A 286,312-nucleotide genomic window follows, 5' to 3' on the forward strand; every position below is an offset into this window, starting at 1 on the left:
AAAAAAATAAGGAAGTGATAAAAAAAACCACCAAAAACACAATGATATGGGTATGTCAAGGGGACACAGGAACCAACTAAAAGAGCTCTCAATGGCCAAAGCTAGAACAACCTGAGCAGCATAATAAAGTGGTATTGGGTTATAACCTGAAGTATAAAATAAATATCCATGAGTTTATAGTGATATAAATAAATAATTGATTGGCTGGATACAAACATATATTCATAATACATATATACATATATGGGGGGGAAGAGATAAATCTTCCACTCAAAATTCTATATAATTTTATGTAGATACTTTGCCCTCAAGGGGGTGGAGCATAACTCTCTACTCCTTAAGTTTGGGTGCACACAGTGATTTCCAAGAGTACAGTATGAAAAGGATATGGAATAAAAGAGTAATTTTACAGTGGAGAAACCTGACAAACACACCTCAGCCAGGTGTTTCAGGTAAACATCAAAAATTGATGTTGTTTTGATAGTATGTACCCTTGATATGATGTGATGAAAATGATCTTCCTCTCTGAAACGCATAACCCCAGTTTAATCATATTAGACAAATTCCAGTAGAGGGATAGTCTACAAAATAGCTGACCAGTACTCTTCCAAACTATCAAGGTCATCAAAAGTAAAAAAATTCTGAGAAACAGCCTAAGGAGACATGATGACTTAATATACTGTGGTGTCCTGGATGATCCTGAAACTGATAAAGGACATTAGGTAAAAAATAAGGAAATCTGAATAAAATATGGACTTTAATAATAAGGTATCAGTATTGCTTCACCAATTGTAACAAACAATGGAAACTGGGTGCAGGGTCTATGGGAATTCTCTGTACTTACCTTCTCAATTTTGCTGTAAATTTAGAAGTGTTCTAAAAATAAATATTACTTTCAAAAAGAACTGTTAACAACATATCCTATTTGGCAAACTAACCTTCAGATAAAGGAAAATTGAGAGAACTAGTTGCTAGCTAACCTGCCCTAAAAGAATGGTTAAAAAAGTTCTCTAACTAGAAAGGATATGATAAAAGAAGAAGGCCTAGCCCTGGTTGAGTAGCTTAGTTGGTTAGAGTGTCATTCCTATATGCCAAGCTTGAGGGATAGATCTCTGGTCAGAGCACATACAAGAATCAACCAATGAATGCATGAATGAGTAGAACAACATGGATGATCTTAAATGTATGTTTCTATGTGAAACAAGTCTGAAAAGACTACTTACTGTATGACTCCATTTATGTGACATTCTAGAAGAGGTAAAACTGTAGTGACAGTAAAAACATCAGTGATTTCCAGGAATTTGGAGAGGAGGAGGAGGAGGACAGTTCAATAGGTGAAGCACAGGGTATTATTTTAGGACAATGAAACTATTCTCTATGAGACTATAATGGTGGAAACTTTACACATTTTTCAAAACCTATAGAACTTTACAGTACAAAGAATGAAACTTAATGTATGCAATTAAAACAAAAAATCATTTAGGAGATCAAGGGATACAAGATCAGAATGCAGAATGTGAAAAAATAATCTAACTGTATACAAATGTATGAAACATACTGAAGTAGGTGAGGTTGAAGGTGCAAAACTAAGTAACTTTGTAAATGAATGATAGCTGTAAGATTATTGTATAGGAAAAAGAAGCTGTACATAAACATTTTATTTTGGTTGATAGTTGTTTTTCTTCATGGGTACAGGCTAGCAATTCTGAAAGCAATATATATATAATTGAACAATGAAGAAACTAGATGGTGGATTGTAAAGACAGGTTTCTCACTGTTGGAGTGGGAGGGTACAGATAAGCATGGGGAAGAGGCTAAAATAATCCATGTGGTAATGGATAAGAATTGGAGACATCAATATGCACTCATGTTTAGCTTAATACAGATATATTTATAAATATTTATGCATATACTAGCAGCCCGTTTGCACGAAGATTCGTGCAATAGACCTTCATTCACCTGGCTGCCTGCACCAGTTTTCTGCCGGCACCGGGGACCCAGGCCTTGGCTGTGGCCACCGCCTTCTGCCTTCTTTCAGGGTCGGGGCTTGGCCCCAGGCGGCAGCCTTGGCTCTGCTGCACCCCAGCCTCCCTGCTAAGGATAGTAGGAGCCGACCCCCGTGGTTGCCTGCGATCCATGCAGGCTCCCCGCTGGTGTCCAAGGCCGGGAAAGCCTCCGCCCCAGGCTTTCCCGGCCTTGGGCTCAGCCACACCCAGCGTCCCTGCTACAGATCTTAGGAGCCGACCCCCTGGTTGTTGCCTGCGATCCGTGCAGGCTCCCCGCTGGTGCTCAAGGCCGGGAAAGCCTCCGCCCCAGGCTTTCCCGGCCTTGGGCTCCGCCACACCCCAATGTCCCTGCAACGGTTTCCTGGTGGGCGTGGTTGGTGGGCGTGGCTTGTGGGTGTAGCGAAGATGCGGGCAATTTGCATATTACTCTATTATTAGGTAGGATTGTTAAATTAAGTAAATAAGGAGGCAATTAAACTGATTTGGCTTTAATGTGGTAGTGGCCTATAAATACCTCAAAGTTATGAAATCAAAATGCTAGGGACAAACAATCACAACAGCCAACTAGGCTTTAAACTATAGCAAATAAGTAATTTCTTTACATTGCTTCCACCTTTTCTCCACAAAAGCCTCTCCTCCCAGCTCTTGTTGGTGGGGCTCCTCCAACCACATCTGGTTTTGCACTGCCTGATTGGAATGGGTTTTTGCTCAAACTATCCCAAATTTTAATTTGCCTTAGTTTATCTTCCAACAGCTTGGTGTGAGAAACAAATGAAGGAGACCCCCTGCAGCAAGGAGTGACCAAGCAAAGGCACCCACTGAGTCCTTTGAGCTCCCACCCCCTCACTGCTTCTGGGCGTGGTGGGCAAGCCCTTAACCCCATCCCAGCTCCTCAGCTTTTGCATTATGAACTTTCAGACTCCACCTCAAAATTTCTTTGTTTGAAATAGGTCTGAAACCAGCCCAAGCCAGGCTGATTCTAACTTCGAAAAAAAAGACTGGCATGAGGGTCTTTTTCTGACAGCGTTCCCATTGCATTTTACACTATGGTGACTACTGTTCATATTTCCGTATTCCCCACCAAATCATGAACTCTTCCTGGAAAGGAACTAAATCTTACCCAACTTCTTATCTCAAAGTCTCACAAAATACCTGGCATAAGTAAGTGCTCATAAAATGTAAGCTGAATGAAAAGATTGAAGTCTGGAATCTAGAGTCAAGGAGTACATTCCCTAAAGGCAAATCTGCTTTGCGTGTTACTGCAGCTTCCTGTCTTCTTTCAGACACTGCCCTGGTCACCTGGAAAAGAACACAAAAGGTCTGAGTCATAGAGGTTTTCAGGGATAGGAACAGAACAGATTAGAAGGGTTTAAGGTGAGGTCAAGGTTCCCCCAACCAGCACTGACTATTCTGCCCAACCACTTCAGTCTGTGGATCAAGTCTTTCCATCTTCCCTGTCTATCTGGTTTCTGACTTTCAGGGGTGAGTAAACTCAAGAATTATGGCTTCAGCCTACTTCTGGGATCAGCAAAAGTGCCCTGGACATGAGGCAGCAGAATGGACATTGCCCTGCTGAGATTTCATTTCTGTGTTGAAGTTTGGAGCTCTGTAGATTGCTATTTCACTTATAGATAAGGCACAGTAGTTGTGAAAGGTTGTTCGTGGTGTTGGGGGGAAGAGATGTAGGTGAGGGGAGAGAGGGAGAACTAGATTGTCTATCATCATACAAATCTTACACGAAAAATATTTAAACACTTTGGCTTAAGGTCAACCCTGATGATAGTCCACTTTCTTTAGGAATGCTGACTGGACAGGCAAAGATAACTGGGAAAAGGTTGCTTGTCCCTTACGTGAAAGACTTGAAGCAATCCCTCCATATGCCATTCTTGTCTTCACACTAAATGCAACCCTTATGGTGTACTATCTATGTGTGGTCTTTGATTACACACCTTGACAAAAGAATAAGTGCATAAGGGTTGAATGTTTCCAGCTAACTAGGGGCTCCATATCTTGGGAAACCCATGGCTACAGCCCCCATAATCCATGAATATGCAATATGGCATTGATCTGCCATGAAACTGTTAAATAAAATTAGTTTTTGGATTTTTAGTTATTGTTTGGGGAATGGAAATGGTGCCAATGAAGAAGCAGTGGGGGGATGGGAGATATCTGTAATTCTATCAACAATATTAAAAATATATTTTAAAAGAAATAGTAGATAAAAAGAGACCTGAAGTCCCATTATCAAGCTACTTGATTCTGAAAGCCAGATAGGATTAGGCAGATACAGGGGCACGGCAGTGGGGAGCAAGATGGCTCATACAGAAAAGGCAAATGTGAAGGTATATGGTATACTATAGGAACTATGAATCTGAGCTTACTAAACATCAATATCTAATGTCTAATATTTTAAAAGATGTTTTCAATTTAAAATGATACATGTTTACTATAAAAATATGGGAAATTAAGTCTTCTAGGAGATTCTGTCTATATTCAATCTTTAAAGCAGGCTCTCTCAAACATTAATGTACATAATAACATGGGAAGCTTAAATGAATGTAACATAGATGTTACAATGCAGATTCCTAGATTCTAACCCAAAACATTTATTACATAGATCTGGGAATCTGTATTTTAAATAAGCATACCAGGTAATGCAGAGGGTCCACACTTTGAGAACATGACCCTAAGGATAGAGCCTCATTCTCAGTACATGGACCAATAATTCTTATTCCATCTTGCCTTCCTTTAACAATCTTATCCATTGATGTAATTGCAGAATGTTGCAATTACATCAATGGATAAGATTGCTAAAGACTACTAAGTATTTATTTCTACCATCAACCTCCCTGAGTTTCAAAACCAAGTTTATAACTACTTTGCCAGCACCCTAAACTCAACATGTTCAAAACTGAAGTCATTAGTCATTCAGTGAATAGTAATTTCTTACTATGTACTTGAAAATATAATAAAGACCTGGGATAGAAAGGTGAATTTAAAAAAATTCTTGTCTTTGAGATGTTTCCAGGCTGGGCACTGTAATAAAACAGGATATATGCTATACTAGAAGTATGTATACAGTATTATAGGGATACAAATGCCAGAACCAATAGTTTAGCCTAGGAGGTAGAGGGTAGGGTGGTAAGGGTCTACTCTGAAGGAAAATATGGTAGAGAACATTTGCCTGAATCCCCTGACTGTTAGAGAAAGAAGTAGACAATACATTCATAAAATATATGTCCATTCAAGTATTGGGAACTTAATAGTTTTATATCAATTTGTACTAGATTTAGAATGAGTTAATACCATGTAACTGAAGGATGCTATTATCTAATGGGGTGTAATGTAATCTATCTGGGAAAAATGATGTATTCATAGGAAGAAAGTGGTCTACATACCATCTAGGCAAAAATGGAGCAAGAAAAGACTATGTCAGTGTGTCTCCAGTGCATGGAGGGGGAACCTGGTTGAGATACAAGTACTAATAGCTAACATTTACTGAAGTTGCTTATGCTCCAAAGATTAAACTATATATTTGATATGGATGATTTAGTTTACTTCACATAACTTAAGATGTAGGTACTATTATTAACCACATGTATGGTGGACCATGTGACATACATATCCCTTTAGCAGAGCTAGGCACATCATACTGTTTTGTTTGTATGTTTGTTTTGTTTCTAAAGCATTGCTATTTATTTCAGTGGTATGATACTAGAACTTAATCATGTTTATATAGGTGAATGCCTTTTTGTTGTAGTAAAATATACATAACATAATTTAGCATTTTAAAGTATTCACTTCAGTGGCATTAAATACATTCATGTTTTTTTTCATCTTCCTCAACTGAAACTCTATACCGATTGAACAATAACTCCCCATTCCTTCTCCCTTAGTCCCTGGAAATTACCATTCTACTTTCTGTTTCTGTGCATTTCACTACTCTAGGGACCTCATATGAGTGGAATCATATAGTATTTGTCCTTATGTGGCTAACTTATCTCACTTAGTACATCTTCCAAGTTCATCCATGCTGTAGTATGTATCCTTCATTTTAAGAATTTCCTTCATTTTAAGGCTGAATAATATTCCATTTTATGTATAAACCACATTTTCTTCATCCATTTATTCATTGATAGATGCTTGGGTTATTTCCATCTTTTGGCTATTGTGGATAGTGCTACTATAAACATGAGTATGTAAATATGTTGTCAAGAGCCTGCTTTCAATTCTTTTAGGTATATACCCAGAAATGCAGTTGAGTTATTTTTGTATTTTTAGTCACATTTTATATTTTGTTTCTCAACTCTTTTTTCTTCAAATGTGTTACTTTTAATTAGAAAAACATTATTAAAAAGGAAAAATAAAAATATTATACACATTTAAGAAAAATTAGTACAGTGGTATTTCTGATCTATTGGACACAGAATTCAAGTTAATTCTGAATCTGATCATCTTTGAATGACAAAACTAGGTTTCTGGACCTACAAAACAACAGATCAAACTTTGATCTTGCAAATGCCATGAAAATAATGGCAATTTTAAGGCTCAGTCTAAAGCAGCCAGCTGACTCCTTTCTGATCTCTCTCTAAGGTGCAATGTTGGTGACTCCAACTTTAGTAATAGTGAATACAAAATCTAGAAATAAGGAATACTCTCTCTCCTTTCTCTTCATTACTTCCTGAATTTCAGAGTTGGAAGAAGCATTAGAAGTCAATAAGTATAATCCTTAGAATACAATCCACCTGAAACGAATGAGCCTTCTGAAAGTGATTTTAGTGTGTAGATATTTGGTCTCCAATGGCATTAATCAGGGTATGGAACCCTTAAGAAATATAATTACAATGTGGTGGTTGTCTTTATAGAGTAATATTTCATGGGATAATTTCCAAACATTCTGAACCTATTTATACCAGGAACCTACCTTCTCTATATTACAGAGTAGGAAACCTTACCATAAGCTTGCATCTCAGGCTGATTATAGAGCTTAGCAGCTCTTGCAGTGATGGTGAACCTATGACACGCGTGTCAGCATTGACACGCATAGCCATTTCTGATGACACGTGGCCGCTGAGGCGGCCACATGCCGAGGATGAAACATTTGCTGCTCCTGAGGATGAAACATTTGCGAAATAATGTTTTTTCCTCAAAGTGACACACTACCTGAGTTATGCTCAGTTTTTTGGCGAAGTTTGACACACCAAGCTCAAAAGGTTGCCCATCACTGTAAGGTCAAGTACAAAGACATAAAGTATATTTTCTTTTCTTTTTTTAACCCTTTTATTTTATTTTATTTATAAATCTTTATTGTTCAGATGATTATTACAGGTGTTCCTCTTCCCCCCCCCCATAGCTCCCCACCACCTGATTCGCCACCCCACCCCCCCCGCCCTTACCCCACCCCCGCCACTGTCTTCATCCATAGGTGTAAGATTTTTGTCCAATCTCTTCCTACACCCCTCAGACCCCCTTCCCCCTGAGAATTTCTGTCGCCTCCCTTTCTATGTCCCTGATTCTATTATATTCACCAGTCCATTCTGTTCTTCAGATTTTTTTATTCACTTGATTTTTAGATTCACTTGTTGGTAGGTATGTATTTGATGTCTTTTTGTTGTTCATAATTTTTACCTTTACCTTTTTTTTCTTCTTCCTCTTCTTAAAGAATACCCTTCAGCATTTCATGTAATCATGGTTTGGTGGTGATGAACTCCTTTAGCTTTTTCTTGCCTGCGAAGCTCTTCATCTGACCTTCAATTCTGAATGATAGCTTTGCTGGGTAGAGTAATCTTGGTTGTAGGTTCTTGCTGTTCATCACTTTGAATATTTCTTGCCACTCCCGTCTGGCCTGCATAGTTTCTGTTGAGAAATCAGCTGACAGTCGTATGGGTACTCCCTTGTAGGTAACTAACTGTTTTTCTCTTGCTGCTTTTAGTATTCTCTCTTTGTCTTTTGTCCTTGACATTTTAATTGTGATGTGTCTTGGTGTAGTCCTCTTTGGATTCCTCTTGTTTGGGGTTCTGTGCACTTCCTGGACTTGTAAGTCTATTTCTTTCATCAGGTGGGGGAAGTTTTCTGTCATTATTTCTTCAAATAGGTTTTCAGTGTCTTGCTCTCTCTCTTCTTCTGGCACCCCAAAAATTCGGATGTTGGTATGCTTAAAGCCGTCCCAGAGGCTCCTTACGCTATCCTCACACTTTTGGATTCTTCTTACTTTCCGCCTCTCTGGTTGGGTGTTTTTTTGCTTCCTCATGTTCCAGATCTTTGGTTTGACTCTTGGGGTACGGTGATCTACAGTTGACTTTCTGTATATTCTTTATTTCAGACAGTGTATGCATAATTTCTGACTGGTCCTTTTCCATTTTTTTGGTATTCTCATTAAGGTCCTTGAAGGTCTCTTCAAGTTTATCAGCAGTTTTTAGAAGATTCTTGAGTAACCTTATAAATGTGGTTCTGAACACTGTGTCATCCATTAGTTTACTTTCCTCCATCTCTTCTATTCATGACCTGCTTCGGTGTCTCCACATTTTGGCTGCCTCCCTGTGTTGATGGAGTGGCTTTGTGTGGTCAGTGACCTATAGGGGCCGGTAGCTCAGCTTCCCCAATCTCCCTAGGTGGTCGCTCTTGGTACCCCCCTTTGTGGGCTGAGTGCAAAGTCTTGGTGTTGTTAAGCCTTGATTGCTGTTGGTACACTGGGAAGATTTGACCTCCAGTCCAATTGGCTGTGAGGATCAGCTGTGTCTATGCCGGGAGACAGCCTTATTCAACTAGACTTGCAAAATTGTAAAAGCCTCTGTGCTCAGCTTGGATGGGGCGGAGTTTCAGGGTGGAGCCTAAAGCCTTGGCTTCCCATCAGCTCCGCCCTATGAGGTTCCTGGGTCTCAGTGTCCCTCTGTACTCCCTGCAAGCACCTCTGAGAGAAAGGCTCCCTGGAGTTTCGCCCACTGCCAAATAGTCTAGTCTCTCCCACAATGAATCTGGATTCCCAGATTCTCGCCCAGAACTGGGTTTCAGTGCAGTCGGAACTGGGGCTCAGCGCAGTCCGGAGCTTTTGTCTCCTTCCCACTAAGGCAATTCAGCGGCACAGTCAACAGTCCGTCCTCTGCGCGCATTCACGTGCGCGCCTCCGGAGCTCTGCCTTTCGCCGCTCCCTTGAGTTTCCGCCTTACAGCCCAGATTCCCCCAGTATGAGCCTGGATTCCCAGGGTCTCGCCCGGAACTGGGGTTCAGTGCAGTCGGAGCTGGGGTTCAGCGCAATCTGGAGCTTTTATCTCCTTCCTGTTAGAGAACGCTGGCCAGGCACTCAGCCACCCCATCCTCTCTGGCTCCGTCCTCTCTGCACGCATGTGCGCTAGTGTCTCCGCCCGTGTCTCTGTACCTCAGGCTTTTACGGCTCTTCTGATTTTCCTTGTGGTTTTCTCTTTCCTTCTAGTTGTGGGTGTTTCAGTCAGCCAGCTTTCCTGTGGTTCTGAATGATGTCCGTTTTGACTTTTAGTTGTATTTTTGAAATTGTTGTGCGAGGCTGCAGATTAGGTGTTTACCTATGCCGCCATCTTGGTTTCTCTTCTGGATCCCAATGTTTTTAAATTGGCAAAATATTTGAAGAGACACTATACTAAGGATGCTCAACAACCATTAGTCATTAGGAAATTACAAATTAAAACCACAATGAGATAGTATTACATGCTTACTAGAGTATCCTTACAAAAACGGACACTACCAATGCTGGGAAACTAGAAGTAACTGGAATTCTCATATATTGCTGAAAGAAATGCCAAGTTGTACAGCCCCTTTGGAAAATAGTTTGGCAGTTTATTATAAAGTTAAACATACATTCACTGTACAACCCAGAAATCCTACACCTTGGCATTCACCCAAGTAAAATGAATACTTGTGTTCACAGGAAACCTGACACTGATGTTTACAGTGACTGTGTTTGTAATCACCAAACACAGGAACAAGTGTCCCTCAACTGGGAAATGGAAAAGCAAACTGTGGCATATGCATACATTGGAATCTTCTCAGCAATAAAAAGGAACAAACTACTGACACAAGCAAGAACATGGATACATTTTAAAGGCAGTATACAACCCAGCCAGTGTGGCTTAGTGGTTGAACATGAACCTATGAACCAGGAGGTCATGGTTCGATTCCCGGTCAGCCCAGGTTGCTGGTTCAATCCCCAGTAGGGGGTGTGAAGAAGGCAGCTGATCAGTGATTCTCTCTCATCATTGATGTTTCTATCTCTCAGTCTTCCTTCCTGTATGAAATCAATAAAAATATATTTTAAAATAATAATAATAAAAAGACAGTATATGAATTGAAAGAACCCAATCTCCAAAGGTTATATTCTATATTATTTCATTTATGTTACATTTTTGAAAAGGCATAACTATAATGACAGCAAACAGATAGTGAGTACTAGGAGATAGGGGAAAGGAGTTGACTATAAAGGGAAACTGGGAAATTTTTTTTGAAGTGATAGAACTATTCTACATGTTGATGGCAATGGTTCTTACATGACTGTGCATTTGTCAAAACTTGAAGAAAGATACACTAAAAAGGATGAATTTTCCCTGGCCGGTGTGGCTCAGCATTGTTCCATATACGAAAGGTGGTGGGTTTGATTCGGTCAGGGCACATATCCAAGTTGTGGGTTTGATCCCTGGTCAGTGTGTGTACGGGAGGCAATGGATCAATGTTTCACTCACATTGATGTTTCTCTCTCTCTCCCTTCCTCTCTCTCTAAGATTAATAATTTTACTATATGTAAATTATGCCTTAATTAAAAAATGAATAAAAAAGTTCTAGCACATACGGCCCTAACTGGTTTGGCTCAGTGGATAGAGCGTCAGCCTGCGGACTGAGGGATCCCAGGTTCGATTCCGTTAAGGGCGTGTACCTTGGTTGCGGGCACATCCCCGGTAGGGAGTGTGCAGGAGGCAGCTGATCAATGTTTCTCTCTCATCGATGTTTCTAATTCTCTATCCCTCTCCCTTCCTCTCTGTAAAAAATCAATAAAATATATTTTTTAAAAAAAGTTATAGCACATACGTACATACACAAACATATAAATTTACAAATATATGGGAGCAAAGGGACACAATGAAACTTTTGGGGATGATGGACCTGTTAATTCTCTTGATTGTAGTTATAGCTTTATGGGGTATGTACATACATCAAAACTCATCAAATCATATCCTTTAAATATGTGCAGTCTATTGTACATCAATTATACCTCAATAAAGCTGTTAAAAATTAAGAAGAAAGTTAAGAGAAGAAAATGTAACTGAGTATGTTTAAAACTTTGGAGTAGGGACAGCTTTCTTAAATAAGACCAAAAAAAAAGCAAAAACAAAAGCCATAAAGGAAAAGAATGATATATAGGATGTGAGGGTGATCTGGCTGCAACATCTGTCACCCCATTAATCGCCAGGGTTGATTTGGCTGATCTGGCTGGCTAGGCGGATATCCCCTTCCTCCATCACTGCTCCATGTGTGTCCCTCCCAAAACCGCAAGCTCTGTTGAAGAGGATCTTCCCAGATAGAGGAGAGGACCATTCTCTGATCAAGGGTATACTAGTAGCTGCAATCCCCTGCTAGAGCCTCTAAACAAGCTCTCAAGGTTCATAAAAGAAAAAAAAAAAGGAAAAAGGAATGATAAACAGGTATACCTCGTTTTTTTGTTTTTGTTTTTGTTTTGTTTTTTTTATTTTTTTATTATTTTTTTATTTATTTTTTTTTTTAATTTCTTTATTGATTAAGGTGTCACATATTTGTCCTCATCCCCCCATTCCCCTCCCACACCCCTCCCCATGGATGCCCCAACCCCCTGTTGAACTTAACCATTGGTTAGGCTCATATGCATGCACACAAGACCTTTGGTTGATCTCTCCCCTCTCCCCCCACCCTCCCCTATCCTCCCTCTGAGGCCCGATAGTCCGATCGATGCCTCCTTGTTTCTGGTTCTGTTCTTGTTCATCAGTCTATGTTGTTCATCATTTCCCCTAGATGAGGGAAATCATGTGTCACTAGAGATATACTTATAGGAATTGAATGTGCGAGGAGCAATAATAGTTATGCTGACAGGCAAATGAATCAGTCTGTAGTGAGTTTCTTTCTGGACCAACAGTTCTTTTGAGACCCAATATCAATGTCCACCAGTTCCTTATGAGTACATGTCGGTACTGACCCCTCAGCTCTGGATGGTGGACAAATGGTGGTAATGCAGGTCCAACTCCCTCTGGTTTGGTCTCGGCCGGACCCAGGGGCACGGCTTCACCCGGATCAAGGGGCCCACGGCCTCACCCAGACCCAGGATTCAGCTTCACCAGGACCCAGGGGCGCATGGCCTCACCCGGACCCAGGGGCGCGTGGCCTCTCCTGGGCCCGGGATCCAGCCTCACCCTGATCCAGGGGCACACGGCCTCGCCCAGACCCGGGATCTAGCTTCCCCCGGACCCAGGGGCACGTGGCCTCACCTGGACCCAGGGGCGTGTGGCCTCTCCCAGACCCAGGGTCGCGTGGCCTCACCCAGATCCAGGGGCCCACGGCCTCACCCGGACCCGGGACCCAGGCTCACCCAGATCCAGGGGCCCACGGCCTCACCCGGGCCCGGGACCCGGGCTCACCCGGGTCCAGGGGCCCACGGCCTCACCCGGGCCCGGGACCCGGGCTCACCCGGGTCCAGGGGCCCACGGCCTCACCCGGGCCCGGGACCCGGGCTCACCCGGGTCCAGGGGCCCACGGCCTCACCCGGGCCCGGGACCCGGGCTCACCCGGGTCCAGGGGCCCACGGCCTCACCCGGGCCCGGGACCCGGGTGAGCCCGGGTCCAGGGGCCCACGGCCTCACCCGGGCCCGGGACCCGGGTGAGCCCGGGTCCAGGGGCCCACGGCCTCACCCGGGCCCGGGACCCGGGTGAGCCCGGGTCCAGGGGCACGTGGCCTCGCCCGGACCCGGGGCCAGGCTCACCCGGATCCAGGGGCACGTGGCCTCGCCCGAACCCGGGATCTAGCTTTCCCCGGACCCAGGGGCACGTGGCCTCTCCCAGACCCAGGGTCGCGTGGCCTCACCTGGTTCCAGGGGCATGTGGCCTCACCCGGACCCGGGACCCAGCCTCACCCTGACCCAGTTCCTAGCCTCACCCGGACCCAGGGGCGCGAGGCTTCACCCGGATCTGGGACCCAGCGGGGTTTCGTCTTCTTGATCCCAATTCCTGTTGGTCAATTCCCTCTCAGCAATTCCTTCGGCCATTTTCTCAGAGCTCCAGGGCAGCCGCCGCCGAACTCGTTGGGCGGCGGGCTCGGCGAAGCTCCGGTGTGCCCGGTGCGCGGCGGCGGGCTGGTCCGCGGTGGCTGCGTTGGCCCTTGGGTCTGCAGCGGTGGCCGGTCGCCGAGCGTGCGCACCTGGCCGCTTCCGGGGCGTTGAGATTCTTGAAGGACTCGGAGGTCAGCAAGCGCGTAGTCTCCCACCCCATGTCTCCCAGGGGCTCGTTTGTCCGTGCTCTGCAGCGAGTGGAGCCTTCCCCTCAGCCGGAGACCGCTGGGGGAACTGCGCCGAGCACGTTCCAGGCCGCCATTGTGTCGCCTGAGCCGTAGTTTTTAAAGTGTGGTCTTTGGGTCACTGGCATCAGCTTCATCCCGCGTACCCCTCTTTTATTCTAGTTGTAGAGCATCTGCTCAGTCAGCCCTCCGGTGGTTCTGGATGGTGTCTGCTGTGCTCTCCCGTCGTAGTCTCAAAATTGTTGTGGTAGGCAGCAATCAGGCTTCTGCACTATGCCTCCATCTTGGTCCTTGTTTGTATAGTTAAGTCTTGATTGTTGTTGGTGTCACTGGGAGGAATTGTCCTCCAGGCCACTTGGCTGTGCGGACCCTCTGTGTCTATAAAGGAAGAGTTGCTGTGTGGGAGACACGTTTATGTGCCGGGTCTTGGTGCAGCAAAGCTTTGGCGCTCCCTGCGTCTGCCTCTTGAATGTGTCCCTTATGCGAGTGGTTGAAATCTGGTGTCATCTCACACCAACCACTAGATGCCCTCGTTTCTAGGTCTCCAATGGAGTGTAGGTCAGCTACTGCCTGAGGCCCCTCAGCAGGAATTACAGCATCCCTTATATTCATGACCTGTTTTGGTGTCTTCCCCTTTTGGCTGCCTCCCTATCGCTCAGCTTCCCCAATCTCCCTAGGTGGTCGCTCTTGATACCCCCCTTTGTGGGCTGAGTGCAAAGTCTTGGTGTTGTTAAGCCTTGAATGCTGTTGGTACACTGGGAGGATGTGACCTCCAGTCCAATTGGCTGTGAGGATCAGCTGTGTCTATGCCGGGAGACAGCCCCATTCAACTAGACTTGCAAAATTGTAAAAGCCTCTGTGTTCAGCTTGGATGGGGCGGAGTTACAGGGCGTAGCCTACCGCCTTGGCTTCCCGTCAGCCCCGCCCTATGAGGTTCCTGTGTCTCAGTGTCCCTCTGTACTCCCAGCAAACACCTCTGAGAGAAAAGCGCCCTGGAGTTTCGCACGCTGCCAAATAGTCTAGTCTCTCCCCCAATGAATCTGGATTCCCAGATTCTCGCCCGGAGCTGGGTTTCCGTGTAGTCGGAACTGGGGCTCACCGCTGTCTGGCGCTTTTGTCTCCTTCCCACCAGGGCGACTCAGCGGCACAGTCAACAGCCCATCCTCCGCGCACAATCCCGTGCGCGCCTCCGGTGCTCTGCTCTTTGCCGCCTCTCTGCACCTCTGCCCCACAGCCCAGCTTTCCCCAGCATGAGCCTGGCTTCCCCGGGTCTCTCCCAGAACTGGGGTTCAGTGCAGTTGGAACTGGGGTTCAGCATGGTCAGGAGCTTTTGTCTCCCTCCCGCTAGGGCAATCCAGCGGCACAGGCAACAGTCCCTCCTCTGCGCACATTCCCGTGCGCGGCTCTGGCGCAAGTCCTCTGCCTCCGCCCCACAGCCCAGACTCCCCCAGCCTGAGCCCGGCTTCCCAGGGTTTCGCCCGGAACTGGGGTTCAGTGCAGTCGGAGCTGGGGTTCAGCACAATCTGGCGCTTTTATCTCCTTCCCGCCAGAGAACGACAGCCAGGCCGTCAGCCGCCCCTTCCTCTCCGGCTCCGTCTTCCCCGCACGAGCGCGGGCTCGTGTCTCCGCCCGTGTCTCCATACCTCAAGCTTTTATGGCTTCTCTGATTTTCCTTGTGGTTTTCTCTTTCCCTCTAGTTGTGGGCATTTCAGTCAGCCAGCTTTCCTGTGGTTCTGGATGATGTCCGTTTTGACTTTTAGTTGTGTTTTTGAAATTGTTGTGCCAGGCTGTAGGTTAGGTGTTTAACCTATGCCGCCATCTTGGTTTCTCCATACCTGGTTTTATTGAGCTTCACAGACACCACATTTTCAACAACAGCAGGGCAATTCCCTTCACCAGTCAAAACATTACAATTAGCTGTAAGCTCAGATGATGATTAGCATTTTATAGCAACAAAGTATTTTAAATTAAGGTATATACAGATTTTTTAGACATAATGTTATTGCACACTTAACAGATTACAGTATAGTGTAAACATTTATATGCACTAGAAAACCAAAAAATTCATGTAACTCCCTTTTTTGTGATATTTGCTTTCTTGTGATGGTCTGGAACCCAACCCACAATATCCGCAAGGTATACCTATATTTGACTACATCAAAATTTAAAGTTTCTATCTTAAAGACATTGTAAATAAATACACTTGATCTTAGCCAAAAGGCCGAGAAGCGATCATTGTAAATAAATACAAAAGAAGGGTAGATTAGGAGAAAATGTACTATATAATAAAAGCCTAATATGCTAAATGTCTGGTTGTTCAGTCAGCCGTTCAACCAATCAAAGCATAATATGCTAATGATATGCTAAGGCTGTTCAACCACTCGCTATGATGTGCACTGACCATCAAGGGTGTAGACGCTCCGACCGGTAGGTTAGCTTGCTGATGGGGTCTGGCCAGCCAGGACTGGGCAAGAGGGGGCCGGACACACCCTGGAGCCCTCCTGTGGTCCCTCCCCAGCCCTGATCATGCACTGGTGGGGTCCCTGCACCCTCTCGCAATCCAGGACCCCTTGGGGTATGTCAGAGAGCCAGTTTCAGCCTGATCTCGCAGGCCAGGCCAAGGGACCCCACTGGTGCACGAATTCGTGCACTGGGCCTCTAGTTTGTAACATATAGACCAGGGGTCCTCAAACTTTTTAAACAGGGGGCCAGTTCACTGTCCCTCAGACCGTTGGAGGGCCAAACTATAGTTAAAAAAAAAAACTATGAACAAATTCCTATGCACACTGCACATATCTTATTTTGAAGTAAAAAAACAAAACAGCAAAAACACCCTCATGTGGCCCGCGGGCCGTAGTTTGAGGACGCCTGATATAGACAATAGATAATTAATATCCAAAATATAAAAACCTCTTCTATGAATCAATAAGAAAACACAAACAACCTAAAAGAAACATGAACAAAAGATTAACAAGCAACTAATATAAAAGGAAATGCCAATATTAATAAACTTACAAAAGAAGGATATAAAACCTGACTAGTAATCAAAGAACTATAAATTAAAACAAGACATTTTTTTTTTTTGCATAACAGATCAACAAAAGTTTAAAAAAGATTGATATCAATTGTTAGCAGGGCTATAGGAAAATAGATGTGCTCACATACTGTTGTTAGAAGTATTCATTCAGCCTTTTGGTGAGAAACTTTGTACTATCTATTAAAATATAAAATGTGCATACCCTTCAACCCAATAATTATATTTCTCATTACCTACCCTAGAGAAATATTTGCTTATGTCCACAAAAAAGAGTTGACTAGAAAAAACAAAAACAAAACTAGAGCCCAGCTGGTGTGGCTCAATGGTTGAGCATCAACCTATGAACCAGGAGGCCATGTTTGATTCCTGGTGTGGCTCAGTTAGTTGGGCTTCGTCCTGTGCACCAAAAGGTTGCCAATTCGTTTCTCAGTCAGGGCACATGCCGGGGTTGCAGGCTCCATTCCCAGGCAACTGATCAATGATTTTTCTCTCATCATTGATGTTTCTCTCTCTCTCTCTCTCTCTATCCCTCTCCCTTCCTCGCTAAAAGCAATAACAATATATTTTATGGGCAAAGGACCTAAATAGACACTTTTCCAAAGTGGACATACAGAAGGCCAAGAGACATATGAAAAAATGCTCAAAGTCACTGATAATCAGAGCAATGCAAATTAAAATGACAATGAGGTATCACCTCACACATGTCAGAGTGACTACCATCAACAAATCAACAAATGACAAGTGCTGGTGAGGATGTGGAGAAAAGGGATCCCTAGTACATTGCTGGTGGGAATGCAGACTGGTGCAGCCATTGTGGAAAACAGTATGGAGGTTCCTCAAAAAAATTAAATATGGAACTGCCATTTGACCCAGTGATCCCACTTCTAGGAATATATCCTAAGAAACCTGCAACACCAATCAGAAAGAATGTATGCACCCCTATGTTCATAGCAGCACAATTTACAATAGCTAAGATCTGGAAACAGCCCAAGTGTCCATCAGTAGATGAGTGGATTTAAAAAGCTGTGGTACATTTATACCATGGAATACTATTCAGCAGTAAAAAAGAAGGATCTCTTACCCTTTGAGACAGCATGGAGGGGCCTGGAGAGTATTATGCTAAGTGTAATAAGCCATTCAGAGAAAGACAAGTATCAATTATCTCACTCATATGTGGAATCGAACAAAATAAACTGTTGAACAAAATAGATCCAGAGACATAGAAGCATGGAACAGACTGTCGAATCTCAGAGAGAAGGCAGGGGTGGATGGGTGGGTGGGAAGAGATCAACCAAAGAAGTTGTATGCATATATGCATAACCCATGGCCACAGACATAGGGTGGTGAAGGCCTGGGGTGGGGGCAGGCTATAAGGGGTCAATGGGAGAAAAAAAGGGGACATACATAATACTTTCAACAATAAAGATTCTTTAAAAATAACTATTCCAAAAATATATATATTTTTTAAATTAGAAAATATCAGTGATTCTCAAACTATATGTGGTAAATGATCAGTTTTGTTTCTTTCTCTTTTTTTAAATTTCCAATCCATTACCATTGTAGAGAAAAAGGGATGACTAGAAAAGTGCTCATGAGTTTGGCCACATCAATTTGCTACAAAAGGTTTTAAATGTTTATTCTCAACTTCTATACTTACCTCATTGAGGATGAATGATAGTTCATGACTGGCACCAGTCTGTGGAATACAGTTCAAGTAGCACTGATCTAAGTGTCCATCAAAAGGGATACAGGAATTCCCATAGGATCCAGCAATTCAACTTCTTAGTATACAACCAAAAGAATTAGAAGTAAGAGCTTGAACAGACATTTGTCCACCTATGATCACAGCAGCATTGTTCACAATAGCCAAAGGGGGATACAACCCAAGTACTCATTGATGGATAGATGGATAAACAAAATGTGGTACAGACATACAACGGAATATTTTTCAACCTTAAAAAGGAAGGAACATTTGACAAATGCTACAACATAGATGAAACTTGAAGATGTTATGCTAAGTGAAATAGGGCAGTTACCAAAAAAATCTGTATGATTCCACTAATATGAGGTCCCTAGAATAGTCAAATTCATAGAGACAGAAAGTAGAATGGTGGTTGCCAGGGGCTGGGGGAAGGGGGAATGGGAAATTATTGTTTAATGGGTATGGAATTGCAGTTTGAGAAAATGAGAAGAATTCTGAAGATGGATGGTGGTGATGGTTGCAAAACAATGTGACTATACTTAATGCCACTGAACTATATACATAAAAATGTCTAGCCTGGTCAGTGTGGCTCAGTGATTGAACCAAGAGGTTGCTGTTTGGATTCCTGGTCAGGGCACATGCCCAGGCTGTGAGCTCAATCCCCAGTAATAAGCATGTTTCTCGCTCATCAATGTTTCTATCTCTCTATCCCTCTCCCTTCCTCTCTCTCCAAAAATCAATGTAAGCTCAGCCGGCGCGTAGCTTGGTGGTTGAGTGTCGAGCTATGAACTAGGAGGTCACAGTTCAATTCCCAGTCAGGACACATGCCCTGGTTGGAGCTCTATCCCCAGTGTGGGACCTTCAGGAGGCATCCAATCAATGATTCTCTCTCATTTATATTTCTATCGCTCTCTCCCTCTCCCTTTCTTTCTGAAATCAATAAAAAATAATTTTAAAATCAATTTAAAATAACATTTTAAAAATGGTTAAAATGGCAAATTTAATGTTATGCTTATTTTACCACAATTTTAAAAAGGGAAACTGAAAACAGTGCATGTATACTACAGAATATACGCAGTGTGTTCCATGTCAGAACCACGGGTCTATCTCACTCTCTTAGGCATATTACTAAGTAAAAAGCAAGCTGAACAATAATATAGAATACGATATCATTTATATAGGAAAAAATAAAAACTATTATTCTATTTTTAAATATGCAGAAAATGATCTGGAAGAACAAGTACCAACCTGATAATATTAGTTTCCTTTAGGATACGGAACTGCATCAGAGGGTTGGAAAGGAGAACTATCTACTAGTATAATATTTGGCTTAAGCAACAAAAATGTATTCATTGTATTACTTGTAGAATTAAAATCTATACTAATAAAAGGGAAATGTGCTAATTAGACCGGGAGACCTTCCGGACGAAGCTATGGTGGCGGGCCAAGGCAGAGGTGGTTAGGGGCAAGCAGGCCAGCAGGGGGGAAGCAGTTGGGGGTGAGCAGGTCAGCGGGAAGGGCAGTTGGGGACAATCAGGCCTGCAGGGGGGGCAGTTGAGGGCGAACAGGACAGCAGGGGGGGCAGTTGAGGTGAGCAAGCCAGCTGGGGGGGACAGTGAGGGGCAAGCAGGCCGGCAGGGGGGGCAGTTGGGGGTGAGCAGGCCAGCAGGGTAGGGCAGTTGGGGTGAGCAGGCCAGCAGGGGGGGGCAGTTGGGGGCAAGCAGGATGGCAGGGGGCAGTTGGGGGTGAACAGGCTGGCGGGGAGGGCAGTGGGGGGCAAGCAGGCCAGCGGGGGGGCACTTGGGGGCAAACAGGCTGGCAGGGGGGCAGTTGGGGGTGATCAGGCCAGCAGGCAGAGTGGTTAGGGGCGATCAGGCAGGCAGGTAGGTGAGTGGTTAGGAGCCAGTGGTCCCGGATTGCGAGAGAGATCCTAAACTGGATCCTAAACAGGGATGGGGCCAAACCAGCAGTCAGAGATTGGAGAGGGTGCAGGCCAGGCTGAGGGACACCACCCCCCATGCACGAATTTCATGCACCGGGCCACTAGTTATTTTTATAAAAACTTAAAAGAATGGGTCAACTACACAAAGGAATACTACTCAGCCATAAAAAGGAATTAAATATTACCTTTTGTGACAGAACAGATGGAACTAGAGGGTATTGTGCTAAGTGAAATCAGTCAGTCAGAGAAAGACAAATACCACATGCTTTCATTTATATGTGGAATCTAAAGAACAAAATAAACAAACAAACAAAACAGAAACAGACTCATAGATACAGACTGATGGTTGACAGATGGGAGGGGATTTGGGGGACTGGGTGAAAAAGGTGAAGGGATTAAGAAATACAAATTGGTAGTTACAAAATAGTCATGAGGATGTAAAGTACAGCATAGAGAATATAATCAATGATATTGTAATAACTATGTCTGGTGCCAGGTATGTACTGGAAATATCAGAGGGAACACTTTTTTAAAGTATAAGATTGTCTAATTATGATGCTGTGCACCTGATATTAATATAGAATAATATTGTATTTAAATTGTAGTTGAAAAAATGAATGGGTCATCTACAGAAAGTATGGTAAGTAAAGAAGGAACAGGTGCTGTGGGGATATAAAGGCATACCAGAAAGCACAGGTGCTATGAACGTACAGAGGGGTACCTAATCCCAGCCTGGGAAAAACAAGGAAGGCTTCCAGAGGAAATAGAAAGGAAAGCCTAAAATGAGTTTTGAAAGACAAGTAGAAATTAGCCAAGAAAAATGTGAGTGGGAACAAAAAGTTGAAGAGGGTATTATAGGCAGAGGCAATTGTATATATGAAAGCATGGACATATGAGAGAACATAGCTCTCTCTGGGAACTGGTAATCATTCACCAGATTTGAAGCACAGAATCCATAAAGATAAGAAGAGGATTTGGCTTTTACAGTAAAAACAATACGGAATTTTTAAAGCTTAGAGAAGTCACCTATAAGTTTTAGAAAGATCACTCTAGCTGCTGTGCAGAAAATTGATTGGTCAGCAGTTACAGACATAAAAAGGCCACTTTGAAAGCTGCTTTAGTAATCCAGAAGAGAGATAATAAAAGGGGGCAGGCAAGGAACAACAGAGGATTTTTCTAAAATTAAAAATTTTTTTCAATTACAGTTGACACTCAATATTATATTAGTTTGAGGTGTATATCATAGTGGTTAGACCTTTATATAACTTGCTAAGTGATCTTTCCAATAAGTCTAGTACCCACCTGGCACCATACATAGTTATTACAATATTATTGTCTATATTCCCTATTCTGTACTTTACATCCCTGTTACTATTTTGTAATTACCAATTTGTACTTAATCCCTTCACCTTTTTCACCCAGACCCGAACCTGCCTCCCATCTGGCGACCATCAGTTCAGAAGCTTGTGTAATATTGGACATTTTAAGTTTGAGAAGGATTTTCAAGAGGATGTGTTCAACAGAGAATTGGATTATACAGGTCTGAGATTTGGGAAAGAGCTCTGATTAGAACCACACATATAGGAATCAGATTACTGAACCCATGAGAATTCAAAGTTTCTTCTGTATCATAAACCTCACCTGCTCAACTGGCTCCTTTCCATCATCATTTATATAGACTCAAGTCTCTCTAACTTTTTTCCAAAATATGTTTTTATTGATTTTAGAGAGAGAGGAATGGAGTGGGATAGAAAGATAGAAACATCAATGAGAGAGAAATATGGATGGGCGGCTTCCTGCACATCCCCTACTGGGGAACAAGCTCGTAACCCGGGCATGTGCCCTGACTGTAATCCATCTGGTGATCTCTTGGTTCATAGGTTGATGCTTAACCACTGAGATACACTGGCTGGGCACATCTCTCTCAATTTTAAGGGGAAAAAATCCTTTCTCAACTGTATCCTGCCATTCTCTACTCCTTCAGAGAAAAATTTTGAGCCCTGGCCAGGTACCTCAGTTGGTTAAGAACATCATCCCTATACAACAAGGTTGCAAGTTCGATCCCCAGTTAGAACACATACAAGAATCAATCAATATCAATATTTTTTTAAAAAAATGGATGTATATGCGCCCTGGCTGATATGCTAGTGGTTGAGCAGTGGTCAGCAAACTCATTAGTTAACAGCCAAATATCAACAGTACAATGATTGAAATTTCTTTTGAGAGCCAAATTTTTTAAACTTAAACTTCTTCTAACGCCACATCTTCAAAATAGACTCGCCCAGGCCGTGGTATTTTGTGGAAGAGCCACACTCAAGGGGCCAAAGAGCCGCATGTGGCTCGCGAGCCGCAGTTTGCCGACCACAGGGTTAGAGCATTGACCCACACACCGAAGGGTCCTGGGTTTGATTCCCAGTCAATAGCACATATCTGAGTTGCAGGTTTGTTCTTGACCCCATCAGGTCATGTGTGGGAGGCAACCAATCGATGTGTCTCTCACTTCGATATTTCTTTCTCTCTCTCTCACCCTCCTCCTCCCTCCCTCCCTTCCACTCTATCTAAAAGCAATGGAAAAATATCCTCTGGTGAGGATTTTTTTAAAAAAGAATCAACCAATGAATTCATAAATAAGTAGAACAATAAATTGATGTTTCTCTCTCTCGCTCATCAATAAACAAAAAATTGAAAATTCTTTTTATTTTTTATTGAATTTATTGTGTGACATTGGTTAATAAAATAAATTTTTAAAAATTCTTGGATGAGCTATGTACTCGGTGTTCTTCCCATTTCCCACAAATCCACAAAAATAGCTATTGCACAGCTAACTAAATGCCTTTCAGTCCTCATCTTACTTTGGTCTCTCAGAATCATTTAATACAGTATTAAATGTACTCCTTCCTTCCTTCCTTCCTTCCTTCCTTCCTTCCTTCCTTCCTTCCTTCCTTCCTTCCTTCCTTCTATTAATACTCTGTTCCCTTGGCTTTCATGATACCTTACCCACTTGGTTTTCCTCCTACATCTCTTCCATTCCCCAGCTTCCTTTGTGAGCTTCTCCTCTTCTACCACATAATGCCTCTATATCCAACCAAAGGCAGACAGAATATGATTGGGAAATTATTATGAAAGTGTTACAAATTCTGTTATAGATAATCCTGCAAGCCTAAAACAAAGGTATTATTCTCCCTACTATAAATCAATATCTAATGAATAAGTATAGTCTTCTGCTGAAGTAACGTAACCCACTGTGGTAGCTAAAGAACAAAAAGTGTCCATGTCCTAATTCCCAGAACCTGTGAATATTTTACCTTATATGGCAAAAGAGACTTTGCAGAGAAAAAAATATTTTGAAGATATTATTAGGTTAAAGACTTTGAGATAGGGAGATTATCTTGGTGGCCTCAACGTAATCACAAGGGTCCTTATAAGTGAAAGAGGAAGGCAGGTGAGTCAGAAAAGGAGATGTGAAAACAGAAGTAGAAGTTGGAGTGGAGACTGCTGGCTTTGAAGATGGAAGGGTACCATGAGCCAAGGAATGCAGCGAGCCTCTAGAGCAGTGGCTCTCAACCTTTCTAATGCCGCGACCCTTTAATACAGTTCCTCATGTTGTGGTGACCCCCAACCATAAAATTATTTTCGTTGCTACTTCATAACTGTAATTTTGCTACTGTTATGAATCGTAATGTAAATATCTGTGTTTTCCAATAGTCTTAGGCAACCCTGCTAGCGGTTCTCAACCTGTGGGTCGCGAACAGTAGCAAAATTACAGTTATGAATTAGCAACGAAAATAATTTTATGGTTGGGGGTCACCACAACATGAGGAACTGCATTAAAGGGTCACGGCATTAGAAAGGTTGAGAGCCACTACTCTAGAAGGAACACAGCCTTAGAAACACATTGATTTTAGTCCCATAAGACCTATTTTTGGACTTCTGACCTCCAAAGCTGTAAGATAATAAATCTGTGCTGTTTTAAGCCACTGAGTTTGTAATAATTTGTTACAGCAACAACAGGAAATTGACAAACCCATTTTAAAAGGAAAAAATGGAGGAACAAACTGGATCCTAAAGAAAAGATGGTTGGCCCCAACAAAACCCTTAGGACTACCCATTAAGACAAGAAAAGTCTCAAAGAACCTCTTCTCCAGAGTAAGTGCAGAGAGAGCACCTAGTGATTTTTCTGCTATCTTGCCTTAAGAGCTGTTTGTCTGAATGGGCTAGATGACTCTTCCACTTCCACCCTCCAGAAGATACCTGGAACTAGATCTGCTTCTTTCCTTCCCTTTGGTCGACCCAAATGAGGGGGAAGTAGGGAGAAAGAAACCCAGATGAGGATTTCTCTAGGAAGATGTTAAGCTCATCCATATGCCACCTCTTCCCAGCATTAGAATGTAGGCCAGGAAAGGACCAGTGCCATATAGGAAGTTCTCACTGATTAGTGGAGGAGAGCTGGGTGTGGGAATGTTGGGTTCTGAATGGGATCCTTCTTTATAGGAAATGCCACCCACCCCCCATCAAGTGTGTCCCATTGAATACAACCAACTGCTAAGGTTAGAGCACATCATGGACAAGAGTTCAATTGAGGAGTCCTGGAGATTTACAATTCTAATATCCTGCTATTCTCTGCTATGTTCCAAGACAGAAAGTTCTTTGGAAACAAACAACAAAATATAGGTTTCTCACACCATCCACAAAAATAAATCCTAGCTGGATTACTAATAAAGATTGATATCACCATATAAGAGGTCATCAAGAAGTACCGTGGAGGGAAGCAGGAAGAGCAGTCTTCTGAGCTGTTATGGCTGTCAAGTGGATTGGTGGACATTCTTCTCCTATTCTCTGCCTGAATGCTAGTTCAGAAGGGCTAGTCGCTTCTGGAGCAGAGGGTGGAGATCTCATGGCTTGGGGTGAAGATGGGACTCCATTGGGACACACACACTTTATAGGGGCCAACGACATTACATGTGTCTTATTCTCTCCCTCCTGCCTCACCAAGCTCTATACCTCGCATGGAGAAACTATTAGCATACTGGATGTCAGATCCCTCAAAGGTTCCCTGGACCATTTCCATGTGAATGAAGAAGAAATCAATTGCCTTTCATTGAACGAAACTGAAAACCTGCTGGCTTCTGCTGATGACGCTGGGGCAATCAAAATCCTAGACTTGGAAAATAACAAAGTTAGCAGATCACTGAAGAGACATTCTAACATCTGTTCTTCTGTGGCTTTTCGGCCTCAAAGGTCTCAGAGCCTGGTGTCATGTGGACTGGATATGCAGGTTATGCTTTCCAAATAATACTTGGGTAATTTCTAAATGGGATTTGTTAGCAGAATCAAATTGATCAGACTAAATATATCTTTGAATTTTTTATTATCTACTAACACGAGCCATAAACTTTACTTCTAATGCATGTTTTATGCTAACTTGATAAAGCCTGTTAGATTTTATTCATAAAGTAATCATTAATCATTTAGTCTTCTTTTCTCTGTGCTTTAATACATTCCTAAAATCTGAGAACTCAAATATTTGATTCTAAACATTTGTTTAAACAAAGGGGCATCCTGGGAGGAACCAAGATGGCGGCAAAGTTAAACAACTAAACTGCCGCCTTGCACAACAATTTCAAAACTACAACTAAAAGACAAAATGTCTACCACCCAGAACCATGGGAAAGCTGGCTGAGTGGAAGATTTACAACTAAGAAGAGAAAGGAGCACAAATGCAGAAAAGCTGAGGTATGGAGGGGCGCGAATCGGGCTGGTGGCGGGCGACTGGGTGCGCAGCTTTTCTTCAACCCGAAGGGAGACAAGCTCCCGATCACTCTGAAATCCAGTTTCTGGGGACACACGGGGGACCCAGACGCCTACGGGGAGAAGCTGGACTCTCGGCCATCAGGTCAGAAAGTGAGAGTGACTTTTTTGCAGAGGTGCACCCAGCAATCAGTGTTTACTGCGCTGGAGCGTGGGATGCAGGGACTTGGAAACACAGAAAGGCAGAGACGGCTGATGGCAGCCATTGCCGTTTGCCACGCCCCAGCCTAGTGACGCCCTGAGACCCCGCCCCACACAGTCTACAAACCCGCCCAGGCTCCACACAGCGGCTTTTGCATATAAATGGCCTGTTCTGTGGCAGTTTAACCAAATAAACTGCAGCTCCAGTCAGACTGCTCCAAAACCGCCCAAGCAAAGAGGAGAAAACTGTAGTTCTTGCTGTAGCTCCTGCTGGGGGGCCTCCGACAGTAGCTGACCTGCATCCCATTGGAGATCCAGACACTAGTGTATCTAATGGTCGGTGTGAGATGACACCAGATTTCAACCACTCTCATAAGGGACACATTCAAGAGGCAGACTCAGTTAGCAACAAAGCCCCACTGGAACAAGTCCTGCACCATAAACGTGTCTCCAGCACAGCAATTCTTCTGTTATAGACACAACAGGTCCTCACAGCCAATTGGCCTGGAGGTCAATTCCTCCCAGTGACACCAACAACAATCAAGACTTAACTACAACAAGGCTGTACACACAGTCCACAAAGGGGTACACCAAGAGTGTCCACCTCAGGTAACTGGGAGGCTGACCCGTTGAACCAATAGGACACCTAGTACACAAAGCTACCCTAACCAACTCAGGGAAGCAGCAAAAATGAGGAGGCAAGGAAACAGATCCAAAACGAAAGAAATGGAGGAGAACAAACGAATGGACATAGTGTTCAAAACCACGATTATAAGGTTTTTCAAGAATTTCATGGAAAAGGCCGATAAATTTAATGAGATCCTTAAGGATATGAAAAAGGACCAACTAGAAATTAAACATACACTGACTGAAATAAAAAATATTATACAGAGACCCAACAGCAGACTAGAGGAACGCAAGAATCAACTCAAAGATTTGGAATACAAAGAGGCAAAGGACACTCCTCCAGAGAAGCAAGAAGAGAAGATAATTCAGAAAGTTGAAGATAGTGTAAGAAGCTTCTGGGACAACTTCAAGCGTACCAACATCAGAATTATGGGGGTGCCAGAAGAAGAGAGAGAGCAAGATACTGAAAACCTATTTGAAGAAATAATGACAGAAAACTTCCCCCAACTGGTGAAAGAAATAGACTTACAAGTCTAGGAAGCACACAGAACCCCAAACAAAAGGAATTCAAAGAGGACCACACCAAGACACATCATAATTAAAATGACAAGGGCAAAAGACAAAGAGAGAATCTTATAAGCAGCAAGGGAAAAACAGTTAGTTACCTACAAGGGAGCACCCATACGATTATCAGCTGATTTCTCAACAGAAACTATGCAGGCCAGACGGGAGTGGCAAAAAATATTCAAAGTGATGAATAGCAAGAACCTACAACCAAGACTACTCTACCCAGCAAAGTTATCATTCAGAATTGAAGGGCAGATAAAGAGCTTCACAGATAAGAAAAAGCTAAAGGAGTTCATCACCACCAAACCAGTATTATATGAAATGCTGAAAGGTATTCTTTAAAAAGGGGAAAAAGAAGAAAAAAGTAAAGATAAAAATTATGAACAACAAATACATATCTATCAACAAGTGAATCTAAAAGTCAAGTGAATTAAAAATATGAGGAACAGAATAAACTGGTGAACATAATAGAATCAGAGGCATAGAATGAGAGTGGATTTATAATTCTCAGGGGGAAAGGGTTGTCTGTGTCAGGGGTACGGGAAGAGACTGTACAAAAATCATACACCTATGGATAAGGACAGCAGGGGGAGGTAAGGGCGGGGGGGGGAACCGGGTGGTGGGGAGATATGGTGGGGGAAAAGGAGAAACAATTGTAATAATCTGAACAATAAAGATTTATTTTTTAAAATAAATAAATAAATAAATAAATAAATAAAGGGGCATGCTGAAGGCAGCATTCATCACTTACTTTCTACTAACTCTGTTATTTAAAAAAAAAGTTGGAGGGACTGGATCTGTTTTGTTTTTGTTTAACCAGGCTGGATCTGTTGTTTACTTTAAAATTCTGGGGTGTATTGCCCAGCTGGTGTGGCTCAGTGGTTGAGCATTGACCTGTGAACCAGGAGGGCACAGTTCAATTCTGGTCAGGGCTCATGCCCAGGTTGCCGGCTCCATCCCTGTAGGGGGTGTACAAGAGGCCCCCAATCAATGATTCTCATCATTGATGTTTCCCTCTCTCTCTCCGTTCCTCTCTAAAATCAATAAATGAATACATATTTTTTAAAAAGAAATCACCATATAAGTATTAAAAAACACAGAAGAATGTTTATGACCTTGGCATATGGAAGATCTCAGTAAACAAAACACAAAAATCAAAAGTAAAAAAAGAATAGATTGATAAATTTGACCGCAAAATTTAAAACTTCTATTCAATAACAGATTCCATAAACAAAGTTAAAAGGCAAGAGATCAACGAAGAGAAAATATTTGATATATATAAAACAAAGATATATACCAGATGTACCAGTTAATAATGTGGCTTTTTTTTCAATTGATGGAGCTACACATATGTTGATATATATGTGATCTGATATGTATGCTATTTTGTTGTATTGACAGCAAGCTTCAAATCTTCACATGTCAAATTTTCTGAAGGTGTTAACATAATAGATATTTTTACACTTAAAAATGTCGAAGTTCATGCCAAAAAAAAGCATTTGTGGGAAGTTTTTTTTCTTAAATGTTTTCATTTTTTATTGTTTAAAATATTACATATATTAGTACATATATTTCCTTTCCCCCCCCCCATTGACCTTTCCCCAGCCTCCCCTGACCCTGTCGCATGCCCTCATCCCACCCCCACCCCCAGTGTCTTGTGTCCATTGGTGTGCTTATATGCATGCATACAAGTCCTTTGGTTGATCTCTTTCCCCCCTCCCCAACATTCCCCTACCTTACCGCTGTAATTTGACAGTCTGTTCGGTGCTTTACTGCCTCTGTATGTATCCTTTTGTTCATCAGGTTATAATGTTCTTTATTTTCCATAAATGAGTGAGATCATGTGGTATTTTTCTTTCATTGCCTGGCTTATTTCACTTAGCATAATGCTCTCCAGTTCCATCCATGCTGCTGCAAATGGTAAACGTTCCTTCTTTTTTATAACAGCGTAGTATTCCATTGTGTAGATGTACAATAGTCTTCTAATCCACTCATCTGCTGATGGGAACTTAGGCTGTTTCCAAATCTTAGCTATGGTGAATTGTGCTGCTATGAACATAAGGGTGCATATATCCCTTCTGATTTGTGTTTCTAGTTTCTAAAGATATATTCCTAGAAGTGGGATCAGGATCACTGGGTCAAATGAGTGTTCCATTTTTAGTTTTTTGAGGAAACTCCATACTGTTCTCCACAGTGGCTGCACAGTCTGCATTCCCAACAGCAGTGCACGAGGGTTCCTTTTTCTCCACATCCTCGCCAGCACTTGTCATTTGTTGATTTGTTTATGATAGCCATTCTGACAGGTGTGAGATTGTACCGCATTGTTGTTTTGATTTGCATCTCTTGGATAATTAGTGACTTTGAGCATGTTTTCATGTTTCTCTAGGCCTTCTTTCGAAAAGTTTCTATTTAGGTCCGTTGCCCATTTTTTTATTGGATCATTTATTTTCCTTTTATTAAGTTGTATGAGTTCCCTGTAAATGTTGGAGATTAAACCTTTATCAGTGATAACATTTGCAAATATGTTCTCCCATACAGTGGGCTTTCTTGTTGTTTTGTTGATGGTTTCTTTTGCTGTGCAAAAGCTTTTTATTTTGATGTAGTCCCATTTGTTTATTTTCTCTTTAGTTTCCATTGCCCTAGGAGCGGTATCAGTGAAGAAATTGCTTCGACATATTTCTGAGATTTCTCTGCCTGTGGGTTCCACTAGTATTTTTATGATTTCCCATCTTATATTTAAGTCCTTTATCCATTTTGAGTTTATTTTTGTGTATGGTGTAAGTTGGTGGTCTAGTTTCTTTTTTTTGCATGTATCTGTCCAATTTTCCCAACACCATTTATTGAAGAGACTGTCTTTATTCCATTGTATGTTCATGCCTCCTTTGTCAAATATTAATTGAGCATATTGGTTTGGGTCAATATCTAGGTTCTCTATTCTATTCCATTGGTCTATATGTCTGTTCTTGTGCCAGTACCATGCTGTTTTGAGAACAGTGGCTTTGTAATACAGTTTGAAATCTGGTATTGAGACCCCACCTGCTTTGTTCTTCTTTCTCAGGATTGCTGTGGCTATTCGGGGTCTTTTTTTATTCCAGATGAATTTTTGGAGAGTTCTTTCAAGGTTTGTGAAATATGCCGTTGGTATTTTAATGGGGATTGCATTGAATCTATAGATTGCTTTGGGTAGTATGGACATTTTAATGATGTTGATTCTACCAATCCATGAACATGGTATGTTCTTCCATCTGTTTATATCTTACTCTATCTCTTTTTTCAGTGTCCTGTAGTTTTCCACATATAGGTCTTTTACCTCCTTAGTTAAGTTTATTCCTAGGTATCTTAATTTTTTTGGTGAGATGGTAAATGTGATTGCTTTTTCAGTCTCTCTGTCTGTAAGTTCACTATTGGTGTATAGAAATGCCATAGATTTCTTGGCATTAATTTTGTATCCTACTACATTGCCGAATTCATTTATTAAGTCTAATAGTTTTTTGATGGGAGTCTTTAGGGTTTTTTATGTACAATATCATGTCGTCTGAGAATAAGGAGAGTTTCACTTCTTCTTTTCCAATTTGGATGCCTTTTATTTCTTCTTGTCTAATTGCAATGGCTAATACTTCCAGTACTATGTCGAACAGGAGTGGTGAGAGTGGGCATCCCTGTCTTGTTCCTGTTCTTAGGGGAAATGGTTTTAGTTTTTGCCCATTGAGTATGATGTTGGCTGTGGGTTTGTCATATATGGCTTCTATTATGTTGAGGTATGATCCTTCTATTCCCACCTTGCTGAGAGTTTTTATCAAAAAAGGGTGTTGGATTTTGTCAAATGCTTTTTCTGTGTCAATTGATATTACCATGTGGTTTTTATCTCTCAATTTGTTTATGTGATGTATCACGTTTATTGACTTGCGGATATTGTACCATCCTTGTATCCCTGGGATAAATCCTTCTTGGTCATGCTGTATGATCTTTCTGATGTACTGCTGGATCTGATTTGCTAGAATTTTGTTGAGGATTTTGGCATCTATGTTCATGAGGGATATTGGCCTGTAGTTCTCTTTCATTGTGTTGTCTTTATCTGGTTTTGGTATTAGGGTGATGCTGGCTTCATAGAATGAGCTTGGAAGTGTTCCTTCCTCTTGAATTTTTTGGAATAGTCTGAGGAGGATAGATTTTAGTTCTTCCTTGAATGTTGGGTAAAACTCCCCTGTGAAGCCGTCTGGCCCCGGGCTTTTGTTTGCTGGAAGCTTTTTGGTGACTGCTTTAATTTCTTCCATAGGTATTGCGTTTTTTACAAAGTGAAGGCAAGACCCTCTACCAACCAAAAGATATGACTCACTTTATTGCAATGCTCACTTTATTACTGTGGTCTAGAACTGAAACAGCAATATATCTGAGGTATGCCTGTAATACCTATAAAAGCAGAAAATTGGGGGAAATCTAGTAGTCTATCAATAAGGAATGGTTAAATAAACCATGGTATAGACATTAGCTGGCTATATTTTTGTCCCATTTTTAAAAAATGAATTAGATCTTGCCCTGGCCGTTTGCTTAGTGGTTAGTGCATCATCCTGCAGACCAAAGGGTCTCGGGTTCAATTCCTGGTCAAGGGCACGGACCTAATATCCTTGGGTGAGGATTAAAATATATGAAGGAAATCTAGATGTAACAAAATAAAAGTGTTTCTAAAACATCAAATGAAAAAACTTGCAGAATATATATAGCATGGTATACTTTCTGTAGAAATAAAAATATACCACAATGTATCTTTTAAAACAAAAATAGCAAACCTTCCCAGAAAAGAAAAAGCTAGAGTTCATCACCACCAAGCCAATATTAGAAGAAATGTTAAAGGAACTTCTTTAAGAAGAAAAAATAGATTAAAAATATAAATAATAAAATGGCTATAACTATATACCTATCAATAATTACTTTAAGTGTAAATGGATTAAATGAGCCATTGAAAAGATATAGGGTGGCTGAATAGATAAGAAAACCAGATCCACACATATACAATGAAATATTACTTAACCATAAAAAAGAATGTAATCTTGTCATCTACAACAACATGGATGGACCTAGAGGGTGTTATGCTTAGTGAAATGGGTCAGACAGAGAAAGACAAGTGCCATGTGATTTCACTTATGTGTGGAATCTGAAAACAAAACAAAAATAAATAAAGATTCGATTCCCTATTCCTGGTCAGGGCACATGCCCGGGTTGCAGGCTCGATCCCCAGTGTGGGGTGTGCAGGAGGCAGCTGATCAATAATTCTCTCTCATCATTGATGTTTCTCTCTCTTTCTCCCTCTTCCTTCCTCTCTGAAATCAATAAAAATATATATTTTTAAAAAACACAAACAGCCCTGACCAGTTTGGCTCAGTGGATAGAGCGTCGGCCTGCGGACTCAAGGGTCCCAAGTTCGATTCCGGTCAAGGGCATGTACCTTGGTTGCGGGCACATCCCCAGGAGGGGGTGTGCAGGAGGCAGCTGATCGATGTTTCTCTCTCATCGATGTTTCTAACTCTCTCTCCCTCTCCCTTCCTCTCTGTAATAAATCAATAAAATATATTTTAAAAAAAACACAAACAAAACAGGAACAAAGTCAGAGATACAGAGAACATTTTGATGTTTGCCAGATGGGAGGTGGTTGGGGGTGATGGGTGGAAAACAGGAAGGGATTCAGATGTGCAAACTGCCATTTACAAAAAGTCACAGGAATATAAAATACAGCATGGAGGATGTAGTCAATAATACTGTAATAACTATGTATGGTGTCAGATGGGTACTAGACTTATCAGGGTGCTCACTTTGTAAGTTATATGAATGTCTAATCACTATGTTGTATGCCTAAAACTAATAAAATATTGTATATCAACTGTAATTGAAAAATAATTTTTAAAAACTACTCGAAGGCTACCAGGTTACCTACCTGTTAACAGTAGCTACCTCTGGGAAGGGGAAAAGAGGAGTAGGATTGTGGGTATTGGCCAAAGTGTACCTTAACCCCACCTATGTGTAATGTTGAATTTGTTTCTTACAAGGAGTGCGCTAGTGTAACTAAAAATAATTAGGAAGAAGAAAGAAACCAACAAATGAGGTCAAGCCCACTGATAAGAGAAAGAAAGGAAACGCATTCTGAGTCCAGGCAGAGAGGGCCAATGTATTTGCTGTAGTGGCTTAGGAGTTGATAAGTCTTGAAAGTAACCACTAAGGATGAAATCAGGTGATAGAGGGGATGCCTGGCTGAAATGGTGGCCACTTGGATGGCAGAACTTTCTGGGTCAGACACTTCCTGCTCCCTTCCTGGGACTTAATACAAGGAAGGCCTTCAGTGCCACAGAGCTCAGACTCTCCCAGTTCCCCCTGCCTTGACACTCACCCTGATGCCTACAAACTCCTTCCGCATTCCTGGTCCCTGATGCCCACTCCCCAGCCCGACCCAGGACCTCAGCTGATACATCAGAGGCAGAGCTCTGGGCTGATGGTGATGGAAGGAGACCTGCAGGCTAAGGCAGGGCCTCCCTAAGCGCCAGTCTGGGAGACTACAGACTGAGGCGCTGCGGCACATGGGAAGACACTCTAAAACGGGGACGGGGGGTGGGGGGGGTGGGGGGGGTGGACGGCAGTTACCAACTAAGCCACAGGAGCTCAGAGGCAACCCTCACACTCTTCCAGACACCTCTAGACAGACTGCTTTCGAGAAAGCAGTGCCCTGGTGTCCCCAGTGGTCTTCCATTCCAGCCAACCAGCAGGTCTCCCTGTGGCCCACCCGTTGTATTAAGAGACCAATCAGAAGAGGGTATGTGCTTCCTATTTCGTAGGACCAACCAAAAACTTTCTCATTTATGACTGACATGTGGACAGCCAACTGGAAGAGCTGAGATCTGGTTTCATTCACCATCACGGTCTTGGTCTACCCATCAGTGTTAATCCACGGTTTGGATCTGGGAGAAATAACCGAGGGGTCCAAGCTGGAGGGATGGTGGACCAAGAGGCAAAGTAGTATTTCCCGGAGTTTCCTAGGAGGTTGGCCCTGAGGTCAGATGAATTTGTAGTTAAGCTGTTAATGCTGCTCTGGGCTTGGCCTCAAGTGCCAGCCTGAGAAAAGTATTGGTCCTGAGTGCGCCTCAGATAATGTTGCTTTGCCTCCAGGCTAATTGCTTCACTCCTTCCCCCCCACCCCCCCCACAAGTCAGGTGTGAAGAAGCCTAGACACATTCAGGGCCTTTAATTAAGTGTTGGTTTATCTACAGTGAGGAGCAGTAGGGATTCTCAATTACCAGCAATAAATGCTTTAAAACAACCAAAATGTGCAGGGAAATTTTTTAAAAAACATGACAGTGGTATTATTACAACTAAATGTACCAGAAAATACAAGTTAAAGCTAAGAAATACCATTTTCACCAAATAATTTGGATAATTATCAATTATTTAATATTTTGCCACTTTGGACAAAGAAACTCTTTGTGAGGAAACAGGAATCTCTCCATTTTTGGTAAGAAAAGAGAAATTCTCATTTGTTGTTAAGTGGGAGCCTAAAGTGCACTCTTTAGGAAGGCAACTTAGTAGTACCTATCAAAATGTAAAATGTACACATCCTTTGACCCAGCAATTCCTTCTTTAAAAATCTATCCTACATAAATACATGAGCAAGTTTATATATGTAGTAGTATTTCTTGTAAGAGTGAATGATTGGAGACAAATTTCCATCAATAAGTGAATCATTAAATTGTGATATAACCCCCCTCCCCCCCCATAAAAAGGAAAAATTGTAAGCTCTGGCTGGTGTGGCTCAGTTGGTTGGAACATCATCCAGTGCAACAGAAGGTCTCAGGGTTCATTCTGGGTCAGGGCACATGCCTAGGTTGTGGGTTATATCCCCAGTTGGGGCACGTAAAAGAGGCAACCGATCCATGTATCTCACTCACATGGATGTTTTTCTCTCTCTGCCCACTTCTCTTTCTCTCTAAAAAAAAATAATAATAATTTACTTAAAAAATTGTAATACGACTATACGAAATATTATGCTGCCATTTTTTAAAATGAGGTAAATTTCCATATACTAATGTGAGAACTCCACAATACATTGCAAAGTGAAAAAATTAAGTTGCAAAATAGTACATATGGCCTACTTTAAAAAAATATACAAGGGATTTGCTGGAGAGGGAAGATGGCGACCGGCAGGAAGGTAGGGAGGGAGAGTGTGTGATCGAGTGAAGGAGTGATAGAGGTGTGTGTGGACGTGTGTGGGTGTGTGTGTGAGTGAAATAGGGACAGTTAGACCCTGCAGTTCTTCCAGGGGGCTTCCAATCCAGGCAGTCTTGGTTGGCAAAACCTCGCGGCCGCTGCAAACACTCCAGGGAGGACACCAGTGGCACAGAGACCCCGCCATCTTTAAGAACGGAACTGCTAGAGACTAGAATCCTAACCTCACCACCACCCAGTCTGGTCTCGGAAGCAAACCTGGATACTACAGCCACTCTGGTACAAGACCTGCCACCCCAGCTGCAGACACGCGAACCCTGAGACCTCCACCTCCAAAAGTGCGCCGCTGAAAGCAAAAACAACTCCAAGACCATGTGGATTCCAGCAACAGAGAGGAATCGACAGGACTACTCCAGCCATCAAGACAGAAGAGAAGCAGTCCAGAGATGGAAGACGCTGACGTCGCATTGCCATAATAGCAGTTAACAGCTGTGCATCAATACAGGTTGCCCAGGACCAAACCAGAGAGGGTCAGACCAGCATTACCACCATTTGTTCACCATCCAGAACTGAAATGTCATGGCTGACATGTACACATAAGGAACTGTGTGACATTGAAATTAAGACTCAAAAGAACTGTTGGCCCAGAAAGAAACTCGCTACAGACTGATTCATTTGCCTGTCAGCATAACCATTATTGCTCTCTCATTTTCGGTTCTTATAAGTGTATTTCTAATAGCACATGATCTCACTCATCTAGGGGAAATAATGAACAACATAGACTGATAAACAAGAACAGACCCAGAAACAAGGAGGCATGGATCAGACTGTCGGGCCTCAGAGGGAGGGTAGGGGAGGGTGGGGGTAAAGGGGAGAGATCAACCAAAGGACTTGTGTGCAAGCATATGAGCCTAACCAGCGGTTAAGGACAACAGGGGGGTAGGGGCATGTGTGGGGAGGGGTGTGGGCTGGGAATGGGGGGACGAGGACAAATATGTGATACCTTCATCAATAAAGAAATTTAAATATATATATATATATATATATATATATATATATATGTATATATACATACACACACACACATACACAAGTGTGTGGGTTTCCTCAAACTACGGCCCGCGGGCCACATGCGGCCTGCCGAGGACATTTATTCGGCCCACCGGGTGTTTTTGCTGCCGCTGCCTGTCCTGCTTAGCAGCCAAATTAGCAGTCTGCATAGGGATTTGTTCATAGTTTTTTTTTTAAACTATAGTCCGGCCCTCCAACGGTCTGAGGGACAGTGAACTAGCCCCCTGTTTAAAAAGCTTGAGGACCCCGGATGTATAGTGTGTGAATATATGCATATACATCTTTACATATACTTATATCACATACATATTTTATGCATAGAAAGAGGTCTTTGAAAATTAAGTTATTCTTGGAGAACGAAAATGGGAAATCTTTCACTTTAAAAATACATATTTTTTACTGATTTCAGAGATGGAAGGAGAGAGACAGAAACATCAATGATGAGAACCATTGATTGGCTGCCTCCCACACACCCCACACCTGGGACCTGAACCGAGCCCACAACCCGGATGTGCCCCGACCAGGAATCTAATGGCAACCTCCTGGTTCATGGGTTGATGCTCAACCACTGAGCAACATCAGCCAGGCAATCTTTCACTTTAGACATTTATGTTTTATTTGAATTTTTCAACTAGCATTAATTACTTTTTTAAAAAATTATTTATTGTTTAAAGTATTACATATGTCCCCTTTTTTCCCCCATTCACTCTCTCCAGACACCCCTCCCTCCCCCAAGTCCTCACTGCCCGCCCCATTGTCTGTGTCCATGGGCCATGCATATATGCATACAAGGTCAACCTACCATGCACCCACCCTCCCCCGCCTTCCCTCTGAGATTCCACACTTCGTTCCATGCTTCCATGCCTCTGGACCCACTTCGTTCATCAATTTATTTTGTTACTTAGATTCCACATATAAGTGAGATTATGTGATGCTTGTCTTTCTCTGACTGACTTATTTCACTTAGCATGATACTCTCCAGGTCCCTCCATGACAATTTTTTAAACAAAATAGGCACTTTTGTAATCAGAATAATCAACAAAGTTATACTTTATATATTGCAAATAAGAATAATTCCTGCCCTAGCTGGTTTGGTTCTGAAGGGTCCCGGGCTCGATTCCAGTCAAGGACACATGCCTGGGTTGTGGGCTCAATCCCCATTAGGGGGCATGCAGGAGTAGCTGATCAATGATTCTCTCTCATCATTGATGTTTTTATCTCTCTCTCCCTCTCCCTTCCTCTCTGAAATCAATAAAAATATATTTTTTAAAAAGAAGAAATCTTTATATGTATGAGGTGACTATTTCATTTAAAATTTTCACCTAGAGGTTAGAGACAAAATGGCAGCAGAATAGGCGGACATGTCCTGAGCCTTGTCCCGGAGCAAATAGAGTGAGCGGCCGAAACGAGTGGAATTCAGCCCAAATTGGCAAAGAAGACGCAGCTGGTGAGACAGTTTGCAGCCGGAAAGGGCAGAGGTCCCCTGGATAAAGGTAAAATGAAGGATCTAGGCAGGAGAGTCTGCCGGACCTCTGTGCCCAAAGAGTCAGGGAGAAATCACACGGCGCCAAGCCACGTCCCTGAAAAAAGGGTCCACGGGACTGCAGGAGGTAGGGGATTTTGGACCTTGGATTCTGAATTTTGGATCTGAGCTCAGAGGTAGCCCTGAAGGGCTGGCCGGACCGCTCAGTGCCGGCAAGAGAGGAGCTTGCAGGGACTCAGTCCCTCCTCACTCTGGAGCCTGTGCCTTCCTTCACTGATCCTAGTTCGTAGGACCTTTTGGATACAGACACTTACCTGTGGCTGAGGTGTGGGAGAAGGTGTGGACTTGTGGAATCTGGGGAGAGTGGGCGGTGGTCCAGGAGAGGTGGTAGCGAGTCTGGTGCTGAGTCATACCTGAGCCCCGGTCACCATTTTCTCCTGAGAGATAGCCGCTCCCTCCAGTCTCCAGGCAACCAATACAGCCACACCCAGATCCCACCCTGAATGACACAAAGGAATCTAAATACTCCCTGAGAGGTCACAGGAACTGGCCTAAAAAGAAATCTACAGCCCCAGCAACGGGAAACTGAGAAACAGTACAACACAGATGACTGGGATCATAAGCCAGCCGAAGGAACGACACTTCACTTTTTTCGCTTTTATTTTTATTTTTTTATTATTTTGTTATCCCTTTTTGTGTTTTTTTTCTTCTTTTTCTTGGTTTTTCCTGTTTTTGTTTGTTGCTTTATTTTCTATTTCTTTTCACATTATTTTTACATCACTATATTTTATTTTTATTTGCTATTTTTAATTTCTTATACCATTTTTGAAATCAATTTCTTGTAAATTTATTATTATTTTCTTCTCATTCTCTTTCTTCTTATCCACTTATTGCCTTTCTAATTCCTCAATACTAAATTGAGGTCCTCCCCATATTCATCCAATTCTTAATCTTATTTTCAGTATATAGGCTCAGCCTCTACAGATTCTGCCCCAACCCTCTTTGCTGGGTGTTTGGTGTTTGTTAGTTTTTTGTTTGTTGTTGAGTGGGTTTTTTTGGTTTATCTATTGGTTCTCTGGTATCTTACCCCCATATATATATATTCTCCTTTTTATTCCTTTGTCTTTTATCTCTTATCTTTCTCTCTCTCGTCGATATCATTTGTGCTCTCTTTTCTCTCCCCTAATTCTCTTTTCTCAGGTGGTCACTTATATTGGGGTTATTGGTGTCGTGAGAACATTTGTGCTTAGTTCCCTTTGTGTTGTGTCTTGTTGAGGTGAATTTTATCCTGTCTGGCCAAGGGGCTTGAGAGCAAGCCACACAACCAGACACCTGGAAAGGAAACTCCACCCACAAAAGGGTCAATAATACCGCAGACCCAACTACAGAGGCAGGAAGAATGCGGCAGTGAGGGAGAGAGCATGAGTGAGTGAAGGAGGGAGTAAAAGAAGAGAGTGTGGTCAGGTGGTGTGTGTGTGTGTGTGTGGCACAGTTAGATCCCACAGGACCTTCAGGGGCACGCTAATTGGGCTCGTCTACCTAGGCAGCGTCTGCTACCATTGCAAACAGTACTGGGAGGCCAGCTTGTCCTCAGAGGCCTAGCCTTTTTGAAGGGGAGAGCTGCTGTAACTGGGTGCCCAGCCTCAACTCCACCCAGAGTGCCCTCAGATAACACCTGGGACTCTACAGCCACCCCTGTGAGGGACCTGCTACCTAGGCTGTGATCCGGTCAACGGGGCTCCAGCCACCCCGGACAAAGGCTCCTGTGAGTTCTGAAGCAAGCTCCCCTCTGACCGGCCCAAAGCTTTTGCCCAGGGCACTGCAACCATGTGAACAGCAGACACGTGAGCAGCCCGCTCCTGTCCAAGGAGCAGCAGCCCCTCGAGTAACTCACCCCAGGCCTAAGAGCAGCAGCTTCACGTGGCTTGTCCCTGTCCAAGGAGCAGCAGCTGTGTGAGCAGCCAGCTCCCCAGTTTGAGGAGCAACAACCACATGAACAGCTCACCCCATCCGAGGAGCAGCAGCCACTCGAGCAGCCCACCCACGACTGAGGAGCGGCAGCCCCACACAGCGGTCCCGTCTGAGGAGCAGCAGCTGCACGCAGCCCGCACCCTGCACCTGTCTGAAGAGCAGCAGCTGTGTGCCCCCATCCAAGGAGTAGCAGCCACGCAAGCAGCCGCAAGAGCACCCAGCCCCCTTCCAAGGAGCAGCCCGCCCCCATCCGAGGAGCAGATGCAGTGAGAGACGGCCCCCTTCCTAGGAGCAGCAGCCGCACGAGCCGCATGCTCCCATCCGGGGAGCAGCAGCAGTGTGAGCAGCACGCCCCCATCTGAGGAGCAGCAGCCATACGAGTAGCCTGCCCCCATCCAAGGAGCAGCAGCCACACAAGCAGACCGCCCATGTCTGAGGAGCAACAGCCCTATGCAGTCCAAACTGGTCTGAGGAGCAGCACCCACACGCAGCCTGCATCTGTCCAACGAGAAGGAGCCGGGTGAGCGGCCCGATCCTGTCCGAGGAGCAGCAACAGCACGTGCAGCTCACTCCCATCTGAGGAGCAGCAGCCATGCAAGCAGCCTGTCCCCAGTCCTAAGAGAAGCAGCTGCACGAGCAACCCGCACCCGTACGAGAGAAACATCCCTGCAAGCAACCTGCCCCTGTCCAAGGAGCGGCAGCATCACAAGCAGCCCACCCCATCAGAGGAACAGCAGCAGCAGGCAGCCAGCCCCCATCTAAAGAGCAGCAGCCACATGAGCAGTCCAGCCCTGTCCAAGGAGCAGCAGCCACATGAGCAGCAGGCCCCCGTCCAAGGAACAGCGGCCACACGCAACCCGTCCCCATCTGAGGAGCAGCAGCCTCATAATCAGCCCACCCCCATCCAAGGAACAGCAGCTGTGCGAGCAGCTTCCCAAACCAGCCAGAAGAGACACCACTGCTGCGAACAGCACCCACCAGGGGAGCCGCTGCCAACTGAGTAGCAGCTGCTACCATAACCGCCCGAGGAGCAAACGCAGCCCAAGAAGCCACTGCTACCCAAGGAGCAGCCCCTGCATGACTCAACAACTAGATCAGTCAGTGAGACCAAAAATGGGTAGACAAAGAAACCCCCAAAGGAAAGAAAAGGAGGAATCGCCAGAAAAGCAGCTAAGTGAAACAGAGGCATGCAATATATCAGAAAAAGAATTCAGAATAAGGGTCATAGAGTTCATAAACCGGGTGGAAGAAAAAAATCAACACATTATGTAAGAATCAAGAAGAAATGGATGAAAAAAATCAACTTTTGTAAGAATCAAGAAGAGTGATATAGCTGCAATAAAAAACACCATGGAAAGTTTCAACAGTGGACAAGGAGAAGTGGAGGACAGAATTAGCGAATTAGAAGACAGGAAAGCAAAACACAGCCAAACTGAATTGCGATTGGAGAAAAAAAAATTGAAAGACAGGAGAGCCTAAGGGAGCTGTGGGACAACATGAAACTAAGCAACATACGAATAATAGGGGTGCCAGAACAACAGGAAGAGGAACAAGGGTTAGAAAACCTATTTGAAGAAATAATGTCAGAAAACTTCCCTGATGTGGTGAAGAAAAAAGTCACACAAGCACAGAGAGTCACGAACAGGATGAACTTGAAAAGACCCACACCAAGACACATCCTAATTACTATGGCAAATATTTAGGACAAAGAGTGAATTGTAAAGGCTGCAAGAGAGCAACAGAAAGTTTACACGCAAGGGAGCTCCCATTAGATTATCAAATGATTTCTGAACAGAAACACAAAAGGCCAGAAAAGAATGGAAGGAAATTTAAAAAGTGATGCAAACCAAGGTACTGAATCCAAGAATACTCTACCCAGCAAGACTATCAATCAAAATGGAAGAGGAAATAAGGAGCTTCACAGACAAAAAAAAAAAAAAAAAGGCTAAGGGAGTTTATCACTACCAAGCCAGCAATGCAAGAAATGCTAAAGGGACTGGTGTAAAAAGAAGAAATAAAAAGGTAAGAAGGAACACAGACACACAAAAATAGTGGCTATAAAAAAGTACCTTTCAATAATAACTTTAAACATAAATGGACTAAATGCTCCAATCAAAAGACATCAAGGGGCTGAATGGATTAAAAAAACAAGACCCATATATATGCTGTCTACAACAGACCCACCTCAGAAAAAGGGACTCACACAGACTGAAAGTGAAGGGATGGAAACACATCTTTCAGGCAAATGGAAATGAAAAAAAAAAAAAAAAACGGGATAGTAGTACTTATATCTGACAAAATACACCTCAGAGTAAAGGCCATAAGAAAAGATAAGGAAGGATACATCATAATAATAAAGGGATTGATACAACAAGAAGTTATAACCCTGGTAAACATATATGCACCCGATGCAGGAGCACCCAAATACATTTTAAAAAAAACTCCTGGAAGATATCAAGGGAGAGATCGACAATAGTACAATCATAGTAGAGGATTTTAATACACCACTGACATCACTGGATAAATCCTCTAGAGAAAAAATCAGGAAAGAAACAGCAATTCTAAATGACTCACTAGATCAGATGGACCTAATTGACATCTTCAGAGCATTTCACCCAAAGCCAAGGAATATATGTTCTTCCCAAGTGCACATGGTACATATTCAAAAATAGACCACATATTGGGTCACAAGCAAAGTCCCCAAATTCAAGTAGATTGAAATCATATCAAGCATTTTCTCAGACCACAGTGGCATAATATTATAAATAAACTACAATAAAAACATTCCAAAAATTCAAACACTTGGAAGCTGAATAGCATGCTATTAAACACAGACTGGGTTATCAATGAGATCAAAGAAAAAATTAAAAACATCCTAGAGACTAATGACAATAAAAACACAACAATGCAAATGCTATGGGACACAATGAAAGAAGTCCTGAGAGGGAAGTTTATAGCTCTACAGGTCTACCTCAAAAAACAAGAAAAAAATGGTAATAAATCATCTAACTCTACAACTCTAAGAATTAGAAAGAGAGCAACAAGAAAAGTCCACAGTGAGCAGAAGGAAGGAAATAATAAAGATCAAAACAGAAATGAATGACATAGAGACCAAAAAAAAAACAATACAAAAGATCAATGAAACCAAGAGCTGGTTCTTTGAAATGATAAACAAGATTGATGAACCTCTAGCCAGGCTCACCAAGAACCAAAGAGAGAGGATGCAAATAAGCAAAATCAGAAACGAAAGAGGTAAAATAATAATAGACCCCATAGAAATACAAAGGATTGTTAAAAATACTATAAACAACTCTATTCTAACAAACTACACAACCAGGAGGAAATGGACACATTCCTAGAAAAATATAACTTCCAAAACTCAATCAGGAAGAATCTAAACAGCTCAATAGGCCAGTAACTATGGAAGAAATTGAAGCAGTCATCAAAAAGCTTCCAGCAAACAAAAGCCCGGGGTCAGACGGCTTCAGAGAGGAGTTTTACCAAACATTCAAGGAAAAACTAAAACCTATACTCCTCAGACTATTCCAAAAAATTCAAGAGGAAGGAACACTTCCAAGCTCATTCTATGAAACCAGCATCACCCTAATACCAAAACCAGATAAAGACAACACAATGAAAGAGAATTACAGGCCAATATCCCTCATGAACATAGATGCCAAAATCCTCAACAAAATTCTAGCAAATCGACTCCAGCAGTGCAACAGAAAGATCATACATCATGACCAAGTAGGATTTATCCCAGGGATGCAAGGATGGTACAATATTCACAAACCAATAAACGTGATACATCACATAAACAAACTGAGAGATAAAAACCACATAGTCATATCAATTGACTCAGAAAAAGCACTCGACTAAATCCAACACCCATTTTTGATAAAAAATCTCAGCAAGGTGGGAATAGAAGGATCATACCTCAACATAATAGAAGCCATATATGACAAACCCACAGCCAACATCATACTCAATGGGCAAAAACTAAAACCATTTCCCCTAAGAACAGGAACAAGACGGGGATACCCACTCTTACCACTCCTGTTCGACATAGTGCTGGAAGTACTAGCCATTGCAATCAGACAAGAAGAAAGAAAAGACATCCAAATTGGAAAAGAAGAAGTAAAGCTGTCCTTATTTGCAGATGACATGATACTGTACATGGAAAACCCTAAAGACTCCATCAAAAAACTATTAGACTTAATAAATGAATTAAGCAATGTAGCAGGATATAAAATTAACACCAATAAATCTATGGCATTGCTATACACCAATAGTGAACTTACAGAAAGAGAGACTAAAAAAGCAATCCCATTTACCATCACAGCAAAAAAATTAAGATACCTAGGAATAAACTTAACTAACGAAGTAAAAGACCTATACGCAGAAAACTACAGGACACTGAAAAAAGAGACAGAGGAAGACATAAACGTTGGAAGAACATACCGTCTTCATGCACTGGTAGAATCAACATCATCAAAATGTCCACAGTACCCAAAGCAATCTATAAATTCAATGCACTTCCCATTAAAATACCAAAGGCATATTTCACAGATCTGGAACAAACTTTCCAAAAATTCATCTGGAATAAAAAAAAGACCCTGAATAGTTGCAGCAATCCTGAGAAAGAAGAATAAAGTAGATGGGATCTCAATACCAGATATCAAGCAGTATTACAAAGCCACTGTTCTCAAAACTGCCTGGTACTGGCACAAGAACAGATATATAGATCAATGGAATAGAATAGAGAACCCAGAAATCGACCCAAACCACTATGCTCAATTAATATTTGACAAAGGAGGCATGAACATACAATGGAGTCAAGACAATCTCTTCAATAAATGGTGTTGGGAAAACTGGACATATACATGCAAAAAAGTGAAACTAGACCACCAACTTACACCATACACAAAAATAAATTCAAAATGGATAAAGGACTTAATCATGACGGGAAACCATAAAAATACTAGAGGTATCTACAGGCAGCGAAATCTCAGACATATGCCAAAGCAATTTCTTCACTGATACTGCTCCTAGGGCAGTGATGGGCAACCTTTTGAGCTTGGTGTCAAACTTCGCCAAAAAACTGAGCATAACTAGGGTAGTGTGTCACTTTGAGGAAATAACATTATTTCGCAAATGTTTCATCCTCGGAATGCGGCCACTTCAGCGGCCACATGTCATCAGAAATGGCTACGCGTGTCAGTGATGACACACGTGTCATAGGTTCGCCATCACTGTCCTAGGGCAATGGAAACTAAAGAGAAAATAAACAAATGGGACTACATCAAAATAAGAAGTTTTTGCACAGCAAAAGAAACCATCAACAAAACAACAAGAAAGCCCCACTGTATGGGAGAACATATTTGCAAATGATATCAACGATAAGGGTTTAATCTTCAACATTTACAGGGAACTCATACAACTTAATAAAGGGAAGTTAAACATCCCAATCAAAAAATGGGCAACTGACCTAAATAGATACTTTTCGAAAGAAGACAGAAGGAAGGCCAAGAGACATATGAAAACATGCTCAAAGTCACTAATCATCCAAGAGATGCAAATCAATACAATGCGGTACCATCTCACACCTGTCAGAATGGCTATCATCAACAAATCAACAAATGACAAGTGCTGGCGAGGACGCGGAGAAAAAGGAACCCTCGTGCACTGCTGGTGGGAATGCAGACTGGTGCAGCCACTGTGGAGAATAGTATGGAGTTTCCTCAAAAAACTGAAAATGGAACTCCCATTTGACCCAGTAATCCCACTCCTGGGAATATATCCGAAGAAACTAGAAACACCAATCATGCATAATAAAATAAAAATGCATAATAAAATAAAAATGCATAATAAAATAAAAATGTATATCCCCCATTAGCACAGATGGTCAAAAGTTGACTATATTGGACAAAAAACATTATCCTATATAATAAAAGCCTAGGTGGCACCAAGCCCTCGAATGATGTCATCACAAGATGGCCACCACAAGGTGGCCACCACAAGATGGCCGCGGGGGAGGGCAGTTGGGGGTGACCAGGCCGGCAGAGGAGGGCAGTTGGAGGCAGTCGGGCCAGCAGGGGAGGGCAGTTGGGGACAATCAGGCCAGCAGGGGAGCAGTTAGGCATCAATCAGGCCGGCAGGGAAGCAGTTAGGGAGCAATCAGGCCGCCAGGCAGAGCGGTTTGGGGCAATTAGGCAGGCAGGCAGGCGAGCAGTTAGGAGCCAGCAGTCTGACATCCCCCAATGGGTCCCAAATTGGAGAGGGTGCAGGCCAGGCTGAGGGAAACCCCCCCCCATGCATGAATTTCATGCACTGGGCCTCTAGTCTATACAATAAAAACCCAGTGGTCATAACACCATAACAACCAAAGACCAGTCACCAGGAGGCTGCATGCGCGGTGAGGTGCACGTGGTTGGGCGGGGACTTGACTCTGGGTCCCGCGGCAGGACTCGGGGGAGTTGCGCAGCACGGCAGGGTCTGGGGTCCCTGGTCTCGCACAATTTCCTGCGGGTCTGGGTCTCGCGTGATTTCGCGCACTGGGTCACTAGTTGGTATAATAATATACCATTTTTTTTAAAAAAACATAAATTTCTGTGAATATAAGTATATTTTATTTTTCACTTAAGAACTGTTTTTATCCAATTTCTGATTGATCTTCAATTGGCAATGCCTCTCTTAATCCTTTACCTTCATTTTCACTATATCAAGTAGTTAATGACCTATATATAAACACTTAAAATCACCACAGGAAGTACCCATTTAAAGGAAGCCTGCTGTGATTTAAAGAAACCTTTTATGCCCTAGCTGGTTTGACTCAGTGGATAGAGCATCGGCCTGTGGACTGAAGGGTCCAGGGTTCAATTCCAGTCAAGGGCACATGCCCAGGGTTGCAGGCTCGATCCCCAGTAGAGGGCGTGCAGGAAGCAGCGGATCAATGATTCTCTCTCATCATTGATGTTTCTATCTCTCTCCCCCTCTCCCTTCCTCTCTGAAATTGATAAAGATATTTTTTTAAACAAAAAAAAATACTTTGTATTAATAATTACACTTTTGTGTGTTTTGTAAGGAATGAGTTTTCTGTTCTCAAAATCATAGATAGATAATAAATATATAATACATAGAACAAGGAAAGAAAATAAAATTAAAATAGGGAATAATTTTTTGTATAAGCAAGGCAAAAACAGATCTAAGAATTAGGGGTGGTATGTGTTGGGGAAGGGAGTGGCAGAGAACCACAAGCTAAATTAGTCACCAAGTGTTTATATATTATTAATATCTTTTAAAATATATATTTATTGATTTCAGAGAGTTAGGGAAAGGGAAAGATAGAAACATCAATGATGAGAATCATTGACTGGCTGCTGCACGCCCCACGCTGGGGATCCAGCCCACAACCCGGGCATGTGCCCTGACTGGGAATCGAACCCTGACCTCCTGGTTCAAAGGTCGACACTCAACCATTGAGTCACACTGGCCAGGCACAAAGTGCTTATATTTTAAAAGTAAATATGAAAAGGCATCCAAATTGGAAAGAAGGAAGTAAAACTCTCATTATTTGCAGATGATATATTGTACATAGAAAACCCTAAAGACTCCACCAAAAAACTACTGAATAAAGGCAGCCGATCAATGATTCTCTCATCATTGATATTTCTATCTCTCTCTCCCTCTCCCTCTCTCTCTGAAATGAATAAAAAATATATTTAAAAAACAAAAAACTAGCCCTAGCTGGTTTGGCTCAGTGGATAGAGCGTCAGCCTGCAGACTGAGGAGTCCCGGCTTTGATTCTGTTCAAGGGCACATGCTTGAGTTGCGGATTCGGTCCCCAGTGGGGGGGGGGGGGGCGTGCAGGAGGCAGCCTATCAGTGATTCTTTCTCATCCTTGATGTTTCTATCTCCAACTCCCTTCCTCTCTGCAATCAATTAAATTTTAAAAGAGAATGGAATCTTCTTAAAAAAAAAAAAAGTAGTTTTGACGTCCCAAATTACACGACCCCTACATCCCAGTATTCCAAACCTTTTCCCAAAACCCACTTTGTGTAGGAAGCCATTTCAAAACACATTGAAAATATCTACCAATCAACTGTTCTCACCCTTCTGCCTGCATCAAATCTAATTCAAAAACAGAGTTCAATTGAGGAACAAAGCCTATAAAAGAAATAGTATTGGGAGAAACCAAGATGGCGACATAGGTAAACACCTAATCTGCAGCCTAACACAACAATTTCAAAAATACAACTAAATGACAAAACGGACATCATCCAGAACCACAGGACAGCTGGCTGACAGGAAATCCTACAACTAGAAGGAAAGAGAAAACCATAAGGAAAATCAGAGGAGCTGTAAAAGACTGAGGTACGGAGACACGGGCGTGCGCGTGCGAAAAGGACGGAGCCAGAGAGGACGGGCGGCTGAGTACCTGGCTGGCGTTGTCTAGTAGGAAGGAGATAAAAGCTCCAGACTGCGCTGAACCCCAGCACCGGGCGAGACCCTGGGGACCCAGGCTCATACTGGGGGAATCTGGGCTGTAAGGCGGGAAACTCAGGGGAGCAGCAAAAGGCAGAGCTCTGGAGGCGTGCACGTGAATGCGCACAGAGGACAGACGGTTGAGTGTGCCGCAGGATTACTCTAGTGGGAAGGAGACAAAAGCTCTGGACTGCGCTAAACCCCAGTTCCGACTGCACTGAACCCCAGTTCCGGGCAAGAATCTGGGAATCCAGATTCATTGGAAGAGAGACTAGACTGTTTGGCAGCGGGCGAAACTCGAGGGCGCCTTTCTCTCAGAGGTGCTTGCAGCAAGTACCGAGGGACACTGAGACCCAGGAACCTCATAGGACGGGGCTGACGGGAAGCCAAGGCTGTAGGCTCCACCCTGAAACTCCACCCCATCCAAGCTGAGCACAGAGGCTTTTCCAATTTTGCAAGTCTAGTCCATTAAGGCTGTCTCCAGGCGTAGACACAGCTGATCCTCACAGCCAATTGGCCTGGAGGTCAACTCCTCCCACTGATACCAACAACAATCAAGACTTAACTACAACAAGGCTGTACACACAGTCCAAAAAAGGGTGCACCAAGAGTACCTACCTCAGGTAACCGGGGAGGCCAAGCCACTGGCCCATATAGGACAACTAGAACACAAAGCTACCCTACCAACTCAGGGAAGCAGCAAAAATGGGGAGACAAAGAAACAGATCACAAACCAAAGAAATGGAGGAAAACAAACGACTGGGCATAGAGTTCAAAACCAGAGTTATAAGGTTTTTCAAGAATTTCCTAGAAAAGGGCGATAAATTTAGTGAGACCCTCGAGGATATGCAAGAGACCCTCGAGGACATGGAAAAGGACCAACTAGAAATTAAACATACACTTACTGAAATAAAAAATATTATACAGACACCGAACAGCAAACCAGAGGAACGCAAGAATCAAGTCAAAGATTTGAAATACAAAGAAGCAAAAATCACTCAACTGGAAAAGCTAAAAGAAAAAAAAAAGAATCCAAAAATTTGAAGATAGTGTAAGAAGCCTCTGGGACAACTTCAAGCGTACCAACATCAGAATTATGGGGGTGTCAGAAGAAGAGAGAGAGCAAGATATTGAAAACCTATTTGAAGAAATAATGACTGAAAACTTCCCCCACCTGGTGAAAGAAATAGACTTACAAGTCCAGGAAGCACACAGAACCCCAAACAAGAGGAATCCAAAGAGGACCACACCAAGACACATCATAATTAAAATGCCAAGAGCAAAAGACAAAGAGACAATATTAAAAGCAGCAAGAGAAAAACAGTTAATTACCTACAAGGGAGCACCCATACGATTGTCAGCTGATTTCCCAACAGAAACTATGCAGGCCAGACGGAAGTGGCAAGAAATAGTCAAAATGATGAATACCAAGAACCTACAACCAAGAGTACTCTACCCAGCCAAGCTTACATTCAGAATTGAAGGGCAGCTAATAAGCTTCACAGATAAGAAAAAGCTAAAGGAGTTCATCACCACCAAACCAGTATTATATGAAATGCTGAAAGGTATTCTCTAAGAAGAGGAAGAAGATGAAAAAGGTAAAGATAAAAATTATGAACAACAAATACATATCTATCAACAAGTGAATCTAAAAATCAAGTGAATTATAACCCTGCTTGGCCCCAGAGGATGGCTGGTTAGCCAGAGACAGAGACGGGTAAGATTCCTCAAGGGAGGAACAACCTAAGACAGGCACAGTCCCAGAGGGGCCATCAGGACAGAATTTGGGGATCAACAGAGGTGGGGCACAGACCCTCACCCCCCCATTGCAGGGGCCTGAACCCTAGCCCCTTCTGAGGGAGGTCTCCTGTCCCCATGGCTGCTTCATGCTTCCCATGCCCAGCCCATATCAGGACTCAGGTGACCGACAGAGACTTGGTCGACAGCAGATGCCCTCTCACTCCAACAAGAATTGTTTGAGTTGTTTTGTACCCATGGTGTGGGGAAGTGGGTTTATGATATCTAAATCCAGCCTACCACGAGGAATGCTCAGGACCTACTCAAGAAGGCAAATAATCCTTTCCACTAATATTTACAGGGTAAAATAAGATTGGTGTCAGAGTAATAAATTTGACAGTAAAATAGTAGTCAAGTTTTCAGGCAAATTTAAATTGGCTAGTTGAAACAAGCAAATATTCTAGAAAAATTAATTGTACTGGACAAAAAGGTGTTCCTAAAGTGTTAACTAAAATTTTTATTGGTAGTTCATCTCATGATAAAAATGCGTACCACGTAATGAACCTAAAACAGTCATATTATAGTGCTAAAAATTAAAATTTAAAAGCCATCAAGACTACATTATAAAATTTTCAAGAGCATCCTAATATTTAAATCAAAAAGGGGGGGGGTAGTAGAAGAATATCATGTAAGGAAAAATATCCTGTAAGTAAATTACATCTAGAAAATTAATACTTTAGAAAATTAATTGTAAGGCTAAAAGCAAGACACCCATGAAAAACACACAAGGTGTCAAAACAAGCCAGAGGAAAACCATTTGGGCAAAAAATAAAATAGGATACCAAGTCAAATTTATAGAAAATATTCCTTTATTAACTTTTGGTCGAGAATATGTTTGTATATTTTCCGAAAACAATTCTGAGACCATGTGGATTCCAGCAACAGAGAGGAATCGACAGGACTACTCCAGCCATCAAGACAGAAGAGAAGCAGTCCAGAGATGGAAGAGCTGACAAAGCCTTGCCATACTAGCAGTTAACAGCTGTGCGTCACTACAGGTTGCCCAGGACCAACCCAGAGAGGGTCAGACCAGCATTACCACCATTTGTCCACCATCCAGAACTGAAATGTCATGGCTGACATAAAGAACTGTGTGACATTGAAATAGGGTCTCAAAAGAACTGTTGGCCCAGAAAGAAACTCACTACAGACTGATTCATTTGCCTGTCAGCATAACCATTATTGCTTCTCTCATTTTCGGTTCTTATAAGTGTACTAGAGGCCCGGTGCACAAAATTCGTGCACGGAGGGGGGTTGTCCCTCAGCCCAGCCTGTACCCTCTCCAATCAGGGACCCCTCAAGGGATCGGGCCTAAACGGGCAGTCGGATATCCCTCTCACAATCCAGGACTGCTGGCTCCCAACTGCTTGCCTGCCTGCCTTCCTGATTGCCCCTAACAGCTTCTGCCTGCCAGCCTGATCACCCCCTAATCACTCCGCTGCCAGCCTGTTTGCCCCCAACTTCCCTCCTCTGCTGGCCTGGTTACCCCTAACTGCCCTCTCCTGCAGGGTTGATCACCTCCAACTGCCCTCCCTTGCAGGCCTGGTCCTTCTCAACTGCCCTCCCTTGCAGGCAGGGTGCCTCCCAACTGCCCTCTCCTGCTGGCCATCTTGTGGTGGCCATCTTGTGTCTACATGGGGGCAGGATCTTTGACCACATGGGGGCAACTATATTGTGTGTTGCAGTGATGATCAATCTGCATAGTACTCTTTTATTAGATAGGATAGAGGCCTGGTACAGGGATGGGGGCCAGCTGCTTTGCACTGAAGGGTGTCCCTGATCAGGGTGGGGTTCCCTTGGGGTGTGGAGTGGCCTGAGCGAGGGGCCTGTGGTGGTTTTCAGGCCAGTCATGCACCCTGGCAACGCAAGAGGAGGCCCTGGTATCTGGAATTTATTTTCCTTCTACAATTGAAACTTTGTAGCCTGGAGCAGAGCCAAGCCTGGGGCTCCCTCCGAGGCCCGCAGCCATTTGTGTTGGGGTTATAATTGAAACTTTGTAGCCTTAAACAGAGGCCTGAGCCCATCCAGGGTGTGCGGAAAGCTTTGCTTCCCCTGTTGCCGGTGGCAACCCTGGCCTGCTCTCTCAAGCTCCATTCTTCCGCCATTTGTTTGAAATTGTTTACCTTCTATAATTGAAACTTTGTAGCTTGAGTGGAGGCTTAGGCCTGGCAAGGGCAGGCGGAAAGCTTGGCTTCCTCTGTTACCTAGGAAACCTTGCTCTCTGTGGCTGTAGCCATCTTGGTTTGGGTTAATTTGCATACTCGCTCTGATTGGATGGTGGGCGTGGCTTGTGGGTGTGTCAGAGGTGTGGTCAATTTGCATATTTGTCTATTATTAGATAGGATTTCTAATAGCACATGATCTCACTCATCTAGGGGAAATAATGAACAACATAGACTGATAAACAAGAACAGACCCAGAAACAAGGAGGCATGGATCAGACTGTCGGGCCTCAGAGGGAGGGGAGGGGAGGGGAGGGGTTAAGGGGAGAGATCAACCAAAGGACTTGTGTGCAAGCATATGAGCCTAACCAGCGGTTAAGGACAACAGGGGGGTAGGGGCATGTGTGGGGAGGGGTGTGGGCTGGGAATGGGGGGGATGAGGACAAATATGTGATACCTTAATCAATAAAGAAATTTAAAAAAATAAATAATAAATACATAAATAAATAAATAAATAAATAAATAAATAAAAACCAAGTGAATTAAAAATATGATGTACAGAATAAAGTGGTGAATATAATAGAATCAGGGGCATAGAAAGGGAGTTGACTGACAACTCTCAGGGGTAAAGGGTTGTGAGGGGTGCGGGAAGAGACTGGACAAAAATTGTACACCTATGGATGAGGACAGTGGGGGGAAGGTAAGGGAAGAGGGTGGGATGGGAACCAGGTAAAGGGGAGCTATGGGGGGAAAAAGGAGAAACAACTGTATAATCTGAACAATAAAGACTTATTAAGTTAAAAAAAAAAGAAATAGTATTTGTAGGTGGTACGTGTGGGTGTCTTAGAGGATAAAAGAAATACACATGTGGAGAGAAACCAAGATGGCAGCATAAGTAAACACCTAAACTTCTGCCTCGCACAACAATTTCAAAACTACAACTAAAAGACAAAACGGACATCATCCAGAACCACAGAAAGGCTGGCTGAGTGGAAATTCTACAACTAGAAGGAAAGAGAAAAGCACACTGAGACTCACAGGAGATGCGGAAGGCAGATGTACGGAGGCGCACGCGTGGAGAGGGCTGCCAACTGAGTACTCGGCTGGCTTCCTCAATCGGGAGGAAGACAAAAGCCCCAGACTGCTCTGAACTCCATTTCCGGGCAACACTCTGGGGACCCAGACTCATACAGGGAGAAACTGGACTGTCTGGCAGCGGGCGAAACTCAAGGGCGGCTTTCTCTCAGAGGTGCTTGCAGAGGTTACTGCGGGACACTGAGACCCAGGGGCCTCTTAGGGCAGGGCTGGCGGGAAGCCAACACGGTTTGCTCCGCCGAGATCCCGCCCCACAAAGGCATTGCTGTCTGCTCCGCCCTGAGACTCCACCCCATCCAAGCTGAGCGCAGAGGCTTTTGCATATGACTGGCATGGTCCTTTGAATTCTAAACTTAACTAACAAACTGCAGCTGAGTAAGTGAGACCCAGAACATCCAAAAGAAGGCCCAAGGCCCCACAGCAGCTTGCATTGCTTCACAGCTGGGCCTCATCTGGGCACCTCCAAAACCCAAACAAAGAGGAATCTGCAGATCTCTCTGTAGCTCCTGCTGGGTGGCCTCAAGCAGAGGCTAAATTAGCACCTCTTTGGAGATCCAAAAGCCAGTGCACCCAGGGATCAGAGTGGGACCATCCAGATTATAACCCCTCAAATCCATAAGGGACACACTCAAGGGGCAGACTCAGTGAGCACCAAAGCCCCACTGAAGCAAGTCGTGTCTCATAAGGGTGTCTCCAGCACAGAAGTTCTCCCAGCATAGACACAGCTGATCCTCACAGCCAGCTTGCCTGGAAGTCAATCCCTCCCAGTGATACCAATAACAATCAAGGCTTAACTACAACAAGACTGTGCACACAGCCCATCAAGAGTGTCCACCTCAGGTAACTGGGGAGACTGAGCCACTGGGCCCTATAGGACATCTAGCACACAAAGCCACTCTATCAACTCAGGAAAGCAGCCAAAATGCAGAGACAAAGAAACAGGTCACAAATGAAAGAAATGGAGAAAAGCAAATGACTGGATATAGAATTCAAAACCACGGTTATAAGGTTTTTCAAGAATTTTCTAGAAAAGGCAAATAAATTTAGCGAGACCCTCGAGGATATGAAAAGGAGCAACTAGAAATTAAGCATACACTGACTGAAATAAAAAATAATATACAAAGATCCAACAGCAGACTAGAGGATCGCAAGAATCAAGTCAAAGATTTGAAATACAGAGAAGCAAAAAACACCCAACTGGAAAATCAAAAAGAATAAAGAATCCAGCCGAAACCGGTTTGGCTCAGTGGATAGAGCGTTGGCCTGCGGACTCAAGGGTCCCAGGTTCAATTCCGGTCAAGGGCATGTACCTTGGTTGCGGGCACATCCCCAGTTGGGGGTGTGCAAGAGGCAGCTGATCGATGTTTCTCTCTCATCGATGTTTCTAACTCTCTATCCCTCTCTCTTCCTCTCTGTAAAAAATCAATAAAATATATTTAAAAAAAAAAAGAATAAAGAATCCAAAAATATGAAGATAGTGTAAGGAGCCTCTGGGACAACTTCAAGCGTACCAACATCCGAATTATGCGGGTGCCAGAAGAAGAGAGAGAGCAAGATACTGAAAACCTATTTGAAGAAATAATGACAGAAAACTTCCCCCAACTGGTGAAAGAAATAAACTTACAAGTCTAGGAAGCACAGAGAACCCCAAACAAAAGGAATCCAAAGAGGACCACACCAAGACACATCATAATTAAAATCCCAAGAACAAAAGACAAAGAGAATATTAAAAGCAGCAAGAGAAAAACAGTTAGTTACCTACAAGGGAGCACCCATATGATTGTCAGCTGATTTTTTAACAGAAACTATGCAGGCCAGACGGGAGTGGCAAGAAATATTCCAAGTGATGAATAGCAAGTACCTACAACTAAGATTACTTTACCCAGCAAAGCTATCATTCAGAATTGAAGGGCAGCTAAAGAGCTTCACAGATAAGAAAAAGCTAAAGGAGTTCATCACCGCCAAACCAGTATTATATGAAATGCTGAAAGGTATTCTTTAAGAAGAGGAAGAAGATGAAAAAGGTAAAGATAAAAATTATGAACAACAAATACATATCTATCAATAAGTAAATCTAAAAATCAAGTGAATAAAAAATCTGATGAACAGAATAAACTGTTGAATATAATAGAATCAGGGGCATAGAAAGGGAGTGGACTGACAATTCTCGGGGGGAAAGGGGTGTGGGGGGTGCAGGAAGAGACTGGACAAAAATCGTACACCTATGGATGAGGACAGTGGTGGGGGGTAAGGGCAGAGGGTGGGATGGGAACCGGGTAGAGGGGAGCTATGGGGGGAAAAAAGAGGAACAATTGTAATAATCTGAACAATAAAGATTTATTTAAAAAAAAGAAATACACATGTGTTTATGTAACATATAGCACATGAACACACACACACACACACAAACACACACACACACACACACACACACACACACAATATATTCTGCCCAAATTAGCACAAACCCACAAGCTTAAAACCAACTCTCTTAAATCTGATGCAAATCATAGGTACTGAGCCCTATGGCTACTTCCTGCAAACATGCATTCATTACCTCTGAGACAAAGTCAACTGCTAGTTGCAAGGATCGTTAAATATCACTATGGGCAGCTAGAATTCTGCTTTTTTTTTAATGTAAATGAAAAACTTATTACCTCAGGAAATTCACCATGTTGTATGATTTCTGCATAATACTCAAAAATATCCTAGACAATTAAAAAAATTGGACAACAGAGGTTTGCTTCACAGTGGTTTAATATGAACAGAGTTGAATATGACATTGACAGAAGAATGAACAGTTTGCTGGATAAAAGCCCCGAGTCAGGATATATACACAGCAGAAATGGGGCCTCAGGCTCTCAGCACTTGTGCACGATGAAAGAAGAAATCTTTTTAAAAAATCAATAACAGAGGATATAAATCAAAAGGCAGCAACAACACCAATAATGGAGAGGTGGGAAAGGGAGCAGAGCCTCTCGGTAGGGGCTGCACAGCCCTGGCACAGGCTCAGCAGCTGAGAGCTGATCTATCACAGGGAACTTCAACATTTAGATGGACTCCAAATCCCATGTCAAAATCCAATCCTAATCTCTCTGATTATAATCTTGTCAGATTCAGTAATCCTTTTCCCAAGACTGTACGGAGAACTCCAATCCTTCCATAATAGGGAGTCTAAGTAATGAGCCTCCACTTTGACCTGACACCAGAGTTAACTTGCTCCCATCCTACCCCTTGGGATAGATAACAGGCCTCAGCAAATAAACCACTATCTCCTGGACAGAAGACCAGGAAAGTTGCCAGTCTCGAGAAGGTGTGTCAGACTCTCAGATTTGGGAATCCATACCCAACTGCTATCCCCAGCTCAACTTCTGGGAAGAACTTTGGAGTTCTATGGGAAGTAAGTGCAGGCAGTTCAATAACCCTGTGACCAAGCTGCGGAGGGCAGCAACAACTCGTTCCCTGAGCCTCATTCAACAGCTCAAAGTGCTTAGGAGAAGTCAGAGAATGAGTGATTTGTTCATGTGCTTCTGCCCTGTGGCAGCATTAAATGAGATGGGGGTGGGGGAGAGAATGGAAGGAAGAGAGTGGTGATGCTCTTCCTTACCACCAGGAAATACCTAGAAAATGATCCATTCCTACCTTCAGGGAGTTACCTGATAGTGGTGAGTTGCCCCCACCTCTCAAGCCACCAAAACTGCAAAGCTTAACCCATAAAGTATCGGGGCTTGGGAAGGGAGACTCTGGCCCATAATGACTCGCCTGCCGATTGGCAATAACAGGTAGCCAGAGTAGGGAACCACAAAAGAGAGGGGCTAAACAACAAGGGCTCCCCTACTGCTCTGTGGCTTTCTTCTAACTCTGAAGCAGCCATTATAATGAGCCCAGAAAATCCACACACCTTGCTCCACACAACTAACTGCTTAAATTCTAGGAGGATTACTGCCATGAAAAGCAACAAGGGGGAGAGAAAGTAACAAAAGAAACTGTGGGGGGAAACTGGGAGCAGGCCTAAAGAAAAAAAGGACAGCTTTTGGATCTCTACCACCTTCCCAAAAAGGAAAAAATTCATGCATGTAGGAAAAGCAGGGTTTTTCCCTGCTCATCATTTCTGGTTAAACCTAAGAGTAAGAAAAATCCCCTGGACTTGCAGCATCAGTATGTAGCCAAATGCCTCTCCAGCACAAGACCCCCGCCCCCGAGATTAGCCTTCTGGCGTGGGTAAATGCCCAAGAAATTGCCTTCCAGTCCAATCCTCCCACCCACCTCCAACCCCAAGCAAAGGGCATCTGCCTGTGGTTTCCCACCTCTCCTCAGAGAAGAGGTTCTAGCAGAGTGCCCACGGTGTAGTGAGGTACCAAGGAACACAATGCCAGACAGTCTATCAGGCCAGGGGATGGGCAGCCAACTTCAGATCAAAGAAAGATAGAGAGGCTTAGTGTAAAAACCAATGTCATTTCAGCAGGAAAGTAGAGGGCAAGTGGTGAAATGGGCTCCTACTGGCGCACCTTCCCGGGGACGTAATTCCTGTCAATTGCCTCCTCCTGCAGGAACATATGTAGGCAGCGTTCGTTCTGAGCCAGTGGGTGCCCGGCAATTCTATAAAGAGATCAAGATGGTTATCAGTAGTATTTGAGATGGGAGAGAATTTTCAGATGGATGGGGGTGTGGACAGGGGAGGAAGGACAAGGTCAGCCCTGAGGTTCGAGCAAGCAGCAGACAGCAACAGGACAGCACTTCAACCCTAGTGCTGTAGAGAGGAAGAGAGAAAGAGGGGTAAGGTAGGAGAAAACCCCTACACACATCAACATGCAGTGCTTTCTCAGGCCATGAGGTACAGGATCAGAATTCTGCTAAAATGAATGGAGTTTTACTGTCCAGTCACCCCACCACACAATAGGCACTACATCATATTACCCATTACAAGAGGAGATAGACTAAACACACAGAAAGACCAAGATGGAAAAAGTAGCTAGAGGAGCCCCCAGGAACTTTGGCTTACTTGTTAATAAACTGTTCGAGGCCCTGCCTCCTTTCTTCAATGAAGGACTCCTCAAAGATCCCTTCATCTCCTCGAAAAGGGAGCTGCCGCTTTAAGGCTTTCCCAGGCAGTGGTGGTACTACAATCTGCAGGGAGACGCAAAATATCAGCCACATGGGAGAACTCAGAGAGGGAATGGGATGGCAATGCACTGGATACCACATTTCCTAAGGCAGAGGGTCCATCCTATCCCACAGCCAGCAACTTGCCAGAACTAATCATGAGAACAGTCAGGATGGCTCAGGTCAAAAATTAATCCATCCCTAGCCGGTTTGGCTCAGTGGATAGAAAGTTAGCCTGCAGACTGAAGGATCCTGGGTTCAATTATGGTCAAGGGCACATACCTAGGCTACAGGCTCAATCCCTGGCCCTCATCAGGGCATGTGCAGGAGGCAACCAATCAATATGTCTCTCTCACATTGATGTTTCTCTCTCTTTGTCTCTCTCTCTCCCTTCTACTCTCTGTAAAAAAAATCAATGGAAAAATATCCTTGGGTGAGGATTAACAAACAAACAAAAAATTAAACTGTTTGGGTGGGAGGACAGGTTTACCATCTCAAAAGAAAGGAAATAAACTCCAAATACTCCTCACTTTCTTTAACAATTCACTATCATCCAAGAATCTAGCTAGGCCTTTCCTGCCAATATACTTTCAATTTTTTGCATCTATAGGAGTTAATTTGTATGACTTTACTAGCCACAAAGTGAAGTAATACTTTCTTTTTAAGATTTGTCCTGAAATTACCACTTTCAAGTTTCACAGATTATCACCCAGATCCAAATTATTGGGACTTGGTAGCTAGAGTGTGTTCACCCTCTCCATTGCCTTCAAGATTTTATAGACTCTGATCTTAAGCCCTTATCAGCCTATAGAGATCTTGTCCTCCAAGGGTGCCACACAGGGAACAGGGCCATACCTTACTATCTCGTTCCAGCTCATTTTTTAGCCATTCAAAGTCACTGTAGCGCCGCCGTACACAGGACTCCTTCAGCTTGAAGATAGGTAGGTTTGTCTACAGGGAAGGAAGAATGAAACAAGAGAGATGGTAAGTAATGTTCAGCTTGTGGTGGCCACATGTCAGAGCCACATGTACAGGTCCTAATGAAGAAATAACTCCTATGGACCATGCTCCTATAACCCTTTCAAAACAGCACCAGATGAATATCAATCCTTACCACATCCAGGCTTGTCACAGTTGGTGATTAAAAGTCCTTTGCTGCTTAGAATTTTTGCAACACACTTGAAGTTATATGTAAACTAGAGGCCCGATGCACGAAATTCGTGCAAGAGTAGGCCTCCCTTCCCCCGGCTGCCGGCACCGGCTTCCCTCTGGCACCTGGGACCTGGGCTTCCCTCTGGCCGCTGGCAGGCACTCAGGACACGGGCTTCCATCACAGCCCCGGCTTCGTCTGGAAGGTCATCCAGAAGGACGTCTGGTCTAATTATCATATTACCCTTTTATTATTATAGACTAGAGGCCCAGTGCATGAAATTCATGCACTGGAGGGTAGAGGGGGTTTCCTCAGCCTGGCCTGTGCGCTCTTGGGAGAGTCTCCTGCCACCGCCGCTGCGCTCACCAGCCATGAGCCTGGCTTCTGGCTGAGTGGCACTCCCCCTGTGGGAGTGCACTGACCACCAGGGGGAAGCTCCTGCATTGAGCGTCTGCCCCTGGTGGTCAGTGCACATCATAGTGAACGGTCATTCCAGTTGTTCCCCCGTAATAGTCGCTCAGGCTTTTGTTATATACACTAGAGGCCCAGTGCACGAAATTTGTGCACAGGGGAGGGGAGGGTTGGCCCTCAGCCCGTTCTGCACCCTCTTCAATCTGGGACCCCTCAGGGGATTTCCAACTGCTGGTTTAGGCCCAATTCCTGTGGGCCTAAACCGGCAGTCGGACATCCCTCTCACAATCTGGGACTGCTGGCTCCTAACCGCTTGCCTGTCTGCCTGCTTACCTGATCACCCCCTAACTGCTCCCCTGACAGCCTGATCATCCCCAACTGCCCTCCCCTGCTGGCCCGATTGCCCCCAACTGCCCTCCCCTGCCAGCCTGGTTGCCCCTAACTGCCCTCCCCTGCCAGCCTGATGGCCCACAACTGCCTTCCCCTGCAGGCCTCGTCACCCCCCAACTGCCCTCCCCTGCTGACCTGGTCACCCTTAACTGCCCTCCCCTACAGGCCTAGTTGCCCCCAACTGCCCTCCCCTGCAGACCTGGTCACCCCCAACTGCCCTCCCCTGCCAGCCTGATCACCCACAACTGCCCTCCCCTGCTGGCCATCTTGTGGTGGCCATCTTGTGACATGAGGGCAGCCATATTGTGGCAGCCATCTTGTGATGACGTGAGGGCGTCGCGTGATGGTTAAATAAATATGGTATGCCTATACAGTGGAATACTATACAACAATGAAAAGAATGTGAAAGCCCTCGCCACTTTGACTCAGGGATTACAGTGTCAGCCTTCAGACGAACTGAAGGGTTGCAGGTTCCATTCCAGTCAAGGCCATGTACCTTGGTTGCAGGCTTGATCCCCAGCCTCCTGGGGTGTGTACGGGAGGCAACCAGTCGATGTGTCTCTCTCACATTGATGTTTCTCTTTGTGTGTCTCTCCCCCTACCTTCCATTCTCTCTAAAAAAAATCAAGGGGAAAAAAAACCCTTAGATGAGGATTAACAACAACAATTTAAAAAATGTGAAATACTGTGCCAGTATGGAGAGATATTAAACATTAAAATCAAGGTACAGCCCAGCCGGCGTGGCTCCATGGTTGAACATCGACCTATGAATCAGGAGGTCATGATTTGATTCCTGGTCAGGGCACATGTCCAGTTTGCAGGCTCGGTCCCCAGTGGAGGGCATGCAGGAGGCAGCTGATCAATGATTCTCATCATTGATGTTTCTATCTCTCTCCCTCTCCCTTCCTCTCTGAAATCAACAAAAATATATTTTTTAAAAATCAAGGTACAGAACAGCATATATAACTTTCCTCTATTTGTGTTTTAAAAGGGATTTGTATAAAAATTAATTCAAAATGGATCAAAGACCTAAATAGAAGATCTGAAACAATAAATTACATAAAAGAAAAAATAGGTACTAAACTCATGGATCTTGGTCTTAGAGAAGATTTTACAAGTTTGACCCCAAAGGCAAGAGAAGTAAAGGCAAATATCAAACTAAAAAGCTTCTGCACTGCAAAAGAAACCACCAACAAAACAAAAAAGTAAACCAAATGGGAGATGATATTTGCAAACAACAGAGCTCCGACAAAGGGTAAAATATATATATATATATATATTTATATATATATATAATGCAAATTAGGCCGGGACACCGTAACAGTCACGACTGGTCAGGAGGAGGCTGCGCGCGCAGGTGAGGCCCGGAGCGGAGACGGAGACAGAGACAGGGGGGCCTGCCTGAGCTGCCGTGCCACTACGCCGGCTCGGGCAGCCCCAGAGTGGACACAGGCAGGGGGCAGGGGGCCCTGGGGCAGAAGTCAGGTCTAGGTCCATGGCGGCCAGCGCTGCGAAAGTCAGGCCCGGGTCCCAGCCGCCCGCAGCAGCAGTCAGGCCTGGGTCCGTGGTGGCCTGAGAAGTAAGCAGAGGACAGACCACTGAGGGTCTTATATACCATAGCAGAGAGCTTAGATTTTATTCAACAGAAGGAGGAAAAGTGAAGAATGTCAAGCATGGGAGCATCCTGGTCTTGCTTTCATTTTAACCTTTTGCACTCGGATGTCGAGTGTGACTCGACATGGTTAGCATCGGTAGCAGCTTGAGAAAAAAGCAAGCAAGTGCAAAGGGTTAAGTAAAACATTCTGGTGGCTGTAGGTAGGATCAATTTAGACAGCTGCAGTGTTTTTAGGCCCAAGAAAAAGAGAGACTGGTGTTGGGAACTAGGACTAGACAGAGGCAGTGGATCAGAGACATATTTATGAGCTATTTGGCTGATTACACAGGGATGAAAGCAAACAAAGCAAATGGTATTAGCCCAGGTTTTCCAGTTGGGGCAACTTCATTGAATGGGTGATTCTAATAGTTGGGAGAAGGAATCGAGGAAAAGGAACAGTGTAAGGGAGCTTGCTTAGTTCAGCAATAGCCAAACAATTAGGACAGAAGACAGACTTAGTGCTCTTTCTTTGCTGCAACGTTTGTTTTTCTGCCTTCAGCCACCACCATGTAAGGCTAATGTGCCATCTTTTCTCCTAATCTAGGATATTATCTATCTAATACACATTCCTATCACCTAAATTAGCTTTCCTGCATGATCCCTTAAAAATACTTATCGAAGTCATTCAATGCTCTGTGAGTATGGGGACTTTCAAGATGTGGAAACATTATGAGCCTATATAGATTGATAAAGAGATTTTGGGTGCTCAATTTTTAACAATAAAAATCAAATACTGAATGTGGTTATGCCAGAGGCATAATTTTAATGAGCCAATGTCTCTTTACTGAAGTGTCACACTTCAAAAGAGATTCTCTCAAATAATACAATGCATAACACTCATCTGGGTTGCCTGTTAAAATGTAGGACCACACCTTGAAAAACACTCCTTCTAGAGCTCATTTTGGTGGATAAATCTCCCTCCAAGCAAAGCAATCCTGTATAATAAAAGTGTAATGTGCAAATCAACCGAACAGCGGAACAAGCGGTCAGTGGGGGAGCAGGGCCAGCGAGCAGGTGTCACCAGGCCAGCCAAGGCGCATGCCAGTAGGCAGAGGGAGGGGACGGCGATGGGGTGGGGGTGGGGGGCGGCAACCAGCGGCCGCAGGGCAATTGGGGCTGGCACCATCCCCTGATGGCCCACCTGGTCGCCTCCTGCAGAAGGAGGCTACAGGAGGCAGCAGCGGTGGGGCGATTCGGGGCAGGGCCACCCAGCACCATCCCCAGATAGGCCTGCTGGGGTTGCCTCCCGCAGAGGGAGGCCACCAGTGGCCATGGCACAATTGGGAGTGGGGCCAGCCACTTGCTGCCCACACCATCCCGATCGGCCCGCCGGTCACCTCCCACAGAGGGAGGCCAGACTATGGCTTGGGCCCGCTCCCCACTCCCCTAGGCCATCAGTAGGACATCCCCTGAGGGCTCCCAGACCGTGAGAGGGGGCAGGCTGGGCTGAGGGACCCCCCCTCCTCCCCCCCAGTGCATGAATTTCATGCACCAGGCCTCTAGTCCAAAATATATGAAGAACTCAAACAACTCAACACCAAACAATCCAATTAAAAAATAATGGGCAGAGGACCTGAACAGACACTTCTTCAAAGAAGACATACAAATGGCCAACAGATTATGAAAAGATGCTCAACTTCACTAGCCACTAGGGGAATGCAAATCAAAATTACAATGAGATACCACCTCTCACCTGTCAACAAGACTACTAATAACAATGTTGGAGAGGTTGTGAAGAAAAAGGAACTCTCATTCATTTCTGGTTGGAATGTAAACTGGTATAACCATTGTGGAAAACAGTATGACAGTTCCTCAAAAAATTAAAAATACAGTTAACATATGACCCAGCAATCCCTCTTCTGATTATCTACCCAAAAAAAACTTGGCAAAGTTTTTATTTATTGACAAAGATATACACACGCCTATGTTCATTGCAGCACTATTCACAGTGGCCAAGACAGGGAAACAACCAAAGTTTTCATGAAATACTGCCATTTGGGACAACATGGATAGACCTTGAGAATATTATGCTAAGCGGAGTAAGTCAGTCAGAAAAAGCTAAGAAACAACCATATGATTTCACTCATATGTGGGATGTAAAAGAAACTCATGGGCACAGACAACAGTATGGTGATTACCAGAGGGAAAAGGATGGGAGAGAGGTTAGTAAAGGGTTAGAGAAGCCAAATATATGGTGATGGAAGACTTTAGGTGGTGGGCACACATGCAATATACAGATCCTGTATCATAGAAATGTTCACCTGAAACATGTGAGCTTATTAACCAATGTCACCCCAATAAATTTTTTTAAAAATACCCTGGCCAGTGGGTTCAGTGGTTAGAGCATCGGCCAATGCACCAAAGGGTCTCTGGTTCCATTCCCAATCAACCCACATACCTGGGTTGCAGGTTTGATACCCAGTCATATCGATATTTCTCTCTCTCTCCTTCCCTCCATCCCTTCCACTTTCTCTGTAAAAAGCAATGGGAAAAAAATCCTTCTGTGAGGATTTTTAAAAAGTAAATAAAATAAGGGATTTGTATATATGCATATATTTATAATTATGAATAAAAATATTTATGAAAAGATACTGCTAATAGTGAGTGACTTTGAATAATAATATTAGACCAGTGGTTGGCAAACTGCAGCTCGCGAGCCACATGCGGCTCTTTGGCCCCTTGAGTGTGGCTCTTCCACAAAATGCCATGTGCGGGCGCGCACGTACAGTGCGACTGAAACTTCGTGGCCCATGCGCAGAAGTCGGTTTTCGGCTCTCAAAAGAAATTTCAATCATTGTACTGTTGATATTTGGCTCTGCTGACTAATGAGTTTGCCGACCACTGGATTAGACAATTGAAATGGCTGGGTCACATTTTTCATTGTACAATTTGAATTTATCATGTGCAGGTATTACATTTTCAATTGAAAAGTGAATTTAAGTTCCCTGTAAGGAACATGAGATAAGCACCTCAAAGGTATGTCTTCCTCTGATTTTCCTGTCCAAATCTTCTCCATTCTACAAATTCCAGCTCAAGTCCACTTTATCTGGGAAATCTTTCCTGTCAATACCAGCTTAATTTATTGGCCTTCATTTTCCTATGAATTCCTATGACAATTATACTAGTACTTTATTTTTTAATCATTTTTGACAATTATACTTTAGTATTAAGTACTCTAGTTTTATGTATCACTAGAGGCCTGGTGCACGAAATTCGTGCATGGGGGGGGCGGTGTCCCTCAGCCCAGCCTACACCCTCTCCAATCTGGGACCCCTTGAGAGATGTCCAACTGCCCAATTAGGCCCGATCCCACCTAAACAGGCAGTCGGACATCCCTCTCACAATCCAGGACTGCTGGCTCCCAACTGCTCACCTGCCTGCCTGCCTGATTGCCCCTAACCGCTTCTGCCTGCCAGCCTGATCACCCCCTAACCACTCCCCTGCCAGCCCAAGTGCTCCTAACTTCCCTCCCCTGCTGGTCAGGTCACCCCTAACTGCCCTCCCCTGCAGGTATTGTCACCCCCAACTGCCCTCCCCTACTGGCCCAGTCACCCCTAACTTCTCTCCCTTGCCAGCCTGGTCACCCCTAACTGCCCTCCCCTATTGGCCCGATTTCCCCTAACTGCCCTCCCCTGCTGGCCTGGTCGCCCCCAACTGCCCTTCCCTGCAGGCCTGGTCCCCCCCCCCAGCTACCCTCCCCTGCAGGCCTGGGTCCCAACTGTCCTCCCCTGCAGGCATGGTCACCCCCAACTGTCCTCCCCTGCTGGCCTGGTCACCCCCAACTTCCCTCCCCTGCCGACCCGGTCCCTCCCAACTGCCCTCCCCTGCAGGCCTGGTCCCTCCCAACTGCCCTCCCCTGCTGGCCTGGTCGCCCCCAACTGCCCTCCCCTGCTGGCCTGGTTGCCCCCAACTGCCCTTCCCTGCAGGCCTGGTCCCCCCCCCCCCCCAGCTACCCTCCCCTGCAGGCCTGGGTCCCAACTGTCCTCCCCTGCAGGCATGGTCACCCCCAACTTTCCTCCCCTGCTGGCCTGGTCGCCCCCAACTGCCCTCCCCTGCCAACCCGGTCCCTCCCAACTGCCCTCCCCTGCAGGCCTGGTCCCTCCCAACTGCCCTCCCTTGCAGGCCTGGTCCCTCCCAACTGCCCTCCCCTGCTGGCCTGGTTGCCCCCAACTGCCCTCCCCTGCTGGCCTGATCGCCCACAACTTCCCTCCCCTGCTGGCCATCTTGTGGTGGCCATCTTGTGGCAGCCATCTTGTATCCACATGGGAGCAGCCATATTGTGTGTTGGAGTGATGGTCAATTTGCATATTACCTCTTTATTATATAGGAGGATGCTCACCTTGCTACCTAACTATAATTTCATTGAAATCAAAAGCCATGATTACTTCTGCATCCCCTTAAATACAGCTATACAAGGTATTCAATAAGTATTCAATTGATTAATAGAGGCCCTATATGTTTATACTCTCCTCGTCTAGACAGTGCAGCAGAAATAGCAATTACATTAAGTTAGCTAAGCATAGCTTACTCCCTGATATAAATCAGCTTATTCCCACATCTTAATCATTGAGAATTTTCCTAAGACTCTAATGGCAACACGGATCCTCAACAAACAAAAAGCCCTGATTCTAACTCTTGTCTAGAAGCTCCAAATGGAAATGGCCAACCACATGTATTAATGCTGACTATATTTCCTACCAGCCAATTCAGATCAGCAGATGGAAATAAAAGGAACTAATTTATCTTTCTCCACAACGGCCTCAGATCAGGAATAGAGCATCTTGGAGCTATGCTAGAGCTTCATACAGTCCTCACTACATCATGCTTTGTAATCCTCAAGCCTGGAAATTACCTTTTCAGGATCCAGGTCTAGGTATAAGTCATCAAAAGCCAAATAACTGGCCAATATACATAAGTTACAAGTCTACCCAAGGAATGAATGTCAATGAGTTAAAGTAGAGTGGATACATATAAAGTAGTATTTTATTATCTAAACTGTCTTTTAGAAGAATAAATAAGACACTGGAAACAGTAGTTTCTTCAGAAAGAAAAACCTTTGGAGGGCAGAAGAAGGCTTAATTTTTATAGCATATCTTTTTTATATCTTTTCATTTTTGTACTATGTACCTGCAAGAAAAATATATATGTATCAAATCATCACATTATAAAAGTTAAGTTTATACAATGTCAATTATATCTCAATAAAACTGGAGGGGGGTGAAATAATCCTGCAAGAAAAGAAAGCTAGCTTGGCCAGTGTTGCTCAGTGGTTGAGCATGGACCTATGAACCAGGAGGTCACAGTTCCATCCCCAGTGGGGGTCGTGCAGGAGGCAGCTGATCAATGAGTCTCATCATTGATGTTTCTACTCTCTCTCCCTCTCTCTTCTTCTCTAAAATCAATAAAAATATATTTTTTAAAAAGGACAAAAGAAAAGGCTGAGTAGATTCTTCCCAGACAACCAAACCACCCACTACCATTCTGTAAACGTCCTCCTTTGACTCACAAAAATGCTGTTCTTTCCCTACCCTCCACAGGATGGTGACAATAATGCCTTTCATCTCAGCACCTAGCTGTCTAAGGAAGGGGCTATGTTCTAGGACTAGAGGCCTGGTGCATGAATTCATGCATGGGTGGGGTCCCTCAGGGTGGCCTCCCTCAGGGTGGCCTGCAGAAATCAGGCCCCAGCTTGCACCCCCAGCCTCGCAGCCCCACAGCCCTGCCTGGCACCCCGCCTTGGCCTGCCACCACCCCCTCACCTGCTGGGCGATCGGGGCTGGAGGCCGCCCCGCCCGGCTCCCTCAGCACCTGGGAGCCAGGCAGCGGCCCCGCCCCCCCCCCAACCGCTTGCACCCACCTTGACCTGGCACCGCCCGCTCACCTGCTCTACCATCCCGCTGTGGTCCCACTCTCGTCAGGGCCCATTGGGGCCAGCAGGGTCTCCACTGCCGCCCACTGCCAGCGCCACGTCACTAACACCCACCATGTTCCACGCTGCCCCCTGGTGGTCAGCGCACATCATAGTGTGAGGTTGAACTCCCGATGAAACTTCTGGTCGAACAACCGCCCAACGGGAGAATTTGCATATTAGGCTTTTATTATATAGGAGGACAGCTTCCCAGCTCCAACCTACAAATCATGACAGGATTGTGTAGTATAGGTTATAGAGTCCTTTGGCTCTGATCAACACAGTCAACAGATAGGAGAGAAGATGAAAAGTTCAAGTCTGCAGGACAAACAACATTTGAAAATTTCCATACACATCATGTCAAGTCACCAGGACACCTCTCCAGACTCTTCACTTCTTTGGGGGAATGGGAGGGAAAGAATTCTTTATGGAGCAAAATGAAAGAGAACAGCTTTTATACAAAGAAAAAAAGTCAGTGCCATCTGCTTCATCCATTCACAATGCCTAACTCCCAAAGTCCTACTCTCTGAATCTCATGCACTCTATAATGCCTACCATGATCAATCATTTAAAATAGCAATTTAAAACCAAATTATTTTAGCAACTTTTCCCCAAAACAAAATTCAAAACATTAAAAGCCTCTATAGCAAGCATATCAAACTCGCGGCCCAAAATGAATATTTTTGGGGCCCAAACAACATAACAGTATGTAAGAAATATTTTAATAAAAATCTCTAACTTAATTTTTACAATATCCTGTTATACATAATTATTAATAACAAACTACATCGTTTGCTAATGACTGATTACTATAATCATGTTGCATTCATTTCCCTTAAGTGCCTTACACACAGGCGCACCATTTCTCTCCACTAATACTAGCAGCGAATATTTTAGCAGCCGATTGCCACATCATTAGTCTTATACTGAATTGTTTGGTGTGCGCAACAGGAAATATTTCACTTTCAGAGAACAAGAAAAATAAGTTTATTTGCATTACGCTTATTAATTTGTGCAGTTATTCAGTGTCTGGTAAGTTAATGTTCAAGAAAAAATATTAATTTTTATTAAAATAGTCTATTATTTTATGTCAATGATTACTCATTTATTTTAGCCCTTTGTATTCAGCATGTCTATTGAAATAAACCTATGTTTCTATGAAAATTGAAGCTTTTGTTTTTTTTTGTGGCCCACATAAACTTAAACCTTATTTGGCCCGTGTTAGCCTTTGAGTTTGACATGCTTGCTCTATAGCTATACATACTCACATAAACAACACAAATTAACTCAAACCCACAGAACTAGGAACTGCCACCAACCCTATTATCGTCATATAATTAGAAATTGTGGAAAGGAATGATAAAAAGCTTAGTTGGTAGAAAAACTCTGCACACTAAAGTTTTGCGACTAAGCATTGCCAAAGAAACTACAAAGTAGTGGAAAGAGTATGATAGGCTTTAGAGTCAGACAGAACTTGGTTCATATCCCAGCCCTGCTACTTATTAGCTATGTGTACTTGGGCAAGTTACTTAAGCTGCATTCCTCCTCAGTTTCCCATGTGTAAAATGTTTTTTTGTAAAGATTTGGAAACTAAAACCTAATTCAGTGCCGGGCACATAGTAGGCATTAGATCTGAGGTTCTCAACCTTTCTAATGCCGCGACCCTTTAATACAGTTCCTCATGTTGTGGTGACCCCCAACCATAAAATTATTTTCATTGCTACTTCCTAACTGTAATTTTGCTACTGTTATGAACCGTAATGTAAATATCTGTGTTTTCGACCCACAGGTTGAGAACCGCTGCTGTAGAGCCTAAGACCATCGGAAAACACAAGATGTTTACATTACGATTCATAACAGTAGCAAAATTACAGTTAGGAAGTAGCAATGAAAATAATTTTATGGTTGGGGGTCACCACAACATGAGGAACTGTATTAAAGGGTCGCGGCATTAGAAAGGTTGAGAACCACTGCATTAGATGAACAGTCCCTGTTGTTATTATAATGCCTGAGGTAGAGAGCTGGTTCATCCAAAATTCCATAGCTGAACAAGTTATACCCAGGCTTACTAGCTTTTACCATATTTTGAGGGATCTAAGTTCCATTCTTCCCCAAAAAGATGGTTTCAAATAGCTCTTGTATAGATGAGTTGTCTTTTTTTTTTTTTTTTTTGCTATTCGTTTTTCTTTCTTCAGTTTGAACTTTATCAAACTTGGAATTTGGAGATCATCATTTCTCAATTAGATTTCAATGGCCAGGTAGGAGAGCAAATGCTCTCTTTCAATTCATTCATTCAAAAATGAAAACACATACACTCTTTTAGGTCTTCAAATGCTGTTTGAGCAGCATACTGTCCACAGAGAATATTCTGGCCCTCTAGTCTGAGAAGAAAACATAAGGAGAATTAGAAAAGGATTCTCAAACTTTTTTGCCTATAACCACTTCAACTGGCAAAGAACCTGCAAACCATGTACTCTACCTGCACATTCCATCCTTGCATTGTGGACTAAGAACTGGAGAATAAAGTACACTGGAAGAAGCCACTACTGGGGCAGTCCTGAAATTCATAAATTAAAGTAACTACAGACCAGGGTCTGAATCCAAAGGTTAATCTAGGACAGAAAGGGCAAATGGCCATTCATATACACACACAAAAACCAACAACTGAAAGCCAATAAATATTGAAATGAACATTCTGTATACTTCAAATCTAAAGGTGAAGCACAGCATGAGAGCAGCGACTGACAATCCACCAATCCCAGTGCAAGGGCAGGTGGTACCTGAGAAAACTTAAACTGAAAACACTTCTCCTTCAGATGCTAATTCTACACAAGTCTGGGAAGCACTCAGTCTCAAGGAGACTCCCTTTATTATTCCTGCTCCACAAAGCCCACTGTCTTTCCTGGAATCTTATCTTCCCTTTAATCCAAGCTTTGCTTAACTTTATCAGCTCAGGAAGACCTCATTAGGAAGAAGCCGGGCCTTCCAGTCCTCCCTCTTCAGACTAACTTCCCACAACCTAATTTAGTTAGGGGTCCCAGCGATATCTCACCTTGGCTTTCTATCCTCCATCCCTCTTCCACGTTTCCTTCCCTCCTCTGTTGCTACAGTCACGATTCCTATTTCCTTACATTGCTCACTCAAGCTTCTCCATCCACCCCACCGTGTCTGACCATGCTTCACTTCTTGCTCATGGGTACTTGTTTTCCCTCACCCCGGTCTGATATCCCCTCAGGTTTTTTGTAACCTCGGATCACAACCGAATCTGCAGACCTCCCTCCAAACCTATTCAGCCCCGAGCCCCCAAAGACCCCTTCAAGCGTCTTCTGCACCGTTAGGAGCCCCCGCGGCAGTCTCCCCCCCCCCCCCCCCGCCCTCCCCGCCCAGCTGGCCGGTCCTCCCCTCAGCTGTCTCCCTCACCCCGTGACTCACCCGCATGCGAACCTCATAGGTGGTGAAGCGCGCGCGGCCCACGCCCACCGTCTGTGGATTAAAGATGTCGATCTCCAGGAAGTTACTTGGCGGCCCATAAGCGTCGGTCAGGTCCTGTGGCTTCGAGTTAAGGCGCCGAGTGTCAGCTACGGCAGTGTCCGACATCTTCCCGAAGAAGAGACCGGGACCACGGAAGGGGGGGTGGGGGACACAGGCCGGAGGCAGGAGCGCGCAGGGCCCCTCCCGCTTGCAAAATAACCAGCCAACCCACGGACTGCGGCACCGCGCACGCGCGCGCCCACGCACTACGTACTCACGTACGCGCGCGCACGTCGCCCGGCCCCAGGGCCGACACTGACTAGCAACCTTGCTGAAGGCTGGGAGTCCTGTACTGCGGAGACTTCATTCAGACTTCCAGGCGGTGTTTGTGGCCCAGAAGGCGCCACTCAGTATCCTGGGAGGTACTACTGCTCCTCAACCCAAGAGATTGTCTTGGACTGGGCATGTATCAATCAGCAGTGGGCACTGCCCTGCACGCTAGGGTCCGACAGTGATAAGCCGAAACCCCTTGACCTGAATAGGTCAGGGTTTTGTGTGAAAGTAAAGGGTGGTCTCCAGAGAATGGGGTCCCAACAACAGTAGTGAGAACCTAAAACGCAGCCCTGCTTCTCGTGCCACTGATAGTTTCAGTTCCTGCCATGGGCAGTTGAGCGCTATCTTTGGTACCAGGGAAGCAGCGAGGATGGGGTGAACAAAGATGATTTCTTATTCTCACTTTTCAGGAAAATTTGGGCATATCTTCATCCTCAATTTGTGGCCACATAAAAGTGAACCCAAGCTGTATTCAGATATGTTTCTCAGCAAATTGAGGGCATTTATTTCATACTTTCTATCTCTACTCTGCAGAACTCCATACTTGGCACTATGAGGTTACTTGCAGCCCATAATGGAGATAGAATACATGTCTACGTGAGAATGTCTATAGAAACATGAATATATGACTAACTTACATATGGTCCACATGAAGGAGTAGTGCCCCACATTAAGGGTGGTGATTTTAGGTCATTCTTTTTCCCTCCCTGCACCTGCCTTCTTCTGCTCAGAAAAAAATGTCTTGTATCACTGATGGCTGAAATTCTTTCAACAGAGTACAAGGCCCTATAATGTCACAAGTTATTTAATTCAATTTAACCAATATCTATTAAGCAACTACTATGTGCCAGGCACCATGCTAAACACTAAAGACCTAGAGTTGAATAAGAGAGTCACTGCCCTCAAAGAGTTAACATTCTAGAAAAGGAGAGAAGTAAATAAAACTAATATAATGTGACAAATACAAAATAAGTGAATGTTCAAAGCAGCACATAGGACATGAATAATTGGAGGAATTAGGGAAGGCTTCCAGGAGGAGGAAACATCTGAGTTTGACACACATGAAAACACATAAAGGATAAATCAGAGTGGAAATAGGGAAAGATAATTTTCTGCAGATGGAGTAACATGCAAAGTCATCTGATAAGCTACAGCATGATTATTTTTAAGCAATTATCAATTCAAAGGATGTTATGGAAGTTCTTAGAGAAGTAGGCTGGCTAGGGATGGGCAGATGAGAGTGATCCTTCTTTATTAAGCAAAGTATCTCTGGCTTTATGATGTAGGTGATAGGGAGACACTGAAGTATCTCCACAGGAAAAAGACATGATCAGATTTGTGTTTTACAAGGATTATTTTTCAGGCAACATGGAAGATACATTTGAATCAAATGTGACTAATTATGAGAGCATCGCCAATAACACTTGGAATAGGTGGTGACTTCGGGAATGGAGAAAAGGGAAGAGATAGCACTGAGATGGAAGAAATAAAATAGATAGGACTTGTATCTGAGTAGACGTAGTATAGCGCTTAAGCATATGAGCTATGGACTTAGGTTATGTGGGTTTAAAGCCCTGTTTCCTAGCTGTATAACATTGAGCAAGTTATCCAAGCAGTTTTCCTCAGCTGTAAAATGGAAATTATAAAAATAAAAGCGACTTCTGGAGCTTTTATGAGAATTCAATAAAATAAAATATGTGCAAATGTTCAGTAACTATTAGCTATTATTGAGGGGAGAAGGAAATTGAAAATGACTCCTAGGTTTCTGATTTAGGTAACTAGGTGGATGCTGGCACCACCAAGGAACACTGAACATTGGAATTAGAGAAAGTACGTTTGAGAGGGGAGACAATGAGCTCAGTTTAGATAAATCTGAGGTGTCTATATGATATCCAGGTGGAGATTGTCAGCAGGCAGCTGGAAATACTGGGTGTGATTAGGGTTAGATAGAGATTTGGGAGTCAGCATAGGGCCGTGGTCGGCAAACTGCGGCTCGCGAGCCACATGCGGCTCTTTGGCCCCTTGAGTGTGGCTCTTCCACAAAATACCACGGCCTGGGCGAATCTGTTTTGAAGAAGTGGCGTTAGAAAAAGTTTAAGTTTAAAAAGTTTGGCTCTCAAAAGAAATTTCAATCGTTGTACTATTGATATTTGGCTCTGTTGATTAATGAGTTTGCCGACCACTGGATAGGGTATTGAAGGAAAAATGTGAAGAGGCAAGGACAGAGGATTTAAAATTGGCAAAGGCATGCAGAGTTGATAAGAGCGTAAATCTGTATAATCTTTCTGGGAGGCAAATTGGCAGTATGTATTTTTTAAATCCTTTGACCTCAAGAAACTTGTAATACTGGTTGCCTCTGGAGAGCACAACTAGAGAACAGGAGACAGATAGCAGGGAGAATTGTTTTTCATTTTCTTCTCACTTATGTTTAAGTATTTTTGTATTTTAAAAATATTTTAATGTTATTTATGAAAGCTTTTGACTCAAAATTTTTATTTTCAATAATTTATCCTGATGGGGTAAAGAGGGGACATCTGTAATACTTTCAACAATAAAGATAAATTTTAAAAAATAATAATAATTTATTCTGAGAAAATAATCAGATAATCACACAAAGATACCAGAATACCAATCTTGTCTTTACAAGTAAATAATTGTTCATTTTATACAATGTAATATTTAAAAGCCATTTTTTCTAATTTGTGAATTTGTTTATATGACAGGTCTTACAAAGGAGTAGTGGGTTCTATATTTTACAGATTTTGTATCTCAGTCACTTCTGTCATAAAACTCAGTCTCTTAAACAACAAGTGCTGGTGAGGACGTGGAGAAAAGGGAACCCTAGTACATTGCTGGTGGGAATGCAGACTGGTACAGCCACTATGGAAAACAGTATGGAGATTCTTCAAAAAATTTAAATGTATCTGCCCTTTGACCTGGTGATCCCACTTCTGAGAATATACCCTAGGAATCCTAAAACACCAATCAGAAAGAATATATGCACCCCTATGTTGATAGCAGCGTTATTTACAATAGCTAAGATCTGGAAACAGCTCAAGTGCCCATCAGTAGATGAGTGGATAAAAAAGATTTACTCCTTGAAATACTATGCGGCTACAAAAAACAAGGAGCTCAGCCGAGGCCGGTTTGGCTCAGTGGATGGAGCGTCGGCCTGCGGACTGAAGGGTCCCGGGTTCGATTCCGGTCAAGGGCATGTACCTTGGTTGTGGGCGCATCCCCAGTGGGGGGTGTGCAGGAGGCCGCTGATCGATGTTTCTCTCTCATCGATGTTTCTAACTGTCTATCCCTCTTCCTTCCTCTCTGTAGAAAATCAATGAAATATATTTTTAAAAAAACAAACAAGGAGCTCTTACCCTTTCCCTGGAGAGTATTATGCTAAGCAAAATAACAGACTGACGAATCTCAGAGGGAAGGGGGAAGGAGGGAATGGGAAGAGATTAACCAAAAAACTTAAATGCATAACTCATGGACACAGACAATAATGAGGTGAAGGCCTGCGGGGGAGCAGGGTGGAGGGCCTCAAAGGGGGGAAAAAGGGAACATATGTAATACTTTCAACAATAAAGATAAATTTTAAAATACATATATATGAAAAAAAAAACAAAAAATATTTCCAGAGGTATGGAGGCATGAAAGAATAACAGATCTCAGTGGGGGTGGGGGGAGGACAGGAAGAGATTAATCAAAGAACATATATACATATATGCATAAACCATGGACACAGGCAATAGCATGGGAAGGTCTGGGGTGTGGTGGGGGTTGGATGGAGGGGGCAAAAAGGGAGAAAATGGGAGACATCTATAATACTGTCAACAATAAAATAAAATTTTAGTTTTTATAATCTTGTTTTAAAAACTATATTTTAATTGATTTCAGAGAGGAAGGGAAAGGGAGAGATAGAAACATCAATGCTGAGAGAGAATCATTGATTGGCTGCCTCCTACACGCCTCCTACAGTGGGATGGAGCCTGCAATCCGGGCATGTGCCCCGACCCGGAATAGAACCTGTGACCTCCTGGTTCATAGGTCGACGCTCAACCACTGAGCCACTCCAGCTGGGCAATAAAATAAAATTTTAAAAATAAATAAATAAAACTCAGTATCTTGTGTAAGTGGCCAAATTCGGGATTCTCCTATGTATCCATTTTAAATAACGTTCTATGCTCGTTGGTATGAAGTGATGCTCATGAAAAAGTGAAAAAAGCTGGTAAAAGTATTGTAATATGATAGCATTTGTATTACTGAATATTATAATTTTTAAAGATTAGAAAGATATAAATCAAAATGTTGTCAGTGGTTACCTCTGTGTAGTGGGGTCTCAGTTGGATTTTATGTTTTTATTTATAATTTTTAAAACTGTAAGCATATGTTATTTTTTTAATCAGAAAAATATATATATTACTATTTTCCTTTGAGAAAAAAATTAAAGGGCAGGCAGGCCCCAGGAAGAGATGCTTGTGAAAACCAGGAAGGAGTGGTCAGAGTTAGAAAGAGAAGGCAAGGAGACAAGAGTTAATGAGCTGAATGGAAGGGATAAAAAAATGTTTCTGCCGTGGCCTTGGAGCTCAGTTGGTTAGAGTGTTTTCCTATACGCCTAAGTTGCAGGTTCAAACCTCAGTCTGGGCACATATAAGAATCAACCAATAAATGCATAAATGGGTAGAACAACAAATTGATCTCTCTTTCTCAGCAATCAATAAATTAAAAATTGTTTAAATTTTTCCAAGAGCAGCAAGTCAGTGGTTAACAGTGTTTAATATAGTAGAAAGGTCAAATAAGATAAGGTCTGAGTGACTCCATTAGATTTAACAATTACCTAAATGAGAGCAATTTCAGTAGAGCACTGGTGGTAGAACCCAGATGGTGGTGAATTAAGAACTAAATCAGTCTACTGTTTAAGCCTTCCATTGTGTTCTTTATTGCAGCTATGTCATTCTTCATCTCCTCTTGGTTCCTTTTCATGTTGGTGACATTCTCATTCAGCTCCTTATAATTCTCATTGAGTTGTGTGTATTTGTCATTGAGTTGTGTGTATTTGTCATCCAGCCATTTGAGCATCCTTATAACCATTACTCTGAATTCTTTCTCTGGTATGTATAAAGAACATTATAACCTGATGAACAAAAAGATAGATACAGAGGCAAAGAAGCATCGAACTTACTGTCAAGTTACAGCGGGAAGGCTGAGGGGCGCGGGGAGGTAAGAGATCAACTGAAGGACTTGTATGCATGCATATAAACATGACCAATGGACGCAAGACACTGGGAGGTGAGGGCATGCATGGGAGTGGGGTGGGGGGGCAATGGGGAGATATGGACACATGTAATACCTTAATCAATAAAAAAATTGGGGGAAAAAAGAACTAAATCAGGGGTGAGAAGTGAAAACAACTAGTAGCGACCATGACCATTCGTTTGAGAAACTTGCCTAAAAGAGGAATGCTAGGTGGCAATGCATTGTCAAAGGTTTGTTAATGAGGGAAGAGATTTAACTGTGTTTAATAGCTGGGGGCGGGGGAGTTTCATAGAAAGTGAGAAGTTGAATATAAAAGTAAGTAAAGGGATAAGGCTTAAAATCAAATAGCCCTAGAATTGTGCAAGTTAAATTCACAATAAGGTGTAAATATCTGGCTTTTTTTTTTAAGAGAAAAATTTCATAGGGTGGAGAGAGGAGAGTAGAGGGTACTGGACTAATTAAATCCTTTGCAGTAATAACAAAATATCAGTTGTTACCAGCTGTTACGCGCCACTTTTTGCTTTTCACAAGAAGCACAGGGCTTCAGAGTTACCAAGTGATGTTGGACAAGGCACAGTTATCCTCTGTACCGCAATTATCACACACACACACACACACACACACACACACACACACACACGCACGCACACACAAATAGCTGAGCCCTAGCTGGTTTGGCCCAGTGGATTTAGCATTGACCCATGAACTAGAGTCATGGGTTTGATTCCAGTCAGGGGCATGTACCTCTGTTGCAGACTCGATCCCTGGCCCTGGTAGGGGCCATGAGGGAGGCAACCAATACATGTGTCTCTCTCTCTTTCTGTCTATCCCCCTACCTTCCACTCTCTCTAAAAATCAAAGGAAAAATATCCTCGGATGAGGATTAACAAACAAACAAAAAAAAAAAAGGAAAAAAAAAAGGTAGCTGAGTCAAATTTCTTGGCAAACAGGTAATATCAGAACTTGATGTGAGTGCCCTAGCTGATTTGGCTCAGTGGATAGAGCACAGGCCTGCGGAGTGAAAGGGGAACTGAAAGGTCCCGGGTTCAATTCCAGTCAAGGGCACATGCCTAGGTTGCAGGCTTGATCCCCAGTAGGGGGAGTGCAGAAGGCAGCCGATCAATGATTCTTTCTCATCATTGATGTTTCTATCTCTCCCTCTCCCTTCCTCTCTGAAATTAATAAAAATGTATTTTAAAAAAAGAACTTGATGTGAGCAATGCCCATTTTCCTCTCTTGGGTTTCCTTTTCCAGGTTCATTCTTTGCCAAAATGAGTCCAGAGTGAAAAAAAATGAGATAGAGATTTAGTATCTTTAAAATGGAAAGAATCTCATTAGTTCATCCTCCTGCCCAGAGGCAATACTGTGCCTTAATCAAACAGACACCTATCCATCTTCCTGTCCTTACATTTTTTCCAAAGGAGGTTGCACAACCTCAGACTCAATGTTATGCAACTATACTGAAAATAACTTTTAATCTGTATTCAGGCATCCTGAGGAAATAGCAAATCATAAAGCCCCTATAATCTGGGGTGTTTTGTGTTCTTGGGAGCAGAGGCCTGGAACTGCAGGGAAGCAGCAGGAGGTGGGACCGAGTGTGAAAAACATTAGAAAAAACAGAGAGCAGCACCCATAACATACAGTCTGTAATCTAGGGAATGTGGACCCAGAGTTGAGCAGCCTTTCTGTGGATGACACTCTCTTTCCATACACACCCATTCAGCTGCCTACTACCATTCGTGACTTCTCCCCTTCTTGAAGTTCATTTAAACCCTAATTTCACTTGGCACCTCCCTTGGGATAGTCTCTGCTCTAAACTAAATCCCCTCTGAAAATTGTCAGTTCCCTCTCTATGTTGATGAAATGTCCTTTAAATACTCAACTTATCTACTTAAGTTAGTGATTGTATTTATTTTACTAAAGTATCTCTGGATTGCCTAGGGTTGAGGGCAATCTTGGAAAAAGTGGTGTGACCTAAGTGTGTCAGTGTCTATGCACACTTACCAGGGGTTGCTAAAGACCTAACTCTTTTCAAAAAAATATGTTTTTACTGGTTTCAGAGAAAGGAAGGGAGAGAGAGAGAGAGAGAAATATTGATAGATCGGATACCTCCTGTATGTCCCCCACCAGGGATCAAACCTACAACACCAGCATGTGCCCTGACCAAGAATGGAAGTGGCACCTTTCTGCCTTTGCTTGCTCCAGACCGGAGCCACCTTTCCGCCTTCTCATGCTGCCCAGAGGCCTAGAGAGGCTGGGGCAGTGCAGAACACCTGCGTCATCGCCATGGCGACAACAGCAAGTGTCCCACCCCCAGCTGCTCGGTGCCTGCGTATGCAAATTAACCCACCATCTTTGTTGGGTTAATTTGCATACTCACTCCTGATTGGCTGGTGGGCATCACAAAGGTACAGTAATTTGCATCTTTCTCTTTTATTAGTGTAGATATAGTCCTTTGTTTTTATTTTCTGGGATTAATAAAAAAGTATAGGCATAAATGGTTTTACATGATCCTCTTTAAGCTATACTTTAAAATAATTTGTAAAATGGCTTACTTCATGTCTCTTGGGTATCAGGACCCATCAATGTCACTGTCAGCCTTGATTAAGTGATGGAAAATTTCAGAGCAGAAGAAGTAACTTATGAATGTTTTCCCAATCCCTGAGAATCATAATCATCACAGAAATATTTTATCTTTTCATCATAAATCTCTGGAAAGTAGGTGTGTTCACTCACTGTTAATAGGACAAGGAGCAATGTCATAGAGCAGTGATGGTGAACCTATGACACGCGTGTCAGCACTGACACGCGTAGCCATTTCTTTTCTTTTTTTTTTTTTTTTTTACAGAGAGGAAGAGAGAGGGATAGAGAGTTAGAAACATCGATCAGCTGCCTCTTGCACAACCCCTACTGGGGATGTGCCCGCAACCAAGGTACATGCCCTTGACCGGAATCGAACCTGGGACCTTTCAGTCTGCAGGCCGACGCTCTATCCACTGAGCCAAACCGGTTTCGGCACGCATAGCCATTTCTGATGACACGCGGCCGCTGAGGCAGCCGCATGCCGAGGATGAAATATTTGCGACTAGAGTCTTGGAGTTAGACTCTAACTCCAAGACTCTAGTCGCAAATGTTTCATCCTCCCCTATTAGACACTCTGTGCTGGAGGTCTGTAGGCCAAAGCAACAGAAGTCCGGCACAGAGCGTCTAGTTCTGGGACTTCCGGTTAAGCCGGGATCTTTGCCCTCACTTCCGCCGGCAGAGCAGGGAGCAGCGGAACACAGCGGGGGACGCATCTCTGGGGGCCCTGCCATTACCAGAAACCAAATAACAGTTAACCACAGCAACCATTATCTACTGTTCTGGGGTGTCATAGATTTCTAATCCATCATTACTGAGATAAGTGAGGGGGAGGCTGGGAGAGGCGAGGGTTTGTGGCATGCTATGGGTGCCATTTCCCGCCATTAGAAATAGCGGCAGCCATTTTAATTCACATAAGGAACACCATCTTGCTCCATAGTGCAGACTCCATTTCACCACTATTACTGTTGTGCATCCTTATTAACCCCTATTTCTGCTTATTAACCCTGCCCTTTCCTAAAAGACAGTTATATGCACCATTTTGTGGTTAGTTAGGCTAGTTAACCCCTACTTGCCTGCAGTCCTAACAAGCTATCTATAATTCTATCTTCTGTCACTGCCCTCCTGATGGAGAACCCAAAAAATAAAAAACTAAGGTTAAGTAAAGGAAGTGGAAGTAGGTCCGGGTGAGGCCATGCACCCCTGGGTCCGGGTGAAGCTGAATCCTGGGTCTGGGCGAGGCCGTCTGCCCCTGGATCCGGGTGAGGCTGGGTCCCGGGTCCGGGTGAGGCCGTGGGCCCCTGGATCCGGGTGAAGCCGTGCCCCTGGGTCCGGCCGAGACCAAACCAGAGGGAGTCGGACCTGCATTACCACCATTTGTCCACCATCCAGAGCTGAGGGGTCAGTGCCGACATGTACTCATAAGGAACTGGTGGACATTGATATTGGGTCTCAAAAGAACTGTTGGTCCAGAAAGAAACTCACTACAGACTGATTCATTTGCCTGTCAGCATAACTATTATTGCTCGTCGCACATTCAATTCTTATAAGTATATCTCTAGTGACACATGATTTCCCTCATCTAGGGGAAATGATGAACAACATAGACTGATGAACAAGAACAGAACCAGAAACAAGGAGGCATCGATCGGACTATCGGGCCTCAGAGGGAGGATAGGGGAGGGTGGGGGGAGGGGGGAGAGATCAACCAAAGGTCTTGTGTGCATGCATATGAGCCTAACCAATGGTTAAGTTCAACAGGGGGTTGGGGCATCCGTGGGGAGGGGTGTGGGATGGGAATGGGGGGATGAGGACAAATATGTGACACCTTAATCAATAAAGAAATTTTTTAAAAAAAAGGAAGTGGAAGTAGCAGTGGCCGACCCTTTCAAGAGACATGGACCGAGATGTATGGCTTTATAGAAAAAAATGGCAGATCATTTTGCGTTCTATGTACTGAAACGGTAGTAAGCAGAACGTGGAATATATATAAATAGACATTTTGAAACTAATCATTCCCAGCTCTTGGAAAAAAGTGAGGATGAAAGGAAGGCATACATTTCCAGGCAGCTACACCTTTATAAGAGCCAATCTAATTCCATCCTTAAATTTATGAAAGGCTCTACAAATTTAACATCTGCAAGTTTGAGCATTGCTCACTCTATAGCTCAGCATGAAAAAGTGCTCAGTGAGGGAGAATTTATTAAAGAAACTCTCCTAAGATGTGCACCAGTTCTATTTCACGATATGCAGAATAAAGATGCAATATTAAGAGAATATCTGAGTTACCACTCAGTAGAAATATCATAAAAGACCGAATAATGAGACTGAACACAAACGTACAACATCAATTAAAGAGAGACATAAGGAAGTGTAAATATTTTTCTATCTCTCTTGATGAAACTACTGATGTCACATCACATGCTCATGTGGCCATTATTGGTCAATATTCTGATGGTCTCACAATGAGAGAAGAGTTGATAAAGTTAGTATCAGTGTCAACAAGTAAATCAGGAAGCGAAATATGTAAGGTTGTTATACAAACATTTTGTGACCTAAGCATTGATATCTCTAAAGTTGTGTCAGTGATGACAGATGGGGCACCAAATATGGTGGGGGGGAAAGTCAGATTTGTCAAATTGTTTACAAAAGCTATTGGACATCCGATTGTGCCTTTTCATTGTATTATCCATCAGGAGGCTTTATGTGCCAAGGCAGGATTCACCGACTTAAACGACTTAATGTCAGTTGTTACAAAAATAGTTAATTTAATAGCTGCTCACCCCCTTCACAAGCGAGAATTTTCAGCACTTTTACTGGAGGTTGATTCCACCTACAGTGGACTGCTGATGTACAATAATGTAAGATGGCTGAGCCGAGGCAAAGTTCTTGAGCGCTTTGTGGAGTGCTTTGAAGAAATTAAGGTATTTCTTGACGATAAGGATCTGGGAAACTTTCCTCAGCTTAATGATGATAAGTGGGTCAACACCCTGATGTTTTTTTACAGATCTCTCTGTTCATATTAATGAACTGAACTTAAAGTTACAAGGTTTTGGCAAAAGTATCGACGTTATGTTTGGATACATAAAAGCTTTTGAAAGTAAAGTTAAAATTTTCAAGCGAGATGTAGAAACTAAAACTTATAAGTGTTTTCCTCGAGTAACAAAGTATTTTGAGAAGGCCAGTGCAGCTGTACAAAATGAAATGGAACTCTTGCATATGAAGTACCAGCATGTTTTAGACTCGTTACTTGACCGGTTTAGTGATAGATTTAGTCAATTTAGAAGTCTAGAACAGACCATGAAAATAATTAAGTATCCTGATGTAGTAGTCTACAGTAGTTTGGAATTAAATGGTTTCCAATGGATGCAAATTGATGATTTCAAGATGCAACTTGCAGAATTTCAAGACAGTATCTGGGCTCAGGTGTTTGTCGACTTGAGGTCAAAGCTTGAGAATCTGGAAAGGTGCCGCATGGAGAATCAAGAGGAGTGCCACTACCAACAGGAAATTTGGAGTGCCTGGAACCAACTACCAGACACTTTTAGCACCCTGAAAAATATAGCAATGGCTTTACTCACAATTTTTCCCTCTACATACTTTTGTGAGGCCTTATTCTCAGCGTTAAATAATATCAAAACCAACAACAGAAACAGATTGACAGATGAAGTTAGTAGCGCTTGCTTGGGCCTGAAGTGTACAAAATACCAACCTTCAATTGAAGATTTAGCCAATGAAATTCAGCAACAAAAAAGTCACTAATAGGCAGGCTAGTTAAAGAATTCCCCCTCCCCCTCACTTATCTTAGTTCACGGCACCCCACACAAGCTAAATAATATCAAGACCAATAAAAGAAACCGACTGACGGATGAACAAAGAAGTCATTAAGCAGGTAAGTTAAATATTTAGTTTTTGGTTTATTAAATACAATTATATATAACAATTATACATTTATGTTATTTAAACTATAAATATCGCAAAATAATGTTTTTTCCTCAAAGTGACAAACTACCCGAGTTATGCTCAGTTTTTTGGCGAAGTTTGACAAACCAAGCTCAAAAGGTTGCCCATCACTGTCATAGAGGGTTAATCCATGTAAATTGGCTTCCACCTGCAAAGAAATTTTCTGGAAATCATGGAAAAAGTCAGGGGGAAAAAAAAAACAAAGGAAAAAAATATGACATAGGCCATTCTTCTGCAGTAGTGATCATAGGAAGCACATAGCCTTTGTCCTAGGGGTTCCAGTGGAGTTTCTGTACTACATCTGAGTCAATACTGCCACTCTACAGGGATGAGGAGCAAGTAAGCATGCCAAATGTGCTTACTGCACATCAAATGACCAGCAGTAGTCTGATCCAGAAGATTTGTTTGCCATGAATTTTGGGCTACATTTAGTAGGTAAGGACTATCTGAACAAACATATACAATGAGCCTATACCAAAAGTTAGCACAGCTCCACATATATGTACAGCAAAAAGGTTGTTTTCTGGAAGTTTGCCACAAAAAGAAAGTCCTAAACAACTCAGCAATCCGAGTATGAGGCCAGCCTTGTTTAACCTGGTGATATATTTCGCTTCAGATTCAGAGCATGAACTTGCTTATAACAAACATAAATGGCAGCAACACATAAAACTGTGGCAAAATTTAGCATTGCCCCAAATGCTAAATGTATGAAAATATGAAAGCAGCAGCCGTCCAAAAGACAAGGGCTGAGGGAAGGAAACTGAGGCCTTGCTAAAAGCACCATATCTCAAACTGGTTTTAACACTTATCTGTTACTTGCTCATTAAACTTTAAGTTCTGTGAGAGCAGGAACCAACTGTTTTGTTCACCATTATATTTTCAGCTCCTGTTTTAGTACCACTCTTCAAATCTGCCCAAACCTGCCCCCCCTTTTGTAGATCCTTGCTAGGGTGAGCTGACCAGGGCTGGCCACAGGGTCCAGAGCCTGCAGGCAGCATGGAGATGGGGTGGGCCTGGGGGTGCACACCCGAGCAGCCAGGCCTGGCCAGGGTGCCTATGTCCACACTCTTTTCTTGTGTGTGTGTCTTTTTTTGTTTGTTTGTTATCTTTTTCAAAAATATGGAACACTTCACAAATTTGCATGTCATCCTTGCACAGGGGCCACGCTAATCTTCTCTGTATCGTTCCAATTTTAGTATATATGCTGCCAAAGACAGCACTATATCCACACGCTTGAGGAATATAACAGAATCAAGAGTTTCTATAACAGCATTCGCAATGTCCAGGAAACCCTCTAAAATCACTCAATAGATAAAGAATTGAGAAAAGATGACCCATTCTCAAGAGAAAAGTCAATTAATGGAGGCCAACCCTGAGATGATGATGCTCAATGAGGAGAGAAAAATACCCCAGTAATGAATGAAAAGATAGGTAAAAGTCACCTGGTATATCAGACCACAATTACAAGTAAATAGGACCGTGTTTAAACCTCCTTTCACTTTAATTTATATACTAATGGCCTGATACCATTTGTGGATTAACTGAATGCATGGCTTTGTGAAAGGATGCTAATAAGAATGACCTCAGGGAAAGAAGGGGATCATCAGTGGAGACTGCCAGAAGCAGAAGGCAAGACTAAGCTGAGACCAGAGAAAGTAAACATGAAAGAACAGGAAATAGGTGGAGGAAGGAAAGACAAGAGAATAGGTATGTATACTTCCACACATTGGCGCCCATATGAAAAAGAGGAGCTAGTCATGGGTTTTTATAACAGGCATAACTAGCATATTTTTCATGTTACTTTATTATTATCTGTATTAAGTGTATATTTGTGCTTCATGTCTCACTGTTTCTCCCAGGGGCCAGCTGTTATTTCTTCGACTCACATGTGCTGTCATATCGGCCTGATGCTGCCAGGGAAGATCAACAGGACACTAGAGCTGGACATTCTGGAGCCTACTCTTGAAGAAAATTGCATAACCACATGCCTATCTATGTGAGTTATAGATTTAGCAGGCTATGTGGCACAGTCAGGAACCTTCTGAGTGATAAAGGGGATCTGGATAGGGATTTAGGGTGTCCCAGAGGCATTTATGGTAAACAAGAAAGTAGATAAGTTTTCTTTGGGCCTAAACCTCATTTATGACAAACAACTCAACTAACTGAACAATGCTGGCTCATAGCCAAGACCATTTTCATAAGATGTTTATACAATTCTGTTGACTTTGTGTACTACTTCTGTCATCCTTGAAGCTTTTACTGGGCTAGTGGGGTGACTGATAGGGGATTTTAATTTATTAAATGTCAAGTGAGGATGTTGGGATTAGAAATTAATTTCAACATGGCTTGGTTTGAGTACCATCATTTCCCGGAAAGACAGGCTTTCTAGCAACCTTGTTTTGTTTTGTTTTTTCCATATGATAATCCATCCTTTAACCCATCTGGAAACCAGGAACAAAGAGACTGAACCTTAAAAGAAGGACATGTAAAAGGACCAATACAAGATCTTTGCATCATCCATTGACCTTTATAGGGTGGGCATAATTGTCTTAGAGTTCCTGATGATCTAGTCTGTAATATAAAAGATTGTGGCTTCTATTGTGGCTACCCTGTGCTAGAATCATGCACTGCTCAATACAGTAGCCACTAGCCACATGTGACCAAATTTGAATTAAATTAAAACTTTAGCTCCTCAGTTGCCTGGCCACACTTCAAATGTTCAATAGGCATGTGTAGCTAGTGGCTGCCACATTGGACAGTGCAGATGTAGAACATTTCCATCATCACAGAAAGTTCTTTTGGATAGCACTATAAATCTGGACTCATGGAATAGTTATTTGTGACCAGGCATCCCTGCATTTGCATCTAAAGTGACTGATTTTTTTTTTTCTTACTTCGTGTTGTCTCTTAGAATTAATGTGTTCAGAGTGACCCCCGGGGAAGCTGAAGCAGTTTAACAGACTTATTAGCCCTTTGCCACACATGCATATCAGAGTTCTTTAAGGAATGGCCAAATATGGTATATTCATTAAATGTAATACAGTACAGCAGTTAAAGGGAATAAACTAGATGTATCAATAAGGATAGATCTCAAAAACATTTTTGTGAGAAAAAGTTGCTGAATATAATAATTTATTGCACACAAAACAATACCACATTTTTCCCATGAAAGACTATTTCTTAAAAAGGTCTAGAAGAATACATACCAAACTCATGACCATGGTAACTTCAAGGAGGGGGAAAAGTAAGTGGGATAAGGGACCAACAGGACTTTTAGCTTTTTCTGTAATAGTCTAAAGTTTTAAAGGAAAATATATTCACATATTACTTGTATAATTACAATTTTAAAACAGGACTCAAATTTATATATAAATATGTAAATATATGGTGGTGAGAAAAATAAGGGAAGTACACAAAACCTTAAAGATAGTTGTGGAGAATTTTCTTACATTTTCCTATTTTTAAAAAAGTTTTTGTTTTGTGGCTATAATGTTAATAGAATAAAAATTTTTAAATAAAATTTTATTTAACTTTTTGTCTGCCTTTCTGCTGCTGACATAGTATTATCACGTATAAGGTATAGTATTAAGAGGCAATTGGCGCCCTGGCTGGTTTGGCTCAATGGATAGAGTGTCGGCCTGCGGACTGAAGGGTCCCGGGTTCGATTCTGGTCAAGGGCACATGCCTGGGTTGTGGGCTCGGTCCCCAGTAGGGGGCGTACAGGAGGTAGGTGATCAATGATTCTCTCTCATCATTGATGTGTCTATCTCTCTCCCTTCCTCTCTGAAATCAATAAAAATATTTTTTTTAAAAAAAGAGGCAATTGTCTGTGGTATCATTAGTGCCAGAAGTAATAGCTCAACATCATTTCTATAAACATTTTTAATTATCCTTGGTGACAGTCTCCAAAATTCAGTTTTTCAACATAAGACCCCATTCTGCAGCTACTTCATACTGGCAGGCACACTGGGACCACATAGTTCCTAAAACCAGAGATTCCATCAGAATATTTATGAGACTTCCCTTCTTATGTTCAGGCCACCTGACTGGTTATGGGTTTTGAAAATTGTTCAGATTAAACATCCCTCCACTTGGTGTGGAACTCAGATCCAAAAGCTGCTTCCTAGGAAAAACCTGGCTTCACCTGCACCCTACCTTCGTGGGAATGTGGGGTAAACTTCCATGCAGGCAACAACACTGGTCAGGCTTCTCAACTTTCAAGACAGAATGTAAATCCTGTCACCCAACCACCTGTTCATCTGGCTTCCAAAACATATGGATCCTGCCTCAGTCAACAACAGAGCTTACCAACATTTCTAGCCTTCACCAGAGAATAAGTGTAGTCAGCCTCTGAGGTACTATCAAAAGCCTGGCTGTGAGAATATTTATGGAATATATTGTAAGGGACATTCAATCCATCCACTCCTTTAGGTGGCATTTTAAGTTGTGTCCTCAGATCAAGTTAGAGCACCAGAAAGTTACATGCCTGAGCCATATTAGCTCAGTCCCTGCAGAAAGGCTTTAATGTTACACCCTTGGCTTTTAGCCAGGGTTGTTACAAGAAAGTAATATGAAAATCTTTTCTGTGTGTGTTATGAAACTGTTACTGAGGACATTGTCCCTTATGTTAATCCCACATGAGGAATTTCTTATGGAATTTAGTGCCAGATATGGACCATTATGTAGCTGTTAAAAATTATAATTCTGGAATACTAAATATGAAAATCTGTTTTATATTCATTGAAAAAAAACAGAACACAAAATGGCATATAGACTCTAATTGTAGCCATCTTAAATTATTTGTGTCTGTGGACAAGAACTGAAAGCTGATAGGCAGGGATAAAGATTGTATGAGGGCAATGGAATTAGAAATGTTTTGTTCTTTCAAAAATTTTTTGTTTGCTGAAACCCAGTCTTTTCAATGTGGGGAAAAAAGAATTTAGTGACAGGAATATCTGTCTCTCTTGAGGAATTGCTATGTATTTTTCTTTCTGATAACAAGAATTCTGTATTTTACTGTGTTCACCCTTTCCCCTGGTTGCCTCAAAAGCTGAATTTAATGTTCAGTCATGACACATTAGCTCCCTCTTCTTTTCCACGCCTCTGATGTTCTATTTCTATAATCTCATGACATTTGTACTCTTTTTTTTTGTAAAGTGCCTCAAATTCCTTACAGAAAGAGGCAAAATATAAAGCATTTTTTTTTTCAGTTTAAAAGTTATACACAGCCACAGTAAATTGGAAAACTATAAGAAAGTTAAAAGAAAAAAGATAACCATTGTTAACACTTTTTGGCATTTCTCCTATCTTTTCTGAATGTATTTTTTAAAATTTATCTTTATTGTTGAAAATGTTACAGATGTCCCCCCCTTTAAGTCCCTCCTTGCCCACCTCCACCTGGCTCCTGCTCCCCTGCCCAGGCCTTTACCACACTATTGTTTGTGGCTATGGGCTATGCATATATGCATATAAATTATTTGGGTAATCTCTTTCCACTCCCCCTTCACTCTCAGATTCATCAGTCTGTTCCATACTTAAACAAGATAAATAGCATATGCTCTTATTTACAATTTTTAAGTTTATTTATTGATTTTAGAGAAGAAGAGAAAGAGAGAAACATTGATTTGTTATTCCACTTATTTTTGCATTCATTGGTTGATTCATGTCCTGACGAGGGGATAATACTCTAGCTGAGCTATCTTGCCAGGGAAACATATGCTCTTTTCGTGTAATTTTAAAATCTAAGCATGTTTTCATCTATTGGAAACTTTTTTGTTAATAACTCTGGTAAATATTATGCCAGTACAACTTTCAAACATTAGAACCATAGAGGACTACAGGAAGGGTTAAAGGGGAAGATAAAAGGTCAATTCAGAGAAGGTAAAAACCTGAGAGAAGAAGCTTTATGGACCTTATTCAGACAGGGGTTCAGGACCAAATTTGTGTGGGTGAGAAGTGAAAGCTCAGGGCAGCCTAAGGCCAAAAGGGCAATCTAGTGTCATGTACCCAGAAGGAAGATCACAGGAGATAGTATTTTAGAACTAGGAGAGACTTTAGAGATATCTAATACAACATTCTCATTTTACAACTGAAACAAGCAAAGCCAGAAGAGGTGAATTGACTTGTGGGGGCTCTGGAGTTGGCTTGCCTGGATTTGTAACTCTGCTTTAGGAACTCTGGACTTTAAGTAGGTGCATTTACCCTCTCAAGTTTCATTTTCCTGTGCGAAAGGAAAATAGTGATAGCATTTAATTTACATGCTTATTGTGTGGATTAAATCAGATGATTCATGTAAAGCACTTAGCACAGTGCCCAATACAAACTAAAAACTCAATAAATGTTACTTATTAATAGTAATGTAATTTTATCATTATTCAACTAATCAGTGACAGACCTATGACAAGGACTCAGATCACTTGACTCAATCTAGTGCTCTTTTCACTGCATCAGACTGACTTCCAGGGTCCAGAAAGGACTGAACATTGTCTTGAACATAGCAGTGGTGCCAAAGAAAATCAACCGTGAGCTAAACCTGAGGATTTCAGTCCACGTCAGTGCAGTATAAATAAAAGCACCTAGCCTGGTGTCTAGAAAATAGTAGGCTCCTAAGAAATATTTACTAACTGAAAAGGTTTTTTTAAAAAACATCAATAGGGTTGTGAGGGTGGTACTGGCTTCTAATAGAAGAACTAGAAAGCTTTCATAGAGACACATAAGAAAGGACTTAGGAAAGAAGGTTACTAAAAATACGTATTTTCATACATGTCTGTGAAGACCAGGAACAAACAGAGGTTGTTCTTTCTGAGATTCCTTGAACTTTCTCATTGCTATTTTTGTTAACTTTTGCATCTTTCCCTGTAGTCACTAGTGAAAATCCTATACAAACCCTAGGTGGGGGCTGTGTATTTTTTCAGAGTTTGGCAGGGTAAGAAAGAAGTAAAGAAATATCTATCTCAATTCAATTTAATAAAGCCAGTTTGGCAGCAGGCTTGGGGGGTGGCACCCAGGTAGAAGAGTGGGCAGTGGCAGCGAAAGAGGCAAGAAAGCCAAAGTCCTATGCCCTTCAAGAGGGGGGAAAAAAACATGGTGAACAAGGAGGCAGTTGAGATCATAAACTCTGGGATTAAAACTGGAAAAAAATGCCTGTGTTCTCCCTTCTGCCCATGTTCTGCCATATCTGTTCATAATTTATGACAGTGGCTTGGAGGGGGCCTCCTGTTAGTCCTCTTTACTACTAGTGTCTCTTCTATTTTCTTTTTAAATATATTTTTATTGATTTCAGAGAGGAAGGGAGAGGGAGAGAGAGATAGAAACATCAATGATGCGAGAGAATCATTGACCGGCTGCCTCCTGCACAGCCCCCTACTGGGGATCAAGCCCACAACCCAGGCATGTGCCCTTAACCAGAATTGAACCCAGGACCCCTCAGTCTACAGGCCAACGATTTATCCACTTATCCAAACAGGCTAGGGCTCTTCTATTTTCTAAGGCCAGCTTGCTAACTCTTTCTTTCAACTAATGTATGTTCTAACACTCCCACAGTAATAAGATGAATAACCCTGACCTCTCTAGATGCATGCTTTCAAGTCGTAGTGTTTCACCAGTCCTTTAGCTCACCCTCCTACATCATCTGGTCCTATGGTTTACGGTAATTTTTATCTGTCCAGAGTTTCAAGGTATATTCTCATCTTAACAGTAAAAGCTCAATAACCATTTGTTCATTGATTCCAGAGTTTATAATCTAGTTGGGGAAACAATATGCCCTCATAAAATGGAAAGCTATGTAACCACAAGCACAAAATTAAAGAATAAAAACTGAGTTCATAGAGGTTTAGGAGGTGCAAAGTAGGTAAGTGATCTGTCAGGTTGGACTAGTCGGGGAAAGTTTCCAAGAGCATGTAAGTTTTGAGCTTTGAATTGGAAATTTAAGTAGGTGATGGACATGAGGTGGTGGAAAGGTGTACCTTTTCAAACAAATGCACAAAGGGAGACAATGCAAGCTATAACTCAAGCCAGGACAGGTGCTCAACCCACCCTGCCATTTCCCTGTCTCGGCAGCTCTGCATGATCTGCCACCACACCTGTTTCAGTTACAAGAGAGCTCCTTGTGACCTAGTGCCCACCAGGCCCTCTCCTCTATCAAATTCACCACTCATGCAGCACTTACCAAGTGACTCCAGGCAGAAGGAAGAGGCATAGACAGGAAATGTTTACCAGGCATTGTGAACAACTATGTCCCATCTCTTCAGTTTGGACCTCAGGTAGTAATACATGATCTTTTCTTTATCCTCTCCATGGCAGAGGGAAAACAAATGCATGTTGGAGTAAAGCAGGGGTGGGGAACCTTTTTTCTGCCAAGGGCCATTTGGATACTTATAACATCACTTGCGGGCCATACGAAATTATCAACTTGAAAATTAGCCTGCTATGTTTGGTCAAACATTTAATTAACTCACCCCTAAGGCCTTGGCAGGGCTAGACCAAATGATTTTGCAGGCCTTATAGGGATGTTCCCCACCATGGATCAGAGGGAAGCAGGAATATGTAGAACCAAGTTGGTTATGTTACCATGAGGAGACTAATATCACTTGAAGGCTCAATGTGCTGCCACCTCTGAAAAATCCTGGGTTGTATGGAAATCCTTCCTGACAGGAGGAAAGCCCGGTCACCACAGAGCAGCATATGCTAAGGAACACTGCAAATGGTATAACGCCAGGCACTGTACACACAAGTTGAATTTACAGACCCTACCCCTAGGAGCTTGCTAACAGGAAAATTGGGGCTTGGACAAGCAGAACATATGTATGATACATTTTTGATGCACTTATTAAAAAGCAGTCAAGGAACCCTCGTGCACTGCTGGTGGGAATGCAGACTGGTGCAGCCACTGTGGAAAACAGTATGGAGTTTCCTCAAAAAATTAAAAATGGAACTCACATCTGACCCAGTAATCCCACTCCTAGGAATATATTCCAAGAAACCAGAAACACCAGTCAGAAAGGATATATGCACCCCTATGTTCATAGCAGCACAATTTACAATAGCTAAGATTTGGAAATAGCCTAAGTTCTTATCAGCAGATGAGTGGATTAAAAAAACTGTGGTACATCTACACAATGGAATATTACGTTGCTGTAAAAAAGAAGGAACTCTTACCATTTGCAACAGCATGGATGGACCTGGAGAGCATTACGCTAAATGAAATAAGCCAATCGGAGAAAGATAAATATCACATGATCTCACTCATTTGTGGAATATAATGAACAACATAAACTGATGAACAAAAATAGAGCCAGAGATACTAGTCGAAGCACTGATCAGACCGTCCAACCTAAGAGGGAAGGCGGGTGGCGGGGGGGACATCAACCAAAGGACTTGTATGCATGCATATGAGCATAAGCAATGGACACAGACAGTAGGGGGTGAAGGCATGTGCTGGGGGGTGAGGTGGCCAGGGAGAGATCAATGGTGGGGGGGAGGGGGAGAAGGAGACTTATGTAATACTTTAAACAATAAAGAATTTAAATTTTTTTAAAAAAAGAAAGGAAAAGTCAGTCTCATATTACAAAAATAATAATAATAATAAAAGTAGTTAAGCCCTAGCTGGTTTGGCTCAGTGTACAGAGCGTTGGCCTGCGGACTGAAGGGTTCCGGGTTTGATTCCGGTCAAGGGCACATGCCCAGGTTGCGGGCTCGATCCCCTGTGGGGGCGTGCAGGAGGCAGCCGATCAATGATTCTCATCATTGATGTTTCTATCTCTCTCTCTCCTTCTTCCTTCCTCTCTGAAATCAATAAAAATATTTAAAAAATTAAAATTAAAAAAAAAGTAGTCAAATGTACAAGTGCAATGTCATTCAACTCCTGATCGCATTCACTCTAACAACACTTACTGAATGTCTACTATGTGACCCCAAGCTGGAAAGGAAAGGTAGAAAGGGGGAGAGGGGTTTCCCAGGAAATAGTGTAAAATTCTGACTGGTTGTGACTTAGCCCAGTGAAAGATGAATCAAAAAAGGTGAGAAGTGGCCTGGCTTTGAAGAAACCTGTATGCCTTGTTAGGGAGTTTGAACTTTATCACGTACACAATGGGAAAAATCAAAGAACATTTTAAGTGATATGGTCCCAGTTCTCCCTCCTAGCTGTGTGTCTTTGGTCAAGTCACTAAATCTCTTAACATTAGTGTCTTCATTTACAAAGTGAGGATAATAGTGGTACCTATCTCACAGGGTTGATTTGAGGAGTAAATGAGCTAATGTGTATGTAAAGCAATCAGCATAGCACCTCGTACATAATAAGAGCTCCATACATTTTAGCTTTTTTAAAAAAATATATTTTTATTTATTTCAGAGAGGAAGGGAAAGGGAGAGAGATAGGAACATCAGTGATGACAGAGAATCACTGATCGGCTGCCTCCTGCATGCCCCCTACTGGGGATCAAGCCCGCAACCCGGGCATGTGCCCTTGACTGGAATTGAACCCGGGACCCTTCAGTCCACAGGCTGATGCTCTAGCCACTGAACCAAACCAGCTAGGGCACATTTTAGCTATTGTTACCAGGAAAGTTTCTTAGAAAGATAACTTCATTGGCAGCACCAAACATACACTCTAATGATGATGTCAAAAGGTCCTATTAAGATGACATTGCAATTTAATCCAGTGATAAGGTCTTGAAAGGCGATTTGGATGTGGGAAGCTAGGAAGGTGAAAAAGGTGAGGGGTAAGTTTAGCTTGGGAGACTGGGTAGATCAGGATAACTGTCAGAGTAGAGTATATGGGGCGTTATCCAAGGCATCCCTTGAGATAAACTTTAACCATGGAGGTGTTCGGACATTAAGTAGTTGCTAGTGAAGAGACTACTCTAAACAAGCAGGACCAAGGGTAGGCACTATCATTTGACCTTATATATATATATTTTTTAATATATTTTATTGATTTCTCTCAGAGAGGAAGGGAGAGGGACAGAGAGCCAGAAACATCAACGAGAGAGAAACATCCACCAGCTGCCTCCCGCACACCCCCCACTGGGGACGCGTCCACAACCAAGGCACATACCCCTGACCAGAACCAAACCTGGGACCCCCCCCAGTCCCCAGGCTGACGCTCCATCCACTGAGCCAAACTGGTTAAGGCTGACCTTATATTAATACTAGAGGCCCGGTGCATGAAAATTCATGCACTGGAGGGGGGGTCCCTCAGCCTGGACTGCCCCCTCTCACAGTCTGAGAGCCCTCAGGGGCGGGAGGCGACCCGGCGATCAGGGGAAGGCGACACCCCCATCACACCTCTGCTGCTGCCACTGCCAGCAGCACAAGCCTTGGCCTGCCCTGGTTACCTGAGCTTCGGGCGGCCCTGGGCAGCTGGGCAGCCACCATCCGAGGCTTGCCTGTGCCTCAGGCCAGCCCTGGGCAGCTGGAGGGCTGAGGGGACTGGGTGCCGCCATCTTGTGGCTGTGGGCACTGCCATCTTTGAGGGTGGGGCAGTCAATTAGCATATTCCCTCCTTATTGCCTGTGGGTGCTGCCATCTTTGAGGGCGGGGCAGCAATTAGCATATTCCCTCCTTATTGGCTGTGGGCACCACCATCTTTGTGACAGCATGAGGGTCAATTAGCATATTCTCTCTTTATTAGATAGGATAGTTAAGACTGCCGGAGGAATTACGCCAAACAAATATATGCAGTTGCAAATCACACAGCATTTTATTGCTCACACAAATTCCTGGTGCCGTGGGTACAGGCCTAATGGGGGTCCCCAAAGCGTGGCTTCCTCTGAAGGTAGCTGCGGCGCCATCTGGTGGCTGGCAAAAATCAGGTCAGGAATGGGTTTCCCCGGCTTTTACCACTGGAGATCTCCCGGACTCTTTCCTGACAGGTTATTAGCCGTGGTTTGGCATGGAACAGGATGCAGAGCGAGTGCAGATCGTCAGTCGATTCATCGATTCATCATCTCTGGTTTGGGTCCCCGTTATATAGCCAGGTTGTTTACCCACAGCAGTCCAGGTGCTTATCAATTAGGGTGCAAAACAAGTTTCTATCAATGTGCCACAGGTATGCACTTAAAAACATGTTTTCGACCAAAGTAAGTTCAAACCAAGTCCTTATCTATGGGGTACACTCTTCTAAGTTACTTCACAATGTTTTTCCAGAAATGTTCAAAACATCACACAGGTGTTTATCACACTACGTTTCACACAAATATTTTTCTACTATGACGATACCCATTAACCAGATTTAGAGATAAGGGTAGCCAGGGTATAGGAGTATAGGTGCAGAAACAGATAAATGAGTTCATTTTGGGACCTGTTGGATTGAGAAGCGAAGCCGCCAAAAAATGGGAACCTGGAGGATATCAACATTTAACGGGGAGGCCAGAAGAGCCAATGGAGAAAACTGGTCAGCGACCATACTGTCAGTATAAAGTGAGTAAGGGGGATTAGGAGGGATAGGGGAGACATTATCATCAGCTAACCTTTTGGTTAAGCCCGTCACCCAATTCCCCAACAGGCGTTAACATCTGTTTCCTAGTCCGTTCTTAGCTTCTTGCTTCTCGGTTTTCTGCCTCTTTCTTAGCATTTTTTCCTTTTGCCCTTTCTTAACTGAAAGAAGGAAAAGTCTAGCATCTCTCAACATGGCCACCTAGGTGACCCCGAATCACAAGGAAAGGGGTGGAAAGGGGGTAAAAAAAGGAATTTTTTTTTCTAGAAAAGAAAAAGAGTCCGCAACCACCTTCCATAAGGTCCCACTTCCAGCTATCCTGCCACGCCGCTCTACTGCCACCCTTATGGGCTCCTGGCCGCGAGGCAGGACGGGAAATGCAGTCCTCAAGTCAGTGCAGGGTGGCACTACTGAAGAACTCGGTTTCCCAACTGGCTCTCTAGGTGCATGCGCAGATGGCTGCTCCGGCGAGTGGTAAACAGAGACGTCAGGCTGGGGCTGCAGCTCGGAGCAAAACAAAAGGGAAACCCGGGGGGCGGGGGGGTGGGAGGGTTGGGAGGGGAATTGGTTCTGGAATTAGAGAGGCTGGGGCCGAGGGGGACGTAGACCCTCTTAAGAGTGGAGGGAAGGGAAGAGAGAGTGGAGGGAGAGTCCGGGGAGGGGCAAGTGACGCGGGAGCGGGGCGGGGGGAGGCAGTGATCAGGGTGGAGAAAATTTGGGAGGAGTGTGCGCGTGTGGGGGGGGTGGGGGTGGGCAGCAACTTAAAAGGGGGTGGGAACTGCAGCTAAGGAGACGTTCGCTGATGGGAGCGCAACGTGTGAGGGGCTACGGTGCCTCAGGTTTAAAAGACCAGGAAGCTGAGAGAGATTTGAGAAAAAGTGTTCGCTAGGCGGAGATTACAGGTGGTGTCTCGGAAAGAGCCCCGAGACTGCAGGCTGTAGTCGTGAAGAGAATCAGAGTTGTGTGGAAGGGACAGCTTGGGGAGCTAGGGTCCGGGGGCGAGGAGGGGGGAGTTCGAGACTTTCTGAGGACTGGCAGGAATGTGCCTCCTGGCCCTGGGTGCTCCCCCCCTGGGGGGAGGCATCGTGAGGGACTGTGGCAGGCTCCTCTGAACGCTGAGCAACAGAGGTCCAGCTCCACGTATGGATCCAGAGAATGAGAATTCAGCCACAGAGGCTGCCGCGATCATAGACCTCGATCCCGACTTCGAACCCCAGAGCCGTCCCCGCTCCTGCACCTGGCCCCTTCCCCGACCAGAGCTTGCTACTCAGCCGTCGGAGCCGCCCGAGGTGGATCCAGGTCTGGGAGAGAAGGTACACACGGAGGGGCCCACAGAGCCAATCCTGTTGCCCTCCCGGCTCCCAGAGCCGGCAGGGGGCCCCCAGCCCGGGATCCTGGGGGCTGTCACAGGTCCTCGGAAGGGAGGCTCCCGCCGGAATGCCTGGGGAAACCAGTCATATGCAGAGCTCATCAGCCAGGCCATTGAAAGTGCCCCGGAGAAGCGACTGACACTCGCCCAGATCTATGAGTGGATGGTCCGCACTGTGCCCTACTTCAAGGACAAGGGTGACAGCAACAGCTCAGCAGGATGGAAGGTAACTCTGATCCCCTTACCTCCCTCCCAATACCATCTGCCCCTGGGCCCCCTACCTCCTTGCTGCTATTCTGGGACCCCCTTTACTCATCCCCACCCCAGAGATCCATCTTCAGTAGTAAATTAGACAAACATTTACTTAGGACATAGTATATGCATGATCAGTGCTTGATGCTGAAGGATCACAAATGAATAAGACACTGTCTTTGCCCTGGAGAAAATTGAATTCTCTGCTCACTGCTCACTGTTCAACACTCCCAGCACAAGTGTTGGCTTGGGCTGCCCCAAACACTTATTTATTCCCACAGAGAAGTCTTTATCCTATGTACTGCAGGAGCTGTGTGGGTTCTCCACATAAACCTAGCCTTCCCTCTGTCCCCACCTCCCAACCCAACACCTTTTCTCCCATTCCTGTGGGATTACTTGGATCCCCTGCTTGCCTCCCAATACCTCAGTGTAGAGGTTCTGTTCTAGAACTCCTCTACCCAAGAAGAAGGAGTGAAGTTGGCAAAAGGTAAAAAGGGTGGTATTCATGGGGTAAGGTAGCTGACCTTAAGCACTAAGAAAAAAAGGACTGTGAACTGCTACCTGTCTCAGTTTACCTGATAATGCCAATCAATTCCCCCTAGTAAGGGGCTATCCAAGTTGTGTGTGTGTGGGGGGGGGGTTGATTCATGAAGAAAAAAAGAGAGACAGGGCTGTGACTTTAGAGCACAAGATCAGCCATTCCTTTGGCTTTCCATGAAGAAACTGTGAGGAAAGATCTCGATAGATGCTCTGAAAACTTGTCTTGAGAAATATGGGGCTCTAATCACAAAATCGGGGAGCTTCAACCCCTATTAATGTCTTGTACACCTATACAAGGTAAAGTCAGCATACAAGGAAGTATAGAGGGTTGAAAGAAGAGAGTCTTTCCTTAGGTATAAGAGATTGCGGGATCAGATCTGCAGTAGCTCTAGGGGTTGAGTAGAACAGAAAATGGGACAGCTGACTGAGACCCTTGGCACTAGTTCTGGGTAGACTGCCACACCACAGCCTCAGCTAATAAAGAGCTCCCCTCCTTGGATCTAGCCTACACAGCTGTTTTTCTTTTCCCTTAGGTTCATTTTTCAGGGTAGAAGAAATAACCATGAGTTATTAGTTATGCTGTGGGAGTGTAGTCCATCCTTGTAATTTATACTTATACAGGGCTTTTAGTTTACAAAGTGGTTTTTAAATTTTTTATTTTACTAATCTTCACAGAAATTCTGAGATTCCACATTTCACGTATTAGGAAACTAAGGTTTAGAAAGATTTGGAAATTCCCTAATATCAGTAGAATAAGGTCTTGAACTCACGTCTAACTCTAAATCATATGTTCTTGCTGCTAGTCCATGCTGCCAAATTCTCTTCATTGCAATAATGGCAAAGCCAAATCACACTGAGCCTGGGGCCTCAAGTCCCCAGTCCCCACCTCCACCCCTACTGCAAGGGGACCTTATGCCTGAACTGGCTTAACTGATGACTTGCCCAGGTTACTACCACCCCACCAGGGGGCGGCACCCACTTAGAACAAGAAAGCTTAGTGTAGGTGGCTTGGGGAGCAATTAACAGTCACCCCCTTCCAACGGGTAAGAATTATAGGCTCTTAGGGAGCTGACCTCTCTGGGTAGGCGGCTGTACAATGTGATGTACTAGTAGTTCCAAGACCTAAAGAAGAGGGGATGAAGAATTGGGTCTCATGGGTATATAATAGGGAAAGGAAAGGGCCTTCTCAGTAGACCCAGAGTTAGAGGCTGAAATGAGGAGAAATCATGGTGCCACAAGTCACTCAGTTACTAAGAGCACAGTTTGGATGGACAAGTGTGGTTTCTGGAAGGAACTAAGAGCGTTAACGTAGCCAGAGTAGTTGAAATGGCATTACTGTAGGGTCTCAGGGAGACGAGAAGTTCTTTAGCTGGATAGCCCTGGAACAAGAAACTACGTAAGCATCTTTCTCCAGGCAAAGGGTCTCCTTATCTAGAGCAGTCTGAAACACATGAAGTGATTTCTCACTAGTCTCAGCCTCCTAGTTGCTCCAATCCCTTCTGGGCTTCTTCTGAGTTTCTAAATACTGAAGAGCTTCATGTGGGAGGTCAAATCCCCCTAAGGTTGGAGATCTTAATACACAAATTCCTGAGGAGAAGTTGGGGGAAAGAGGTAGGAAAGAGAAGGGAGGTTGGGGGAGCACAAAAGGATGGCTTACCAACCTGGAGCAACCAGTAGAAATAAGCTGCTCTAGGGGCTCAAGAATCTGCCAATCTCCATTCCCTGGGCCCCTGGGGGAAAAAACCTTATCTCTAGCAGAATATCAGCAGAGAGAGAGAGAGAAAGGGAGAGCATGTAGCTTCTAATAACCAAGGCACTCAACAACCAACAGAGCCTTAAGGGGAGCTTCGCCATCACCTGGGGCCACCCACTGATCAGGCAAGAAATAATTGATTCTGTACCAGGAGGCTGAGTATGTACTGGGAGCTTGGCACTGAGGGGGAGGAGCACTACTGGGGGGTGCTGCCTGACTAGATGACATGATCTGTGTCCTGGGCGCTTACACTTTATGAGACTAATTCTGTGAAACTGTGAAGAACACAATTGGTTAAAATTGTATGGAAGAGATTAAAAATACTCTGCAAGAAATTGGGCAGCAGAAGTCTAGCAGCCACTTTATAAAAGAGAGGAGACTTAGGCTTGGACTGGATGAACCAGTAGAATTTAGAGGGGAGCTCTTTCCCAGGACAAGGAGGGAAGGAGAGAGGAGTGTACCTTATGTATTTGAAGTACAGTGAGAAGCATGGCTCAGATGTAGTTGAGGGTGTGTGTCTGTGAATTGGGAGAAATCAGAAACAAGGAATCTTCAAATCCTCTGGAGAGCTGGGGCCCAAATGCCCCCGTGGGGAGTGGAGCGCCAGCTGTGCTGAGATTCCAGCCCCTTAGCCTGCTGAGAGAACTGGCTCAGGACAGGGTGGGTCAGTCCTGGGCTGATGTTGCGCCACTATCCTGTAAACTCCACCCAAGCCTGCACTCAAGGAAAGGGGTGGAGCTGTGGAATGCTCTTTCCCATCTGAGCCTAGTTCTTGCTGAACCAGGACTGTCTCTCCCTGGTTTCCTCCAGCCCCAGACAGCCCCCCCCCCCCCAGAGACCTGAGAGGAGTTTAATGCTCTGAGCTTTTCTAGGGTGGGTGCCCTTCCCTCTGCAGTAGGTTGTTAATCAGCTTGTCTCTGGTGCCCCTGTGCAGAGAAGTCTGGAGCTGAGGCTGAGCAGCTTGTCTTCTGGGTGGGAACTGTGTGTGGTCTCCTCCCCAACCCCCACCCCTATCTTTGCCTGTTCTCCCCCTGTATTTGACTAGCTTTGAGTCTCCGTGTGCAGCTGTGTCCCAGCATCCTTTTAGACTGTTCTGTGGGCCACTGACCTTCCCTATACACCACTCATATCCCTTTCCTGCTGCCTATGCCCTCTCTAGAACTCGATCCGCCACAACCTGTCCCTGCACAGCAAGTTCATCAAGGTTCACAATGAGGCTACTGGCAAGAGCTCTTGGTGGATGCTGAACCCCGAGGGGGGCAAGAGCAGCAAGGCACCCCGCCGCAGGGCAGCCTCCATGGATAGCAGCAGCAAGCTGCTCCGGGGCCGCAGCAAGGCACCCAAGAAGAAACCAGTTGTGCTGCCAGCTCCACCCGAAGGTGCCACTCCAAAGAGCCCGGTTGGCCACTTTGCCAAGTGGTCAGGCAGCCCTTGCTCTCGAAACCGCGAGGAAGCTGATGTGTGGACCACCTTCCGTCCACGAAGCAGTTCAAATGCTAGCACTGTCAGCACCCGGCTCTCCCCGCTGAGGCCAGAGTCTGAGGTGCTGGCAGGAGAGGAAATGCCAGCCTCAGTCAGCAGCTATGCAGGGGGTGTCCCTCCCACCCTGAAGGAAGATCTAGAGCTCTTAGATGGGCTCAATATAACATCTTCCCATTCCCTGCTATCTCGGAGTAGTCTCTCTGGCTTCTCTTTGCAGCATCCTGGGGTTACGGGCCCCTTACACACATACAGCACCTCCCTCTTCAGCCCAGCAGAGGGGCCTCTGTCAGCAGGAGAAGGGTGCTTCTCAAGCTCCCAGTCTCTGGAGGCCCTGCTCACCTCTGATACACCACCACCCCCTGCCAATGTCCTCATGACCCAGGTAGATCCCATTTTGTCGCAGGCTCCCACACTTCTGTTGTTGGGGGGCATACCTTCCTCCAGTAAGGTAGCCACAGGAGTTGGCCTGTGTCCCAAGCCCCCAGAGGCTCCAGGCCCCAGTAGCCTGATTCCCCCTCTTCCGATGATAGCACCACCTCCAGTCATGGTGGGTGCTCCCATCCCCAAGACCCTGGGGACTCCTATGCTTACACCCTCTACTGAAGCTACAAGCCAAGCCAGAATGCCTCAGGATCTTGATCTTGATATGTATCTGGAGAACCTGGAGTGTGACATGGATAACATCATCAGTGACCTCATGGATGGAGAAGAGGGACTGGACTTCAACTTCGAGCCAGGTACTGCTCACAACCCATGCCTACTCCTAGGTGCCGAGTTACTTCCACAATCTGAGCAAGGGAGAGGGAGACTTAGAACAGGGGGTAGGTGGAGCTCCTGGGGAATTGGGGGGAGGATGTTGTATTAGAGTGGCAGAGTTTCTAGATGGGACTTCCAGGCCCCTCAGCAGTGCTCACCCCCTACCACGTAGCACAGGAGTGGTGGGAGACAGGCTGTCTCTGTTTACCTTGGTGTGGACCATGATGGTGGAATGTGCTCATGCCCCAGATGAGCCTCTTACCTTGTCCTTCATTTCTTCTTCCCACAGATCCCTGAGCCATTTCTGGAAGCTTTGTCCCCTGCTTCAGAAGTGGAGCCAGGGGTGCCCATATCCACTTTTTACCCTTGGCCCCACACCGGGAATTTGGGACCCTGCTTTGGAGCTAGGGTCAGGTCTACTCACACAGGTGTTGAGGAAATTATAAAGATAAAGCTGCCCCATATGGGAACTATGGGGGGAGGGAAAAGAAGGGGGTTTATTCTCACTGTGCCAATTAGGGGGTAAGGCACCTTCTTGGGAGCCATCCTTGGCTCCCCCTATTCCCACCCCCTAGGTTTTGTAGCAGGGGCGGGCTATGCTGTTGGAAATGTGAAGTCACCAGTGGCCTTACCCCTGCCTTTGGGAGCAGGATTTTTTGTAGCATCTTATCTGAGCTGGTCCAGGCTAGGTTGAGCCTGGGGTTTTTATGCAGTGGCCTTTTAGGCCTTTGCGGGGGGGAGTAGTTGGGACCTGGAAGGACCAAGGTCTGAGCACTGGAGTGGCTCACCAGGCCAAATGACCCTTGGGAGACTTCAGATAACAGAAAGGCTTTATATAAACTTTAAAGATCTATAAACACATATATAGAGGTTTTTTAACAGTGGCAAGGTGCTAGTGATGAAAAATGCTTTTTTTTTTTTTTCTTAAGGCTTTGTCACAGTGACATGTTGAAAACACTACAGACATTACTGGGGGAAACATGGGGAAGGGGTACACCAGCAGGAGAGCAGCAGTGGGAAGCAGTACTGAGCAAGGGGAATCACTCCCATGTAGACTAGGTCTAGAACAAGGTCGGTGCAAAAATATCTCAGACTTGACCTAAGGAAAAAGCTAAGCCAGCTCCCCACCCCCACCCCACCCCACATTCTGCCACCTTGTGCCTAGGAGTGTGTGGTGTTGGGATGCAGCCACACTCTCCCGTGACCCACTGTGGGTTAGTGCTACAGTGGGAGAGTACATTGAAGGCCTGGAATTAGTTTGTGGCCTGGGAAGGGGGTGGGAGGGGGAAGAGAAGGAGGGAAGGATTTAGGGTGGTAAAGTTAGGCACAGAGACCTCCCTGTTCAAGGCCCCTGACAGCTGTTCCTGCCCTTCTTCCCCTTGCCTGACTACAGGGGTTCTGTGGAAGTGTGTGTGGTGGCAGGCAGGAGGAGGGGTGGAACAGGGAAGCGGGAGCTGGGAAGCTTGGCTGAGGGTCTGGGAAATGAGCTGGGATGGAGGGGAATGTGGATCAGGTTTACTACCACCTGCCAGGGAGGCCATCTGGGGCTCCTCCACCCCAGCCCCCAAGCAACCCCTCCCCCAGTCCCCTTTGCATTGTTCCCTCCCCCACCCCTGCTGTGGGTTCCCATCATTTCCTGTGTCAGCGCCTGGCTTACCCAGATTGTATCATGTGCTAGATTGGAGTGGGGAAGTGTGTCAAATCAATAAATGAATAAATTCAATAAATGACTATAACCAGCTCTGGTTTCTGTTGCCTGTTGCCCCCCTCAGACAAGGGAGAGGGAGAGGGGAAAGCAATGGTTTGGGGACTGTCCAGAAGCTGAGAGGTGGGGGTGGGGGAATTTCGGCTGGAGGAGAGGGTGGGGTGGGGGAGGGGAAGGAAGTGGCCCATCAGCCACCTAACCGAAGCAGGCTGTGATAGGCGTCCTCTGGTAGTCCCGGCTGAAAAAAGACCCCACCCACTTCTCTGTCCCACTGTCCTTCAAAGGCTCATTGACTAGACTTCAAAGTCTTTCCTCACCCCCACCCAAGTGTACACCCCAGCCCTCCTGCTCACCCTCAGAGCCTCCATGCTGCCTGGGGCATACTTAAGCCTCCCTGCAGGTACTGGGAGGAGTCTCTTAAAAAAGGAACCTCACATTAAATTCCAGTAATTTCATACCTAGTGTTTCTGCTCTCACTTGATCACTTTATTTTTTTAGTCTGTTTTCCCTTCTTACTGAGAAAGCCTGCCTTGGTCTTTTGGAATGGACCCTTTCGAGGGAGCTTGCGACTCTTGTCGTCACCTGATTTGGACTGGAAAGGGAAAGGGTCAGTCAGAAAAAGAAGTTCAGTTCATGAAAGGAAATTTTGTACAAAATAGGGCCATGGGCAGGACAAAAGAGGTGGAAGGCAGGTCTTGGGCATGGATGTTGGATTTGGAAAGGAAATTTAGCCCTAACTGGTTTGGCTCAGGGGCGTGCAGGTGCAGGAGGCAGCCAATCAATGATTCTCATCATTGATGTTCTCTCTCTCTCTCTCTCTCTCTCTCTCTCTCTCTCTCTCTCTCTCTCCCTCCCTCCCTCCCTCCCTCTCCCTCTCCCTCTCCCTCTCCCTCTCCCTCTCCTTCTCCTTCTCCCTTCCTCTCTGAAATAAATAAAAATATATTTTTTTTAAAAAAAGAAATTTATCCCAGAGGGCCATGGTGGAGGAGCCTTGTTGGCTGGTGGGGATAGGGGGGTGCTGGAACAGACCAGATTTGGGGAGTCTTACTGGAAGGTTCACAGAAGAATCAATTTTAACGGCTTTCTTGGCTTCTTGGAGTCTAAGCATTTTCAGTCTGCTCTTCTCCAGCATGTCACATTGTGTGCGCAAGGCATCTAGAAACCAGGAAAAGGCACCCCTACCTCTGAGGACTAGAGACCTTACCTACCCATCCCATCCCTCCCATCATTCAAATGATCATTTGGAGCAACCCAGCCTAAAGTTAGTCTGAAGAGTGATCTGAAGGTGCCTAAGCTTCAAGAGAAAAGGATGAAGAGAAAGAAATGAAGGGTGATGATAGGGAGATATACTGAGGAGATGGCTGAGAAATGGGGAGAAGGGTGAATAACACATGCACACTCCACCTGGTTTGAGCTTAGCATCCCTTCTAAAGTGGACCTAGACCCTATTCCCCTTTTCCTAGGATACTGTGATCCTACTTGCTGCATGACACCAGTCCCACCCTATATTCTCCATCACCAGCTATGTGCAGTACTCTCCAAGTTCCTCCTTTCTTCATCATGCTTCTTACCAAGTAGTGTGTGTTCTGGATTCTTCAGGAGGGGCACAAAAGCTAGGTAGGCATTCGCAAGTTGGGTTCCTGTGAATACAGCAGTGTGCTATCCCCAGCCTCTGTTACCCAGTCTCCACCCTTCCAAAGCCCAAGATTATAGGACCCTAACACTCAACACTATCTTGAGCTGGTTTACCTTATTTCCTCCTGTCAGATCCATCCCTAGGATAAGGTGGGGGGGTATGGTATATGTGAACCTAACCTATTGTCACAGGCAATGCCCGTCCTAGGCTGATTAGAGATAGTCAATTGGATCTGGATGAGGGCATCCTATTTTAAGGACAAGTTCTACAATCCATCCTGAGGGCCTTGTTCTATCTCTGGGGAATGCTCCCAAGCCTCTACCTGGTGTCCCACGTGCCACCTTACAAATGTAGTAGGTGTTTCGAGCTGTAAGGAATTTGTTGGCATAGTCTCCAGGGATCTTCATCAGGAAAAACAACTTCATTGTTCCCGTTTCATCACACAAATCAATGGTTTCTGGAGGGAGGCCAGAGGGGTAATTGGGGCAGCTCAGGAAGTAGAATAAGGGCAAAAGGGGCCAATGATCCCATCCAAAATGGGCTGGAGGAAGCTGTAAGGATTCAAGGAGCTCTCTTCTTGCCAGAAGGAGGACTTGGAGGCCAGAGATGACTACTACTTCTGACCCTTGGCCATTAGACCCCTTCCCAAACTCCTCACCTGTTTTAGCCAACCCCACTTTACTGCGGGTGTAATGCAGCAACCGGTGGACAGCACAATTGATATTGGCAATAAAATGCTGATTATCTAAGAAGAGATGGGATGGGGCATGTGACCCTTCTCTGGTTATGTCTCTGTGATCTCCACTGCCCTCAAACCTTCCCAGCCCTACACACAGACTCCAGCTCCATGATGCCCCTCACCTCCATGTTTGATGTAGATGAACATACTCTCAAGAGCTCACTCTTCAGAGCGAGGCCTGATGAGTCATGAAGATGGAGGGTGTTCTGGAGGCCTTGGGGGATCCATAGGGACAGGGGACAGGGGATAGGGGATAGGGGATAGGGGATAGGGGACTGGAGAGGCAGATGGATTACATTGCCTGAGGAAGCCCAAAACTGGCAGTCAGGAGAGAGCTATTGGTAGTTGTGGATAACCAACATCGCTAGGGGTGGGGCCTGAAGGGTGGGGCTTGAGGCTGCAGTTGAGGGATTATGAGGTCAGAAGTGGTGTGTGTGGCAGAAGGTGGAGTAAGGATAAGGGGAGAAGAACCTGGGTGAGGTCTGTAGATTTGTTGGGAATGGAGGCAACATGGTAAATCTAACTCTAAACTGGACCCCAGAAGGATACCTTAGAGAAAAGTTAAGTTTCTGGAAAAGTACTTTTTCTAGTTAATTTGTGGTACAACTGCTTCCACATCAGGAGTCTACTACTCATTTTCCCTACCATCAGCACTATGTCCCCATCCTTACTATACCTCACATTTCCCCTGCTCCCTGCCCCAACAACACAGTCTTGATGATTATCAACAGAAACTTTATTTATCATTGATTTGGGAACAACTGAAGGGTAGATGGAAAGAAGGAGGTTCGGAGGGAGGGAGAAAGAATTCTAGGAAGAGGAATTCTGGATCGAGGGAAATGACAAACATGTACAGGGCAAATGGACAATTCCTTTTTAAATATATTTTTAATTGATTTCAGAGAGGATGGGAGAGAGGGATAAAAACATCAATATTGAGAAAGAATAATTGATCGGCTGCCTACTGCATGCCCCCTACTGGGGATCCAGCCCACAATCCGACTTGTGCCCTGACCAGAATCGAACCTTGATCTCCTGGGTCATAGGTCGAAGCTCAACCACTGAGCCACACTGGTTGGGCAATGGGACAATTCTTAAAGAGGAGATATTAAATGAGGGGGCAGTTATAGGGGCACACAATTCAAAATCAGCCACAGTTGGGGCAGGGGGAGCATTGGGCCCAGGCTGGTTGGATGAGGGGAAGTTAGTACAATTTAGGGCTACAGGACCCTGGGGTTCTGTCAGGGTATCAGGGCTCAGGTTTCAGGTTTCAGGGTGTAACATGGGGGAGCCCAGAAGGGGCTATGGTGGCTGCAGGGGGAGCCCCCAGGCCCTTCCCCTAGAGCAACACCTTTTGGGGGAATCTCACTGACGTGGCAGAGCCTTTCGCTGTAGTCTGGCTGCAGGCTCTCCGCCAGTCCCTTAGACACACCACTCCAGGCCTAAAGACAGATATCTCCAGGTCAGGGGTCAATTAGGAGCAGGAAGTAAAAGACCCAAGCTCTGTGCCAAGGGAACTCTCACTTCTGCACCACTATGATTAAGGAAGGGACACACAGACTCCTGGGCTCCCAATACCACCGTTTCCATACGCCTCAACCAATCTATAATCAGTTCTTCTGTGTGTCTCTCTCCATCTGCCCCATCCCCCAATTGGTTGGCCACATCCTGACAGTTAGTGCAAGGCCCCCCTCCTCCCCTCTGCCCTCCATACTTTGTCTTGCTGCAGGAAGTGGGCAGTTGACAGACTGCAGTCTGCCTATGACCATGTTCTCACCGAAAAATTCCCGTGGTATTCTGTAACCAGATCCTCTAGGCTCTTGAGGGTAGGAATTCGGGGCATGGTCCTGGGGTAGGGGGAGAAAGAGGGAGCAGGAACATATTGGTGATGCTCTTTTATTGCCCTTTTCTCCCAATTCTGCCATATAGAATAAAGAGATTCTCTGTTCTCTGTGCCTGCAGCTTTCTTCCATCACCATGCCCACTTGGGTGACCCCTCATTCCTTATTGTCCTGCCTTCTTCTTCTATAGACCTTGTAATAAGCCTCTTCTACTATTCCCAGCCACCCCCACCTCTTTTTTCTGGGATTCCAGAAGTCTCACCGTTCCAGCCAGCAGTACACGCAGATGAGGCTAATAATCAATCCCATGGAACCAAGGGGGATGAGCACGGCTTCCAGTGCAAACAATGATGGGGACTCTATGGATTCTATGGAGAAGAGGAGAGGAAAAGGGCCCTAATACTTGTCATGCCCCTACAACATGACAACATTGATGGAGCCCCAACTAGGCGCCAGGCACTGTGCTAGACACTTTCTGTATAATTAATCCTCACAACTTCTGAGAGGGGGGTGGGCAATTAGTATCTCCATTTTATAGACAAGGAAAGGCAATCGAAGAGGTTAGTGATGTGCTCGAGATCAAAGAGGCAGTAAGTGGCAGAGGCAGGTTTAAACCCAAGATTTGGCTGGTTCCAAAGCCATCTTCACTATGCAGCCTTCCTGGGAATGCTGTGGAGATAGTTTATACATTCTATCTCCCCTTGAGCACTCCTTGGCCTCCTTCTCAATCCATCCCTCTAGTCTAACAGCACATCCACCCAACCCTACACAGAAAAACCCTGCTTCTTGGGGGTTGGAGTTGAACAGTGAGGGGAGATGGGCCACCAAATTTGGGAGCTTACAGATAGGGAGGTAGAGCAAAAGACAGTGGTGCTAGAAAGATTGGGGTGCTGGACTCATGGGTCAGGGTAAGACATTAGGTCCATTTTACCCTTTGAAGTATGACTGCCCCAGTGGATCGGGTGGCTCCATTCACTCCAATGCTGAGCACTTCCACAGAGTGGGTTATGGCGACTCCGAACACGAAATGTGTAGAGTTTCTGCCCATCCACACTAGGCAAGGAGAAGCTACGTCTTTGGTCCACTGATTGTTCCTTGGGGAGAAAGAGGGTGAGAGTAAGATGGGTGTCTATAAAAGAAAGGAAAATTAAAACTGCTACCCTCTCCCAGCTGGTGTGGCTCAGTGGTTAAGTGTCAACCTATGAACCAAGAGGTCACGGGTTCGATTCCTGGTCAGGGCACATGCCCTGGTTGCAGGCTCAAACTCCAGTAGGGAGCATGCAAGAGGCAGCCAATGGATGTTTCTTTCTTTTTTTTTTTTAATATATTTTATTGATTTTTCACAGAGAGGAAGAGAGAGGGATAGAGAGTTAGAAACATCGATGATAGAGAAACATCGATCAGCTGCCTCTTGCACAACCCCTACTGGGGATGTGCCTGCAACCAAGGTACATGCCCTTGACCGGAATCGAACCTGGGACCTTTCAGTCCGCAGGCCGACGCTCTATCCACTGAGCCAAACCGGTTTCGGCCAATGGATGTTTCTATCTCTCTATCCCTCTCCCTTCCTCTCTCTCTAAAAAACCCCAATAAAAACATATATTTTTTAAAACTGCTGCCCCTCCCCCCTGTCATCTTCTGGTTCTTCCCAGTCCCTCTCTCCTCTCTTGACTATTCAAGCTACACTGCCCCCTTCACTGACTATAATCTAATGCCTCTCTCCAGATCCCCTTAAAGGCTTCCTTTGGTTTACTTGTCTGTCTGGTACTGTGAAGAGTACAGCTAGGGAAACCCTAATGACAACTCACTGGTGATGATAGGGAAAGGATTTGGAGGAGGGCAGAGGCACTGGAAAGCAAGAACAGGAGATCAAGCCCTCCTGTTTGGTTGACTGAGTCTATCCCCACTTGCTTGGTCTTAGCTGCTACGTTCATATCCCCAGTCACTCACAGTCCAGCTGTGGTCCCGGTCACTCCTGTACTGCACCAGGTGCTCCAAACAGTGGTCCAAGTATGTGTTGCTCCACCTCAGTTCTATCTGGGATTCACTCAGGTTGTGAAGTGTGAGGTTCTTCGGAGCCCAGGGAATCACTGGAGATATGTGTGTGAGTGTGGTCATTCCCCTGGCCTAGACAAGTCAGGATCCTGAAGGTAGTGCTACCGATCCCTCCTCCCTTTCCCATCCCAAACCCTCACCTCTTCCTTTCTGAGCAGGTATCTTTATGGTGAAAGAACACCACTAAAGAACACCACTCCATATACTCCAATGCCCCACAATATCCCTGGACTCTTGAGCCATTTCCAGATTACCCAGATCCTGCAGTCTTAGCTCCTTTTTGGTCTTCCTCCTAGGTTCCTGTGGGTCCTGGAGCTGGACAAAGAATGTTTGGTAGAGATTGATTTCCTCTTTTCCCAACCAACAGCCAGAAGTGATCTCTGAAGAGTATAGATAGTGGCCACATTCCTGGATATTATGACCAGAGTTCTTATACCTAGAGAATGGTTGGAAGGAAGAGGAATGGTGGGGTAAACTTGGGTACTACAGACATCCACAGCCCAGCCTCCTCCCTGAACTGACTTATGACTTACCCCATGAGAAAATAGTGGGGAGCCTGGAATGCTGGCCACCCTCTTTTTGGTTCCCATGCAGTCTCTCACATCTAGCCCACCTCCTCTTCCTCCCCTGTGCTATCCCCTCTTTCTTTCTCATACCAATAGTGCAGAGTCAGGTTGGTGGGCTGAGGCTCAGAGCTGCTGTTCCAAGTGCAATTTATATACTCGACATTGAATACAAAACACTGAACCTCTAGGTTGGGGAGAAAATGAAGTGGGAGAGGGGAAGAGAAGAAATGATGGTCAGAAGAAGAAACACCGTGAGGCAGGGAACCCTTCCCCTCCCCTCCCCACAGTGCTCTTAAATTCTGCCTGCATCCTTGTTATGTCCAGTGGCAGGTTCCAGATTTCTGTATGGCCCCTTCCCACAGCCTCCGGTCTCACCAACCCCTTCCAGTCCCAGGTTTCCCACCAGCTGTGATGTCTTCATTCCCAGTGGTCGTGAGGACTCTTGGGTTCAGTCCCATCCCCAACAGAGGCAGCTGCAGGAATAAGAGGAATCTGAGTGGCAATGGTCGCTTCAACATGGCACTCTTGCTCTTCGTTCCTTGGGTGTACTGTGTCAGGAACCTGGGCCCCTCACCCACTACCCCTCCCCACCCATACATTTCCTTTTGTCATAGCTTCCGGTGGAAAGAACCTTAGAAACCAGGGCTTTACAGAGGGTGTGGCAAAAGTGTGCTGTGACACAGGCTAAATCTTCTGGGAGATTGGGTGTTGATCTAATCTGTAGGTGTAACACCACCCGGCTGTGAAGTGGTGTTAAGTGGACTGGATTTACAGTATTGTCACAAACTCAAGAATCCTTAGACCACCTAGATCCTGGTAAGGATCTTATTACCACCACCACTACCATTCCCAACTGCCTTCTCATTGAAATCATTTTATCCTATATGGTGGAGGGTCTGAACCTCTTCCCCACCCTATGCCATGCTCCTTCTTTGGCTCAGCCACCCTGAATCCACTGTCAAAGCTCTACTGTCTTGGCTGGATGGAAAATACAGTCTTGACTCCTGTGGGCACATATATAACTGTCTTTCCTCTGATCTAATCCAAACCAGAGTATTAATCCTTAGCTACTGGCTGAGCTGGGTCCCTGTTGAGACTGGTGAGGAGGTCTGACTTAGAAGTAGATTCTGGAAATGGAGGAACAATACTAGCTTCAAACTCCTCATCTTCCCCTTAATCTGCTTCCCTTCCTGTGTTCCCTATCTCTGTTAATGGTATCATCACCCTTGAAGTCACCCAGACTTGAAATCCCAAAGTCATCTCCAATTCCTCCCTCTCTCTTACTCTGAGAATCCAATCAACTCTACTTTCTGTGGTGTTTCTCCCAGCAGTGTCCTTTCCATGAGCACAACCACTGTGCTAAATCAGCCTTTCATTCCCTCTAGTCATGATTCTTACTAGAATCCACCAGCCGGCCTCCCTTTCTAAAGGCCCCCTGCTCTCTGTCCTGGCTGGGTAGCTCAGTTGGTTACAGCATTGTCCTGATAAACCAAGGTTGTGGGTTCGATCCCCATCATCCCATTGCCAGATTTATCTTCCCCTAAACACAGAACTGATCAGAGAGACTATCTAAAAAATTGTTCATTCAGCAAACATTTATTGAGCTTTTAATATATGCCAGGCACTGTGCTTATGTTCTAACCCACCCTAATTTTCTGTCTATTAAAATTCCTCAGGGTTAGCTCAAATATTACCTCCTCCAAGCAGAATGTTTCCTCTCCCCAACCAGAATTAGTTTGTCTCACCCTAGCCAGTTTTGCTCAGTGGGTAGAGCATTGGCCTGCGGACTGAAGGGCCCGGGTTCGATTCTGGTCAAGGACATGTACCTTGGTTGCAGGCTCCTCCTGGGCTCGGGCCCTGGTCGAGGTTCCTGCAGGAGGCAACCAATCGATGTGTTTCTCTCACATCAATGTTTCTCTCTGTCTTCCACTCTCCCTAAAAATCAGTGGAAGAAATATCCTTGGGTGAGGATTGAAAAAAACACACAAAACAATTAGTTTGTCTCCCCACTGTGATTCAATAGCATTTTATTATTTTCACTTGTTATATGCTAGTTTTATTTTTATGTATTGTAATTTGTTGCTTTTATTATAGTACTTTTCTCTGAAAGAAAATACCACCATCGAAAGAATATTGGCTCAAGTCAAGAAAAAAATCCTAGTCTCAGCTGTTACTCAGTAGCTGTATAATATAGGACGTGTGAACTTCCACTCTGAAAATCAGCCTCCTCGTCCACAAAATGAAGACAGCAATCCCTAATTTATGCGGCTGTGTGCGGATTAAAGGAGATAATATCTAAAAAACATCTGACACTTAGTAGGTGCCTCTTTCGCTAGAGCAGGGGTTATTAACCTGAAATTCATGGACACTTAGGGGATGCATCCATGAGCTTCAGGGGGTGCAAGAATCTCCCTGTAAAGTAACTAACGTTTTGTATGTCTCCATGTTCATTTTACTGGGAAAAGGGCCACAGCTTCCATCAGCATCAAAGGGGTTGTGAATCAAAAAGGTTAATAATCTCAGTGCTAGACCATAAAGACTTTAAGGGATTAGAACCGGCCTTTCAGGGGTTTAATGAGTGCTTTCTCGGCATACATAGGTCCTCTGAAGGCGCTATTAGTACACCCATTTTTCAGACGCGGAAACGAAGAGTCATTTGTAAAAGGCATAGTTCCTAACCAATGCAAATACTATCGAGCACCCATTCTAGGCCCAAAACTGAGCGAGGCGCCCGGAAGCCAGCGCCTGTCAGAGGTCCGCAGCGCGGCTGCTCCCCTTCTCACAGGTTCGCATCCCCACCCCGCGCTCGGCTCCGGGCCCCCGAGAAATGATCTCAGGCCTGAACGTTCCCGGGAGCGGAGCTCCGCCCCAAGCCGGCCCGGCCCCGCCCCGCTGAGGTCGGTATTGTCCGACGGTTTCCGGTGTCCCTCGGTTCCCCTCGGTAGTTTCCGGCAATGATCGAGAGTTTCTAACCTGCCCCCCGTTGTCTCTCGGCCGCCGTCCTCGCCACCGCCGCCCCCCTGCGGCCCCCCCCCGCCCCCGCCCCGGAGCCGGCCCGGCTGGCGCCTCCGGCGCTACGGGCTGGGCAAAATGGCGGCCTTCGGGATCTTGAGCTACGAACACCGGCCCCTGAAGCGGCCACGGCTGGGGCCTCCTGATGTGTACCCTCAAGATCCCAAACAGAAGGAGGTGCGCGTTCACAAACCGGGGCTTTCGCGGGGCCAGGGGCCAGCGCTCAGCACTGGAGGAAGCACCTAGGGTTTGGGAAAGGGGGGGCACGGCGGTCTGGTGGGAGCCAAACTCCCGGAAGGGGGAAGAGTAAAGTGGGTGCCGGAGAGTGGGACCTGGAGGGCAGGGGGGCGGTTCCTGAGCGTGACTAGGGAACGGTGGAGGGGCCACGCTCGAGGCGGTCCCCCCTCTACACACCCCTCAGAAAGTTGTCTGAGGCAGCTTGGTGAGCCATGGCTGCTAGCCAGCTTGTGAGGAAAGAGGGATGTTGAGTGAGATCTGGGTGATGGGGTGGGGGTGGGGGGTGAGGGTGGGGTCCAAATGAACATCAGGGCCTAGTTCTAAACAGCAATCTGTGCTACTTAGAATCCTCCTCCTACCTTGTCGTCCCCTTTTCCCCCTCTTTTCCTGCCCTCCTCTCGCACTACCACCACCCCCAAGGAAAAATACTAAAATGCCATTTTCCTGTCTCAGGATGAACTGACGGCCTTGAATGTAAAACAAGGTTTCAATAACCAGCCTGCTGTCTCTGGGGATGAACATGGCAGTGCCAAGAATGTAAACTTCAATCCTTCCAAGGTGAGAAAATCCTGCCAGGCTGAAGGAAAAGGCTGGAAGACTCTGAGAAGGAGCAAAGGCCGTGGGTTGGGAAGACCTAAAGGGACGACCTTAAGTGGCCAAGTTTTCCTTCATAACCTAATGCTACCACATTGGCATTTGCCCATCAAAGGCACCGCCACCTCTCCACCCTTTCTTTCCACCCTGAGGTATAGTTTTCTTTCCTCAGATCAGTTCCAACTTCAGCAGCATTATTGCAGAGAAGTTACGTTGTAACACCCTCCCTGACACTGGTCGCAGGAAGCCCCAAGTGAACCAGAAGGACAACTTCTGGCTGGTGACTCCAAAATCCCAGAGTGCCATTAACACCTGGTTCACTGACCTGGCTGGCACCAAGCCACTCACACAACTAGCCAAGAAGGTGAGATACTGTTTCCTGTTCTTCAGGCCAAGGAGGGGATCATGGGTACCAAGTACACTCCTATGCCCAGATTAAGCTATATGACTGCAAGCTCATGGTGGCAATAGAGGTCTTACTATTTGCGATGTCCATCCAGGTCCCTATTTTCGGTAAGAAGGATGAAGTGTTTGGATATTTAGCAAAATACACAGTGCCTGTGATGAGGGCCGCCTGGCTCATTAAAATGACCTGTGCCTACTATGCAGCAATCAATGAGACCAAGGTTAAGAAGAGAAATATCATTGACCCCTTCATGGGTGAGTAACTCTTAATGCCAGGGGTCCCACCACTGATCGCTTCAAGAAGCGATAGACCCTTGGAATGATTCTCCTTATCTGTATTCCTTGCTTGTGCTTGTATGTTGCTTTCTTTCAATTAGTAAACATCCAGTGTCTTGAGTGTTTACTATGTACATGTGCTAGGCTGTAAGGATGACCAGTACCTAATCCCTGCCCTTAGGATGCTTATAGTCTAGTAGGTATGCCAAGGCAGGTGTACGAATCACATAATTAAATATATAAGGTGTCAAAAGGGGAGGCAGAAGCTTCTTTGAGACTTCAATGGACAGAAAGATTACTTTCTTTTTTAAAAAAATATTTTTTATTGATTTCAGAGAGGAAGGGAGAGGCAGAGAGAGATAAAAACATCAATGATGAGAGAGAAGCATTTATCGGCTGCCTCCTGCACACCCCTACTGGGGATCGAGCCCACAACCCGGGCATGTGCCCTTGACCGGAATCGAACCTGGGATCTTCAGTCTGCAGGTCTACACTTTATCCACTGAGCCTAGCTAGGTGAAAGATTACTTTCTTTTGGGGACACCTGGGAAGGCTTTAGGAAGGTAGCATTTGACTAGAGCCAAAGTGGATGAATAGGGTTTAGAAGTACAGTAGTCCCCCCTTATCTGAGGGGGATACATTTCAAGACCCCCAGTGGATGCTTGAAACCACGGATAGTGACGAATCCAATATATGCTGTTTTTTCCTCATACATACCTATGGTAAAGTTTAATTTATAAATTAGGCACAGTAAGAGATTAACAACAGTAAATAAAAGTAGAACAATTATGATAATATACTATAATAAAAGTTTTGTGAACGTGGTATCTCTCAAAACATCTTACTACATTCAAACTTCTTGTGATATGTGAGATGATAATGCCTACATAATGAGATGAAATGAGGTGAATGATGTACGCATTGTGATGTAGCATTAGGCTATTATTGACCTGACAATGTATCAAAAAGGGGATCATATATCAGAAAGAAGATCATCTGCTTTGGGTGATCCTGGATCACGGAGCCATGAATGACAGTGTCGATGGTTGGCTATGAGGAACAGATGATACTGATGGTTGGGAAAATTTATTTATTTTCAGACCACAGTTGACTGCGGATAACTGAAAAGGCAGAGAGCAAAACCATGGCTAAGGGGTGGGGTGGTGGGGGGTGGGGAACAGAAGATGTTCTAAGCAGAGGGACAGTATAAAATAGCCCCTTTCCATCTTTCCCTTAGAATGGACTCAGATCATCACCAAGTACTTATGGGAGCAGCTGCAAAAGATGGCTGAATATTACCGGCCGGGGCCTACAGGCAGTGGGGGCTGTGGTTACACTATAGGGCCCTTGCCCCATGATGTAGAGTTGGCAATACGGCAGTGGGATTACAACGAGAAGCTGGCCATGTTCATGTTTCAGGTAGGGCATGTCGTGTGGGACATTGGATTGAGCCTAATCTCACACTCTGCCTGTAGAGAACGGAATCTGCCTGCCACCTTGCCCCAGTTGTGGTTCTCTTCATCCTGTCATTGATTTTATCTGCCTCATCTCTAATAATCCCTGGGCTAAACTAATCCTTTCCCCTGGTACCCATAGGATGGAATGCTGGACAGGCATGAGTTCCTGACATGGGTACTTGAGTGTTTTGAGAAAATCCGCCCTGGAGAAGATGAATTGCTTAAACTGCTGCTGCCCCTGCTGCTTCGAGTAAGGTCTAGGATTTTGGGGGCGGGGGGTCTCGGGAGGGTTAGAGGAGGAATCAGATGTGACAGCAAGGTCGCTTGGAGAGAACTTGGGGTTTTGCTCTTTGTGTCTTCACAGTACTCTGGGGAATTCGTTCAGTCCGCATACCTCTCCCGCCGCCTTGCCTACTTCTGTACCCGAAGACTGGCCCTGCAACTGGATGGCATGAGCAGTCACTCGGCTCATGTTATGTCTACTCAGTCGACAAGCACACTGCCCACCACCCCTGCTCCTCAGCCCCCAACTAGCAGCACAACCTCTATACCCTTTAGTGACCTGCTTATGTGCCCTCAGCACCGGCCCCTTGTTTTTGGCCTCAGCTGTATCCTTCAGGTAAGTACTGGGTGGCCCCAAGGAAGTGTTAAGAGGCATCCTGAAAGGAGTTGGTTGGGTGCCTGTCCTGGAGAATGGGGGGTGATTCTGAATTGGAGGTGGGTCTTGGCACTGAGTACTTGCTTAGAGATTATTGCTTCTCATTCATGGACTGTTAGTTCCTGTTCAGTTAGAAGAGTGGGTGAGGGGAGGGGCTCAGGGATCGAGTGATGCCACTCCAGGGACTTAGAATACTTTAGGTCGGAACTCTAAGGATTGAGTCTTATAATGGGATTCTAGAGAGGTAGCCATGGTAACTGGGTTTGACATAGTGGTTCCTATCTGGCAGACGATCCTCCTGTGTTGTCCTAGTGCTCTGGTTTGGCACTACTCGCTGACTGATAGCCGAATTAAGACTGGCTCACCACTTGACCACCTGCCTATTGCCCCCTCCAACCTGCCCATGCCAGAGGGCAACAGTGCCTTTACTCAGCAGGTAAGTCGGACCAGTTGCCTAGTACCCCAGATTAGGGGGTGAGGCTCAATTATTCTTTCAACAATAGTGACTTGGAGTCCTCTGGCACTATTCTTTTAGCCTGGGGCCCTGGCCTTTTGTATGCCTTGGTACATTCTTAAAGTCATTGATGTCTACTTCAGGTCCGTGCAAAATTGCGGGAGATCGAACAGCAGATCAAGGAGCGTGGACAGGCAGTTGAGGTTCGCTGGTCTTTTGATAAGTGCCAGGAAGCTACTGCAGGTGAGTGCCAGATGATGGATAGTAAGAAGGATGTTTGAGGAAAGGATGGGGATTGGTAAGGACAGAGGTCTGAGAGTTGGACTTCATAGGGAGGTAAATCCCCTTTGCCACTTTTCCTCCTTAGGCTTCACCATTGGACGGGTGCTCCATACTTTGGAAGTGCTGGACAGCCATAGTTTTGAGCGCTCTGACTTCAGCAACTCCCTTGACTCCCTTTGTAACCGAATCTTTGGATTGGGGCCTAGCAAGGATGGGCATGAGGTAAGCAAGAAGGGGAACCGAAGGAACAAAAAACTTTGCAAGAGCAACAGTATGAGGGGAATACCTGGTGAGGCATGAAAACGGGATGTCTGAAGAGATGATATTACTGGGCCTGGGATGTTTTAAGATGGGGCCCAGTGTTTAAGAAATCGGAACTGGGTTCTTTGTCCCCAGCTCTACCTTACTCACTCCTGTCTTCCTGTGGTCTCCAGATCTCCTCAGATGATGATGCTGTGGTATCACTACTGTGTGAATGGGCTGTCAGCTGCAAACGTTCTGGTCGGCATCGTGCTATGGTGGTAGCCAAGCTCCTGGAGAAGAGACAGGCAGAGATTGAAGCTGAGGTTAGGGAGCAGAGACAAAAGAAAGTGGTTGGCCAGTGGGGCAGTGGCAGCTGGGGTTGGAGACAGATGGAGCTGGTAGTGGGACCATAGTTGAAGCTGTGAGAATAAAGAAGAGAACCTAGGGGGGAAAGTCGAGGACGTAAGGCAAAAGTAGAAAGGCAAGAGGATTGATGTCAGAGAAGCGATCAAGACTTCAGTTGGGAGGCAGTAAAGAAAATGGAGGTCAAAGGGGGAATGGAATTGAAAAGTTTGGGGTGGAGACAAAATAGGTGGTAGTTCCAGGATTACACATGGAGGAAGGAGTGAAGAAAACAGGTAAAAACCAATCCTGCAGATTGTTCTTTCATCTTACAGCGTTGTGGAGAATCAGAAGCTGCAGATGAGAAAGGTTCCATTGCCTCTGGCTCCCTTTCTGCTCCTAGTGCTCCCATTTTCCAGGATGTCCTCCTGCAGTTTCTGGATACCCAGGCTCCCATGCTGAGTATGGACCCCTGCCACCCTCTGGTTACCTCGGCCTAGACTCAGTTACCCGTTACTGTCATCAGAAAGCATAATTAAGCACCTTCTGGTATATTTTTCTGTCTTGGGCTCTATGCTGAATGAATTTTGGACATAATTCTAGTCTTTGATCATTTTATAGTTTAACAGAGTAGAGAAAGAGAAAAATAAAAACCAGCACAAACAATCGAAGCATTGTAACATATACTTAGCAGCAAAGATGCTATATTCCTTTATGAGATGATGTGTGGGGCAGGAGGTGGGGTAACCAAGGATACTTTGTCCCTCTGCAGTTTTATTTTGTTTTGGATTGTTCCTCTTTTTGCCTACCTCAGGCACTCTAGGAGGAGCGTGCCTGAGGTGTATCCCTCTTTCTGTCCCCCTCTCTCTTTTTCCCCCCATCTCTTTTGTGCTTCTCCTAACTCATCTTTTCTCATTCCCTCTCCTCTAGCGGACCCCCGAAGTGAGAGTGAGCGGGTGGAATTCTTTAACTTGGTACTTCTGTTCTGTGAACTGATTCGACACGATGTTTTCTCCCACAACATATATACTTGCACCCTCATCTCCCGAGGGGACCTTGCCTTTGGAGCACCTGGTCCTCGGCCTCCCTCTCCCTTTGATGACCCTGCTGATGACCCAGAGCGCAAGGAGGCTGAGTGCAGCAGCAGTAGCAAGCTGGAGGTAAGTGAGTTTTTCCTAGCCCTGGTTAGTTTCTTCCTATGTTCCCATCTTTCTGGCTCCCAGAGTCCTCTGAGAGTCCCTTACCTAATAATGATACCTAATTATGATGGTAGTATTTGCTTAGTGCTTCTTGGTTTACAAGGCACTCTTGTATCATTCTTTTTTAAAAAAAAAAAAATATATATATATATATATATATATATATATATATATATATCTTTAATGATTTCAGAGAGGAAGGGAAAGGGAGATAGAAACATCAGTGATGAGAGAGAATCATTGATCAGCTGCCTTCTGCCCGATTGGGGATCGAGCCTGCAACATGGGCATACACCCTGACCGGGAATTGAACTGTGACCTCCTGGTTCCTAGGTCAGCACTCAATAACTGAGCCACCGCAGCTGGGCTCGCATCATTCTTTTTCATGTGATCCTAACAACTGCCTTGTGAGGTCATCTTAATCCTATTTTACTTATTTACTTATTTGTTTGTTTATTTTAAAATATGTTTTTATTGATTTCAGAAAGAGGAAGGGAGAGGGGGAGAGAGAGAAAGAAATATCAATGATGAGAGAGAATCATCTGTTGGCTGCCTCCTGCACGCCCCCACTGGGGATCAAGCCCAAAACCTGGGCTTGTGTCCTGACCGAGAATCAAACCCTGACCTCCTGGTTTATAGGTTGATGCTCAACCACTGTACCACACCGGCTGGGCTATTTTTTCTTTTTTTTAAGAATATGTTTTTATTTATTTTAATATGTTATTTAGTTTAGGGAGAGGATAGAATGAGAAACATAGATCAGCTGCTTCCTGCATGCCTCCTACTGGGGATCAGGCCACAACCCAGTCATGTGCCCTGACCAGGAATCTAACTGGTGACCTCTTGGTTTGTGGGTCGACACTCAACCACTGAGGCACTGCGGCTGGGCTGCTTTTATTATTTTGGGAGAGAAAGAGAGAGAGAGAGAAAGAGAGAGAGAGAGAGAGAGAGAGAGAGAGAGAGAGAAACATCAATGTGAGAGAGAAACATCCATCAGTTGCCTCCCTCCATACACACCTGACCCAGGATTGAACCTGTAACCTGGGTGTGTGCCCTGACTGGGAATTGAACCTGATTCCCTTCCGTGCACGGGACGACGCTCACACAACTGAACCACCTGACCAGGGCTATTTATTTTGTTCTTAACTGAGGCCCATCATGGTTAAATGAATAATCAAGGCCTGAATCTAGATCCTGTGCGTTTCCCCGTATGGTCTCCTGTCTCCAACTCCCCTGTCAACTTTTCTAGATGGTGGGGAGCAGCTCCCTGGGGCTAAAACAACTCCGCTTATGTTCTGTGCCCTCAGGATCCGGGGCTCTCGGAGTCTATGGACATCGACCATAATTCCAGTGTACTCTTTGAGGATATGGAGAAGCCCGATTTCTCAGTAAGTTAGAGGCTAGTGTGGAAGAACCCACCTCTTCAGGGCGTCCCATGATGCCTCTTTTGGGAATTTCTTTATGCCCTTTCATCCCCTTTTGTTCTTCTAAACCAGGGGTGGGAAACTTTTTTTTTTCTGCCAAAGGCCATTTGGATATTTATAATACCATTCGCTTAATATAATGCACTTAATATAAATTTATGTTGCTATGAAAAAAGCTCCTAGATTTATTGAATTTCGAATCCCACCTGCAGTTGCCTTAGCAGGGCCAGAACAAATGATTTTGCAGGCCAGGCGTTCCCCACCCCTGCTCTAAGCATTATGCCCTTTTGCCTTTCTCTTAGTTGTTCTCCCCAACGATGCCCTGTGAGGGGAAGGGCAGTCCATCGCCCGAGAAAGCAGATGTTGAGAAGGAGGTGAAGCCACTACCCAAGGAGAAGATGGAAGGAACTCTCGGGGTTCTTTATGACCAGCCGAGGCACGTGCAGTATGCCACACACTTTCCGATCCCCCAGGTACTCTTCCCCAATACCCTGTGACCATCTATTTTGAGCCCAGGTTTCTGTCCCAGGACCAGCGGAGGGGTTGGAGCTGTTCTGGAGGGTGCAGCGTGCTGGGAAGGGTTTGAGCACTGGGCTGCTGAGGGGCATGGTGCATGCTTTTAAGTGGAGGGAAAGAGATTCGTGCAGGAGTCTGATGGTGCTGCTGGGATGCAGGAGGAGTCATGCAGCCATGAGTGCAACCAGCGGTTGGTCGTACTGTTTGGGGTGGGAAAGCAGCGAGATGATGCCCGCCATGCCATCAAGAAAATTACCAAGGATATCCTGAAGGTTCTGAACCGCAAGGGGACAGCAGAAACTGGTGGGTGTGAGGCTCCTTAACCAATCTTCCCCCCAAAGAATGCCCTAGTCAGTCTTCCCTTCCCCAGCATAGGGCATTCCCCGTCATGTCCCAATGTCCTGTCTCTTGGAGTCTCCTGAGAGCTCTAGTCCTTTTGAAACTTCCCCCCTCATTCCCCCCCTCTGCAGACCAGCTTGCTCCTATTGTGCCTCTGAATCCTGGAGACCTGACATTCTTAGGTACCTCACAGTAAGCCCCATACTGCCCTCCCTCCCTCTCCCTTCCCTCCCTCATCCTAGCACCTCCCTGTATTTATTCCTCTAAGGTCCACATAGTTTGTGGTCCTTGCAACCTTTGCTTCACTGTCCCCTTCATCCCTCCCCCACCCCTTCCTTGGCCCTCCCTTCCCATCTGCCCTCTTCCCTCCCTCCCTTTCCTTCTTCGTTCCCTCCCTCCCACCCACCCATAGCCTTTCCCTCCATTCCTCACCCCACCCCTAGTCAACTCATTTATCTTCCCTGTCCTGACTGATCTCTTTCAACTGTCCCCTTAGGTGGGGAGGATGGGCAGAAGCGGCGGCGCAATCGGCCTGAAGCCTTCCCCACTGCTGAAGATATTTTTGCTAAGTTCCAGCACCTTTCACATTATGACCAACACCAGGTCACAGCTCAGGTGTGGGCCTCAGTCCAGCCCCCTTCCCACACTCTGGCCTTCCATCCTGTTTTCCTTTCCTCATCTTCTTTCCCTCCTGAGCAGGGTAAACCTCCCAGTCTCATCCCCTTCCACCACCATCCTTTCCTGCTTCCCTCCACCTCTCTCCACTCCTGTCTCACTCCCACTGCCCTTATCAGGTCTCCCGGAATGTTCTGGAGCAGATCACGAGCTTTGCCCTTGGCATGTCATACCACTTGCCTCTGGTGCAGCATGTGCAGTTCATCTTCGACCTCATGGAATATTCACTCAGCATCAGTGGCCTCATCGACTTTGCCATTCAGGTGGGGAATTTGGGGATATAAGGGTGGAGGAAGGAGTTTGTACTGTATAGGGTCATAAGGATAGGAGTAGAAGCTCAAGTCAGAGTCCCAGGCTATTTGCAGGGGCAGAAAGATTAGCACAGGGGGAGTGGAACATGAGCTAAGATGGCAGGAATAGAGACTCAAGTGCTCCCTGGGGAGACCCAAGACAGATTAGAGCATCGGGTATAAACTGTCCTCCCACCGTGGAGTTCATAGAATTCTATCTTGGAGACTGATTAAATTGTTGATGTGGCTGATGTTAATAGAATAAAGAGCTGTGGCATATAGCAGCAGGGCCCTTATAGACTGAGGCGGCTCCAGCAGGAAGGGGCTGGGGCCTGCCTTTGCCAGTTTCTTCTAAGAAAGTGTGGGATTTTATATACTATGTGGGGCCTGTTCTCGTTTCTCACCTGTTCTTGTTACTTACTCTGCTAGCTACTGAATGAGCTGAGTGTAGTCGAGGCCGAGTTGCTTCTCAAATCCTCTGACCTCGTGGGCAGCTACACTACCAGCCTATGTCTGTGCATCGTGGCTGTCCTGCGGCACTATCATGCCTGCCTCATCCTCAACCAGGACCAGATGGCACAGGTCTTTGAGGGGTAAGCAGGGCTTCGGAATTACCGAAGCACAGAGGGCTCCCATGAACACCGGTGGGGCAGGGCTCTCACCGTGGACGTGCATGCCATTCACGTGGGGTGGGTGAGTATTGCCAAGAGACTTTAATCTGTGTCCAGGGACCTTTGTGTCCCAGCCCCTGCACACTTATCTGCTGACCCTCTTGACCTTCCTTTCTCGTGACAGGCTGTGTGGCGTAGTGAAACATGGGATGAACCGGTCAGATGGCTCCTCTGCAGAACGCTGTATCCTTGCTTATCTCTATGATCTGTACACCTCGTGTAGCCATTTAAAGATCAAATTTGGGGAGCTTTTCAGGTAAGAGAGGTGAGAGGTAAGGGATAGAGAATGGAACTTCATCCTTTATCCTTCCCATTGTCGCCCATCTCAGGAGCAGAGCACAGCCCAGGACCCTGCCGTCTCTGCAGGGTTGTTTGGGGACTGTGCCCTCCATGTGTTCTTAGTTCCTGAGAGTGGTCCTCCTTCCTTGTTGGCATTAGCTCCAGCCCATCTCTGTGGGGCCCACACTCCTCCCTCTGCCTTCAGAGGCCCCGGTGCTTTCTTCTAACTGGGTTCTTGCCTCATCTGCTTTGTCCCGTCTCCCTTTTTCCTGTCCCAAGGTTCCTGGTCTCTCACTTTCTCCTCTTTTTCTTTCCTCCCCCTTCCTGATCATCCGTCTGTCTCACCAGACCTTCAACACTTCTATCTGCTTTCCCCTACCCCTGCAGCGACTTCTGCTCCAAGGTGAAGAACACAATCTACTGCAACGTGGAGCCATCAGAATCCAATATGCGCTGGGCACCTGAGTTCATGATTGACACTCTGGAGAACCCTGCTGCTCACACCTTCACCTACACAGGGCTAGGCAAGAGTCTTAGTGAGAACCCTGCTAACCGCTACAGCTTTGTCTGCAATGCCCTTATGCACGTCTGTGTGGGGCACCATGATCCCGATAGGTATGGGGCGTACTGAGTGAGGAATGGGCACTGCGCTCCGGCCCCATATTGGGAGGGATGAGATGCCCGGGAAGTACTGCAATCTTGGTTATTGCCGGAGTGGAAATGAAAAGTTAATGGATCTGAGGTTTTATGGAACAAGTTTTTTCCTGAGGGCATTTGTACTTTTCCCCAGGGTGAATGACATCGCAATCCTGTGTGCAGAGCTGACCGGCTATTGCAAGTCACTGAGTGCAGAATGGCTGGGAGTACTTAAAGCCTTGTGCTGCTCCTCAAACAATGGCACTTGTGGTTTCAACGACCTCCTCTGCAATGTAGATGTGAGACTTGGGTGGGGTCCCGCTGGGGCCTGGGCCACTTACCAGGGCAGGAGTCTACTCTCAGTAATCAAGTAATCAGAGACAGAGGTTTTTTAAAATATATTTTTATTGATTTCAGAGAAGAAGGGAGAGGGAGAAAGAGAGAAGCATCAATGATGAGAAAGAATCATTTTTTGGCTGCCTCCTGCACACCCCATACTGGGGATCAAGCCACAACCTGGGCATGTGCCCTGACCGGGAATCGAACCGTGACCTGGTTCATAGGTCTACGCTCAACCGCTGAGCCACACCGGCTGGGCGGGTACAGAGTTTTGTACAGTCGAGGCATACCATTTTGAGTTTGATTTGGCACCCTGTCTCCCCTCTGAGTCTTAATGTCTGTCTGCTTTTTCTCCAGGTCAGTGACCTGTCTTTTCATGACTCCCTGGCTACTTTTGTCGCCATCCTCATTGCTCGCCAGTGTTTGCTCCTAGAGGATCTGATTCGCTGTGCTGCCATCCCTTCACTCCTTAATGCAGGTAAACTACCAATCCAGAACCCCTAGAATTTCTAGATCCCCAATTTCAGCACAGACTTTATGGGCGCACTCTCAGTGTTCAGTGTCGGGCTCTCTGGCATCCCCAGAGGCCAGTCCTGTGGTGTGTCCCAGGCTGGGGAGCCTCTCTATAACCCTGCATTTGCAGCCCTGATCTGTCCATTTTGTGACCCTTCGAGGAACTCCTCTCATACAGCAAAACAGTTGGCTGCTCCACCTCTTCTTCAGCATTATCTTGTTTTGTTTTTTTCTTCCTTTTGCCTGACCTCATCTCCCCTTTTACCATCCCTCCTCCACAAACCTATATACAATCTGCTTTCCTTCTGTCCGATCTGCTTTGTCCTCCTTTCTGTAGCTTGCAGTGAACAGGACTCGGAGCCAGGGGCCCGGCTTACCTGCCGCATCCTTCTCCACCTTTTCAAGACACCCCAACTCAATCCTTGCCAGTCAGATGGAAGTAAGTGGTCCTGATCTGAGCCAGCCTGCAGTAGAAAGTGTGGCTACCCCACCCCCACAGTTTCTACTTTTGCTTACCCTGACTTCAGCTCCCTCCCCAGACAAGCCTACTGTAGGAATCCGCTCCTCCTGTGACCGCCACCTGCTGGCTGCCTCCCAGAACCGCATCGTGGATGGAGCTGTGTTTGCTGTTCTCAAGGCTGTGTTTGTACTTGGTATGGGGGTAGGAAGGTAGTGGTGCCAGAAGTGTGTATAGGGTGGAGTGCCAGCTAAACTACAAAGGACAGTCTCTCTCCTGAAGGTGGTCTCCCTGACCTTTAGGGAAGAGAGGAGGGAGGGAAGTATATTTCTGTTCCATAGGGCAGGACTTGGGGAGTTGCTGCCTCTGTGGGTCTGGGGTGGGTCTCCACACAGAATTCGGATCTCACCCCTCCCTATCTCCCGCCTGTGGACCACAGGGGATGCGGAACTGAAGGGTTCAGGCTTCACTGTGACAGGAGGAACAGAAGAACTTCCAGAGGAGGAGGGAGGAGGTGGTACTGGCGGTCGGAGGCAGGGTGGCCGAAACATCTCTGTGGAGACAGCCAGTCTGGATGTCTATGCCAAGTACGTGCTGCGCAGCATCTGCCAACAGGTCAGTCTCACCTTCCCCCCACACCTCCTAAATGCTTTTCTATAATATAGTCCTGTTTCCAGCCATGATCACGCCACCTCTCTACTATACATTGTGTCCCTCACCAACTCCCACCCTATTCCCCTTATTCGTGACCCCCCTTTCTGGTTGCCCCAGTCCCCTGATAATCAGCCTCCTTAGGAATGGGTAGGAGAACGTTGCCTTAAATCGCTATGTGAGGACAGCAATGACCTACAAGACCCAGTGTTGAGTAGTGCCCAGGCTCAGCGCCTCATGCAGCTCATCTGCTACCCACATCGACTGCTGGACAATGAGGATGGGGAGAACCCCCAGCGGCAGCGCATTAAGCGTATTCTCCAGGTAGGCCAAGGAATTGGGGGTCTTGTAGAAAGCAATGGAGTCCAAACCTGGGGTCAAACCATGGGAACCTTGAGAGAAAAAGAGATGAGGAGTTAAGCAGGAAGACAGACAAGGCTGTGGGTGAGAGAAACAGCTCCAGAATGGGTTTAGAAGTAAAGCCAAAATGGTCTAGACTCTAGAATAAACTGTTGGTTAAGGGCACAGCTATCTGGATGCAGTGGGACTTAGCTTATCGGCGGGGGGCGGGGGGGGGGATGGCATCTGAGAGACCTACTTTTTTGCCTTGTGTTTTTGGCATTTTGGCTATGGCTCAGTAATGAATGGTAATACTACTCAGTAGCTACTACACTAGAATGTCTGTTTCATGCCAGCTACTGTGCTCAGCACACTATGTATATTTTCTCATTTAATCTTTACGACTCTATGAAGTAGGTATGAGTATCTCTGTTCAACTGGTAAGGAAACTGAGGCTTGAAGAGGTTAAGTAACTTGCCAAAGGTCACACAGCTAGTAAGCTGAGAGTCAGTATGTGAACTCAGGTATGCCTGTGTCCTTTTTGCTTAACCACGCAGCTTCAGACATTCAGGTGACTGAAGGGTGGACAAATAAAGCCATTAAGGAGAAGCTAAAGGAATGAGGTCTCTAAAGTCCAGAGGAGATAATGCCAAAGAGAGATTAGCTAGCAGTATAGCCTTGGGGTCTGTAAAGGACTTTGAGCAGCCGATTTGAAACAGGAGAAGCAGGCTTCAACTTTAACATCAAGGATTTAGGTAAAGAGTTAAGCAGAACTTCCTTGTGCTAAAGAATGTGAGGCCCGCCCAGCTGGCGTGGCTCAGTGGTTGGGTATTGACTTAGGAACCAGAAGGTCGACAGTTCAATTCCCGTTCAGGGCACATGCCCAGGTTGCAGGGCCCAATCACCAGTCTCTCTCATCATTGATGTTTCTATCTCTCTCTCCCTCTCTCTTCCTCTCTAAAACCCATAAAAATATATTTAAAAATTAATAAGTAAAATAAAAATATATTTTAAAAAAGAATGTGAGGCCTTGAAACAGGAACCTGGGGAAAGATGGTGAAATCTTTCCTGAACCACTTTTTTAAAAGGTTAGATTTTTCAACCATTTTGAATTATTTAGGTGTAATCTTTCCTGAAGCTGGGGCCATAGAGCTCCCTTTCAATGTGTGGTTCAGGGTTGTGAGAGATCAGGAACTGGCCTCGGAGTGATGAGTGGTTGTGGGTGACATGAAGATGACTAGCTTGGGGTGGGATCTCTATTACAGAACTTGGACCAGTGGACCATGCGCCAGTCTTCCTTGGAGCTGCAGCTCATGATCAAGCAGACCCCAAACAATGTGAGTGGTGCCCCGGCCCTCTCTTCCCCATGCTCATTTCTAGCTCCGAGTGTCAGGGAGGTGGCCCACCATAAAAGAACATTGGTCCTACCCTGGGGTTCTTGAGATAAGAGAGGATGGGAAGATGGCAGATATGTAAAGCCAATGATAAAGGAGCTGGGTTGGAAGTGTTAGGACTCTGAGTTGTGGGAAGGGTTGGTAGTGGTAGTTGTGGAGCCTGTTTCTGTGGTCACTACTGTAATGAGATATGCAAAGGAGAAGACTGGGGAATTGGAAAAATCTTCAGGGACTGGAGGGTATGACTTCCAGCAGACTGGTGTCCCTCCCCTCCCATTAACCTCCACAGATACCTTCATCTGCCCTCATCTACCATCTCTTTTCCTTCACCCCAGCTTCCCATTTAGCGTCCCTGTGCCTTTCCTCTTCCCCAGGAGATGAACTCCCTCTTAGAGAACATTGCCAAGGCCACAATTGAGGTTTTTCAACAATCAGCAGAGACAGGGTCATCTTCTGGAAACACTGCAAGCAACATGCCCAGCAGCAACAAGACCAAGCCCGTGCTCAGGTTGGGTAGACATGTGTTAGTACCCATTCCCTTATAAGTTTCTCTGATGGCAATTTAAATTATTTCAATCACGTGGAGATAGATGTCAGGCATGTCCATCAGGAGAGGAGAGGATGGATTCTACCAACCTTGCCTGGCTCCTCTGTAACCCTGTGGACTCCATCTGTCCTCCAGCTCTCTAGAGCGCTCTGGTGTCTGGCTGGTGGCCCCCCTCATTGCTAAACTGCCCACCTCAGTCCAGGGGCATGTGTTAAAGGCTGCTGGGGAAGAATTGGAGAAGGGCCAGCACCTGGGTTCGTCTTCCCGCAAAGAACGTGATCGACAAAAGCAGAAGAGGTAAAGCAGCTGGAAGGGGGGGGGGGGCAGGATCAAAAGGTAGAAAGGAGAGGAAGCAGCCCAGTGAAGAAAAGTTAGGGCAGAGGGGTGAGAAAAAAAAACCATGGAAAAGTGGAAAATCAGAGGGTAAGCATGGGCCACATTGAGCAAGCAGCTAGATCTTAAGATAGTAGGGTGTGGGGCTTGGGAGAATGAAGTTGGAAGCTTCCAGATCTCTAGCCCATGGTCCTATTCTTTTTCTTTTCCTTTCCTCTCATCTCTAGCATGTCTCTGTTGAGCCAGCAGCCCTTCTTATCCCTGGTACTGACATGTCTGAAAGGGCAGGATGAGCAGCGTGAGGGACTCCTTACCTCCCTCTACAGCCAGGTGCACCAGGTACAGGTCTCTGGGTCACGGAGCCTGGAAGGAGGGCAGAGAAGGATGTGCCCAAGAGGCCACTGTGTACTCGGAACCTTCACTACTTTCTGTGAACACTGTGGGTGCTTTGGAATGGGAATGAGGGGATCCCTGAGCTGTGTGTTATACTTGTTTCTGTTTTAGATTGTTAATAATTGGCGAGATGACCAGTACTTAGATGATTGCAAACCAAAGCAGCTAATGCATGAGGCTCTCAAGCTGCGGCTCAACCTGGTGAGAAGGGGAGCTGGGAAGAAGAAGAAGGGAGGGGTTGGGGCTAGAATTGCAGAGCGAAGAAGCCCTAGCCCAAGGAGGATAAGGGGGATGATGGCGGGCCCACACTGTTCTGGGTCTTCAAGCATTCATCCAGCTCTCCTAAAGGACGCAGGCCCTGAAAGTGGTTAAGGACACTGAATCCTAGCAGGGACACTGCCTCAGTTATCCTAGATTCTGGCCGGACCCTAGAAGATTTAGAAGCTCATTTTGGAATGTTGGATAGAATCCTGGACATCCCTTAGTCCAACTCCTGTCATTTAATAAGTAAGGAAACCAAGACCCAGAGATGTCAATTATTAAGTCATTGCCCTGAGTTCATGTAGCAAGTAACAGGTACAACTGGGATACTGACCTCAGGTGTCCCTAGTCCACCCAACCCAGGTTCTGATCCAAACTTTCCTTAAATGCTGAACTTCACCCTGAGCCATCTGACTGACCTATTATGGCCTTGGCAGGTGGGTGGCATGTTTGACACTGTGCAGCGTAGCACCCAGCAAACCACTGAGTGGGCAGTGCTCCTCCTGGAGATCATCATCAGCGGCACTGTCGACATGCAGTCCAACAAGTAAAGCACCCCACCCCTCCCTGCGTTTTGTGCCCAAGAGGGTCCCCCTTCCCTCACACCAGGTGCGCAGCCCCCTGTGATCCGTGTGGCCCATTCAGTGGTCTCAGAGGCCTTGGGTTCCCCACCTGTTTTTGATGCCCCTGGGGTGACATCTTAAGCACCATTCTCTGCTTGCATCCAACGCCCAGTCCTTTATTTTCACCTCTTCTCCGGTTTTCTCCCTGGCTTCCTGTCATAGCGAGCTCTTCACTACTGTATTGGACATGCTGAGTGTGCTCATCAATGGGACCCTGGCTGCAGACATGTCCAGCATCTCTCAAGGCAGCATGGAGGAAAACAAACGTGCCTACATGAACCTGGTGAAGAAGCTGCAGGTGAGCAGAAGAGGCAAGAGCGAGGCTTGGGGAACAGCAATCTTCTTAGCTTCCTGTCCCCTGACCTTGCAGTAGCTGTCCAGCCTCTGGGACTTTGCTCTGGCCAGAGACCCCCACCATTTCCTTTCACAGTCGCTTTTTCTTTGTTATTTGTATAGCAAGGATTGACTGAGTGTTTTCATGCAAGGTTCTGTGTTGTCCCAAGATTTTCCATCCCTATGTTTTTGTATTCTTGAACTATTGTCTCCTCTTATTGTGCCTGCAGAAAGAGTTGGGGGAGCGCCAGTCAGACAGTCTGGAAAAGGTTCGCCAGCTGTTGCCACTGCCCAAGCAAACCCGAGATGTCATCACCTGTGAGCCACAGGGCTCCCTTATTGACACCAAGGGCAACAAGATTACTGGCTTTGATTCCATCTTCAAGAAGGAGGCATGTTTCATTGTCTTTCTGCCCCGCATTCTCTACCTCCTGCCTTTTCTCCTTTTGGACAAGAGCCTTTCCTGCATTAACCTTGTATCTACAAAGGCTCATCAGGCTATTGCGTCCATCAGGCTCTGCAGTGAAAGTCGCCTCTGCAATGTTGAGCTCATCACTAACTTTACTTACATTTCTTCTCCCCATCTTGGGAGTCCCAACCTCTTTCCTTGGTCTCTTCATTCACCTGTACCCACCGTTCACCACTCCTACTCACCTTTTAACATACCACCCATTTCTCAGCACTTCACCCTCCTCTTTCCTCTGCCCCACCTACCTCCTGCCCTCCTCCAACCCTGCCTGCACCCCACCCATCTATCTGGCTGACAGCCCATATCTGATACCTTCATGCCTGCATTTTTCTCCCTCCACTCACTCATCTCTGCACAATTTTCTTTCCCCTCTCTCTGTTAGTTGTAGTATTTGTTGAGTAACTATAATCAATGTGTATAGTAGAGAGGGAGAGGAAGAAGAGGATCTAGAGTTTGAAATCCAAAGTCCAACCCATTCACGTATATATTCTCATGTCTTTTCCTGTCCCATCTGTCTCTGTCCCCTTTCCTCAGTGTCTCTGTCTCTCTTCACTTGTCTCTTTGTCTCCCTCTGCCTACCTCTCTCTTCCTGTTTTTATCTCTCCTTTTCTCTCTTTCCCTCTCTGCCTGTATTTAGTCTCTTGCTGCCTTTTCTCTTTGTTTCTATCTCTGTCTTCCTCTGAATGTCAGTGTCTATCTCTCTCTCTCTCTCTGCTCCATACACCCATCGCCTTCTCTCCTCTTAACTGTGTCTCCCGTGTGCATGTTTGTATGTCCATACCCATCTGTCTTCATCTCACCATCTCTCCTGAATCTGCCCATTACTTTTTTTTCCTTTTATTTCCTGAAGATATTTCCCCCTTCCTATAAGTCCTTAAGGTCTGGCTTCTGTTTTACAAGCCTTAGCCACTTATTGTTTCTCATTTTCTGGAGCAGGGTCTACAGGTTTCCACCAAACAAAAGCTCTCTCCCTGGGATCTTTTTGAGGGCTTGAAGCCGTCAGCGCCACTGTCTTGGGGCTGGTTTGGAACAGTCCGGGTGGACCGGAGAGTGGCTCGAGGCGAGGAACAGCAGCGCTTGCTGCTCTACCACACACACCTGAGGCCCCGGCCCCGGGCGTATTACCTGGAGCCACTGCCACTGCCACCAGAAGATGAGGAGCCCCCTGCTCCCACTCTGCTAGAGCCTGAGAAAAAGGCTCCAGAGCCCCCCAAAACTGACAAACCTGGGGCTGCTCCAGCCAGTACTGAGGAACGCAAGAAGAAGTCCACCAAAGGCAAGAAACGAAGCCAGCCAGCTGCCAAGACAGAGGTTAGTGCCATCCCTGTGATGCTTCCACAGCCTGTCTCCATGGTTCTTCCAGTTTCTGGTTTGTGGGAGGGGTGGGGGCATGTGGGGCAGGGGTGCCTTTGGAATGATAATAACCATGTAGATCCAACTCCCCATCACCCCTCCTAGCCCACTTTACCCCCACCCCTCACCTTCCTCTTTTACTATTCACATAGGACTTTGGAATGGGCTCAGGACGGAGTGGCCCCTATGGCGTGACAGTGCCTCCAGACCTCCTGCACCATACTAACCCTGGTTCCATAACTCACGTTAGCTACAGGCAGGGCCCCATAGGCCTCTACACCCAGAACCAGCCGCTACCTGCAGGTTAGTGCCACCCCACAAATGAGAGACTTACCTGGATTCTTCCTGCCTCAGGGATGATGCCCCTCATCCAAGGAGCTATGAGTAACCAGGATACCTAGCTGGGGATGGAGGGACAAGGAGCCTTGAGAGGTCAGCCTGCTCCCATTTCCAGGTGGCCCTCGTGTGGACCCATACCGCCCTGTGCGGTTACCAATGCAGAAGCTACCTGCCCGACCACCTTACCCTGGAGTGCTGCCCACAACCATGAGTGGTGTCATGGGACTGGAGCCCTCTTACAAGACCTCCGTGTACCGACAGCAGCAGCCTGCAGTGCCCCAAGGACAGCGCCTTCGCCAACAGCTCCAGGCAAAGATAGTGAGAGGGGCAATAGGGAGGGCCCCCAGGGAGAGGGGCATTTAAGGGTCACAGGACTGAGGAGACACTTGAGCTCTTCACAGGGACATGCAGAGTGGGAGACACAGTTAGCGAGATGGTGGAAAGTGTTTTCTGAGTTTAAATTTGTCCCCTTTTTCCCTTTTAGCAGAGTCAGGGGATGTTGGGCCAGTCATCTGTCCACCAAATGACTACTAGTTCTTCCTACGGTTTGCAGACCTCCCAGGTAAGGGCACAAGATGATGAGAATTAGGGAGCTTGAGGCAAGTTTGCTCTGCACGCTCTTGGTCCTGACTCTCTCCTCCTTTCATCCAGGGATATACTCCTTATGTTTCTCATGTGGGATTGCAGCAACACACAGGCCCCGCAGGTACCATGGTACCCCCCAGCTACTCCAGCCAGCCTTATCAGAGCACCCACCCTTCTACCAATCCTACTCTTGTAGATCCCACTCGCCACCTGCAACAGCGGCCCAGTGGCTATGTGCACCAGCAGGCCCCTACCTACGGACATGGGCTAACTTCCACTCAAAGGTACCCAAGAGAGTCGGGGTTGTAAAGGCACTGAGGTACAGAGGCACATTTGATTTGGAAAAACGTGCCTGGGGTGATGGGACTAATCAGACCTTCTGGAGGTGGCAAGAACACTTATCTGGCCACATAACCTATTGCTACAAAATGCCAGAGCTGGAAGGGACCCTGGCAACCAGTAGTCCCACACCTGCTTCCTCTATATTTCTTTGAGGCCCAGAGAAGGAAATTGATTTATATGACTACAGTAAGGGCAAGTCTAGGGTTCATCGATGCACTGCATGATAAGTTGGCATAAAGCCAGTGTTAGAACAGTCTTAACTCTGGAATGGACTAATGAACATATCCTCTCACTATTCTGAACATTAGTCAGGCCTAAGTTAAGACATTGTAATTATGTCCTGAGGGTCTATAGCTTAGGGTTTAGAACACTGAAGGATAGACCAGTGGAAGTCCTATACTAGGACTGGTTGGGGTGAGGAAAGTTATTTTTAAAAAACTATGAAGTCCCTCACCACAAAGAATTGTTACTCTAGTTGAGGAGTTGAGACTTACCCAGAAGAACATTTAGAGAACACTCTGAGGAAAATCATAGCCAGATGTGCCACTGTGTGCTGTGAAGTAAAATGGGAATCCAGAAAAGGTGCATGGTACTGTCATTGTGGGCCTGAGTCATCAGAGGAAGTGTCACAAAGAAGGTTGGACTTGCGTTGAAGGATGGATATGATTTGGATTTGTGGAGAAGAGGAGAAGGAAGGGGATTCCAAATAGAGGGCATAGCATGAACAGACATGGGAGCCAAATGAGGAGAGTGGCTGAGGACAGGTAGGAGAAGAACTTGGATGGAGGTAAAATTGGTGTCGGGGAAGTAAGGGATAGGCTAGGAGTGGGCAGGTTGAAGAGGGCCTTGACTGCTCAGTGCAGAACTGAGACACAATTCCAGAAAGAGCTCTTTGGACCTGGAAAGTGACATGACGAGTTGGACATGTCTAGAGATTAATATGGAATGCGTGGATAGGATGCATAGAGACGGTGCGAGAAGACTTGAGAACAGGGGGCCTGGTCAGTAGCCTGGTGCAGTGATGTACAGATTGGGGTAAGGAAAGTGGAAGGAGCAGTAGGACTCAATTGTCTTTAAGCCCCTGAAATGTTATTGGGGATTACCACCGACAACAAAAAACCTCACAAAGTGTTAACAAAATGCCTATCCTATGCTAAGATTCCCCCCCCCCCCCATTTTTATAAGAGAAAAAATAGCTAAAGCAGAATTGAAAAATTTCTAGCCATGAAGGTTATGAGACACTGAGATGGGGTATTGTCTTTACCCCTCACTCCCCTACTTAGAAAGCTGCCAGGACCCAAATGGCTCTTCTGATTAGTGGAATGAATGAAATGACTGAAGTGTCTTTTGGGTCAGGACCTGGGGCTTCTCTTTCACCTCTCTCCCTGCCCCATGCCTTGATCTCTGGACCTCTCTTTGTAGGTTTTCACACCAGACACTGCAGCAAACACCCATGATAGGTACCCTGACACCACTGAGCACTCAGGGTGTCCAGGCTGCTGTCCGATCAGCTGCCATCCTGCCTGAACAACAGCAGCAGCAGCCACCGCAGCAACAGCAGCAGCAGCAGCAACAGCAGCAGCAACAGCAGCAGCAGCAGCAGCAACAACAGCAGCAACAGTACCACATCCGGCAGCAGCAGCAACAGCAGCAAATCCTACGGGTAAGGCCCAGGGAGTTCATAGGGGACCTGGGAACCCAAGGAGGAGGAGAGACCCAGGCTCCTCCTCGTTGTTATCAAGACTGACTGAGGCAGTACATAGAAAGCGCCTGGCAGAGTGGCTGGCGTGCAGTAGGATCTTAGGGAGTTAGTTTCCCCTTATACCCACTTTGGTTTTGTGGGGGTCCTATTGGGAGAGAGTTGGGGGTTGTCTGCTGAGGACTCTAGATTGGGTATCTTTCTCTGCAGCTCTCTGAGGAAGGAGGGCACTGAACCCAGTTTCCTCCCTGCTGCTTCTTCCCCTGTCCCTATCCCTCCATGCCTGGGCTCAGCTGCTTGCTCTCCTTAGCAATATCTCTTATGTTCTCATAGCAACAGCAGCAGCAACAGCAGCAGCAACAGCAGCAGCAACAACAAGCACACCAGCAGCAGCAACAGCAGCAGCAGCAACAGCAGCAGCAACAGGCAGCGGCTCCTCCCCAGCCCCAGCCCCAGTCCCAGCCCCAGGTAGCTGCTGGACTCCAGCCCCAGGCTCAGGGACAGCTGCCCAGGTTGGGCATGCAGTCAATGAACCAGGTTGGGGACAGTGTGCCATGTGGTAGAAGGAGGAGTCAAGGCATGGCACACTAAAATGGGATGGGGAGATGGGGATAGAGAAGGATGTGGAAGATTCCCAGTAGAGGGTTTGAGTTCAGTCTTCCACTTCCAATTTCCACCTCAGTTCCAGCGCCAGGGGCTTCAGCAGACCCAGCAACAGCAACAGACAGCAGCTTTGGTGCGGCAGCTCCAACAACAGCTCTCCAGTAAGCCTTCCTTCCTTCCCAGGAGAGTCCCATGAAATCATGTGGGGGCAGGGAGGGGCAAGTAGCTGAGGCCGTTGCTTTTAATAGCCCATATTGTGGGGGCAAGCATTATATTCCATCCCTTCCCTTGGCACCTGAGTAGCTCTTCCCATGCATATCTACAACCCTGCTTGGCATCCCACCCCTGATCCTCTCTGGTTTTTCACAGATACCCAGCCACAGCCCAATACCAACATATTTGGACGCTACTGAGCCACCTGGAGGAGCTGCTTGTGACTGGATGTGGCCCCACCCTTTTCTCTGAATTCTCAATTCCCCTTCCTGGGCTAACACCAATAATGGTTGGGGCTCTTCCCTCAGGCTCCATTTTTAATGAGTTTTTAGTATTTTTGTTAATGTAAGGCATTGAGCTGTTGGGTTTTGTATATTATTTATATTGAGACCCCAGAGCTGTTGTACCCAATACACAGAGCTTCTTTGCAAAGGGCACGTGTGAGTTCTGTATATCTGGGAAGGGCGGGCCCTTGGGAGAGTAGTGGAGGCTGGACGGACAAGTTAGAGCCTTCATTCTGTTCAGATCATCTCCCCTGTTTACCTTCCATCCCCTAAATTTCTCAGTTGAATTGGATTGCTACTCTCTCTTTACTTCTCCATATTGGCAACATATTAAGGTTTGAGCCCTTAGTCTCTTAAGAAGGGCAGCTTATGTTCTCAGCTAGATGATACAGCTTCTGGATAACTTTCCTTCATGGTGGATGTACCACTGGGATTGGGAAGGGGCCGTCAGGCCAGAGGAAAAAAATCAATGGAACCTGATTCTCCTTCCACTCATCCACATGCTGGGTTTTGAACAAGCTTCAGAGTGGAGGGGGTGACAGACACTGCCTATACTTTTTGCCACCTTTTTGTGGTCTCCATCATGCGCCAAGTAGTATTCTAGACAGAAATCTTCCCTGAGATTCACATTTCGGGGATGAAAAATTGCTCTGCATTAGCAAGTGTCACCTTTGAATAGGTGGTGGAAGTCTGGCGTGGTTCCAGGAGGAAGAGACACCAGTAAAAGGAAGCACCCTTTTCTTTCTCTGCTCTGTTGCTGGAACTGCTTGCTTTTACTCTACTCACCTTGGCAGTTACCCAGGGTAACTGTTGGTCACTCCCATTTTAAAGTTGAGATAAAATCTGCTGCAGAGTCACAATTGATACTGTGCAGGGCCATTCTCGGCCCCTTTGCCTTCAGGTTTGTTTTTTTAAAATATATTTTTGATTTCAGAGAGGTAGGGAGAAGGAGAGAGGGATAGAAACATCAATGATGAGAGAATCACTCATTGATCAGCTGCTTCCTACACGCCTCCCACTGGGGATTGAGCCCACAACCCAGGCATGTGCCCTGACCAGGAATTGAACCAGGACCTCCTGATTTATAGATCGATGCTCAACCACTGCGCCATAGGGGCCAGGCCCCTTGCCTTCAGTTTTAGGGCCCTAGATCAAATGCTATCCGGGAGAGTCAACTGGTTTACTACAATGGAGTCCCCTGGTGTACCCACCTGGGGCTAGAAGAGGACCAGCCCCTTCTCTGTGGGTGGGCAGTACAGGATGATTTGATAACTTCAGGATAACATCCAGGTCATATTTGCACTATATCACTGGGAAGTGCCGAGTGTGCTGGTAAAACCAGGAGCACCAATCCATACACTGGTAAAACCAGAAGCACCAATCCATACCCAAGTTATAAAATATAAAAAAATAAACTCCCTCTTTGAGGTCCACAAAGTATGGCACTTAAAAGTTATGTGCTCAAGGAATGGAACTCCCTAATAGGGCAAAACCAAACATGACTGAAGCTTCTGCTGAACATTCTAAAGCAGCAGTCGCCAACCGGTGGCCCATGGACCACTACTGGTGTCCCATGAGGTCCGAAAGGTTGGCGACCACTGTTCTAAAGAGATACAGGAGTAGAGACTTGGCTGGGATAAGGGACACTCAGAGGGGCTTTGGGTACGGGGACTAAATAAACTGGACAGGTGCACTACATACAGGAACACAAAGACAGCCGGATCTAGAGAGGAGAGACCCTGACAGTCTGAGGCTGACATGCCCCTGCACAAACAGCAAAAAGGAACATCATTGACCTTTGAGAGTGACAGGATGAGGGCAAAGTGCCCCCCACTGGTGCTACTTGAATAGTGCTGGTGCTGAGAGGTGAGGGATGCTGAGGTGGAGACCTGTCCGTGGAGTATGACTGGGGTTTCCTGCAAGCAGTGCCTCAGTTTCTCCCTTTGTTTCAAGTTCTCAAGCTTTGCAGGTAAAGTTTGGACTAGCTGCCCTGGGAGATTTCCTGTTTGTGACAAAGGGGGTGTGTGCGAGGAAGAGGGATTTCATGAGCACTGTGTGCCTGATCAGGGGAGGAATTGGGCCATGCCCCGGTACTTGAGCCATCTCTGGCACAAAAGGAGTTAATGGCAGGGACCGCGCCCCCCCGTGTCCGGGCACGCGCAGCGCGCCCCCTTGGTGCGCGGGCACAGCAGCCAAGCAGCCAGAGAGCAGATCTCGGGGATTCGGGTGCGGAGCCCTTGGCCTGGAGGCGATATGGGTGGTCCGAGGCCCGGTTCAGTCGCTTGCAACAGCCAGGGGAACAGGTGAGGCCGACTGCCCCGGTCTCTCATTCTTTAGCTGTCCATACCTTGCCCCATCCTATCCCCTCCCAATCGGGCTCCTCCACTCCCCAGCCAGTGCTCCCCATCCTCAACCCCATGTTCTCTATCATCGGCACCCCTGACACCCCAGTCCTCCCCCACTCCTCTCCTTCACCTCCTCCCTGAAGCTCACATCCCTGTCATCGCCCAGCCCATGGTCCCTCTATTTCCACAGCCCGCCCGAATGCTCATCAAAATACCCCTACTGAGGGCCCCCAACCCCATTCCTATAATGCACATTGCCAGCCCCCCCACCCCCGCAGTGCAACCCCATCCCTCTTCCATCGTAGCATCTCACAGCCAGGCTCCCTCCCCCACTCTGCAGCCCCTCTCCTAACAGAGGCCTTTATCCTATCCTCCCCATTCCAATGCAGCTCCATCCCTTAATTCCGTTCCGAGCCCTCATAGCCCCCAATCCTGTGGTTTACAATACCAGTGCATTCCTGTACAATGCCCCTCACCCAATACTGCTCCAGCATAAAAGTACCCCCAGATGCCATTCTAATCCCTGGCATTGCCACCTCTCCTTGTCTTCTTCCAAATTGGAAGTTGGACCAGGATGAAGATCTTGGCCTTGGGGACTTACAGTGGGTTTTAGGGTACAGAGGGCGTTTGGGGGTCGATTTGTCTAAGTGTTCACGGGGGAGGGACTGCAGGGAATTGACTCAAAGGGGACCGGCATTTGGCACCGAAGGGGTACTGGAGAGGGAAGAATCCCAAAAGGGTTAATGGAATTTGTGGGGAGGGGCGGCACCGAGAGGGTTAATCCTGGGGGTGGGTGCTGGTGGGGAAGCAGTGTGAATGAGCGGTCTGTGCCCCAGAGTTGCCATGGAGACAGTGAATGGGGGGATTGTGTGAACTCAGCTGTGGACTATCCCCCCCCCCCTACACACACACACACACACACACACACACACACACACACACACACACTTGCTCCTGCTCCACCTCCCTACTCCTACCCCTTCTTTCTCCTGCCCCTTCTCCCCGACCCTGGGCCATTATGGGCTGTGGCTGGAATCTAACCCCCCATATTTTGCTCCCCATTTCGTCTGAGCCCCCTCCCTCCACCCTCCTCCTTCTTCTTCTTTTTCTTTTTCTTCTCTCTCTCTCTCTCTCTCTCTCTCTCTCTCTCTCTCTCTCATTCCCCTCTCGGAGGTGGGAGGTGGCGAGAATGGCTGGGCGTTCCCAACCTCCCTCCCCCACCCCTTCAGGCAGTTCTTATTAAAGTCTTAAAGGAGAAGGCCTGCAATCTTGAAAATTGGGAGAAATGAGGGGAAAAAGAAATTGTGTGTGTGTGTGTGTGTGTGTGTGTGTGTGTGTGTGTCCATGCACGAGTGTCTGTGTGTACCTGTGGATATGTGTGGACTGTACCTGTGTGTCAGAAGGCCTGTGTCAATTGTGTTGCTATTCCTGTTTCTGTCTCCACCTATGTGTCACCATCATGCTGCATGTGTCTGGATATTTACCTGAGTAGTGTGTGTGATTATATTTTAGTAAGTCTCTGGCTGGGTGACACTCTCTGTCTCAGAATGTGGCACTATATGAGGGAATCTCTGTGGGTTTGGAATGTATGTCTCTGTGAGTGAATATTATAGTATTTATTATCTGGCTTGGTCTCTCTTACTTCCTCTTTTAGACTTTGTGATTCTCAAAGTGTGAGTCTCTGAGAGTGTGCTCCCCACACTCCACTGTTTATTTTCCACTGGCTGAGCATCAACAATGCCTAGGGTGCTAGGCAGAAGGGTTTCTGCCTCAGTTCTGACATTCCATGTGACACAGAGCTAGCTAACAGAGATGATCAAGGCTTAAGGATTTGGGAGCAGTTAGGGCTGAGGAGAAATGTACAGAAGGGCGCAGGAGGTTCTGGGAACTTTGAGAAATGGCTCTCCTGCCCCTATTCTTGCCCCTGCCCCTGCCCCTGCCCCACCTGAGCATGAAGGGAATCTCTGTGGGACCCATTGACTGTGTGCTGCTTTCCCTTATGCCATAGAGTCCCAGAGTGAGGTTCACAATCCTATTCCCTGAGGCAGAGGTCCCTGTGTGGGCTTTCCAGTCCTGGGGCTAGAGAGCTCAGTGTTCCTGCAGCATGCCCAGGGACCTAGCTCTATTTCCAGTTCTCACCTCTGCTACCACATGCTACTCTGGCTCCAGCTGGCCCTCAGGAGCTCCATTGGCTGAGGAGTTCAAGTTGGGGATTGGGAATTTGTAGTGGCAACCACTGTCATTCTGTCAATCCCCTTGGGTTTTCCAACCATGGCCGGGCACATAGAATGGTTCAGATTGGCAGTGGAGATCATCTATGGGTCTCTCAACCCTTGGGCATGTGAAACCTCTCCTAACTAGGAGAATAGCCCAAGCCCAGCAGGGCCCCCAAAACCCACTCCATAGCCCTCTCCACTGTATTGGATGACGAATACTTCCCTCTTTCCACAGGCCTGTCTGGCCCTGAGGGAGTCTCCTTTCTGAAGCTGTGGTGCTTGGATGACCTGCTCTCTACGTGGCCAGCACCTGTAGGTGTCCCTCAAGAGCTCAGTTTTGAGGTTCAAGTCAGTGTGGCCATGAAGGGGCTGCCTATTGGGCTGATGCTGTGACCCTGGAATCTGCCTTTCCTGTCAGTCCCCCTGCCCAGAACATGTGGCTGCGGCTTGGCCTGCCCTGGCTGTCCCTGAGCCCCAAGCCCACAGTTGGCCGGAGACTGTGCCTCACCCTGTGGTTCCTCGGCTTGGTGCTGAGGGCTAGTACACAGGCCCCAGCGCCCACAGTCAATACTCACTTTGGAAAGCTAAGGGGTGCCCGGGTACCATTGCCCAGTGAGATCCTGGGCCCTGTGGACCAATACCTGGGGGTGCCCTACGCAGCTCCTCCGATCGGCGAGAAACGGTTCCTGCCCCCTGAACCACCTCCATCTTGGTCGGGCATCCGGAACGCCACACACTTTCCCCCAGTGTGCCCTCAGAACATCCACACAGCTGTGCCCGAAGTCATGCTGCCTGTCTGGTTCACTGCCAACTTGGATATCGTCGCTACTTACATCCAAGAGCCCAATGAAGACTGCCTCTACCTGAATGTCTATGTGCCCACGGAGGATGGTGAGTGCTGTGGCCAGGCACTGTGCCCTCCCTGCCTTCACCTGCCCTGTTGTGTTTGTGGCTTGCATGTGGTTGTGTGCCCTGCAGCATGCCTCTGTCTGTCTAACCATCACTCTGCTTGGCATCCCCCTTCCTCCTCCCTGTTCTTTGCTCTCCCAGCATTGTCTGAGCTCCCTTGTATGAGTGACACTGTTACCAGGAGGGGCCTGGCCAGGCCTGAGAGCTTTGACAAGTCTAGGGTCAGAATGCTGGATGGGGGGTTCCCTGGGGGAGTATGGGTCACTGCCGGCAGCTGCCCGCGGGAGGATGCTGGCCCCACCAGGCCTCCTGTTGCCATTCCAGCTGCTTTGGAAGGTGGAAGTTGTGTGTAGCCAAAGGAGCTAGGTGTGTGTTGGGGGTTGGGTTGGGGGGGGGCAAGCCTGGTGGGCACTACTTAGGTGCCTCCTCTTTCACTAGCTGGTGCCTCCTCCCGCGGGGGTCACACTAAGGTAAGTGACAGAAACAAGGAGGTGGTGGGAGAGGCTCTCTGCCATGTGCCACCTGCAGAGCAGCTCTTGGGGTCTGGGGGCGGAGGGTGCATGCCCCTTGGCAGAGGCCTCCTGTTATTTTTTAGTTTTTTATTCATTTTACAGTAAAGCGGATTTCCAAGGAATGCGCCCGAAAGCCCAACAAGAAAATTTGTAGGAAAGGAGGTAGGTAGCGAGCCGGCGGGGAGGGAGAGAGAGAGAGAGAGAGAGAGAGAGAGAGAGAGAGAGAGAGGGCTGCCTGCCCACCTGCCCTTGCCCCTGAGGACCCTGCCTTCCTTCAAGTAGCCCAGGCTCAGGGGGCAGGTGGTGAGCAGACATAAGCTCCACCTCATCCAAGGGCCCTGGCCGCCTTTTCAGGGAGGATTTGGTGGCCTAAGGCAGATTCAGAGCAAAAGCAGCAATCCCGTTTCTTCTGATCTTCTCAGGCCTCAATTCCACCCTTAAGCGTGTGCTAAAGACAGAGCCAGTGGTTCTCCCTGGCCACCTCAGGAGAACTCAAGGCAGTCAAGGTGGAACCAGAGGCACTGCCTTTTCCTGGTCAGGGAGCCATGGGCTCACCCCTCTGAGTTCCTTCCTGGATTGATAGTCTAGACTTAACTCTCCAGCCCTGAAGCTGAGACCAAACTCATGCACAGGCTTAGGAATCCTGCCATCCAACTCCCCACCTTTGACCAGAGCATAGCTGAATGACCTGGGCTGGTCTTGTGGCAGACTGGGGCGGGGGGTGGGGGGACTCCTGGAACTATGGACTCTAAAGGAGGCATGAGACCCTGCGTTTTAAATTAACCCTCTTGCTGGGAGGAATTTGTTCCCCCTGTATAACAATTCTTCATGTTCGAGTAGCACTTTATGTTTTCTGTAAAGAACTTTCATACTTACCTCATAAAATTCTCCCTGTATCTCTGGAAGCTTCTAAGGCAGGAATTGGTATCCCAATTTTATGGATGAGAAAACAGGCCTAGGGGAGTGACTTGTGCTCATCCCCTGTCATTGGTCTGTGGCAGAGCTGGGAACAAAATCTGGGTCCCTTGACCCTCAGGACAGTGTTCTTTCCACTGTAGCACACGAGCCAACTTAACTCCCATCTAGTCATTCCCGCCTCCCCAATTCTGAAAACTGGTAAAGTGTGGACAGGTTGGGCCAAACTAGAAACAGTAACAGCCTAAGAACTGGTAGAAAATGAGCCTAATTCCCACAACCCTTTTGCAAACTTGGAGTTTGTGTTCCTTTGAAATCCTGAAGCAAGGTTCCCCCAGGTGCGGTCTTCAGGATTCCTGGGACTGGGTGCTCCCTGCTGAGTGAGAACCTCAGGGAGCAGAGCCCAGGATCTCCACAATGGGCATGCGTACTGCTCCGGGGGAGTTTTCCACCACATCTCTACTCCTAGCCCAGGACTCTATAAGCAGTAGGCTATCAGTAAACACTTTTTTTTTTTTTTCACGAATGAAGAAGCATTGTGGTGCTGCAGCAAGAATACAGGTCTGAGAGCCACAAAGCCTGACCAGTCCCAGCTCTGCTACTAACTCACAGTGAGACCTTAGGCATATTTTCCTTTAAGAACCTCTGTTTGCACATGTGAAAGTGGTAGAGGACTGGTACTGTCCTTAACCTTTTGCACTCGGATGTCAAGATTAAAATTACTCTTTGAATGTATCAATAATTTGAAATATAAAAAAATCCAAATAAATAAGTTTGTATGAAAAGAAACTCCAGTTTTTTATTCTACTGCCGCACTTTGTAAAATCTGGGGTATTTAAAAAATTAAATCCACGAGTAGAATAAAGGAATCGAGAAAAAAGCAAGCGAGTGCAAAGGGTTAACATTCCATTAGCCTATCGATGAACTCAAGAAGAGGGTCTCTTTAGTATAATTGATTTCAGAGAGGGAGAGGGCGATAGAAACATCAGTGATGAGAGAATCATTGATCGGCTGCCTCCTGCACGCCCCACACTGGGGATTGAGCCCGCAACCTGGGCATGTGCCCTGACTGGGAATCGAACCGTGACCTCCTGGTTCATAGGTCGATGTTCAATCACTGAGCCACTCCAGCCAGACAAAGAGGGTCTCTTAAACTTGCTCCTTTGAGTTACTTACTTGGGTGGGAGGGAGAGGAAATGATCTTAAAATTAACAATTTCCTAGGAGGAATGACCTCCCCAGAGCACCAGTAAGGGCCTAAGACAGTCCAGTCCTGAGAGTTTGGCTAGAGACCTGGCTTTTAGTTCCACTCAGATACATATACTGATCATGATAGTTGACTGTGGGCAAGGCCAAGTGCTAGGTGTTGTTGGGATGTGTAGAGATAAAAATGAGGCAGAGGAAAGGTTTAGAAATAGCTAAAGATCTGATTGCCACTCTGAAGAAGTTCCTAGCCTAGTATTTAGTCTCAGCTGGTTTAGCCAGGGCCCACAGGCCAAACTGGGAGGTGGATTTTCAGACAGTTGGAGGGGAGGTCTTTTAGTCATTTAACTGTTCAAAGTAGTTCCCTATTCAGGGCCCATTTGGAGGAGACTCATCCACAGAGGTGGTTAGGGTTGTGTGCTTAGGGTAGGCAGGGCTGGCCTGGCCGGGATCTTGTAGCAGTACCCTGTCAAGATGGGGGATGGTGGTCAAGCTGGCCTGGGTGACAGGCATGGCAGCAAGGAGTAGCTCAGCAAGTGCAAAGCTGAAGAAGCAAAGGCAGATAGAGGAAGCTGAGACAGTGCAGCAACCCAGGAATACTCCCAGCAGTTGGGGAGGTATGCATCTTCTAAGTCAGGGCCCATGGGAAGTAAAGGATTTCCTGGGAAGACCTGCCCCATCCTCACCCCAACCCCGATCAAGTTGGAGGGAATTCATGTTTAGGGATGAGTGAGTCCTTTCTGTCCACTATGTGGATAATGAAGCCCTAATCCCTACAGGATCTCTGAGGGGGCAGTAATGGTAGGTGTTAAGACAGTAGACATACTGAAAGTTTGGGAAGCTGAAGGTGGTTTCTATCCCTTGGGCTGGGCTCTTGCCCTAGTTGAAAAGCCATTTTGTATTATGAGGGTGGTTTCTGTTTTGATTAATGGCTGGAAGGAAATTCAGTCACTGGAGCTCAGGCCTGCTGAGAAAGAAAGCTATTTGCTGCCTCCAGGCTGAAAGTATCTGGTGTCCTAGAGAAGAAGTTAGCGCTGGGTGCCAGCAGAATGACCTCTGTTTCTACACGCTGCCCAGCATCCAGGCAGTAGGTCTCCTTTCTCCACAGCCAAACAGGAAGAAGAGTTGGTGCCAGCTTACCCCCAGGTCTTAAATGTCTCTCTTCTCTCCTCTGGTCTCTTCTTTTCTTTCCTTCCCATCTCTCCCTTCCCCTCCATGTTCCACCTCTTTTCTCATTTATTTTTCCCTTCCTTTTCCCCTATCCCAAAAAGATGGCATGGTGCAGTGGAAAGACCATGGGTTCCAGAGTCAAGTAGACCTGGGATTGAATCTCACCTCTAGAACTTTCTAGCTATATTATCTTGAGAAAGCCACTTTACCCCTCTGAACCCCAGTTTCCCCATCAATAAAACACGAATAAAGATAGTACCCGCCTCATTAGGGTGTAAGGATGAAACTGTATGGCAGAAGTGGAGTCTCTAACATGATAAATATTCAGTACATAGTACATAGTAGGAGTTATTACCATTATTCCTATCTCTGTTTCCCTCCCTCCTTCCCTTCCTCTGTTTCTCTCTCTGCTTCTGTTTCTCAGTTTCTCTCTTTCTCTGTTTCTTTCCCTCCCTCCCTCCCTCCCGCCCTCCCTCCCTCTGTTTCTCTCTCTGCTTCTCTCTGTTTCTGTCTCTGTGTTTCCCTCCCTCTGCTTCTCTCTCTGTTTCTCTCTCTGTTTCTCTCTCCCTCCCTCTCCTCCTCCCCCTACCCTACTCCTATTTCTCCCGGTTTCTTTCCTTCCTTCCCTCCTCAGGCTCTCTCTATATCTCAGAGCAAAGCTTGCTGTTCTCAGGCCTGGTTCCTATGAGCAGGAACCTCATTTGCCATTAACCAGAGCAGGAGGTCCCAACAATGAAGACCAGAGGGACAGCTTCATGTCCCATTTTCTCCTGTGGGAATCAAGATGAGCTGAGGCCCAGCTTGTGCTTGCTCACTGGTCCCAAGGAGCCCAGGGCTGGGGTCCCTGGTACATTTCTCTGCCCTAATAGCTCACATCCACTCCACACATGCTGGCAATGCTGCCTCTCACACTTAGTGCCTGCCCTGCTCTCCAGCTCAGCCTGCCTGTGTGTACACTCACAGCCCCTTCCAGATGGAAGAAATCCCTTCCCTGAGTGGCTCTCTGGCTCTGTACCCTGGCCCACCTGCTGCTACCTCCTTCCTAACTGGAAGGTAGTTGGTTGAGATGGGCTGTTGGGACAGGGAGGCGGGGCAGGGAGGTGCAGGGAGGCCAGCACAGCAGGGGCCTGCAACACCATCTTCCTGATGAAAGTCTGGGCCTCAGCCCACCCATTCCCCCAGTTCTTGCCATCCGTCCTGCCTGTCCTGGGCCCAGGCCCAGAGCTGGCTTGCTGGGCCACACTGCAGTCATGCTGTTTTTGAATTCTCTCTCTGTTTTGTTCTCTGTTCTGTGCTGTTGTGTCTCCCCGTGTCTGGTCCCCAGGATCCGGCGCTAAGAAACAGGGCGAGGACTTAGCGGATAATGACGGGGATGAAGATGAAGGTATTTGGGGGCTGCAGGGCGTGGCGGCTGGTGCATGGCACAGAGCCCCTCCCCCTCTCAATGGGGAGAAGCCCCGTCTGTCTGTCTGTCCGTCCATTGGTGTGTTTCTGTTTCTGTACAAGGCCACCAGGCTGTTCATCCATCTTTGGCCTTGTTGGCCATTGGGAGTTCCAGGGTGATGGACATGCTGGTGGGAGCAGGGGACGATAAGCAGAGCCATGGGGAGGGCATCCTCCTCACCCCGGTTCCCAACCCATTCTCAGTCCTATAGTAGTAAGCTTCCTCCTCATCTTCTGTGATTCATGGGCACCTGCCCCTACTAAGCAGCAGGGAGAGTGGAGAGAAAGCAGGGCTGAGGGAGGGTGAGGAGACGCCTGTGTTGTGGGGAGACTGGCTCCTGGGAGAGGGGCCCAGCAGGATGTTGAACAGAGGAGTGAGGCAGTGACAACCAAAGGGGATGGAGAATAGCTCCAGCTAGAACCTCCCCAGCCTTCTCCTAGCAGAAGGACTGGGGGTTAAAGCTCCAGGCTGAGGCCGGGACACCACAGCTCAGTTAGTAGATGGTGTAAGATCCTTGAGTGATGGTTGAACCAGTCTTCCTTCCTCCTTGGAAAAACAGGGTGCGTTTGCTCAGCAGCAGAGAGTTTTCCCTTCTACCTCCGTGACCCTGCCCCCTCACCCCTGGAGGGGCCAGACAGTTCAGGGGCCTGTTGGTGGCTGCTAGGGCTATGCTGGTGTGGCTGAGTGTTGAGAGGCTGCAGGTAGAGGTGATCAGGCCGGGAGCCTCCTCCTGAATGCCCATCCCATCCCTGTCCCTGTCTGCTGAGACTGGGGAGCAACCACTTTAAGTTCCCTTATTGTATGGCCTCTGGGAGGCACCATCTTCATCCTAATGCTGACGGGGGCCAGATCTCTCAGTCTTAGTTCTGTTCTTTCCTCTTCAACATCCCCAATGGCTCCAGATAAATCTGCCTGATGTCCTAGGAGAATGGGGTAAATGAGCACATGGCTGAGAAACCATGTCACTAAGGGTCCCCTATCCCATCTCTGCCATTCACTCCCCTTTCCCCACATTCTTCCTTGTTCTCTCCCTGTGATGCCCCTTCCCACCCCTCTTGTCTCTGTCTGCACTGGGGGGAGGGGGGAGCTGCTGCCAATGGCTGTATTTCTATGGAACTGGTCTAGTCTTGGGGGTTCCAGGGCTCCCCAGCCCCTGTTCTCTAAAGCCATATCAGGTCCCAGGACTCAGGTGTCCAGGGAAGGACTCACTTGATGCAGCCAAGGGACCAGCCCTTCCTCTTCCTTCTGCCTCCCCCTCCCCTGCCTCCAGGCCTACCTAGGCCTAGCTGTATCAGGCCAGGCTGCTGGGAGGCACTTGAAACCAGATTCTTTAAAAACATCACTGAAGTCCAAGTATCTCTGGCTGAGCAGCCCCTTGAGTCCTGCCCTCAGAGATGGTGGTGGTGTCCTGGCACCTGGGATAGCTTTGCTACCTGCACCCCCCCAGGGCTGGTGGGGGTGGGGAAGGAAGGGCATCCTACCCAGCCTGTGTCTCACCCCTTCTTCTTACAGACATCCGGGACAGTGGTGCTAAGCCCGTCATGGTCTACATCCATGGAGGCTCTTACATGGAAGGGACAGGCAACATGATTGATGGCAGCGTCCTCGCCAGTTATGGCAACGTCATCGTCATCACCCTCAACTATCGGGTTGGGGTGCTAGGTATGGTTCCCTGCTAGGTATCTAGAAGGAAGCCTGGGTTCTCAAGGAGGGAGGAAAGAATGCTGGGGAGTTAAGAACAGGTGGCCTTGGTTTCCTAGCTGGTGCTAATGACCATAGTAAAAATGCTGTTATCCCATTACCCCTACCCAAGTAATGGGAACTTCCCTATGTCCCCAGGCCCTTTCCTGGGTGTTTAGTTCCCACTGGAAATTCAACTCAAACTTCACACCTTCTGTTAGGTCTTAAGCCAGGTCTCTGCTTCCAGACTTTTGCTTGACTGAGTCTTATAGGGCCCATTAATTTTGTCTTGTCCTGTCCTCATCACTACCCACCCACAATCTCTAAACACCCTGCACATACACAGGAATTCCTTCTAGCCAATCACATATCCACACACCCACATACCCTCACATGTTCACACATGCACACTGTCCTCATTCACCCCCATGCATATGGTGATTTCTCACTCATCCCCCCACAAGCACACTCACATATCCATATACATGTAAACCCCCACATCCACATATATAGACTTCCTCACATACACACACATTCCCCCAGCACTCCATATACACTCCATACATGTAATCTCTCACACACACATATTCACATACCCATATATCTCTATACATCCCATACCCCTATCCCACATCTACACAGATTTCTCTCACCTTACTCACATACACACACACATTCCCATATATTTCTCCCTCCACATATCTATATCCATATGTATGCTCTACACAAAGACCCATACCCTGCACATCCACTCACAAACCCCACACATATATACCTTAAATGTACATAAATATTTCTTCCACACATACTCATATCCCCCACGCACCCCACTTCCACATTCATCCAACACCCACATATACACATATGTCCCTCACCTTCCCTACATAAACACAAACCAATATTCCCCCTTCCTACACATAAACACCCATACCTACACATCCACACCTCTCCACCCCACACATATACAAATACTACACACACACACACACACACACACACACACACACACATACACACATCATATCCCTGCTTGCACATCTATATCTACATCCCCTCACATATATACATACAGGCCCCCTACACATATACCCACATGGACACACATGTCCCATATATACCTTGCATATATATATCTAATACATACATGTGTACATATTCCCCACCTTACCCCACAAATGTATACACATTCATATACCCACATATGCCCATTCATACACATACAACTCTACTCACCCTCATATTCATGCACACCCATACTTATGTACCCCATATACACACACATACACATTTCTTCTACTCTTTCTATGCATACATCCTCATACGGCCCCACATATTACACAAACACATTCTCACACACACACTTTTTCCCCAAATGCTTCCTCATACACACCCACATGCCCTTCTCCACACACACTGTGTCACCCACACACTTGTTTCAGTGATTTAGGCTTCCACTATACCCCATACCTTTCTCGGTGACTGTTAATGCCTATATGTGGCAAAGGTCTTGAGGTAAACATGTGCCTCAAAGAGGTGACTGAGCATAAAGGTCCTTGCTCCCTTTCAGATGCTCACCTAGGCCTCAGAGGGCACATGCAGCCCCATATCCCTGGAGTGGCATGAAGAAGCCAACTTCTTGCCTCAAGGGCTGTGTCCTCAGATTCCAGTGGGAGGGTCAAGGCTGTTTGTCAGGTCCGTAGGCCTGCGTGCTGAACCAGCAATTAGTCATGGCTTCCTGCATGGCTAGTTGGTTAACAGGACCTTATTTTGATTTGCTTTTGAGTATATTACTTTGCCAGTTCTCATCCCAGAGGCTCCAGTACTGCCTTAATACTATATGGGATAGCAAGATACCTTTTTGGGGTTCAGACCGGAGAAGTGATATTCCACTGGAAAAAGTGGAACCTGTGTCCCCTTCAGTGGTATCTGGATACTGGATATGAAACCTGCAGGGCAGCTCCCTAGTCTGTCAATAGTCTGATATGCTTTGGGTTTCATGGTTCTTCTGCTGCTCCTGTCTGAGCTGCCCCAGACATCTTGGCAAGGCTCTCCTAAGCAGTTCTGTCCTGTTGAGAAAGGGAATTTGAGTCTCTGACAGTAAAAATGGTACTGTGAAGGTGGCTGGAAATCCATGTACTAGGGCTGCACAGTTCTTCAAAAGTGATGAATATACAAATATAATCACACACAGATATATAGGCACACATACCCAGCAGTTTCAGCCCAAAAGTAATGTTGCTACTTTATTTTCTTAGTGAGAGTGATAGAAAACATTCAACTCAGCTGCTTCTAAAAATTATAAGCACATACCTTCAGTCTAGAAGATGTATTGGAAAGTACAGACAATACTAAGAATATGCTTCAGTTCCATATTTTTGGACTGGCTAGGGATGAAGGAAAGAGAGAGGAAAGGAGTGGGGGAGAGGGGAGAATGTAAGGGAGAAAAGAAAAGGATGGGGACAGAAAAGAGGAAAAGGTGACAAAGAGAAAGGAGAGACAGATTTGCAGTGTTGGTTGGGAGCTGTGGGCTGCACAGAAGGCTGTTGCTGGTGAGCATTCCCTGTGATTTGCTGATTACTTCACATCCCTAGCTGAAGCTGTTCTAATCCTTAACCTCTTGGGAAGTCTTGGACCCTTTTGAGATTCTGATGAAAGCTATGCACTTTCCCTGGAAACACACACACACACACACACACACACACACAGAAATGATTTCATGGATCCCACTGAAGCTCATCCATGAAACCCAGGTTGAGAATCTCCCACTTTACAACCTCCTGTCATTTGGCTAACCAGAACAGCATATATGTGGGCAGAAATATTATTCTTTGGGCTTAAGCAGTTACTGATCAAACTAATATTACTCAAACCTCAGAAGGAGCCATAAACTAAGATTTGGTCAGAAGTCCTTTACTGCTTCCTGTGTATTCTTTAGTGCCTGCTAGGAAACACAAACATTATCAGTAAAGCCACTGGTTGGATTCTGGGTACATACAAGATGTTTTGCTTCTTGGTGCCAGTTGTAGAACATGGGTTTGTCCCTGACACTTGGGGATTTTCCTCAATGTAGCTGAGGCTTTGTTGTTTTGTTTCCCAAAGCATCCCAGAACAGGTGGCCAGTTTTGAACCACAATTATAGTAAGTCCTCACTTAACATTATCAATAGATTCTGTGACTTTAAGTGAAATAATGTATAAAGATACCAATTTTAACCTTAAGCTAATTTATACAAAAAAGAGTTAAATTCCTATGGCATCTTATCAATGTTATAATGAAAAGATGTTGAAGGACCGAAGTTATTTTAGGACCTGCTGTATATGTATTCATTTACTCTCTTTCCCATCTGCTTCTCTGGAGCACTGAGCACAAACAGACAGTTCACTCTAAGGTGCTTCTTTAGACATCTTGGGTTCATGTAATCGGAGAAAGTCCAAGGCAGAATGGTAGTTATTATTTGAGAAGCCCTCATTGGGCTTGAGACCAACAAAAGAAAGGGACCCCAGCAGGATATAGGATGTGGTTATCCCTGGGACTGAGGAAGTAGGGGCTTGCCAAGTTAAATTCTGAGTTCCAGAATTTAACCCTACATCCTTGCCCAGGTACCCTTCAGGCAAACTGAAAACCTGGTAAACATCAAGCCTTCAGTGACATGGATATCTGGTTTTGATATCACTGGTGCCAGAATCCCCTGTCTTCTGTTGTCAAGCAACTTACCATGTACTGTAGCATAAACTTGGGCCCAGGGAGACTGGCTCAGATTTATTTTGAAAGTGTGTGGAGTTTGGTATTTTAGCCCTCATTCTCACATGCTTTGCATGGATGGCTGAGTTACGGGGGAGCTAGCAGCGAATAACTGCTCTCTCAGACTGCCAGGTTTTGTGTGCTTGTGGTGGGTCATGTTTGCTGTATCATCTTACTGAGCCTGTTGGATATAGCACTTCAAGCAGGACTCTTGTAGTAAGGATGGTTGGCATGGCATCATCCACATGCTTCAGATCTTCTTATCCCAAGTTTCTTGGGATCCCAGGGAGCCAAGAGTGATGGTCAAACCCTCCACCCAGCCCTTTCAGTCCTTTGTTCCTAACCCAGGAAAGTGGTACATGTTGGAGCAATCTACTTTACTTCATCCAAATGCAGGCTCTTCCTAATGATTAGGACAGATGTATTTGACACATTTCACTGAATGATACCGACAAAGGCTAAGGCCAAATCTGCTGTTGCCCAAATGAGAGAAATGGGAAAGAGGATTTTGGGAAAGGAGAGGCAGAAGACAAGCAGCCTAAGAGAAGTACATGGTGATTTTTGCCAGAGGGTCTCAAGGTTTGGATAGCTGGGTTGAATCTTGGTCAGCATACTTCTTAAGAGTCGCAGGAGCAGCTTCAGTTTGTGAATGGGCCTGGCAAAGGAAGAGCTGGTCCCCTTGTCTAGAAGAACAAGCGCTCCTCCGTTCATCCTCGTCCAGGCTTTCTCTAATTCCTTCTCATTTCCTCATCGGGAACCTGGGGCTGAAGAGGGCTTGTGATTAGGTCCTATGAGGAATAACTAAGTACTTTGCATACTTAATTGTACCAAAGGTAAATTAATAACTTGAAGAGGGTGAAATGAGCTCTCTTGCAGAAGCTAGAGACAGAAGGACTTGAGAAAGATGCTGAGGAATTCTTGTGCCTTACTGAGTCTTTTGAATTCAGTTTCTGCCCATGGACTTTCAGGACTGCCAGAGAGCTCTCTGTGAGCTGAGGGAGCCTCCTCAAACATGGCCTCTCATAAAGATGATGCCAGATGATGTGAATGAGCTTTTCATGGTGGGGTTTAAAAAATACTAACCCAGCCTGGCCAGTGTTCCTCAGTAGTTCAGTGTAACCCCATGCACCAAGAGGTCACTGGTTCGATTCCAGGTCAGGGCATATGTCCAGGTTGCAGGCTGGATCCCCAATAGGGGGTGTGCAGGAGGCAGCTGATCGATTATGTTTCTCTCTCATCGATGTTTCTATTTCTTTCTCCCTTCTCCCTCTCCCTTCCTCTGTCTCTAAAATCAATAAAAACATTTTTTTAAAAATGCTGATCCAAGTATGGGTTTCCAATATGTAGGAGCTCCACAAGTTCCACCTGGAAAGAACCCTTCTGAAAGTCTAGGGTGGGAGAAGATAGAGCCCCAAGGAGCCTAGAGATCAGGAAGAGGGATGAAATGAGGCAGCAGAATCCATCTGAAATGAAAATGCGGGGGAGGGGGGAGATATAGGACATTTCTGCGGAATAGCCAGCAGGTGGGTGGGAAGGTAGTCTCCATGGCAACAAGTAACCACAACAGCAAATCCCAGCAGGTGGGTGGGAAGGTAGTCTCCATGGTGACATGTCTCCTGGCAGCAAATTCCACTGGGTGGGCGGGAAGACCTGTTTCTGTGGTAACGCACTGCACTGACTCACTGATTTCTCCACCAGATGAAAAAAATGGTCTAACCCAGTGGTTTTTCAACATTAGCAGGCATCAGAATCACCTGGAGAGTGTGTTAAACATGCTGATTGATGGGTCCCATCCCCAGAGTTTCTGATTCATTAGAGGAATGGAATGAAGACCTGTCCTGAGAATGAGGGGAAGGGAACATCCGAGGCCCTAGAAAGAAGTGGAGATGGACTAACTTGTACGGGAAGGGCAAGGAGAGCTTAGGGGTTGTTGCATCTTAGGATCTTCACTTTCTTCAGAGAGAGAAGGAAGGGAAAAAAGAAGTAAGTACAGATTTACAATGTGCTCAGCATATTAGTTATGCTTATTTATGTTCCTTTTATCCTTGTAACAACGCAGAGTATTTTTTATCCCCATTTTACAGAAGAGGAAGCTATAGCCCAGAGATGTCAAATAATTTGCCAAAAGCTACACAACTAGTAAGTGGTAGAGCCAGGACTCGAACCAAGGACTATTTGAGTCCAGGGTCCCTGCTTTTTCCACTCTATATTGCCAGGTGTTATAACCATGACCAGAATAGTGCATCAGGGCAGAGGATGCTGGGTCCTGGCCATTTGCAGTTCCTGCAGGTTAAGTCTTCCAACTGGAGGCATCCCCTTATAATGGTCTGGAGACCCCTCCTTCCAAGCTGGAGAATGGGTGGGAGGCAGGGAGCCAACCCTTCCTGTACTGATGGTGCTGGACCTTGCAGAAAGGAGCTCTGCTTTATACTAGCTAGGTGGATAGAACTATGCTGTATGCTCATCTTCTGTCCTCACAGCCCCTTCCATCATACTGCAGGTCCTCCATCTCTCCGCCTTCACTGTCCTCCTGTCCTTTGTTGAATCCAGGTTTCCTGAGCACTGGAGATCAGGCTGCCAAGGGCAACTATGGGCTCCTTGACCAAATTCAGGCGCTCCGCTGGGTGAGTGAGAATATCGCCTTCTTCGGTGGCGATCCCCGTCGTATCACAGTCTTTGGCTCAGGCATCGGTGCATCCTGTGTCAGCCTCCTCACGTTGTCACATCACTCTGAGGGTGAGTAGCCCTGGGGGCAAATATGAACTAGCAAAGTGCTGGCTACCCTGCACCTCAGGCCTCCCAGGCTCCAGAGTGCCCAGCTCTATGCCCCGGGAGCACCAGGGGAATCAGCCCACCCTCTTATATCAGCTCAGTATACCTTTGGGGAGAAGCTGATGGGAAACATTTCACTAGAAGAAGATGGAATTTTCCCAATGGGAGAGAGGGGAGGAGAGAATCCCACTTACAGCTTGGAAAAGGAATCCCATTTACATCCCCTTCTGACAACGGAGTCTTATTTGAGTGAGTGGGAATCCATTGCCTCTCTCTGAAGGGACAGGGAATCTTTTTGAGGCAGGGAATCTTTCAGTTAGGGAAGGACACATGACTGCACGGTAGAGCTCTAGGGTGGAAATTAGTTTTTAGGTGTAAGAAATACTCATTCTCTAGTTTTCTTTCTGACGAACAAGTCTGTACAAGAAGGGATCTGTCCTTGAGGGGGGAGATGGGTCCCAGGTATGAACTAACCTGCAGGGCAGGCTTTTTCTGAGGGTAGAAACCTATCATCAGACTCGGACCTCCTTGCAGGCTGTACAGCCCTGCTAAGGGAAACTCTCATTTTTAGCCCCAAGGAAAGCCTCTCTCCTTGCTGTGTGTCCCTCTGCCAGTAACTCTTCCAAGGGGCTGAATAGGCCCTTTTGTGCTCACAGAAAATGTTTTCATCACCTCTGGACTATAGCACATTCTATCTCTGAGAGGTAAAGGTGCCTTTCTCTGAAGTAAGGAAATCTGTGAGAGAAGACTTTTTTTCATTGAAATCAATCCCATGAGTTAGTGACATTCTCACAAGAAGACTTTCAGTCTTTCTTTGAAGAAGGCCTATCTCTCTGAGAGAGAAAAATCACCTGCTCTGACTTAGAAATCCTCTATCCCTCTAGGAACTACCCTGGTGAGGGAAGTCTAAGCTGGGATCTGCATCCCACCTTAGAATGTGTTTCTAGGTGATTATAATTGGAGTACGAGTCCCTTTTCCACAAAGATGGGTGAAGTGACTGGCTGTGAGAGTGCCTCTGTCTGAAAAGAGGAACGAACAGTATCTCCTGTGGTTGGGGACTATTTCACAGGGAGGAGAAGGCCTTCCTCAGAGTGGTGCTATACTCTGTCTCCTAGCAGGCCGGTGTCCCTGGATGTCTGGCTGCTTTAAAGATTTGTTCTCTCTGCCTTTCTGTAATTGACTCGTGGAGAATAATCTTTTGAAAAGTGAGGCTGTCTCTTAAGTTGTCATCTGTATTTCTCTCCCTCTCTTTCTGCCCATGCACTGTCTTTCTCTTAGAGGAATGGAACTGTGTGCCTGAGGACCAGATTATACTTTGACAGTGTTGGGGATAGGAAGAGAATGATACCCACCCCCCTTTTTAGGAAAGAATCATTCATTTTTTTTAGTTTGGGGTACTGGCTCCCCATCAACTAGGGGAAAATCTGGATCTGAGGCCTCAGTAGCTTTAAGAAAAGGAAAGTCTCTGTGGACACTATGGGCTGGGAGGGCACATTCCCTGAAGACTTTCAGATCCCAAGACCTTTGCCCTCGAAATCCTTCCCCAAACTCCCAGAATGTGAGGCTCTCTCCTGCTTGCATTTCTCATCTCTCATGAAAAAAGACCCCTTTGTGGTGGAAGCGCCAGCTCCCTGGTGGTGCGCTGGCACAGAACTGGGCCCAGCTGGGCAGGAAGCAAGAGGGGAAGACAAGGAGAGATAAAAAGAAAGAGCATAAGGAAGCTGATGTCTGGGACCCAAGGGGTTAATTCTTCCTGGCATGTCCTTAACTCCCAAGTTACCAACCATTGCCCCAGGACAAGGAAGCAAGAAGCAGTCAGGGAAGGGACCCAGCACCCCTCCTCTGGTCCTCACCAATCATCCCAGCCCAAAGGATTTTTCCTCTTTTCTAGCCCATTCAACCCATAGGGCAGCCTCAATAACAAAGGAATGAGGAGATGTTTGATTTGTCCCTCAGAGACAGGCAAGGGAGGCCTGGGCTGTGGGTGACAAGACAGATCTGACCTGGTGTTGCCTATCTTCTCCAGGGCTTTTTCAGAGGGCCATCATCCAAAGTGGTTCTGCTCTATCCAGCTGGGCTGTGAACTACCAACCAGTGAAGTATACCAGCCTCCTGGCAGACAAGGTGGGCTGTAATGTGCTAGACACAGTGGATATGGTGGACTGTCTTCGGCAAAAGAGTGCCAAGGAGCTAGTAGAACAGGACATCCAGCCAGCCCGCTACCATGTGGCCTTTGGCCCTGTGATTGATGGTGATGTCATTCCTGATGACCCTGAGATTCTCATGGAACAGGGTGAGTTCCTCAATTATGACATCATGTTAGGTGTCAACCAGGGCGAGGGGCTCAAGTTTGTGGAAGGGGTGGTGGACCCTGAGGATGGTGTCTCTGGCACTGACTTTGATTACTCCGTCTCCAACTTTGTGGACAATCTATATGGATATCCTGAGGGTAAGGATACCCTACGGGAGACCATCAAGTTTATGTACACAGACTGGGCAGACCGTGACAACCCTGAGACCCGCCGTAAAACACTGGTGGCACTCTTCACTGACCACCAGTGGGTGGAGCCCTCAGTGGTGACAGCTGATCTGCACGCCCGCTATGGTTCACCTACCTACTTCTACGCCTTCTATCATCACTGCCAGAGCCTCATGAAGCCTGCTTGGTCAGATGCAGCTCATGGGGACGAAGTACCCTATGTTTTCGGTGTCCCTATGGTGGGCCCCACTGACCTCTTCCCCTGCAATTTCTCCAAGAATGACGTTATGCTCAGTGCTGTTGTCATGACCTACTGGACCAACTTTGCCAAGACCGGGTAAGGAGAACGTGGGGGTTCTTCTTTGGGACCCCAGCATGCCCTCCCCTCTGCTCTATCTAAACCTCTTCCATCATCTCTCTTCCTAAAGTATTCTCCAAGTCTTGCTTGGTAACCCTTTCACACACAACCCTCCGTACTTCCTCCTTTTGAGTCTTTCATGCCATTTCCTTCCCTTAAAATTTTTGCTTAGGCTCACAGCTCAGTTAACATTAGTACTGAGCAGGAGTGAGAGTCATTGGCTAAACTATGGGATGCAAGGTTAAAGGGCCGGAGGCTGTGTGAAGTAGGAGTAAAGTACATTCAGAAAGAGCCTTTAACGACTCTTCGGAAAATTGGGCAGCTGAAAAGATTGATGGATGCTCAGTAGCATGTGAAAAGGAGAAGTGGCATAGCATAATCTTACAGGATGAGCATAGGCAGTGGTCGGCAAACTCATTAGTCAACGGAGCCAAATATCAATAGTACAACAATTGAAATTTCTTTTGAGAGCCAAATTTTTTAAACTTAAACTTCTTCTAACGCTACTTCTTCAAAATAGACTCTTGGTATTTTGTGGAAGAGCCACACTCAAGGGGCCAAAGAGCCGCATGTGGCTCGCAAGCCGCAGTTTGCCGACCACGGGGCATAGGGAAAGATGAGATGGTTCCATGATGCTGTGGGCAATAGGAGTTCAAGGCTGGGGAAGAAGAGTATGGACAAAGGGAGGGGCCCTGAAAGAGATGGAAACAGTGGGAAGTTTTAGACTGGGTGGGAGGTTTTTAGGGATGGGTGTGAGAGGAAGAAAGCTGGGACCTTTCCTCATCTAGGTAGATTGGTGACCCCAGATTTTCATGTGGTATTTCAGGGATCCCAACAAGCCGGTCCCCCAGGACACCAAGTTTATTCACACCAAGGCCAACCGCTTTGAGGAAGTGGCCTGGTCCAAATACAATCCCCGAGACCAGCTTTACCTTCACATCGGGCTGAAGCCGAGGGTTCGAGATCATTACCGGGCCACTAAGGTGGCATTTTGGAAACACCTGGTGCCCCACCTATACAACCTGCATGACATGTTCCACTATACGTCCACAACCACCAAAGTGCCGCCCCTGGATACCACCCACAGCTCCCACATCACCCGAAGGCCCAACGGTAAGACCTGGAGCACCAAGCGGCCAGCCATCTCCCCTGCCTATAGCAATGAGAATGCCCAAGGGTCCTGGAATGGGGATCAGAATGCAGGGCCACTCTTGGTGGAGAACCCTCGTGACTACTCCACTGAATTAAGTGTCACCATCGCTGTGGGGGCCTCCCTTCTGTTCCTTAATGTTCTGGCCTTCGCTGCCCTCTACTACCGTAAGGACAAACGACGTCAGGAACCCCTGCGGCAGCCTAGTCCTCAGAGGGGAGCCGGGGCCCCCGAATTGGGAGCTGCTCCTGAGGAGGAGCTGGCAGCATTACAGCTGGGCCCCACCCACCATGAGTGTGAGGCCGGTCCCCCTCATGACACACTGCGCCTCACTGCGCTGCCCGACTACACTCTGACCCTGCGGCGCTCCCCTGATGACATCCCACTCATGACCCCCAACACCATCACTATGATTCCCAATTCCCTGGTAGGGCTGCAGACATTGCACCCCTATAACACCTTTGCCGCAGGGTTCAACAGTACTGGGCTGCCCCACTCACACTCCACTACCCGGGTATAGCTCCAGCCCAGAGCACAGCCTATCTCCTGGCTCCCTTCCTCCCAGATCCACGAACACACATGCACACAGAGACACACACACGGAGACACATACAGATATATATGTATACGCACGCACCCACGCCCAACAGCAGACCCACCTGCACAAACATAGATAGACGTGGACATGCACCCGCATGTACAAAAACACAAATAAGGAAGTAAACCTAAACAAGCCCTCCAAATGGGGACGCAATTGAGTCCTTGGGAAACTGAGGACCCATGGGACAGCAGCTGAAGCCAGCTCCTTGAGCCTGACCACAGACACTCCTGGGGGCCTGAAAGCACCAGCTGGACACCCCCTTGGTGCTTGCCCTCCGCCTCTCTTGGAACTGCACCACCAATCAACTCCTGACTTGGGAGCTGTAAAGAGCAGAGTAGCTCTTTCTCCCCTAGACTTGATCTTTTTTTTCTGGTCTTGTTTTTGTTGATTTAAAAAAAAAAAATGGAACAAATCCTTCTCCAACCTGTGAGTGCAAAGAAGCTCCAGAAGGGAGGGCCCCAGCCCCAGGTCTTTCTGGCTCCAGTGATCACAGGATCCAACCAAGGAACAGGACCCCCAAGAAAGAAACAGATTTGAGTAAGACCACAGGTTGGAAGGAGGAAGGGGCTATCACTGGATGGGGCTGGAGGGCCATAGGGGAGAACTCTCCAGCCATCTCTGTGTCCCTGTGAAGGGCTGCAGACTGCAGAGTAGATTTGGTGAATGAGGTTCTGTGGAGTTCATGCCTCTGTCCTTGGGGTAATGCCATCAGAAATTCACCCCATTTTATTTACAGTCTCTTGTGTCTGTCATTTCTCTTTCAAAAAGGCAGTGTTTTTTGTTGTCGTTGGCTTTTTTTTTTTTTTTAAGAAAAGTTCTTAAAACACTAACAGAAACCCATGGAGTTTGTCCTTTGTAAAAATTTTAAACACAGTGTCTTGTTATAAAAATAAAAAATCCAGTTAGCACTCCCAATTTGCCTCCCTTGCACAGGCCTTGCCCCAACAGACCTCCCAGCTGGGTGCCTCTGCAGGCTAGGAATCACAGCAGCTCTCTGCCTCCTGTGCCTTTAAGCTGATACATGTCTGGGCTGCGCTCTGCTGGACCCGCATGAAGGCCTCTCCAGTCTTCATCAGGTTGCTGTCCCCACCCCCACAGGGCAATGGGTTCCTGCTGCTGAAGCCTTCTCTTAGTGCCTCAGGGCCTCCTAATGAAATAGCAAAAATAACACTTCTTTCTCTTCTGCATGCCATCACACTGCTGCCGCCTCCACCGTGCTGCCAACTGCCACCAGGGCCACCACCCTGCCCTCATCCTGGACTGGGGGCTGGGGGGAGGTTTGACCTCTAACATGCTGAATTCTTACACTTATCTGAATCCAGTGAGGCATCAGGTCTGTAGACTCTCTTGCCTTGGGTCTGACAGAGCAAGGGCCCTCTCCTCCCCTGAGATGCTTGTGTCATATTCTGTTAATTGGAATTGGAGAAGTTTATTGGGGCACTGGGAGCAGTTTCTCTCCAGGATTATAATCAGTGGCTCCCTATCAACCTTGGGGGACAAATCCAATGAGGTTCTACAGGGTTAGCATTATAGTAATTCATATTATTCTCAATGACTTGAAGGGCTGAACCAGCTCATCAAGTGTGACAGTTGGGTGGGGTTCCTGATACCTCAGAAACCAAGAATATAATTCTTCTAAGTGACCCTGACAAAATGAGGGAGATGAACCAACACAGCAGGATGATGTTAAGAGGGGATGAACACAAGGTAGTATAAGGACCAAAAGAGAGACAGGCAATGATTGACTTGACACAGTATAGTTAAAAAAGAAAAAAAGAACTGGGGGCAGAGTGTCAGTGTGGGTCACAGCTGAATGAGTTCATAGTGTAGAATTTGTTTCTACTCCCTTTTTTCCTTCCTCTCTTCTTTCCCAAACTAACATGAACACTAGCATATAATAACACAAATATTGCATGAAGTGGCTGGGAGGTAATCAGGCTCTGAGTTTTAGAATTAGAAGTAACCTCAGAGTCATCTGGTTCAACAAACTTATTTTACAATTGGGAAAATGGGCCCAGAAAAGTCCAATGTCACAGTCAGTATTAGAAACAGACATGGAGTGCAGTCCAGAAATATATGACCTTTCCCATGGTCCTCAACTTTTTTTTTTTTGCTCTGCCTAGCATTGGTTATGCCTTTTAAAGCATTACTGTGTCTACCCTTGGTCAACACATTTTCAGCATATGTGGAAAAGCTGGAGAGGGTCTGGAGAAGAGCAAAAACAATGTGCCAAAGGACTAGTGTGTTGTTTTTTAATTTAGAAAGGAGGAACATGGTGAGGAAACATTAAATAATTGTAGAGCACCTACTATGTGATAAGTGTGTTACATCTTTAAAAAGTTAACTCCTAAATAAGGACAAAGCTGCCATTTCTTCTGACAATGATAGAGGGGAAAAGATAGTTAGATACAAGGAAAAAATTTTGATATGGATAGGAGGTGATCATGGCACTCAGTAAGTTCTCCAAAATAGTTGCAAATTGAATGAAAGACTACTACTAAGGAAAACACTGGTGTTCATCTTCCTGAAATCAGGGGGCTGGATGACATGACCTTTTTAGGTCAATTCAGAGTCTTTATGTTTATAATCCTTTGATTGCTCCATCTCAGATATTACCAAACTAGACCTCCTCTCCTCTGGTGTGTGTTTGTGTGTGTGTGTGTGTGTGTGTGTGTGTGTGTGTGCGCGCGCCTCCAAATTAGGAGGCTCTCTATTTGTGGAGGATTTAAACATTGCCTCTCCTCTAAGAACTCAAGGTGCTATTAGCAAACCCAGCTCCAATTCTATTTGGGACCCATCAGTGAGACATTACAGTTGATCTTCATACCTTTGAAAGGTCTGGGTGGAAGAAGTGGCCTCCAAGACAGGAAATCAAATTGTAGTCAGTGCTATGCTGGGGTAGCTTGAGGGTTCTTAGCCCCATTACTGACAGCCAGCCTTGAGCCCAGCTAAAAATCCCAGCTCTTTGTTTGGAGAGGGGCTGAAGATATACTTGGATTTTATTTCCCATTGCAAAAATCATTAGTGCCTAGAATGAATGGATCCAGCCTGCATTCCTAGATTTATCTGGTTTCTGTATTAGTCCTTTTGGGAGCTGAAGAAAGCTATCTTGAGGTCTAAATTTGTGGTGTGTGTTAAAAGCCAGATGTTGGTCACTGTAAAAATCTCCATAGAAAGCAAGTATGATTGTCAAGACTATAGGCCTGGCCCTGTGCTAGTTCACATACTATGAGGGATAGAAGATACCTGCTTTGAGGTGCATACTATCAAGACGACAAAACTAAACTATGATAAAAATGAGTGAAATGCATAATTTAGCATGTGGCTTCAATTGTATGGTCAAGGTTAAAGGGGCTAGAGAAATTGCAAGACAAGCTGGGGGGGGGGGACTTTAGGGGGACATAGAGGGCATTCCAAATTGGGAGAAAAGGCTCAGCCAGAACAACCATATCAGAAGGTCTAGGCATGCTTAAGTTGCAGTGAGGAACTGACCTGACTAAAGTAAAGGGTTCAAGTTAAATAGTTGGACATCAGATTGGAAAGGCAGGTTGTGGAAGTCTTTATAACAGCAGAAGAGTTTGGGTGTTATTGGATGAGTGATGGGATGCCCTGACTTTTCCTTTTGCTAATGGTTTTATAGAGAGAAAACAAAACCTCCTCAGCTCCTCTTTTGCTTCTTCTCTTCTGTGAGGAGAAGGATTTCTAGAGTAGAAAGGACAGAGTGAGTACCCAAGAGAGGCTCCTAAAGGCAGTTTATTCCAAAAGAGCCTTTAGCTGCTCTGAGTAATTTCATCTCATACTCTGGATCAATAACAGCCCAGAGGATTGTGAGGACTTGCAGCTCAGGTTGCAGGACAACTGGTGGTAGCTGTTAAAATCTCATAGAAAGTGAAGAAGATGCACACTGCAACTTAAGAGATAGGCAAACATGGCTCCACAGTTTTACAAAGAGGAAGAAATGAATTCCATAAATTATAGATCAATAAATTTAATATTGATTGAGGGCGAGAGTCTAGCACAAATGAGTAAAAGTATAGTTGGTGAGCACTTGCAAAAGGAAGTGAAGATTGCTCCGCCCCTGTATGGATTCAGGAAAAACAAATCATCCACCACTCAGCTCATTTCCTTTGAAAGGGTGACTAGATAGGTAGATGAGGAGAATGCTATACCTGCAGTGTATCTGGAGTTCAACAAAACATTATCTTATGATACTCTTGGGACAATATGCAGAAATACGAGGGGATAAACATAAGTGTGGGCAGGTTCTTAACCAGTTGAATGACTACACACAAAAAGGTTCTGTTTTAATGTCTCTAGATCAAATTTTAATATTACACATAGGTGGGAGAGAAAACCAAAATGACAGAATCAGAATTCATAGAGATGTCCAGAGGCTGGTATGACGGACTCACTATAGCAAAATGGAACGTAACAGGGATATAACCTTTCTATGATACATTTTCCTGCTCTTATTTCCAGGTTCCTAGTCATCCAGTAAAAAGGTTTAGGGCTAAGACAGTAAAAGTTGTCCCACAGAGAACTTAGGAGCAAGAGCCCAGAGGAAGACCCTTAGAACATATATGGGAAACATGTAAGCTTTCCTCAGGGACCCCAGAAATACCTGGGGAGGGCAGCCTGGCACAAGACTGCAATTCCGGTGGATCAACTAGAAGAGCTCAACAATTGCAATGCAATCATTACTGGAAGATGGAGAACCCCAGGACCTCTGGGTTACAACGAACTCACCAGAACTGACTATCAATTCTGTATTCAGAACTAGAAAGACAATAGTGAGCAAGATGGATGTGGTCTTGACCCTCACAGATAAGACAAATATTCAACAAATATGTACAAATATGAAGTTTATTCCAATAAATATTAGTCTGTGAAAAACAAGAAAGTTAATAGAAACAAATATAAAGTCACTCATTTGAACTTAAAAATGTAATAGTATCAGTGTAGGATGTGAGATATGTGGCTTAGAGGGTTTTTAAGTAAATGAAAGCTTATCATGAGCCATGAGTCAAAAGTGTAGTTTGGCCCTAGCTGGTTTGGCTCAGTGGATAGAGTGTTGGCCTGTGGACTGAAGGGTCTGGGGTTCGATTCTGGTCAGGGCACATGTCCAGGTTGCAGGCTCGATCCCCAGTAGGCAAGGCAGCCAATCAATGATTCTCTCTTATCATTGATGTTTCTATCTCTCTTCCTCTCTAAAATCAATAAAAAAAATATATTTTTAAAAAAGTGTAGTTTGGTTCCTACAGAATGTCTTGTGACCTTGAGCTGCATTAATAAGAATATAATGTCCAGAATAAAGGAGGTGACCATCATGTGGTATTCTGCATTGGTCAGACCACGCCTGAGGCCCTCTGTTCAGTTGCAGGCATCACACTTCAAAGGAGATGTCAACAAAAGTATATCCAGAGGAAGAGAATAGTGAAGGGACTGGCAAATCCCAGGAGAAATTTGTCCTCTGTCAAAAATTCATTACTGGGTTCATGGTGAAGAGGAAGCTATAAATTTATTCTGTGTATATCTCCAAGAGCTCCAAGATCTCATGGGTGGAAGTTGTAGGAAAACAGATTTTGGTTTGACATAAGGAAGTTGCTTTCTTTTTTATAATGAAAAAAAATTATAATAAAAGTTTCAGCTCATAGTTCCAGCCTCTTGAAGTCCTTTAAAAATTTATTATCAACATTTTCCAAAACAGAGAAGAAGAAAATTCAGATCTTGACTATTGTAAATAATGCTGCTATGAACATAGGGGTGCATATATTCTTTCTGATTGGTGTTTCAGATTTCTTTGGATATATTCCCAAAGTGGAATCGCTGGGTCAAACAGCAGTTCCATTTTTAATATTTTTAATATTTTTAGGAAACTCTATACTGTTTTCCACAGTGGCTGCACCAGTCTAATGAACAAAATAAACTGACAAACAAAATAAAAACAGTGGCATGGATACATGGAACAGACTGACAGCTGTCAGAGAGGAAGGGGAGGAACTGGATAAAAGAAGGTGAAGTGTTTAGCCAAGGAAGATATAAACATAACCCATAGATACAGACAATAGTGTGGTGATGGCCAGAGGGAGGTTGGGCGGGGGCTGGATGGAGGTGGGCAAAGGGGGAGGAGGGATGGGGACATCTGTAATAGTGTGAATAATAAAAATAAAGTTAAAAAAATCCTAATCTCTTCATCTCAATATAAGCATTCTGCTGTGTTTAGGAAGAACTTTCTAATGATTAGTTGTACTCTCTGAAATTAGAATGGACTGCCCATAAAGGTAAGCAGCCCTCCATCACTAGAGATATTCAAGCAATGACTGGACAACCACTCCATGTGAATGATGCAAAGACAATGAAAGCATCTGATAAAGGCCCAAACCAGATGACTATCTAGGGTTACTGAGATTCTATGATGCTGGAAGGTCTCATGGTAAAGTATTTAGGAAAATATTTCTGGAGCTTAGATGCAGGTAGGCTGGAGGAGGAGAGACTGAAAGCAGAGATAATAACTGGTTAAGAGGTACCTATTCTGAGGGCTACAACTATTTTCACCTCCAGCCCTCCTTGAATCCCAAAATTACAGTCAAAAGCAGCTTTGATGGTTGCCTAATTTCCCTCCCTGGTGATCTGATGCTTGATTTCCCTCTGCAACCTCCTTGCCAAATAGTTATCTTGTATCTGCTTAAATACCTCCAGTAATGGGAAAATCTGTCCTTTCAGAGTAAACTATTGCATAATATTTGGTCATCTTGAACCATTATAAAGTTCTTCCTTAGTTTGAGTCAAAATATGTTTTCCCATAGCACCTGCCCTTTGCTCCTGATGGCTCCCTCTTACAAAAGAAAACAATATTATGAACCTTCCAATATTTGAAAATTGGATCTAAACCACCAGCATCACCATGTTGATCCATTCTCCACATTAAACAGCCCCAGTAGCTCATATACAAAGATTTTTAAGTCCTCTCACACTTCTGGTCTCACTCTTCTGTGCGTGCTCCAGGTTGCTAATGCCTCCACTCATGTGTGGTGTTCAAGGCTAAAGACAGTCCTCCACTGTGGTCTAATGAACAGAGAAGAGAACACAACTGTAACCTCCTTCATCCTAGCACCAAATGCATTAGCATTTGGGGCAGTTGGTATAAAAAATATTGAGCTTACAGGCACCTCAAAGACCTGAAACCTTTTCACACAGGTCGTTACTAAGTCATGTCTCTCCTACCTTGCACTTAAGCATTTGGTCTTGACAAACTCAACGATGCAATTTTATATTTCATTTTCCCAGTTCACTGTGGTCTCTTGGGGTCTTCCAGAAACCAGCTTCATGTCATTTACAGATTTGATCAGCATTCCCTCAATGTCCTGATCCCAAGTTGTTAAATTATTGGACAGGCCAGGGACCTCCCTCCAGGCTGACACAGGTCCATTAGTCACCAGCTGTCCTGTCTACACCCCACATCTTCCCTTTTTATCTACAAGGACATCTCACACCAGGACATTCTTAAACAAAATAAGATTGTATTCTGAAATCCTCTTTGGAAACAAGCGAGTGAGAGGGAAGGGAGCAGGGAGGGAAGGAGGGAAGTTTGACCTCAGTTCCCATGATGAATCCCATGCTTCCGTCTCCATGAAAGAATTTGCAGCCAACATCTCAGGTACAGAAAGTTACAAGAACTGAATTTAGGGTCAGAAAACTTGCATTCATACCCATCTCTGCTTCTTTCTAGCTGTATGACCTTGGACAAGTTGTTTAACTTCTCTGAGTATGTTTGCTTATCTGTAAAACCAGGATGGTAACACCTACCTCACAGGGTTTTTGTGAGGATTAAATGGGGAAATGGATGTTAATGTGCTTTGTAAACTATAAGCACCATACAAATGTAACATATCATCATTATTATTTATTGAGTGCCCACAATGTCACCAATATAGGGTATAAAGAGGAAAAAAAAGATAGATAAGCTATAAATAAGAAAAAAGATAAATGAGATATGGTCTTTTTCCTTGGGTAGCTCACACTTTTGTAGGGGAGATATGTTCACAAAATAATTATAATATAAATTAGAAAAATAGGACAAATTGTGGTAATTTGGAAGAATGGGAGGTCCCTTCAAACTGGGGGAAATTAAGGAAGGCTCCATGGAGCTCTGTTCCTTGACAAGGGGCGTGGATCCAACAGAAATGGCTGAGAAAAGACAGCATTCCAGGTGGAGGAGCCTAGGAATGGAATTCTTGGAACGTGCTTCAGGTGCTGGCAGCAATTCTGTTTGCCTGTAAGAGACCATGAGGCTGGTCGGCCACATCACAATTTTTGTAGACATGGTCATCCCCAGCACACCAAGTTAAAGAATTCAGTCCTTCATAAGGGAACCTGCATTTAAGCAGAGCTTCCCAGGTCTCACGTCTGTTACTCTTCAGCTGACCTCCTTGAAGAAAAACAACTCTTCTGTAGGCTAGAGGCATCTGGAAAGGTTCCAGGAAATCACCTTTTTCCTTATCTGCAACTGAGAAATAAGTCTCCAGGAAGGGCAGAGACTAAGGCCTCATTTAAATCCTAGGAATCTTCAGCTGGAAATAGCTGTAGGTTAAGGATTCAAGCATTTTCACTGAAGGCGAATTATTCACCATATTTGAAAGGCTTCTTATTCAATTCCATGTGAGAAGCAGGAAGGGAGAGGAAAATAGTTCAAGGGCTCTCAAGGTCCATTTTCTGCCAGTTTCTTTGGACTTATGGTTATAATTTGGTGCCACCTGGTGTTAGAGACAGACTATAACACACTGGTATAGCTGCCTCCTTCCTAAATTTAGAGCTCTGTACTGCCACCCAGCGGCATTTAGGGAAGGGTTAGCTTCCTGCTGGCGGTTAGAGCCAACAATTCAGAGACACTCTGGCGTCTGAATAATGGAAGAGAAGGGGGAGAAAGGGGAAGTGTTGCTCCAGGCCTCATGGCAGTCCTTTCCTCTTCCTCCAAAGCTTCTATTTTCCTCAGAGTACCCCTGGGAATGTGTATTTTCCCCAAGTACTACAGTATTGGGTTTGTCCTGTCCCCTCCCTCTATCCCCCCCTCACACACTCTCATGATGGCTTGCATTATCTGTAAGAAATGATACATGATATTTCTTTCAGATGTGGCCAATAGAAATTGTTGTAAGCCTTCAGGGTAGCCAAGGGGTCTGTTTTCCCATGAGCTCAGGTTTAAAGTGTTTCCTTCTGAATGGGCTATACTATTCTAGAGTGACTGAGCCCTAACTTCTCGAGAAATCTGCTCCCTGAGGCTACATTTAGCCTTCCGACAGCCCTTCTAAAAAATTAGGGGAGGGAGAACCGGGGCCTCGGAGACTAGAACAGATGGTGACCCCCTTTTCCTCAAACCACTTTCCTGAATAGATTCAAAGCAGTCAGTAAAACTAAAATCAAATTGGTCTGATGATGCCTCACAATGGAGTAATAGTAGAGGGTAGGGTGAGAGGATGGCTCAAATTGGGATGACCATTGCTGAGTGAAAAAATTAATCCTTCTTCCACTGCCTCCTTTCTCAAGTCCTCTTGAAGTGCCCCACTCTCTCAGGCATAGCCTTTTCAGGCTCTTCTGAATGCCTGTTCCCAGTTTGGAGTATAGATGGTGGGTGTGAGCATGAAAATGACTAGAGGGCCATAGGAAAGAATTAGCTAGATTAGAAGGTTTCAATCTTGGATCACTACTTTTATATGTCCTGGCTCTTCCATGGTCCCTACTATACAGGGAGGCATGAATAGAGGTCTTCTGACTGAACAAGAAGTTAACATATTCCTTTTTATCCTGTACTTTGGATAAATTTTTAAAAGGTAACATTTTCTTTTCTTTTTTTTTTAAGTAACATTTTCTAAGGAACTGAATGACAAGAATATACAGCTTTATGGGTTAACTCACATTTCTTATCTTATCCTGGATCAATAGAAATCTAACTGTAGGTCAATTTATCTGATGCAATGTACAGGGCACCCAAACAAGTCCTTTTTGGCCAGAGCAAACTATCAAAACAAGTGAGAGGTCAGAGGTTATGCCAAGCTGCCTAGACTTTATCCTGACATAGATCTGGTGAGATTGGTCCACCCAGGTGGAATCGGCTTCCCATGTTGCCCCTGGTTTGGCATGTGCTGCCTTCTGCAGTCACCCTGGCCCTTGAGCTCTCCCACCCTCCCCTGCTCCCTAAGAGCAAAGAGCCCCAGTGAAACTCTACCTTTTCACACATTCTTTTGCTTATGTTTTTAGGACATGTGTTCTGACAAATACAAGTATGTTTATGAGTCTAACTGGAAAAAAAAATTGGATTCGAGACTGCTTCTGAAAATCTGGATTCTATGGTAGCTGTTGCTATTATTCTCACTAGCATTTTGGTTAGTGTCCTAAAGTGGCCGTGTGACCTTGATGGCAAACGCCATCTTTCTAAGAAACCTGCCTGCGCTGCAACAGACTGCTCTGCAGCTTGCGCTGTCTTTTCCTATTTCAAAGCCTTTAGACCGCCCACCGAGACCACTTTTCCGGCTGAGAAGCCAAGCAGGCTCTCAGGTCATTTGTGGAGCAGATGTGATTGACACGATCTGTATCTAATGAATGCTCGTCTCCTTCCCAGCTCAGATTACTAGTTCCGTTCTCTTTCCCAGCTTCTTTTTGATGACTCATCCTTCAAATTCTTAGCTCGCTCGGCTTCCTAATACCCACCCCGCCCGTGTTTTCTCCTTTGGCCCCTAATTGCCTCCACCTTTGGAAGAACGGGTTTTGTGGAATCTATCGGGTATAGTTTTTACAGTGTACTTTAAACATATAGAAACAAAACAAAACAAAAAACAATTTCCGCCCAGGAAAGAGGCGGTTCATTTCCTTATAAGGATCTTAACCCATCTCTGTGCTTGAGCTTTCCCTTTCACAGGATGGGGGTGGGTGAGGGAGAAACGCCAGCAGGGCTTCTGCCTCTGTTTCCAGCTCAACTCCAAACCCCAGCCAGCTCTGAGTCCCCAGCAAAGGTCAAGCTGCCCCACTCAAACGCCGGCCTCGCTAAGGGAGGAGTCCAGAGAGGCACAATTAGGGTCGAAAGTTTCCAAACATTTCTGTGGGTCTCTTGGGCATCTGCATCAAGTATAAAACCATTTTGCTGGGGACTGCAGTCCTGAAGAGGAAACAGACGTTGAGTCGTTAATGGGGGCCAGGAGCCCGGGGAGGGGGGGAGGGAGAAGGGAGAGCAAAAACAAGTAGGGGGCTGAGACTGAACTAAGAAGCTGTCCTAGACCCAGTCCGTTTAAACAGGTGAATAAATGGACTTCCACCTGAGCAAGGGTTCATTGCCACGCTGTGCCCAAGCAGGTCCTCACAGCACGCATTCCTGGACAAGATCAAGTGAAGCCAATAGAAGTTCTATAGTGTTGTAATGTACCCTGCGAATCACAAGGACGCCTCAAGAAATCGAATTAAGGAGCCATATTTATTTCATAAGCCAGCGACTACGAGGGGGCAAATGCTCTCTAAATCTCGTAGTGCCCCCTTCGCTGAAACATCAGACTTATATAGGCAAATATCACAAAGGTATTGATTACATTTCGAGGTTTGGAATGAGGAACCTGGTTTGCAAAAAGCAGTTACAGAAGCTAAATTGAGCAAGTTATCTACAAAGATTAATTATAGTTTCTGGTCTTGGGACCACTGAGTCAACAGAAACATTATCTGGAGCCACTAAGGCAATTCAGAGTGATTGTGCTGTCCTGGTTTCCAGGTGCAGAGTAATGTGTTTCAAAAGACCAGGTGCAGAGTAATGTGTTTCAAAAGACCAGTAAGATCACAATCAATGGGATATCAAACCACAATCAATGGAGTATTCAATCGAATGGGATAACTTATATAAGTTCAGAAAACCAAAATAACTTTTTTATTATTTTAGCAAGCAAATAATTACAGAAGCCAAATCAGCAGGGTTAAAATATTAAACAGCAATTTTTACCCAAGCATGGTTGCTACCATGCTTCAATAGTACGAAGTTGGCAAGGAGCTGACTAAATTTGTCCTCTTTGGGCACTTGTAGGCTAAGTTGCTCTTTCATGCTCACACAATCATCACCACTTCTATGCTTCTTATGCCGCAGCTAAAACCTATGATTGAAAGCTTCCAGTTTCACCTAGGTTTTACACTGCCTTACTTGTATAGGGTTTGCACATAGTGGACACAAAACAAATTCTCTGAGTCTGAGTATAATAAGCTAGAGACTCAGAGATCACCCAATCTGCAAGTACCCTCAGACTCAGGCTTGTCATGGGAGGGAGCTTTTGCACTTTTGTATTGTGTCTCTGGGAGAAAAGAGTACTTTCTTGTTGTTGTTGTTTTTGTTTTTTGTTTCTTAATTTAATAAATCTTTATTGTTCAGATTATTACAATTGTTCCTCTTTTTTCCCCCAATAGGTCCCCTCCACCCAGTTCCCACCCCACCCTCTGCCCTTACCTCCCCCCGCACTGTCCTCATCCATAGGTGTATGCTTTTTGTCCAGTATCTTCCCACACCCCCCACACCCTTTTCCCCCCGAGAATTGTCAGTCCACTACCTTTCTATGCCCTGATTCTATTATATTCACCAGTTTATTCTGTTCATCAGATTTTTTATTCACTTGATTTTTAGATTCACTTCTTGATAGACATGTATTTGTTGTTCATAATTTTAATCTTTACCTTTTTCTTCTTCTTCCTCTTCTTAAAGAATACCCTTCAACATTTCATATAATACTGGTTTGGTGGTGATGAACTCCTTTAGCTTTTCCTTATCTGTGAAGCTCTTTATCTGCCCTTCAATTCTGAATGATAGCTTTGCTGGGTAGAGTAATCTTGGTTGTTGGTTCTTGCTATTCATCACTTTGAATATTTCTTGCCACTCCCATCTGGCTTGCATAGTTTCTGTTGAGAAATCAGCTGACAATTGTATGGGTGCACTCCATTGTAGGTAATTAACTGTTTTTCTCTTGCTGCTTTTAATATTCTCTCTTTGTCTTTTGCTCTTGGCATTTTATTTTATTTTTTTTTGCTCTTGGCATTTTAATTATGATGTGTCTTGGTGTGGTCCTCTTTGGATTCCTTTTGTTTGGGGTTCTGTGTGCTTCCTGGACTTGTAAGTGTATTTCTTTCACCAGGTGGAAGAAGTTTTCGGTCATTATTTCTTCAAATAGGTTTTCAATATCTTGCTCTCTCTCTTCTTCTGGCACGCCCATAATTCGGATGTTGGTATGCTTGAAGTTGTCCCAGAGGCTCTGTGGGATCCCTTATCACGTCCCGCATGTTTCAGGGTTCCCGTTCAGGTCCGGTTTCTGGAGAAGGCCGCAATCAAAATGAAAAGAAGCTAGAAAAGAATCAATTTGGGTAAATGGGGGGCTAGGCGGGAGCCCACCTCTAGTGGGAGGACTACCCACTGCTCTGGCCTTTGCCATCCCTTTTATTGGGGTTCTGAGATACACCCATATCCTTTAGGCAGGAAATTCCAATAATAGACAATCAGCAAAAATTTACATATGATTAACAGGTGAGAGTTGCTTTAACTACCAATGTCTCAACTAAACAGTGAGTGACTAGCTCTGACCATTCAGAGCGATTAAGGTTGACCAAAGCATTCCGGTTTCCCTTTTCACATTTAACTTCCAATGTCTCAATGTTCGGTTTCCAGCAAGGCTCCTTACACTATCTTCATATTTTTGGACTTTTTTTTTTTTTTTTTTTTTTTTTTTGCTTTTTCGGCTGAGTTTTTTTGCTTCTTTGTATTTCAAATCTTTGAATTGATTCTTGCGTTCCTCTAGTCTGCTGTTGGGTCTCTGTATAATATTTTTTATTTCAGTCAGTGTATGTTTAATTTCTTTTTTTTTAAATTTCTTTATTGATTAAGGTGTCACATATTTGTCCTCATCCCCCCACTCCCATACCACACCCCTCCCCACGGATGCCCCAACCCCCTGTTGAACTCAACCATTGGTTAGGCTCATATGCATGCACACAAGTCCTTTGGTTGATCTCTCCCCCCTCCTCCCACCCTCCCCATCCTCCCTCTGAGGCCCGATAGTCCGATTGATGCCTCCTTGTTTCTGGTTCTGTTCTTGTTCATCAGTCTATGTTGTTCATCATTTCCCCTAGATGAGCGAGATCATGTGTCACTAGAGATATACTTATATGAACTGAATGTGAGATGAGCAATACTAGTTATGCTGACAGGCAAATGAATCAGTCTGTAGTGAGTTTCTTTCTGGACCAACAGTTCTTTTGAGACCCAATATCAATGTCCACCAGTTCCTTATGTGTACATGTCGGCACTGACCCCTCTACTCTAGATAGTGGACAAATGGTGGTAATGCAGGTTTGATTCCCTCTGGTTGGGTCTCGGCCGGACCCAGGGGCATGGCTTCATCTGGACCCAGGGGCACGTGGCCTCACCCGGACTAAGGGGGTGCGTGGCCTCACCTGGACGCAGGTGCGCGCGGCTTCCCCCGGACCCGGGACCCAGCCTCACCCGGATCCAGGGGCACATGGCCTCACCTGGACCCGGGATCCAGCTTCACCCGTACCCAGGGGCGCATGGCCTCACCTGGACCCAGGGGCACATGGCCTCACCCGGACCCGGGATCCAGCTTCACCCGGACCCAGGGGCGCGTGGCCTCACCCGGACCCAGGGGCGCGTGGCCTCTCCCAGACCCAGGGTCGCGTGGCCTCACCCGGACCGAGGTGTGTGCGGCCTCACCCGGACCCGGGACCCAGCCTCACCCGGATCCAGGGGCATATGGCCTCACCTGGACCCGGGATCCAGCTTCACCTGGACCCAGGGGCACGTGGCCTTACCCGAACCCAGGGGCGCGTGGCCTCACCCAGGCCTGGGACCCAGCCTCACCTGGATCCAGGGGCACACGGCCTCACCCGGACCCGGGATCTAGCTTCCCCCGGACCCAGGGGTGCGTGGCCTCTCCCAGACCCAGGGTCGCGTGGCCTCACCCGGATCCAGGGGCCCACGGCCTCACCCGGACCCGGGACCCAGCCTCACCCGGATCCAGGGGCACACGGCCTCACCCGGACCCGGGATCCAGCTTCACCCGGACCCAGGGGCGCGTGGCCTTACCCAAACCCAGGGGCGCGTGGCCTCACCCGGGCCTGGGACCCAGCCTCACCTGGATCCAGGGGCACACGGCCTCACCCGGACCCGGGATCTAGCTTCCCCCGGACCCAGGGCGCGTGGCCTCACCCGGACCCAGGGGCGCGTGGCCTCTCCCAGACCCAGGGTCGCGTGGCCTCACCCAGATCCAGGGGCACACGGCCTCACCCGAACCCGGGACCCAGCCTCACCCGGATCCAGGGGCAAACGGCCTCGCCCAGACCCAGGATTCAGCTCCCCCCGACCCAGGGGCGCACGGCCTCACCCGGATCCGGGACCCAGCCTCACCCGGATCCAGGGGCACACGGCCTCACCCGAACCCGGGATCCAGCTTCACCTGGACACAGGGGAGCGTGGCCTTACCCGGACCCAGGGGCGCATGGCCCCACCCAGGCCAGGGACCCAGCCTCACCCGGATCCAGGGGCACACGACCTCACTCGGACCCGGGATCTAGCTTCCCCCGGACCCAGGGACACGTGGCCTCACCCGGACCCAGGGTCGCGTGGCCTCACCCGGATCCAGGGGCCCACGGCCTCACCCGGACCCGGGACCCAGCCTCACCCGGATCCAGGGGCACACGGCCTCGCCCAGACCCAGGATATGTTTAATTTCTAGTTGGTCCTTTTTCATATCCTTGAGGGTCTCACTAAATTTATTGGCCTTTTCTAGGAAATTCTTGAAAAACCTTATAACCGTGGTTTTGAACTCTATATCCAGTCGTTTGCTTTCTTCCATTTCTTTCATTTGTGATCTGTTTCTTTGTCTCCGCATTTTCGCTACTTCCCTGAATTGGTAGAGTAGCTTTGTGTGGTAGGTGTCCTCTAGGGCACAGTGGCTCAGCCTCCCCAGTTACCCGAGGTGGACACTCTTGGTGCACCCCTTTGTGGACTGTGTGCTCAGCCTTGTTGTAGTTAAGTCTTGATTGTTGTTGGTATCACTGGGGGGAATTGACCTCCAGGCCAATTGGCTGTGAGAATCAGCTGTGTCTACGCTGGGAGAACTTCTGTGCTGGAGACACTCTTATGAGACAAGACTTGCAAAATTGCAAAAGCCTCTGTGCTCAGCTTGGATGGGGCAGAGTTTCAGGGTGGAGCTGACAGCCTTGGATTCCCGTCAGCCCTGCCCTATGAGGCCCCTGGGTCTCAGTGTCCATCGGTAATCGCTGCAAGCACCTCTGAGAGAAAGCAGCCCTTGAGTTTCACCCGCTGCCAGACAGTCCTGTTTCTCCCTGAATGAGTTGAGGTTCCCAGAAACTTGCCCAGAACTGGAGCTCAGCACTGTCGGGACCTTTTGTCTCCCTCCTGCTTTAGAAAGCCAGCCGTGCACTCAGCTTCTCTGCGCACGCGCACGCACCTCCGGACCTCTGCCTTCCGCAGCTCCCGAGTCTCAGTGTGCTTTCCCTTTTCCTGACAGTCCAGATTCCCCCCAAATGAGTCTGGTTTCCCAGCGTTTCGCCTGGGACTGGAGTTCAATGCAGTTGGGAGCTCCTGTCTCCCTTCCCCTTTAGAAAGCCAGCTGCGCACTCAGCTGCCCGTGCACACAGCTGCCCATCCTCTCTGCGTGCGCGTCTCCGTACCTCAGCCTTTTGCAGCTCCTCTGAGTTTCTTTTTTTTCTTTCTTTTATTTTTTATTTTATTTTTATTTATTTATTTTTAATTTCTTTATTGATTAAAGTGTCACATATTTGTCCTCATCCCCCCATTCCCATCCCACACCCCTCCCCATGGATGCCCCAACCCCCTGTGGAACTTAAGCATTGGTTAGGCTCATATGCATGCACACAAGACCTTTGGTTGATCTCTCCCCCCTCCCCCCACCCTCCCCTATCCTCCCTCTGAGGCTCGATAGTCCGATTGATGCCTCCTTGTTTCTGGTTCTGTTCTTGTTCATCAGTCTATGTTGTTCATCATTTCCCCTAGATGAGCGAAATCATGTGTCACTAGAGATATACTTATAAGAATTGAATGTGAGCCGAAACCGGTTTGGCTCAGTGGATAGAGCATCGGCCAGGGGACTGAAAGGTCCCAGGTTCAATTCCGGTCAAGGGCATGTACATTGGTTGCAGGCACATCCCCGGTGGGGGGTGTGCAGGAGGCAGCTGGTCGATGTTTCTCTCTCATCGATATTTCTAGCTCTCTATCCCTCTCCCTTCCTCTCTGTAAAAAATCAATAAAATATATTAAAAAAATTAAAAAAAAAAAGAATTGAATGTGAGATGAGCAATAATAGTTATGCTGACAGGCAAATGAATCAGTCTGTAGTGAGTTTCTTTCTGGACCAACAGTTCTTTTGAGACCCAATATCAATGTCCACCTGTTCCTTATGAGTACATATCGGCACTGACCCCTTAGCTCTGGATGGTGGACAAATGGTGGTAATGCAGGTCCGACTCCCTCTGGTTTGGTCTCGGCCAGACCCAGGGGCACGGCTTCACCCGGATCCAGGGGCCCACAGCCTCACCCGGACCCGGGACCCAGGCTCACCCGGATCCAGGGGCCCACGGCCTCACCCAGACCTGGGACCCAGGCTCACCCGGATCCAGGGGCCCACGGCCTCACCCGGACCCGGGACCCAGCCTCACCCGGATCCAGGGGCCCACGGCCTCACCCGGACCCGGGACCCAGGCTCACCTGGATCCAGGGGCCCACGGCCTCGCCCAGACCCAGGATTCAGCTTTACCTGGACCCAGGGGCGCATGGCCTCACCCGGACCCAGGGGCGCGTGGCCTCTCCCGGGCCTGGGACCCAGCCTCACCCAGATCCAGGGGCACACGGCCTCACCTGGACCCGGGATCTAGCTTCCCCCGGACCCAGGGGCACGTGGCCTCACCCGGACCCAGGGGCGCGTGGCCTCTCCCAGACCCAGGGTCGCGTGGCCTCACCCGGATCCAGGGGCCCCCGGCCTCGCCGGGACCCGGGACCCAGCCTCACCCGGATCCAGGGGCACACGGCCTCGCCCAGACCCAGGATTCAGCTTCACCTGGACCCAGGGGCGCATGGCCTCACCCGGATCCAGGGGCGCGTGGCCTCTCCTGGGCCTGGGACCCAGCCTCACCCGGATCCAGGGGGATACGGCCTCACCCGGACCCGGGATCTAGCTTCCTCCGGACCCAGGGGCACGTGGCCTCACCCGGACCCAGGGGCGCGTGGCCTCTACCAGACCCAGGGTCGCGTGGCCTCACCTGGATCCAGGGGCCCACGGCCTCACCCGGACCCGGGACCCAGGCTCACCCGGATCCAGGGGCCCACGGCCTCACTCAGACCCGGGACCTAGGCTCACCCAGATCCAGGGGCACACGGCCTCGCCCAGACCCAGGATTCAGCTTTACCTGGACCCAGGGGCGCATAGCCTCACCCGGACCCAGGGGCGCGTGGCCTCTCCCGGGCCTGGGACCCAGCCTCACCCGGATCCAGGGGCACACGGCCTCGCCCGGACCCGGGATCTAGCTTCCCCCGGACCCAGGGGCACATGGCCTCTCCCAGACCCAGGATTCAGCTTCACCTGGACCCAGGGGCGCATGGCCTCACCCGAACCCAGGGGCGTGTGGCCTCACCTGGACCCGGGACCCAGCCTCACCCTGACCCAGTTCCCAGCCTCACCCGGACCCAGGGGCGCTCGGCTTCACCCGGATCCGGCGGGGTTTCGTCTTCTTGATCCCAATTCCTGTTGGTCAATTCCCTCTCAGCAATTCCTTCGGCCATTTTCTCAGAGCTCCAGGGCAGCCACCGCAGAACTCGTTGGGCGGCGGGCTCGGCGAAGCTCCAGTGTGCCCGGTGCACGGCGGCGGGCTGGTCCGGGGTGGCTGCATCGGCCCTTTGGTCTGCAGCGGTGGCCGGTCGCCGAGCGTGCGCACCTGGCCGCTTCCGGGGCGTTGAGATTCTTGAAGGACTCGGGGGTCAGCAAGCACGGAGTCTCCCACCCCATGTCTCCCAGGGGCTCGTCTGTCCGTGCTCGGCAGCGAGTGGAGCCTTCCCCTCAGCCGGAGACCGCTGGGGGAACTGCGCCGAGCACGTTCCAGGCCGCCATTTTGTCGCCTGAGCCGTAGTTTTTAAAGTGTGGTCTTTGGGTCACCGGCATCAGCATCATCCCGCGTACCCCTCTCTTTTATTCTAGTTGTAGAGCATCTGCTCAGCCAGCCCTCCGGTGGTTCTGGATGGTGTCTGCTCTGCTCTCCCGTCGTAGTCTCAAAATTGTTGTGGTAGGCAACAATCAGGCTTCTGCCCTATGCCTCCATCTTGGTCCTTCTTCCTCTGAGTTTCAACATGCTTTCCTCTTTTCTTCTAGTTGTAGAATTTCTACTCAGCCAGCTTTCCTGTGGTTCTGTATGGTGTCCGTTTTGTCTTTTAGTTGTAGTTTTGATATTGTTGTATGAGGCAGCAATTTAGGTGTTCACCTATGCTGCCATCTTGGTTTCTCCCCGAAAAGAGTACTTTTGAAGCTTGGGGAAACAAAAGAAATGTAGGCACTTTCCTTTGCTATTCTCTCCTAGCCAGCCCTGCTGCTCTCCCTTTGGAGGCCCCTTGGCTAAGTCCCGTCCACAGCTCATTTGCATTGTCCAGGCTTGGCCCTCTGGCCTCTGAGAGGAATGTAGCGAAAGAACAGGAAAGAGGTGGCATGCTTTCTGCCCCTGCTGGAGTGAAGAGTAAGTGGAGACACAATCCCCTCTGCTTCCTAGCTTCTACTTTTACCTCCTCTCCTTCATCTTCATCTCAGAACAATTCTGAAGCATTTCTCTGTCCCAGGCTCTGTCTGTCCTCATTAGTTTACACACAGTCCTTGCCCTGATATTTAGAGATAACAAGGGCTGAGTGACACTGGAAATTCAGTACACATGGGAGGGAGAGCAGGCTAATGTGTAAAATGTTTAATCCAGAGATATTCACACCAGTGACACATCTGGGGGTCAGTGCAATTTGGGGCAAAGAAGTCAGGAGAAATGCATGTAACTGTGTTGGAAAATGGGAGTGGGCAATTGTGAGAGTATAGATCTCTAAGCAGATTGGGAGAGCTATTGGCTCTCACTTGCAAAGGATTCAGGAAGGAATTGGGATTTCAGAAATGGCTGAGTGACAGAACCAAATGGCCATATCGTATTTGCATCTGAGGTGGGAGTGGAATTAACAGATGGAGTAGATTTGATCAGGAAAGCTTGAATTACCTGTGACTGTTATTCCTTCTCCTCCCCTCTCAACACTTGTTTTTTGGGTATCAACTCTATCATAGATATCAGTAACATAAAAATAATAATGATAACAAATAGTTATTGGGTATTTACTATGTGCCAAGGGCTGTGTTAAGCACATTATCTTATTTAAATCTTACATTGACCCAATGATGTAGATATCATTATTGGGCCTCTTTTGCAGATAAGCAAACTGTGGCTCACAGAGATGAAGTGACTTGCCCCCAAATCACACAACTGGCTATAAGTGCAAGAGATTAGATTTTAATCTAGCCAGTTAGAGTTTAGAGCCCATGAATTTAATCAGTGTGCTCTACCTAATCTTCTAGTTGGACAATGATAGAATGGGATGCCTTTAGTGGCAGCGGAAGCTGGAACAGGGCTTTTGAGAGCAGGACAGTGTAAAGTAGAAGATCCCAGAAGCAGCAGCAGAGCCCCAAGCCAGCTATGAGAACAGGCAGGTAGAGCAAGCATCTGGGTAACCAGGATGCAGCAGATACTCAGAGGAAACCCAAACAGGCAGGTAGTTGGCAGACAGGGTATCTAGTAGCCAGTGACAGAGGCTCTGCCATGGGGTCTGGGCTTCCAGAGCAAAATGCCAGATGTCAAAAGGTCTGGCTAGAGCTAGATGAAGCATTACTCTTGAGAAGATTAAGGTGCCAGATAGGGCACCAAGGTAGGACTAAGGAGCGTGGGACACCAGAATAGGGGCCTAAGATAGGGGCTTTTATACAAGAAAACAGTCCAGTTAATATATACTAGTATGCATATATATATTTGTTGTTATTAATACTCACTAGAGGATATTTTTTCTTTTTTTTTTTTTTAGGGAGAGTTGAAGAGAGAGGGAAAGACAGAAAGAAACATCGCTGTGAGAGAAACACATCGATTGGTTGCCTCCTGCATGAGCCCTGACCAGGGCCCAGGCTGGGGAGGAGCCTGCAACCAAAGAACGTGCCCTTGACCAGAATCGAATCTGGGTCTGCAGGCTCTATCCACTGAGCAAAACCAGCTAGGACAAGTCCAGTTATTAGAGCTAGGAATCAACTCCATTCATTCACCCTCCTATGTTGAGCTCTCACCTATGTTGCAAGTGCTAGGCACTGGGGGTAAGACACAGTCTAGTAGGGGAGCCAGACCTGTAAAACAGGTAGCTACAGTACTATGTGATTAATTCTCTTTTCTTTTATCAAATTTATTGTGATTACATTGGTTAATAGCATCATATAGGTTTCAGGTGTGGATTTCTATGTTACAAGATCTGTATATTGCAGATAGTTCTCTATTAGAGGCACAAACAGATTGTGTTTGGAGGTGGAGAGCAGACTCACTTTTCTTAAGAATATTAACTCTGAACTGACTCTTTAAAGAAGAGGATACATTTCCCAGGCCCTGGGTGGTATAAAGGATTTCAGGCAGAGGGAATAACATGGGTCAAGGCATAAAATTTTGAAAGAGTAGGGCACATTGATGAACAATAAGCAATTCATACTGGACCATTGGGTAGATGGTATACAGAGAAAAATACTATGAGTCTAAAGGCCAGATTATGAAGGCTTTTGTGAGTTTTACTAAAGAGCTCAGACATTCTCCCATAGGTAAAGGAGGGCCAGCTGTGGTCTTTATGTTGGCAAGTAACTGGGTTGCATTGGGGTGTTTTAGGAAGACTATATGGGAAATAGTGCCCAGATGCACTGGAAGCAGGCAGGTAACTGTGGAGGTCATTGCAATTGTGCAGGCAAAAAATGATGGGAGCTTGCCCTGGCTGGTTGCTCAGTGGTAAGAGCGTCACCCCGTGGACTAAAGGGTTGTGAGTTGGATTCCGGTCAAGGGAACATACCTCAGTTGCAGGCTCCATCCTGGGCCCAGATCGAGGCATGTGCAAGAGGCAACCAATCTATGTATCTCTCTCACATCTCTCTCTCTCTCTCTCTCTCTCTCTCTCTCTCTCTCTCTCTCTGTCTCCCCCCGCCCTTTCACTCTCTCTAAAAAAAACAATGGAAAAAATATCCTCAGATAAAATTATGGGAGCTTAAACTAAGATAGTGACACAGAGGATTAATTCAGGAAAATATTTCTGAGGGAGAGTAGATAAGAGTCAGTGATTGATCAGGTGAGTGACTGGGAGAAAGGAGCAATGGACAACTCCAAAGATTTCTTGCTTGACAACTGAGTCTGTGGTGATATCGTTCTCCTAGAGATTGGTACTCTAGGATGAGGAATGGGTTTTACATGAGGACATAAAGAGTTCAGTTTGGGACATATTGAGTTGGAAGTGTCCAGTGGTGTGTTAGTAAATGTTTAATACCAGCTCTGGCTAGTTGGGGGAGCCTTGATTTACTGATCTTTGGGATGTAAATATGCCTACTGTGGCCAATTTGAAGCTACCATTGTGATCAACCCACTCACAAAATTTTTGAAAATTTAGCAATCAGTCTCAGAGATCCATGGAAAGGACAGTGTCAGGTAGACTGGGGCACAGGCTTTTGATGGCATTGCTTAAATGATTTTGAGAACACACCACTGGGCTGAGTCAGAATTTTCAGAACTCCAGTGGAAAAGTTAATCTATAATAATAAAAGGGTAATATGCTAATTAGACCAGACGTCCTTCCTGACAACGCCAGGGGCAGGAGGGGAGCCAGCCTGGGTCCCGGGTGCCTGCAGGCAGCCCAAGGGAAGCCAGGCCGGGTCCTGGGTGCCTGCCAGTGGCCAGAGGAGGGAAGCCTGGGTCCTGGGTGCTGGAGGGAAGCCGGTGCCAGCAGCCAGGGGAAGGAAAGCCTACTCTTGCATGAATTTTCATGCATCGGGCCTCTAGTGAGTTTTTAAAACTGTTAACACAAGATCAAGCAGAACAAGAATTAACTACGTGGGACTGAAAGAACTGATAAAGAATAATTATGGCTTTTGTTTGAAAAATGGCTGATGGATTTAAAGAACCCCTTTCTCTTTTCTCTTGTTATCTATACTCATAACAATCATACTTTCATAAACAATGAAACACTCATCTTTTCTCCCTAACTTATCTCTCTGGAATTTGAAAACTTTTATTGATTATTCTTATTTTCATGACAATATAACAATTTGCAAAAGTTCAATAAGAATCTGTCCTGCCGAAACTGATTTGGCTCGGTGGATAGAGCGTCGGCCTGCGGACTGAAGGGTCCCAGGTTCGATTCCGGTCAAGGGCATGTACCTTGGTTGTGGGCACATCCCCAGTAGGGGATGTGCAGGAGGCAGCTGGTCGATGTTTCTCTCTCATCGATGTTTCTAGCTCTCTATCCCTCTCCCTTCCTCTCTGTAAAAAAATCAATAAAATATATTTTAAAAAATAAAAGAATCTGTCCTCGTTGCAACAGAACATAATTCAAAATATTGCTTATTTAATGAAGACTCTGATTGGAATGTCATATTTGAGAATAATGTGCACAAAATCAGATATGACCAGACACTTAAAAAAAAAACACAAAAAAAAACATGTTTTTATTGACTTTTAGAGAGAGAGAAGAAGGGAGATGGAGAAACATCGATGAGAGAGAAATGTCAATCAGCTGCCTCCTGCAAGCCCCCCACTGGGATCAAGCCTGAATCAATCAGAGCAGGGAATGGAACCAGCAAACTCTTGGTGCATGGGACAAAGCTCAACCACCTGAGCCACATGGCTAGGGCATGACCAGACACTTTTAAGGGATTAAAGTTGACTTTATGGAGCCAATGCACAAAAAGCCCTCTTGAGAAAACTGGCCTAGTACCTGGCTTACAGGGCTCCCAGCCTTACAGATGAATAAGGATGGTCACTTCTGGAAGGCCCAGGAATCTTAGGCTATATGGGGGATGTCAAGAAGAGAGGAATTCGAAATTTCAAAAATACAACTAAAAGACCAAGTGTCTACCACCCAGAACCACAGGAAAGCTGGCTGAATGGTAGATTTACAACTAAGAAGGAAAAAGAAAGAACAAACACGGAAGGGCTGAGGTACGGAGGCGCGTGAATGGGGCTGGTGGTGGGTGACGGGACGTGCAGCTTTTTTTCCAACCCGAAGGGAGATAAGATCCCGATCACTCTGAAATCCAGTTTCTGGGGACGCGCAGGGGACCCAGACACCTATGGGGAGAAGCTGGACTCTCGGCCATCGTGTCGGAAAGTGAGAGTGACTTTCTTGCAGAGGTGCACCCAGCAATCAGTGTTTACTGCGCTGGAGCACGGGACACAGGGACTTGGAAATGGGAAAGGCAGAAAAGGCAGACTAGCAGCCATTGCTGTTTGCCATGCCCTAGCCTAGTGATGCCCTGAGACCCCGCCCCGCCCCGCACATTCTACAAACCCGCCCAGGCTCCAAACAGCAGCTTTTGCATATAAATGGCCTGCCCTGTGGCAGCTTAACCAAATAAACTGCAGCTCCAGTCAGACTGCTCCAAAACCACTCAAGCAAAGAGGAGAAAACTGCAGTTTTTGCTGTAACTCCTGCTGAGTGGCCTCAGACAGTAGCTGACCTGCACCCCATTGGAGATCCAGAAACGAGGGCATCTAGTGGTCGGTGTGAGACGACACCAGATTTCAACCACTCGCATAAGGGACACATTTAAGAGGCAGACTCAGTGAGCGCCAAAGCCCTACTGGAACAAGTCCCGGCCCATAAACGTGTCTCCAGCACAGCAATTCTTCCTTTATAGACACAGCGGGTCCTCACAGCCGATTGGCCTGGAGGTCAATTCCTCCCAGTGACACCAACAACAATCAAGACTTAACTACAACAAGGCTGTACACACAGTCTAAAAAGGGGTGCACCAAGAGCGTCCACCTCAGGTAACTGGGAGGCTGACCCATTGAACCAATAGGACACAGTAGGACACAAAGCTACCCTACCAACTCAGGGAAGGAGCAAAAATGAAAATGAGGAGGCAAGGAAACAGATCCCAAACAAAAGAAATGGAGGAGAACAAACGACTGGACATAGAGTTCAAAACCACGGTTATAAGGTTTTTCAAGAATTTCATGGAAAAAGCCAATAAATTTAATGAGACCCTCGAGGATATGAAAAAGGTCCAACTAGAAATGAAGCATACACTGACTGAAATAAAAAATATTATACAGAGACCCAACAGCAGACTAGAGGAACGCAAGAATCAAGTCAAAGATTTGGAATACAAAGATGCAAAGGACATGCCTCCAGAAAAGCAAGAAGAGAAGAGAATTCAGAAAGTAGAAGATAGTGTAAGAAGCCTCTGGGACAACTTCAAGCATACCAGCATCCGAATTTTTGGGGTGCCAGAAGAAGAGAGAGAGCAAGATGCTGAAAACCTATTTGAAGAAATAATGACCGAAAACTTCCCCCACCTGGTATAAGAAATAGACTTACAAGTCCAGGAAGCGCACAGAACCCCAAACAAAAGGAATCCAAAGAGGACCACACCAAGACACATCATAATTAAAATGCCAAGAGCAAAAGACAAAGAGAGAATCTTACAAGCAGCAAGAGAAAAACAGTTAGTTACTTACAAGGGAGCACCCATACGATTATCAGCTGATTTCTCAACAGAAACTATGCAGGCCAGATGGGAATGGCAAGAAATATTCAAAGTGATGAATAGCAAGAACCTACAACCAAGACTACTCTACCCAGCAAAGTTATCATTCAGAATTGAAGGGCAGATAAAGAGCTTCACAGATAAGAAAAAGCTAAAGGAATTCATCACCACCAAACCAGTATTACATGAAATGCTGAAAGGTATTTCAATATCTGGCTACAACTTTCCAAACTGGCCTTTTATTTTTTATTCCCATTCCTGACTTGGTGTCACTGAGAACTAAAACCTGACTGCCCAGATCTTTACTGGGTTCCTAAGTTGTCTTGTAGCTAATCTTCCCCCCAGTATCTAAATAAGCCCTGTAAGCTAAAACTGCACAACTTGATATAAACTTCAAAAGAATCATCACCACAGCAAATCATGTACGGGTAACCTGCCTGCTGCTGTGTGGACCACTCAGAAAGTTCACTGGAAAACCTGCATCTTCTATGCTCTGCTCTGGGAAATAACTATGCAAACCACAAACCAAGAAGACCAACAGATTGCCACTGCTGTCCTCATTCCACCATCTAAAGATGCTTTGAGTACAGTGTATAGAAATCTTGACTAGCTGCCCTCCAGACTTGTAAACAGGGTTTATGATCTGCTCCAACCATTAATCTTTGTTTTCCTTTTGTTTTCATAGAAATTTCCCACACTAAATGCCTGGTGGCTCACACCAGCCAATAAATATCCTCTACTACCAAGTATCGACATGTGGTTCAGTTGGTTCTTAATGAAGAAAATGCAACCAGATGAAAAATGGACTCAAATTGTTTAGAGGAAGAAGAATGTCTTTTCTTTCCTTGAAAAAGAGGAGAGATTGGCAAAGACTGTCTCCTTGACCAAACTTTAGTTAGGCTCCTGTGAATTCTTTTTAAAATTAAGCCTCAACCTTCACCCTCATCCTGTCTTTGGCCTGTCCAGCTTAGTCTTAGCAAAGAATCCTGCTGAGCTATCCTCCCACCCTTGATATCTGATCATCCTTGATATCTGATCAAGTTCTTTATCCCCCACCTTTCATGTCTAAGTCCTTGGCCTGCCTTAAGCAAGAATGTTAGGTCACTTTAACAAGAATCCCCCATTCTTTTTAAAAAATATATTTTTACTGATTTCAGAGAGGAAGGGAGAGGGAGAAAGAGATAATGTGTGCTGACCACCAGGGGGCGGTATAGAATGAAGGAAGGCCCCAGACAGCAGCTGGCAGCTGGGGGAAGGAAGGCCCCAGCTGACAGCTGGAAGGCCCCGATCGGCCCTGATCACCATCTAGGCCTAGGGATCCCACCTGTGCACGAATTTCTTTCACTGGCCTCTAGTATTGTAATAACTATATATGGTCACTTATTGGGGTGATCACTTCATAAGTTACATAAATGTCTAATCACCATGTTGTACCCCTTAAATTAATATAATATTGTATTGTAATTAAAAATATTTTTAAAACAGAGTAGATTAATTCACTGTTAGAGTTGGAGATTTCAATCCCCCTCTATCAGAAATAGACAGATCCAGTAGGCAGAAAATCAGTAAGGACATAGTTGAACTCAACAGCACCACCAATCAGCTGGACATAATTGACATCTATAGACTACAGACTACTTCATCCAACAATAATAGAATACACATTCTTCTCAAGCTCATATGGAACATTCACATAGACCATATTACGGCCTTTAAAACACACCTTAACAAATTTAAAATAATAGATATCACACAATGCCTGCTCTTAGAGATCAGTAACAGAAAGAAAACTAAAAATTCCTAAATATGTGGAGATTGAAAAACACATTTGTAAATAATACATCAGTCAAAGAAGAAATCTCAAGAGATATTTTTAAATATTTGGAACTAAATGAAAATGAACACACAGCTTATCAAAATGTTTAGGATGAAGGAAAAGCAATGCTTAGAGAAAAATTTATAGCATTGAATGCCTGTATTAGAAAATTAAAAAATATATAAAAATCAATAATATAAATTTCTACCTTCGGAAACTAGAGAAAAAGAGCAAATTAAATCCAAAGTAAGCAGAAGAAAAGAAATAAGAATAGAGCAGAAATCAATGAAATTGAAAACAGAAAGTCCATAGAGAAAATAAATTAAAACAAATGCAGAGTCTTTGAACAGATCATTAAAACTGATAAGCCTTTAGCCAGGCTAACTAAGAAAAAAAGAGAGAGGCCACAAATCACTAATATCATAAATGAAAGAGGGATCATCATTACAAATCCACCGACACTGAGAGGGTAATAAAGGAATCCCATGAAGAACTCTGTTCACAAATTTTATAACCTAGATGAAATGCACCAATTCCTTGAAAGACACAAGCAGCCAAAACTCACAAAGAAGCAATAGACAATCTTTTTTTTTCTTTTTTTTTTGTTTTTTTTTTTAAATTTTTTATTAAGGTATTATATGTGTACATATCTTACCATTGCCCCCCCCCACACCCCACTCCCATATATGCCCCCACCCCCAGAGTTTTGTATCCATTGGTTATGCTTATATGCATGCATACAAGACCTTTGATTGATCTCTTATCTCCCCCACCTCTCCCTAACCTTCCCCTTGTAATTTGGCAGTCTGTTTGATGCTTTACTGTCTCTGTATCTATCTTTTTGTTCAAGTTTATAATGTTCTTTATTATCCATAAATGAGTGAGATCATGTGGTATTTTTCTTTCATTGACTGACTTATTTCACTTAACATAATGTTCTCCAATTCCTCCCAGGTTGCTGCAAATGATGAGAATTCCTTCTTTTCTATGGCAGCATAGTATTCCATTGTGTAGATGTACCACAGTTTTCTGATCCAGTCATCTGCTGATGGGCACCTAGGCTGTTTCCAAATCTTAGCTATGGTGAATTGTGCTGCTATGAACATAGGGGTGCATATATCCTTTCTAATTGGTGTTTCTAGTTTCTTCGGATATATTCCCAGGAGTGGTATTACTGGGTCAAATGGGAGTTCCATTTTCAGTTTTTTGAGGAAACTCCATACTGTTCTCCACAGTGGCTGCACCAGTCTGCATTCCCACCAGCAGTGCACGAGGGTTCCTTTTTCTCCGCATCCTCACCAACACTTGTCATTTGTTGATTTGTTGATGATAGCCATTCTGACAGGTGTGATGGTACCACATTGTTGTTTTGATTTGCATCTCTCGGATAATTAGTGACGTTGAGCGTTTTCATGTGTCTCTTGGCCTTCCTTCTGTCTTCTTTTGAAAAGATTCTATTTAGGTCTGTTGCCCATTTTTTTATTGGATCATTTATCTTCCTTTTACTAAGTTGTATAAGCTGCCTGTAGATGTTGGAGATTAAACCTTTATCAGTGATGCCATTTGCAAATATGTTCTCCCATGCAGTGGGCCTTCTTGTTGTTTTGTTGATGGTTTCTTTTGCTGTGAAAAAGCTTTTTATTTTTATGTAGTCCCATTTGTTAATTTTCTCTTTAGCTTCCATTGCCCTAGGGGCAGTGTCAGTGAAGAATTTCTTTTGGCATATGTCTGACATTTTGCTGCCTGTGGATTGCTCTAGTATTTTTATGGTTTCCCGTCTTATGTTTAAGTCCTGTATCCATTTTGAGTTTATTTTTGTGTAAGGCGTAAGTTGGTGATCAAGCTTCATTTTTTTGCATGTATCTGACCAATTTTCCCAACACCATTTATTGAAGAGACTGTCTTTATTCCATTGTATGTTCGTGCCTCCTTTGTCAAATATTAATTGAGCATAGTGGTTTGGGTCACTATCTGGATTCTCTATTCTGTTCCATTGATCTATATGTCTGTTCTTGTGCCAGTACCAGGCTGTTTTGAGAACAGTGGCTTTGTAATACAGCTTGAAATCTGGTATTGAGATCCCTCCTACTTTATTCTTCTTTCTCAGGATTGCTGTGGCTATTTGGGGTCTTTTTTTTATTCCAGATGAATTTTTGGAGAGTTCTTTCAAGGTCTGTGAAATATGCCATTGGTATTTTAATGGGGAGTGCATTGAATCTATAGATTGCTTTGGGTAGTATGGACATTTTAATGATGTTGATTCTACCAATCCATGAACATGGTATGTTTTTCCATCTGTTTATGTCTTCCTCTATCTCTTTTTTCAGTGTCCTGTAGTTTTCTGTGTATAGGTCTTTTACCTCCTTAGTTAAGTTTATTCCTAGGTATCTTAATTTTTTTGGTGCGATGGTAAATGGGATTGCCTTTTTAGTCTCTCTGTCTGTAAGTTCACTATTGGTGTATAGAAAGGCCATAGATTTCTTGGCGTTAATTTTGTATCCTGCTACATTGCCGAATTCATTTATTAAGTCTATTAGTTTTTTGACGGAGTCTTTCGGATTTTTTATGTACAATATCATGTCGTCTGCAAATAAAGACAGCTTTACTTGTTCTTTTCCAATTTGGATGCCTTTTATTTCTTCTTCTTGTCTAATTGCAATGGCTAATACTTCCAGTACTATGTCAAACAGGAGTGGTGAGAGTGGGCATCCCTGTCTTGTTCCTGTTCTTAGGGGAAATGTTTTTAGTTTTTGTCCATTGAGTATGATGTTTGCTGTGGGTTTATCATATATAGCTTTTATTATGTTGAGGTATGAGCCATCTATTCCCACCTTGTTGAGAGTTTTTATCAAGAAAGGGTGTTGGATTATGTCAAATGCTTTTTCTGCATCAATTGATATGACTATGTGATTTTTATCTTTCAATTTGTTTATGTGATGTATCACGTTTATTGATTTCCGGATATTGTACCATCCTTGCATTCCTGGGATAAATCCTACTTGGTCATGGTGTATGATCTTTCGGATGTACTGCTGGAGCCGATTTGCTAGGATTTTGTTGAGGATTTTGGCATCTATGTTCATGAGGGATATTGGTCTGTAATTCTCTTTCATTGTGTTGTCTTTATCTGGTTTTGGTATTAGGGTGATGCTGGCTTCATAGAAGGAGCCTGGAAGTGTTCCTTCCTCTTGAATTTTTTGGAATAGTCTGAGGAGGATAGGTTTTAGTTCTTCCTTGAAAGTTTGGTAAAACTCTCCTGTGAAGCCATCAGGCCCCGGGCTTTTGTTTGCCGGAAGCTTTTTGATGACTGCTTCAATTTCGTCCATAGTTATTGGCCTATTGAGCTGTTTAGATTCTTCTTGATTGATTTTTGGAAGGTTATATTTTTCTAGGAATATGTCCATTTCCTCCAGGTTGTCCAGTTTGTTGGAACAGAGTTGTTCGTAGTATTTTGTAACAATCCTTTGTATTTCGTCGGGGTCTGTTGTTATTTCACCTCTTTCATTTCTGATTTTGTTTATTTGGGTCCTCTCTCTTTGCTTCTTGGTGAGCCTGGCTAGAGGTCCATCAATCTTGTTTATCCTTTCAAAGAACCAGCTCTTGGTTTTGTTGATCTTATGTATTGTTTCTTTGGTCTCTATGTCATTTATCTCTGCTCTGATCTTTGTTATTTCCTTCCTTCTGGTTACACTGGGCTTTTCTTGCTGCTCTTTTTCTAGCTCTTTGAGTTGTAGGGTTAAGTAATTTATTACCATTGTTTCTTGTTTTTTGCAATAGGCTTGTAGAGCTATGAACTTCCCTCTCAAGACTGCTTTCGCTGTGTCCCATAGATTTTGGATTGTTGTGTTTTCATTGTCATTTGTTGCCATGATGTTTTTTATTTCTTCCTTGATCTCTCTGGTGACCCAGTCCTTGTTTAATAGCATGCTGTTTAGTCTCCATGTGTTTGATTTCTTTGGATTGTATTTATTGTAGTTGATTTCCAGTTTTATGCCACTGTGATCTGAGAAGATGCTTGATATAATTTCTATCTTCTTGAATTTGAAGAGACTTTGCCTGTGACCCAGCATATGGTCTATCTTTGAAAATGACCCATGTGCACTTGAGAAGAATGTATATTCTGTGGCTTTGGGGTGAAATGTTATGAAGATGTCAATTAATTCCATCTGGTCTAGTGAGTCATTTAGGATTGCTGTTTCTTTGCTGATTTTTTGTTTAGAGGATTTGTCCAGTGGTGATAGTGGGGTATTGAAGTCTCCTACTATGATTGTATTGCTATTAATCTCTCCCTTGATATCCTCCAGGAGTTTTTTTATGTATTTGGGTGCTCCTATATTGGGAGCGTATATGTTTACCAGAATTATTTCTTCTTGTTGGATTTCTCCCTTTAGTATTATGAAGTGGCCTTCCTTATCTCCTGTTATGGCATTTACTTTGAGGTCTATTTTGTCAGATATAAGTATTGCTACCCCAGCTTTTTTTTCATTTCCATTTGCCTGAAAGATATTTTTCCATCCCTTCACTTTCAATCTGTGTGAGTCTCTTGTTCTGAGGTGGGTCTCTTGTAGGCAGCATATATATGGGTCGTGTTTTTTTATCCATTCAGCTACTCAATGTCTTTTGATTGGAGCATTTAGTCCGTTTATATTTAAAGTTATTACTGAAAGGTATTTGTTTGTAGTCATATCTATTTTTGTGTCTGTATTCCTTCTTACCTGTTTATTTCTTCTTTTTACAGTATTCCCTTTAGCAATTCTTGCATTGCTGGTTTGGTGGTGATAAACTCCCTGAGCCTTTTTTTGTCTGCAAAGCTCCTGATTTCCCCTTCAATTTTGATTGATAGTCTTGCTGGATATAGTATTCTTGGATTCAGTCCTTTGCTTTGCAACACTTTGTATACCTCCTTCCATTCACTTCTAGCTTGTTGTGTTTCTGTTGAGTAATCATTTGACAATCTGATGGGTGTTCCTTTGTAGGTAACTCTCTGTCTCTCTCTTGCCGCCTTTAGGATTCTCTCTTTATCATTTATATTTGCCATTGAAATTATGACATGTCTTGGTGTGGGTCTTTTGGGGTTGATCCTGCTTGGGACTCTCTGTACTTGCGTAACTTTTATCTTTCCCATATCCGGGAAGTTTTCTGTCATTATTTCTTCGAATAGATTTTCTAATCCCTGCTGCTCTTCTTGTCCTTCTGGCAGCCCTATTATACGCATGTTACTTCGTTTCATGTTGTCCCGAAGCTCCCTTAGGCTTTCCTCCTGCTTTTTAATTTTTTTCTCCAATTGCTGTTCAGATTGAGCTTGTTTCTGTACCTGATCTTCTAACTCACTAATTCGGTCCTCTGCTTCTTGTAGTCTACTGTTGAAACTTTCCATGGTGTTTTTGATTGTAGCTATATCACTTTTCATTTCTTCCTGATTCTTGCATAAGTTGTTGATTTTCTCATCCATCCGATGTATAAATTCCATGACCATTACTCTGAACTCCTTTTCGGTCATGTTGCAAGCTTCAGTTTCACTAATTTCCTTTCTTGGCGACTCCACATTTTCTTTCCTCTGTGAGTTATTTCGTTTCCCCATTCTGGCTATTACCAGAAAGCTCAAGCTTCCGTTTGCGTGGACCTGGGCCGTGTGCTGTGGGGACTTCGCTCCACCCGAGTTTCACTGAAGTGCTCTGACACTAGGACGTGTGGCTGCCTTTGGTTGGTGGGAACCAGACTTGCCCAGGATCAGTGTCCCCAGTGTTCCGTGTGGTCTCGTGTGCACATTTAGAATCAGGGGCCCTGTCTGCACCACACTGTTGGTATGTGCCGAGAATGAGATCCTTAGCATGTGCCAGGAGTCAGAGTTTCCCTGTGTCTGCCCAAGACTCGAGTGTCAAAGTCTCTGTTGCCTTGTGCGGTTTCTCGTTGAGAATCAGGGTCCCTGTGTGTGCACGCACCAACAATTGGGGTCGCTGGCTCTTAGTGTGAATGCGCTGTGAGTCAGGGATCCCAGGCAGCTGTGTCCGGCGTGCCAAATTCCCTGAAGTGGAGCTGAGTCCTGTGTGTGCTCTCTCTACTGAGCCAAACCGGCTAGAGCGCACATTCTTAAAATCCTGAAGGTGAGCTGGCTCAGTGCACTCTCCCAGAGTCCCGGAAGGGGGACGGAGTCCGTCCTGTGTGCCAAATTCCCCAAAGGGAAGCCCCTCTGTGTATGCTCTAAGAATCCCTGAAGGGGGAGCTATGACCCGCAAGCCAAATTCCCCCAAATTCCCTGAAGGGGAGCCCTCTGTGCGCACTGACAGATTTCCCCGACAGGGAGCTGCTTCTGTCTCGCGCGCGCGCGTGTTCGTGCACCAAATTCCCTAAGTGGGAGCGCGTCCCTGCGCAAAGCTCTGCAGCTTGGGCGAGGGGCGGGTCTATCAGTTACTATGGCACTATCTGCGCGCCTGCAAGGAGGGGGATAGGCTCTTTGACTCACGGAAATCTGCCGGGAAGTCTGGATTCTTGTTGTTTGTTGGTCTGAAGCTGTGATAGCAGTTCTCTGTCCCCAGTGGCTGCAGGGTCCTGGTTTGTGTCAGAAGCCAGGATCCGAGTCTCAGGCAGCTCTGTTTCTCAAGATGGCGTGGTCTCCGCGTCTGCACCAGCCGCCAAGAAGTGTCCGCTTTGTGCACGGGGCTCCGCTGTCTAGGGCTGCCCTGTTAGGGAGCCCCTTGGAAGACCTGCAGAATCTAACTGACCCTATCTCATACACACACACACACCACACACATCTACACTCTCCTCTATGGGTTCCTCACTCACACTCTCTCTCTCCCTACCTTCCTGCCGGTCGCCATCTTTTCTCCCAATAAACATATTTTTCTCTCTTTTTTTTTTTCAATAGACAATCTTAATAGGCCTATATCTACTAAGGAAATTGAATCAATAACCTTCCAAAACAGAAAGCACCAGACCCGGGTGGGTTCACTAGTGAATTCTACCAAACATTTAAGGAATAAATTATACCAACTCTCTACAATTTCTTTCATAAGATAGAAGCAAAGGGAATAAATCCTAACTTGTTCTATAAGACCAGCATTACCCTAATACCAAAACCAGACAAAAATATTACAAGAAGAAAAACTACAGGAGAAACCAAAATGGTGGCAAAGGTAAACAACTAAACTGCCGCCTCGCACAACAATTTCAAAACTACAACTAAAAGACAAAACGTCTACCACCCAGAACCATGGGAAAGCTGGCTGAGTGGAAGTTTTACACCTAGAAGGAAAGAGAAAGGAGCACAAACGCTGAAAAGCTGAGGTACGGAGGCACGCGAATCGAGCTGGTGGCGGGCGACTGGGCGCGCGGCTTTTTTTTCAATCCGAAGGGAAACAAACTCCTGATCACTCTGAAATCCAGTTCCTGGGCACACACGAGGGACTCAGATGCCTACAGGGGGGAAGCTGGACTGTGGACCATCGGGTTGGAAAGTGAGGGTGACTTTTTTGCAGATGTGCACCCAGCAATCAGTGTTTACTGCACTGGAGCGTGGGACACGGGGACTTAGAAACATGGAAAGGCAGAGAAGGCTGGCTGGCAGCCATCATTGTTTGTCACGCCCTAGCCTAGTGACGCCCTGAGATCCCGCCCCGCCCTGAGACCGCCCCCCCCCCCGCACATTCTATAAACCCACCCAGGCTCCACACAGCAGCTTTTGCATATAAATGGCCTGCCCTGTGGCAGCTTAACCAAATAAACTGCAGCTCCAGTCAGACTGCTCCAAAACTGCCAAATCCCATGCAAAGAGGAGAAAACTGTAGTTTTTGCTGTAGCTCCTGCTGGGGGGCCTCAGGCAGTAGCTGACCTGCACCCCATTGGAGATCCAGAAACTAGGGAATCTAGTGGTCGGTGTGAGACGACACCAGATTTCAACTACTCTCATAAGGGACACATTCATGAGGCAGACTCAGTGAGCACCAAAGCCCTACTGGAACAAGTCCTGCCCCATAAATGTGTCTCCAGCACAGCAATTCTTCTGTTATAGACACAGCGGGTCCTCACAGCCAATTGGCCTGGAGGTCAATTCCTCCCAGTGACACCAACAACAATCAAGACTTAACTACACAAGGCTGTACACACAGCCCACAAAGGGGTGCACCAAGAGTGTCCACTGCAGGTAACTGGGAAGCTGACACATTGAACCATATAGGACACCTAGCACACAAAGCTAGCCTACCAACTCAGGGAAGCAGCGAAAATGAGGAGGCAAGGAAACAGATCACAAATGAAAGAAATGGAGGAGAACAAATGAATGGACATAGAGTTCAAAACCAGAGGTATAAGGTTTTTCAAGAATTTCCTAGAAAAGGCCGATAAATTTAATGAGACCCTCAAGGATATGAGCGAGACCCTCAAGGATATGAAAAAGGACCAACTAGAAATTAAACATACACTGACTGAAATAAAAAATATTATACAGAGACCCAACTGCAGACGAGAGGAACGCAAGAATCAAGTCAAAGATTTGGAATACAAAGATGCAAAGGACACTCCTCCGGAGAAGCAAGAAGAGAAGAGAATCCAGAAAGTTGAAGATAGTGTAAGAAGCTTCTGGGACAACTTCAAGCGTACCAACATCAGAATTATGGGGGTGCCAGAAGAAGAGAGAGAGCAAGACACTGAAAACCTACTTGAAGAAATAATGACAAAAAACTTCCCCCACATGGTGAAAGAAATACACTTACAAGTCCAGGAAGCGCACAGAACCCCAAACAAAAGGAATCCAAAGAGGACCACACCAAGACACATCATAATTAAAATGCCAAGGGCAAAAGACAAAGAGAGAATATTAAAAGCAGCAAGAGAAAAACAGTTAGTTACCTACAAGGGAGCACCCATACGATTATCAGCTGATTTCTCAACAGAAACTATGCAGGCCAGACGGGAGTGGCAAGAAATATTCAAAGTGATGAATAGCAAGAACCTACAACCAAGATTACTCTACCCAGCAAAGTTATCATTCAGAATTGAAGGTCAGATAAAGAGCTTCAAAGATAAGAAAAAGCTAACGGAGTTCATCACCACCAATTCAGTATTATATGAAAAGCTGAAAGGTATTCTCTAAAAAGAGGAAAAAGAAGAAAAAAATAAAGATAAAAATTCTGAACACTGTAGAATGTGTGGGGCGGGTCTCAGGGCGGGGCGGGGTCTCAGGTTGTCACTAGGCTAGGGCGTGGCAAACAGAAATAGCTGCTAGTCTGCCTTTTCTGCCTTTCCCATTTCCAAGTCCTCGCGTCCCGTGCTCCAGCGCAGTAAACACTGATTGCTGGGAACACCTCTGCAAGAAAGTCACTCTCACTTTCCGACACGATGGCCGAGAGTCCAGCTTCTCCCCATAGGTGTCTGGGTCCCCCGCGCATCCCCAAAAACTGGATTTCAGAGTGATAGGGATCTTATCTCCCTTCGGGTTGGAAAAAAAGCCGCACGTCCCATCCCCCGCCACCAGCCCCATTCACGCGCCTCCGTACCTCAGCCCTTCCGCGTTTGTTCTTGCTTTTTCCTTCTTAGTTGTAAATCTACCATTCAGCCAGCTTTCCTGTGGTTCTAGGTGGTAGACGCTTTGTCTTTTAGTTGTATTTTTGAAATTGTTGTGCGCGGTGGCAGTTTAGTTGTTTAACTTTGCCGCCATCTTGGTTCCTCCCTCTGATTATAGCATTTGAGCCATTTACATTTAAGGTTATTATTGATAGGTAGTTATATATTGCCATTATTGTTCTTTATGCCTGTGTTCTTCTCTTTCTATTTGGCTGTGAGGACCAACAGCAACTACAGTGGAAGAGTTTCTGTGCAGGAGGACATTCCTATGGAGCAGGACTTGCTTCAGTGCGGCTTTGATGCTCCCTGACTCTGCCTCTTGAGTGTGTCACTTGTGGATGTGTAGAGTTGTAATCAGTATGGTCTGAAGCTGTCCACCAGGTGCACTGGCTCTGGTGCCTCCCAGGATGTGCAAAGTGAGCTGTTGCCTGGGGCCACCCAGCAGTTGCTACAGAGAGATCTACAGATGGCTGCTACTTGTATTGGGCTTGGTAGTGTCCAGATGTGAAGCATTGCAGGCTGGTGCTAGAGCCAGGTCTTTGTCCTCTTATTGATAGGTTTGGGGCACACTGATGCCAGCTGCTGATTGTTTAAGAGATTTTAGAAAAGTATGAGGCCTGAGCCCGGAAAGCTATTCATATGGAAAATCCACTCTGCAAACAGCTTGGGTGGGGCTGCAAATTGGATGGGATGGGGTCTCAGGGAATCACCAGGGTGAAGCAAACAGTTTGGGCCTAGCTGATGGAAACTCAGATATGGCTGCCAGTCAGCTCTGTGATGGAGGAGATCCCAGCACAGGAACAATGACCCTTGTGAGCACCCCTATCTGGGAGAAAGCCACCCCCCCCCCCCAGTTCCTGCTCCAATGCCAGACAATCCAGTTCCTCCCCATCTGTCCCTGGATCCCCCAAAGCCACCACCCAGCTCTCAAGCTCAGAAAAAGCAGGATAGTGTAAGTTCTTGTTCTGGCCCTTTAAGAGGAACTACCTGGGGCTCCAGTAGCCTCAGTATCACTTAAAGATAGTCCCCTCTGGTTGTTTTTTTAAAATATATTTTTATTGATTTAAAAGAAGAAGGGAGAGGGAGAGAGAGATAGAAACATCAATGATGAGAGAGAACCATTGATTGGCTGCCTCCTGCACCCCCCCTACTGGGGATCAAGCCCACAACTCGGGCATGTGCCCTGACCTGAATTGAACCCGGGACTCTTCATTTCACATGCTGATGCTCTATCCACTGAGCCAAACCGGCTAGGGCTCCCCTCTGGTTTTTACAGCCCACGGGTAAGGGCACTTCTCTTTCCAGCTCTGGAACCCTGGGCTGGGGGTCTGGTGTGGGTCTGGGACCCCTTGCTCCTCATGGGAGGCTCTGAAGCCGTTACATCCTTCCTGATTTAAAAAAAACAACGGCCACACATGGGTACGGTTCCAGCCCATTCCGCACTGCCTCTCCTCCTACCAGTCTCATTGTGCTTTCTTCTTTACTTCTCTAGTTGTAAGACCATTCAGCCAAATTTCAGGTGGTTCTGAATCATGGTTGTTCTGTATTTTAGTTGTAATTTTGATGTGGTCGTGAGAGGCTGAGAGTACTCACGTTTACCTATGCCACCATCTTGGTTCTCCCATGCTAGACTATTTTTGATCATATTATTTTTAAATGGAATATGAACTTTCCTAATTTAAAATAAGTTGTACTAAAGAAAAGCAATCTGTACATCACCACTTATTTCTTCAAATCCTCCTCCCTTTTGTGCTTTTGTTTTTTCCCAAGCAACAAGAGTTAAGTCTACCACCTATTCCTACCGCCCCCCCCCCCAAAATAAAACACCATGAGAAGATGTCACACTGGAGACCAACATAACTTTCTCTTAATAAATTCAACATAGTCAGCTTGGGACAGATTGATGTTTCTTGAGTTGTGCCCTTAATGAAGTTGTGGACATACAGTAGGACCATGTTCTTGAAAAATCCGTAATTTTGAAACCCACTTACTGTCATGAGATTCCTATCAGGCTGGAAATCCAATAGGAGAAAACATCGGATCCACATTTCCTATGCTACCTCACTACAGGGTACATGTTTATTGATTGGGAATAGTGGTGGGAGGGGGCATAGGCAGAATATGAACTATTTAATATATATATATATATACATATATACATATATATGTATATATATACATATATACATATGTATATATGTGTATATATACATATATATATGTATGTGTGTATATATACATATATATATCCTCTCTAATAAAATGGTAATATGCAAATTAACCATCACTCCGCTACATAAGCCACGCCCACCAGCCAATCAGGGCGAGTATGCAAATTAACCCCAATCCAAGATGGCTACAGCCACAGAGAGAAAGGTTTTCTAGGTAACAGAGAAAGCCAAGCTTTCCATAGCCGTTGCAGGCCTAAGCCTCCACTCAAGCTACAAAGTTTCAATTATAGAAGGTAAACAAATTCAAACAAATGGCGGCAGAATGGAGCTTGAGAGAGCAAGCCAGGGTTGCTGGCGGCAACAGGGGAAGCAAAGCTTTCCGCACACCCTGGCTGGGCTCACCTGCTTAAGGCTACAAAGTTTCAATTGTAGAAGGTGAATTAACTGCCACATAAATGGCTGCCACCCCGGAGGGAGCAGCAGGCTTGGCTCCACCCCAGGCTACAAAGTTTCAATTGTAGAAGAAAAATAAATTCCAGATACCAGGGCCTCCCCTTGGGTTGCCAGGGGGTGTGGCCGGCCTGCAAACCACCACAGGCCCCTCGCTCAGGCTTCCCCACACCCCAAGGGAACCCCCACCCTTATCTGTGACACCCTTCAGGGAAAACCAGCTGGCCCCCACCCGTGCACCAGGCCTCTATCCTATCTAATAAAAGAGTAATATACAGATTGATCATCACTGCAACACACAATATAGCTGCCCCCATATGGTCAAAGATCCTGCCCCCATGTGGACACAAGATGGCCACTACAAGATGGCCAGCAGGAGAGGGCAGTTGGGAGGCACCCGGCCTGCAAGGGAGGGCAGTTGTGAGGGACCAGGCTTGCAAGGGAGGGCAGTTGGAGGTGATCAACCCTGCAGGAGAGGGCAGTTAGGGGTGACCAGACTGGCAGAGGAGGGAAGTTGGGGGCAAACAGGCTGGCAGGGGAGCAGTTAAGCATCAACCAGGCTGGCAGCGGAGTGGTTAGGGGGTGATTAGGCTGGCAGGCAGAAGCGGTTAGGGGCAATCAGGAAGGCAGGCAGGCAAGCAGTTGGGAGCCAGCAGTCCTGGATTGTGAGAGGGATGTCCGACTGCCCGTTTAGGCCCGATCCCACCAGGATCGGGCCTAAACGGGCAGTCAGACATCCCTCCAGGAATCCCAGATTGGAGAGGGTACAGGCTGGGCTGAGGGACAACCCCCCGCCGTGCACGAATTTCGTGCACTGGGCTTCTAGTATATATATAAAAGCCTAAGCGACTGAAAGACCAAACAACCTGTTGACTGGTCGCTATGAAGTGTACTCACCACCACAGGGCAGACGCTTAACGCAGGAGCTGCCCCTGGTGGTCAGTGCGTTCCCACAGCGGGGGTGCCACTCAGCTGACTGACCCATCCCAGCGGCCCACCAGCCCAGTGGCAGCCACTCACTCCCTCAGTAGTCCTGCAGGTCCAATCTCCAGAGAATGGGTGGGCCAGGCACTGATGGACCTGCACCGCAGGCCTCCTGGAAGTCGGCCTCAGGCACCATGGCCACTTCCCCTCCCTAGATGTTCTACAAGGAAGAAACAATATAAAATCGGCCGCCAGGTGGCTCCCGACAACCGGCGCGAATATCAGCAGGATGGATCTGGATCCTGGGCCAGCAAAAGCATCCCATTTCACGCCCGGAGGGCCGATCACATCCCGGCCCCCCACAAACCCCTTCAGGATGGGCACCAGACACAGGGCTCATGTTGGTGAGCCCTGCTATGGTGGTGCGAGCCTCTCCTGATCAGGACTGACTGGGTGCGAGCCCAGGGCAGGCTCAGCGGGGCCAGGATGAGCTGGAGTGGCAGGCAGGAGCAGCAGGCAGCGTTCGACTACCAGTTTCGGCCCAATCCACACCAAGAGACCTCACCTATGCACGAATTCATGCACTAGGCCTCTAGTATATAAATATTCAGGCGAATTCATCTCAATTTCATGTGCTTATGATGGTCACCACTATATCTATGCAGGAGTGCCCAGCAACTTTGCCCTTCATCATCCTATCTAATAAAAAAGAGAATATGCTAATTGACCATCACACCCTCACAAGATGGCAGCGCCCATAGCCAATAGAGAGGGAATATGTTAATTGACTGCCATGGCCTCACAATATGGCGGCACCAAAAGCCACAAGATGGCAGTGCCCAGTGCCCTCAGCCCTGCCTCATCCAGCTGGAGTTGCCCAGTGCCCTCAGCCCTGCCTCATCCAGCCTCAGTCCCCAGTACCCTCAGCTCCGCCTCATCCAGCCAGAGTCCCCCAGTCCCCTCAGTCCTACCTCATCCAGCCAGAGTCCCACAGTCCCCTCAGCCCAGCCAGGGGGTGGCAAGTGCCACATGCTTCATCCAGCCAGAGTCCACCAGTCCTCTCAGCCCCGCCTTATCCAGCCTCAGTCTCCCAGTCCCCTCAGCCCCACCTCATCCATCCAGAATCCCCCAGTCCCCTCAGCCCCACAGGGGAAGGCAGTTGGGGGCGATCAGGCCTGCAGGGGAGGGCAGTTGGAGGCAATTGGGCCGGCAGGGGAGGGCAGCTGGGGATGATCATGCTGGCAGGGAAGCAGTTAGGCATCAATCAGGCTGGCAGGGGAGTGGTTAAGGGGCTATCAGGCTGGCAGGTAGAGTGGTTAGGGGCAATCAGGCAGGCAGGCAGGTGAGTGGTTAGGAGCCAGCAGTCCGGATTGTGAGAGGGATTGGGCCTAAACCAGCAGTTGGACATCCCCTGAGGTATCCCAGATTGGAAAGGGTGCAGGCTGGGCTGAGGGACACACACACACACACACACAAACCCCGTGCACAAATTTCATGCACCCGGGCTCTAGTTGCATATAAATGGATTTTAAAATCTGTCTAGGTGTGAGGTGAACATTGCTTCTATATTCATCTACTAACCTGGGACAGACTTCAGGAAAGGAGTGGGGCAATCTTCATATAAATGGATGTTCATACTGGGAATAGCCAGAATGGGCTGGAAGGGTAGAGGTGGGAAGGAACTATCAAAACCTAACATAAAGCTACAGGAGTCATCAACATAGACATGGTACTTGAAATCATGAAAGTCAAGTGAATCACTCAGCAAGAGTCTTGGAGTAAAAAGACAACTGAGGCTGGAATTCTGAGAAATGTTACAGAATGAGGAGGAAAATCATGAGTGTGGTATCATGGAAGCCAAAGGTAGAGTAATTTCCTAGAAGCGATATTTGTTCACTGCATCAAATACTCCTGAGAAGTTCCTTCTGAAGTATGTCTGTTGGCTTCTCTAATATGGAATTCACTTATGAGCACAATGAAAACACTTTTAGCAGATGGTTGGGGCAGAAGCCAGATTGCAGTGGATTGAATGCTTATGGGAGGAAAGGAAGTGGTGATAGTGAATCTGAAATTTTTTCCCCCTGAAAACCAGAATCTAGGCATTTCCTTTAAAAGTACAAATACCAGTTACCATATGTTAAACAAAAAATGTACAGAAGATGAGTATTACTTTTTTTTTCCATTCCAGCAAACATTTGTTGGGTGCATGGCTGTTGGGGATATGAAGAAGAAGTAGCTGTGGTCACTATCCCCAAGGTGCCTTGTACTGTAGTAGGAGTCAGACATAGGATCTGAAATCACAGAAGAGGGAATGTAATTTCAGTCAGAAGAAGGGGTTGTGGAGAAACCAAGATGGCGGCATACATAAACACCTGAAATTGTTGCCTCGCACAACCACTTCAAAACTACAACTAAAAGACAAAACGGACATCATACAGAACCACAGGAAGGCTGGCTGAGTAGAAATTCTACAACTAGAAGGAAAGAGAAAAGCACACTGAGACTCAGAGGAGGTGCAGAAGTAAAGTGCACAGGTATGGAAGTGCGCACACGCGGAGAGGGCTGGCAACTGAGTACGTGGCTGGCTATTTCAATCGGGAGGGAGACACAAGCTCCCAACAGCTCTGAACTCCAGTTCCGGGCAAGACTCAGGGGACCCAGACTCATACGTGGAGAAACTGGACTGTCTGGCATCGGGCGGAACTCGGGGGCGGCTTTCTTTCAGAGGTGCTTGCAGCGATTACCACGGGACACTGAGACCCGCGGTCTCCTAGGGCAGGGCTGAGGATCTGCCATAGCTGTTTGCTCCACCGTGTTGATTCCCTGAGACCCTGCCCCACCCAAGCTGTGTGCAGAGGATTTTGCATATGAATGCCCTGGCCATTTGCAATCTAAAATTACCTAACAAACTGCAGCTGGGTAGGAGAGACCCAGAACATTCAAAAGAAGGCCCAAAGCCCCACAGCAGCTCACATTGCTTCACAGCTGGGCCTCATCTGGGCACCACCAAAACCCGAACAAAGAAGAGAAATCTGCAGATCTCTCCATAGCTCCTGCTGGGTGGCCTCAGACAGAGGCTAAATTAGCACCTCCTTGGAGATCCAAGAGCCAATGTACCCAGTGGTCAGAGTGTGACCATCCAGATCCATAAGGGACACACTCAAGGAGCAGACTCAGTGAGCGCCAAAGCCACACTGATGCAAGTATTGCCCCATAAGGGTGTCTCCAGAACAGTTCTCCCATCATAGACACAGCTGATCCTCACAGCCAATTGGCCTGGAGGTCAATTCCTTCCAGTGATACCAACAGCAATCAAGGCTTAACTACAACAAGGCTGTGCACACAGCCCACAAAAGGGTGCACCAAGAGTGTCCACCTCAGGTAACTGGGGAGGCTGAGCTACTGGGCCCTATAGGACACCTAGCACACAAAGCCACTCTATCAACACAGGGAAACAGCCAAAATGTGGAGACAAAGAAACAGGTCACAAATGAAAGAAATGGAGGAAAGCAAACGACTGGATATAGAGTTCAAAACCACGGTTAAAAGGTTTTTCAAGAAATTTCTAGAAACCGCCGATAAATTTAGTAAAACCTTCAAGGATATGAAAAGGGACCAACTAGAAATTAAGCATACACTAACTGAAATAAAAAACAATATACAAAGATCCAACAGCAGACTAGAGGATCGCAAGAATCAAGTCAAAGATTTGAAATACAAAGAAGCAAAAAACACCCAACTGGAAAAGCAAAAAGAAAAAAGAATTCAAAAATATGAAGATAGTTTAAGGAGCATCTGTACTTCAAGCGTACAAACATCCGAATTATGGAGGTGCCAGAAGAAGAGAGAGAGCAAGATATTGAAAACCTATTTGAAGAAATAATGACAAAAAACATCCCCTACCTGGTGAAAGAAATAGACAAGTCCAGGAAGCACAGAGAACCCCAAACAAAAGGAATCCAAAGAGGACCACACCAAGACACATCATAATTAAAATGCCAAGAGCAAAAGACAAAGAGAGAATATTAAAAGCAGCAAGAGATCTGGGTGAGGCCGTGCGCCCCTGGATCCGGGTGAGGCTGGGTCCCAGGTCCGGGTGAGGCCATGAGCCCCTGGATCCGGGTGAGGCTGGGTCCCGGGTCCGGGTGAGGCCATGCCCCTGGGTCCGGGAGAGGTCACGCGCCCCTGGGTCTGGGTGAGGCTGGATCCCGGGACCGGGTGAGGCCGCACACACCTAGGTCCGGGTGAGGCCACACGCCCCTGGGTCCTGGTGAAGCTGGATTCCGGGTCCGGGTGAGGCCGTGCGCCCCTGGATCCGGGTGAGGCTGGGTCCCAGGTCCGGGTGAGGCCGTGCGCCCCTGGATCCGGGTGAGGGTGGGTCCCGGGTCTGGGTGAGGCTGGGTCCCAGGTCCGGGTGAGGCCGTGCGCCCCTGGATCCGGGTGAGGCTGGGTCCTGGGTCCGGGTGAGGCCGCGCCCCTGGGTCTGGGTGAGGCTGGATCCCGGGACCGGGTGAGGCCGCACACACCTTGGTCCGGGTGAGGCCACGCGCCCCTGGGTCTGGGTGAAGCTGGATCCCGGGTCCGGGTGAGGCTGTACGCCCCTGGATCGGGGTGAGGCTAGGTCCCAGGTCCGGGTGAGGCTGTGCGCCCCTGGATCCGGGTGAAGCTGGGTCCCGGGTCCGGGTGAAGCTGGATCCCGGGTCCGGGTGAGGCTGTGCGCCCCTGAATCCGGGTGAGGCTGGGTCCCGGGTCCGGGTGAGGCCATGCGCCCCTGGATCCGGGTGAAGCTGGGTCCCGGGTCCGGGTGAAGCTGGATCCCGGGTCCGGATGAGGCCGTGCGCCCCTGGATCCGGGTGAGGCTGGGTCCCGGGTCCGGATGAGGCCGCACCCCTGGGTCCGGGAGAGGCCACGCGCCCTTGGGTCCGGGTGAGGCCACGCGCTCCTGGGTCTGGGTGAAGCTGGATCCCAGGTCCAGGTGAGGCTGTGCGCCCCTGGATCTGGGTAAGGCTGGGTCCCGGGTCCGGGTGAGGCCGTGCGCCCCTGGATCCGGGTGAAGCTGGGTCCCGGGTCCGGGTGAAGCTGGATCCCGGGTCCAGGTGAGGCCGTGTGCCCCTGGATCTGGGTGAGGCTGGGTCCCGGGTCCGGGTGAGGCCGTGCGCCCCTGGATCCGGGTGGTGCTGGGTCCCTGGTCTGGGTGAAGCCGCACCCCTGCGTCTGGGCAAGACCAAACCAGAGGGAGTCGGACCTGCATTGACACCATTTGTCCACCATCCAGAGCTGAAAAGTCAGTGCCGACATGTGCACATAAGGTACTGGTGGACATTGATATTGGGTCTCAAAAGAACTGTTGGTCCAGAAAGAAACTTACTACAGACTGATTCATTTGCCTGTCAGCATAACTATTATTGCCCGTCTCACATTCGGTTCTTATAAGTGTATTTCTAGTGACACATGATCTCGCTCATGTCGGGCCTTAGAGGGAGGGTAGGAGAGGGTGGGAGTCGGGGGGAGAGATCAACCAAGGGACTTGTGTGCATGCATACGAGCCTAACTAATGGTTAAGGACAACAAGGGTGTGGGGGCATCCGTGGGGAGGGGTGGGGGATGGTAATGGGGGGATGAGGACAAATATGTGACACCTTAATCAATAAAGAAATTAAAAAAAAGAAACATAAAAAAAAGAATGAGGTGAAAATATATGATCCTTGAAAAAAAATGAAGTAAAAATACTAAATGTATATTTAATGGGTACTTCAAGTTTTATTTCTGCTTTATAAAAATCTGGGAAAGTATATTTAAAGTAAATATTTAAAGCATCAAAATAAAGTGGCACAAAGAAACTCCCTTGGATTGAAAGGTCTTGAGGGTAAAGGAAATGTGGATTTCTCGAGGCAGCATCCACTTCGTTCCTCAAACAGGGCAGCCCTGAAAACAAGCAAGTGCTGATGATGTCAACTGAATAATGTTGTCTCTGGACTGTAACCTCCTATTTAATAGCAGCAGGAAGATTGTGGGTAAGCAGAAATGTCCCAAAAAACTCTTGCAGAGATCATGAATAAGTATTAGGTTCTAAGGGGGAGTTGATATAAAATGGAGAATTGGGTTCTTCAGAGTAAACCTGGTTATGATTCTGTGAAAGAGGCAAGTTAGCAGAGGGTAAACAGCCCGAGAAACTGGAGATTTGTTCAGTTCTACATCTGAATACCTGTTATATAACCTGAAAATGGCTTGCATCTCAGCAGTGAATGCGTAAAATAAATTTGACCACTGTTAAAAAAAAAAAAAGCAGCAAGAGAAAAACAGTTAGTTAACTACAAGGGAATATCCATACGATTGTCAGCCGATTTCTCAACAGAAACTATGCAGGCCAGAAGGGAGTGGCAAGAAATATTCAAAGTGATGAATAGCAAGAACCTACAACTAAGATTACTCTACCCAGCAAAGCTATCATTCAGAATTGAAGGTCAGATAAAGAGCTTCACAGATAAGAAAAAGCTAAAGGAGTTCATCACCGCCAAACCAGTATTATATGAAATGCTGAAAGCTATTCTTTAAGAAGAGGAAGAAGAGGTTGAGGAATGAAGATGGCTGCTGACAGGAAGGCAGGCTGCCAGATAGTGTGTGAATGAAAAAACAAAGGGAGAGTGTGTGGTTGCACGGGGAGTGTTTGTTGGTGAGTTGAGGGACAGCTATACTCCAGGAGACTGCAGGGGACTGCTGGACAGGGCTCCCCTGACTGGGCAGCCTCCACTGCTACTGGGTTCCCTCCCGGAGCAACCAGCTCTGATGCGGAGACCACGCCACCTTGAAGGGGAAAGTGGATGTTGTCGGATGCTTGAAGAGCCCGGGGAATCTACAACTATGGCACCCACCAAACAGCTGCGAGCCTGAGAACACCGGTCCCCAATTGGCGCAAGCACGCGGATTCAGAGGAGCTCTACACTCCCTCACAGAAAGGTCAGATTTCGCCTAGGATAAGGTGAGGTCTGTGGTCCCAGCAGGAGAAATACTCGCACGGGGAGAACTGGAGGTTGTGGGGAAGTCTGCGCCTAGAAAAATTCACGGCCCTTAGAGCTGGCATGATCTGTGAACGTGGAAGAGGGTCCTCAGAACTGCTTCTGAAGGGAACTCTAAAAAGCAACCCATTTAGATCTGATGCAAAAGGACAGCCTAAAAAATTTTAAAAGTGTGCCAACTGCTGAGACCCAAGGGGGAAAAAATCTGCACAGACACTTGCATGCAGCCCCGGAGTTCTCACACTTACTCTGGCTTTCCTCCTCCCCCTCCTCCTCCTCCTCCTCCTCCTCCTCCTCCTCCTCCTCCTTCTTTTTCTTTTCTTTTTCTCTTTAAATCCTTGCTTCTGATTACTAAGCCCAATACATAGGATAACCCAATTGGGGACACTCTAAGAGACTGCAGGGGAAAGTTGTTTTCTGGAACCTGGGGATCCGAGCGGGAAATAACCATCAGAGAACCAGCTCTGGGGCAACCCACTCCCCCAAACCAGTATTAAGTGCCACAGGGAAAACAAAATCTAAACACTAGCTAGAGAGGACCTATAGACCCAGAGGTCAATCCAGAAACACTGCCACCCAGGGGTTGAATCACAAATTGACTCTTGTGTAAACACAAATAAACTGCCTGCTTATAAATCAGGACTGGCTTACAATACTGAGGAGCAGTGGAACACAGGGAACTTCAATACTGTCCTGACTAGGAAACAGCTGTGCCAAACAGAACAGTAGCAGAAGTGAATGACCTTCACTACTGCACATTTTTTTTATTTTTTTCATCTTTTACTCAAGAAACTAATTTTTTCTTTTTTCCTCACTTGATTTTATCTTTTTAATTATTACATTTTTATTTTCAATCAGTATTATTACTACTACTATTTTACCTTTTTTTAAAAAAAAGTGTCATTTTATTTTCTCTTTATTTTACTTTGTGATTAGTGTTCTACATTCTATTTTCATCTTTCCTTTAGCCTCATTTTACTCTATCTCAACTTTACCTTTGTGCCAACACTCTCTTCCTCACTTTTCCCCTTTTGTTGTCCTGTTTCTCTTACCTTATTCCTGCTTTAGATTTTCCCTATTCCTTCTTTATACCCCTGTTAAAATTTCACCCTATTTATATCTAATTTCAAATCCCTTGCTCCAAGTCCATATACACCTCTCTCTTCTCTTTCTTCACTATCCAAAAATTTTTTTCTCTGTGTCCTTTTGTTGTTGTTTACTGGATTGTTGATAATATCGATTTTTATGCTTGTTTATGAGATTGTTTTGCTTATTCTTTTTGTTTTTTGTTTTGTTTGTTTTCTGCTTCTGTTTTCCCTCACCTCGCTTGATATTACTTGTTGTTTGCAGTTTGCATTCATCTCCAGGTACTTGTTGCTGGCATTTGTTGAAATTAGTGGCTGTTCTATTGGAGTTTTCTCCCCATATATATAGTTTGTTCCCCTCTTCTTTCCTATTCTCTTTCTTTTCTTTCTTACTTTTTTTTTTCTTTTTCCCAATTTCATTTTTGGACTTTTTTTTCCTCTTCTTTCTCTCCTATCCTCTAATTCGCCTTTCTCTGGTGGTCACCTTTATTTGGGGTTATTAATATTGTGAATATATTTCTGTTCTGTGCCTTGTGCATTGTACCTGGTTGTGTTGTATTTTGTGCCTTTAAATCAAAGCAGGGGAGAGAGAACTACATAACCAGACACCTGGAAAAGAGAGATTATGGGGAGAGAAAGAAACAGCCCGCATATGAAAGAAAAGCAGGCATCACCAGAAAAGGAAATAAACTAAATGGAGGCAAGCAACCTGTCAGAGAAAGAATTCAGAGAAATGGTCATAAGGTGGATGAAAAGAATGGAAGACAAATTCCGCAATATGTGTAAGAACCAAGAGGAAATGAAAAATTATATAGCTGCTGTAAAGAACTCAATAGAAAGCATTAAGAGTAGAGTGCAAGAAGCAGAGGACCGCATCAGTGAGCTAGAAGACAAGGTAGGAAAAATTACCCAAGTAGAGCAGCTTCTAGAAAAAAAAATTAAAAAGCAGGAGGAGAGCCTAAGGGAACTTTGGGACAACATGAAACAAAACAACATCCACATAATAGGGGTGCCAGAAGGAGAAGAAACTGAGCAAGGAATAGAAAACCTGTTTGAAGAAATGATGACCAAAAAATTCCCTGATATAGGGAAGGAAAAACCCACACATATCAAAGAAGCTCACAGAGTCCCATACAAAATGAACCCCAAAGACCGACACCAAGGCACATTGTAATTAAATTGGCAAACAGCAACGACAAAGTAAGAATCTTAAAAGCGGCCAGAGAGAGACAGAAAGTTACCTACAAAGGATCCCTCATCAGACTAGCAACTGATTTCTCAACAGAAACATATCAGGTCAGAAGGGAATGGAATGAAATATACAAAGTCATGCAAAGGAATGGTCTGAATCCAAGAATACTGTACCCAGCAAGGCTATCAATCAAAATTGAAGGTGAAATCAGAAGCTTAACAGACAAAAAAGGACTAAGGGAGTTTATTACCACCAAACCAACAATGCGAGAAATGCTAAAGGGTCTGCTATAAAAATAAAGAAAAAAAAGAAATAGGAAGCGAAGAAGGAACACAGGGGTAAAGAATAAAAATGGCGACAAACCATAATAACTTAAAATGTAAATGGATTAAATGCCCCAATCAAAAGACATAGGGTAATGGTTTGGATAAGATAACATGACCAATATATCTGATGTCTACAGAAACCCACCTCAGAAAAAAATACGCACACAGACTGAGGGTGAAGGGATGGAAAAGGGTTTTTAGGCTAATGGAAATGAAAAAAAAAAAAGCCAGGGTAGCAATACTTATATCTGACAAATTAGATCTCAAAGTGAAGGACATAAAAAGAGATAAGGAAGGCCACTTCATAATACTAAAGGGAGAAATCCAACAAGAAGAAATAACTCTGGTAAACATATACGTGCCCAATACAGGAGCACCCAAATACATAAAAAACTCCTGGAGGATATCAAGGGAGAGATTGACAGCAATACAATCATAGTAGGAGACTTTAATACCCCACTATCACCATTGGACAAATCCTCTAAACAAAAAATCAGCAAAGAAACATCAATCCTAAATGACTCACTAGACCAGATGGAATTAATTTACATCTTAATATCATTTCACCCCAAAGCCATAGAATATACATTCTTCTCAAGTGCAAATGGGTCATTTTCGAAGATAGACCACATATTGGGTCATAGGCAAAATCTCTTCAAATTCAAGAAGATAGAAATCATATCAAGCATCTTCTCAGACGACAATGGCATAAAACTGGAAATCAACTACAATAAAAACAATCCAAAAAAATCAAACACATGGAGACTAAACAGCATGCTATTAAACAATGACTGGGTTACCAGAGAGATGAAAGAAGAAATAAAAAACATCATGGCAACAAATGACAATGAAAACACAACCATCCAAAATCTATGGGACACAGCTAAAGCTGTGTAAAGACACAGTCCTGAGAGGGAAGTACATAGCTCTACAAGCCTACTGCAAAAAAAAAAACAAGAAACAATGGTAATAAATTACCTATCCCTACAACTCAAAGAGTTAGAAAGAGAGCAACAAGAAAATTCCAGTGTAAGCAGAAGGAAGAAACTAATAAAGATCAGAGCCGAGATAAACAACATAGAGACCAAAAAAAAGATCAACAAAATCAAGAACTGGTTCTTAGAGAGGATAAACAAGATTGACGAACCTCTAGCCAGGCTCACCAAGAAGCAAGGAGAGAGGACCCAAATAACCAAAATCAGAAATGAAAGAGGAGAAATAACAACAGATCCCACTGAAATACAAAGGATTGTTAAAAAATACTATGAACAAGAAACCAAGATGGTGGCATAGGTAAACACCTGAAATTGCTGCCTCGCACAACCACTTCAAAACTACAACTAAAAAACAAAACAGACATCATCCAGAACCACAGGAAGGCTGGCTGAGTGGAAATTCTACAACTAGAAGGAAAGAGGAAAGCACACTGAGACTCAGAGGAGGTGTGGAAGTAAAGTGCAGAGGTACAAAGGTGTGTGCACGCATAAAGGACTGGCAACTGAGGATGCGGCTGTCTTCCTCAATCGGGAGGGAGACACAAGCTCCTGACTGCTCTAAACTCCAGTTCCAGGAGAGATTCTGGGGACCCAGACTCATACGGAGAGAAACTGGACTGTCTGGCATTGGGCGGAACTCGAGGGTGGCTTTCTCTCAAAGGTTCATGCAGCAATTACCGAGGGACACTGAGACCCGGGGGCCTCTTCGGGCAGGGCTGACAGAAAGCCATTGCTGTTTGCTCTGCCCTAAGACCCAGCTCAACACAAGCTGTGTGCAGAGGCTTTTGCATATGAATGGCCTGGTCCTTTGAAAACTAAAATTACCTAACAAACTGCAGCTGAGTCAGAGAGACCCAGAACATCCAAAGGAAGGCCCAAAGCCCCGCAGCAGTTTGCATTGTTTCACAGCTGCGCCTCATCTGGGCACCTCCAAAACCCAAACAAAGAAGAAGAATTTGAAGATCTCTCCATAGCTCCTGCTGGGTGGCCTCAGGCAGAGGCTAAATTAACACCTCCTTGGAGATCCAAGAGCCGTGTACCCAGGAGTCAGAGTGGGACCATCCAGATTACAACTCCTCAGATCCATAAGAGACACACTCAGGGGGCAGACTCAGTGATCACCAGAGCCCCACTGAAACAAGTCTTTCCCCTTAAGGGTGTCTCCAGAACAGAAGTTCTCCCATCGTAGACACAGCTGATCCTCACAGCCAATTGGCCTGGAGGTCAATTCCTCCCAGTAATACCAACAACAATCAAGGCTTAACTACAAGAAGGCTGTGCACACAGCCCACAAAGGGGTGCACCAAGAGTGTCCGCCTCAGGTAACTGGGGAGTCTGAGCCACTGGACCCTATAGGACACCTAGCACACAAAACCACTCTATCAACACAGGAAAGCAGCCAAAATGTGGAGACAAAGAAACGGGTCACAAATGAAAGAAATGGAGGCTATAGAGTTCAAAACCATGGTTATAAGGTTTTTCAAGAAATTTCTAGAAACTGCCAATAAATTTAGTGAGACCCTCGAGGATATGAAAAAGGACCAACTAGAAATTAAGCATACACTGACTGAAATAAAGAATAATATACAGAGATCCAACAGCAGACTAGAGGATCGCAAGAATCAAGTCCAAGATTTGAAATACAAAGAAGCAAAAAACACCCAATGAGAAAAGCAAAAGTAAAAAAGAATCCAATAATATGAAGATAGTGTAAGGAGCCTCTGGGACAACTTCAAACATACCAACATCTGAATTATGGGGGTGCCAGAAGAAGAGAGAGAGCAAGATATTGAAAACCTATTTGAAGAAATAATGACAGAAACTTCCCCTCCTGGTGAAAGAAATAGACTTACAAGTCCAGGAAGTGCAGAGAACCCCAAACAAAAGGAATCCAAAGAGGACCATACCAAGACACATCATAATTAAAATGCCAGAGCAAAAGACAAAGAGAGAATATTAAAAGCAGCAAGAGAAAAACTGTTACCTGCAAGGGATTACCCATACAATTGTCAGCTGATTTCTCCACAGAAACTATGCAGGCCAGAAGGGAGTGGCAAGAAATATTCAAAGTGATGCATAGCAAGAACCTACAACCAAGATTACTCTACCCAGCAAAGCTATCATTCAGAATTGAAGGTCAGATAAAGAGCTTCATAGATAAGAAAAAGCTAAAGGAGTTCATCACCGCCAAACCAGTATTATATGAAATGCTGAAATGTATTCTTTAAGAAGAGGAAGAAGAAGAAAAAGGTAAAGGTAAAAATTATGAACAACAAATACATATCTATCAACAAGTGAATCTAAAAATCAAGTGAAGCCAAAACCGGTTTGGCTCAGTGGATAGAGCATCGGCCTGCAGACTGAAAGGTCCCGGGTTCAATTCCGGTCAAGGGCATGTACCTTGGTTGCGGGCACATCCCCAGTAGGGGGCGTGCAAGAGGCAGCTGATCGATGTTTCTAACTCTCCATCTCTCTCCCTTCCTCTCTGTAAAAAAATCAATAAAATATATTTAAAAATCAAGTGAATAAAAATCTGATGAACAGAATAAACTGGTGAATATAATAGAATCATGGGCATAGAAAGGGAGTGGACTGACAATTCTCAGGGGGAAAGGGGTGTGGGGGTGCGGGAAGAGACTGGACAAAAATTGTACACCTATGTATGAGGACAATGGGGGCGGTAAGGGCAGAGGGTGAGGTGGGAACTGGGTGGAGGGGAGCTATGGGGGAAAAAAAGAGGAACAACTGTAATAGTCTGAACAATAAAGATTTATTTTTAAAAATACTATGAACAACTCTATTCCAACAAACTGGACAACCTGGAGGAAATGGACATATTCCTAGAAATATACAACCTTCCAAAACTCAATCAGGAAGATTCTAAAAATCTCAATAGGCTGATAACTATGGAAAAAATTGAAGCAGTCATCAAAAAACTTCCAGCAAACAAAAGCCTGGGGCCAGACGGCTTCACAGGGGAGTTTTACCAAACATTCAAGGAAGAACTAAAACCTATCCTCCTCAAACTATTCCAAAAAATTCAAGAGGAAGGCACACTTCCAAGCTCCTTCTATGAAGCCAGCATCACCCTAATACCAAAACCAGATAAAGACAACACAATGAAAGAGAATTACAGGCCAATATCCCTCATGAACATAGATGCCAAAATCCTCAACAAAATTCTAGCAAATCGGATCCAGCAGTACATCAGAAAGATCATACACCATGACCAAGTAGGATTTATCCCAGGAATGCAAGGATGGTACAATATCCTCAAATCAATAAACATGATACATCACATAAACAAATTGAGAGATAAAAATCACATAGTCATATCAATTGATGCAGAAAAACCATTTGACAAAATCCAACACCCTTTCTTGATAAAAACTCTCAACAAGGTGGGAATAGAAGGATCATACCTCAACATAATAAAAGCCATATATGATAAACCCATAGCTAATATCATACTTAATGGGCAAAAACTAAAACCATTTCCCCTAAGAACAGGAACAAGACAGGGATGCCCACTCTCACCACTCTTGTTCGACATAGTACTGGAAGTATTAGCCATTGCAATTAGACAAGAAGAAATAAAAGGCATCCAAATTGGAAAAGAAGAAGTAAAGCTGTCCTTATTTGGAGATGACATGATATTCTACATTAAAAAACCCGAAATATTCCATAAAAAAACTATTAGACTTAATAAATGAATTCGGCAATGTAGGAGGATACAAAATTAACGCCAAGAAATCTACGGCATACAACCTACAAAAAGAGAGACTAAAAAAGCAATCCCATTTACCATCGCACCAAAAAAATTAAGATACCTGGGAATAAACTTAACTAAGGAGGTAAAAGATCTATACATGGAAAACTACAGGACACTGAACAAAGAGATAGATGAAGACATAACAGATGGAAGAACATACCATGTTCCTGGATTGATAGAATCAACATCATTAAAATGTCCATACTACCCAAAGCAATCTACAGATTCAATGCACTCCCCATTAAATTACCAATGGCATATTTCACAGACCTAGAAAGAACTCTCCAAAAATTCATCTGGAATAATAATAAAAAAAAAAAGACCCCGAATAGCCACAGCAATCCTGAGAAAGAAGAACAAAGTAGGAGGGATCTCAATACCAGATTTCAAGCTATATTACAAAGCCACTGTTCTCAAAACAGCCTGCTACTGGCACAAGAATAGACATATAGACCAATGGAATAGAATAGAGAACCCAGATATCGACCCAAACCACTATGCTCAATTAATATTTGACAAAGGAGGCATGAACATACAATGGAGTGAAGACAGTCTCTTCAATAAATGCTGTTGGGAAAATTGGACAGATACATGCAAAAAAATGAAACTAGACCACCAACTTATACCATACACAAAAATAAACTCAAAATGGATAAAGGACTTAAACATAAGACGGGAAACCATAAAAATACTAGAGGAATCCACAGGCAGAGAAATCTCAGACATATGCCGAAGCAATTTCTTCACTGATACCACTCCTAGGGCAATGGAAACTAAAGAGAAAATAAACAACTGGGACTACATCAAAATAAAAAGCTTTTGTATAGCAAAAGAAACCATCAACAAAACAACAAGAAAGCCCACTGTATGGAAGAACATATTTGCAAATGTTATCACTGATAAAGGTTTAATCTCCAACATCTACAGGGAACTTATACAACTTAATAAAAGGAAGATAAATGATCCAATAAAAAATGGGCAACGGACCTACATAGAATCTTTTCAAAAGAAGACAGAAGGAAGGCCAAGAGACACATGAAAACATGCTCAAAGTCACTAATTATACTAGAGATGCAAATCAAAACGACAATGCGGTACCATCTCACAGCTATCAAAATGGCTATCATCAACAAATCAACAAACGACAAGTGCTGAGGAGGATTCGGAGAAAAAGGAACACTCGTGCACTGCTGGTGGGAATGCAGACTGGTGCAGCCACTGTGGAGAACAGTATGGAGTTTCCTCAAAAAACTAAAAATGGAACTCCCATTTGACCCAGTAATCCCACTTCTAGGAATATATCCCAAGAAACTAGAAACACCAATCAGAAAGGATATATGCACCCCTATGCTCATAGCAGCACAATTCACCATAGTTAAGATTTGGAAACAGCCTAAATTTCCATCAACAGATGAGTGGATTAGAAAACTATGGTACATCTACACAATGGAATACTACGGTGCCATAAAAAAGAAGGAACTTTTACCATTTGCAGCATCATGGATGGACCTGGAGAGCATTATGCTAAGTGAAATAAGCCAGTCAATGAAAGAAAAATTCCACATGGTCTCACTCATTTATGGAAAATAATAACATTATAACCTGATGAACAAAAAGATACATACAGAGGCAGTAAAGTAACGAACAGACTGTCAAATTACAGCAGGAAGGCTGGGTAGTGCTGGGGAGGGGGGAAAGAGATCAACCAAAGGACTTGTATGCATGCATTTAAGCACAACCAATGGACACAAGACACTGGGGTCGGCGTAGGATGAAGGCATGCAACAGGGGGTAGGGGACGCTGGGGGAAGGTCAATGGGGGGGAAAAAGGAGATATATGTACTACTATATGTAATACTTTAAACAATAAAAAATAAAAAAGAACAAAAAAAGAAGAGGAAGAAGAAAAAGGTAAAGAATAATTATGAACAACAAATACATATCTATCAACCAGTGAATCTAAAAATCAAGTGAATAAAAATCTGATGAACAGAATAAACTGGTGAATATAATAGAATCAGGGGCATAGAAAGGGAGTGGACTGACAATTCTTTGGGGAAAGGGGTGTGGGAGGGGTGCGGGAAGAGACTGGACAAAAATTGTACACCTATGGATGAGGACACTGGGGGCGGGCGGTCAGGGCAGAGGGTGGGATGGGAACCACGTGGAGAGGTGCTGTGGGGTGAAAAAAGAGGAACAACTGTAATAATCCAAACAATAAAGATTTATTTAAAAAATGAAAAATAAAAACAAAACAAAGCAAAAAAAGAAGAAGAAGGGGTAGTGAAACTGAGAAGTCTTGATATAGGAAATGACATGTGAGCTGGGATTAGAAAGATGAGTGGAAGTTCTCCTGGTAAAAGGTGGGGAAGGCATTCCAGATAGAGGGACATATAAGCAAACGCTTACATATATAAATGTCTATGTCATCTTTAGTGATCACTAGTGGTTCAGAACAGATGAGGAACAGGGTTGGACTGTGAAGGGGTCTTTTAGCCATATTAACAAGTTTGGACTTTTGTTTTTTACTTTAAAATTTTTTTAATTGATTTCAGGTAGGAAGGGAGAGGGGGAGAAAGAGAGAAACATCGATGATGAGAATCATTGATCAGCTGCCTCCTGCACGCCCAGACTGGAGATGGAGCCCACAACTCAGGCATGTGCCTTGACTGGGAATCGAACTGTGATCTCCAGGTTCATAGGTCAACGCTCAACCACTGAGCCATGCTGGCTGGGTGAGTTTGGACTTTTTAAAAATCCTCACCAAAGGATATGTTTATTGATTTTTATAAAGGGAGAGAAAATGGGAGAAAGAGAGAAAGAAACAGCAGTGTGAGCCCTAGCCAGTTTGGCACAGTGAATAGAGCATCAGCCTAGGGCAGTGATGGGCAACCTTTTGAGCTTGGTGTGTCAAACTTCGCCAAAAAACTGAGCATAACTCGGGTAGTGTGTCACTTTGAGGAAAAAACATTATTTCGCAAATGTTTCATCCTCAGGAGCAGCAAATGTTTCATCCTCGGCGGCCGCGTGTCATCAGAAATGGCTACGCGTGTCAGTGCTGACACGCGTGTCATAGGTTCGCCATCACTGGCCTAGGGACTGAAGGGTCCTGGGTTCAGTTCCGGTCAAGGGCACATGCCTGAGTTGCGGGCTTGATCCCTACTAGGGGGCATTGCAGGAGGCAGCCAATCAATGATGCTCTCTCATCATTGATGTTTCTATTTCTCTCTCCCTCTCCCTTCCTCTCTGAAATAAATAAAGACATATTTTTTAAAAAGAAGAAGAAGAAACATCAGTGTGAGAGAAAAACATTAATTGGTTGCCTCCTGTATGTGCCCTGGCCGGGAATCAAACCCGCAACCTTTTGGTGCACCAGACAACGCTCCATCTAACTGAGTCACCTGGCCAGGGCAATGAGTTTGAATTTTGATGTAGATAATAGGAAGCCTTCAGAGGTTTTTGTTTGTTTTGTTTTAACGTGGATTATTTTCTTTTTTTTTAAATTTAATAAATCTTTATTGTTCAGATTATTACAATTGTTTCTCCTTTCTACCCCCCCCCCATATCTCCCCGCCACCCGGTTCCTTCCCCTCCTCTGCCCTTACCTCCCCCCCCCCCGCTGTCCTCATCCATAGGTGGATGATTTTTGTCCAGTCTCTTCCCGTACCCCCCCAGACACCCCTTTCCCCCTGAGAATTATCAATCCACTCCCATTCTATGCCCCTGATTCTATTATGTTTACCAGTTTATTCTGTTCTTCAGATTTTTAATTCACTTGACTTTTAGATTCACTTGTTCATAGGTATGTATTTGTTGTTCATAATTTTTATCTTTACTTTTTTCTTCTTTTTCCTCTTTTTAAATAATACCTTTCAGCTTTTCATATAATACTGGTTTGGTGGTGATGAACTCCTTTAGCTTTTTCTTATCTGTGAAGCTCTTTATCTGCCCTTCAATTCTGAATGATAACTTTGCTGGGTAGAGTAATCTTGGTTGTAGGTTCTTGCTATTCATCACTTTAATTATTTCTTGCCACTCCCGTCTGGCCTGCATAGTTTCTGTTGAGAAATCAGCTGATAATCATATGGGTACTCCCTTGTAAGTAATTAACTGTTTTTCTCTTGCTGCTTGTAAGATTCTCTCTTTGTCTTTTGCCCTTGGCATTTTAATTATGATGTGTCTTGGTGTGGTCCTCTTTGGATTCCTTTTGTTTGGGGTTCTGTGCGCTTCCTGGATTTGTAAGTCTATTTCTTTCACCAGGTGGGGGAAGTTTTCTGTCATTATTTCTTCAAATAGGTTTTCAGTGTCTTGCTCTCTCTCTTCTTCTGGCACCCCCATAATTCTGATGTTGGTATGGTTGAAGTTGTCCCAGAGGCTTCTTACACTATCTTCAACTTTCTGAATTCTCTTCTCTTCTTGCTTTTCTGGAGGCATGTCCTTTGCCTCTTTGTATTCCAAATCTTTGACTTGATTCTTGCGTTCCTCTAGTCTGCTGTTGGGTCTCTGTATAATATTTTTTAATTCAGTCAGTGTATGTTTCATTTCTAGTTGGTCCTTTTTCATATCCTCAAGGGTCTCATTAAATTTATCAGCCTTTTCCATGAAATTCTTGAAAAACCTTATAATCGTGGTTTTGAACTCTATGTCCATTCGTTTGTTCTCCTCCATTTCTTTTGTTTGGGATCTGTTTCCTTGCCTCCTCATTTTCGCTGCTTCCCTGAGTTGGTTAGGGTAGCTTTGTGTACTAGGTGTCCTATTGGTTTAATGGCTCAGCCTCCCAGTTACCTGAGGTGGACGCTCTTGGTGTACCCCTTTGTGGACTGTGTGTACAGCCTTGTTGTAGTTAAGTCTTGATTGTTGTTGGTGTCACTGGGAGGAATTGACCTCCAGGCCAATCGGCTGTGAGGACCCGCTGTGTCTATAAAGGAAGAATTGCTGTGCTGGAGACACGTTTATGGGGCGGGACTTGTTCCAATAGGGCTTTGGCGCTCACTGAGTCTGCCTCTTAAATGTGTCCCTTACGAGCGTGGTTGAAATCTGGTGTCGTTTCACACCGACCACTAGATTCCCTAGTTTCTGGATCTCCAATGGGGTGCAGGTCAGCTACTGTCTGAGGCCCCCCAGTAGGAGCTACAGCAAGAACTAGTTTTCTCCTCTTTGCTTGGGGTTTCGCAGTTTTGGAGCAGTCTGACTGGAGCTGCAGTTTATTTGGTTAAGCTTCCACAGAACAGGCCATTTATATGCAAAAGCCGCTGTGTGGAGCCTGGGCGGGTTTGTAGAATGTGCGGGGTGCGGTTTCAGGGCGGGGCGGGGTCTCAGGGAATCACTAGGCTGGGGCGTGGCAAATGGCAATGGCTGCCATCAGTCGTCTCTGCTTTTCCGCGTTTCCCAGTCCCTGCATCCCACACTCCAGCGCAGTAAACACTGATTGCTGGGCGCACCTCTGCAAGAAAGTCACTCTCACTTTCCGACACGATGGCCGAGAGTCCAGCTTCTCCCTGTAGGAGTCTGGGTCCCCTGCGTGTCCCCAGAAACTGGATTTCAGAGTGATTGGGAGCTTGTCTCCCTTCAGGTTGAAAAAAAGCCACGCACCCCGTCACCCGCCACCAGCCGGCTACGCGTGCCTCCGTACCTCAGCTTTTCCGCGTTTGTTCTCCTTTCTTTTTCCTTCTTAGTTGTAAATCTACCACTCAGCCAGCTTCTGGTTCTGGGTGGTAGATGTTTTGTCTTTTAGTTGTATTTTTGAAATTGTTGTGTGCGGCGGCAGTTTAGTTGTTTAACTTTGCCACCATCTTGGTTCCTCTAAAGTGGATTATTTTCCTAAGTGAAAAAGAAAGTTATTAAGAACAATCATGAATCAGGAAGTGTGAAAGTGTCTACATTTTAGCTTTTCTCGAAGGCAGGCATCTATGGGAGGGGAGATCATTGTGGGCCCCAGATCCTGGCAAAACTGGTCTTGTCTCTTCCAGACCAGACAGTTGTTTTGTCTCTTCCTAGAATGCACTGCTCCATTTTGCTCACTCATCCTTCATTCCACCAGACTTGACCCCTGAGCCTTACTGCTCTTCAAACTCTGACTACTCAGGACTTGGGGTTGCAACTGGGAGAAACATAACTCAGACAAGCATAAGCGAAAAAGGAAACTTGTGGTGTGTGTAATAGACAAGTCCAGAGGTAGATTTCAGGCACAACTGGATGTAAGCATTCATGCAGTGCATCAGGGCTCTGTCTTGTGATCCTTCTCTTCAATATTTTTGACAAACTGAGCACAGTGGGTTGCCAGCAGGCCCCAGTTTAGAAGAAATAGTTCCTTTTTGCTTTAGCAGGAAAGTCCCAGGAGGGTCTCTGATTGGTATAGGTTGGACCTAAACCTAGGCATGGGGACCTCTGATTGGCTAAGTCTGGTCCATGTCCACCTGTGGCCAAGGCTCTGTGACTGACAGCCCGTTCAGGACCATGCAGAACTGGGTGGGGCATCACCTTGACAGCAAAACTCTAGCTCAAAGTACACTATATGTGGACCCTGCTTTCCAGCCAGGGAGGCTTTGCACTTGCTGTTTCTTCCACCTCTTTAAAATGTGGATACAGAGACTGTCAACTTGGATCTGTGTTCTGTGAGGGCCCGGATACCTCTTATAGAGGAAGGGGAGGGCACTTTGGGGTTCCACACACCTGGGTGAGAATCCCAGCTCTTCCCCAGCAGGCTGTATGACCTAGGCAGGTCACTTTACCTCTCTGAGCCTTATTTTTCCTCCCAACCAGAGTGGTGCTGAAGATTTAAATGAGGTGTGTTGGGAGTCAAGGCCTGGGGTAGAAAAGAGTCCTCCAGGTGACAGAGCCATGATGAGGATCCCGGGTGGTACTTGAGACTCAAATAGGAGAGGTCAGTCACACGGACTGCACTTGATCTACATTATAGCTGTGAGGTCTTGGACAAATGATCACTACACTTCTCTGAGCCTTAGTTTCTTCACTTTAGTGTTGTATTGGGCAATAATAGCCATAACATCTCAGATTTCATGTGATGCATATTTCTAAGTGTCTGCAGTATGCCCAAGCACTGCTTTCTTGGGATTTCCCTGTTTCTTCAGGCAGTGCCCAAACTGGCAGCTCTCACGTGTATTCCTGGGCCAGGAGCTGTGCAGCTGCCACAATGGTCACATGTCCAAAATTAGAAGGGCAAAATTGCAAGTAGTGAGACCAGTTGAGAGACTTCCATAATTGTCTGAGCATGAGGAGATCTGAACCTGTTCTAAGAGAGTGGCAAGATGTTGGATGATAAGGAAGCAAATAGAGAAGTAAAGTAGTTGAACTGGTTTAGGAAATAAAGATGATGAATTGATTTTAAATTGATCATAATGAAATTACTAAGTTCTTGAGCTCTGGAATCAGTAAGATTTATGACTTTGCAACATCCCAGTTGTGCGACCTTATACACATTATTTAATATCTCTGAGCCTCAGCTTCCTCATCTGCAAAATGGGGATAATAAAATACCTACCTTATTTATAGGACAAAACAGAATAAATACTTAATAAATGTTAGCTATTATTTTTAATATTATTTTTTTACTGCAAGCTAAAATTCAGTGACTGATGGAAATGTCCAATAGTCAGTTGGAAATGTAAATTGAAGTGCAAAGGGAAGGTATAAACCAGAGATTTCTAATTCACCTTATAGAGAACAGAATTTTTCAGAATGTTCACACTTAGAAGTGGTAGGAGAAGGGGTACAGTAAATTAGTGGCCTGTGAGGGAAAGAGAGGTTCTTACCTTGCGGAAGATCTTTAAATTGCTAAATGCAGTGGCTTCATCTAAGCCTCAGTTCCTGACCCTGTGCAGTATTGGATGCAAGAGACCTCAGAAAGCCTCCTTTTAGAAATGATCTTCAGTTTTCATGACATTTTGTTCTCTTCTATCTTCTCTGATTATGTATAAGATGTATCAGCTAAAAGCCTTATAGCTTTCTTGTTCCAACCCCCTCATTTTACAAATGATGAGACTGAAGAGCCAGAAAATGGAAGTAGCTTATTCAGGGTTCACAGTCAGTTGTTTCTTCCTTGTCTCCCTCCCCCTTTTCTCACTTCCCATGGTTCTTTGCTCTTTGCTCTCCAATATTCACTTCCTCTTTCTATAAACTCATCTGTTTACATAGCTGCTAGGATTGCCTTTAGGTTTATGATTGCCAAATTGAAATCTCCCATCATGCCTCTCTCCATAGCTGCTACCCTACCCTTCTGACAGTTAGCTATATGTTTCAGTAACACTTCACACTCAGTGTCATTTTCCTCCATAAGGCTAGCTTCCCTCTTTGACTCCACTGTCTTATTAATGGCACCTCCATTCTCTTAGTCAGCTAATCCCTTATGCCGAAACCGGTTTGGCTCAGTGGATAGAGCGTCGGTCTGTGGACTGGAAGGTCCCTGGTTCAATTCCGGTCGAGGGCATGTACATTGGTTGCGGGCACATCCCCGGTGGGGGGCATGCAGGAGGCAGCTGGTCGATGTTTCTCTCTCATCGATGTTTCTAGCTCTCTATCCCTCTCCCTTCCTCTCTGTGAAAAATCAATAAAATATATTTTTAAAAAATAATAAAATAAAATAAGAGAAAAAGATGGCGACCGGCAGGAAGGTAGGGAGAGAGAGTGTGTGAGTGAGGAACCCATAGAGGAGAGTGTAGATGTGTGTGGTGTGTGTGTGTGTATGAGATAGGGTCAGTTAGATTCTGCAGGTCTTCCAAGGGGCTCCCTAACCGGGCAGTGCTAGACGGCGGAGCCCCGCGCACAAAGCGGACACTTCTCGGCGGCTGGTGCAGACGCGGAGACCACGCCATCCTGAGAAACAGAGCTGCCTGAGACTCGGATCCTGGCTTCGGACACAAACCAGGACCCTACAGCCACTGGGGACAGAGAACTGCTATCACAGCTTCAGACCAACAAACAACAAGAATCCAGACTTCCCGGCAGATTTCAGTGAGTCAAAGAGCCTATCTCCCTCCCCGCAGGCACGCAGATAGCGCCATAGTAACTGATAGACCCGCCCCTAGCCCAAGCTGCTCACAGGCGCGCGCACAGACAGCACCATAGTAACTGATAGACCTGCCCCTCGCCCAAGCTGCAGAGCTTTGCGCAGGGACGCGCTCCCCCGCCCCCCCCCCCGTAGGGAATTTGGTGTGCACGCGCGGGACAGAAGCAGCTCCCTGTCGGGGAAATCTGTCAGTGCGCACAGAGGGCTCCCCTTCAGGGAATTTGGGGGAATTTGGCTTGCGGGTCATAGCTCCCCCTTCAGGGATTCTTAGAGCATACACAGAGGGGCTTCCCTTTGGGGAATTTGGCACACAGGACGGACTCCGTCCCCCTTCCGGGACTCTGGGAGAGTGCACTGAGCCAGCTCACCTTCAGGATTTTAAGAATGTGCGCTCTAGCCGGTTTGGCTCAGTAGAGAGAGCACACACAGGACTCAGCTCCACTTCAGGGAATTTGGCACGCCGGACACAGCTGCCTGGGATCCCTGACTCACAGCGCATTCACACTAAGAGCCAGCGACCCCAATTGTTGGTGCGTGCACACACAGGGACCCTGATTCTCAACGAGAAACCGCACAAGGCAACAGAGACTTTGACACTCGAGTCTTGGGCAGACACAGGGAAACTCTGACTCCTGGCACATGCTAAGGATCTCATTCTCGGCACATACCAACAGTGTGGTGCAGACAGGGCCCCTGATTCTAAATGTGCACACGAGACCACACGGAACACTGGGGACACTGATCCTGGGCAAGTCTGGTTCCCACCAACCAAAGGCAGCCACACGTCCTAGTGTCAGAGCACTTCAGTGAAACTCGGGTGGAGCGAAGTCCCCACAGCACACGGCCCAGGTCCACGCAAACGGAAGCTTGAGCTTTCTGGTAATAGCCAGAATGGGGAAACGAAATAACTCACAGAGGAAAGAAAATGTGGAGTCGCCAAGAAAGGAAATTAGTGAAACTGAAGCTTGCAACATGACCGAAAAGGAGTTCAGAGTAATGGTCATGGAATTTATACATCGGATGGATGAGAAAATCAACAACTTATGCAAGAATCAGGAAGAAATGAAAAGTGATATAGCTACAATCAAAAACACCATGGAAAGTTTCAACAGTAGACTACAAGAAGCAGAGGACCGAATTAGTGAGTTAGAAGATCAGGTACAGAAACAAGCTCAATCTGAACAGCAATTGGAGAAAAAAATTAAAAAGCAGGAGGAAAGCCTAAGGGAGCTTCGGGACAACATGAAACGAAGTAACATGCGTATAATAGGGCTGCCAGAAGGACAAGAAGAGCAGCAGGGATTAGAAAATCTATTCGAAGAAATAATGACAGAAAACTTCCCGGATATGGGAAAGATAAAAGTTACGCAAGTACAGAGAGTCCCAAGCAGGATCAACCCCAAAAGACCCACACCAAGACATGTCATAATTTCAATGGCAAATATAAATGATAAAGAGAGAATCCTAAAGGCGGCAAGAGAGAGACAGAGAGTTACCTACAAAGGAACACCCATCAGATTGTCAAATGATTACTCAACAGAAACACAACAAGCTAGAAGTGAATGGAAGGAGGTATACAAAGTGTTGCAAAGCAAAGGACTGAATCCAAGAATACTATATCCAGCAAGACTATCAATCAAAATTGAAGGGGAAATCAGGAGCTTTGCAGACAAAAAAAGGCTCAGGGAGTTTATCACCACCAAACCAGCAATGCAAGAATTGCTAAAGGGAATACTGTAAAAAGAAGAAATAAACAGGTAAGAAGGAATACAGACACAAAAATAGATATGACTACAAACAAATACCTTTCAGTAATAACTTTAAATATAAACGGACTAAATGCTCCAATCAAAAGACATCGAGTAGCTGAATGGATAAAAAAACACGACCCATATATATGCTGCCTACAAGAGACCCACCTCAGAACAAGAGACTCACACAGATTGAAAGTGAAGGGATGGAAAAATATCTTTCAGGCAAATGGAAATGAAAAAAAAGCTGGGGTAGCAATACTTATATCTGACAAAATAGACCTCAAAGTAAATGCCATAACAGGAGATAAGGAAGGCCACTTCATAATACTAAAGGGAGAAATCCAACAAGAAGAAATAATTCTGGTAAACATATACGCTCCCAATATAGGAGCACCCAAATACATAAAAAAACTCCTGGAGGATATCAAGGGAGAGATTAATAGCAATACAATCATAGTAGGAGACTTCAATACCCCACTATCACCACTGGACAAATCCTCTAAACAAAAAATCAGCAAAGAAACAGCAATCCTAAATGACTCACTAGACCAGATGGAATTAATTGACATCTTCATAACATTTCACCCCAAAGCCACAGAATATACATTCTTCTCAAGTGCACATGGGTCATTTTCAAAGATAGACCATATGCTGGGTCACAGGCAAAGTCTCTTCAAATTCAAGAAGATAGAAATTATATCAAGCATCTTCTCAGATCACAGTGGCATAAAACTGGAAATCAACTACAATAAATACAATCCAAAGAAATCAAACACATGGAGACTAAACAGCATGCTATTAAACAAGGACTGGGTCACCAGAGAGATCAAGGAAGAAATAAAAAAACATCATGGCAACAAATGACAATGAAAACACAACAATCCAAAATCTATGGGACACAGCGAAAGCAGTCTTGAGAGGGAAGTTCATAGCTCTACAAGCCTATTGCAAAAAACAAGAAACAATGGTAATAAATTACTTAACCCTACAACTCAAAGAGCTAGAAAAAGAGCAGCAAGAAAAGCCCAGTGTAACCAGAAGGAAGGAAATAACAAAGATCAGAGCGGAGATAAATGACATAGAGACCAAAGAAACAATACATAAGATCAACAAAACCAAGAGCTGGTTCTTTGGAAGGATAAACAAGATTGATGGACCTCTAGCCAGGCTCACCAAGAAGCAAAGAGAGAGGACCCAAATAAACAAAATCAGAAATGAAAGAGGTGAAATAACAACAGACCCCGACGAAATACAAAGGATTGTTACAAAATACTACGAACAACTCTATTCCAACAAACTGGACAACCTGGAGGAAATGGACATATTCCTAGAAAAATATAACCTTCCAAAAATCAATCAAGAAGAATCTAAACAGCTCAATAGGCCAATAACTATGGACGAAATTGAAGCAGTCATCAAAAAGCTTCCGGCAAACAAAAGCCCGGGGCCTGATGGCTTCACAGGGGAGTTTTACCAAACATTCAAGGAAGAACTAAAACCTATCCTCCTCAGACTATTCCAAAAAATTCAATTGGAAGGAACACTTCCAAGCTCCTTCTATGAAGCCAGCATCACCCTAATACCAAAACCAGATAAAGACAACACAATGAAAGAGAATTATAGACCAATATCCCTCATGAACATAGATGCCAAAATCCTCAACAAAATCCTAGCAAATCGGCTCCAGCAGTACATCCGAAAGATCATACACCATGACCAAGTAGGATTTATCCCAGGAATGCAAGGATGGTACAATATTCGCAAATCAATAAACGTGATACATCACATAAACAAATTGAAAGATAAAAATCACATAGTCATATCAATTGATGCAGAAAAAGCATTTGACAAAATCCAACACCCTTTCTTGATAAAAACTCTCAACAAGGTGGGAATAGAAGGCTCATACCTCAACATAATAAAAGCTATATATGATAAACCCACAGCAAACATCATACTCAATGGACAAAAACTAAAAACATTTCCCCTAAGAACAGGAACAAGACAGGGATGCCCACTCTCACCACTCCTGTTTGACATAGTACTGGAAGTATTAGCCATTGCAATTAGACAAGAAGAAGAAATAAAAGGCATCCAAATTGGAAAAGAACAAGTAAAGCTGTCTTTATTTGCAGACGACATGATATTGTACATAAAAAATCCGAAAGACTCCGTCAAAAAACTAATAGACTTAATAAATGAATTAGGCAATGTAGCAGGATACAAAATTAACGCCAAGAAATCTATGGCCTTTCTATACACCAATAGTGAACTTACAGACAGAGAGACTAAAAAGGCAATCCCATTTACCATCGCACCAAAAAAATTAAGATACCTAGGAATAAACTTAACTAAGGAGGTAAAAGACCTATACACGGAAAACTACAGGACACTGAAAAAAGAGATAGAGGAAGACGTAAACAGATGGAAGAACATACCATGTTCATGGATTGGTAGAATCAACATCATTAAAATGTCCATACTACCCAAAGCAATCTATAGATTCAATGCACTCCCCATTAAAATACCAACGGCATATTTCACAGACCTTGAAAGAACTCTCCAAAAATTCATCTGGAATAAAAAAAGACCCCGAATAGCCACAGCAATCCTGAGAAAGAAGAATAAAGTAGGAGGGATCTCAATACCAGATTTCAAGCTGTATTACAAAGCCACTGTTCTCAAAACAGCCTGGTACTGGCACAAGAACAGACATATAGATCAATGGAACAGAATAGAGAATCCAGATAGTGACCCAAACCACTATGCTCAATTAATATTTGACAAAGGAGGCATGAACATACAATGGAATAAAGACAGTCTCTTCAATAAATGGTGTTGGGAAAATTGGTCAGATACATGCAAAAAAATGAAGCTTGATCACCAACTTACGCCTTACACAAAAATAAACTCAAAATGGATACAGGACTTAAACATAAGACGGGAAACCATAAAAATACTAGAGCAATCCACAGGCAGCAAAATGTCAGACATATGCCAAAAGAAATTCTTCACTGACACTGCCCCTAGGGCAATGGAAGCTAAAGAGAAAATTAACAAATGGGACTACATAAAAATAAAAAGCTTTTTCACAGCAAAAGAAACCATCAACAAAACAACAAGAAGGCCCACTACATGGGAGAACATATTTGCAAATGGCATCACTGATAAAGGTTTAATCTCCAACATCTACAGGCAGCTTATACAACTTAATAAAAGGAAGATAAATGATCCAATAAAAAAATGGGCAACAGACCTAAATAGAATCTTTTCAAAAGAAGACAGAAGGAAGGCCAAGAGACACATGAAAACATGCTCAACGTCACTAATTATCCGAGAGATGCAAATCAAAACAACAATGCGGTACCATCTCACACCTGTCAGAATGGCTATCATCAACAAATCAACAAACGACAAGTGTTGGCGAGGATGCAGAGAAAAAGGAACCCTCGTGCACTGCTGGTGGGAATGCAGACTGGTGCAGCCACTGTGGAGAACAGTATGGAGTTTCCTCAAACAACTGAAAATGGAACTCCCATTTGACCCAGTAATCCCACTCCTGGGAATATATCCGAAGAAACTAGAAACACCAATTAGAAAGGATATATGCACCCCTATGTTCATAGCAGCACAATTCACCATAGCTAAGATTTGGAAACAGCCTAGGTGCCCGTCAGCAGATGACTGGATCAGAAAACTGTGGTACATCTACACAATGGAATACTATGCTGCCATAAAAAAGAAGGAATTCTTGTCATTTGCAGCAACCTGGGTGGAATTGGAGAACATTATGTTAAGTGAAATAAGTCAGTCAATGAAAGAAAAATACCACATGATCTCACTCATTTATGGATAATAAAGAACATTATAAACTTGAACAAAAAGATAGATACAGAGACAGTAAAGCATCAAACAGACTGTCAAATTACAAGGGGAAGGTTAGGGAGAGGTGGGGGAGATAAGAGGTCAATCAAAGGACTTGTATGCATGCATATAAGCATAACCAATGGATGCAAAACTCTGCGGGGTGAGGGCATATATGGGAGTGGGGTGGGGGGGCAATGGTAAGATATGTACACATATAATACCTTAATTAAAAAATTGAAAATAAAATAAAATAAAATGTTGTCAATTAGTCCTATATAACTGTCTACATGGTTTAGTGGTCAAGCACACTGCCTCTATGGACAAGACTGCCTGGGACCAAGTCCTGGCTCTGTGATTTTGGGCAAGTGACTTTAGTCTAAACCAGAGGGCATTAGAGCTAGAAGAGACCTTAAAGATACTTATTTCTTCAAGCTTCACCTTTTTTTTATTCAGAAAATAAAATTGAATTCCTGAAAGGCAGATTGACATAGCCTCTAAATGGGAGTTAGGACTGGAACCCAGAGCTATTGGAACCCTATGCACTTTGTTTTTGTTGTTGTTTGTTTGTCGTTTTTTAATATATTTTTATTGATTTCATAGATGAAGGGAGAGGGAGAGATAGAAACATCAATGATGAGAGAGAATAATTGATTGGCTGCCTTCTGCACATCCCCTACTGGGGATCGAGCCCACAATCTGGCATATGCCCTTGATCGGAATCAAACCTGGGACCTTTCAGTCTGCAGGCCAACGTTCTATCCATTGAGCCAAACCAGCTAGGACCCAATGCACTTTGTACTATACCACATTGCATCTTGAAGTCTTATTGGATCTGTCACTACTAACACTTCCCTATATCAAATTTTTATAACTTCATACCTAGATTATTGACAAAGCCTGCTACCTATCTTGCAACCTCTGGTCTACCCCCTCCCTAGTTCATCCCACCAAGTTAATTTCCTTAAAGCGTCATTTCCAACTTGTCATTCACCTCGTTGATAAGCTTTTAGTGATTCCTCATTCCCTACTAAATAAAATTCAAATGTCCAACTTAGGCATCAAAACTCCTCCAAGCACTGACCGGGTGGCTCATTTGGTTGGAGCATCGTTCTACACACCAAGAGGTGGCAGTGTGATTCCTGGTTAGGACACATACCAGGGTTATGTTAGATCCCCTGTGGGGGCACAAGCAGGAGGCAACTGATCAATGTTTCTCTCTCACTTCGATCTCTCTCTCTCTCTCTCTCTCTCTCTCTCTCTCTCTCTCCAAAAAGAAAAAAATAATAATTTTAAAAAGTTTTAAAAAAACTTCTCCAGCCCTAGCTGGTTTGGCTCAGTGGATAGAGCATCAGTCTACGGACCAAAGGGTCCCAGGTTCAATTCCGATCCAGGGCACGTACCTTGGTTGCAGGCTCCTCCCCAGCCCGGGCTCTTGTCAGGGCTTGTGCAGGAGGCAACCAATTGATGTGTCTCTCTAATATCAATATTTATCTCTGTCTTTCCCTCCCTCTTCCACTCTCTCTAAAAATCAATGGGAAAATATCCAATGGTGAGGATTAAAAACAAAAAACTTATTCCAAATCTGGTGTCAGCCCATCTTTCCATGCTTCAGTATCCACACTACCCTTTTTTACCCCATGACCTAGCCATGCCCAATACTCCATGTTCCTAGAACAGTTCATGCACTTTCATGCCCTGTTGATTTTTCACATATTGTTCTCTCAACTTTGAGTGCCCTTACTTTGATTTTCCTCCTGCCAAATTCTTACTCATATTTCAAGGCCCAACTCAAATGTCTCGATGCATGAAGACTTTGCAGATTCCCCTAGTCAGAATTAACCTCTATGATAATACATGTGACAGGAGTTGCCATCATAAATGGGTACTTAGTAAACATGAGTTCCCACCTCCCTTCCTTTTTTCACCTGTGTTCCCACAACATGTTGCTTATACCTATGTTTAACACTTATTCCACTTACTTTATATTAGAGCTGGTTATTTAAACAACTAGTGAGACTTGCCTTGTTCATCTTCACTTCCTCTATGGCCCCTAACAGAGTTCCTGGCAAGTGATAGGTACTTAACAAATATTTATCTAAATGAAACAAAAACTGTGGAGCCACGTCTTGAGACATCACCTCATTAGTAATTCAGCAAGACCAACTCCTGTTACTGAACATGAAGTGACATATTGAGAGAAGAGAAATCTGGTAAACCCTGTTGGCAAATCTCCAACAACAGGCTTTGAGCAGCCTTGGTAATTTTCAACCAGTTTGCTTCAGGGTGATAAGGTAGGAAAGGTGACACAAGTCAGACAAAATTCTTATCTACACATTTAAAAAAATAAGCTGGGGTCAATGTAGCTCCATTGTCTCCAGCCAATGGGTTACAAGTAGCTGGAGAGAATAGTGACTGGTGCAGAAGAGGCAGGGAGGTAGAAACCAAAAACTCTTTGGAGCCATTTGTAAATGGAGGTTACCATGACCCAGGAATTAATCTTTCCCTGAAAAGTGATTATTTTACTGAACTCCCTGCATCATTTCCCTTGGAAGGGTGCTAACTGTGATGGGTGATGCAGGCCAAGGAGGTTGAGATGTATAATACACCTCTATGGTCTCTCAGTAGCAGGTTCTATTCCAGGCAATTGTGGACATGCTTTTAGCTAAGGCTGCTATGCAGATCATTCCAATTTTGGAAATGATACCTGGCATATGGCCAAGATCCATTTATTCATTCAATTGTCATTCATCTAACTTTTTCTAAACAACTACTATGTGCTAGGCACATAGGTGCTCATACAGAGATGAATGGTCCCTGCCCTTTAAAACTATTCTAATTGAAGAGACAACAAGTAAACAGACAATATGGTGGGCTATGATGAGTGCTATCTCAGAGATATACAGTGCAGAGGAGAAAAAGAAGGATAGATAAAACAGAATAAAATCTAAATTTGCCTGACTGGCGTGGTTCCGTGTTTGCGTGTCGACCTAAGAACCAGGAGGTCAAGGTTTGATTCCTAGTCAGGGCACATGCACAGGTTGCAGGAGGCAGCCAATTAATTATTATCTCTCATAATTGAATCATTATTGAGGTTTCTACCTCTCTCTCACTCTCCCTTCCTCTCTGAAGTCAATAAATATATATTTTAAAAAAAACTAAATTCTTGAATTTAGCACAAAAGGTCACTGGCTACCTCTCATCAATCCTTAGCCTTTGTATGCAAAGGGCAAACTACCTGAGCTGAGTTTCAAAGAATGAAAAACAGTAAAGAAGTGGGGAAAAGGTATTATAGGCAGGTTTTATGCCAAAGGCAGTGAGAAGCCAATGGATGATTTTAAGCAGGGAAATGATATGATTAGATATATTATATACTATTAGATATATTATTAGATATGATTATATACATTTTAGAAAGACCACACTGAAGAAAGTTTGGAAAATGCATGGGAAAAGGCCATGAATGGAGGTAAGGAGATGGGAAACTGGCTTACTATTTCAATTGTAAAATTATCAGAGTCTATACCATGGCAGTGGAAGTGGAATAGAAAGGAAGAGGAGGAGTCAGAAGGTATGAGAAGATAAAACTTACAGAGTTTAGTTATTTATTGAATACAAAGTGGTAGGAGGGTGACAAGACGAAGAAGCTAATACTTACTCCCCAGATTCTTGGCTTGGGCAATTGGGTAGATATAATACCATTCATTCACTGGGATAAGGGGACACTGGAGTAATAGCCTGTTTGGGAGCGGAAGAGATTATATATTTGGAGACGAGGAGTGAGATCTGGCTTGAAGATCCAGATGAAGCTATGGGAACAGATGAGACTGCTCTGGGAGAGTTTGAGAAGTGATAAGAACAGATGAAATGGAACTCTGAGAAACATTTGATGAAATAGAACTCTGAGAAACATTTAAGGGGCAGAGTAAGAGGAAAGCATGGAGCAGTCAGAGATTAAAAACCCAGTAGAGAAAAATATAACAAAAATTAAAGGAGATGCCCTAGCTAGTTTGGCTCAGTGAATAGAGCATCGACCCGAGGACTGAAGGGCCCTGGGTTCGATTCTGGTCAAGGGCATGTACCTCAGTTGCAGGCTTGATCCCCGCCTTGGTCAGGGAGCCTGTGGGAGATAACCAATCCATGTGAGAGATGTTTTTCTCTCTCTCTGTCTCTCCCCCTCCCTTCCACTCTCTCTAAAAATCAATGAAAAAATATCCTCAGGTGATGATTAACAAAAAGAAAAAAATTAAAGGAGATGATGTAGCCATTTAAAATTTTTTTTTATTGATTTCAGAGAGAAAGGAAGAGGGAGAGAGAGATAGAAACATCAATGATGAGAGAGAATCATTGATTGGCTGCTCCTGCATACCCCACCCTGACCAGGAATCAAACTGTGACCTCCTGGTTCATAGGTCGACGCTCAACCACTGAGCCATGCTGGCTGGGCCAATATAGCCCTTTAAAATCCTGTTTTAGAGTAATACTTAGTGATATTTTAATCCTCACCCAAGGATATTTTTCCATTGATTTTTTCATCAAGAATATCACTGCATTTATTTTCTACAGCTTCAACATTTTCCTCTCAAAAATAAAAGAATCCCAAAGCTTAGAACTGGATCACTGGGCCCTTTGTCTTCTTATCTCTTCCGAATTCAAAATGCTTGCATCTCTTAATGGCCAGCATCCTCTTGGATCTGCAGGTAGGCTCAACACATTCAAGCCTTAGCACAATCTTCTTTGTGGTTTCAGCCTTTTTTTGGAAAATTGACTTTGTCTATAAAGGAGCCAAGATGGCGGCGGAGGTGAACGGCTGATCTGTTGCCTCGCATGGCAGTTTCGGAAATAAAACTAAAAGATGGACTGGTAAGCACAGCGACTCCTGCTCGTGTCTCCCCAGGCCGGGCGGCTGCTCCTCTCAGTCAGCACCTCAGCCGGGGTCATGAGCTCGTGGGCAGCCGCGGCAGCTGCTGTGGCGGCGGCCGCGGACTCGGCGCAGTGGCTCTCGGTGAAGGAAGAGACCATCTTTCTGCAGGACGGGCCCATCCGCGTCACCGACCTGGCTGAGCTGCCCAGTGAGATCCTCGGGGACCCGGTGGCCGCCGACACCGACTTAGAGGATTTTTAGGATTTCCCGTCTTACATTCAAGTCCTTTAGCCATTTTGAGAGAGGAGAACCAAGAAGGCAGCAAAGTTAAACAAATGAACTTCGCCGCACACAGCAATTTCAAAAATACAACTGGAGGACAGAGCATCTGCCACCCAGAACCACAGTAGAGCTGGCTGAATGGTGGATTTACAGCTAAGAGGGAAGAGGAAAGAGCGAACTCGGAGGGGATAAGGTGAGGAGGCGCGTGGGTCGGGCTGGTGGCGGGGGAAGGGTTGTGCGGCTTTTTTTCCAACCCTAGGGGAGATTAGCTCCCCATCACCCTGAAATCCAGCTTCTGGGGACACGCGGGAGACCCAGACGCCTGCGGGGAGAGGCTGGACTGTCGGCCTTCGTGTCGGAGAGTGGGAGTAACTTCCTTGCGGAGGTGCGCCCAGCAATCAGTGTTTGCTGCTCTGGAGCGCGGAACGAGGGGGCTTAAAAACATGGAAAGCAGAAAAAGCAGACTTGCAGCCATTGCGGTTCGCCACGCCATGGCCTGGTGGCGCCCTGAGACCCCGCCCCGCCCTGGGACCCACCCCGCACGTTTTGCAGACCCGCCCCGCACGTTTTGCAGGCCCACCTGGGCTCCAAGCAACGGCTTTTGCATGTGGGTGGCCTGCCCTGTGGCAGCTTGACCAGATAAACTGCAGTTCTAGTCGGACTGCTCCAGGGCCGCTCAGACAGGAGGAGGAAACTGCAGTTTTTACTGTAATTCCTGCTGAGTGGCCGCAGGCAGTAGCTGACCTACACTACATTGGAGACCCAGAAACGAGGGCATCTAGTGGTCGGTGTGAGATGACACCAGATTTCAACCACTCGCATAAGGGACACATTCAAGAGGCAGACTCAGTGAGCGCCAAAGCCTTGCTGCACCAAGACCCGGCCCATAAACGTGTCTCCTGCATAGCAACTCTTCCTTTATAGACACAGAGGGTCCGCACAGCCAATTGGCCTAGAGGACAATTCCTCCCAGTGACACCAACAACAATCAAGACTTAACTATACAAAGGAGGACCAAGATGGAGGCATAGGGCGGAAGCCTGATTGTTGCCTACCACAACAATTTTGAGACTACGACGGGAGAGCAGAGCAGACACCATCCAGAACCACCGGAGGGCTGGCTGAGCAGATGCTCTACAACTAGAATAAAAGAGAGGGGTACGCGGGATGATGCTTATGCCGGTGACCCAAAGATCACACTTTAAGAACTACGGCTCAGGCGACACAATGGCGGCCTGGAACGTGCTCGGCGCAGTTCCCCCGGCGGTCTCCGGCTGAGGGGAAGGCTCCACTCGCTGCCGAGCACGGACAGACGAGCCCCTGGGAGACATGGGGTGGGAGACTCCGTGCTTGCTGACCCCCGAGTCCTTCAAGAATCTCAACGCCCTGGAAGCAGCCAGGTGTGCACGCTCGGCGACCGGCCACCGCTGCAGACCCAAGGGCCGACGCAGCCACCCCGGACCAGCCCGCCGCCACGCACCGGGCACACCGGAGCTTCGCCGAGCCCGCCGCCCAACGAGTTCTGCGGCGGCTGCCCTGGAGCTCTGAGAAAATGGCCGAAGGAATTGCTGAGAGGGAATTGACCAACAGGAATTGGGATCAAGAAGACGAAACCCCGCTGGGTCCCGGATCCGGGTGAAGCCGCGCGCCCCTGGGTCCAGGTGAGGCTGGGAACTGGGTCAGAGTGAGGCTGGGTCCTGGGTCCGGGTTAGGCCACATGCCCCTGGATCCGGGTAAGGCCGCACGCCCCTGGGTCCGGGTGAGGCTGGGTTCCAGGTCCAGGTGGGGCCGCCCCCCTGGGTCCCAGTGAGGCTATGCGCCCCTAGGTCCGGGTGAGGCTGGTACCTGGGTCCGGGTGGGGCCGTGCGCCCCTGGACCTGGGTGAGGCCACGTGACCCTGGGTCTGGGAGAGGCCACGTGCCCCTGGGTCCGGGTGAGGCCACGCGCCCCTGGGTCCAGGTGAAGCTGTATCCCGGGTCCGGGTGAGGCCGTATGCCCCTGGATCCGGGAGAGGCTGGGTCCCGGGTCCGGGTGAGGCCTCGCGCACTTGGGTCCGGGTGAGGCCACGCGCCCCAGGGTCTGGGAGAGGCCACGCGCCCCTGGGTCCGGGTGAGGCCACACGCCCCTGGGTCTGGGGGAAGCTAGATCTGGGTTCGGGTGAGACCGTGTGCCCCTGGATCCGGGTGAGGCTGGGTCCCGGGCCCGGGAGAGGCCACGCGCCCCTGGGTCCGGGTAAGGCCACACACCCCTGGGTCCAGGTGAAGCTGGATCCTGGGTCCGGGTAAGGCTGTGTGCCCCTGGATCCGGGTGAGGCCACGCGCCCCAGGGTCTGGGAGAGGCCACGCACCCCTGGGTTCGGGTGAGGCCACACGCCCCTGGGTCCGGGTGAGGCCACGCGCCCCTGGGTCTGGGTGAGGCCACACGCCCCTGGATCCGGGGGAAGCTGTATCCCGGGTCCAGGTGAGGCCGTGTGCCCCTGGATCCGGGTGAGGCAGGGTCCCAGGTCCGGGTGAGGCCACGCGACCCTGGGTCTGGGAGAGGCCACGCGCCCCTGGGTCCGGGTGAGGTCACACGCCCCTGTGTCCGGGGGGAGCTAGATCCTGGGTCTGGGCGAGGCCGTGTGCCCCTGGATCCAGGTGAGGCTGGGTCCCGGGCCCAGGTGAGGCCACGCGTCCCTGGGTCCGGGTAAAGCCACGTGCCCCTGGGTCCGGGTGAAGCTGGATCCCAGGTCCGGGTGAGGCCGTGTGCCCCTGGATCCAGGTGAGGCCACACGACCCTGGGTCTGGGAGAGGCCACACGCCCCTGGATCCGGGTGAGGCCACGCGCCCCTGGGTCCGGCGGAAGCTAGATCCCGGGTCCGGGTGAGGCCGTGTGCCCCTAGATCCAGATGAGACCACGCGCTTCTGGGTCTGGGAGAGGCCACGCGCCCCTGGGTCCGGGTGAGGCCGTGCGCCCCTGGGTCCGAGTGAGGCCATGCACCCCTGGGTCCGGGGGAAGCTGGATCCCGGATCCAGGTGAGGCCGTGTGCCCCTGGATCCGGGTGAGGCTGGGTCCCGGGTCCGGGTGAGGCCGTGCGCCCCTTGGTCCGGGTGAGGCCACACGCCCCTGGGTCTGGGGGAAGCTGGATCCCAGGTCCGGGTGAGGCCACGCTCCCCTGGGTCCGGATGAAGCTGGATCCCAGGTCCAGGTGAGGCCGTGTGCTCCTGGATCCGGGTGAGGCTGGGTCCCGGGTCCAGGTGAGGCCACGCGACCCTGGGTCTGGGAGAGGCCACGCGCCCCTGGGTCCGGGTGAGGCCACGCGCCCCTGGGTCCGGGTGAAGCTGGATCCCGGGTCCGGGTGAGGCCGTTTGCCCCTGGATCCGGGTGAGGCTGGGTCCCAGGTCCGGGTTAAGCCATGCCCCTGGGTCCGGCCGAGACCAAACCAGAGGGAGTCGGACCTGCATTACCACCATTTGTCCACCATCCAGAGCTGAGGGGTCAGTGCCGACATGTACACATAAGGAACTGGTGGACATTGATATTGGGTCTCAAAAGAACTGTGGGTCCAGAAAGAAACTCACTACAGACTGATTCATTTGCCTGTCAGAATAACTATTATTGCTCGTCTCACATTCGGTTCTTATAAGTATATCTCTAGTGCACATGATCTCGCTCATCTAGGGGAAATGATGAACAACATAGACTGATGAACAAGAACAGAACCAGAAACAAGGAGGCATCGATCGGACTATCAGGCCTCAGAGGGAGGATAGGGGAGGGTGGGGGGAGGGGGGAGAGATGAACCAAAGGACTTGTGTGCATGCATATGAGCCTAACCAATGGTTAAGTTCAACACGGGGTTGGGGCATCTGTGGAGAGGGGTGTGGGATGGGAATGAGGGGATGAGGACAAATATGTGACACCTTAATCAATAAAGAAATTCAAAAAAAAAGAAAATTGACTTTGTCTACCCACTGTAGCCACTCTGCTTCCTACCATAGCACCTCTTTCCATGGGCATACAGGGAATCCTTCCCCTTCTTATACTGGGTCACTTTGTGAGATTGATGCTTTCCACACTTCTTACAGAAAGTCCTTTGGGTTTTAGGCACATTGACCATCTTGGCAGTAGAGCTGTCTATACGATGAAAATGGGAAACGACATCCACACTTCTCACCTCGCTCAGCTGGCTCCTCTCCATTGAATTTTAGAGAGAGTAGAAGGGGGTGGGTGTTTAGAGAAAGAAACATTGATGTGTGAGAGACACATCAATTGGTTGCCTCTCACATGCGCCCCAACCAGGATATGTGCCCTTGACTGGAATCAACCCGGGACCCTTCAGTCCTCGGTCCGATGTTCTATCCACCAAGCCAAACCAGCTAGGGCTATTTATTTTTCAGTATGTTTTTATTGATTTTTAGAGAGAGAGGAAGGGAGAGGGATAGAGAGACAGACGCCCCCTACTAGGGATCGAGCCTGAAACCCGGGCATCTGCCCTGACTGGGAGTCGAACTGGGGACCTCTTGGTTCATGGGTGGAAACTCAACCACTGAGCTACACCAGCTGGACATTTTAAAATGGTCATGCTATAATGGCAAGTGAGAGAGGATACCAGGTATAAAATAATATGTATTGCAGGGAAGATTGGTGGTTGCCAGAGGTGGTGGGTGAAAGGTAGACAAACTGGGTTAAGGGAGTCAAAAGATACAAACACTTCTAGTTGTCAAATAAATAAGTCATGGAGATATAACATACAGCATGGTAAATGCAGTTAATAATATTATACTGCAAATTTGAAAGTTGCTAAGAGAGTAGATGTTAAATATTCTCCTCATAAGAAAAAAAATTGTTGTTATGTATGGTGATGGATGATAACTAGACTTATTGTGGTGATCATTTCACAATATACACAAATATTGAGTCATAATGTTGTACACCTAAAAATAATATGTTATATGTTATTATGCCTCAATAAAAATAATAACATGTATCATATGATGAATATTTTATTTTAAAAGTATATTTCTAAAAAAGTATGTTTCTATCTTTTCATTGAAAAACAACTATAAACTTTTAAACCTATTAATAATAACCATCTCTGAGTGGTGGTGTTACAGACTCTTTTTCTTTTTATCCTTATCAGTTTTTTGTATTCTTGTTTTTCCATAAAGAGCATACATTACTTATATAATCAGCAAACATAAAAATTAACATTAAAAGGGGAAAATCAAAGGAGAAGAAAGTTTTGAGAAGGTTGAAGTGGTCAACTGAATCAAACACCTCAGAGTCAGTAAGATTCATTCTGAGAGCTGTCTATTGGATTTAACAACAAAGTGGCCTTGGTGAGAACTGTTTCAGTGTAGTAGGGAGTAGCAGCAGAAGCCAGATTGGAGTGGAACTGAAGAGTGAATGGGTGATGAAGAAGTGTAGACAGCAAATGTAGAAGTGTCTTTCAATAACTTGGTTAAGAAGAAAAGATATAGGGCAGAGGTCCAGTTTAAGATACCATCCAGTTTGAGAATCCCATACTATGCATGGTGGTTTTGACTATACTGATGAAAGGTTATGAAGGCCTTCTGATATTCTGATTTTCAGTGTAAGGAGTTATAGCATAGCGTGCAATTTGAAGCAGCGGCCAACTCAGAAAATCAATGTCAGACATTACTCTTCTGGTGCAGGGTGGAAGTGGTCCATGGATTAAAAAAAGGGACATCTGTAATACTTTCAACAATAAAGATAAATTTTTTAAAAAGAAATTGCTCTTCTGGGCTCAGTGACAAATTTATCATCATTAGAACTGAGCAAAACACTCCAATGCTACATATATGGCTACATAATTTAAAGTGTGGGATAATCCTTAAAAAGAGCCCCCCTTCCCCGCCCCCCCAAAAAAATCCTTGTGATGAGGATGAAATAGTTGTGGAAATTCTCAGGGCTCATGTGATAACAGTCTGGGCTTTTATTATTATTATGGTTATTCTCACCTGAGAATATTTTCCCATTGTTTTTAGATAAAGTGGAAGCGAGGGAAGAAGGAAGAGAGAGCGATGAGAGAGAGAGAGAGAGAGAGAGAGAGAGAGAGAGAGAGAGAGAGAAACATCCAAATGAAAGAGACACATAGATTGATTGCCTCCCGCACATGCCCCAACCAGGGTAGGGGATCAAACCGGTATAACCCAAGTACAGTATGTGCCTTTGAACAGGAATCGAACCTGAAACCCTTCGGTGCCAGGGCCAATGCCCTAACCACTAACAACACCAGCCATGGCAAGGGCTTCTTTATCAAGGTGTATAGCTCAGTTCCTTAAACAATATTGTTCTATAGGAATAATGCCAACCTCAGGGGATTCTATGGCTTAACCCAGTTATGAGATTAAATGTCAGCAGTGAGAAAGAGCAGTTTATGTTTATTTTAAAGCTCTAATTCAGATTCAAAAATCAATAACTGCTTGACATTCTGAAAAGTGCCCTCATGCTGGAAAAGCTATTTTCTAGGATATAATGAAGTAACTCCATCATCCTTGTCTTTTGTAGGAGGAAAAAGTAACCAAAATGGAGGCCTCTTCAGAGGATCTGAAGTTCTTCCTTTATACCCAAAACAAAGGCCCCATAGATTGTGGAATCCTTACTCTGCAGGCATCTGCTTCTGGGATAAGCAGAGGGAGGAGGATCCTAGGGGCATCCAACTAGAAGAGGGTTTCACTTGAGGAGGCGCAGGGCAGCAAAGCCACAGAGAAGAACCATAATCTTTAAACAAAAGGCAAGATAGGAGAAACCAAGATGGTGGCATAGGTAAACACCTGAAATTGCTGCCTCGCATAATCACTTCAAAACTACAACTAAAAGACAAAACGGACATCATCCAGAACCACAGGAAGGCTGGCTGAGTGGAAATTCTATAACTAGAAGGAAAGAGAAAAGCACACTGAGACTCAGAGGAGGTGCAGAAGTAAAGTGCAGGGGTACGGAGGCATGTGCACGAGGAAAGGGCTGGCAACTGAGTACACGGCTGACTTTTTCAATCAGGAGGGAGACACAAGCTCCCAACTGCTCTGAACTCCAGTTCCAGGTGAACTCTGGGGACCCAGACTCATACAGGGAGAAACTGGACTGTCTGGCATCGGGCTGAACTCAAGGTTAGCTTTCTCTAAGAGGTGCTTGCAGCGATTACCTAGGGACACTGAGACCCAGGCCTCTTAGGGCAGGGCTAAGGATCAGCCTTACCTGTTTGCTTCATCCTGTTAATTCCCTGAGACCCCGCCCCACTCAAGATGTGCACAGAGGCTTTTGCATATGAATGGCCTGGTCCTTTAAAATCTAAAATTACCTAACAACTGCAGCTGAGTCAGAGAGACCCAGAACATCCAAAGGAAGGCCCAAAGCCCCACAGCAGCTTGCATTGCTTCACAGCTGGGCCTCATCTGGGCACCTCCAAAACCCAAACAAAGAAGAGGAATTTGCAGATCTCTCCGTAGCTCCTGCTGGGTGGCCTCAAGCAGAGGCTAAATTAGCACCTCCTTGGAGATCCAAGAGCCAGTGTACCCAGGGGTCAGAGTGAGACCATCCAGATTACAACTCCTCAGATCCATAAGGGACACACTCAGGGGGCAGACTCAGTGAGCACCAAAGCCCCACTGAAGCAAGTCTTGCCCCATAAAGGTGTCTCCAGAACAGAAGTTCTCCCATCGTAGACACAGCTGATCCTCACAGCCAATTGGCCTGGAGGTCAATTCCTCCCAGTGATACCAACAACAATCAAGGCTTAACTACAAGAAGGCTGTGCACACAGCCCACAAAGGGGTGCACCAAGAGTGTCCACCTCAGGTAACTGGGGAGGCTGAGCCACTGGACCCTATAGGACACCTAGCACACAAAGCCACTCTATCAACACAGGGAAGCAGCCAAAATGCAGAGAAAAAGAAACAGATCACAAATGAAAGAAATGGAGGAAAGCAAACGACTGGATATAGAGTTCAAAACCACGGTTATAAGGTTTTTCAAGAATTTTCTAGAAACCACCGATAAATTGTGAGACCCTCAAGGATATGAAAAGGGACCAACTAGAAGTTAAGCATACACTGACTGTAATAAAGAATAATATACAGAGATCCAACAGCAGACTAGAGGATCACAAGAATCAAGTCCAAGATTTGAAATACGAAGAAGCAAAAAACGCCCAACCGGGAAAGCAAAAAGCAAAAAGAATCCAAAAATATGAAGGCAGTGTAAGGAGTCTCTGGGACAACTTCAAGTGTACAAACATCCGAATTATGGGGGTGCCAGAAGAAGAGAGAGAGCCCTGACCGGTTTGGCTCAGTGGATAGAGCGTCGGCCTGCGGACTGAAGGGTCCCAGGTTCAATTCCAGTCAAGGGCATGTACCTTGGTTGTGGGCACATCCCCAGTAGAGGGTGTGCAAGAGGCAGCTGATCGATGTTTCTCTCTCATCGATGTTTCTAACTCTCTATCCCACTCCCTTCCTCTCTGTAAACAAAAGAGAGAGAGAGAGAGAGAGAGCAAGATATTAAAAACCTATTTGAAGAAATAATGACAGAAAACTTCCCCCACCTGGTGAAAGAAATAGACTTACAAGTCCAGGAAGCACAGAGAACCCCAAACAAAAGAAATCCAAAGAGGACCACACCAAGACACATCATAATTAAAATGCCAGAGCAAAAGACAAAGAGAGAATATTAAAAGCAGCAAGAGAAAAACAGTTAGTTACCTACAAGGGAGCATCCATACGATTGTCAGCTGATTTCTCAACAGAAACTATGCAGGCCAGAAGGGAATGGCAAGAAATATTAAAAGTGATGAATAGCAAGAACCTACAACCAAGATTACTTTACCCAGCAAAGCTATCATTCAGAATTGAAGGTCAGATAAAGAGCTTCACAGATAAGAAAAAGCTAAAGGAGTTCATCACCGCCAAACCAGTATTATATGAAATGCTGAAAGCTATTCTTTAAGAAGAGAAAGAATTAAAAAAAGGTAAAGATAAAAATTATGAACAACAAATACATATCTATCAACAAGTGAATCTAAAATTCAAGTGAATAAAAAATCTGATGAACAGAATAAACTGGTGAATATAATAGAATCAGGGGCATAGAAAGGAGTGGACTGACAATCCTCGGGGGGAGGGGGGGAAAGGGGTGTGACGGGTGCGGGAAGAGACTGGACAAAAAACATACACCTATGGATGAGGACAGTGGGGGGGGTAAGGGTATGGGGTGGGTGGGAACCGGGTGGAGGGGAATTATGGGGGGAAAAAGAGGAACGACTGTAATAATCTGAACATTAAAGATTTATTTAAAAAATAAATAAACAAACAAAAGGCAAGATAAAGATGGAAGTAGAAGAAGGGAGCCCAGCCAGAGTGGCTCAGTTGTTGAGCATTGACCTGTGAACCAGGAGGACACTGTTCGATTCTCAGTCAGGGCACATGCCCCAGTTGTGGGCTCGACTATGTGCAAGAGGCAGCAGATCAATGATTCTCTTACCATTGATGTCTCTAACTCTCCCTCTCTTTTCCCCTCTGAAATCAATTTAAAAAATTAAAATTAAAAAAAAATTAAAGAAGGGATACAAATATCTTTGGGAGGCATGGGAGCAGGATTTTCCTCTCCGGATACGAGGGACATATGAAGGAAAGCAAATTATTTAGAATGAAGGCTGTGAAAGATGAAGATGTATTGGAGCATCTCTTTTTATATGGTACTCAGAGCCTGTTGCAGGGACTGATTTGGCAGTTTACTGGTAAAGATGGTATACAGGCCCTAGTCCAGTGTGGCTCGGAAGTTAGAGAGTCGACCCACATCCCAAAGGATCGAGGGGTTTGATTCCTGGTCAAGAGCACATACCTGGGTTGCAGGTTCAATCCCTGGCCCTGGTTAGGGCATGTGCAGGATGCAATCAATCCATGTCTCTCTCTCACATGGATGTCTCTCTCTCTCACACAAATCTCTCTCTCTCTCTCTCTCTCTCTCTCTCTCTCTCTCTCTCTCTCTCTCTCTCTCCCTTTCTCCTTGCCCTCCTTCCCACTCTTTCTAAAAATCAGTGGGAAAAATATCCTTCGGTGAGGATTAACAACAACCAAAAAAGTATACAAGAGTAGATCCTATCTTCTTCACACACACACACACACACACACACACACACACACTGCTCTATTGTCTGGGGCTGGAGGTGAGTTGGCTTTATGAAAGGCACAAGGCAGGATAGTGAAAGTTAAGGTTGAATTCAAGCTCTTATGGGTGCCCCTTTTTGGCTCAATGTTCTCTCCTTGAACCAGGTGCTCAGGTGTCGGAATCCACATGGATGGGTCTGTCCAGGAATCCATGAAACACATACTAGTACTCTGGCTCCCTGTCTCTGATAGGATGGATGGATGTGCATGAACAGAGAGGTGGGGAACTTTAGGCAGAAGGCAATGGAGTTTGTGATCTCAGAGATCTGAATGGGCCTAGAAGTCAGTCCTCTATTTTGCAGCAGGGTTGGCTTGGCAGGTGGAGTAGGAGAAAAACTGCCTGGGTTTCCTACCTAAATGGCCCACCATCCCTCCTGCTATAAGCAGTGCATGTCAGCAGAAGCCTTGGCCTTCACGGTGTTGTCAGCAACCTGGCACTCCCCAACATATTGACCTGATAGTGCTGGCTGGTTCCAGGGAGGAGCAGGGGTAGTGGTTGTGATTACTGAGGCACGGGGATTCTGGATGAGGCATTCATGGTGTTATTGTTGGCAAATTTGGCTAACAGGGCAGAGCAGAGGAGTCCAAAGGTTAGACAGAAAGGGTAAGCACAATGGCTTCTATTTAGGACCTGGTTTACATGTTTCATTGGATTCTCAGCTTGAGTGGGTGGGTGATAGACCATTGGATTTCTATTTGGAAGACCTGGAAAATGATCCTGTGAACAAAATCTTCTGTATGTACAATATGATTTCAATGATGCATGTGTGTATAAAGAAAGAGAGTGTGTCCTTTTCACTACACCCTTCAAGTTTGACACTTAGCCCCATTTTTCTGGCTATGACCTGGACTCCTTTCTGATTCTTCACCCCTGCCACACTACCTCTAGTACCCTTGGGTAAAAATTTAGGATTGGATTCAACCTAGGAACTTTCTATTTCTGTGCTACCCCTGAGGTCCTACAGTGCACTATACCCTCAAGAGCAGAATGATCAGGAAATGGACATCAAGCTGTATTGGCTGAATTAAAATAAACATTAAGACAGGAGCCCAAAAGCTCTAATTTTCCATTTCACTTTTTTCACTTGGCTACCTGGTCTAGTATGTCCTTTAGAAAAGGATTTGTGAAAACCAGTACCAATTATTAATATAGGACCACTTCCATCTTTCTCTAGCAGCCCTTATAAACAGTTTGAATAACCTTCCACAGCCTGAGCTGGGTTGGGGACATTGGAAATGTTCTGCAGATTTTCAGGGTTTTGCATTTCCTTAATCTCATGGACCAATTTGGAAAGAGTTTTTGCCTGTGTGTCTTAAGAACCATTTATATTGGAAGCTGTCCCCTTTGATTTCTAAGCCATACATCAATGTTGTCTCATTGATCAAAGCCATACACAATGCCACATTTTGTTCAGTAATGAGGCCCAGGGACCAGCTGGATGATGGACTCCATATGTGAGGCAGTGCTGCTGCATGCCATCTGAGGAAGCCTCAAAATTGCTGTGATGTAATAAGCAGAACTCCCACCAGTCTGCTCATTGATTCTGTTGATGGAGTCTGAATCGCTGAACTATACTGTAATGATGTCACTGGTGAGATGTGTTCTTAAATAATGTGATCAATTTCTTCCATCAATTGTCCTGGTCCTGGGTGGAACAGAAATGGGGAAAGCCCTTGATGTGGCTAATGTTTGAACCATGCCAGAGACAGCAGGCTTATGTTTAGGGACTCTTTCCTTGTATGTCTCAAGATCTAATGAAAGGGCTCTGACCAGATACCTTAGTTGGTTAGAGCATTGTCCTGATATGCCAAGGTTGTGGGTTCAACCTCCCATTGGGAGGGATACATACAGGAATCAACCAATGATTCTCATTCTCTCTCTCTCTCTCTCTCTCTCTCTCTCTCACCCCCTAAAAAAAAAAAATCCTACATAATAAAAAGGTAATATGCAAATTGCATCACTCCGCTATGCCCACTATTGGGCAGGCTGGAGGCGCGGGGGGCGGGACTCAGGGTGGCTGATTGGCTGCCGGTAGGAGCAGGGGTCGGGGACTCCCCGACCCCCGCTCCTCCCGCTGGCCTAAACTGCCGACGCTGCGGAAGGACCCATGGGGCCGGCGGAAGACGCTGGTGGTGCTGGTGGTGGAACTCGGGGTGGCCAATTGCGTGGCTGCCGGCACCAGTTTTCCGCCAGCAGCAGTTTTCCTCTGGCCACCCGCCGATCGGAGCGCCTCCCGATCAGAGTTCCTCTCGGGGTGGCCGATTGTGCTGGCTGGAGGCGCTCAGATCAGCGGGTGGCCAGAGGAAAACTGCTGCTGGCGGAAAACTGGTGCCGGCAGCCAGGTGAAGGAAAAGTCTATTGCACGAAACTTCATGCAACGGGCTTCTAGTCAATAAATAAAAAAAAGAATTTTTTAAAGAAAGATCTAATAATGGTCTCCCTGAGTGAATTCAGGGAAATAAGCAGGCTGATGTAAAATCTTCAAATAGCCCTAGCAGGTCTGGCTCAGTGGATAGAGCGTCAGCCTGTGGACTGAAGGGTCCTGGGTTCGATTCTGGTCAAGGGCACATGCCCAGGTTGTGGGCTCAGTCCCTAGTCGTGGTGTGCAGGAGGCAGCCGATCAATGATTCTCTCATCGTTGATGCTTCTATCTCTCTCTCCCTCTCCCTTCCTCTCTGAAATCAATAAAAATATATTTTAAAAAAAATTAAAAAATCAATTAAAAAAACATTTAAAAAAATCTTTAATATTCCCCCAAAACATCCATTGTAAGAAGAAAGTCTGGCCGAAACCGGTTTGGCTCAGTGGATAGAGCGTCGGCCTGCGGACTCAAGGGTCCCAGGTTCGATTCCGGTCAAGGGCATGTACCTTAGTTGCGGGCACATCCCCAGTAGGGGGTGTGCAAGAGGCAGCTGATCGATGTTTCTCTCTCATCAATGTTTCTAACTCTCTATCCCTCTCTCTTCCTCTCTGTAAAAAAAAAAGAAGAAGAAGAAGAAAGTCTGCTTAGGATTCAAGGCAGAAGCCTATTTTAGCTGCTTACCAGGAGCAAATGGATTTACATTGCTCAGTGTAGTAGTTTTCCTCCTCTCCACTCCATTTTCCTCCCATCTTTTCCCTCCCATGCCCTCCCTTCTCTCTCCTGCCTTCCCCTCTCTCTCTTGCAGCATCAATACCTCATCAAGAAGATGTGTTCATCCCTAACCGGTTTGGCTCAGTGGATAGAGCGTCGGCCTGCAGACTGAACGGTCCCAGGTTCGATTCCGGTCAAGGGCATGTACCTTGGTTGCGGGCGCAACCCCAGTGTGGAGTGTGCAGGAGGCAGCTGAATCGATGTTTCTCTCTCATCGATGTTTCTAACTCTCTATCCCTCTCCTTTCCTCTCTGTAAAAAAATTAATAATAAAATATATATATAGAAGATGTGTTCAGGCCCTAACTGGTTTGGCTCAGTGGATAGAGCGTCGGCCTGCGGACTCAAGGGTCCCAGGTTCGATTCCGGTCAAGGGCATGTACCTTGGTTGTGGGCACATCCCCAGTAGGAGGTGTGCAGGAGGCAGCTGATGGATGTTTCTCTCTCATCGATGTTTCTAACGCTCTATTCCTCTCTGTAAAAAAATCAATAAAATATATATTTATAAAAAAAAAGAAGATGTGTTCAGCCCAGCCACATGCCCGGTTTGTGGGCTGGGGCACATGCAGAAGGCTGCTAATCAATGATTCTCTCTCATCATTGATGTTTCTATCTCTCTCTCCCTCTCTGTTCCTCTCTGAAATCAATAAAAATATTTTTTAAATAAAAAAGACAAGTTTGAATAGCAGTAAACAGGCAGAGAACAAGTCAATTCTAGCAACAGTATTTTTTTTTTACAGCTACAAGCTATTCAAATGAACTTCCTGTAGCCTAGAACTGCAAGCACCCTGAAGAAACCCTGCCAGAACTCCAAGGAACAATGAGTACACACTGATATTGACCTGCAGTTTTCCTTCCAAGGAGCTCTGCTATAGGAACTCTCTCATCTGGTCAAACAGGTCTGCCCACCATTCCTTAAATATATCTCACAGCTTCCTGTCACCTGGAATGCTTGGCCTTCCATCTCCTTTATGACCTGAGCCCAACTCTGCCTCTTCCATTAAAACCCACCCTCTTTTCCTACATCTGAATGCTTTCTGGCACCTCATACCTACAGATGGCATTTAGGACATACTCCCTTGTTACAGGTGCAAAGGTACATGTCTCTAACACTGTAGGATGTTCATCCAATTTTTTAAAATGTATTTTTATTGATTTCAGAGTAAAGAAGGGAGAGGGAGAAAGAGATAGAAACATTAAAAAAAGAAACATCATTGATGAGAGAGAATCATGTGAGGCTGCCTCCTGCACACACCCCCACTGGGGAGGGAGCCCGAAACCCTGGCATGTACCCTGACCGGGAATTAAACCGTGACCTCCTGGTTCATAGGTCAACGCTCAACCACTGAGCTGGGCTGTTCATCCAATTTTAAGTTGCACTGTACATGGCTTTTTGAAGTCTTCCCTTGACTCTAGTAAAATGTAGTTTGAAACTTGTAAACATCTGTGTTTGCCAGAAACATCATTCATGTGAACCAGGCAAGTTACCTTCCCCCCTCCTTCTCCTAATCTAATTGTAATCTGGGTCAGCTTGGAGGCCATGGCTTATGTTCATTAGCCATCAGGTTCTTTCTAATGCATCTTTATATTCTTGCACAAAAATTGATGAATAAATGTCCACTGCTTTTGAATGTTTGGATGTTTTGCTTTTTATTTATTTATTTATTTTTAACTAAGGTACATGTCTCATTTCTCTTGCTGGATTAGAATCTTCTAGAGTTAGGGACCGGTTTTTACTCAGAGTCTCAATGGGGCCTGTAGAGCTCAGCAGTTGTGATGTAGTGGAACAAGTTCTGGAGCCAGACTGCCTGGGTTCAAATCTAGCTTTGTTACTTACTAGCCGGGTGACCTCAGTTATGTAACTTAACCTCTGTGTGCCTTAATTCCTCTGTAACATGAGAATATTAATAATACCTGCTGCGTATGGTTATTTTGAGGTTCAAACAAAGCAATACTTGCAAAGTACTTTGGGGTTCTTTTTTCTTTTTTAATCCTCACCCGAGGATATGTTTTTATCAATTTGAAAAAGAGAGGAAGGGAGAGAGGGGGGGGGGAGAGAGAGAGAGAGAGAGAGAGAGAGAGAGAGAGAGAGAGAGAGAGGAGAGGAGAGGAGAGGAGAGGAGAGGAGAGGAGAGGAGAGGAGAGGAGAGAGGAGAGGAGAGGAGAGAGGAGAGGAGAGGCAGGGAGGGGAGGAGAGGGGAGGGGAGGAGAGGGGAGGGGAGGGGAGGGGAGGGGAGGAGAGGAGAGGAGAGGAGAGGAGAGGAGAGGAGAGGAGAGGAGAGGAGAGGAGAGGAGAGGAGAGGAGAGGAGAGGAGAGGAGAAACATTCATCAGTTGTCTTCTTTTTAAAAATACTTTTATTGATTTCAGAGTAAAGAAGGGAGAGGGAGAAAGATAGAAACATTAAAAAAAGTAACATCAATGATGAGAATCATTGATTGGCTGCCTCCTGCACACCGCCTACTGGGGATCAAGCCGCAACTTGGGTATGTGCCCTTGACCGGAATCAAACCCAGGACCTTTCTGTCTGCAGGCTGTTGCTCTATCCACTGAGCCAAACCAGCTAGGGCAGCGGTCGCCAACCAGTGGTCCACGGACCACTGGTGGTCCATGAGGTCCAAAAGGTTGGCAACCGCTGAGCTAGGGCAATCGGTTGCCTTCTGTATGCACCCCAACCAGGGGATCAAACCCATCACCTTTTGGTGTACCGGATGATGCTCCAACCAACTGAGCCACACTGGCCAGGGCCAAAGTACTTTGTATGTTTCCCTAAGAACCGTTGGGATGTTTTCCACTCTTCTGACACGTGTCCCCACATGTCCCCAGCATGAGTATCCAGTAGATGTCCAGTAAAGACTTATCAATTTATGTATTCATATGCCCAGATTTGGCCAAGGGAAGAGGCTTTGGCTCTCTTTGTGGCAGTGAGCTTGGGCTGAGGTGGAGTGCAGAAGGCAGGGAACCAGTTTCTGCTGACTTCACTTTTTTCTTTGCTGCCATTCAGGCCACAGAATTAACAGGGTCTTCAGGTACATCTTCCTTCAAACTGGACTGATCCTACAGTTAATGGTTAACATTCTTTGTTTACCTTGATGATTGCCAAGATCTGTTGCTGCACATGATACACAATGCGGTCCAAGTGCCTTGGCCCCAAGGGTAGAAGACCATTTTTGAAGAGGTTTTAGGGTTCTGGGATAGGATTGGTAATACTTTAGTCCATCCCTATGCACTCAAGATATGGACAATAAGCAGAGAGCCCTGGTGCTGCCAGGTGGGTGAAGTAGTGTCATCCCCACTTTGACCTCAAGGTGCCAATAAGCATCCTCCCCAGCATCATATCCTTTTAGAGGCTGGGAGCTATAAAGGATGGAAGGGAACACAGGAACCCTCTCTGCAGCTCACCCACACTACAGTTGGCCAGGGGGTGGAGGAAGGTTGGGAGTTGTTGATGAGCTCAGGTCCATGCAGTTCAGTCTCACAGATGAGATGGGCTAAACATGGGCACATGGGCAGCAATGATGCCTCTCTCCCTCTGGGACAGAGCAGTAACTCCAGACTATGTAATCTGTCTATCCAAACCCATTGGAAACTCAGGGGATCAATCTTATTTAATAATTGTGTGTGTGAGGAGGTGGAGCTGGTTAATGTTTGTCTGGTTCCTCTTGGGCTTTGGGCCATATCTGGCTCCAGCCCTGGGTTTTTAGCCCCTCCCCTGGGCTGGGCTGACAATACCTAGTGGCATAGTGCAGACACGTCTGCAGACATTCCCGGGAAAGAGCAGCAGCAACCAGGTGAGGAAGCTGGGGGCTGAGAGAGGTGGACCAGGGGGCCCAGGTGTGGCACAGGGGGGCAGAAATGGGGGCTGGGAAAAGGCCTGGGTCTTATCTTCCCTTGGCCTTGGCATTCAGCCACTTTGATCCCTTCTATGCTTCCCTCTGAGTTGGGGTGAGGAGGCCCCTTCTGCCAGGTGGCAAGCTTGCTTAGCCTCTCTTTGTAGCCCTCAACTCTTATCCTCTTTCCAGGCTCCAAGTCGTTTATCTTCTCAATCATTTTCCCTAGCTAAGGATTCCCTTCATCCCCACAGGGCCAAGTTCTCAAGAAGATTTGTGAGCGCCCCCCTGGCACAGGGTGGTCAAGTTCATCTCTTTAGAACATTTCCTACCACACAGGGTTAGGGTTCAGTGGGACCATCGGACACTGCTGTTTTCCTTCCCTGATTAGAAGGCAAACCAGGCATTCAACCAATATGGGGACTGCGGGTAGATGAACACAGTGCACTCAGTAGGTGCAGAGGGCCAGCTAACAGAGCTAAAATTTTGGAGTATGCAGTTTCATGTTCTTGAGGGAGGCAGATAGACTTAAACAGAGCTTGGAGTAATTGATAATTTGGAGATCTACAGAGACTGCCTTCCTGCTGTTTGAAAGTTGTTCCAGCTGTTAGGAATGGCATGGTAGAATGCATGGACTTAGAAAATGAGATAAGAAAGAGGGGTTTGAATGGATAGAGGATAGATGTGGATGCAGCAAAGCACTGGGGAAGGGACCCAGGCTTTGGTGAGGAACCAACATGAATCCTAACTGGAGCGCCAGCACTTGCTCAGCTTCTTTAAGCCTCCGTTGCCTTGTATAATTAAACATGAGGGCAAAACACACCGGGAGCAACACAGAGCATATAAATATCTGGACTTTAACCCAAAGTAAAAAAAAAAAAAAGGTTTGAATTTCAAAATCAGGTCACGCCCCTGGATGTTTTTTTAAAATGAAACCCTTGAGGTACTAATGTTGGCATAGGGATCAGCTCTCCTTCCAAATAGGAGAGCAAAAATTGAGACCCAAGTGCCCACGCAGGAGTCCTTAGGGGCCCAAAGGGAGCTACTGGCCATGTCCCAGAACACTGAAGAAGATGAGAGGCTGAAAGCTATAAGAACCTAGAAACTCAGAAGGGGCTAGGCTGTCTGCGGGGCACCCTAAGGGGTAGAAAGAAGAGACAGTTGAAACTTGCTTTGAAGTTTGAGTAAGCAGAGAAGAAAGCTAAGGAAAGGAAAATAGAACAAACCAGGATGCAGCAGAAAACCCTGGGAAAGAAAGAAAAGAAAAGAGTTGTCCGTTGATAGGAAAGAGGAGAAGGGGCTACAAGAGAATAAAGCCAGACCAGTTTTGAATCTCCCTGTTTTTAAAAACACAAAAAGAAAATTTTTAATTCTAGCCAAGGCAGTAGAGTTTATGGGACAGAATATGGGCTCTAGAGTCAACTTAGCCTGGCTCAAATCCCAGTTCGGTCATGTGCTAACTGCGCAACCCTTGTGACCCTTGTACAAATCCCTTCACCTTTCTTTACCTCAGTTTCCCCATCTGTGACATGAGGACTCCAAGTAACACCTACCTGGTGGGGTTGTTCTGAGTTTTACATGAGATGGTGCGTGTGAAAGGGCCTGGCACATAACAGGTGCTCAGTAACCGGTTATTCTTAGTGTTTCTTGACCACATGTTTCTGAATGTAATGTCTCACTGTACAAAACATTTCTTTACAGCTAATTGTGGTGCCTCCTGTAGCAGCTCTGCATTCAGAATCCTAGGCTTGGGAGAAAGGGCACCTGTGTTCCTGCTCCCCCATGCTGGCTTAGGCCCATAGCATGAACTCACTAATGATTTTACATTAAATGAAGAAACCTTGTTCAAATAAGTAATCTATGTCCTGTGGACCATCCCTTTATCCCCTAGTTTCTTTCATCCCATTCTGCAACTTTTCCAGTTACTAATACCCCACCCCTCCCCCCTGGAACAGAGGACCACCCAGAAGTGGATATGGGGTTTCTGCCACAACCACTGCCCCTGCAGTGGGGGCAGTGAATGCCCTGCATTTCCTGCAAGTTCAGGCCTGTGTCCTCACATCCAGTTCCCTGCTTCCAGTATGATCTCCTTACAACTTAATGGCAGAAGTGGTGGGAAGTAGGGGGAGGCCTTCTTGCCTACCTAAGGGATAGAGGTGAATTTCTTTCCTAGAGCAACTGGCAAGCTTGGGAAACCAGGAGGTTACAGTGTACACTTGACATAGGGGGCAGGGCAGCAATGGAACAGTCTGTTCTATCTCAGATGGACACTATAAGTCAACAATAGCATTGGGAAGAAAAAAGAGAGAGATTGGGTTTGGCAGCCCGCTTAGTCCCCCAAATTGACATTGTTTTCTCTTCCTGGTAAGGTTCTTACTTCCCTTGATCAGCACTATGAAAGTGGAGCTGAGCTAAGAACTTTTGCAGGTTGCTTAATAACCCTGGATATTAAGGCTGTTTATAGATGAGCAAGCAGGCTCAGAGAAGTTCAGTCACTAGCCCAGGGTCATATTTGGTGCAGAACCAGGATTCAAACCCAAAGCTGTGTAACTCTTACCTGTTCCATCTTCTTTCCATTTGATTGTTTGATTCTCTCTTTCTCGTTCTGGCTTGCTCTCACCATGTGCCCACCTGTCCACCCTCTGTATGGGTTCCCTTTCCAGAAGCTCAAGGAGAAGTGGTCAGGGTATGCTCCATGACACTGAATTTGGAATTTACTCACAGGTCAACAGCTTCTTTATTGCTCACACTTTTATGAGTAACATTAGCCTTGGCTTTTGCTGACACTATCTGCAAAAGCACAGCTATACTGTGGAAAGAGCCTAGACTTCTGCTTCAGATCCTTTTGTGTTTCATCCTACTCCAACACTTCCAAGCTGTGTGACTTAACTTATCTGAGCTGTAGCTTCCTCATCTGGAAAAAGTCTTTACAGGTTGGCTAAGTGGATCAAAAGAAAGGATGTATGAGAAAACGCCTATAACACAGTTCCTGGCTTTCCTCTCCTCTATCTAGCTTACCCACACCCTGGAGGGGATCTAAATCTAGGAACAATCCAGCAGACCATAAGTTGCTAGTAGGGTCATGGGGAAGGGCCTGGGCTAAGAGTGTCATGGTTCTCTCTGGTGCCCTCTTATATGTACCTGTCTTTGTTACCTCTCCTCCCCCTCCTTTGCGACCATTCTTCTGGTGGGGCTATGGGGTGGGGTGGCGATGGACCGGGCGGGCACAGAACAGGTGGGTGCAGGCTGGGTGTCTGGCGCTGGGACACAAGTGCTCTGTGTGTAGGGTGGGCGGAAGTCAGGGCGTTTGATCTGAATTCTAAAGGGCGTTGTTCAGAGACCCACAAAGGTCCCATTGTGCAGACACTGGGTATAAAGCAGCATATGACTCCCAAGCACCGGGTGGTGATGAATTGGGACGCAGGCGCGGACCCAGGGACCACTCCCCCGGCGCAGACATGAGACCATAGGGGACCTGTCTGGGTGGCCTCAGGGATAGGCGCTCCCCAAGGTAACAGGGCTTTTTGGGTTTGCCCCAGCTTCAAACTTAAGGAGCTGGAGGATGGGGAGCCAAAGAGGATGGCTAAAGGCAGAACAAGATGTGCCTGGCAAAGAAAGGGGCTAGAGAGGAATAAATGTTGGATGAAAGCAAAATGAGAGATGGGGCTCAGGGAAGCCAAGTCAAGTGAGTGAGTGAGGAGGAGGAGAGGCTGGCAAGGGAGATGGGGTGATGAGGAAAGCTATGAGTATCCTTCTTCCTTTCCTGTCACTGGCTCTTGGAAGGCCTGGTGGAGGGGTGGGGGACGGTTCAGACGGTGTTATGGTGGCCGGCCTTCTGCCCCAGCTCTCTGACAGCTTGCTTTGTGGCTCATGTCTTACAGGTGTGAATGAGGCAGGATGAACTGGACAGGCTTGTACACCGTGCTCAGTGGCGTGAACCGGCATTCTACTGCCATTGGCCGAGTATGGCTCTCAGTCATCTTCATCTTCAGAATCATGGTGCTGGTGGTGGCTGCAGAGAGTGTGTGGGGTGACGAGAAGTCTTCCTTCATCTGCAACACCCTCCAGCCTGGCTGCAACAGTGTCTGCTATGACCATTTTTTCCCCATTTCCCATGTGCGTCTGTGGTCTCTGCAACTCATCTTGGTTTCCACCCCAGCTCTCCTCGTGGCCATGCATGTGGCTCACCAGCAGCACATAGAAAAGAAAATGCTGCGACTTGAAGGCCATGGGGACCCCTTACATCTGGAGGAGGTGAAGAGGCACAAGGTCCACATCTCAGGGACATTGTGGTGGACCTATGTCATCAGCGTGGTCTTCCGGCTGCTGTTTGAGGCTGCCTTCATGTACGTCTTTTATTTGCTCTACCCTGGCTATGCCATGGTGCGGCTTGTCAAGTGTGAGGCCTACCCCTGCCCCAACACAGTGGACTGCTTTGTGTCCCGCCCCACGGAGAAAACAGTCTTCACGGTCTTCATGCTGGTCGCCTCCGGCATCTGCATCATCCTCAATGTGGCCGAAGTGGTGTACCTCATCGTCCGGGCCTGTGCCCGCAGGGCCCGACGCCACTCCAATCCGCCCTCCCGCAAGGGCTCAGGCTTTGGCCACCGCCTCTCACCTGAATACAAGCAGAATGAGATCAACAAGCTGCTGAGCGAGCAGGATGGCTCCCTGAAAGACATACTGCGACGCAGCCCCGGCACTGGGGCCGGGCTGGCTGAGAAGAGTGACCGCTGCTCCGCCTGCTGATGCCACATACCAGGCAACCTCCCATCCCGCCCCCTCCCTGCCCAGGCCTGAGCCTCCTTCTCCTATGCCGGTGCACAGCCCTCTACCTGCCAGGGAGAGAGAGCTCCATCAAAACTTTCCTCCCCCCCCCCCCGCCCCCGCCCCTACTCCCTTTCCTCCCCGGCCTGCTGCCTGAGGGGCTGCAGAGGTGGGGAGCCTGAGTGCTTAAAGTTATTGAGGGTGTGGGGCAGCTCTTGTTGCCTGTACCCCTTCTTCTTCCCTCTCCTTCCCCGGGGCCACTGGGGAAAAGAGATAGGATGCTCTGACATCTCCAATTATGAAACTAATCTTAACCCTGTGCTGTCAGATACCCTATTTCTGGAGTCACATCAGTAGGGAGGGAAGTGAGCAAGGGAGGGTGCTGTGGACCTGTGGGTGGAGAAGGGAGGGTAGCAAGAAAAGGAGGAGCAGCACTTGTGTCCTCAAGGAAAAAGAGGACATATCTGGGGTGGAGGAGTTAGGGAGGGAGAAAGAAGCAGGCAGATAAATTGGAATAGGGGTTGGTCAGGGCTGCCTTTGCCTCTAGTCCCCAAGGCCTCTCTCTGCCTGAAATGTTACACATTAAACAGGATTTTACAGTAAATGAAGGGGTGGCTTGTGTGTTTGTCAAGTTCTTTCTCCTGTAAACTCTAACCTCTCTCGGTTGAGCTGGCCTTGGCTTTTGCTGATCAAGAAAGGAATGGGTGGGGGGGGGGGGGGGAAGAAAGGAATGGGTGGCAGAAAACAGTGATTTGAGGAGCTGAAGCTGCAAATGATAAACCGCAGCCCTACTGGCCCTCAAAACCAGCCCCTGAGCTGTTCTCCCCTGAGTTCTGTTGTTTTGTCTTTTGGGGGTTTTTCCCCCATTTTTAAATAACATTTTTATTGGGATCTAATTCACTTACTACCCTCCTCTGGTTCTATTTAATTTTTTATCCATTTTAAGTATAAGGTTTATTGAGTTCTGGTAATTGTGTGCAGTTTTATAAATGTGACCACAATATATTAGAAAACAGAAACATCTCAAAAAGTTTCCTTGGGCCCCATCTTCTGATTTTGAAAATATTAAAATGACAAACACCCTCTGGGAACACAGGAAATGATAAAGAAATGTCACAGCTCTTAGAGAGGAGCACACGTTCCCTCACTACCTCGGTGAAGGCCCCTCCTCTGCACTCCTGGGAGAAATAGTGCCCTTCCTCCCTTGAAATTCAGCGTTCTCGGCAAACGAGTGCCCCACAAGCCATCTATCCAATTATGCAGTGACTTTGGCCCCTTTCCTCTGGACCTAGCCCCTAATTCTCCCCTCCTCTCCAGTTTCCTTCCCCCAGGGATCAATGCCACCCACCCCAGAGATGTCTCCAACCCAGGTCAAACATTGCATAGCAACAGTTTCCTCACCAGCATAGCATCACTCTCCAAAGCAGCAGGTAGCCTCCCCTTCCCCTGTCAGCTGTGGTGGGAAAAGGCTCAGGCAGGGACTTGACCTAGCAGTGTTCCAGTCCAGCTTCTGTCACTTATTAGCAAGGTGTTCCCTTCTGCAAGTCTCAGTTTCCTTGAAGAAATAGGGCAAGCCTCAAGCATCTCTAAGCTCCCTTTAACACTCTGTGCCTCTGGGATTCTTAAAAGTCTTCTCCAGCCTCAAGGTGGGGGGGGGGGGGGAGTCCCCTGTCAGAATCTCTGAATCTCCGCCCTCACCAATGGCCCCTCACAGTAAAATTTCCCCCTACAGCAAATTTCTCTCCTCAGCTTTCCTATCTCCTAACAGAAAAAAAGGATTTGCCACTCCCTCTTAGAGTGTGCTGGCTCCCCGTGGGAAGAACAGAAGGAAAGAAAAAATCAGGCATAATCTTATCAGAATTGCTCTCCTCTAGAAACAGTCTCTCCTTCCTACAGAAAGCATGGAAGGTTTCCTCATTCGAGGCTGTTTCTCCTTTAGAAAGGAAATAAAAAGAGTAAGTGGTCCTTTCCCCCACAGTCAGCAATCAGAGAGAGAGCTTCCTCCTCTCTTAAAAGAGATACATCCCTTTCCTGCAAGAAATTTCCTTTCTCCTTAGAAACCGAGGAGAGGTCTACCCCACCCCCCCCACGGTGAAAGAGATTATTTTTCTTCTTGAAATCGATCTACCCCTCACCCATAACACAACACACGTGGAGCATCTCCTCTCTGCCCAAAAGTCCATCAAAAGAAAGATTTTCTTTTTTCCACAAATAAACCTCATGCCCTCCCCACACTGAGAAATGCTAAATTCATCACCACCTCAGAAATCTCTTAAAAAAAATTCTACAAATCCCCTTTGGAAAGAGGCACCAACTCCAGATCCAGGCTTTCCTCTCCAGGGGGCAGTAGTGGGACAGAAAAGCTATCCGGCTGGTGTTACAAACCAAAAAGAGGACACTTAACTCTTGTGTCCTGAACCAGGTGGGAGTAGGCCAAAGGAAGCTTGAGCAGAGCTGGTGTACACACTGTCGCAGGGAGGGAGGAGGAAGAGTAGGGGTAACCCCGGGACTGACTTTTTCTTTTAATATATTTTTATTGATTTCAGAGAGGAAGGGAGAGGGAGAGATAGAAACACCAATGATGAGAGAGAATCATTGATCGGCTACCTGGGAATTGAGCCTGCAACCTGGGCATGTGCCCTTGACCAGAATCGAGCCCTGGACCCTTCAGTCCGCAGGCCGACCCTCTATCCACTGAGCCAAACTGGCCAGGGCCCGAGCCTGACTTTTTTCTTTGAGGCTCTGGTCACAATAGTGTGAGGAAGAAACAGGAGGCAAGTGGGGCTTAATACCCGCCATACAGGAGACAATGTATTGAGAGATTAGGGGAGTGAAGAGGACTTTGGAATCAGGAGACCTTGGTTTCCTTTTAATAGCTTTGTCCTCTTGGACACATAATACTTACCCTCTCTCAGTCTCAGTTTCTTCATCTGCAATATAGGGTTGATAATAACCTTTCTACTTCTTTCTCAGAGCTTCTGTGAGAATCAAACAAGATGTGTTCAAAAGTTGGTTATACAATATAAAGTAAGGTAAGACAGTATCAGAACCCTAAGACCACAGCCTTAAGGCATGCTAAAACTTGCAACGAACCAGAAAGAAGCGAGGCTGGTTCAGCTAAGCTGGAGTTAGTGGAAAGAACTTGGCAATAATAGGATTGGCTCCCCCAGGGAACGGCCAGCAGTCCAAATAGCAAAGTCCAAGATGTGTTGCAAGCTTCCCTTGAGCATGATTCATCTAAGGGTCAATATTCAAGGGGTCTGAAAGAGGGCAGAAAAGGCCTAATAACAAGAGTCTCTGACACTCTCGAGTATGGTACTGAGGCTTTTAGGGACATTTATGATCTTTTAGAGGCATCTGTGTGCAGAACTGCCAGGAGCTGGGGGCAAAGGGACAGAGTCAGCTCTTGGATGAAGGGACAGGCTGAACTAGGAGAGTAATCAAGGTTCCAGCTAGCTGAAATGGGATTTCAAAGCAGGCTGAGGTATCCATAGAGAATTGGCATGGCAACCATGAACTGATTCAGAGATCCAATCTGGGTACACACAGTGGCAGCTAGATGGAAATGCCTGCCTGTTTCATTTACTGATTCCATAATACTTCAATGCCGAGCCTAACCTATGGTAGAGAGGGGGCTGTAAATACCCACCAAGCTGGATTCCTTTGATTCCTGGACTAGGCCAGGCAGAACCTGTCAAGTGGGAATAGGACTGGGCCATTGTAGGGAAGGAGAATAAAGTGGGCAAAAATCACACCATATCTGAAAGGGTGTGCTGTGGAAGGTTTAAGGAGTGGAATAGCTAGAGGGGAGGTGGGAAAGATAAACTATGATCAGCTTATGGTGGGCCTTATATGTCACTATAAGGGGTTGAGACTGTCCTATAGGTAGTGGAAACCATTGAAGGTTATGAGTGGGGGAGTGCCAATTTCAGTTATATGATTTGGGAGCTCACTCGGGCAGCCACACAGAAAGTAGATTAGGGATTGGGAAGAGAAGAGGCAGAATGGCCAGCTATGTATATAGTCCAACTAGGGCCCATAAAACTAGGACAGTTTCAGAATAAGAGAAGACAGATGTGAGAGACACTTTGTAGAATCTACAACAGGACTTGATGTCTGAGTGTGGGGAGATGGAGGAGCCAAAGATAATTTGGACATTTCCGTCCCCTTCCTTGAGGGCAGATATCTAATCGTTTAAGACAGCTCAAAAGTCATTTACGATGTGAAGCTTTCAACTCTCTCCTTGCCATCCCTCCCCAGTCCCTTAGCAAGAATGGGTCCCCCTTCCCTTCTGAATTTCTGCCATACATTGTAGTGTATGTTGATTAGAGTGTTTATCAAATTGTGTGGCAATCACTTGTATAACCTTAACATATAGGAGGTGCTTAGCCTGTTCATTTAAGGCAGTGGTTCTCAACCTTTCTAATGCCGCGACCCTTTAATACAGTTCCTCATGTTGTGGTGACCCCCAACCATAAAATTATTTTCGTTCCTACTCCACAGCTAGCAGGGTCACCTAAGACCATCGGAAGACAAAGATATTTACATTACGATTCATTAACAGTAGCAAAATTACAGTTATGAAGTAGCAACGAAAATAATTTTATGGTTGGGGTCACCACAACATGAGGAACTGTATTAAAGGGTCACGGCATTAGAAAGGTTGAGAACCACTGATTTAAGGGCAGTAGGGACCGAATATAGGCATGTCCTTAGGTTTAGCATCTTGAAAGAGTAGTGTGTGCTCAGTGTGATTAGAACAGAGAATGCATGGAATTTGGTGGAGGTCGTAATAGGAGGTGAGACTGGCAAAGTAGATTGGAGCCAGTTCATGAAGGTGAAACCGGACAACCTATGGGTCCAGGCTGCCTGTCACTACTTGAGCCAATTCAACAGAGACAGGATTGAATCATATATGAGCATTTATTCCAATAATGCCGGCAGTATGGGAGAGCAGCAGGTCACCCAAGAAAATCTGCTCTGCACCCCGCCATAAGCCAGCTGCTTATATTTGGTACAATGATGATTACACTGGGAAGTAGGAATTACAGGCATAGGGAAGTAGGCAATGGGGGCTGGGGTGGGACTCCATTATTTGGGCAACAAGGTTGTTAATCTTTCCATGAAAATAGGCAGTTCTTGAATGGGAATGGACTGCATTCCAAGGTTGACTCCCAGGTCCAAGGTTGACTGTCAGGTTCCAGGGCTGTACAACTCCCAGCCAGGTTAGAATGCCCTTTCTTTAATCAGAACAAGGCAATTACGACTAACCAAGCATGATTAATATTTCTTATAACTATAGCTAGTCTCCAATATCCTATTTTTGCCCCTAACAAAGGAACTCATATAATGTGCATGGAAGTTTGCACAGGAATTTGAACTCTCAGCTATCACATGTAGGAACCCTTGTGACTTCCAAGTTAGGCCCCTGCTATACTTACAGGCAATTCTGTACTCATAATTATAGATTGACTGTGGAGATCTTGAGGAGATCCAGGTCAGGGAAGAAGACCTTTGCACAAATAGATGCATTAAGGTTGATGGTGAACTATGGAAGAAAGAGCAATGATTTAACAGTGGACTTCAAGGAGAAAGGGTAATTTACACAGGATGGTGACCACTGTTCTCCATTCCAACTGAAGGAAGTTTCTCTGAAAAGTCAGTATAGAATAGTGATTAAGAGCATGGTCCACTTCCTACCTGTGTGACTTCAGTTAAGTTACTCAGCCACTCTGTGCCTCTGTTTCCTCATCTGTCATACAAAGATAATTATAGTCCCTATGTCATAGGGCTATAGTAAGGAATAAATGTGCTGATTATATATAAAGCACTTGGGAGAGTGCCTAGTTGATAGTAAGTTCTATACAAGTGTATGCTGTTATGATTTCATCTCCCCATCTTTTCCATCCTCCAGCTATTCACCAACTCATTCAAACACTGAGCTAAACTCTTTGTTGCACCTAATTAACATGCTTTATTGACTGTTTGGTTGTCAGTTGCCACATATGTGTGCTTAAGTAAGCAAGTCTGCATGTTTGCATACATATGTCACAATATATATGACCACATTTGTGTATATATGTGGCAGGATGGCTGTGAAGGGCATCTTAATTCTTAATGTAGTTTTAATGAAAAGGTATGTCTCAGTTATAATATAGTCTGAAACTTTATTATCAAGCTTAGAAATCATTTAGGAGGATGAAAGGAAAGGAGACTACTTATGGAGCATACAGTATGGACCAGATTTGGTGCTAAATTAAGTGCTTACATACATAATCTAAGTAACGGTGAGGTAGCTATTACTATACCCACACATGCAGATGAGGGAATGAAGGTTCAGAAAAGGTAAGTAATATGTCCAAAGGTTGCACAGCTTAAAGCTGCAAAGCTAGAATTAAAGCATAGACTTATGCTAATCCAAAATCTGTCCTGTTTCCTTTATAACAAAACTAGAGGCCTGCTGAACGAATTCGTGCACGGGTGGGGTCCAGCCAGCCTTCCCTGATGGGGGCCAATCAGGGCTGGGCTGGCGGAGAGGAGGGGCTGCGGGAGGTTGGCTGGCCAGCCCCGCCCCTGATCAGGGTGCGGGGGGGGGGGGGGGGTGCGTGGAAGGGTTGATCGGGGGCTGGGCCAGCCAGGGGGAGGGGCTGCAGGAAGTTGTGGGGGACCAATCGGGTCCCCCATCAGGTCGGTTGACCACAGCAATGCGCATCATAGCGACTGGTCGTTCCAGTCATTCCGCCATTCTGGTCGCTTGGCTTTTATCTATATATATAAAAACCTAAGTGACCATTAGGATGGAACAACTGGTCGACCAGTCGCTATGACGTGCACTGACCACCAGGGGGCAGATGCTCAATGCAGAAACTGCCCCTGGTGGTCAGTGCGCTCCCACAGCCAACCTCCCGCGGCCCCTCCCCCCAGCCCGCCAACCTCCCATGGCCCCTCTGGCTGGCCAGTCCCCCCATAGGCCTCAATCGCCAGCCAGTCCAAGGAACCCCACCCTGGGCACAAATTCGTGCACCAGGCCTCTAGTATATATAGATAAGCAGTCTGTGCTACCTGAGGGAGTGCTTCAGGACACAGGGTGGCATGGGGTGGGATGGAAGAAGCTCATTGTGAAATAATATCCCTAAATATTAACTTGCTGAAAAACAACATGTGCACTTGGGGATCTCTAAGGTCAAGGGTGAGAAATGGTGGATATTTCAAAAGTTTATATTGATTTAAGGGTTTGGAGGGCAGGAGTTCTGAATAACTGTCTCTCTCTTTCTTGCCTGCACTCCCCAAATTGTCTTGCTTCATGGAGATGGACTTCTGGATCCTGCTCCAGGCAGAGATCTCTGGAGAAGCCCTTTTGCTCCAGACTGCCTTCCCTGTCTGAACACAGGGCAGCTCCTTCCTCACAACTTTCACCAACTTTCAAAGGCAGACTTGGTTTTGTCTTGCCCCTCCCCCTCACCTTTCCTTCAAGGGACAAAGCCTTTCATTCCACAATTAGAGATAAAAGTCTTGAAATGCAGATGCCTTAGAGAATTTATGCCAACTAAAACTCATTTACACTAAAATATAATCAGTAAGCCTAAAAACAAGGCTGGTAATGTTGTTTCCCAAATATTTATCAAGTCCCTTTCCTTCTCAGCTGCTTTTCTTCAACATATTGTGTGCCTTCCTTCAGGCCATGCTGATAATGTGGACAATAAAAGCTATTGTTTATTAAGCACTTGCTGTGTGCTGGGCACTGTGCTAACAAGTCAGCTCCCTTAATTCTCACCACTGGTTGAGGTAAGTACCATGATTGTCCCCATTTAAAGATGAGGAGGCCAGCCAGTGTGGCTCAGTGGTTGAACATCGACCTATGAACTAGGAGGTCAGGGTTTGATTCCCTGTTAGGGCACATGCCCAGGTTTCAGGATCGATCCCCAGTAGGGGGCATACAGGAGGCAGCCGATCAATGATTCTCTCTCATCATTGATGTTTCTATTTCTCTCTCCCCCTCCCTTCCTCTCTGAAATCAATAAAAATAAAGATTAGGACACTGAGGTCCACATTGCTTAAGTAACTTGCCCAGGCCACATGGCTAGGAAAGAATGGACCGAGCCAGGGAACTAGAACTCATGTCTGTCAGACACCGAAGGCAAAGCACGGAACATTTCTGTTCCACTGCCTCCCTGTATTTCTTCAGCACCCAGTTCTCCCCCACCTCACCCAGACATGCTAGAGTCACTTTAAACATGAAGCACAGCCTGCCAATTCTTTGTGAAAATCCTTTACTGGCTTTCCATCGCTTTGAGAATAAAGCATGACTGCTCTGGTTTGCCAGGACCAAGGGCTTTCCCAGGATGCTGGACTTTCATCACTAAAACCGGGAAAGTCATGGGCAAACTGAGATGGTCAGTCACCCTAGGAGGAATTGGCATGGCCTTCAATGCCTTTCATAGCCTGATCCCTAGTTTCCCAGCAACACCTCTCACCACTGCTCACCTTTTTTTCTGCACCCTCTCCACCTCCTCTGCAACCCAACCACCCTTGCCTGAAGACACTCCATATTCTCATATATCTCCATGCCTTTGCACACACTGATCCCTGCACCTTTATGCTGTCTTACAAGCTATGCCCACTCTTCATGAAAACCCAGCACCCATATCACCTCTATGGTCTTGCTTTCCTAGTAGAGAATAAGTAACAATTACATTCTGCCCTGATCATTGTATTGACATGTGAGTCTTCCCCAGGGTCAGGACTAGGGTGAGGCAATTGAGGCACCTAGGGTGCAACATTTCAGGAGGCATTCACTCTCAGGGTTGCACAAATGCCAACCCTGTACTCGCATGATCCCGGCTATGAGTGCCTCCTTATATTTTGCACCCTAGGTACTTTGATTACCCTGCCCTAGTCCCAGACCTGGTCCTCCCTATCAGACTAGGGCAGTGATGGTGAACCTATGACACGCGTGTCAGCACTGACACGCGTAGCCATTTCTGATGACACGCGGCCGCTGAGGCGGCCGCATGCCGAGGATGAAACATTTGCGAAATAATGTTTTTTCCTCAAAGTGACACACTACCCGAGTTATGCTCAGTTTTTTGGCGAAGTTTGACACATCAAGCTCAAAAGGTTGCCCATCACTGGACTAGGGACTTTTCAAGAGCAGACTACAGGTTCTTACTCATCTATATATCCCTAGTGGCCAGCACAAGGCTGGGCACAGAGTCCAAATCTAGTTGAACAAATGATATCACACATTTCTCTGTTCTAGCAGGGGAAGGAGGTAGGAGAGCCAGGTGACTTTGGGTCCTGTTGAGGATGGGAGAGGGAGGAGGCAAATTTAATAGACTTCATCTTGGCCTGGGGTATGAGACAGTTTTTCATCAGGTAGTTCTGCCTTTGGCATCTGGCAAATTTGGGGCTTCTCCCACTTCTCTGGTCTCTTCCTGTCAGTTCCTTTCTCTGCTTAACTGGAGATATTTTTCCAAGGTACCATTTTTGTCCTCTTCTCTCTTCATTCTATTACTCCCCTCAGTGATCTTGTCCACTCACACAGCTTCAGCTAGGAGCTGTTTGTAGATGACTTCTTAATTGACACCTCATGCATTATGCTAAGTGAATGTCAGACAGAAAAAGACAAATATTGTGTGATCTTACTTATATGTGGAGTCTAAGAAGCTGAACTTGCCTGGCCAGTGTAGCCCAGTGGTTGAGCATTGACCTATGAACTAGGAGGTCACTATTCAATTTCCAGTTAGGGCACATGCTGGGGTTGTGGGCTCGATCCCCAGTAGGCAGTGTGCAGGAGGCAGACGATCAATGATTCTCTCATCGTTGATGTTTCTATCTCTCCTCTCCCTCCCCCTTCCTCTTTGAAATAAATAAAAATGTATCTTTAAAAAAAAAAAGCTGAACTCAGAGAAACAGAGAGTAAAATCATGGTTTCCAGGGGCTGGAGGGATATAGATTAAATCGGGAGATGTTGGTCAAAGGGTACAAACTTTCACTTATAAGATGAATAAGTTCTGGAGCTCTAATATACAGCATGGTGACTATAGTTAACAATACTGTGTGATATACTTGAAAGTTGCTAAGAGACTAGATCTTAAATGTTCTCAACACAAAAGAAGAAATGGTAATTATTAGTATATGATAGGGTGGGGGTATGGTGGCCATCATTTTGCAACATTTGTGTATCAAATCAACATGGTGTACACTTTAAACTTAGGCAGTGTCATATGTCAATTATATCTCAATAAAGCTGGAAAAAATAGACACTTTGTCTCTCTTCTATGCCTCAGACCCACATTTCCAACTGCCTAGTATAAATGGTAACATCAAGCATCAATATTACTTTTCACATGCATTTTCTCATCTGACCTTCACAACAGTTCCCTGAGTAAGTCAGGGCATACTAAAAATGCATTTTTAAGTAAGGCTTAAATAGGTAGGCTTACCCAAGTTTCAGTGGCAGAGATATGATTAAAAATTGAAGTTTGAGAGAAACAAAGATGGCGGCATAGGTAAACACCTAAACTGCTGCCTCACACAATTTCAAAACTACAACTAAAGGACAAAACGGACATCATCCAGAACCACAGGAAGGCTGGCTGAGTGGAAATTCTACAACTAGAAGGAAAGAGAAAAGCACACTGAGACTCACAGGAGCTACAGAAGGCAGAGGTATGAAGGCACGCGCGTGGAGAGGCCTGGCAACTGAATACACGGCTGGCTTTCTCAATCGGGAGGGAGACAAAAGCTCCTGACTGCTCTGAACTCCAGTTCTGGGCGAGACTCTGGGGACCCAGACTCATACGGGAAGAAACTGGACTGTCTGGCGCAGCGGGCGAAACTCGAGGGAGGCTTTCTCTCCGAGGTGCTTGCAGCGATTACCGAGGGACACTGAGACCCAGGGGCCTCTTAGCACAGAGCTGACGGGAAGCCATAGCTGTTTGCTCCACCCTGAGACTCCGCCCCATCCAAGCTGAGCGCAGAGGCTTTTGCATATGAATGACCTGGTCCTTTGAATTCTAAACTTACCTAACAAACTGCAGCTGAGTCAGTGAGAAACAGAACATCCAAAAGAAGGCCCAAAGCCCCACAGCAGCTTGCATTGCTTCACAGCTGGGCCTCATCTGGGCACCTCCAAAACCCAAACAAAGGAGAGAAATCCGCAGATCTCTCCGTAGCTCCTGCTGGTTGGCCTCAGGCAGAGGCTAAATTAGCATCTCCTTGGAGATCTGAGAGCCAGTGTACCCAGGGGTCAGAGTAGGACCATCCAGATTACAACTCCTCAGATTCATAAGGGACACACTCAGGGGGCAGACTCAGTGAGCACCAAAGCCCCACTGAAGCAAGTCTTGTCTCATAAGGGTGTCTCCAGCACAGAAGTTCTCCCAGCTTAGATACAACTGATCCTCACAGCCAATTGGCCTGGAGGTCAATTCCTCCCAGTGATACCAACAACAATCAAGGCTTAACTACAAGAAGGCTGTGCACACAGCCCACAAAGGGGTGCACCAAGAGTGTCCACCTCAGGTAACTGGGGAGGCTGAGCCACTGGGCCCTATAGGACACCTAGCACACAAAGCCACTCTATCAACTCAGGGAAGCCGCCAAAATGTGGAGACAAAGAAACAGGTCACAAATGAAAGAAATGGAGGAAAGCAAACGACTGGATATAGAGTTCAAAACCATGGTTATAAGGTTTTTCAAGAATTTTCTAGAAAAGGCCGATAAATTTAGCAAGACCATCGAGGATATGAAAAAGGACCAACTAGAAATTAAGCATACACTGACTGAAGTAAAAAATAATATACAAAGATCCAACAGCAGACTAGAGGATCGCAAGAATCAAGTCCAAGATTTGAAATACAAAGAAGCAAAAAACACCCAACCGGAAAAGCAAAAAGAAAAAAGAATCCAAAAATATGAAGATAGTGTAAGGAGCCTCTGGGACAACTTCAAGCGTACCAACATCCGAATTATGGGGGTGCCAGAAGAAGAGAGAGAGCAAGATACTGAAAACTTATTTGAAGAAATAATGACAGAAAACTTCCCCAACTGGTGAAAGAAATACACTTACAAGTCCAGGAAGCACAGAGAACCCCAAACAAAAGGAATTTAAAGAGGACCACACCAAGACACATCATAATTAAAATGCCAAGAGCAAAAGACAAAGAGAGAATATTAAAAGCAGCAAGAGAAAAACAGTTAGTTACCTACAAGGGAGCACCCATACAATTGTCAGCTGATTTCTCAACAGAAACCATGCAGGTCAGAAGGGAGTGGCAAGAAATATTAAAAGTGATGAATAGCAAGAACCTACAACCAAGATTACTTTACCCAGCAAAGCTATCATTCAGAATTGAAAGTCAGATAAAGAGCTTCACAGATAAGGAAAAGCTAAAGGAGTTCATTAACACCAAACCAGTATTATATGAAATGCTGAAAGGTATTCTTTAAGAAGAGGAAGAAGAAAAAAAAGGTAAAGATAAAAATTATGAACAACAAATACATGTCAACAAGTGAATCTAAAAATCAAGTGAATAAAAAATCTGATGAACAGAATAAACTGGTGAATATAATAGAATCAGGGGCATAGAAAGGGAGTGGACTGACAATTCTCGGGGGGAAAGGGGTTTGGGGGTTGCGGTAAGAGGCTGGACAAAAATCGTACACCTATGGATGAGGACAGTGGGGGGGGGGGTGTAAGGGCAGAGGGTGGGGTGGGAACCTGGTAGAGGGGAGCTATGGGGGGAAAAAGAGGAACAATTGTAATAATCTGAACAATAAAGATTTATTAAAAATGAAAAAAATAATAAAAAATAAAAAAATTCAAGTTTGAGTGTTCTTTCTGCTATACCATGTTACACTGCCCACCATGTGGATATTTATCTAGTCTTGAACCCAACATGATCAAAACCTCAACTTGTTACCAACCTCTTCCTACCCCCCACTCCTCAGCCAAAAAAATAAATACAAAACCCTGTCCATTTTCCAACTTGGGTAAAGCCATCTCCCAATATAAACATGGGATTCATGCTTCATGTACAATTCTTTCTTTTTAATTTTTTTTATTTGATAGAGAAATATCAATGTGAGAGCAAAACATCAATCGTCTTCCTCCTGCACACCACTTACAGGGGATAGAGCCCAAAACCCAAGCATGTGCCCTGACCAGGAAACAAACCGGTGACCTTCTGGTGCACAGGACAATGACCAACCAACTGAGCTTCATTAGCCTGGGCTTCATGTACAATTCTTTCCTCTCCCCCAGATCCTGCAGACTTGACCTTCACGAATCCATTTTCTCTTTTCCTTCTGTATCCCCACAGCTCCCATTGAGGCCCACATAACTTTTTTTTTCAGGATGGCTTTTTTTTCATTTAAATTCTTTATTGTTTAAAGTATTACATATGCCCTTTTTCCCCATTGACCTCTCCCGGCCACTCCCACCCTCAGCACATGCCCTCACCCATCTGTGTCCATTGGTTATGCTTACTGGTATACCCACATAACCTGTCATACCCTTTTCACTGGTCTCCTGGCCTTCAGACCTGCTACCACCCCTGTCCTCCATATTGTTCTAGGGATCTCCTCCCTAAAACAACAGATCTGATCCTGTAATTCCCTGACTGGAAAAACCTCAGCCTTTGCTTGTGCTGGTCCCCAACTCCTCCCACTTACTGAGGCCCAGGTCAAATGCCACCTTGTTCAGAAAACTCATACAAACTCCCTATAATCTCTTCCTTAAATTATTAATTTTATTTAAGAAACATTGATTTATTGTTCCATTTATTTATGCATTCGTTGGTTTAATCTTGTATGTGCCCCGACAGGGGATCAAACCCACAAACTTGGTATATCAGGATGACACTCTAACCAACTGAGCTACCGGGCCAGGTCTAACCTCCCTATAACCTTAAAGTGAGTTCCTTATTCTTCTACTCTCCCACAGCACTATATATTTCTTTCTGCATCTTACAACTATCTCTTCCTATCCCCTTTAGCCTGGGAACCTGCTAGAGATAGGATCCTGGTCTAATTAATCTTTGTCTTCTCTGAATCTAGGTCCTTAAACATTGTAGGTACTTAATAGCTAGCTATGGAATACATTTTTCCCTTGTGTCTGGAAACTTGTTATGAAAAGGACCATATTCCAAGTGGATTCATTCAGTGAGGTAGGTAAAAATGATTCTCAAACTGAGGTAGGACACTTCTCTTCACGCCCTAAAAGATTTGACATTGTCTGGCATGGCTTCCACATATCCCTCACCTCTCCAAACACTGTTCTTCCTCCCCAGGAAAAGGCAAGAGACAATTTTAACTCTTTATTTGAAACAAACAATTCCAGAGACAGAAGGTTAGTCGTGACAACAGCTTCTCACTACAACACAAGGGCGGGCATGGCTCACTGAAGGGATAGGCCAGGTACCGCAGAACAATATATACAATTTAAACAGTGGCTAAACTGGTAGCAGTTTTAAAAACACAAAAAGGAGGCTAGGAAACAGCAAAGCCAACAGGAACAGAACTGGGTACCCCCTTTGCTGGACACTAATAGTTTTCTGGAACTACAAAAGCAAGATGGGGAAGAGAGTAGATGTAGGCAGTGGAGGCAGGACACAGGTCCACAGCTCCTCCCTATTCTTTAACTGCAGTTCCCATCCTGTATGACCCAAGGTCCCCACAGGCTTGGCCTGGCTCTTTTAATGGGGTAAGAACAAGAGTGGGGAACCCAGCCCCAACCCAAATCAGAAGGTGGTTTTTGCCTTGGGAACTGTGTCCATTGAACTAAAGGGAGGCAGTTACAGAAGGGGGCTAAGCATGTTGACACATGGCTCATATCAACCTAAGATGGCAGAGAAAGACAAACACATAAACCAAGGGGACAGCAGTTTGCTCCCCATACTTAGTCATTCTCTGCCTTTAAAGAAAAGAAAGCATGTGGAAGTTTTTTTTTTTCAATTGCAGCACCAAGGATTGGTGCTTGCAGGAGTAGGGAGGGGAACAAGGTGGCCAGGGGGTTCCAACAACCAGTTATCTCAGGGGAGGGGAAGAGTATCTAAGTTCTGTGTTTTAGGTAAATGGTCCCCCTCGTTACTTTCAGAGTTTCTTTCATATCTTTCATATAAGCCCCTTTAGCATGGTACTGGGGAAGAATGGAGAAAGGAGTGGGCACAGGGCAGTGAAGGCAGCTGGATTCTTCCCTTGGCCAAATCTAGGAACAAGGGGCTTTAGTAACCTATATGGGATGGGTCAGGAAACCTAAAGCCAACAGGATCACCAGAGCTATTAACACTCCATCCAGAGTCTGGCCCCAGGAGAAGGGGTTTACTCTGAAGCATAAAGAAAATGGCCTAGCTGGTTTTTGCCTATCACTAGTTGATCAGCCCTCGAGTAGAGAGGACTGGGGCCCCGCGGTTGTCAAATGGTTTGGAAGAAGGTAAAAGCCAGGAGTTCCTAGGGAAGGCAGGGAATGGATGAGTAGAAAAGGGCACTCATGGCCCTTCAGAATGAGTAGCATTGGTTCCTGGGCCAGTCGCCCTGTGGGACGTGGTGACAAGCCAGACACTGGTGTGAAAGATGGATACAGATGGGTTCAGTCCAGGTCTTCATCCCCAGTACGACCCAGCTCCTCATAAATCTCACGCACGGCTAGAATGCGATTGAGCATACTCTCCAACATGCTTCGGTCCATGGGGATCACAGAGTACCAGAGAGGTGACTCAGCGATGCAGGACCGCTCAGGTTGTAGGTAGAACACATCGTTGCGAGTCCGGAGGCTTTCAGGACTGCAATGGTGGGGTGGGACAGATTAGTACTGAGGCAAAGTGGATCCCATGGGTCCCCATGCTAATGCCATTTCTGCAAACCTGCCAACTCACCATTTTGAGAGATAGAATTCATAGAACTTGACAGGGCAGCGGAGGGGATTCATGCGGTTCTCACGCTGCTCTAAGATAGGGGCTTCATCTTCTCTCTTCCGCTTCCCAGAACCCATGTCTGTAGAGGAGGCAAATGACTCAGACTTGTTAAAAGCACAGTCTCAACAAGCCACTCTAGGTGCACAGTGGGAAGGCCTCAGGACACACAATACAGGCTCATAAAGAAATAAAGGCAGAAGAGTCAGTAGGTCTTCCCACACCAGCCAAACTGCAGGGTGATGCTCTGTAACCCACTCCCCCTATCCTATTCACATTGTTTAAGTCTTTACAATCTTGCCCTGTTGCAAGGATGGGCTTACCTTCTGGGATTAAAAAAAAAAAAAGCATGATGGACCTAACCCCCATTAAACTAGTCCAGGTTAGAGGCTCAGGTTCCAAGAAGGAACCGTGGGAACTGCACTCAGACAGGTCAGGATTTCAGGGCCAGAACAGAAATCAAGGTGCCGTCCTTATAATGCCCAACAGCAAAGAACCATGGAACGACTGTCTCATTGTCAACTCTCTCCCAACAGACAATACACCCAACAGCTTCCCACCTGTCCACTACCCCGCCAAAAGTAGAAAAGGTCAACTGCCTTGAAATGGGGAAAGGTGGAAGCAGGCAGCTGGGTGACCTCCTATTTATGCAACAGCCACTAATCATCAGGTTGAAGGACTGGCTGTTTTTACCTGTTCTGCAAATGTACAAATGGAAGGTCAGGGAAGACAATGATCAAGGAGAGGGCCAACCTAGTAATTAAAATGGAGCATAGAAGAGGAGAGCAGAGAGGGAGGAAAGCAAAAGAGGGGCAGCCTCATACCTCGCCCTTTCCGCTGGCGGACAGGGGCGTAGTAGCGGATGCTCACCACCTTGGTGGTGCCTCGGGGGGTGGTGCACTTGCGGGACTGCCGCACCACATTGGTGAAGGAGAGCTGCATGTGTTCCTCAGCCGTCTGCAGCCCAAAAAACTTAGTGTTGAAGAACATGAGGGTGTTGAGAAGGACAAAGGGTGAGTAGACCCCCAGCTGCTTACACTCCCAGAGGTGTTCTTCCTCCACTCGGGAGAACACTGTGTCTGCAATGGTCAAGGAGAGGCTAGTCAGGAGCGAGCAACTACCCAAGCCCTGATCCCAGACATTCTGCTCATAAGTATTTCTGTTCAGTAAGTTTCCACTGTGCACAAAACCCTGACACCCTGCTGTATTACACAATAGGACTAGATGGGTTTTTATATAGCTTCTACCTGCATTTGGAGCTTCTCTCATCACCCACAAGTTATAGGCAGGTAGATGTCAACTTTGAGGAGTCCCACAACTTCTTCCTTTTTTTTTCAATTACCACCCAAACTCAGGCCACCTTTTGTGGTTCCAGAAATAGTTGTTCAGACTTAAGTCTTGATCCCCTCCTCATGTTCAAGGACAGGGGCTCTGCGTTCTCAAGCTCTCAACTCCGAGGCACCCAGCTACATGCTCCTGCCCTCAGACTCTCTGTGAAGAGTGGCAGACCAAACAGCCTGGGACTTTTGGGATGGTGTCTCTGAAGAATGGAGAGAAGGGTATAGGGGTTGCTAAGTCCCTGTCCCTTACTGTTTGGAAGGAGTGTGGGCTGCCAGGTACTCAGAGATTTGTTGAGTTCTTGAACGAAAGTCAGGTAGTAAAGGTCCGTGAAAATGTTCACCATTCGGTTATTTTCCAGCAAGTACTAGAGAAGGAAAAAGAGACACACATAAAGCTAGACTCTAGGTCCTAGAGAAAAGACAGTGATACCAAAGGCCCCAGGCACAGCAACCTTGATAATTAGGAGATGGTGGTAAATAGCTGCTCAATTGCATGACCCAGAGTGCTTTTCCCCAGATATACCTACAACTCTGAGGCACCAAGGCCTTGCTGGAAGAGGAGGAGGCATGGAAGAGATGTATCACAGCAGCTTCTTCACAAGCACAGACCCCTTGTCAGGTAATGATGCATGGCTGACCTCTCCTAGTGGGTACTAAACATTACCCCACCACCCAAGGAGCCCAGCTCTACCCATCCCTCCCCTCCTGGAATGGGTTTGAGGATTACAAAGGGGACCCAGAGAGCAATGAAGACGGCTCCTTGGCCAACAGTCCTGGGACACAGCTTCGATTTTAGAGGAGTATTGACATGTGTTGTCCTGCTTGGAGTAGGAGACAAAAGATTGCCTGCTTAGGATAGCAGACAAAGTGAGGACCAGGGAGTGGACAGAATAATTTCTGCTGGGACCTTGCCTGCTGTGTTGCTGTGTTGAAAGTGACTACAACTGAGGTGGTGTGTAAGGGGTACCTGTTGGATGCCAAGACACAGGTAGTAGATGCTGTCAGGTTCATATCTTTCACCGTTGGGTCGAGTGATTTCTCTCACAAACTGGGCCAGACCGTAGTTGAGCTCAGCAGCTGAGCAGGCCAGAATATCTTCTTTGATACGCATAGGTTTCGCTGCAGTGATATGTAGTGAAAGTGGATAGGAGTAAGAAAACTTCACATTGAGAATTTCATTTAGCTCCACCATTAATTCCTTCATCACTTAGTCATGTCCAGCTCCAGAACAAACCACCAATTGCCAAAAGAGCCCTAAGCCTTGAAATATAGACAGCATCTCCCCTTATTTTGCAACTCCTCCCAATGTTCACAGGATACCCTTTACATAATGACAGCATTATCATTCATAGACATCTTCAGCTGAATCACAGCCCTGCTCCTTTCCCCTTCCCCTCCTCCTCCCATCCCCGCCTCCCTCCCCTGGGTACTTACGGCCAAAGCGCAACTCATCACCCTTGCTGGTTTCTCCATTGGCATATTTTGATTGTACCCAGCACTTCCAAGCATTGACACCATATGAATAGTTAAGTCCAGTACAGCTTGGCTGGCTGCTCATGGAGTCCCGGGAACAGCTCTCTGAAAGCACCAGCCGCTTTTGACCCTGGAGGGGAAAAGAAAGGAGGTGGGTTCAAGGAGATAAGGTCAGGAACACCATGGAAACTAGTCAGGACAGTGTTTATCAGCAGGGGAATGGGGGACTGATGTCAGAACACAGCTATGGAAGCACAGAGCCCCAGGAATAGCTCTGATTACTTCGGGAACTGGAGAGAGAGCAAAGTTTGTGCTCTGAATGATGGAGAAAGGAGGTCAGCCAGGGAAGGTAAAGCTGCTGACTTGGCTATGAAAGCACCCCATCCCTGGCCGTTTGAGCCTCCATCCCTCTTCTGTGGATACGGCAGCCCCAGCCCTCACCTTCCTCATGGTTCGGGGAAGGTCTTGTTCAGTAGACACGTCCTCAGGCCCTACCAGGCCACAATCAAAGAGGAAGTCTACACTGGGGTTAATGTCCAAAGGATCTGTTAGAGGTGAAAGGAAGTAAACTGATTTTTAAGATCTCAACACTGTAGCCCTCCCACCCCATCCCTGCTACTTGCACACCTGACTTGAGAAAAGCTTCTGAGACAGCTCCAATTGCACTCAGTAGGAACCAGCAAAGCCAGATGAAGAACAGGCTCAGAGGCACAGAGATGCAAAAATTCACAACAATGGTAAAGCTCATAACACTACCAAACTGCACACTCAAACGTGGTAAATTTCATATTATGTGTTTTACCACAATTAAAACAAAACAAGCCTGACCGGTGTGGCTCAGTTCGATTCCCAGTCAGGGCACATGCCCAGGTTGTGGGCTCGATCCCCAGTGTGGGGCGTACAGGAGGCAGCCGATCGGTGATTCTCTCTCATCATTTATGTTTCTATCTCTCTCTCCCTCTCTTTTCCTCCCTGAAATTAATAAAAATATATTAAAAATAAATAAATAAAACAAAACAAGACTCAAGTGTAAAATCATGCATCTATTCCAGTATCTCTGCCACTACTCCCTTGACAGCCTTTTGTCAGTGGTCACAAGGAGCACCATTAGGTTCATGCTCCAGGTCATACACAAAAACACTCCTTTCCTTATGGCACAAATGCTACCATACCCAGTGGGCATGCCTTGAATTCCACTCACTCTTGGGGAAGTCTGCCTCCAAATCTTGCCCAGGTTCATCCAAGACATTGGCCATCTTGACAGCCATTGCCAGGACATCATCTCGAGCTGGCCCAAACAGGTCACAATCTTCCAGAAGTCCCTCTGCGCTCTGGTTGCTCACAAGATCTGGGAGGAAGAGAAGTTGGCTTAGTCACTGCAGCTCTTACCTAGCTCCCTCACAGGCTTCCAGGGGCTGATTCCAACCACTCCCCCCACGTAGGCAGAGACAGACTAGTAAAACCCTGACTCCCTCATTGCTGCTGTCCATGGCATACCACAAAGGTCAGATGAGGCCTTGTCTAACTCTTCAGCCTCTGCAATCATTTCTGCCATAGCCAGGATGTCGGCCTCCAAGGGGTTGGAAGGGATCTTCACCTTCAGCTCCTCAATAGTCTCCACAATCTTGTCTGTGCTCTCCAAGGTAGTGGGCAGGAACATGGGCACAGGTACCTGGAGACATAAATCCCAACTAAACGCCCAAGAACCAAACCAGTAGATGAGAGGGACAGGTGGTGAGAGTAAGGGACAGTGGTGGGTCAATTCTGGACAGGAAACTTACCGGGATGGGCATTGAGAAAGGCACTGGGACTTTCTGGCAGTACAGATGCATAGGCACTGGCACAAAGATGGGCACTGGGATAGGCAGCACAATCACCTGTGGCTTCCACTCTTCTGCTGACAAGAAAGGGGTCTTTTCAGAGCCCATGTTAGGTGGGTCACATCTGACCCACTACCTGATACTTGCCTGTCATCCCCAAAGCTCATTGTCACAAAACGGCCCTTGCATCAAAGGTAGAGAGTCAACTCTGTGATTCTAGGATAACCATATTCATGATACTTCATCCACCTAAGAAACCCCCTTGTCTAGCTCCTAGGCACAGGGCTGCAGGCCTAGAACTATAAAATAAAGCCTGTGGTATCTAGGTACCCTGGCTCACCTGTCTGACTCCCTTTGGACTTCATCTCCACTTTGCAGGAGACCCCCCGATTCTGCATCAGAGGCTTACACATGGCAGCTTTGTTTTTGCGGGGCGTGGCTGGGGGTGGTGCAGAGGGAGGAGGAGTAGAAGCAGTGGGACCCAACCGGATCTTCACAGGGATCTGCAGACAAAGGAACGTTAGTGCCACCAAATGCTAGACCCTCCTCTGAGACCATCCTTCCCCCTGGCTTTTGCCCTGACCTTGCCCAGATTCCCATTTTCCTCTGGGGTCTTCACTGTATTGCTGTTCTCCACTTTGGTTTGAGAGGGTGTCTGGGGCTTTGCCTCAGAAGACTGACCTGTAGATCAAAACAAATGAATGTTTTCCTCTGTGGAACTAGCTCTCCATTTTCATCATCCTGTTCCAGGAGAGCTTCATTAAGAGATACATCAAATGTGAACAGGAAGTCTAGAATTTCTCCTCCTTACCATCCCAGGCCTAGTCTTCTCTAGGCCCCAGAAACAGTGGCCAACAAGATTCTTTGCCCTGGCTGACACAGAGAATGAAAAAGATTAAGCTTCCCCAATGACCCATAATTTGAGCTCTTTCATTTCATGGCCTTCAGGAGTTTGGTACCCCTGGAGTACCCCAGAGCAGCCAGGATAATAGTCTTGAAACAATAATGGCCTTCAGTTTCACTAAAGGCAGAGCTTATGCTGATGCTTCCTTCTCTCTGAAAACTAACCACAGTCCCCACATGCCCCATCCTACCTGGTACCCATTCCCTAAAAATACATCCATTATAGAAAATCAGTGGAAGGTAGCTCTGGAAACCTTTAAACAAGACTCCCCCTAGTATCTGCACAGTCCAGAAGCTAAAAGAGAGCACAGTACCAGGCACTCTGGCCAGGGATGAGATGAAAGAAGAAGAAGAGAGGGGCTGGGGCCAGGATTAGAGTCCAGGCTAGTTCTAACAGAGTGCCTCCTGCCCGGGACTCACTGTTCAGGAGGCTCTCGGGCCCACTCTGGGTGTCCAAGTTGGGTTGGTTCTGCTGGCTATAGAAGCGCAGCAGACACTGTTGGTTGCAGAAATGACGGATCTGCCCACGCCAGTGGATGGTCTCTAGCAGCTTCCCCTGTCGCTTACAGGCATGGCACCGGGCAGCCTGTGGGTATTGACAGGATGATCAGACCTGCATCCCTAAAACATGCTGAGCCCTTTGCCCTGGGATAAGTAAGCTCTTCCTTTGGAGGCTAGTCAGCTGGAGCCCCCTCCCTGGAGATTGGCCCACACCTGATCACAGCACAACAGCCCTGTTACCGTCTCCACCCTTTCTGTCCCCCCCCTTACCTTGCAGTACCACAGCAGGTACTTGCTCTTACAGTCCTCACTGCAGAAGTCCCAGGTGCTGCCATCCAGCTGCTCGGTGACTCCACGCTGGCAGGTCTGGGAGCAGTAAGTACAAGTGATACAGCACAGTCCCAGCTTCTTAGTGAAGTCCTGTTTGTACAGCAGCACACAGCCTGGAAAGAATCCAGAGACACAGAAATCTCCATGGCTGTGAGACCTACCTTTTTTCAAGGTGGTACAACTGAAATCTCTCCCCAACAGTCTCTTGAGCCTTAGGATGGACAAGGGCCCGCACATCCTGAGTAGAAGGCCCTTGCCCCAAGACCGCATCCCAAGCCCTCATCCTTTCTCTGCCAGTCTCCCTGCTGTGTGATCCAAGGCCTCTGACCCCTTCTCCATTTCCTTACCTTCGCTGCAGAAGCTCTTTTCCACCCCGCTGAACCGGAGTTTCTCATGCAGGAGTTTCTCCTGCCGGCAATGCTCACACTGCGACACCACACCCCGAAGCCGCTTGAAATCCTCACAGCAATCACGACAGCAGAACTGGAACACCTGGTCCTAAGATTGGGTCACAGGGCAGGGAGGAGAGTGCTGTGACATCGGGACCTGGCAAAAGCCAAGTGGAAGGACCCCTTCAGACAGATGTCTAGTCATGTGGCAAGATATGGGCAGGGTGGGGGTCTTACCTGCCAGTCCAAGACCTCAGGCTTGCCACTGAAGAGGCTGTGGCAGTAGTGACAGCTCAGGTGAATGCCCCCTTCGGGGCTTGTGCGCTGGAGGGAAGGAAGACAAGTAAGGGAGGGGCAAGAAGTGTGTGGTGGTGGGGGGGAGGGGAGGTCAGGCTTGTTCTTTGCTTTGCCCAGGCCTACGTACCCCGATTTTCATACCCTCTCTATGGCACCACACCCTTTATCCCTGGTCCAGGGTCTGAAGTACCTGGAACTTGGTCCAGCAGCTGGGGCTGCAGAATTGGTAGACTGTGCGATCGACCTTGTTGTAGTAACAGGGGTCAGAGAGGCTGCGGCGGCAGAAGCTGCAGGGTCGGGGAGGGCCTGGGGCATAGAGAGAAAGGAAGAGCGAAAGAGAGAGGAGAGAGAGAGAGAGCACAGAAGGTGTAAGGCAGTGCAGAGATGGATAGATGGAACAGGAAATCCACGGGAAGACGTGGTTGGGGCTGAGGTCAGGTAGCAGGGATTACTTTAGAAGAGGGGAGTATGAGATGGGGGGGGGAGTAGAAGGAAGGCCAGCAGGGGTCTCAGAGAAGAGGGCTTTGCACCTACCAGTGAGCCCTGCCTGCTTCACTTTGTAAGAGGTGGTACAGCAGAGGGAACAGAACAAGCTCGTCTTGCCATTACGATCCACATGTGATAGCATCTCAAAGTTCTTACACAGGGTCTTGCACCAGACACAGGGGTACACACGTGTGTTTTTCTGTGAGGATGGGGAAGGAGAGGCTGAGGCTGGATTTGTCCCTTCACTTTATTTTTAAAATTTTTAAAACATGAAATATTTCAAGCATACAAAAAAGTATAGATGATGATATAACAAAGACCTGTGTATCTACCAGCCAGCTTCAAAAAATAAAACATAACAGATACAATTGAAACCCCCTTTATTTGTTTTATTCCTCCCAGCCTCGACCCATCAGGCACCTTTATTTATCACCCAAGAACCGCACCCCCTTCCACAGCCCTCTAATGCACTACTCCCTCGGCCCCACCTTCTTGTACGCCCCCAAGCAGGTTGTGTTGCAGAACCGCTTTTGTTGGCCCTCATGGAAGAGGAGCTCGGGGCCAGGGGTCCCGGTCTTGGTATAGATGTAAGCCCCGCACTGGTCACAACAGTTGGTTTTCAGTCCCTTGTTGGCCCGGAATTTGGAGAAGCAAGAATCACTGCAGAGCCGGTGCACCACGCTGCCATTGCTGACCTCATGCTGGACCTGCCACACACACACATATCCTGAGCTGGGGCCTGACCACCACCACCCACCCCGATGCAAGGATAGCCCACCCAACCTCACCCTACACCTTCACAGCATACATTGTACCCAGGGACCCCCCCAACCTGCACATCAGGCTGCCGACTTGATGGTGAGGTCCTGGGAGGCAAGGAAGGCCAGCTGCACACATCCTAGAGAAGCTCTAATCTTGAATACACTCCCTCACAATGGATGCCTTTCCTCCCCACACCCCTCCTCCACAGGGCCTGGCCCCTGCAGCCCCAGGATTGCAGGGGCAGGTCAGGACTGGCCAGGCTCTGTACACCAGCCCCCATCAAGCTTCCTCACCTCTCCAGTCTTCTGGCATATGCTGCAGCGAGTAGCATCAGCAGGATCCCCGGACTGGGGGATTGGGCGCTGCTGCTGGGCCTCATACAGGGAGAGGCAGACGGATGTGCAGAACTCGTGGAAGGAGCCTCCTGAACCAGTCTGCGCCACAACCAAGTCCTTGGTGTTCCAGATCTCCCTGCAGATGGGAACAGGCTTGAACATTCATTTGTTTCATCAGCTTCCAGCCTTCCCCTGGGATCAAGGACCACAGAGCAAATGCTCTCCGAGCCCCTACCCAAATTGCCTCTCTCTCTGAGTTCCACTAGGTTCTTGCCAACATAGTCTCTGTTTCACCCATTATTCCTGGCCTGATGCCTGCCCTTTCCACACCCCAGTACCCTCACGTACTTCTTGCAGAAGGTACAGGTCTTTTTGCCCGAGGGCTTTCTGGAGAAAGTGGTGAGACAGGATGAGGAACAAAAGAGCTGAGGCAGCCCCTTGCGTTGATAGGCCGTCTGCCCCTTCTGCAGCGGTGTCCGGCAATGTGCACAAGTCATCTTGGTGCCCACCGCAGAGCGCCCGGCCCTTTGTGCCACACTGGAGCGTAGGGACATGCGAGGAGAGCGCCGGGGCCGGAATGGCACAAAATCCTCATCATTGGGGTCATCTACCATGGCATCAGAATCCTCATCTGATACTGGAACTGAGGAAGGGGGGGGGGGCATGAGAAAAGGCTACCAGACCATGTCTCCAACCATCCCCTGACCAACAGGTAGCTCTACTGCTCCTGGGATCCCCTCAGTTCTTGCCTTTATTTCCTCCCCCACCCCATCACATTGATAACTTAAGTCACTAGTGTCACTCTCCCTTAGGGAGGGGCTCTAAGTGGGAAGATTCTTCGGGACAGGGATTGCAGAGCTGAAACAGGAAACTCCATTCTCACTGCTCTTGTTTTCAATCACCTCCACTGCCCCTGGTTCCCATGCCAACCCAGAGCACAGATAGGCACGTCACACTCTGCATGGAGCCAGGAGATCCATGGCAGCCACTTCCCACTCATCCCACTGGGTCACATTTCCTCAAGTCCTACTCACTGCTCTCAGTGGAATCCACAACCTCAGGTTTTGGAGGTTCTACTCTTCTAACGCGCTCACTTCTCTTCTGTACCTTGGAAACATGGGGAGGGAAGGAAAGCTGATACCAGGGACAGGCTAAAGGGCCAGCTGCACTAGCACAGGGTTTAGGGGGGTACAGAAATAGGAGGGAGAAGGGAGAGTAGGGACCCTTGGCCCAGCCCATAGAAGGAGGGGAGAAAAGGAGGCTGGACTTGACCTTAAGAAGCAGTAGACATAAGGGCTCCCTCCCTCCTCCTAACTCTCCTCACACACACCCTCTGAAGATCTGGGAGGGAAAATGAAGGGTCTGTCCTTCCTAGAGATATAGGGGGAACCAGACTCCTTCCAATCCCCTCCCCCCTCACCCTCTCAGGCGGCTTCTCACTCGCCTTCCCAGTCAGGCCATCTCCTGCAAAGGAAGCAGAAAGCAGCCTAAATCTTCAACCTGCCCTCACACCCCCTTCCTGGACCAACTTCATTCCTGGGGAAGAACTTACTCAAAACTGAAAGGAAAAACTCAAGTGCCTTCTTGGGGCCCCTCTCAGGGTTACCTCAAGCTCTGCACTAAGGGGAGGGTGGTGGTGCAGCTACTCTCCATAGGAAAAAAAATCCTACTCTTCCTACCAGCTTTCTGTCCCAATCACTGGGAGTCAAGGAAGCAGAGGTAACATACCTTTCATCCAAAATTTATAGTTTGCCAACAAAAACCAATGCAATCCCCCAAAGGTAGGTAGCAAGGGGAGAAGGTAGGTCCTCTGGACTCAGATGGTTATATAAGCGTTAAGACCCTGGTCACAGCCTGGGAGAGATACCACTAGGCAGAACAGGGGAGAAATTAGAGCCTCTCCAAGTCTAGGCTGTCCCTCCCCTATCAGAGACTCAACCCTAGGCCCTGCATTTCTACCATTCCCCTGAATTCATGATGCTGCCAGAGGCTCCAGAACCTAGTCATCATTCATAAAACCCGGAATCTCCACTCTCATTTAGAACAAACCATCTGGAAAGATCTTAGAACCAAGAAGCCTGGAGTCCTCCCCAAATCCTGAAGGACCTGGCACCAAAAAACCACTCACCTATGAAAAAGGGAATCTCTCCCACCAAATTCACTTTCTAACCCACCTGAAACCTCACCTCTATTCCTCCTCCACAGCAGCTGAGCTTCCCCCCACCCCTACCTTCCTTAATCTTCACCACCCCTATTTCTCCCTCCCAAACCCCCAACTCCTTCATACACATCCTCTCATCTCTCAAACCTTCTCCTCCTCCTCCTCCCCTTCTTCCCCAAACATACACAGCAGCCCCTCCTTACTCACACCCTCTCTCCAACCTTGATTCTCCAGCCGAGTAGACAACCTACCTGGTAATGAAGGGTGTGCAGGGGGGCTAGGGCCCCCAGGTTTGGCCTGAGAACTGTTGATTCCATCCCCCAGAGTCTCTCCCACTGAAGGGCTGGGGGGGCCATTTGGGCTCTGTGGCTGCCCTTGGGGAAGATCCTCCTCCTGCCCAGGGGAGCCCCTTCTCCCTGTAGCTTTGGAGGTGGTCTCCTCCTCTTCAATATGTGGGGACTGAAGATTTATTGGAGAATCTGGAGCCAAAGATTCTAGTAGCCCCTCGGGTGAAGAGAGATTCGCCCCAGACCCTGGGTCAGGTGGCACCACCTCAGGGGTCTGGCCCCCTGGTCCAGGCTCTAGGGTCTGATCTCCTGCATCCCATGCAAGGGTCTCCTCAGGACCATGGTCCACCTCTGGGGGGGAGGGGGCTTTATAGAGCAGCCCCCCCAGCCCCAGCAGCTCAGTGGTTCCATCCAGAACTCCAGGGTCTTTTTCCAGGCCAGCAGGGGTATCAAGCAGGTCCAGGGCTCCTGAGGATGGAGAAGGGCCAGGGGGGGCCCATCCTCGAGTTGGGGCAGTCTGAGATTCCAGTAGATCCTCTCCAAATTCCATGTCTACTGGAAGGTCTCCAGCCAGGGGCTTCTCTGGCAGGGTCAATGGGTCAAACGGACTGGGGAAATCACTGGGGTCCATGAGGACGGCTGGATATGGGCTGTAGATTAGGGGTAGAAGAGGGGGCAGAAGAGGTGGTCTTCGCCAGAATTCCTTCTTATATAGGCTCTGGGACACACCCCATCATCCACTCGAATTTCTCATGAACAGCCCCCACCACAAACGGCGAGCATTTCTACAGGCTTAGTCCAAATGACCACTCCCCCCCACCACCACCACAAACAGCGCCCCCTGTAGGGAGAGGCGTTCCCCGCCCTGGCCCTGCGCCCACACTCGCCAGGCAGTTAGTCGTTGGCCGTATCAGCCCGCCTGCCCCCACCACCCCAGTGCAACTCCCAGTTTCCCTCCCTCTTTACCTTTCACCCCCCCCCAACTCAGGCTGAACGCCCTAATAGAGTCGCCTAGGGCCGTACCCACCAGGAGCCTTCCCGCCCCCACGATATCAGTTTCTACCCCCTCCACTCGCTCCTAGAGCCCCCCAGCTCTCCAGTCTCTACCTACCCTGTCTGGCCCCACCCCCCTCACCGCGCTGCAAGGCCCTCCCTCAGCCCTTTCCTCGCCCCCACAAATTGCCCTTCCTAACCCCTCCCCCCAGTTACCTTTCATTTCAGTTCGCCCACTTCCTCAGCCTCGTCACCCTTCCCTATAGCTCTCTCAGTCCTCCTTCTCCTGTTGCCCACCCCCCACCTCAGGCATTTACAGGAAGACATTTTGGAGCTACGATCTCTCTCAGACCCCCCTCCCGGTTTCTTCAAGATCCCGCCTGCAGGTTCCGTTCGGCTAGATCAGGCCCGACCCCTACCTGCGGCAGGGTTAGTGTAACGGCTATAAGCCTAGAACTGCAGACAGAGACGGCCCCGCGCTCCTTCTCCACCTCCCTCCCCAGCAGCCGGGACAGGGGTCGCGGCCCCTTTAAATGGCAGCGCAGCTCGCAGCGCCTAGCGCTCTGCACCAGGCGGGCGGGCGGCGCCAGCAACCAACCCCATTGGCTGGCTCCAGGAGGGGGCTCGCGAGACAGCGCCGGCCCCCGGCGCGAGACTCCCAGCCCAGTGGCCGCCTGGAAATTGTGGAGTGGAGCCTAGTTGTTGGAGATGGAGCTTGAGCCCCCGCCCGGGGCCCCGTTAGTTGAAGAGGAAAAGATAGGCTCTGGAGCCTTGAAGCCCGCCCCCGGGAAAGGCGGCACCCCCTTTCCGCCGAAGGGCCAAGTACACTAAGCCACAAAAAAAAGATCAACTCACCTGTTTCCCTTACCTGGCTCAAGAGTCTGCCCCCCTCACACCCGTGCCCGCCCTATACCTCCTGGAGCCCACTCTACCCGCGATCCCCTCCTCTCATTCAAATGGTTCCCGGTCCCCTCCCCC

At 46.1% G+C, this 286,312-nt stretch overlaps 10 protein-coding genes and 1 pseudogene across 26 annotated transcripts in view; 5 read left to right on the forward strand and 6 right to left on the reverse strand.

The window, feature by feature from the left end:
* Positions 1-24,982: 24,982 nt before the first annotated feature.
* On the forward strand, positions 24,983-25,480 carry LOC307095298 (WD repeat-containing protein 53-like; the record flags this gene model as incomplete). The annotated part of the gene is made up of 1 exon (XM_079764539.1): positions 24,983-25,480. The coding sequence occupies one exon, from the start codon at positions 24,983-24,985 to the stop codon at positions 25,478-25,480; it is 498 nt and encodes a 165-aa protein (XP_079620665.1).
* A 32,553-nt stretch (positions 25,481-58,033) lies between these two features.
* On the reverse strand, positions 58,034-71,925 carry SNX12 (sorting nexin 12). Its single transcript, XM_079765999.1, has 4 exons — positions 71,647-71,925; positions 59,557-59,652; positions 58,601-58,725; positions 58,034-58,197 (listed from the first exon to the last, which is right to left on the reverse strand). The coding sequence occupies exons 1-4, from the start codon at positions 71,809-71,811 to the stop codon at positions 58,095-58,097; spliced, it is 489 nt and encodes a 162-aa protein (XP_079622125.1). The 5' UTR covers positions 71,812-71,925; the 3' UTR covers positions 58,034-58,094.
* A 6,833-nt stretch (positions 71,926-78,758) lies between these two features.
* LOC307095299 (DNA damage-regulated autophagy modulator protein 2-like) lies at positions 78,759-85,715 on the reverse strand (annotated as a pseudogene). The gene is made up of 3 exons: positions 85,704-85,715; positions 83,867-84,588; positions 78,759-78,767 (listed from the first exon to the last, which is right to left on the reverse strand). The product of its transcript is annotated as a DNA damage-regulated autophagy modulator protein 2-like (transcript).
* Positions 85,716-97,025: 11,310 nt separating this feature from the next.
* On the forward strand, positions 97,026-103,213 carry FOXO4 (forkhead box O4). The gene is made up of 3 exons (XM_079765169.1): positions 97,026-97,845; positions 101,324-102,383; positions 102,692-103,213. Exons 1-3 carry the CDS (start codon positions 97,393-97,395, stop codon positions 102,697-102,699), a joined length of 1,521 nt encoding a protein of 506 aa, XP_079621295.1. The 5' UTR covers positions 97,026-97,392; the 3' UTR covers positions 102,700-103,213.
* Positions 103,214-104,685: 1,472 nt separating this feature from the next.
* LOC307095300 (uncharacterized protein CXorf65 homolog) lies at positions 104,686-106,629 on the reverse strand (the record flags this gene model as incomplete). Its single annotated transcript, XM_079764540.1, has 6 exons — positions 104,686-104,699; positions 105,137-105,262; positions 105,679-105,747; positions 106,066-106,200; positions 106,402-106,488; positions 106,605-106,629. The coding sequence occupies 6 exons, from the start codon at positions 106,627-106,629 to the stop codon at positions 104,686-104,688; spliced, it is 456 nt and encodes a 151-aa protein (XP_079620666.1).
* Positions 106,630-107,403: 774 nt separating this feature from the next.
* Positions 107,404-111,462, reverse strand: IL2RG (interleukin 2 receptor subunit gamma; the record flags this gene model as incomplete). Its single annotated transcript, XM_079765197.1, has 8 exons — positions 107,404-107,924; positions 108,260-108,329; positions 108,586-108,691; positions 109,255-109,417; positions 110,274-110,413; positions 110,633-110,814; positions 111,035-111,128; positions 111,348-111,462. The coding sequence occupies 8 exons, from the start codon at positions 111,460-111,462 to the stop codon at positions 107,739-107,741; spliced, it is 1,056 nt and encodes a 351-aa protein (XP_079621323.1). The 3' UTR covers positions 107,404-107,738.
* A 2,417-nt stretch (positions 111,463-113,879) lies between these two features.
* On the forward strand, positions 113,880-137,275 carry MED12 (mediator complex subunit 12). 10 transcript variants are annotated; one of them, XM_079764445.1, is made up of 46 exons: positions 113,880-114,133; positions 114,647-114,751; positions 114,960-115,151; positions 115,288-115,447; positions 116,706-116,887; positions 117,065-117,175; positions 117,290-117,544; positions 117,873-118,019; positions 118,181-118,280; positions 118,405-118,541; positions 118,754-118,885; positions 119,240-119,366; positions 119,835-120,064; positions 121,411-121,491; positions 121,830-122,000; positions 122,202-122,346; positions 122,514-122,564; positions 122,879-122,997; positions 123,177-123,320; positions 123,777-123,940; positions 124,143-124,274; positions 124,685-124,912; positions 125,088-125,232; positions 125,630-125,750; positions 126,123-126,224; positions 126,313-126,438; positions 126,682-126,857; positions 127,038-127,217; positions 128,498-128,569; positions 129,001-129,134; positions 129,309-129,470; positions 129,734-129,845; positions 130,011-130,100; positions 130,598-130,707; positions 130,946-131,081; positions 131,347-131,508; positions 132,522-132,896; positions 133,091-133,241; positions 133,393-133,595; positions 133,762-133,839; positions 133,929-133,983; positions 134,059-134,146; positions 135,627-135,867; positions 136,237-136,371; positions 136,586-136,667; positions 136,876-137,275. In XM_079764445.1, exons 1-46 carry the CDS (start codon positions 114,035-114,037, stop codon positions 136,917-136,919), a joined length of 6,492 nt encoding a protein of 2,163 aa, XP_079620571.1. In that variant the 5' UTR covers positions 113,880-114,034; the 3' UTR covers positions 136,920-137,275. The 10 variants fall into 10 exon arrangements, with proteins under 10 accessions (XP_079620571.1, XP_079620563.1, XP_079620565.1 ...); XM_079764437.1 differs by having other exon boundaries at positions 133,929-134,146; XM_079764439.1 differs by having other exon boundaries at positions 133,765-133,839; positions 133,929-134,146.
* Positions 137,276-141,734: 4,459 nt separating this feature from the next.
* NLGN3 (neuroligin 3) lies at positions 141,735-161,786 on the forward strand. Of its 2 annotated transcripts, XM_079765444.1 has the most exons (6): positions 141,735-142,455; positions 147,597-147,656; positions 149,229-149,378; positions 155,688-155,873; positions 157,937-158,726; positions 159,574-161,786. In XM_079765444.1, exons 1-6 carry the CDS (start codon positions 141,999-142,001, stop codon positions 160,415-160,417), a joined length of 2,487 nt encoding a protein of 828 aa, XP_079621570.1. In that variant the 5' UTR covers positions 141,735-141,998; the 3' UTR covers positions 160,418-161,786. The 2 variants fall into 2 exon arrangements, with proteins under 2 accessions (XP_079621570.1, XP_079621571.1); XM_079765445.1 differs by lacking the exon at positions 147,597-147,656.
* A 73,122-nt stretch (positions 161,787-234,908) lies between these two features.
* Positions 234,909-239,547, reverse strand: LOC307095301 (large ribosomal subunit protein eL42-like; the record flags this gene model as incomplete). The annotated part of the gene is made up of 3 exons (XM_079764541.1): positions 234,909-235,076; positions 235,229-235,269; positions 239,403-239,547. 3 exons carry the CDS (start codon positions 239,545-239,547, stop codon positions 234,909-234,911), a joined length of 354 nt encoding a protein of 117 aa, XP_079620667.1.
* A 12,959-nt stretch (positions 239,548-252,506) lies between these two features.
* GJB1 (gap junction protein beta 1) lies at positions 252,507-257,700 on the forward strand. Its single transcript, XM_079764405.1, has 2 exons — positions 252,507-252,537; positions 256,458-257,700. The coding sequence occupies exon 2, from the start codon at positions 256,474-256,476 to the stop codon at positions 257,323-257,325; it is 852 nt and encodes a 283-aa protein (XP_079620531.1). The 5' UTR covers positions 252,507-252,537; positions 256,458-256,473; the 3' UTR covers positions 257,326-257,700.
* A 13,951-nt stretch (positions 257,701-271,651) lies between these two features.
* Positions 271,652-286,312, reverse strand: part of ZMYM3 (zinc finger MYM-type containing 3) — a 14,773-nt gene continuing 112 nt past the window's right edge. The window contains exons 1-25 of one of the 6 annotated variants that reach the window (XM_079765981.1): positions 285,754-286,194; positions 284,306-284,991; positions 283,314-283,357; positions 282,928-282,994; positions 282,242-282,536; positions 281,852-282,029; positions 281,285-281,503; positions 280,845-280,995; positions 280,501-280,616; positions 280,251-280,337; positions 279,972-280,122; positions 279,565-279,737; positions 279,214-279,379; positions 278,474-278,571; positions 278,231-278,393; positions 277,852-277,964; positions 277,568-277,742; positions 277,272-277,418; positions 276,512-276,615; positions 276,032-276,200; positions 275,565-275,716; positions 274,848-274,962; positions 274,082-274,336; positions 273,222-273,339; positions 271,652-273,128 (exon numbers count right to left, since the gene is read on the reverse strand). In XM_079765981.1, coding sequence (XP_079622107.1) covers positions 272,936-273,128; positions 273,222-273,339; positions 274,082-274,336; positions 274,848-274,962; positions 275,565-275,716; positions 276,032-276,200; positions 276,512-276,615; positions 277,272-277,418; positions 277,568-277,742; positions 277,852-277,964; positions 278,231-278,393; positions 278,474-278,571; positions 279,214-279,379; positions 279,565-279,737; positions 279,972-280,122; positions 280,251-280,337; positions 280,501-280,616; positions 280,845-280,995; positions 281,285-281,503; positions 281,852-282,029; positions 282,242-282,536; positions 282,928-282,994; positions 283,314-283,357; positions 284,306-284,972 — 4,116 coding nt within the window. In that variant the 5' untranslated portion in view covers positions 284,973-284,991; positions 285,754-286,194 and the 3' untranslated portion in view covers positions 271,652-272,935. Of the gene's footprint in view, positions 273,129-273,221; positions 273,340-274,081; positions 274,337-274,847; positions 274,963-275,564; positions 275,717-276,031; positions 276,201-276,511; positions 276,616-277,271; positions 277,419-277,567; positions 277,743-277,851; positions 277,968-278,230; positions 278,394-278,473; positions 278,572-279,213; positions 279,380-279,564; positions 279,738-279,971; positions 280,123-280,250; positions 280,338-280,500; positions 280,617-280,844; positions 280,996-281,284; positions 281,504-281,851; positions 282,030-282,241; positions 282,537-282,927; positions 283,001-283,313; positions 283,358-283,621; positions 284,093-284,305; positions 284,992-285,753; positions 286,195-286,312 lie in introns of those variants that run through there. The other 5 variants (XM_079765980.1, XM_079765979.1, XM_079765977.1 and 2 more) reach the window with 5 other exon arrangements.

This window comes from Cnephaeus nilssonii, assembly GCF_951640355.1.
Source record: "Cnephaeus nilssonii genome assembly, chromosome: X".
In the NCBI taxonomy this organism is placed as follows: domain Eukaryota; kingdom Metazoa; phylum Chordata; class Mammalia; order Chiroptera; family Vespertilionidae; genus Cnephaeus; species Cnephaeus nilssonii.

What these genes read in the sequence shown, in the direction of transcription:
- MED12 (XM_079764437.1), top strand. Translation starts at nt 114,035, where the DNA reads ATGGCGGCCTTCGGGATCTTGAGCTACGAACACCGGCCCCTGAAGCGG. An exon ending in TGGAGACCTGACATTCTTAG is followed by an intron (nt 122,565 to 122,878) that starts GTACCTCACAGT and finishes CTGTCCCCTTAG; the next exon opens with GTGGGGAGGATGGGCAGAAG. An exon ending in GTCGACATGCAGTCCAACAA is followed by an intron (nt 130,708 to 130,945) that starts GTAAAGCACCCC and finishes TTCCTGTCATAG; the next exon opens with CGAGCTCTTCACTACTGTAT.
- GJB1 (XM_079764405.1), top strand. Translation starts at nt 256,474, where the DNA reads ATGAACTGGACAGGCTTGTACACCGTGCTCAGTGGCGTGAACCGGCAT.
- FOXO4 (XM_079765169.1), top strand. Translation starts at nt 97,393, where the DNA reads ATGGATCCAGAGAATGAGAATTCAGCCACAGAGGCTGCCGCGATCATA. An exon ending in ACAGCTCAGCAGGATGGAAG is followed by an intron (nt 97,846 to 101,323) that starts GTAACTCTGATC and finishes TGCCCTCTCTAG; the next exon opens with AACTCGATCCGCCACAACCT.
- SNX12 (XM_079765999.1), bottom strand. Translation starts at nt 71,811, where the DNA reads ATGTCGGACACTGCCGTAGCTGACACTCGGCGCCTTAACTCGAAGCCA. An exon ending in AGCTGGAACGAGATAGTAAG is followed by an intron (nt 58,726 to 59,556) that starts GTATGGCCCTGT and finishes GTCTCCCTGCAG; the next exon opens with ATTGTAGTACCACCACTGCC. An exon ending in CTCGAACAGTTTATTAACAA is followed by an intron (nt 58,198 to 58,600) that starts GTAAGCCAAAGT and finishes ATCTCTTTATAG; the next exon opens with AATTGCCGGGCACCCACTGG.
- NLGN3 (XM_079765444.1), top strand. Translation starts at nt 141,999, where the DNA reads ATGTGGCTGCGGCTTGGCCTGCCCTGGCTGTCCCTGAGCCCCAAGCCC. An exon ending in TGACGGGGATGAAGATGAAG is followed by an intron (nt 147,657 to 149,228) that starts GTATTTGGGGGC and finishes TTCTTCTTACAG; the next exon opens with ACATCCGGGACAGTGGTGCT. An exon ending in ACCAACTTTGCCAAGACCGG is followed by an intron (nt 158,727 to 159,573) that starts GTAAGGAGAACG and finishes GTGGTATTTCAG; the next exon opens with GGATCCCAACAAGCCGGTCC.